Source organism: Ornithorhynchus anatinus, chromosome 2 (genome assembly GCF_004115215.2).
Source record: "Ornithorhynchus anatinus isolate Pmale09 chromosome 2, mOrnAna1.pri.v4, whole genome shotgun sequence".
Taxonomy (NCBI): Eukaryota; Metazoa; Chordata; class Mammalia; order Monotremata; family Ornithorhynchidae; genus Ornithorhynchus; species Ornithorhynchus anatinus.
The window spans coordinates 44,099,726-44,388,083 of NC_041729.1; the positions used below are offsets into that span (position 1 = coordinate 44,099,726).

Below are 288,358 nucleotides of genomic sequence, written 5' to 3' on the forward strand. Positions count from 1 at the left end.
ATGAAGGGCCCCCAAATTCCATTTTCCAGGCATCTAGGCTGTGAGCCCTCTGTGGAAGAGGTTCTAGGCATGAACTGATTATCTTTTACCTACTCCAGTGCTTAGTACAGTGGTTGGCACATAGTAAGTGCTTAACAAATACCAGTACTATTGCTATCAAGACCGTTTCTTATTCTAGTGTTTCAAAATGATATGTAGTCTTCACTGGCTTCCAAGTTGAGTCTGAATTTCCCTAGTTCTGGACAGAGAAACTTTTCCCCAACCCTGATGAAATAGACTCCATGAGAAAGATGTCTAAAGAAGACACATCAGGAATATAATTTTTTCATCTAACAACTCATTGCTCAGCTAAAATTCTCCACACATGATTACTCAAACCATTTATAAACCAATATGTCGTTTTCTGAGGTGACTCCAGCACCTTTTGGTAAATGAACATTCCACTCTTTGAAAAGGACATGGTCAATTTGAACAAGTGGTTTGTGTTGCATGCTTCTTCTGCGGCCAGGAAAGTTAGGCTTTGTTGGACACATAATCAAGGCCTTTCAGAATAACAGTGATCATTTTCTCACTATTTTGGCAGTTCAAGAAAGTCACCATTTTGCTCCCCCTTGGCTGCAATTTGGATGGAATGTCTCTCACAAAAGGTTTCCTTAGGGGAATTTTTTTTTTAATTTTAAAACTTCATGTCTCTCACTCTAATTTACATTCTTACACCAGCAACCAATTTGTTCTGAATAGTAATTCCATGCTTGCTGCTAGAAAAACCTATCTATGGTAGGAATAACTGAGGTAGAATGGGAGGCTGGATGTTGCAGTAGAAGGGTGCTGGTCTGGTATCTTGATGGAATTGGGTTCAAGTCCTAGTTCTGCCACTAGCCAGCTGCATGTCCTTGGTTAACTTCCTCTGTAGCTCAGTTTCCTCATCCGTCAAGTGGGGAGATTAATAACAGCCTATCAACCTCACAGGATTATTTGGTAGGGTAAAAATTTGATAAGTATTGCAAGAGCACTTTGGAAATAAAAGCTCTAGGCAAAACCCAATGTATTCCTGATCCGTACACTTCTTACTTTGAAGTTACTGAGGTCAGGAGGGCTTCAGGTGTGCCACATCTCTTGGAAATATAAGTCCCAAGTTGCTAAAGCTATGAGGTTTGCAGATGAGTTGGGCCTGAACTGCAGGCTCTGGGCCTCCTAGGCTGCGACTGGATCGGTTCCTGCCCCACGAAAGTTAGCTGGCTGAGTTTGGTTACCCCTGCTTTCCACTTCCCCAAGCTCAGGCCACGGGGCTACCATAAATATTCAGTGGGCTTAGTGCTCCCCCTGTGTGGACTGAAGGCTCTCCTAAACACTCAAGAATTCTGGTTACAAGTTGGACCTGGGTTGGAGTTGGTCCTGGGGTTTGGCTCCGGTCAAAGGGATTGCAGCTGGAAACAAGGCAGGCCAGTCAGCAAAACTGTGGGCTGGGCTCTCCCACGTGTCACCAACTGTGACAATTAGCATCTCCCAGGGACTTTAAGGAGACCAGGCAGCTCGACTAACGGTAACTCAAATACCTCTGCTCCTTTCTCATGTTTTTCTTAAGATACCATGGAAAATTTTAGGCACATGACATCTAAAAGTAGGTTTCACTTCAGGCAAACACAAGCCTGGATCCACCTGAAGAAAGAGAGGGGGAGTGCAAGTGTTATAAAGGCCATGGAAAGTTTGGATAAGGCTGGTGAAAATTGTGCAGACTTACAGATTTTTATCTAAATGTGAAAATATGCAAGACAGGTCTCAAGTCTTCCAATTAAAAATATATCTGGTCTATTATTCTTGTACATATGTTAAAATGTGGACTGAGATTGGCCCCAAGACTTCTGTGAAGCCCAAAAGGTCTGTCAGTGTCTGCAGGTTAACCTGACCTTTATTTATCCTGAGGTGTCACTGACACTCTCTCAAAAGGATGAAAGAGGACTAAATAATCACCGTTATTTCGACATCAGCATCATTCTGACAATGGGGCTTTATAATACTAGGGAGAATTTCATTTTTTGCTCATTCACAACCTCGTTTAAGTCTGCACTGTAGAAGGGACAGAAGTCTAGCCTGGTAAATATGACGATCACAGATTTGTTCCATATGTATTGAGGGTGAGTAAATGGAAACTCTTCAAACACGGGCTCAGTACCAACTAGACCTAAAGTGTGAAACTCCAAACCCGCCTAATAATAGAAGAGTATCCTCAGGTGAGCAAATGATTTGCTGAACTAGCCAAGGGGCATTCTACTGCTGTGGACCAACTCCTCCAGTTCAAATACATTATCGAACCTGCAAGTGCAACAAAGTGTGCTAGAATCCACTGATCCTTTTAGAAAATATTTATTCTGAAAAAATCACTCTGTACAAATTTAGGTAGAACATTCTCAACACCGCAGATTTATAAAAATGCTAACACACACAGAGGGCTCAAGTAAACTCAAGATCTGTTTTTAAATTACAAATGAAAAAAAGTCTTCTAGGAAGCAACTCTAACAAAAACAAAAAGTCTAGAAGTGTCCTAGAAATCATCCAAAACCATGAGCAGATCCATTTTGATAACTTCTGCTGACCCGCTTTGAGTTACCATCAGAAACATACCGTCTGGAGGGGCGGCGAGATCCTCAGAGTTTTATAAATCCCAATTTATACATAATGGTCAAACACTAAACTCAATTCCCCAAACTGGTTGCACTAGCACTGTACACGGACTTGTGCTCCGAGAAAAAGCCCAGCACGATTTGTTCATAATTTTCTGTCTCGCTACCAAAAGTGGATTTTCTATACACTTGTTACAAATGTCTGTACAAACCAACGAGGCCTTTGGAAAATGGTGATGGTTCTGACAGAAGAAAACTTGACAGTATATCGTTGCTTTCAACAGTCCATCTCAATCTGGACATTAGTACAAATAAAGCAATTTAGTAAAATTTCACAAAGAAAATTCACCTGGGGAAAATTCTTGTTTCTTCATGGGAATCTAAAAACATCAACACCAGGCCTAGGATTTGTTCCTGATTGTGTAGCGATGCTGGTATTTCCACACTCTCCCTAAAATTCGCAGTATACAGCTCACATCCTTTCGTCCCAGCTTCCTTCCCTAACTCTTAGCCAGACTTCAAAAAATCACCTCCGCCTATCAAATTGGGGTACTTCCCTTACACACCAAGACTCCCCTTTCGGAAACAGTTATTCGGCAGGACTTTTGTAAACATGATTAAAAACAAGCTAGAGATGGAAATGAAATCGGCGGCAGCGCCGGGTGAGCCAGTCTCAAATGGATTCTTCACATTGTCTCTCCCCGCTTCCCTTCCCCACCCCCCAACCCAAAACATGGCTCACAGCACAAGGGTAACAGAAGCAGCTACAGAAACGTCCCATTACAGCCAAGGATGCCAAGCTGGATCCATACGGCACAGATTATCCAAACTATTTGCAGCTGCTACCAGGGTGTTGACTTTGCTTTCCCCGCCTTCAAACTGGGCGAGGTTATGAAGTCGAGTCATGATGGCGGTCACCGCTTTTTGGACCAGCGAGACCAGCTGCTGGCTGTCCATGTTCTCCGGCTGCCCGGCAGCGGAAAGGGGAGAGGAGGTGTCCTCTTGGGTCTTCTTATGCCAGGCAATGATTTCGTCCCGAAGCACGGTTTTCAGGATGCCATCAACCTGTGTGTGCAGAAGAAAATGAGTTAAGTATGACACGCCGAAAATACAGACGAGGGACGGAGACGACTTTTAACTAAATAAAGAAATAAATTGCATCTTGACATTTGGGTCCCACTTTGCAATCTCCAGGCAGCGCCTGGTGGCACAGAAAAACTCGTGACTTGCAGCAAGCCTTCGAATCTGTTTTGGAGAGAAGCGATTTCCTCCTCCAGAGAAAATTTTCAAATGCTTTAAGGAAACGCTGTCTAGGGTTGTCTGATTAAGAAGGAACAATGCTTCTCATCTAGCCTTCAAAAACAGTTACGGGAGTATAATTCAACTACATGCTTGTGTCTATTCTTTGAATATAAAATCAATTTAATATATTTATTATGTTTTCACCTTCAAAGCATGCATAGGTAATTAGCTTTTAGATATACACCAATATGTACACAGGAAAGGAATAATAAAGAAGCCTCCCAATCAGGGCATTTTAACTTTCCTTTCCTTCCCTCCCATTCTTTCAACAGATTCTAATTTGTTCTGAAAAGTAACAATGTTTGCTGCTAGAAAAAGCCAGTATTTACCTGTGATAGGAATAACTGAGCTAGAAACATGACTTTGCTCTAAGTCACTGAGTTCAGGAGGCTCTGAACCTCACCATGACTATTTGGAAAGTGCCCACAGCCCCTCCAGCTAAACAAATAGTGTGTATTTAAGCTGAGAGTTAACTAATTGTACTGCCTCAAGTTGTATTTTTGTTTGTCTTTTACTACTGAAGGTTTTTGGGGTTTTTTTAATGACACTATGAGGACTATCCCAAAATCAGCCCCCAAAAGAAAATATAAAACCACCCAAGGAACTTTCTATGTTCAAATGAAACTTGGTATTTTGATCCTTAAGGTCCAGGTAGTGTCTGGGTAGAGATTAATGCACCATCCCATAAACCCATTCACCAAACCAGAACTAAGAGATAAAGCTTTTTTTTTTTTTTGGTATGACCTTGGACATATATCCTTTCCTCTTTCCGCACCTAAAAAAAGACTAAAGATGGCATTTAGGGATTATGGAAAGTGCTCTGCCTGCTAAGCCTTGTTGTCTTAAATCTCTAATTCTAGTCAAAATCCACAAGAATTTCTGAGCTAGATCTGCACCCCTTGGCCTCTTGGGACATCTAAGCTTTCCACTACCTCTGCATCTATGCCTTCTGTCTTCCCCTCGCTCATCATCTCTTCCTCCACTGCCCACTCCATATTACCGCCCATCAATTCCTCTCTCCCACTACTTGTGTTCTCTGGCAAGCCTCAGCTGTCTATGAAATTACACTTTAAACTACTGGAATAGCTTTCCAGCAATTAGGCTTAAAAATAATAACTGCAGCACTGGTTAAGAATTAATTATGTGCCATGTTCACGCCACTACAAGATAATCAGGCCCATCCAGTCCCTGCCCTACAGGGGGCTCATAGTCTAAGGGGGACGGAGAATAGGTACTTAAATCCCCATTTTTCAGATGAGAAAACTGAGGCAGAGCGACATTAAGTGACTTGCCCAAAGTCACATAGCAGGCAAGTGGCAGAGTCAGGAATTCACTCCTTCATTCAGTAGTATTTATTGAGCGCTTAACTGTGTGCAGAGCACTGTACTAAGTGCTAAAAGCCCAGGTCTTCTAACTCCCAGACTTGGGCTCTTCACAGTAGGCCAAGCTGCTTGCTATAAATGATGGCATTTATTAAGCTCTTACCATGCACCAAGCCCTAGGCTAAACACAGAATACACAAAATAATCAGATCAGACCAAATCTCTGCCCTACATGGGGCTCACATCTAAGAGAGAGGGGAGATGGAGAACAGATATTTTACAGATGAGGCATTGGTGAAAAGAGACTAGAACCCAGGTCTTCTGATTCCCAGTCCCAGTCTCTTTCTACTAGGCGCCATACATTCAATTGTTTTACTGATTCCACTACTTGTAAATGTTTTTAGTCATTCATTCAATTGAATTTATTGAGCGCTTACTGTGTGCAGAGCATTGTACTAAGCGCTTGGGAACTACAATTCTGCAACAAATAGAGTCAATCCCTACCCAACAATGGGCTCTCATCCTGGAATCGGGAAGACAGGTGAAAAAACAATACAAGTAGACAGACATCAACAGCATCAATAAAAATAAATTATAGATATATATATATACATCATTAATAAATAGAATAATAAATATGTACACATATGCACTAGTGCTGTGGGGCAGGGAAGGGGGTAGAGCAGAGGGAGGAAGTCAGGGCAATGGGGAGGGGAGAAGGAGCAGAGGAAAAGGGGGGCTCAATCTGGGAAGGCCTCCTGGACAAGGTGAGCTTTTTAGGTCTGCTTCCTCTGTTATACTGTCAGTCTCATGGATTCAGGGCATGCATCTTGGGCAATCACTGCACCTGCCCAAGAACTCATTCAGTCAATCATATTTACTGAGCGCTTAATGTGTGCAGAGGACTGTACAAGCACTTAGGAGAGTGCAGTACAATAATAAACTGACACATTCGCTGCCCACAATGAGCTTCCAGTCTAGATATGAGCTTACTTACAGGCTCAGTTCATGCAGTGCAGTCAGTGGACACTGAATACCATTACTAACAATTTCCACAAGAAACCCCATCTTCTAATAATGATAATAATAATAATTATATTTGTTAAGTTCTTACTATGTGCCAAGCACTGTACTATATACTGGGGCAGACACAAGATAATCAGGGCAACCACAGTCTGTGTCCCATATGGGAAAACAGATCCCCATTTTACAGATAATAATAATAATAATGTTGGTATTTGTTAAGCGCTTACTATATGCAGAGCACTGTTCTAAGCACTGGGGTAGACACAGGAGAATGAGGTTGTCCCACGTGGGGCTCACAGTCTTAATCCCCATTTTACAGATGAGGGAACTGAGGCAAGAGAAGTGAAGTGACTTGCCCACAGTCACACAGCTGACAAGTGACAGAGCCGGGATTCGAACTCATAAGGAAACTGAGGCACAGAGAAATGACTTGTCCTAGGTCACACAATATAAAAGTGGTAGATCTGGGATTAGAACCCAGGTCCCTGACTCTCAAACCCAGGGTTTTTCCATTAGGCCACACTGCTTTTCATTTCTGTCAATAACATCATCCACCTCCCTTCTCATTAACCTGAAACTCAGATAACATCCCCCATTCCTCAGTGATTTTCAAATCTCACTAGTCAACTAACTCTTGCTCATTCTTCCTCCAAAGTGATTCCTAGACCCACCCTATCCTCTTCAGCAACAGAGTATAGAGAGATGTACATAAGTGCTAAGTGGAGGGTGGTGAGACAGAAAGGCAGTGCTTAGGTGGTGGGGAAGTGCTGAAGTGACAGCAAGGAGGAAAACAGCGTGGGAAGATATTCCCTCTCCCTTCTGCATTGTCCATGCACTTGGATTTATACCTTTAATTCACCCTACCGTCAGCCACACAACACTTATGTACATATCTGTAATTAATGTCTGTATCCCCCTCTAGACTGTTACTTCCTTGTGGGCAGGGAACATGTCTACCAATTGTCATAGTGTACTCTCCCAACCACTTAGTACAGTGTTCTGCACTCAGTAAGAGCTCAATAAACACCACTGATTGATTGATTGAAATGTCTCCGGGAGATGAGATTTCAAAAGGGCTTTGAAGATGGGGAGAGCAGAAGTCTAAAGAATGTGAAAAGGAAAGAAGTTCCAGGCAGGAGGGATGGCATGACCAACAGTTCGACAGTATTTGAGACCAGAACAAGGCACACTGAGTAGGCTGGCTTGAGAGGAACACAGTATGTGAGTTAGGGTATAGTGGGAGAAGAGTGAGGATAAGAAATGGGGAGATAATAAGTAATGATTAAGTTCCTTAAAACTAATGGTCAGGAGTTTCTGCTTGACGTGGAGTGGAATGGGCAACCAATGAAGGTTTTTGAGGAGTAGGAATAGTATTTATTAAGCACGTATTGTGTGCAGAGTATTGTACTCAGCACTGGGAGAGAATACACAGGGGGAAATTAGACATAGTCCTTCCCCTTGGGCATTCCCCATTCTTCCTACTGTTCCTGCCATTTGTAAATACTCTGCATGTCTTCCCTATTACATGGTAAGCTCCCTGTGAGAGAAGAATATGTTTTGTGCTTCTGCAGTATTTTCTGAAACAATTAGTACAGTGTGTTGCACTGAGAAGGGTTAAATAAATGCTACAGCTACTTTAAAATCTTGTTGAATTCACTCCCTTAGTTTGGTAATAAAGCTGTTTGATTCATAACAAAAATGTGCTGAGAAGCAGGGTGGCCTAGTGAGCAGAGCATGGGCCTAGGAGTCAGAAGGATCTGGGTTCTTGGCTCTATCACTTGTCTGTTGTGGGTCCTTGGGCAAGTCACCTGACTTCTCTTGCCTCAGTTACCTCAACTGTAAATAGGGATTAGAACTGTGAGCCACCTGTTGGTAATGTACTGGGTCCAGCCCAACCCAGGCTGTATCTACCCCAGAGCTTAGAACAGTGCCTGGCACATAGTAAGCGCTTAACGAATACCATAAAAAAAATTTTAAATGCAGTACTTAAAAAGGGACCACTTACCTTAAAGTTAGGCTGTGCAAAACACCGGGCGACAGCAATCATGGATGCAGTTAATGGGCCCGAGACCCCAATCATGGTCAAGAATTCAGAAATGTTGGGGGTGAGGCGGAATGGGACGGGGCGATTGGCATCCAGATCTCCAGTAGCATCGTTGATATCAAATCGAAAGTAGGCAACATTGAGTTTACCCGTATCCTAAACAACACAGAGAGACCCAGTCAGAAGCCATCCAACACCAAGGAGGAAAAAACATGTGGAAAACCCCCCAAAAGGCTTAGGTTTCGTTAGCAGCAAATTACCTGAGCGATCTGTAACATCTCCGGGTTGAGTCTATTCAAATGAAAGACGAATTCAGCAAAACCAATCAGAGCTAGCTGAATGGTGAACATCTTGCGGAATGTCCAGTAGTCGGTTGCGTTGGGAAATGTGTGCAGTGCCCACTCCTTCAGCATGCTGCGTGGCACCATGTTACTCTGAACTTCTTTGAGGATATCACGAAGGACCTACCACCAAGGCAGAGTCAGTTCAAAAAGGGCTTCCAGGTTTCAAAAGATGCCATCAGCTGACCCCGTCCTCCCGCTCAGAGGAAAAGCTGTATTTCTAAACATCCAAGTGCTTAATTCCATCATCATCATTATTATTATTGAAGTTAAGTGTTAAGAAGAGAAATCCAAAAAGGTGATCCAACTAGCAAATGACACTGATTCACCAAAAATTCTTTTCTTTGAGGCACAAGAGGCAACCGAGGCAGGAAAGAGAAGTGTTTAACTGATGTTTGGGTGAAGGCAAAAGCTTCTAACGTCTTTTTCTTAACCAAAAGTTTCAACTGTGCCAACTGGACGAGATCAAGTGCCACTTGTCATGGGAGGTGGCACAGTCACTTCAGAAAGACCCCAATTATCCCTGGACATAATCAAAGAGGTCTGATGACTTGCATCCTAGGAAATTCAAAAGAACTAGTGGTCCTATGAAAGAGCAGAAACTTGGGACGGAATGGCAAAGAAAATAAAGGATGATCCTGGTAATTAGACACCTGCATCCCCAAATCAATCAATGATATTTATTGAGTGCTTATAGTGTGCACAGCACTGTACTAAGCACTTGGGAGAACTGTGCAGTACAGAGTTCATTCATTCAAATTTATTGAGTGCTTACTGTGTGCAGAGCACTGTACTAAGCGCTTAGTTCCCTAAAAAACTTCATAAACATGTCAACCCATCTGCAACTGCCTCCAAGGGCAGAAGATTACAGGAAACAACCAACCTAGTTTAGTGACGAGCATATCATGCTAGCCCAATTTAATTTCCTCCCATGATACAGTGACAGGCAAGTGTAGACACAGAAGAAGCAACCTTTACTACCTATCAAGCTTCCTGTTAAGCTTTTGATCTATTCCACCACATATTCCCAATGCAAAGCTGGTAATAATAATAATAATGTGGTATTTATTAAGCGCTTATTATGTGCAGAACACTGTTCTAAGCGCTGGGGTAGATACAGGGTAATCAGGTTGTCCCACGTGAGGCTCACAGTCTTAATCCCCATTTTACAGATGAGGGAACTGAGGCATAGAGAAGTTACGTGACTTGCCCACAGTCACACAGCTGACAAGTGGCAGAGCGGGAACTCAAACCCATGACCTCTGACTCCCAAGCCTGGGCTCTTTCCACTGAGCCACGCTGCTTCCCTTAAAGTATGTTACCGTTAAGATGGGGTACCCCACTAGCTTAAGGATCAGTTCTGAAGCCAGAGCTATTCGGTATCTGTATATGAAATCTTTGCCAATGAACTGTACACATGAATCGTGAGTACGCTTATTGTCTAGGAAAGATTACTAACAGTTGGAATTTTATTCCGAGTGATCTTGATAAATTAGGAAAATGGTAACTCTAAACAGAAGGAAAAAAATTAAAGACAAATACAAGGTGGCATAATTAAGAACAAACAACTATACGGTAGGGCAAGTCTGATGAGCCGTGAAGAGCAGAAAGAAAGCTACAGAGTCATATTTGTGTATTAAGTGAAGGCCAGTCAGATAAGGACTGCCTTTATGAACAAAATCAGCATAGTTCAGTAGGCGTCTGACTTGACAAAGTCTGGGACTCATTATCCGGAACTGGTGAATCTTTCATTAGAGCAGTGCATCCAGGTTTGATTACCAGTTTATAAAAATGGAGAAACTGAAGAAAGTCCAAAGAAGATCAAGAAAGATGGATTTTTTTCAAGGAACGGAAAATAGGTCCAATGAGGAAAGGTTAGAAGGATTTGAATTTGTTTAACCCAGAGAAGAAAGGCTAAGAGGTAATTTAATCTAGCCAGTTTCCCAACAGATCTTTTGAGCTCCTCCAATATTCTGAAGCCACCATGCCACATTTGGTCTCCATACTCAAACTATTTTGTCCTGATGCACAAGTTGATGCCCTCAACACCATCCTCTCCACTGACTTCAACTCTTGTACCACTAACCCAACCCTGATCACCACAGTCCGCTTCCTCCAGTCCTGTACTCAAGTAATAAAGCACTGCTAGGGGAAATCCAAACATCTGTCTGACCTCATTCCTCCTTGAATTCATTCTCATCTGCTTCAATTCTGCCCTCTCCTCTGCCCAGTAGCAATGTTGTTATATCATACTCTCCCATGCACTAAGTACACTGCTCTGCACACAGTAAGTGCTCAGTAAATACGATCGACTGACCTGCCAGCTGTTCCAGACATCTAACTATCTCCTCAAACCACCTGTCGCCCAACCCTTGCCATCTCTTTCCAATAGTGACCTGGCCACAGACTTTATTAACAAAATTGAAACCATCAGGTATAATCTCCCCTGCTCCTCTCCAGTCCTCAAATCCTCCTTCACCACTTTCAACTCTCCCAATATTTCCAGCAGTTCCGCAAGTATCTTTCGCCTCTCCTCAAAATCTACCCCTTCCACCTGCGCTTCTGACCCCATCCCTTCATACCTTATCAAAACACCCATCCACTACTTTCTTCCCTCCTTGACTGACATCTTCAACCATTCTTTCCAATGGCTTCTTCCCCACCACTTTCAAACACGCTCTCATATCCTCTACCCTAAAGAAACACTCCCTTGACCCCACAGCCCCATCTCCCTCCTGCCCTTCCTCTCCAAACCTCTGGAGAGAAAGCTGTCCATACCCATGGTCTCCATTTTCTCTCCTCCAGTTCTCCCCTTGATCCCCTCCAATCTGGTTTCCATCCCCTTCACTCCAAGGAAACAGTCCTCTCTATGGTCACCACTGACGTTCTCGCCAAATCCGACGGTCTCTGCTCCAACCTAATCCTCCTTGACCGCTCAGCTGCCTTTGACGCTATGTATTACCTCCTTCTCTTTGAAACATTATCCAACCTTGGCTTCACTGATATTGTCATCTCCTGGCTCCCTTCCTCTCGATGACTGCTCTTTTTCAGTCTTTTTCCCAGGTTTCTACTCCACCTCTCCTCTAGCACCAGCTTATTCACTGTGCCCCAATCTCGTGTATCTCACCGCTGACCCTTTTCCCCACATCCTCCCCTTAGGCTGTAACTCCCTCGCCTCCATATACTCTATACCACCACTCTTCATCCACCTTCAAAGCATTAAGGTCACATCTTCTCCAAGAGGCCTTCCCCGATTAAGTTCTCTTTTCCCTGGCTCGCTTTCCCTTCTGTGTAATCGATGCACTTCGATCTCTGACTTTAGAATATGTGATATTGATCCCACCCCCATATGTAAATAGTTTTAAATTATATATTATAAATTACTTATTTATTCATATTAATATCTGACTCCCCCTATAAACTCATTACGAGAAGGGAGCGTGTCTGCTAATTCTGTTGTATTGTCCTCTTTTAGGTGCTTAGTACAGTACTCTGAACATAATAAGCACTCAATAAATATCACTGATTGCCTGATTGCCTCCCACCCTCTGACAGTGGGGATCCCTTAAGGCTCACTTCTGGGTCCCCTTCTATTCTCCATCTACTACACCCACTCCCTCGGAGAACTCACTGGCTCCCATGGCTTCAACTACCATCTTACACATATAATTCCCAAATTTACCTCTCTCCTGATCAATCGATGGCATTTATGTAGCACTTACTGTGTGCAGAGCATTGTACTAAGCACTTGGGAGAGTACAATACAACAAAGTTCATACCCTGCCTGCAACAAGCTTAGTGTAGAGGAATTATTCAGTCACATCTCTTCCAAAAGGCCTTCCTCGATTAAGTCCTCTTTCCCCTGACTGCCTCTTCCTTCTGCGACACCTTTGCACTTGGATCTGTTATCTTTGGGCACTTGATATTCTCCCCAACCTCAGCCCCAAAGCACTTCTGTATATATCTGTAAATTATTTATTTATATTAATGCCTATCTCCCCCTCTAGACTTTTAGCTCATTCTGGGCAGGGAATGTGTCTACCAACTCTGTTATAATAATAATAATGTTGGTATTTGTTAAGCGCTTACTCTGTGCAGAGCATTGTTCTAAGCGCTGGGGTAGATACAGAGTCATCAGGTTGTCCCACGTGAGGCTCACAGGCTTCATCCCCATTGTCCAGATGAGGGAACTGAGGCACAAAGAAGTTAAATGGCTTGCCCACAGTCACACAGCAGACAAGCGGCGGAGCCTGGATTTGAACCCATGACTTCTGACTCCCAAGCCTAGGCTCTTTCCACTGAGCCACGCTGCTTGGGCAAGTACATTACATACTCTCCCAAGTGCTTTGTATAGTGCTGTGCACAGAGTAAGTGCTTGACAAATGCCACTGATAACTTCCTTTCTGGTGATCTGAAACATTACAGAGAAAAGTAAAATTAAATCATCCCGTGTAAGATTGGCCTCTTTTCAGCTGCAAACATCAAGAGGGCTTGTTTAGGTGTTTCGGGAAAGAGCCTCTAATTGAATGATGTGTGGGATAGCTCTTCTTGGGGATGGAAGTAAAACATCTGAAAACTACTACTGTATTTAGTTACTGCAGTATATAGTGGGCTAATTAACTAGAAACAGAAATGAAGTCAGGAACTACTTCTCTGCATGAATGAACAGTTGAATAGCAATGACACCACTTCAATTAAAAGACTATTAGAGACAAAAGTTTCATAACCTGAAGGAGCTATTTGCAAATCAGAAGCAGATGTTACAAAACACTTCACACCATGCTTTGTCTTGAAAAATCCGAAGATTGACTTTCCTCTATCGCAGACTTTACAAAGAAGATAAAGCTCAACCGAGGTGTTTTATTGGGCTGGCATAAAACATAACAGAATGGTAATGGGAAGTATTATAAGGAACGCGTGATCCAGAAAATTGGCACCAGGCCTCAAATATTTCACCCCTGAATTTATAGACGAGAGTCCTCAGAAGGTGGTCCCCATTTGCTAGTGTGAATTAAATTGAGTTCACGGAGGAAAGAACTGAGCTAAACCGGTTAAGGGGAAGGACATCCAGGGAGCTGGGTGTGGGGAAGCGGGTGTGTGTGTGTGTGTGTGTGTGTGTGTGTGTGAGTGAGAGAGAGAGAGACAGAGAGAGATTGATTCAGCAAGGCCTTATGGGGTTTGTGAAAGAAAGTGTCTATCTGAGCAGGGTAAGAAGCCCTGTGTGGGGTTAGGTTGGATGGGTGGGTCTGAGTTTGTGGGTGATGCAGGCTGGAATCAGCAGGGAAGAGATCTTACTTTGGGTGGGGAGTATTTGGGGTGGGTGTTGAGGGTTTTGTGCTCTTTCAGCATCTGCTCCCCGAACTGTGTGCCCCCACTCCCTTTCTGGTGCTTCCAACAATCTCGACTTTCTGTTGGATAAGTGGAGGGAGTGCTGGGGTAATAATAATAATAATGAAGGCATTTGTTAAGCGCTTACTATGTGCAAAGCACTATTCTAAGCGCTGGAAGTATATGCTGGAGAAGCCAAAGAGTATAATTGTTTCACTGCTGTTGTTTCAGAACCTGCCTTTTCAGACAAAACCAAAATTCTACCAGTGCCTCTCCTCTCAATTTGCACCTCCTCCCCAAAGCCTTTCAATATTCGACAACTCGTCCCTTACAGGAGACCTGGGTGTACAGGAAAAGTGAAAATGCCCGGACTTCTACACTGTGCTCCCTGATCCTGAACAGCATTTGATATCATCAGCAGAACAGCAATTTGCCAACTGCTAAGAAAATCTGGCTGGCCTAAGAAAGTCACCAAGAACCTTTGGTTCCACAACTAGGTGGTGGGTCAAAAGAATGAATGAGAACAGGATACTAGTGGCCGCTACAAGTGAACTGAAAGGAAGCACATGGAAGCTGAGGGGTTAAGTGAAAAAGCACTTAAATCCAAGATGAGGCCTGATTTCAAACATTGAGACTTGGCAAAACTGCTGGGTGACCAGTGCAGTGGACAGACCAGCCAAGCAGGTTAGCAGTCAGGGAAGAGAGCACACTCCTCAAGTCAATAGCTTCAAGGAGATCTAGATGGCCAGATATGGACTCAATCGGAATCTGTAAAGAACAAACTTATAAGGAACAAAGAACCACCTACACGTGCAAACAGTGGAGAAGAGATATATAGGTCACCCATCTTTTCAGCCTCACTTACAAGCAGGGCTAGGATCTCACTCTGAATAGTGTCATCTTCGAAAATACAGGCCCACCATAGGCAAATGTATATTTGAAAAAATAGATGCCTAAGATCCTACTGAGGAGGTATTTGCCATCTGTCGCTCCAGCAAGCAGACACAAATTCAATGCTCTCTGAGGTTTAAAGTTTCCTTAAACTTGCTGGATTCCTGCTGAGCAGGCTGAACCCACCATAATCTTAGGAAAGCTAGGGTCTTCTAATAAACCTACCTCGAATTCAAGACATCTCCCCAAGGTACGCTCTATAGGTTTCAGGTGGCTTCAAAACTATAGTTTTATAGAGGAAGGATGAGGAAACACGCACTAGGGTGAAAAATATGAGGCAGCAAAGTGATGAAGAGGTTCATCGAGCCCTTCAAAGTGAGCGGGAATATTATTAATCACAGATTGACTACCTGATGGCTGGCTTGTGTCCCTCGTGCTTGCACTGTGGCCAGTCGGTCATAATAACGAGAAATGGGGTTGTCATGTTCAATGCCTTTTTTGGCACAGCGTTGCTTGTATATCTCCACCAGGGAAAGAGAAGAGGGATTGTCTTCAACAAGACGCATCTGCGGAGAGACCGCCACCACGCGGGGAACTGGAAATAATTGTATAAAGGGAAGAGGGAAGAGGAAAAAACAACAGCAACAACAGGTTAAAGTCATATTAAAACCCAGAAAGGGAACTTGAACAACTCTTTCATTCAACAGTATTTATTGAGCGCTTACTATGTGCAGAGCACTGTACTAAGCACTTGGAATGTACAATTTGGCAACAGATAGAGACAATCCCTGCCCAATGATGGGCTCACGTCTAAATGGGGGAGACATACAGCAAAGTAAAAGATAACAAAACAAAAACAAGACATCAACAAGATAAACAGAATCAAGAAGTTGTACACCTCATTAGCAAAATAAATAGGGTAATAAATAATATATACAAATGAGCACAGTGCTGAGGGGAAGGGGGAAGAAGAGCAGAGGGGGAGGGGAGGGGAGGAGGGGAGAACAGAGGGAAAAGGGGGGCTCAGTGTGGGAAGACCTCCTGGAGGATGTGTGAGCTCTCAGTAGGGCTTTGAAGAGGGGAAGAGAGTTTGGCAGATGTGAGGAGGGAGGGCAAACATTCCTCCTAAAACACTGGGAGCAGAGTCCTATACTAGGTGTTTCATCATTCACTCAATCGTATTTATTGAGCGTTTACTGTGTGCAAAGCACTGTATGCACTACATGCTTGGGAGATTATAATAGGAAACAGACACATTCCCAGCCCACAATGAGCTTTCAGTCTAAAAGGAGAGACAGGCATTAATATAAAGTACAGATATGTAATCATCAATAGCGTTTGTTGTGTGTCTGTGTGCAGACCACTGTACTTGGACCTGCAGAGCAATGCAAAAAGAAATAATGAACAAGGTCAGCGATGGTGAATTTTCATTCTACTGGGGGAAAAAAATGGACAATTGGAGTAACAACGTGGCCTTGTGGAAAGAATACAGGGCTGGGAGTCAGAAGTCCTGGGTTCTTACCCCAGCTCTGCCACTTACTTGCCACGTAACTTTGGGCAAGTCACTTCATTTCTCTGTGCCTCAGTTCCCTCATCTGCAAAATGGCGATTCAGTACCTGTCTTCTCTCCTCCTTCAACTTGTGAGCCCCATGTGGGACCTGATTATTTTGTATCTGCCTTAGCACTTAGTACAGAGCTTGGCACAGTAAGCACTTAAATACCACAATTATTATTATCAATAAAATTGTCATACACAATAGGGTGAAGGAAAAAAAGCACTTGTTCAGGTGACAAAAATGAAAGTACACAAGAGAAAGGTAGGTATATAGTTTTTCTCTAATGCAGGGTCTACATCTTTATGGAACCTATCATAAGGACATCGCATGCTGTCTTACTCACTGGGTCCAGTGCCATACATGTACACATGTGTTTCTTCTGACATCAGGTCACCCTGTACCCAGGCAGTTTTGCACAGTCAGAAGAATTTTCCCTAATTCTATGGTACCACTTTAGATAAAAAGGGAGTGAAAACAAACTGGCAGAACTGGGAAAGTATAATAGGAAGCAGACACATTCCCTGTCCACAGTGAACCCCACAGTCTAAAGGAGTTTAAAACCGCTCAGGCGATTGAGGGAATGGCACGACCACTAAATGAGGGGCTGGGCAGGGAATACCTCTTGAGAGAATGACTTTTGGGAAGGGCTTTGAATGTGGAAAGGGAATGGTTTGGCGGAATGCAGTAGAGACTATCGACAGTAGGAACTGAGGGTGAATGACCGGCCATTCTAGCAGCTTGATGGAGCTGTTTCTGGGATATCTTCCTGAGAGTGGTCTCAAAAGAGAGTCACAGGGATGAAATCCACATGAAGGAGAATCTGGAAGGCAGAGTTAAAGCAGAGGGAGGATACCACCCATTTGCAGAGTTGAGATACAAAAAGGGAGATGGGCCAACAGCTGGAGAAAGAAGTGGGAGGATGAGGGAGGAGGTTAAAGGATTCTTTTTTCCAGCAAAGGGAAGCTTTGAGCAGAGGGGGAGGAGTCAGAAGAGTGGGTTAATTGTTATTTCAAAAGAAAAAAAAGGCTCCAAAAATAAATTTCCAACCCAACTACCAAACACAATTTTCCTAAATAATATATTGTGAAGTTCTATAACCTATACTGCGTGCAGAAATATTCTTAATTAGTTAAGTTCTTCTCTACTGCCATCATTTAACTACAGGGGAGAGGAGCTTAACATTCCGAACGTGTGGGCTTTGGGGAACATCAATAAATAAAACAACAGGGAAGGGAGTTGAGAGATTTTCACCTAGACAGTGCCATTAAATGAGATCTGCAGATGTGGTTTAATACTAAATTATGTAGTTTCAGCAGCAGCCTCCAGTGATATTATAGTTAAGGGTCAGTTCCTATTATTAAGCCCATTTTTCAGGAATTGGTACTTGAGCAATTTTAATTGCTTGGATTCCTATTTGGTACGCAATATTGTCAATACAGATGTTTGGTGTCCTAATGAACTAAGGCAGCAAATTTAGTTAAGTGTCAGTTAAAACACACCAATTAACACACTGTGTCAGGTGCTTCTATTAACCTGGTATCATTCCTACCAGAAAATGCTGCTCTATTAAAAATAAAACCCCTTACAAGAACCATTCTGAGGTAACCTTGGGACCTTTAATTTTGGGCTAGGAGATCACATTTCTATGAGGTGGAGGGTGAAGGAGGAAGGAGGAGATTAATGAAAGGTTATTTAGACATTTGTATCAATGTGAATTTGGCAACTGCTCTATTTATGTTTTTTAAAAGCAAAGCAAAACACTTGCTTTGTTCGGCTTTGAGATCAAGTGCTGTGCTTCGTTAAGAAGTGGATCTCTCTTTCCATTTAAAGACCTGCTTGTGATCCCCATTTTATTTCTTACTAGAGGGGCTTTTGTTTGCGGGACATTAGTGTCCAATTTCTTAATCAATCGGCAGCTGATATAGGATTCACAGGTCCCAAGATGAGAGTGAGGACAGGATGAATTTTATAACTGAACTGCCAGAAAGACCCCGCCTACACTTGGAGGTCTTTGTCCTTTCCCTTGACTCTGTTCCTATCTTTGTCTCTCCATAGCAGTACCCTTATTTTCCTAGCAATTCCTGGGTCCTTCCTTGACTGGACTCTCTCCTCCCTGAGGCTACCTCTTTCACTCCCCTTCCCTGTCTTCAATTTCTCAGGTCCTGGACTCTTCATTTCTCCCAATCTCTCCTCCTCTGTCCTGTGCAGGGCACCGTCTCACTCCGTCTCTTCCCCCAAACCTCTCCCTCCTACCTCCAACACCTCTCCTCTCCCAACCAGTGGGCCTGGCCCTTCTGGCTCACTGCCAACTGGGACCTGTCTCTGATCCAACCAGAGTCCTTGGTGGTGAAACAGGGATGGGCACAAACTGCTACTTCAGTCACAGTTTAGATTTTACATTTCAGGAATAATAGAGTAAGTCTATTCCTACAGCTTGATTTATTTTGCCTTTAAAAAAGTTTTGGGCTTTCAGTTGAGAGGCCTAAAGTGCCTCTCTCATATTTAGTCAACTAACACAAACTCAAATGACCATTATAATGCCGTTTTGTGCGGACCTGACTTAACAGCATCTACTCCAGGGCCAAGTGTTCATTACTCAATATTCTTAAGCATTGAAAATCATATTTTCTTTAACATGATGAAAATTGGCACTCTCAGTCCAGGGAGGAATGGAGTTGATAGTACAGGAAAGAGATTCACATAATATTAGATCAGATAATACTAATAATGATGATAACCACCACCAGCACCACTCAGGTCCTTCTGACTCCCAGGCCCATCCTCTATCTGCTAGGCCATGCTGCTTCTCAGTGTAATATATAGTATAAACACTAGATAAGTGCAAATGCAGAACAGCAGCATGTAATACATAATCAAAGAGATCTAAACGCTTAGCTAATCACCAACAAGTCACAGATTTAATCTTAGGGTCAAAGAGGTCAAATGCCTAAAAAGTAAGTTACACTTTGGTCGCATAAAACAAACATAACCAAGAGGTCCCTCTCAAACTGCTTTGGCCATTCGTCTCCAATAGAGAGAATTGTTTAAATACATACAACCAGATACCTGTGAAAAACAAGTGCCTCTTTGTGGTTTCTTTTCTCTTTTCCAAACAGGGATTCAGAAGACGAAGCAGCTGTAAAACCCGTTCTTCTCTGCGAGACTCTGTCAAGCAAGCGTCATTCATCACTAGATATGGGTAAATCTTCCCATTATGACCCCGGATATACAGTCTTCTGGCTGCGGTATTGTGCTTTTGTACTATCTCTACCCTGGGCATGAATCTGTAAGAGAAAAAAGTAAAACATCTGAGCTCTCCCTGAAATCCAAATCCTCTTTGAGAGAAAAATAAAGATTTAAAGATATGAATTATATGTAGAAAAATTTGGCCTCCTCTCACAGGGGGCAATTTAAAATAGGTACTATGAGGGGCACGAGATCTACAAAGGGATGAGGGGAGTTGGGGAATGACAAGCGATGTCCCTATCAATCAATGGTATTTACTGAGCATAGAATACTGTACTAAACACTTGGGAGGATACAATAAAGTTTTTCTTTTTTTTAATGGTATTTCTTAAGCGCTTACTTTGTGTCAGTCACTATTCTAAGCGCTGGGCAAGGTACAAGGTAATCAGGTTGGACACAGTCCATGGCCCACATGGGGCTCACAGTTTTAATCCCCATTTTGTAGATGAGGTAACTGAGAAACAGAGAAGTGAAGTGACTTGCCCAAGGTCACAGAAGAGAAGTGGCTGAGCTGGGACTAGAATCCAGGTCCTTCTTACTCCCAGGCCCATGCTCTATCCACTAGGCCACGTGATCCCTGCCCTCCTGGAGTTTGCATTTTAGTAGATAGCTATTTATGAAAGCAAATCTTTCACAGGAGACAAACATAAGTATAATTTATTTCAATGCCTAAAAAAATCCAGATTAATAAAGTATCCCCAAACTAACACTCTGGAAAAAACTCAGAGACCTCCTGCTATACATCCAGAAACCACCCTGGAGTGGAGAGGTGTACCCGCTCTTTCATTCCATCATGTGAAAAACTAACCAGTGCCTGCTCCAGTAAAACTCCAAGGTTCCTATGCAGAGCGGGGCTTGGCGATTGGGAGGCTGAGATCAGAGAAACATCTTCAAATACCCTCCTAAAAATCATATCTTCTCCAAGAGGCCTTCCATGACTAAGCCCTCATTTCCCCTATCCAAGCTCCCCTCTGTGTTGACTAAGCACTTGGCTGAGCACCCCTTAAGCACTCTGATACTCAACCCAGTCCCAAAGCATTAATGTATGTATATATCTTTATCCTCTAATATTTCCCCTACCTGTAATTTAACAGTTCATTTCCCCCTGTAGGCTGTGAGCTCATTGTGGGCAGAAATGGTGTCTACTAATGCCATTGCATTTTACTTTCCCAAGTGCTTAACACAGTGTTCTGTGCACAGTAAGTGCTCAATAAATACCAGTCACTAAATGATTGATGTGTAGCATCAGAAGGATCAACAATCTTTCCAGCTCTGCCTCCCTAATCTGCTTGCAACTAGTATTGGAGTTGCATGCTGGAGGGTAGGGTCCCCTAGGAGACATCTAGGAGCTGACATTTATTTCACACTCTTCTTTCCTTTAAATGACAAATGCTGAGAAATGAAAATGTCAGGAGGTGCAGGAGATGTGTTTGACTTTTTACTTATTTTCTTTTTCTCCCTCCCACTCAGATAATAATAATTTTAAAAATCACATTAATAATAACTGTGCTATTTGTCAAGCACTTACTGCGGGCCAGGCACTGTATTTAGCGCTGGGGTAGAAACATACAAATCGGGTTGGACCCGGTCCCTGTCCCACATGGGGCTCATAGTCTTAATCCCCATTTTACAGATAAGGTAACTGAGATGCACGGAAGCTAGGTATCATGCCCAAGGTCACAGAGCATACAAGTGGAGGAGCCGGGATTATAACCATCTGACTCCCAGGTCCATGCTCAATCCACTAGGTCATGCAGCTGAGAGCTTGGCCTCTTCCTGAATATCCACAGGGCAGTTATGGGCCCAGTTAGAGGGTTTTTGGTTTGTTTTTTCAACATGGTATTAATGTTTGGTCAAGGATTCTGCCCTGCACTCCCTGACCCCATACTGTGGCCTTTCCCTCTACTTAGAGGAGAGAAAAAAGCAAGTCCATCAACTCCACCAGGAAAGGAAGGGTGTCAGGGATGGGGCATGGAGAGATAGTATTTAGAGGAAAACCCTCAATTTTAGGAAGGATGGAGAGCAAAGAAGAGTATATTTTTTGTCCCAGATTTCAACATTAAAAACCCCAGAGCCTTGTTCTTCATATAGAACATTCAAAATGAGCTACTACCCACAAAAATGTTGCATCTGTTCCTGACAAATACAGATATTCACTCAGAAATGTAGTCTGTAAAGGATACTGAGGCTAACAAAATATTTATCCTTCAGCAAGCACCACACAAATTTAAAAAAGGTTCATTTGAAAGTAAACAAAAACCAATACGCAGAACATTTTACCCATCACTCAAATCAAATCCTTTAGCTAGAATAGGAAACAAATCTAAACAGCAACATTAGGGTACTTTTTCATGTTATTTAAAAACAAAATACAGCTGCAAGTTGAAAATAAAATTAGAAAACTGGGATCAACACTATAAAGCTAACGCCCTTAACTGAAGCTCTACTTTATTTCTGTTAACAGAAGTTATAGCTGTCCTCTTTGCTGGTTCTGAGTTTACCTGGCAATCTTGATATAGTAATGTGTTGGCTTTGGCATAAGGAACTCTCCAGGAATTTCCACTTCTGCTGTCTGCGCTGAGAAATTACTTAGGAAGCGGCATTTCTCTTCTATAAGGAAGAACTTGGGAAGTTGTTTTGTTTTTGCCTCCAGGATTTTGATCCATTTCTTCAGTTTAGAAATTAGATTATGAAGTTTCATGGAGCCAGGAACACTGAAGTCAAAGTCTTGAAAACAAGATGCAAGTACTTACTTTAAAATGTCTAGGATTGAACAAAACTAGTGCTTCCAACTAGTAAGACACAAGCATCCTGCAGGCACCTACTATGGTAATAGGCATATTCTTGGCAGTTCGGAGGGAGAAAACAGATGATAAAAAGTAAATATTAAGAGTCAGAAGAGCTGTAACAGTTTGTTAAACACATCACTAGTACAAAAAATACCCATGAAAACATAAGGATAGCACTGTTGCAGAGAAAAGGCAACAACACAGGAAATTATATGACCAGAATATTTATTTCTCCAGGTTCCATTCTCCTATACTTTACAGGGAAAGTTCAACCCCTTGGGACTGCCTGGGGAAAAACTCTGTAAACATACAGTTTAGTTTACCACAAGCACATCTGCCTCTTAGAATTCCTTGTACCCGAATGTACTCGCCTTTCAAAACGTGGGCAAATCCAGTTCACAATTTTCTTGCAATGTAGTACTCCAAACATAAAAAACTACACTATAGAAGGGCAAGAATATTGTACAGGTGGAGCCGGAATGACAAGATCTAAGCCTAAAATAATACTAATAATAATGGTATTTATTAAGCACTTACTCTGTGCCACACACACTGTACTAAGTGCTGGGGTGAAAATGAGCAAACTGGGTTGGACACCGTTCCTGTCCCACATGGGGCTCACAGTCAATCCCCATTTTACAAATGAGGTGACTAAGGAAAAGAGAAGTGAAACAACTTGCCCAAGGTCACACGCAGAAAATTGGCAGAGCCAGAATTAGAATCCATGACCTTCCGACTCCCAGGCCCATGCTCTATCCATTATGTCACGCTGCTTCTGGCATAAAATCTCCAGGATATTGTGATTTACCTTGTATTATGCCTAGGTCCACCCTGGAAATGGGTTTGTTCTTTTTTTCAGTTTCACACCCAAATTTGCAAGAAGCTACCTGATGACGAAATGCCAACCTAATGTTAGAAAGGGTTGAGCTTTGCAGATTTGCCTAATGGCCACGATGATGTCTTCTGGGTAAGAGACTGGCGAATACTGCAGGAGGGACAGTAGGGAAGACTGAGTACTCGCTCTTGAGGGAGCCTCAAGAACCTTTTAAAGCCACTGTATCTCCTGAATGATGGATTTTTCCACCTTTAGCGTCAACACTTACACCACACTGCTGTTTGGGGGTGGCTTGAGAGATTCTCTAACAAATTGTCAGCAATCAAACTAAGAGTAAAACTGCAACATAGCCAATCACCAATCTTCAGAACATGCCAAGCATCACAAAACCAATTACTGCAAAGTGCTGGAGAAGGATGCTGACAAGTCTCCATTTAATTCTCCATCTGATCAGGGGCCATCTCTAATTAGACTGGATTCAATCTATATTCAAAGGCCCTCCAATCAGAGTCCTGTGTGGAGGGGACTGCTAAATATAGCCCACTCCTGCTTCCAATATTGGGGCTGCACAAACCCTGAAGAAGCTCAGGGTTTGAACTACCTGCCTTCCCTGTGGATAACACCCCTGATTCCATTTGACAAAAACTCCTTCATGCATAAGTTCAAACAGATGGTGACTAGTAACCAATGTGAACTCAAGTCTCCTATAATAAGGGGAGTCCGGGGGAGAGAAATGCAATCCTAACTAACTCCACATTAAGGTATCTTCATGACGTAGTTGGTGTGCCTTGCACGTAGACCTGTGATCTTTGAGCATCTGCATCTCGCCCCATCCTCCACTGCACAGCACTTATATACATATCTTTAAATTATATATTGTAAAAAATTTATTTTACAATAATGTCTGTCTCTCCACGTAGACCTGTCAACTCATTGTGGGCTGGAAATATGCTTGCCAACTCTGTTGTACTGTACTCTCCCAAGTGTTCAGTAAAGTGCCGTGCACATAGTAAGTTCTCACTATCACTGATTGATTGATCCATTGATCAGCCATGAAACTAATAACAATTCTTTCCAACATCCGTACCACTAGCACCTGCCATGTTGGTAAAACCCAGCTGGAAACTATAAACTCTTTTAAAGTTACCGATAGGGTCTCCCTTTCAGTGATACCTTTCGTGCTCATCTTAATATTGCAAAACCATAAATTAAGCTGAATTCAGCTCATACCAGTAGATATTCCCTTCAGACTTCGAGAAGGCAACAAGAATTTGTGGATGGCATCAAGTAACATATTTTCACTGAGCGCAACTCGAAAGTTAATCTCTGTCATCTATGAAGTGCATCAGGATTCCTCAACTGTATATATTTTCGTTACCCTATTTATTTTGTTAATGAATTGTACATCGCCTTGATTCTATTTAGTTGCCATTGTTTTTACGAGATGTTCTTCCCCTTGACTCTGTTTATTGCCATTGTTCTCATCTGTCCGTCTCCCCCGATTAGACTGTGAGCCCGTCAAACGGCAGGGACTGTCTCTATCTGTTGCCGACTTGTTCATCCCAAGCGCTTAGTACAGTGCTCTGCACATAGTAAGTGCTCAATAAATACTATTGAATGAATGAATGAATGAAGGATTGACTCTATCAGCAGCACCATCTCTCAACACAAAGGACAGCATTCCTTTCAGTAATTTGGGGGAGAAAATACATTTGGTCGGGTAAGTATTTTGTTAAACTCACAAAATTAGCTTGGAAAAAGGGGAGAGATGGCAAGGTTAACTACTAAGGAATATAAAAAAGAAGGTGAAATCAAGTGCAGTGGCAGATAAAAATCGGGAGTGAGACCCATATTAGAGAGCGGAGTAGGGGAAGAATTCAGACACTCTAAGGAAGGTAATTCTAATTTCCGATTTTAAAATAAAGCTATTAATCCATGTCTACCACCTCTGTTATACTGTACTCTCCCATGCATTTAGTAGAGTTCTCTGCATACAGTAAGTGCTCAATAAGCACTCGATTGATCAAGTAGGAAAAAATTCACTGCACATTAACACATTCTTGATGAACCCCACTTTTAGGAAAAACCTAGTACATTAAACCCCTCTAGAGTGTAGGCACCTTGTGGGCAGGGAACAAGTCTACCAACTCTGTTATACTGTACTCTAAGCCCTTAGTTCAGTGTTCCGCAAGCAGCAAATGCTCAATAAATATGAGTGAGTCTAGTATATGCACCTCGACCAAACTCACATGCACAGCTGCTTCTTCTAACTCCGCATCATATTCTATCCAGCTAGACACGCATACTCAGAATACAGTTCCCTAATTCCTAACCATTGTTCTATATAAACTGTGTGGAGAAAACACTCGCTATTGGGAAAACTGAAGATGCTTTATAGGTTAGAGAGCTTGATTCTCAAGTGACATTTTCTGCCCACTGCATCTTAAAATCTTTTAAAAATGAAATTTAAAGTTTGTTTTGGAACAGAGGAAACTATTTCTCACAAAACATGAGAAGAAAATACAGCACCCTACATCTTCCAATGACTATACTGTATACTGTATAGTTACAGTATACCTCTAAAAGACAGAAATTCAAATTTCCTGCAACTCAAGTTAAGTAATGTGACAAAAGATTATTCCCTTCAAAACATACTTCTACAATGGACAAAAATCCATGGAAACTGTAAAACGTTTGAATATGCTATTATAAAAAAGCACTTTGGTATGCTATTAAAAACCTGCACACATAATTGTGAAGAAAATGTTATTTTAATACGATTTCCCCACCCATAATATCTTGTCTATACAACTCATCTCAACACCTCTCCAATTCCCAAACCACTAAATGCATCTACACACAATGTACCACCTTACTTAGTTTACACACATAGCAAATAGTTATATTTTTAAATAAGTATTCGTTTGCCCAAATGTACTTAATACGTGTGTGCAAATGCTCTTCGGGTCTGAGACGATCTTAGAGGGAAACTGAACCTATTTTACCTGTGTTGTTCAAGACCTACCTCTCAGTTGCATTTATGTAGGTACTGAACAATATTTTGATGTTGAAACTGTGGCAACCAGTATACCCCTTTCCCCCTGAATAATTCACAGGTTAATTTTTAGAGAGCTTAAATGACCATGACGAAAAATTAATTTTGCCTGCTGGACCTAGGCAAGACCGAGAGAAATTCATCAGCAGCCACCATACTGTTGTTCCACCATAAGTGCTTCTAAATCTCCAGATGCTTGTCCAGACCGCCCACTTCCCGAGAGTCAGCTGATGTGAGTGACAATTTCCCTCTGAAGCCTAAGAATGAGGTAGCCCTGTCTGCCTCATCCTCCTCAATGGCGGCCCTTAGCCAAAATCACCTTCTCAATAGCTGACCTATATTTCTGTAATTCAATCTGTGGAAACCCCTATCCAATTATTCATTTGCAAGAATAGGACACGGTAGCTAAATGACCTCCCCCTTAGGAGTGAAGAATCACTCTAGTTGACAACGGGTAAGTAGGTTTGGTTTGTGGAACTGGTCACCTTTTACAAACGTGAATCAGGAAACTGATACAGTTTGAGACCCAAAAGCAATTATAGTCCTGAACATATTGTATTATACTTTTCATTCTTTCCTCTGCCCCTTGTACACCAAATGAAACCTGAAGATGCAGAAGGGTTGAATATACAAATGACCTGTACCATAAGAGTTGATGGAGGGGGAGGGCTGGAGATGAAAATCTCTAGGGAGGTCCTTGCTGTCAGTGTCTGACACTTTCTACAGTGTGTGATTATAGGCCTAGAGGGAGGCATTTAACAGGTCTTTTTCTTAGATCCGCACCCTTACAATACTAACATCTGTACCTTTTAAACACTTGATATTTGCCCTATGCTCATTCCCACAGCAGTTCCGTGCATATTCACAATGTAGTTATTTATGTCTGTCTCACCCTCTAGACTGTAAGCTCCTTACTCGGTTGTACTCTCCCCAAAGCATAGTACAGTGCTCTGCACACAGTAAGTGCTCAAGTACGATTGAATTCTGATCTTTATTCAAGGAGATGAAAAGGGAGTTTGTTCAATTTAATCCAGTCGGGTCTAGGTGTGTGGCTATACTCTAACTCTCCATTCTGAGTAGCCTATTTAATTAATCTGCACACTGAAGAAATTAAGAATATTCGGTTCTTTGGTTCTTATATAGAAATACTACATCTCAGTGAAAACTGATGCTTTCAGACTTTTTTTGGAAGAAAGGAATAATAATAATATTACTAAAAATAATTGTACTTTTAAAATGCTTATTATGTGCCAAGCAGCTTACTAAACACTAGGGTAGATAAATGATTATCAGGTCCCATGCTGTCTAAATAGGAGGGAGAACAGGTATTGAAACCCCATTTTGCGGCTGAGGGAACTGAGGCACAGAGGAAGTGAAATGACTTGCCAAAGGTCACATAGCAGAAACACGGCAAAGCTAGGATTAGAACCCAGGTCCTCTAACTCTGAGACCTATGCTCTTTCCACTACACCACACTACTTCTCTAATGACACAGAAAATACCAAATTATTTTATTCCTGTCATACAAGTTCATAAACAGCATGGCTCAGTGTAAAGAGCACGGGCTTTGGAGTTAGAGGTCATGGGTTCGAATCCCGGCTCTGCCACTTGTCAGCTGTGTGACTGTGGGCAAGTCACTTAACTTCTCTGTGCCTCAGTTACCTCATCTGTAAAATGGGGCTTAAGACTGTGAGCCCCACGTGGGACAACCTGATTCCCTTGTGTCTACCCCAGCGCTTAGAACAGTGCTCGGCACATAGTAAGCGCTTAACAAATACCAACATTATTATTATTAAACAGATATAAGAAAACTATTTCAAGATTGGATGATGGAAATGTAATGAACATTCACAGCACTGTTTATCCATGATTTGTATTGCATTCACTTAATTTAGCCAGTTTCTGCAATCCTCCTGAATCCTAAAGAACTGAGAGAGGTTGGAGTCAGTACTGATCCCTGAGTTAGTCTAAAGATTTATGGATACTTGCCAAAAACTGAATAAAAAAGAATGAAGAAAAACCCCACTAAGATATGACAGATGGATTTATCCATTTCATATGCTACAACAGCCAAAATTACATTTGATATATTTAGGTACATAATTATCTCTCAGTTCATTCATTTCTAGAAATGGGATAGAAGCAAACTTTAATTCATTAGAATAATATTTAAGTGGATATTTTTATGATGCATTGAGTGGAAGAAAAAAACTGCTTCTTATTTTCATAGTGCCTTGTTTAAAATAAAAAAATCTCTAAATGAAAACCGTTTCTGGATATTGAATGGAAGAATGTTGATAATCAGAACTTACAAAAGGGCTCTTACAAAAGAGCTTGGGTGATGTCACAAGAGTGGTCCCCAACTATTACTTTCATGATCTATTAATTCTTACACACTTACTCCAGAAATTCTAATTTCATTTTTTTCTTCTCCAAGGGGGAGGAGGGAGACTATGGTAAGGAGTGAGGAAAGAAGCCTTATTGAAGGCACATTTCCTTATAGGAGGTCTTCCCTGACTAAGCTTTCATTTCCTCTTCTCCCTCTCCCTTCTGCATCACCCTTGCACTTGGATTTGCATCCTTTATTCATCCCTTCCTCAGCACTTATGTTCATAACCATAATTTATTATTTATATTAATGTCTGTCTTCCTCTCTAAACTGTAAGCTCGTTGTGAGCAGGGAACATCTACCAACTCTGTTTACTGTACTGTCCCAAGATTAATATACTGCTCTACACACAATGAGCGCTCAATAAACAGGGCTGACTGCAAATTACAGACAGACTTTAACTGGAAACCTAGATTATTCATTCATTCATTCAATAGTATTTATTGAGCACTTACTATATGCAGAGCACTCTACTAAGCGCTTGGGATGTACAATTCAGCAACACATAGAGACCATCGCTGCCCAATGATGGATTAAAATCAAGTAAATCATCCTCCCTTACAGCCAACCTGGATTAGAACTCAACTTTCAAAAAACTTAATCTACAGCAAACCTCAAAGAGCAAAAGTACTAGCATGCTTTGATCAACCACTGAACATTCATTTTCACTCCAAAACTTTCAGTATTTACAGTGAACAGTGATTAAAAGTATCATTAGAATTTAATAATAACAAATCTTGAGGCACTTCAAAGCAAATAAAAAAATAGATTTCAATACATTTATGAAAGTACTTTCAGAGGGGCAGCTCTGAGGAAAGGAAGTACAGGTGTGTGAGTTTAGAAACATTAGGCAAGGCCCTAGAACTTTTACAGTCCTAATTCACTCAGGTAGCCTAAATTTTACACTTCTACTTCTTTCAGATTGGAGAGAAAGCAGTAAGTGTGAGATCTTTAGACAAAAAAGCATCTATTAAAAATAGGAAATGAGGACAATAAAAAAGTGCTTATTTAAATCATTTAAAAAGTGATAGTACATGTAGCCTAGAAATGCAGTTAAAACAAACTGTAATACATTTTTTGCTACAAAAGGAAATTAACTTCCAAAATCTGCTCGTGCATGTTTGGACTCTACTACAGTAAAAATTTTGATTTCATTTTCTGCATAATTAATTCAATGAGGAAATTCCATACACTAAGCACAGTGTCCGGTTTGAACCTCACGCCTAGCTCCTCACTCATTTCCAGGGGAGGGAAAGGCCACAGTGTCTTGCACAGCTGATGAGCCCAAGTGAAGCTGGGCCCCGGCATATGAAAGGTGGAACTCGTAGGAAGCGAGGGAACCCGCTGAGGAGCTGCAGCCCAGCTCCACTGATGAGCTGCAACCCAGCTAAGAGTGGATAAGAGCAGATCCCTGATCTCCTTTCTGGTCAATCAGGCTCTAACTGGAGCAGAAGAAGCTGCTCCACCTGCCCAGGTTTTTTTTTCATGACAGATTTGGGTTTCTAGAAATGATAATATACTGAAATTTACTGGTGAATTGTTTGAAGATTTGCCATTTCTTCATTTTGTTTCCGGTCCCAATTTTTTCTAAAGACAAACACCCTTCCCTCCCCCAACCAAAAAAAGAGCTTACCTGTTGTGAACTGCCCTTTCAGTTTCTGAAAGACAGGATCTTGAGCTGTTGCTTGAGCTCTTCTAGCCAAGGACTCTGAAGCCGCACTGGAAAACATGGTGGAGACGTTCGAGACATTCTCCAAGCCCACGCCAAAGGTGCTGACCAATTTCTTGACAAAATTTAGGGTGTGGGGGGTAATTTTGGCATCGGAAACGGCTCCACTCTTCTCAAAAGCAACCGAATAGCATTTTGCCAGGCCTTGTTGTAGCTGTCTGAGAACCTAATTGGAAAAAAAAAAATCATATCTGCATTAAAATGGATTCCCTTAACATGGGAGAATATGCACTTGATATTTTGTAAGTTCAGAATGGGCAAAACTGAATTCCTTAAATAAGGCACCTAATAAGAGGCAATTTACCTCACATCATTCTCAAGAAAAGGTGATTTTACTCTCTCCAGTTCAGAGGGTTCAGGCCTTGTGCCTTCTCTTTCATCTTCTATTTAAAACAATAAATCATTCACATGATACCTTCTGTTTAGAGAAGTAGCCACCTAGGTTATCTGCCAGACCGTATATTTATTAAATACATAAAACCAAAGACTATGTAACCACTTCGGTACTTTGGACTATGTACAAATAATGTGCTACCCACACTCATTAATGTACACATGAAGGGTTCAAGAAAACCGAAATGTTTTACCACTTAAACGAAATCACCACATGGTGGTCTGCTCTCCGTCTGGCTCCTCTAGCCTGTCTGAAGTCTTCTGGTCACTCCCTGATTGCCTCCTGCTGTTGTTTAGAAAATCCCACCCAGAATAAAAGAGGAGGCAGTCGTCAGCCACCACCGAGGGGTAAATAAGCAAAGAGTGTATTTGGTTGAGCCCTTAATAAATGGATACAATTCTTAGTTCAGGTCCCATACCTCTTCGTGCCAATTTTCTCTGAACCAGACCATCTGATCTACAATGCCTTCCAAAGAGGACAGGAGAGTTGGATGCAGCTCCCGCTGCATGTGCATAATTCTGCTGCAGCGCCACATTGGTGCCGTGGCCCTTATCGGCCCCGGATCGGAGGCGGAATGGGACTGATTACCCACTGAACTCGGCTGCTGCTGTCCGGAATCTGCAAAGAAAACCCACGAGTGGAGGGTTAGCCACAGAACCTGCAGAGGTGCCACTGGGGCCATGTGAATGCTGAACTAAAATTTCAGTTTTAAATTTTAGATTGGGCTATTCAGGATCGATTAATCTTCAGTCTTACACATTTACTTTGTGCTCCCTGCTTTCTGAGTTGTAAATCTTCAAATACCCACAGCAACAGAGGTGAAGGCACTACCGAACAATAAAAGACAAGTTCTCCCTCCTACTTAACTCTGAGAACTCTATGTGGGACAAGGACTGTGTCCAGCTTGATTAACTTGTATCTACCCCCAGCACTTTACACATAGTTAGCACTTAATACCATAATAGTAACAAAATTCATAGGAATCTATATTTGGGAATTAAAAATATTTAATTTTGGCATTTCACCCAATCATACTTGAGTAAGACATTTCTCTAAACACCGAAGATTTGCATGAATAGATACTAATAATGATTATGGTATCTGTTAAGCACTTACTAAGTACCAGACATTGTTCTAAGTGCTGGGGTAGATGAAAGGTAATCAGATTGAACACAGTCCCTGTCTCACATAGGGCACACAGTCTTAATCTCCATTTTACAGATAAGGAAATTGAGGCACAGAGAAATTAAGTGACTCGCCCAAGGTCACAAAGCAGACAAGTAGAGGAGCAGCGTGGCTCAGTGGAAAGAGCCTGGGCTTTGGAGTCAGAGGTCATGAGTTCGAATCCCAGCTCTGCCACTTGTCAGCTGTGTGACTGTGGGCAAGTCACTTAACTTCTCTGTGCCTCAGTTACCTCATCTGTAAAATGGGGATTAAGAGTGTGAGCCCCACGTGGGACATCCTGATTCCTCTGTGTCTACCCCAGCGCTTAGAACAGTGCTCGGCACATAGTAAGCACTTAACAAATACCAACATTATTAAGTGGTGGGGCCGGGATTAGAACCCATGCCCACCTGAATATTGAACCATAAGGTATCATTTGTCTCATAAGGTCAACCTTTTAGGACGTTGTCTTCAAGAACTCTGAATTTGGGAGGTAGAGCCGCTCCCAACTTTAACTGTGGGGTGTTGTGGAGGTCACTCCTGTAGCTACACGAGGCTGAGAGGCAGGGACAACCTATGGTGTGAAACACTGCAACATGAACCACTGAGAAATAAAGGTGGTTGAGTGCACTGTGGTGTGGCAGAACCGACGGGAATTACTAATGAGTACGGATGTGGACCGAGGTAAGGATCTAACAGGAAGCAGACTAGACTGTAAGCTCCTTGTGGGCATGGAAATTGTCTGCCTTTCTGTACTCTCCCAAACACTTACTACAGTACTCATCACACACAATAAGTGCTCAAAAAATACGACTGGCTGATAAGTAGCAAGTTGGACTTGTCTAGGCTAATACGGGAAATGCAATGCTGGCATGCTTAAGGGAAATCTGAAAGGGAACACTGCTAAGACCAATGTGTAGAGCAATTTTTATTGCAGGCTGGACTTGAAAAAAAAATAAAAAAAACCCAACCCCCTGCAAAAACCCCACAATGTTCTGATCATATGACAATAATCGTAATAACAATAACATAGTAATAAAACTCCACTGATAAATTCCACCTGTTGCCCAGGAACTGAACTGTAGATTCTGCTCAGGGACGGAAGGGTAAAGGCTCTTTCAGATCTTAAGTTCCTGTGTGCTGAAGCCAAGCACTGTAAACAACACTATGCAGTTTGTAGTTCCAAAAATGCTGGTGTGGACAAGTGGAAGCGGGGGTCACAGTCTTAATCTCCATTTTACAGATGAGGCAACTGAGGCACAGAGAAGTTAGTGACTTGCCCACAGTCACACAGCTGACAAGTGGCAGAGCCGGGATTCAAACCCATGACCTCTGATTCCCAAGCCCATGCTCTTTCCACTGAGCCACGCTGCTTCCACAGTACTAAGCGCTTGGGAGAGTTCAAAACAACACAAATTGGTAGGGGCAGCAGAGTAACTGTAAGTTCATTGTGGGCAGGGAATATGTTGACCAACTCTGTTATACTGTACGCTCCCAAGCGCTCAGTACAGTGCTCTGCATATAGCAAGTGCTCAGTAAAAACAATTGATTGATTGCGAGTCAGAGGACCTGGGTTCTAATCCTGGCTCTTGCACTTATTTGCTATGTGACTTTGGGCAAGTCGCTTTACTTCTCTGTCCTTGAGTTTCCTCATCTATAAAATGGGGATTCCAGGCCTGACCTATCTCCTACTTTGACTTTGAGCCCCATGGGCGATAGGGATTGTCCAACCTGATTATTTTATATCTACTTCAGTACAGTGCTTGGCACACAGTATGTGCCTAACAAATGCCACAATTATTATGCTCCAGTCTCCATAAACAGGTCATGATATTATAGGTCCTATGCTGCCTGTCCCTGTCTAAGGGTAGAGATGTAAGAATTGGTTCAGTCAGTGAAACACCTGGGCAAGTGACTAAATCAGACATTTGTTTTTGGTTCAGAATTTGTTGAGGGGATTTGGGCCTGAAAAAAACAGTCGGAACCAACTTGGTGAACATGATATAAAGCATGAAGGTCGCTGAACGCAAGATGATACAGCTGCCTGAAAATCACAGGATGTCAGGGGAGAAACTAATAACTAAGGAAACAAGTCAGGGGAGTCAACCCTCTTGCATCAGCCGAGGATTTGAACAGGGGTTCTGGAAACTTGGGAAAAGGGGACAATGGAGAGAAGTGACAGCCCCTAATTCCGGAAAGTATAGCCTATCCCGAATTCCACTATTCCGAGGTGCCCATTTTGTTAGCTTTCTCTAGTTTGTGAATCATTCTGAATAATTAGTGTGAGTCCCATGTGGGACACAGACTATGTTCTACCTGATTATCTTGGATCTTATCCCAGTGCTTTGTACAGGGCTTCTTGCAAAGTAAGTGTTTGGAAACATTATCCAACCTTAGCATCAGTGACTCTGTGTCCTCTCCTGGTTCTCCTCTTATCTCTCCGGCCATTCATTTTCAGTCTCCTTCGCAGGCTCCTATTCCCTAACAGAGGAGGTCCCTCAAGGTTCAGTTCTGTGTCCACTTCTATTCTCCATCTACACCCAGTGCCTTGGAGAACTGATTCACTCCCATAGCTTCAACTACCATCTCTATGCGGGTTTTGCCAAATCTACAACTCCAGTCCTGTTCTCTCTCCCTCTCTGCAATCTCACAGTTCCTCTTGCCTTCAAGACATCTCTACTTGGATGTCCTCCTGACACCTCAGGCTGAACATGTCCAAAACAGAACTCCTTATCTTCCCACCCAAACCCTGTCCTTCCTGTGACTGTCCCATCACTGTAGACTATGGCACTACTAACCTTCCGGTTTCACAAGACCATAACCTTGATGTTATCCAAACTCCTCTCCTTCACTCAACCCACATATTCAATCCATCACTAAATTATATCTGTCCCACCTTCATAACATTGCTAAAATCTGCCCCTTCCTCTCCACCCAAACTCCTACCATATGAATACAATCAATCATCCTACCCCATCTGGACTACTGCATCAAACTCCCTGCTGATTTCCCAGCATCCTGTCTCTCCCCACTCCAGTTCATACTTCATTCTGCTTCCCAGATCATTTTTCTACAAAAATATTTAGGGCATGTTACCCCGCTCATCAAAAACTCTAGTGGTTGCCCATCCAACTCAGCAAACAAAAACTCATCATTGGCTTTAAAGCACTCCACCACCTTGCCCCTTCCTACCTCACCTCATTACTCTTCTTCTACAACCCAGCCCGCATACTTCGCTCCTCTAATCCTAACCCTCTCACTGTGCCTCGCTCTCACCTGTCTCGCTGCCAACGCCTTACTCACAACCTGCCTCTGGCCTGGAACTCCCTCCCTCCTCAAATAAATCAGACAATTACTCTCCCTCACTTCAAAGCCTTATTGAGGGCACATCTCCTCCAAGAGGACTTCCCAGACTAGGGCCCCCCCCCCCCCTTTTCCTCTTCTCCTACTCCCTTCTTCGTCACCCTGACTTGTTCCCTTTGTTCTTCCCTCCCTCCTCCAGCCCCACAGCATTTACATACATATCTAACATTTATCTGTATTGATGTCTGTCTCCCTCCTCTAGACTGTATGGTCCTTGTGGGCAAGGAATGTGTCTATTGTTACATTGTACTTTCCCAAGCACTCAGTATAGTGCTTTGCACATAGTTAGCACTCAATAAATACAACTGAGTGAATGAATAATAATAATAATTATATGGATGAGCTGGAATTGGGGAAATGTATTTTTTGCACACTGGTAGTACACAGCTATGCAGTACTGAATATTTCTTCAGAAACAATTCTTCATTCGGTCCCACCATTTGCCTTGCTATACACCCACTGAGCAGTCAAAGATACATTTCCAATAGTGATCTACCATCGGGACTTGGAACTAAATTCTTGGTGGAGCACAGTCACGATATGGTTATGGAAATGCCCACAGTTTAACTAATAGAATCATAAATTATACCTTTGAGAAACCTTGGGAGGATCACTCAATTTCATACCATTTGGTTTTTTGGTTTTCCCCTAGCATGCTTCCTTACACTTTTGGGGTTGATATTTGCAATTTTAAAAGGTCCTTACTTAAAATGTCCCTACACCTTTTTCCTTTATAAACTAACTCATTCGTGTCAACAAATACATCATGATATAGGTGATATTTAAGCTTCGGTTGGATAGTAAGCTTTGTCAACTATGCCCATTTCTCATCTTTATGGGTAAATGCCACCGGACCAAGCCAGAACTACCTGAAAGTGAATTTTTAATAGACTTCTTGGAATTTAAATGAATCATAATGCAACAACATAGGTCTAGAGTAGATACTGAAGCACATTTGATATTAAAAGATCTTCAAATTCTTTACAAACATCCCAACTTTGAGGGGTTTTTTTTGACAGCTTGTTGCAAAGGTAATATGAAAAGTAAGGCTGCGTGAAATCTCACCACTTTTGTAGCGTTCTCGTTGCTCTATTTTCAGTGTCAAATATAGAGTTCTGATGGGGAAGTAGACAGCTTGGGGATATACTCTTCCAACCTATTCAGGGAGATAGAGGAAACAGCAATCACCCTTTTGCTTCCTAATTAAAGGTAATCAGATTTAAAAAGAAATCGATCCTATGGCACAAGGAAATTAGCTTGAACATTTGTACACTGTTTGAATTAAAGAAATGACCACTGTCATTTAATCACAATATATTCCTGTTTCTTTGAACAAGCAAAGAGAAAAGACACTTTCATTATGCTATTAAAAAAATGCAGGAGATTGCAAGGGTGCATTTCTCCTAATTCTGCCTGGGGATTGTTAATGCAAAACCTATCGTATTGCCTAACAAATCAGAAAGTAGCAAAATGTGAGAGTACCAGGTTCAGCATAAAGATCTTACACACACAGTAGAAGAAAACAGACATAATGACACCAATTAGGTTTTAAATTTGACCACAATTCCCAGTAAGCCAAATCCTGTGTGATCGCTGGGCCCATTAGAAGTAACTAAATTCCTTATAAGCTGGCAGGGAGGTTAAAAAATGACGACTTAAAGTAAGGAGACACCATTTTCACCAAACTGAAGTTCTACGGCCAAAAAAGCTGAGTATACACTGTCTTTTTTTGTCTTTAAACCTAACTGCAGTATTTATGAAATTAAAGAAACAATGTATATTATAACTGCAGTAGAAAATGTAGGGTTATTTACAAAAATATAACAGTATTTAACATCAAAAAATATTAGACTGAATCTACATGATAATGGTTAAGAGCAAAATTAAAACCCTTAGAGACTTTCTTTTGAATGAAAAAATAAATCAGTTTGGAAGCTAACTTTGTGCAATGTGGACAGATAATGCTGAAAATGTTATCTGGTGGAGCAGCACGTTTTTAAAGATACACATTCAAAAAAAAAAATTCTAATTCTACAAAAATAAGACTGTACCAACCCTAAATTCCATCAGCTAGATTTTAAGCATAGCCACCAATTTTTCATTTTGAGTATGGGGGTGGAAACGGAGGCAGGCTTCAAAGACGTGACAGGTCCCAAAGCCGCCATTTGGAGTTTTTTCAGTCCTGACTAGAAATTCTTAGGTCCATCTCCCCATCTAGAGTGTAAATTTCTTGTAGGCAAGGAATATCTCTACCAGCTCTGTTGGTACTGTACTCTCTCAAGCACTTAGTACAGTGCTCTGCACAAGTATGCGTTCAATAAATACCACTGATTGATTGACAGGCAGTTGAAAGTTCTGCTCAAACAGCAACCTCCCTCCTCATTCCCAAGGACTTGCTTCCTACAACCTCATGAGACCGACACTCTTCAGAGTGGGGATTTGGTCTTTATATCATCTAGAAACCTCCTTGTATACTGTAGTGATCAATTATATTATTTTGACATATCACAGATCTGCTCCAAAATTACCTTTAAGCGGTCTAGTCCTAACCTTATGGAACATTATAACTGCACATGTATTTACACAAACATTCATACCTTTCATCATTTTACTGGAACCAAAGAAAGATTACAATTCCACAGAGGCAATGATTTACTAGACTGGTAATAAGATAATGGGAATTCATTTCATCTCGGAAACCAGGATTCACATGAAAATTATCTGCGCCCTCTTGGGGAGCACAAACTTTAAATTGTTTTGGCAAAGGAAACCTTGAAATTTCAAGGCTCTTAAGATATACTTTTAATACCCTGAGAGTACAAGCACCCACACAAATGCCCAGAAAAGAACGATGAGCAAAGAAAAGTAATGAGCTATACCACAACAATCCTACCTGACTAATAAGGTTCAAAAGAAGCTTCCCCTCTGATCCAACCAAGCAGGTTAACAGCTGAGGAATCCAGGCCAGCCACTGAATGGGTGGTACTCCAATACAGTATTTGTCAACTGCATCAGCTAATGTGTTTTTATCATCATCAAAACTCAATAGCCACAGGACCTAAAGGAAAGGAAAAAACATTTCCAATGGTCAAGTTTATTTCACACGCTGATGATACAAACCAAAATGAGGGAAATGCTCACCTGAGACATTTCGATGCGATGCCAATGAAAACAAATTAATGAACAGTACATTGCATCTAAGCTTATATCCACATGTCCTCTTGAAAAATGGAAAAAATCCTCAATTCCTTTAATTGAACTTAGTACTATGAAGTTATTTCATAGATGGAATTTCATTTAATCAGTCAGTCAACCATATTTATTGAGCACTTACTGAGTGCAGAACATGGTATTAAGCACTTGGGAGAATACAATATAACAATAAACGGACACATTCCCTGCCCACAATGACCTTACAGCCTAGAGGGGGAGTCAGACTTTAATAGAAAGAAATTAAAGATATGTATTTAAGTGCTGGGGGGCTGGGGGTGTGAGGAATAAAGGAAGCAAGACAGGATGACGCAGAAGGGAATAGGAGAAGAGGAAAGGAGGGCTTAATCAGGGAAGGCCTCTCTCCAGAGAAGTTCTAAACTTGCCCACAGTCACACAGCGGGCAAGTGGAGGAGGCAGGATTAAAACCCAGGTCTCCCATCTCCTTGTCCTGTGCACTTGCCACTAGATCATGCTGCTTCTCAATATCTTCCTACGTCTGTCAGAACAGCAAGCACACTTGGCATTCAGCGCGTAGAACAGTGCCAGCGCTTAGAACAATGCTTGGCATACAGAAAGCGCTTAAATACCATCATCATCATCATTTTCATGTTGAGCACCTGAGCAATTCATAGGCAGATCACTGACATGGGTAAACCAATTGTAGCATCTTAAAATGAATTTGGGATTGAAGTGTCTTAACCTGCACATTTGAATCATAAAACACGAACCCCTATTTAATTCCAGTGACGGGGTAGAATAAGTTGTTAGTAGTATTTTATATCTGGAAAGTTGCTTTTGAATCAGCAAGGTAACAATTTCTACAGCTTTGAGATTCCCTTTTTTTTTTTTTAAATTAACTGGCATATTACTGATGAGCTTTATCATCCTAATGCCAAGAATTTCATATACCGGGTAAGTGCAGCACTTACACAAACATAGTTCCTTCCAGGGGCTCATGAAAGCACTTCTGTGGATGCGGCCCTGGCCAACATGCTGTTGGCATTTTGCCCACTCTCCTGCCCGGGTAGGCAGCAGTAACACTGGGCGACATTTGTGCTGACGTCCTTGTTGCTTGTACAAGTGCTAAATGGAGAGGGTAGTTGCCGTCCCATGGTACAGTTGTGCTACGGTTCAGCTAAGACGTAGAGGAGAAAACATGATTTGCAGAGGAGGCCAGAGAAGGTGCACTACTGTATTTCCATGGGCACAATGTGCAAGGGATCCCTTTTCTGTTCCCCTGAGCATCTTTTCTGGTCCCCTCTGCAAATCATCCTCTCTGCTCAGTACAGTGTTCTCCGCACACAAGCACTCAAATACCACGGACTGACTGACTGAGGGCCATAGTGTTATTCTCCGGAATGGGGAGTGGGGAGTGGCGGAGGAGAAGGAGGAGGAGGAGAAAGAGGGTACGTGAAGAAAGGAATTTTGGAAGGGGAGGAATGCTCAACTTTTGTGTTCCAAAGTGATAGCACAGACTGGGTTGCTGTGCATATGGGGAACTGTGATGGAAAAAGACATGCAAGGCCAGTAATCTGTTCTCCATGGGAACCTTAGGAGCTGCCCTGTTTGAGCCAATACTTAATATTTGTAGAGATGCTCAAATATAAGGCAGGTGTTGGTATAACTGTCATACGTTATTTATATTGATCATTTAGACTTATAACAATCTAAATACAGAACCATGAAGTACCATTTTTAGTACGCTAAACTCCACCTGGTAGCCTCTATCTCCTGCCTTAAAAATAGTGATTTCAAATGGCAGGAGCAAGGAAGGAAGGCTTCACTATTTAGCCTATTAGCTTTATTGATTTCTCCCACCCTTCTACCCTCCTCTTGTTTCCCAGATTTTCCTTCTTGTTTCTTCCTCCCATTTAACTGTTTTTGTTATTTTTTAATTTAAAATGCGTTCCAATTTTATTATACAAAGAGCACTATGGGTTTTGAGCTCTTTGGCAAAAAAGACTACCCACAGCTAATAACTCAAGAAATAAAACTGTTTACCAGATATAGCCCTTAATTACATTCACCAGGGCTAACCTCAAAACGAAAAACAAGTTGACTACATCGATCATTCTAGTGATTCCAGTTATTTTACTTTCCCTCCACTACACTGTGTAGGAAAGTATCCAACTGTTCAATCTTAAAGACGCAAACATCTAATTCTTCATTTACTTAAATACTGCAGCAGAGAAAAAAAAAAGGAGATTCACATAATTTCACTTCCCCCTTCAAATCCCTACTGAAGGCTCACCTCCTCCAAGAAGACTTCCCAGACTAAGCCCTCCTTTTCCTCAACTCCCCCTCCACTCTGCGTCTGTCAACCCCTGGGAGGAGAGTAATCTGGCTGTCTGAATACCTACTAGTGGGGTGTGGCAGATCGAGTACAATAATGATGACATCCGTTAAGCCATTACTATGTGACACGTGTTATCCTAGGTTAGATACTAGTTGCTCTGATCAGACCAGACAAAGCCTGGTGTCACAATCTAAGAGGGAGGGAGAACAAGTATTTTAGCCCCATTTGATAGATGGACAGTTGGATCTGTATCTCTAAAATACTTGATATTCACCTCGCCCTCAGCCACACAGCATTTATGTACACATCCACACACTCTGCCATTTCTTCTAACTTTAAATTACTTTACTTTAATGCCTGTCTCCCCTTCTAGGTTCTAAGCTCCTTGTGAGCAGGAATGTGGGTGACTACCAATTCTAATGTATTGAACTTTCCCAAGCACTTAGTAGTGCTTTACACACAGTAAGCGCTCAATAAATACCAGTGGGTTGACTGAAACCAAGACTTGGGGAAATAGGAATGACAGAAAGGAGGAGATAGAGTAAGGGAAGTGGAGAAGGAAAGGGAAGTAATGAGATCTTTTCTGATTTTGCTGACAGTTTTCAGAATTCTTGGCCTCTCAAATGCAGCCACCTAAAAGATTCAGCTCCCTTACTCCATCAAAACCCTACCTCCTTCCCTTACAATGAGAACAGGCTCCTGAGTCTTTTATAAGAAAAAACTGACCTTTATGTAGCAAGTTCAGTTTGACATCTCCCACAGTTGGGAGGGTTTGAATGGTGAAAGACCCACTAATAATAATTATAATCATAGTACTTGTGAAGCACTCACTATGTGACAAGCACTTTACTAAGCACTGGGATTGATACAAGATGATTAGGTCAGACAAAGTCCCTGTCCCACATGGCTCTCACAGTCTACGTCACAACCCCTAGACTGTAAAGTCGTTACAGACAGGGAATAAATGTACCTGCTAATCCTGCTGAACTGTAGTCTCCCAAATGCTTAGTGTAGTGCTCTGTATATCAATACTATTGATTGATGGAGTAGGATTTAATCCCCATTTTATAGATGAAGAAACTGAGGCACTCAGTGAAGTGACCTGCCCAAGGTCACACAGTAGACTAGTGGTGGAGCTGGAATCAGAACCCAACACAAGTATTCCAGGCCTGTGCTCTTTTCAATAGGTGATGCTGCTTTTCCACTGACCCATGAAAATTTCCCCAGACTTACCTTGGCCAAATATTTCCTCGATTTGCTTTCATTCTGATGACGACATGCATGGAGGTAACAGGTAATGGCAGATACACCTAAGTGAAGTTGCCGTTCCTTGACAAATATGTTCTCCAGATAATCACCCCACATGGCCCAGGCCTTCACCAACACATCATGCATCTGAACAGCTGCTGAAAATGCTTTGTTCGCTTCTTCAGACCTGCAAATGCAAGGAATATTTTTAAATTGTTTTCCGTTAGGATCAATGTCAAGTGACCTAAAAAAAAAAAAAACAATCATAACTTGACAGTGATTTATGGGTTTTTGCTTTTAAATAAAGAAACGGTTACAGTTATCTTTGAAGCGTGACTCATGTAAGTCACGTGAGTGTTAAGATATAAAAATTAGACCATCTGATTTCCAACTGTCGCACCGGCCTCAACAGTAACTCTTCTGCCAAAGCAAAAATAAACTCATTTTGGCATTTAGCAACTTCTCCGCTTTGCCAGTCACTCTTTCTGATCGGTCTTTCAAACACTTCTGAAGACTTTACAAATGGCAATCTACTTTGGAACCTGAAAATAATTCATTCAATCATATTTACTGGTGCAAAGCACTGTACTCAGCACATAGGAGAGCACAATATAACAATGGATAGACACATTCCCTACAGAACCCAAACCATGCCAGCTGGGAGATTTGTGCTATTGAGGGCAACAATTATAATGTCAGTCAAGCAAAAAAAAAAAAAAAAATCAAAGTTTGAGAAAATTGAGGGGAAAAATGGGAAGAGAAATAGATGTCACAAAGGTAATATCACCATTTCATTGAGAATCAAAGCACTGTTCCTCTGTGGTCAATAATAAAATAATACTGAAACTCCAAAGACAAAGATTACATGAAGAGGGTGATGAGGGTGGATAAGCTAATAGCAAAAACAGCATGAAGCTACTGTTCAACTAGAAAAAATGCATTCGCTATCAACACTTCAATCAATCAATCCTATATAAGGACTTATTGTGTGCAGAGCATTGTCCTAAGCACTTAGGAGAGTACACTATAACAGAGTCAGTGGTTACATTCCCTGTCCACAAGTTCACACACTTCAAATTGTATGGTAGTTCTGATTTCACAATACATATGAAATTACTTTTCTTCAGTAAAATCAAACCACTGCAATGTCAAGAAAATAAAGCCACTGATTATATTAATTTTCTAAATTTTAAGCATCAAATCTAAGCAGATCACTCTAGAGCTTTAAGTTTAATTTTCTCACATTACCAAGTCTATCAAGGAAGGAAATCACTGAATTCTACTTACATCTAAAAAACTGAAAAAGATTTGTTCACTAGATCCCTATGATCACTCCATTCTATTGTATTTTAAATATTCTCCCTCTTTTCTGTGATGCTCGTAAGCCATATTCTTTTCATGTTACACAAACACAATGTTCTGTGCTCCATCTACTGGATTGAGAGAAGTTACTGATTCACAGAACTGTTTATCACAGAACCTTTATTCACCCTATCCTCAATCCCACAGTATTTATGCACATATCCATAATTTACTTATACTAATGTCTGTCTACCCCGCTAGACTGTCAGCTCCTTATGGGCAGGGAACTTGTCTATCTACTCTGTTATACTGTACTCTCCCAAGCATTCAAATATTATTGAATACTCCTTCTTACACAAAGTATGGCTCTCTATAAGAGACCCAATTCAAATTCCCTACGACTTTTATAACAGAGTGTGAGCACCATGAGGAACAGGGACTGCGTTCAACTTTATTAATTTGCCTCTACCCCAGCGCTTAGCACAGTGCTTGGCACACAGTAAGCACTTACTACAAGAATAACGGATCAAAAACTTTCTTTTTCAAATTCTAAAATCTCACATCATCTTCTCTATTATCCATTTTTGATAAGCTTCAATAACATTTTGAGAGCCTATGTGCATAGCCCTTTCTTCTGCATACTTCAAAACTGATACCTCCCATAAATCCAAAGCCGGACCCAAAACCAAAGACTCATGTCTCTCAACCACTTTATTTTTTTTCCAATGATGAAAGGTCTAACACTCTGGAGTTAAGGTGTCATTATGGAATGCTAGTAGGGGCATAGTAGTTAACACAAATAACCACATCTTACAACTATTTATGATTTATCGTTTCTCATTTCTAATCTTTATAGCCAATCAAATACTAGCAGCAGGAATAAAGGAAAAAAAGTTCCATTAGGGCCTTCCCCCAGGATGATAATAATAATAATAATAATGTTGGTATTTGTTAAGCGCTTACTATGTGCCGAGCACTGTTCTAAGCGCTGGGGTAGACACAGGGGAATCAGGTTGTCCCACGTGGGGCTCACAGTCTTAATCCCCATTTTACAGATGAGGGAACTGAGGCACAGAGAAGCTAAGTGACTTGCCCACAGTCACACAGCTGACAAGTGGCCGAGCTGGGATTCGAACTCATGAGCCCTGACTCCAAAGCCCGTGCTCTTTCCACTGAGCCACGCTGCTTCTCGATGATCTGCTGGAGCTCTTGCAAATAACTACTTCAAACTCTAGTAGCAGAATGAACAGGCAAATGTCATTTCATCTTTCTTTGCCTCTCTCACCAGAAATTCCTCCAGCAGCTGAAGATCACACTGGGTATGCCTACGACAACTCATGTGGAACAGATCTCTAGATTCTAACTGCTTTGTCTCTAGCAAACGTGCCTGCCAACTCTGAAATACTGTACTCCCCCAAGTGCTTAGTACAGCACTCTGCACACAGTAAGCACTCAACAAATACCACTGACTGACTGATTGGAACTTAATCTTGTTTCTCCCAGAACCATAGTTATGGGCTAGGTCAACTAGGAATTAAAACAAGTACAATTTATAAGAATTTAATCAATACACTCTTGTCCTAAATTTATTCCTTTCACTCTTGAAGTACAATATTAAATGAAAATGAGCTTTAATGTTCTCCAGAAATTCTTAAGCCTACTGTAGAGCATAAGTTTTTCTTTAATTTGAATGGTAAAAAAAATTCAAAAGTTCAGCACTTTTTGTTTGTTGTTTATAAAAACCTGACAGTGTACTCAAGTCACAGATGTCTTATTTTAAGGAAAAAATTAGGGGTCTTAAAACTATGTAATTAAAATGACTAGCATTATGAAAAAGACGATGCTAATAACCTTGTCTATCATATCTTAATAAAAAGCTAATTAGCTTCAGTAATACACAGACACTTTATTTTCCTTTAACAGCTTTCTCTGACCTAGGTTGTGCCTTTCTGGAACAGATTATTATGGCAGCAGTCTGATAAATGACTCACTTTATCACTACTTTCCATTTCTAACAACAGGATTTGTCATGAGCCTCTGCTTTCTTCCCTCTTGCCCAGGTTATCGATCACCATGACACCTCTGAGGACTCTTTCCATGTTACTTCCTTCACCTTGTTCACAGATTAGGGGGCAAAGAAGGTGTACCCTCACCTGTAACCTCTAGCTTTCCTGCTAAATTTATGACTTGGAAAGGTGTCAGACATTCCTCAGAGCTGTAGCATTAAGAGGAGTCTGACTTTAATTAATCAGATGCATTTTGGATAGATCATCAAGTACTAAATTTTCCATAGTCTTTTTTCTGGGAACAAAAGGCAACTGGCTATTAAATATACAGTATATACTCTAAAACCAAAGTCCTAGTCTCCCATGCACTTGAATGCCTCACCACACTGATGACTTCATCCCATTTCCGGATAAAGCAACAGCCTTGGAATCCTGAACCTTGCGTTCAGTAAGTATTTAAAACTATGAAAGAGAAGCTGTATAGCCTTCCTTATTTTCCTAAGATACTTCCAGTTTCAATTGTTTTGAGGACTCGTGCTCATAATGTACGGGACTACACTAGGCTTAACAATAATGAGCCTTAAAAATGTGGGGAATGAAGATTGCTTACCATTAGTGAAACAATCTTATTTTCTCACTACTTAACATTTTTATTATTTTTAACTTAACCTCAATGTGACAGTGAAGAGATTGTATTTTTTATTAAAGAACAAGACAATCTGGTTTTGATAAGCTCGAATAAAATAACTTAGCTATAGCATTTCTCACTGTTCAGACCCAATTCCCCACTAGAAACAATTTGGTTCTACTATCTCAGACATAGCCTCTTTTTCTTTCTTTTTCTTTCTAAAAGACACAAACTCAGCTGTAATGTTACCTCACTGATCTCCTACCACAAACGAATATACATACTTTGCTCCTCTAGTGCCAAACTACTCAGTGTACCTTGATCTCATCTGTCTTGCCACTGAACCCTTGCCCATGTTCTCCCTCTGGCCTGCAACTCTCTCCTCTTTCACATCCAACAGACCACTACTCTCACTATCTTCAAAGCCCTAATTAAATAACTCTGGTATTTGTTAAATAGTTATGGTATTTCTTATATGCATTGGGCACTGTACTAAGTGCTACGGTGAATACAAAGCAAATCAGATTGCAAATCGGAGCCCATGTGGGGCTCACAGTCTCAACCCCCATTTACAGATGAGGTAACTGAGGCTCAGAGAAGTGAAGTGACTTGCCCAAGGTCACATAGCAGACAAGTGGCGAAACCAGGATTAGAATCCATGACCTTCTGACTCCCAGGCCATGCTCTCTCCACTATGCCGTGCTACTTTTCACATGTCCTCCAAGAGCCCTGACAAATCCCTGATTCCTCCTATTTGCCCTCCCTTCTTCACTGCCTGTGCACTTGATCTGAACCCCGTAAGCACTCAGCGTGGCTTAGTGGAAAAAGCACGGGCTTGGGAGTCAGAGGACGTGGGTTCTAATCCCAGCTTCACCACTTGTTGGCTGTGTGACTTTAGGCAAATCACTTCACTTCTCTGTGCCTCAGTTACCTCATCTGTAAAATGGGGATAAAGACTGTGAGCCCCACGTGAGACAACCTGATAACCTTGTATCTACCCCAGCGCTTAGAACAGTGCTTGGCACATAGTAAGCGCTTAATAAATACCAGTGTTATCATCAAGCCCTTAGTACAGTGCTCTGCACACAGTAAGCGCTCAATAAATACAATTGAATTGAACTGATAATTCACCTCACCCCCATCCCCATGGCACTTATGTTCATATCCCTATAATCTCCCGTTTACCTTAGCTGTAATGTATGGGGGCATGGAACCGGGGAAGGGTGGGAGGGCGGAGTTAGCACTAAGTCCTGTCCATGAGCAGTATCTGAACATGACCAGAATACAGCCAGCCGTGGCATCAAGGGGCAAGCTGTCTCAGGGAATCCTCTTGGCAAACCACTGAATCACAGGAAGAAGAGACACCAGTCAAGCAACAGAAGCAGAATATACATGCTGGTCCAATTCTCTATCCGACAGGTCATACTGCATCAATCATTTTTGTTGATAGGACTAGGTCTGAATGCTACTGTTTCCAAAAAAAAAAAATCTCAAAAGTCTTCAAATTGATTTTTCCAAGGTTTTTTGGGAAAATGAACCTATTTCCGAATACATACTTGTTAATCTGAGCCAAGAACATTCCCTTCAGTGCATAGAATTCAGCAGTCATCTCCTTTGTAAAGTACTTCAAATTTGTGGATTCAATAACTTCAAGCCCCTGTTAAAAGGAATTGCATGGGACAAGGAAAAAAGATCACACACATGACAAATTCTTAAGACAAATAAAGAAATGACTTCCTTAGAAGATCTGTTAAGACAGTGATCTCCTTGCAATCTGGCTTCTAAGGGATCATTATTAAAATGAATTCTGAAGACACTGCACTTTCCCTCAATCATTAGTCTACTAATATTAAGAAATATTTTAACCTAGTCACTAATTGCCAAATTGTAGCACTAACTCCTTATCTCTGCATTATTAACTCATCATTTTTCCTGGCTGGCTTTCACTTGCTTATGCTAATATAGTCTCCACTGTGCTATTAACTACTTATATGCATTTAATTCTTGAATTTTGTAAATATTTTTACCTTGACTAGAAAACTGAGGATGAAGCAAAGCTTATGATATTTCAAAATGCTCCTTGTGGACCGAATTTAACTGACTTTTGCCCTTAAATTAAAATTATTTTAAAGGTAGAATTTATACCTTTGCCATAACTATACTTTTTAATATTATACACATTTTCTTACAGCTTATTGTTAATACATTTGTTGGAAATTCAACTTGGCACTACTATACCTGCATACATTCATTTTTGCCCATGACTCCAGCCAGCTGGAGGTAACACTTGACTTGCTGTCGAATCTTCTGAAAGCAATCCACAATCGGTACAGTAGGAATCGTGTGAATACGACTTAGAATGTCCAGAGCCACATTGACCAACCCTTGTTTCCGAGCGATTTTGCCATACTGGATAATTGCCGAAGCTGACGCATGGACCCCAAGCATAGCATTGTTAGAACTGGGGTCGTGCTGTGAACTATTCTCATAGGCGGTTACAATAGCTAGAAAGCAAAGGAATGAGCTTTTAGTACAGCTAAAACAATTACATAGGAGAATCAAAGAGGCCCAAACACAGATTTTCATAATTATAACGACAAATGGCTAATGAAAATGGAAACTGGGATGGATTCAAACTCATTCTGTCTTTTGCTTTGAATCATTTGCTTTCAATTGAAAAATGAACGTGCCTAACTCACTGTGCTGAATATAATCAGTGGTCCATCAGTAGTATTTATTGCATTTACCGGGCCCTTCCTCTTTGCAGGGCCTAAGCACTTGGGAGAGTACACCAGAAGTATGCTGCCTTGAAAAACCACCTTCAGCCTGCGATTCCCATCAGTAGCTCTAGCTCACCTTCAGTGGCAAGAAACAAAATGGCAGCCAGAACCAAAGGCCTGGGGTAGCACATTACCAGGCACCACATGATTCTTGCCACTGATTCTTGCGAGCAGGTCATCTGTGTGATTCATTCATTCATTCATTCATTCATTTCATCGCATTTATTGAGTGCTTACGGGGTGCAGAGTACTGTATTAAGCGCTTGGGAGAATACCAATATAAAAATAAAGAGTCATGTTCCCTGCCCACAATGAGCTTACAGTCTAGAGGGACTCAGTTCTAACTAGAAAAATGTGACATGCTGATAACATCAGTCTTTTTTAAAAACAGTGGGTTGTCTGGAAAATTACATGATGAATGCATGCTGGACCAGGTAGGTTTACCCTGGTAATGATGCTGTCTCCACATGAAAATGCTGCTCCAGTGAGATAAATCATCTGACACAATGGGCAACCTGTTCCTCCAGGTTTTTACCACAGTCTTCATGTCATGCAGGCTGTTGTTCCTCCCCAGGTTAGTTGGCTGCAAACCGGCATTGATTTGGGCTGCTTCCTGAAGTTCTATGATCTGTTGTGCTGCCTAAATGGGAGAAATGGAAATTACAAAAAAAAAAAAAAAAAGCTTTCTTAAAGATGAATGCTAGGAAAACCAAAGTGCATCGATTTCATTGAAGACTCTGTTGTGTTTCAAAAAGGTCTCCCCCTTGCTTTATGATGAAATTATATAACAAATGACTCAGTCATGCACACCTCTCAATTCTGTGTATTCAGGGGGATAGATGAAACTTCACAAGCTTTAGCAATCAAGCATATTTATTGAGCGCTTATTCTGTGCAGAGCACTGTATAAGCACTTGGCAAAGTACAATATGACAGAGTTGGTAGACACATTCACCATCCACAATTTTACACAACACTGTTCACGCAATAGGGCTTGGAATATGTTCTGCAGTACTGTATGTAAGAACTAATTCATGGGGAAAATAATGGGCTCTTGAGCCTTTAAATAGAATGTTTTAAGTAAGACTTCATTAAGGTGCAACAGAAATCTCATAATGAAATCCCACTTTGAATCAGTATCGGATTTATTTACTCTTCGGAAATATAAAAAAAAGTGAATTAACACCTCCAGCCTCAAAGCACTTATTTACTTATCTGTAATAATTTCTTTATATTAATGTCTGTTCCCCCTTCTAGCCTTTAACGTCATTGTGGGCAAGGAATGTGTCTGTTTATTCTTATATTGTACTCTCCCAACAGCTTAGTACAGTGCTTTGCACACACTAAGCACTCAAATATAACTGAGAGAATTATTGTACCATAATTTTTAATTCTAAAAAACCTGAAAAAAACAGCACTTAAGCTATATATGATTTTCAGCCTGTCAGCACATTTATAAAAATATAAACCCTGACAATAACTGCAATATATGTAAAATTAGAGGTAGTCTATTGATTTTATATTAAGATAATACATAAATTGTTGGGTTTGTGCTTATCCACTAGGCTTTGCTGCTTTTACTGGAATTTCAGGTCTAGTTCTTTATCAAATTGTGGCATAATCAACATAAACAGAACAGGAGCAGGGTGGCCTAGTGGATAGAAAATGGGCCTGTGAGTCAGAAGGACTTGTATTCTAATTCTGGCTCCACCACTTGTCTTATTTGCCCAAGGTCACAAAGCAGACCACTCAATTTCTCTATTCCTTAGCTACCTCATCTTTAAGTGGGGAATAAGCCTGTGACTGGTTCCAACCTGATTAAATCATACCTACTCCAGCACTTTAAACAGTGCCTGGCAGATATTAAGCACTTAGATACCATAGACATATACTACTAAAAACAAAACAAAAAAAGAGTTGGTAGGCATTCCCTGCCCACAGGGAGCTTACAGTCTAGATGGGGAGAAAGGCATTGAAATCAACTACAAATATGTAAGTAAGTGTTGAGGGTGTGAGTGACTAAACGTTATAAATCCAAGGTGATGCAGATAGGGAGAGTCAATAGAGGATATGAGGATTTAGTCGGGGAAGGCTGTTAATTTTTCAAAAACTTGAAAAAAATAAGCAGAAGTTGGCAGCAGACACATTATGAAAAAAGCAGACACTGTGAACTGCCAAACCACTACAGAGAAGACTTGTAAGTTTAACTGGAAGTTAATCACCTGCAACATAATAAAACTAATGTACTATTCTCAGAACTACTCTTCTAGGGAAAAAAGAATAAGACAACAGTCATATTCACTGTTCATCAACTAAATAAGATACTGTCCAAATATCAAACACTTACAAAGTCAACTCTTGAAACAAAATAAAATTATGTAAAGTAACATTTTTCACAATCATCATAGTATCAGCTCACACAATAGCTCAACCTTCATTCTACTCCCATTCATCATGCACATTTAATTTTCTTGTAGGAATTTAATCAACCACTATCTGATGTAAAAAGGAATTACTGCAGTGCAAATTCACTGCTGGGTTTGTACCTTTGTCATTTGCTGCCTATTTTATCATTTCTACTTTAAGAATGTGCATAAAGATTATTTTTAAAATACCATTTTTAATTGATGCCATGCTGCAAGTCTTAAATTCTTTATTTGGAAATATTAATCCTCAGTTATTTCAGGAACTCCAATAATGTAGTTGGCAATACCACAGCTTTCAAGTTAAGGAGTTGAAGTGAATCAGAAAATACCTATTTACTTTGAAAGGTAGCACAACTGTTATTTTTCTATTTCTATTTACGCTGAATATCCTCAATTTAAAATCTGTTAGAGCCCAATCTAGGTAGTAGTAGTCTTTGGTTTCAGATTAAGCAAAAGAACCACATTTTTGAGCTCTAGCTTCAAAAAGTGCTTTATATTTGTCAAAGAAAATACAGAAACAATCAATGGTATTTACTGAGTGCTTACTATGGGCAGAGTACTGTACTAAGCATTTGTGAAAGTACAATATAAAGAGTTGGTAGACACTTTCCTTGTCCACAATGACCTTAATCGAAAGAAGCTTCAAAAGAGGGTTTTTGGCTCCAAATATACGGACGAAGCCCTCTAGCTTTTAGTCTTAATGCCAAGGCTGACTGTTAAATTTGAGAAAAATGTTATCATCCAAGCAGACTTAGTGTGGGCTGGAGTCTTTTCAAGTAAGTTCATCCAAACCCTCACCATCAGTACTTATTATACACCTGCCAGGCAGCATGGTCTGGTATAAAGAACACCGGTCCTGGAGTCAAGAGACACCAGTTCTCACCCCAGCTCTTTGGCCGGCCTGCTGTATGACTCTGGGCAAGTCATTTGACTAGCTCATGGTAACTGCGGCTACTAGGACACAAAATGTTCATCTTACCTGAAGAAGGGGAGTGTGAACATGCGACACAACATGGGGAAGCCTTCGCCATTCGCGAATGGCCAGGCTACTAGCCATCTCAACGAGGCGTTCAATGAAGTTGAGCTGCTGTTCTTCAGGATGGCAGATAGCCAAATATCCTCGATACATGTTGACTTTCCAGGCCATCTCCTTTGGACAACTCAGCTCCACCTGGTGGTAAAAGAAACTGAATGTTTACTGTGCGCAGAGCACTGTACGAAGCAGTTGGGACAGTACAATATAACAGAGTCGAAAGAACAATCAATCAAGGGAATTTGAGTACTTATTCTGGGAGAGCACTGTACTAGGAACTTGAGAGGACAGAAGAGTTAGGAGACACGATCCCTGACCTCAACTGGATGATTTCTGGGTAGTGGGAAAGGCCTCCAAATGTTCTGATTGCCTTGCATAATGTATACCTCCGAAGCTCTTTACTTTACAGATCACCCAAAGTATATTGATTCAGAAAGATAAATAGAGGTCATTCTAGGGACAAACACCAGAATCCCAGAAAGCCCTAAATGGTCTAATATGAGGTGTAACACAACAAACTTAGATATGGCAGCAGAAAAGAAAATATATATATGAAAATGGTCCATTTATCAGCACACAGGCCATTATTCTTTCAGAACCTGATACTATTTCATGGCATTTTACATGATCTGACCAAATAGAAATTCCATTTCTATTTCTGCCCTTTTCTCTTTAGTTAATGAATAAATGTCTCATTACTGAAAAAAATTCCATTCAAGCATATCTGCAGTCACTGGTAGCTGCCAGTTCTCTTCAACCTACGAACTATCACAAGTACAGCCTGTCAGATATAATAAATTCACTCAGGGCTTAAATTCTACTGTGGAATTGAGTATGCATTTTAAATATTTGGAGTTACAAAAAATAAACAAAATAAGCTACTTAATTAAGGTGAATTCTTGCGTTTTAACTGACAAACTAGTAGATAAGACATTTTACTGATTTTGGCCACATTAAGCTAAGGCACAGGGAATTTAAAATAAAGTCAGTCCAAACGAATGCGGTACTTAAGCCTGATCATCAATTCTAGTTACTGGCATTGCTAAAAGATGAATGATTTAAACTCAAAGAGCTCTACCCTGCAGATAATTTTTTCCATCTATCACCTGACAATCATTTTCCCAGTCATTCCAAAGTCATGACAATAATGTCTGATGGCAGTTTTTCAGACCTAGCATTAGCAGACCTATTTGCAAGGCTGTTCTTGGTTTAGAATTTCAGTGAATAGCTCTCAACCACATCCACTTTCTATTGTGCCTTTCAAGCAGAAACTAAATCCTAGTTACAGGATTTTAAGGATGCTCTATGAGTGGTATAGGTCTCCAAACCCCTTACAAAGTACTGTTTAAAACAAATGCATATGTTGCTTTTGTTTTTTTAAACAGAAAAGGAAAAATTTTCAGTCAAAAAGAAATAATTTTGGACAGATTGAGAAAACCATCAAGACTAAAGCAATAATTCTTGGGGACTTTTCCTATCACTGTAGACAATACCACTGTCCTTCCTGTTTCACTAACCCATCACTTTGGCATTATCCTTGACTCCTCTCTCATTCAACTCACATATTTAATCACTAAATCCTGGTAGTTCAACCTCCACAAGATCACTAAAAATCCATCCTGTCCTTTTCATCCAAATTGCTACCGCATTAACCCAAGCACTAATTCCATCCACCTTGATTACTATATCAGCTCCCGTACGGACCTCCCTGCCTCTTGTCTCTCTCTACTCTGGTCCACACTTCATTCTGTTGCCCGGATCATTTTTCCATAAAAACCTTCAGCCCACATTTCCCCACTCATCAAGAACCTCCAATGATTGCCCATCGACCACCACGGAAAGAAACTCCTTACCATTGGTTTTAAAGCAATCACCTAGCCCCCTCTTACCATACCTCGCTATTTTTCTACTAAAACTCAACCCTTACACTTTACTCCTCTAAAGCCACCCTACTCACTGTACCTCGATCTCACCTGTCTAGCGGCCGACCAATAGCCCACGTTCTGCAACTCCCTCCCTCTTCAAATCTGACAATTACTCTCCTCCCTTTCAAAGCTTTACTGAAGGCACATTGCCTCCAAGAGGCCTTCCATGATTAAGCCCTCTTTCCCTTTTCTTCTACTTCCTCTGCATCACCCTTACTTCCTCCCTTTATTCGATCCCACCTCCTGGCCTCACAGCTCTTATGTACATATCCATAATTTATTTATATTAATGTCTGTCTCTCCCTCTAGCCTGTAAGCTCCTTTCATTCATTCATTCAATAGTATTTATTGAGCGCTTACTATGTGCAGAGCACTGTACTAAGCGCTTGGAATGAACAAGTCGGCAACAGATAGAGACAGTCCCTGCCGTTTGACGGGCTTACAGTCTAATCGGGGGAGACAGGCAGATACGAACAATGGCAATAAATAGAGTCAAGGGGAAGAACATCTCGCAAAAAAAATGGCAACTAAATAGAATCAAGGCGATGTACATTTCATTAACAAAATAAATAGGGCAATGAAAATATATACAGTTGAGCAGACGAGTACAGTGCTGAGGGGATGGGAAGGGAGAGGGGGAGGAACAGAAGAAAATGGGGGGAAAAGAGGGTTTAGCTGCGGAGAGGTATAGGGGACGGTAGAGGGAGTAGAGGGAGAAGGGGAGCTCAGTCTGGGAAGGCCTCTTGGAGGAGGTGAGTTTTAAGTAGGGTTTTGAAGAGGGGAAGAGAATTAGTTTGGCGGAGGTGAGGAGGGAGGGCATTCCAGGATCACGGGCGGACGTGGTGCAGGGGTCGACAGCGGGATAGGTGAGCTCCTGGTGGGCAGGGAATGTGCCTATAAGGTACTCTCCCAAGTGCTGAATAAAGTGCTCTGTGCACAGTATGTGCTTGAGCAAAATTACATTTCCCCTAAGATTCGGTAATGTTAAACTGATAAACTAGAAAACACACTTTCTACAGGCTGCATAAACTAAGAAAGCATGTTGACAGAGTTTCATTTTTGTAAGGAAAAAAGAAGATTCAAACTTAGTTTTAAAACCTAAGAATCACCTCCAACCATAACCTCCCCCATTCATCAGGGGAAGCAGCGTGACTCAGTGGAAAGAGCCCGGGCTTCGGAGTCAGAGGTGATGGGTTCGACTCCCAGCTCTGCCACTTGTCAGCTGTGTGACTGTGAGCAAGTCACTTTACTTCTCTGTGCCTCAGTTACCTCATCTGTTAAATGGGGATCAACTGTGAGCCTCACGTGGGACAACCTGATGACCCTGTATCTACCCCAGCGCTTAGAACAGTGCTCTGCACATAGTAAGCGCTTAACAAATACCAACATTATTATTAAGTAAAATAAGATGGCACTGTAGCTCTAGAAATGGGCAAAAATCACTAGCAACTTTTTAAATGGTTGTAAAGGAGTAAACATTTTTACAATAACAAGTCCTTTTAAATTACATTTTCAGCAGGTGGTCAGAAAATTGCTTAAGTGCTTCAGACTTCATAAAAGCAGTAAGTTTCTTTCCAATTCCTCTACCATTCTAGAACTTATGAAGCATACATTTATCAGGCATATAGATTAGCACAAAACCATGTATTCTAAATGAGAGCTTGAAAATGGCAAGACGGGGGGTTAAGTGATTTACAAGTATTTGTCATTCAGCCAATTGTGTTGGAGCAAAATAATGAACTTTAAATGCATCCAGAAGGTCAATGGTAAACAATAAATTTGATCAATTACTTTCAGTCTACAACAGTCTGTACATTGCTTTGCCAATGCCCAGACACTAGCCCTTGCTCTATTCTAAAATTTGAAGAAAATTAGATGGAAGACTTTGGGCGCCTAAAATGACCCTTTTTTAAAAAAAAAAAAAATCTTGGAAACCAACTTAATAACAAACACGCTGAATTAAAGACAAATTAAACTGGTCTTTGGGTTCTAGGACGGCACTCCTCATGATTTTATAGTAACTGAGGCACAGAGAAGTGAAGTGACCCGCCTAAGGTCACACAGCAGACAAGGGGCAGAGCCAGGATTAGAAACTTGTTTTGTTTTGTTGTCTGTCTCCCCCATTTAGACTGTGAGCCCGTTGTTGGGCAGGGATTGTCTCTATCTCTTGCTGAATTGTACATTCCAAGCGCTTAGTATAGTGATCTGCACACAGTAAGCACTCAATAAATACAATTAAAGGAATGATGAGACTCTGATTTGTGTGTGTGTCCATTCACTGACTAACAAGCTTTCCAGCAGCCCTGTTGCATTTGTTACCCACAATGCCTGATGCCATTTTTTGCTTCTCCCTCTTGGTGTCATAATATAAAGAACTAGAAATTGTTTGAAATCATGACACTATTTCAATTCATTCTATTTCTGAAAATAGGATGCTTGGCTCAGACATGTAAAGTTTTTATCCCTATCCAACTATATGCTGGGTTTCAAGTCCAAGTTCTTTACCAATTAGCTTCTTTTTAAAAAGAAATAGAATATTTAGAATTGCAATATTTTTTTCAAAGCTAAAACTCACCACAAGAGCTCAAACTCTAGAGCAAATTCCTTCCTAATCTGAAAAGACATGATTCAATCACATCTGAATTACAAAAATAAAGACGAGAATTGGCCAGGTTCATTTCTTAATTTCAAAAAGACATTTTAGAAAATTATCACCCAAGAAATAGTTACCAAGTAAACATCCTCCCCTCCACTCAAGAAAAAAAAAACTCATGAAATTTGTGGGCATTTACATATACACAGAGATACCTAAAGAGGAGAGAGAGCCAGAGAGAGAGAAAGGGGGGAGAGAGAAAAAAGGGGGGGTAAGAGAAAGGGGAAGAGAGAGAGGAGAGAATGGAGGGGAGAAAGGGGGAGAGAAAAGGGGGGAAGAGAGAAAAATGAGAAAGGAGAGAGAAAGGGGGAGACAAAGGGAGGAGAGAGAAAGGGAGAGAAGGGGGAGAGAGAAAGAGGGAGTGGGAGGGGGAGAAGAGAGAAAGGGAGAAGAGAAAGAGGCAGTTAGTAATCCCTGAAATTACTCCTACCCAGCTCCCTGTAGATAGGAAAGATGTGTTTCTTTCCTGAAAGGAGGAAAAGATCACTGCCTAAAAAATATCAGCCCTTCTCCTTCCTTAGTCAGTTACATAAAATTCAGCATGACCCTCAAGAATATTCAAGAAAAAGTACAAAAGACCAAAAAAAAAAAAAACCCCAAAAAACTAATGGAAAATAACTTGTTTTGGAAGCATTTAGGGATGAATATCCAATGACAGTACGCCATCTAAAGAGATCTGTCACGGTAGGCGCACTAGTGGATCAAAATCTCTTATAATTTTCACCCAGTAATATTTATCTCATGAGTTGTACAGTTTTTTGATTATCCTGCTTTATAAATATTTCAGCTGAAATAGAAAAGGCTTCTTTATGCTATATCCCTTGATAGCTAACATTAATAAAGAAAACCTTAAAAGGTTGTATTTTGATTACGTGCTCAGCGCATGGTTCCCCATCTATTATAAACAGCCTGCAGCCTTGGTTTCAATGCTGCACAACATGTTAATTATCTTAACATACTCCCCTCGGATGTGTTTACCCCTGAAATAATATCTGTTGGCATGATTAGCAGTCTAAGCCAAGAATGAGTGCCCTTGAGTCTTTTAAATCCAGTATTTAAACAGGGCAAATTCTTCCATTTGTTGCTCATTCAGGTCTTTCCTTTTCTTTCAATTAGCAACATGCCAAGCCAACAAAGCCAATTTATGGGTGATAACTGGTAGGGCGTGTAGTGCCTGTTTAGAAGCAGGAAGCTTATTTCTGAAAGTTACTTTCTTTTAGTGGATTCCAGTTCTTTATTCTTCTGAATCCGAAGAGATCAGGCATTAAAATATGTGGCCAACTAACTTCAGTGGGGTCTGCACTGTGCAAGAGCCTGAATATTTTTTGAAGCCATGTCCCATTAGACTTGCTACCCAGTTATCTGCTTGACTCAAAGATGCCATTTCTGGTCCATCATTCCCTCAAAACCATCACCTCTCCCACTACATAGAGTAAGTTCTCAATAAATACCACTGCTTAATTGACTGCCGATTGGTGGGGGGGAGATTGGAGGGGGGAAGGGAATGAATGGCTAATGAAGGTGCAAGAAAATTAGTGGTGAGGTGATGAGGGCAGCTCAAAGTCACAAGCAGCTTTATTTTATTAGCTATTTGTTAAGTGCTTACTATGTGCCGGCACTGTTTTAAGCGCCAAGATAGATACAAGCTAATCAGGTTGAACCTGTTCCACATGGGGCTCACAATCCTTTTCGGCAACAGCTGCTGACTGGAAGATAGTGCTGGTAGCAAATTTAAAATTCACCTACGAGCTAGCATTAAGACCATTAAGTCTTTGGCAGATGTGGAGATTTTTTTTTTCCCCACAGCCATTCTATAGAGTTTATTAATTTCTTAAAAACCCACAACTTTATTAATAATAATAATAATAATGTTGGTATTTGTTAAGCGCTTACTATGTGCAGAGCATTGTTCAAAGCGCTGGGGTAGATACAGGGTAAACAGGTTGTCTCACATGAGGCTCACAATTAATTCCCATTTTACAGATGAGGTAACTGAGGCATAGAGATGTTAAGTGACTTGCCCACAGTCACACAGCTGACAAGAGGCAGAGCCGGGATTCAAACCCAGGACCTCTGACTCCCAAGCCCGGGCTCTTTCCACTGAGCCACGCTGCTTTTCAACTTTATTCCAACTTGTTCACATAATATTTGCTCCCTAGAACATAAGCACACTCAAGTCCTACACCATCCTCACCTTACAAGTGAGAAGGGAGGTTAAAGGATCTATATAGTCAATTCCCCCACACTGTAGGGCAGCATTAATAATATTAATAATAATTGTGGTATTTGTTAAGCACTTACTATGTGCCAGGCACTTTACTAAGCCCTGGGGTGGATACAAGTAAACCAAGTTGTTCAAAGTCCCTGTCCCACATGGAGCTCACAGTCTCAATCCCCCTTTTACAGATGATGTAACTGAGGCACAGAGAAGTAAAGTGACTTGCGCAAGGTCACACAGCACTCTTGAAGGACACCCCATTATGGAAAATTTGCATGACAGTATACTCCCCACTGTGCTTGACATCAAGCGTGCGAGTGTCACAATTTATTCCAACGCCACAGAGAGGGGCAACCAAGCAGGCACATACTGTTGGAAGAATTTTCCTTAATTCTGATGTCACACTGTATGCCAAGTAGTGAAAACACATATGATGGCAGAACGAGGACTCTTGGGAGAGGGCAGTTACCCTTCTACTTCAACTGGAAGGGTGAGGAAGCATCATATTCAAAGGTTGGGACGCCACATCTGCCGCTACATCTGCGTCTGTTGTCAGGGCACCAGCTGCTGGATTTTGAGCCAAGATGAGCCCAAAACCCTCTTCCTCCAGTCATAGTGTTCTACCCCTCTTCCTGCCTATATCAAGGAGGAGTGTGCCCTAGTGAAGAGCATGGGCCTGGGAGCCAGAAGGCCTGCGTTCTAATCCCAGTTCCACCACTTCTCTGCTTTGTGACCTTGGGCAAGTAACTTCACTTTTCTGAGCCTGAGTTACCTCATCTGTAAAATGGGGATTAAGACTATGTGGGACCGGGACTGAGTCTAACCCAATTATCTTGTATATACCCCAGTGCTTAGAATAAATAGTGCATGAAGCACAGTAAGCATTTAACAGATACCACACACACACACATACAAAATGCTGTACTTGTCTTTTATGCTTTTCTATTTTTGTTGTATTCTTATGACTGTCACCTATCCCTTCTTCTATTCCACACTTTTAGACTGTGAGCCCCTTGATGGCCAGAGACCTTGTCTATGTTCAATGGTATGTTTTTCCCAGTCCTTTGTTAATTTCTCTGCACACAATAAGTTTAATATGTAAAATCACATCTCCTCCAGGAAGCCTTTCTAATCTTTCATCTCTCCACCCCTATCTCCCCGATTCACAGCATCACCTATGTACTTGAACTCTCATCCTTAAAGCTCTTAAGCAACAAGTGTCAGCATGGCCTTGTGGAAAGAGCACAGGCCTGGGAATCAGAAGACCTGGGTTCCAATACCAGCTCTGCCAGTTACCTGTTGTGTGACCTTGAACAAGTCATTTTAACTATCCTGTGACCTTGGGCACAGAGACTGAGTGCTCTAAAGCTAAGGGTAACAAGTTTCTGTTGGCTGCGGAGATGGATGGGAAACCACTGGAGGTTTTTGAGGAGTGGGGAAACGGATTGAATGTGTAAATCATCAGGGCAATCAATTGTATTTATTGAGCACTTATTGTGTGCAGAGCACTGTACTAAGCACTTGGGAGAGTAAAATATAACATGAACAGGCACATTCCTGCTTAAAATGAGCTTACAGTTTAGAGGGGGGAAAGGACATTAATTTAAATGGATAAATTATGGATATGTACATGAGCGCTCTGGGGCTGGGAGGGGGGAATGAATAAAGGGAGGAAGTCAGGGCAATGCAGAAAGGAGTGGACGAAAAGGAAAAGAAGACTTAGTGAGGGAAAATAGGGCTTTAAAGTGGGGGGAGAGTAACTGTCTGTTGAATATGAAGAGGGAGGGTGTTCCAAGCCAGAGGCAGGACGTGGGCAAGAGGCTGGCGATGAGATAGATAAGACTGAGGTTCAGTGAGTAGGTTGGCATTACAGAAGCGAAGTGTGCTGGCTGGATTGTAGTAGGAGAGTAGCGAGGAGAGGTAGGAGGGGACAAGGTGATTCAATGCTTTAGAGCTGATGGTAAGGAAAAGCAGAGTGAAGTATGGACTACAGTGGGGAGAGACAAAAGGCAAGAAGGTCAAGAAGGAGACTGATGCAAGTAATCAAGACAGGGTAGGATAAGTGTTTGGATTAACATAGTGGCACTTTGGAAGAAGAGGACAGGATGTATTTTAGCTATGTTGTGAAGGTTGAACTGACAGAATCTGCTGACAGATTGAACATGTGGGTTGAATGAGAGAGATGAGTCGAGGACAACGTCAAGACTTGTGAGACAGGAAGGATGGTGGTGCTGTCTACAGTGATGAGAAAGTTGGGAGGGGGGTGGTTGGGTTTGAATGGAAAGATGAGAAATTCCTCAGTATATACTTGCAATAATTTATGAAAACTCCTGTGTGCAAAACAAAGCATTGAACACTGAAAAAAAGAATGCACAGATGAAAATACAATTGAGGACAATGATAAATACTTGAATAATAAGGCAGCTTGGTAAAGTTTCAGGGTCCTCACGCCTCAGTCCAACAGTCATAAAAGTGACCATCCCAACATCCTAACAGTAAGAAAGCCTCAAGCTGTAGGAGTTTGTGTTAATACCTCCTTTGCATGTCTTCCAAGTACTAAGTAAGCATTCTGCTTAGAGCAGGTACACAGTAAATACCGCTCATGATTCCTAGATTGCCAAGGAAATTTACTATATAGATAAAACTTACTTCGATCACCAAAATCCCCAGCTGTAACTTCAGTCAAAAGAAATCCCCCAAGCGACAGCCACTGTTTTTGTGAAATGAGTTTGCAATGCTGACTGTAGAAGTGTATTCAGCATAATGTGGAAGGAACAAACACCTTAAGCGCAGCATCTGTTCAAATGGGGCTGGGGGAATCTTACCTGAACTAATGCCTCCTTCATGGCTGTCCAGTTTGACACTCTCCAAGCACATTCCAATACGAGATAAGGATTTATATGACCTTTCGACTGGCCGTATTCTGTCAAAGCCTCCCACTGGTTCAACTCCTTAGAGCAGCTACAAAAACGAGAACAAGTTTCAGCTGCCCTTTTACCCGCCAGGAAGAGAAAAAGGTGATCAAGTAATTTATAGCTTTTCCTAAAAGGAGGAAAGAGGCTGCATAAATGTCAAAGCCCCAGTAATTAAGCAGGATCCCTTAGTATGTAAAATATGCTCAAACTTTTTGTTTAAGCAGAATTTTAAAAATATCACCAGGGCACTAAGCCGCAAAGGAGTTTATTTACTCCAAAAAGTGAACAGTTTACCCACTAGAGGAGGCCTACTATCGGGGGTAATACTAACATTTGGCATATTAATAATGAGATTTTTAAAATCGCACAGCAGCCTTATTACAGATTTAAAAAGTATTTTGCTAATTCCTATTTTACTAAGTCATTTTCAAAAGCTCCACTAATATGAGAAGTCACTAAAACAGAAACAATATTTCTAAACCGAGAAATAGAGAACTAAGAAACTCTACTTGTAAAGCTCCAGTGTACCAATTTCAAAGGAAGAACAAACATCATCTACGTTTTCACCAAGGCAAATATGCTTTGGCAGGGTTTTATAAACAATTTAGCAAAGGAATAGCAACAGTTGCATTACAAATTCCCTACAGCTTTTAGATGCAGTTGAAATTTTTTGAGGGTTTTGTTGGCTCTTAAAAGTGATGTTTTCAAACAACCTCGGTGCTTGTTTTCCAGTATTCTTCTTCTGAAGCTTTCCAATAGCAAACGCTTTGAAATGTAACAATTTTAAACTCCTACCGAATCCAATGGTCTTCCCACAGCTGGTATTCTGGGAAGATAGCAGGAGACGCATTATTCCGTTCATGTTCCTTTTTGGCTTTCTCCATTGCTTTTTCATAGGATTCTTGTGCCTAAAAAACAGTTCTTAATATTTAGTTTCTTGCCATTCTATAAACACAAATGGAAAGAGAGAAAGCATTTTCATTTGCAGTCAACACTCAATTTATCCAGGGCAATTTAACCATCCACCTTCCTTTCCCTCTGCATCTCCCCCATGAATTCGGCTACCTGGCTTTTGCTGACCAGTTCATAATTCACAAAGCCTCCATTAAGGCACAGGGGAAGAGAGAGGGGGGAAAGAAAGATGAGGAAAAAGTGAAATAATTTATCAGCAATGGGAGAATAAACGGTTACCCTTTTGGATTATCTAGAACTTCAACACATCTATTTAAAAAGCCATTTCATCCAAGAAACACAACCTAAATTAGGTCCCCATTTCCCCAACCATCCCTCCCATTAACCACCCATATATACACCTGCTTATTGAGTTGTTATTGATTAATTCACCTGTGCTATTAATTCAGGCTACTCTCATTCTTAACTTTGGGTTGCTGTTCAGTGGCTATCTTCTATTAAATTGAAAGCTCAAGGGCAAGGCGCATCTTATGCTTTTTATATGCTCTCTAATATCTCACAGAGTGCTGTTTTATTAAAATAGGTACAATTCATTCAGCTGTGATGTTTTACTCTACTTCTTAGTTCATGAGACTTGTATAAGACAAAGACCCCAGAGCTTTGCAGAATGCCAGGCACCTAGTTGGCCCTTAATACATTCCATAATTATTATATGGCCCTTAAATAGTAATACTGATAGTATTTACTAGGTACCAAACACTGTACTAAATGTTGGGGTAGATATAAGATAATCAGGCCGGTCAGAGTCCCTGTCCCTCAACGGGCTCCCAGTTTTAAGTAGGAGGGAGAAAAGGTACTGAATTCCCATTTTACAGTTGAGGAAACAGAATCACAGAGGAGTGAAGTGACTTGCCCAAGATCACCCAGCAGGTAAGTGGCATAGTTGGGATCAGAATCCAGGCCCCCTGACTCCTAAACCCATCTACTTTCCATTAGGCTATGGTGTAACTGCCCCAACAGTTCCTCCCCAAATGAACAACTTAACTGCACTGAGGAGTGGTTACCTGCTCAAAAAATCCATGCTGTTCATATGCAATAGCTGTGGCTGTCTCGGGAAATTTGCAGCGTTTTTGCCATAAACCAGCCCACATATCCTCCTCTTGCAACAGTGAGTAAAGTTCAGCAAGTGAATCCAGTATTTCCTAAAAGACAGCACGTATTGGATTTGCACGGGATTAAATTTCCTCCATACGATGAATGTAATACTTTTCTAAAAGCATGACTTTTCAATAGCAACTTGAACTTGAACTTATTGCACAGAAACAAAATGGAGAGAGGCAATCTGACATAATACGTTTCTTACTTGCTGAGGTGGTGTAATGCTCTCCTGCTCATAAAATTCTGTGGTCTGTTTAGGCTTAATTTGAAGACTTAGTCCTTTTTCAAAAGCTTGGTGCTCGAGCATTAACGTGGATCGGAACCAGAGATTATGAGTCTTGCCCAAATATTTCAGCACACAAGGTCGGATGGGGATGGGAGGGACACACTGAGACATAGCTTCCACAAAACAGTTCAAAGCGCTTGGCTGGCAATCCCTCTGGACTTGGTGACTCCCACTGCACAGGAATGGGCTTATTTCACCCGCCAGTGCCTAAAATAAAGGGATTAAAAACACACATAAAAAAAAATCATTTCTGGAAACAATCATTTTTTGAAACCAGTATACTTCAATTCTTTATTCTCAACAAATTTAGAATTTTATTTTCAAAGCTGGCTCTCTGGACGAAGGTGCCACTTTTTGCCCACATTTGAATTTGTTCAACGGCAACTTTCAAAGACATTAAGTACTGAGATTCATGATTTGATGATTAATGATATTCACTGACAATAAAGAGGCAAGTAATGGCTTAACTTAATATTTTTAGGAGAAAGGGAGGTGGCAGGTCACCAATAGCTATTAAAGAACTTTTTTTTAATGCTCACATGTTGCTGTCGATCAGACAGAATTTTCCATAATCTGGCAAAAAGCTGGATCCAAGTCTTCTCAGCTAATGTTGTAGAAATATGGCACAGTTGGACAAAAGCACTGAGTAGTGCCCCAGTCTAAAGACACAAAGAACTATTAGTTTTTGATTCACGGGTTTATACCAAAAAAACAACAAAAACAGACCCCTCCCCCAACCTGCCCCAACACACACACACAAACACACACACACACACGTATATATCTAAAATTCTATTTATTTATATTGATGCCCGTTTACTTGTTTTGTGGACTGTCTTCCCGCTTCTAGACTGTAAGCCCGGTGCGGGCAGGGACTGTCTCTCTTTATTGCTGAATTGTACTTTCCAAGTGCTTAGTACAATGCTGTGCACACACTAAGTGCTGAATAAATATAACTGAATGAAAAAAAAAACAACCCCAAAATAAAATTCTTCACAAATTACTAGTTTTTAGAAAATCTAATAAGATACCACCATTTAATAATAGATGTAGTCTGGTGACATTTAACATACGGGGTCTGCTTTTCAACAACATGTTACAATATTTTACCTCAAAACATTTAAAAGCAGAAATAATCCTCAAAAATCTCACTCTACATCCAAGCATTTCTTTCCATAATCTTATTCAACAAATACTGCATAATGAAATAACATCTTTCTTTTAATCTTTTTGTGACCAGTATTTTAACTATGATTACTCCTCCACATATTTAATATCTTAATTCTTAGAGTCTTGAGTGAGTATCAAATAGGATTATTGCTTTCTGATTTTTTTAAAAAAAATTAGGATTTATGGGGTAGGCAAAGTCGTATTTGGTTGTTTTTTTTGTTTTTATAAACTCACAAAATATCCATAGTATCTAAAATCTAAATTTTGGGGGGTATTCAATCAACAACATTAATTGAGAATTTGTGCATAGTAGTATACCAGGTGTTTTTTAGAGTTCCGAATTAGTCAATCATTTATTGAGTGTTTACTGTGTATAGAACACTGTACTAAGTGCTTGGGAGTTCTGCCCAAAATGAGCTTAGGTCAAATGCTGCCTGTAAGGACCTTGCATTGTATCAGGTAAAACTGATACTGAAATAAATTAAAGGTAGGGGGAAGTAACAGAGTTTAAAGATACATACATATGGTCTGTGGGAGGAAACCAAAAGAGTCATACATGCCTATGTATTATTTATCACCCCGTCTGCATTAAAAAGAGAACACACTGCACCAAATAATACAAGATAATCTACCTTGACTTTTTCCCCTCTTTCAACAACCATTTCCTTCTATATGCCTAACTGGGGCAGGGAAAGAGTCTACTAATTCTGTAGTATTGTATTCTCTTAAGCACTTAGTAAAGCGCTCTGCACATAGTTAGCATTCAATAAATACCACTGATTGAATGATTGAGAGCATTATCTTCTTCCCCCCAAGACAATTTGGAATTAACTTTCCTAAGGAATAGTTTTCAAAAGAAATACTTTCACTTAGCAATTCTGTGATTTGGGTTCCACTTTCTCAATTTAAAATGACTACATAATATTTTGAGGGCTGTAACAATCAAACGATCCCTTTTCTAGACTGTACGCTTGTTGTGGGCAGGGAACATGTCGATCAACTCTGTAGTCTTCTACTTTCCCAAACACTTAGTACAGTGCTGTTGCACAGAAGTAAGCACTCAGTGAATATGATTGATTGATCTCAGAAAAAAACAGAAATAGAGAAGAGAAAAATACTGAATTTACTATAAATGGACAATTTAGGATTTCCAACTGCAGCTTTTCAGGAACTGTACTCCTGTTCCAAGGGAAACACAAACCTTCACTTCTCGAAGGGAGTCCAGGAACTTGTCATGTCTGTTGGTCAGCATATGTAATTGGTTGCCAATGTCTTTTTCAGAAAGTTCTTTGGTTTTCGGTGTGCTAGTCTGATCTCCTGGAGCTAGTTCAATGTCTATCTCCACATCCTAAACAGAAGTATAGTTTAATAAAAAATAGTTAGGTCTTAAGGTCTAATCAGCAGTGGTCATTTCTTATATATCTCCTAAAGCATTTGTCCCTGTGTAGGGGACAGTTTCCTGAAAATACATTTTTATGCTGATTCTGTCAGTCATTCTTGAGCTTTGGTAGCAAAACTAAACCATTATTTCCACTATAGTCTTACTTTTTCAGTAAACTAACATTTCACATTTGTTTCACATCTAGCTTTTTAGAAATTTAATTTACACTAATGAATTAAAAATAGCCAAGTTAAAACAAAGGATAAATCAAAGATGGGTAGAAAAATGTAATCCAGTGAAATATGCAATGCATGTCAAATTTACTTAACAGCCTTTTTTCCAATCAAACAAGGGCTACTGTTAAAGGAATAGCCCATTATCTTGGAGCAAGATCTTTTTCAACTGAATTCCAAAGAGGCTTAACCCCCCACCTGCACCCCAATTTCCAGCTGCCCAGAGCTTTCTGGAAGTCATACATTTGATTAGCAAACTACTCTGCCAGTGATGTCTTCTATTCATTTCCCCCGAACCCTGAAGTGGCTGTATTATCCATTAGTCACCAAACTCTTCCCATTTCATAACCATTTTTATCCTCTCACAAATCCTGAAGTGCCCAAAGACTACAAGACTTTATTGCCTTTATAGCTTATATCACACAGGATGATTATTAAAAGACAAAGGAAGTCAACCAGATACGCTTTTACCCACACAAATACTAACCAAAAAAGTAGTTCAGGCATAAGGTTTTTGTTTAGCATTTAAATGCTCTCTCTATTAAGCCTCCAACTATGTGGGCAGTTTTTTCTTCCCCTTTTTCCACTTCTTCAGAAATACATGAAAAAGACCTCTGGAGAGCATGGCTGAGATGATCTACTCAATTTTGGATGGATCTTTTCCTCCTGATAGCAAAATCCCATGGCCAGAAACATGCTCGACTGCTGGAAAGTTCTTTCCTCAATGAACTCAAATCCCCAAATCAATACTTTTTAGTACCTGAATCACAGATCTGATGAGCTGCAATTCTGAAACCTGGGCCTTGCTAAAATGAGACCCCATTACAGTTCACCCAAATAACCACAAAAAGCCACTTTGAATTCCTAGTGCCAACTTTAAAGATTTCACACCCGTGCCTGGGCTGGTGGTCTGAGTAGATAGAATCCAACTAGAGTTTCGAGTGGGGAGTGTGTATATGTGGTAAGGGTGAGGATTCTGTGAGCAGATGACTATAATGTATTTTTCACAATTCCCATAATCACTAAGTATCTTGGAGACAAGAGGTGCTGAGATAGCAGTACTCCTTTCAGCAACTGCTGCTTCCCAGGACCAAATAAAGCAAAAACTCTGAAGGTTTTCCACCCATTAAGATCAAAGGGGAAAATGAAAAGAGTGAGAAATCGTGATTTCTTTTTAAATAAAAATTCTCATTTAGAGTTTTCAGAATAAGTCAGGTCTAAAACCACTGCTTTTGACCCATAATGTCTGCTTGCATAAACCTTTCATTCGGAAAAATTCATCTCAATCCCTTTTGAAGAAAAAGCAATAAAAACAATGTTACCTCTTCTTTGGATTCACTATTCTCCCTCTCCCGGGGTTCCTGTTTGACGTGGGTTACCATGGCAAACGCTGCCCGGTCGTGGCTGTCGGCTAGGTTGATGACATTAGTGATAGATGGCAGCATTGCACCCTGACAACTTGTACCGATTGTCGTGTTTTTCTCACATACTGCCAACAGGAGCTAAAATATTTTTGAAAGATGAAAGGGAAGGATTTAGAAAACACATACATGGTTAAAATGGTGCTTTGATTTTCCCCATCCACAGATGTCTATATAATCACCGGTATTTACTGAGGGCTAACTGTGTACACAGTCTGCTCCTTTAGGCTGTAAACTCCTTATGGGCAGGAAATGTGTCTGCTAGTGTGTGGGAGAGTACAATACAAAAGAGTTGGTAATAATAATGTAATGTTGGTATTTGTTAAGCGCTTACTATGTGCCGAGCACTGTTCTAAGCGCTGGGGTAGACACAGGGGAATCAGGTTGTCCCACGTGGGGTTCACAGTCTTAATCCCCATTTTACAGATGAGGGAACTGAGGCACAGAGAAGTTAAGTGACTTGCCCACAGTCACACAGCCGACAAGTGGCAGAGCTGGGATTCGAACTCATGAGTCCTGACTCCAAAGCCCGTGCTCTTTCCACTGAGCCACGCTGTTTCTCCGTTGATACGTAGATACGTATAGATACGTTGCCTGCCCAAGACAAATTTGCAGTGTAAAGGGAGAGATTAATAGATAGCAATACCAGTAATCCATCCCTAGGGAATATCACAGTACTGAACTTAACTGAAACTGCAAATGGAGGCTCAGTTCAAGTACCTCAGGATCTGCCAAAATAAAAATATCTATGGAAATTTTCCGGATTAAGGGTCTACACATTAGATGATCCTTCTATGGACCTCACTCTTTCAAGCTTGCCTTGGCTATTTCACAGAGTTCAGAGATCAAAGAGTAGAAAACCCAATAACCACAGTCCATTCCCACTTCACTGAGGAGAGGACGGTTCAAGTCTGTGGAGGGCATCCTCCATCATAATAATAATAATGTTGGTATTTGTTAAGCGCTTACTATGTGCCGAGCACTGTTCTAAGCGCTGGGGTAGACATAGGGGAATCAGGTTGTCCCACGTGGGGCTCACAGTCTTAATCCCCATTTTACAGATGAGGGAACTGAGGCACAGAGAAGTTAAGTGACTTAATAATAATAATAATAATAATAACGTTGGTATTTGTTAAGCGCTTACTATGTGCCGAGCACTGTTCTAAGCGCTGGGGTAGACACAGGGGAATCAGGTTGTCCCACGTGGGGCTCACAGTCTTAATCCCCATTTTACAGATGAGGTAACTGAGGCACCGAGAAGTTAAGTGACTTGCCCAAAGTCACACAGCTGACAAGTGGCCGAGCCGGGATTTGAACCCATGACCTCTGACTCCAAAGCCCGGGCTCTTTCCACTGAGCCACGCTGCTTCTCAGTCACAGTCACACAGCTGACAAGTGGCAGAGCTGGGATTCGAACTCATGAGCCCTGACTCCAAAGCCCATGCTCTTTCCACTGAGCCACGCTGCTTCTCCTGATCATCTGATCAGAAGAGTGGAGGACAGAATAGTGTGCTCTCTGATTTCACTTGTCATGCCTGGCACAACTCTAGAGGACACTATTCCAATAATACAAAAGGAGGGGGCACAGCCCTCGGCCACTGAATGCCACCCCGTTGTTTCTATACCTTCCTCCAATGCTTGTGGTACTCTGAGATTGCCAAATTAACCTCGAGGATGCCATGTTAAGCTCCAGATGTCCCTCGTTCAAAGTCCTCAGTGGGGGCTAGGGTTGTCCTACCAATCAATAGTATTTACTGAGAGCTCACTATATGCAGAGCACTTGTACTAAGCGCCTGGGAGAGTACAATACAAATGCGTTAGCAGACATGTTCCCCGCCTATAACAAGCTTACAGTCTGGGGGCAGGGGGAAGACAGACATTCATATAAATAAGTTATTATATATAATTTAGAGATATGTACATAAGTGTTGTGGGATTGGGGGAGGGACAAATATCAAATGCCCAGGGGTCACAGATCCAAGGGCACAGACGAGGCAGATGGGAGAGCGAGGCAGGGAAAAGAGGCAGGTCTTTTGGAGGAGATGCGACCTTAGTAATGCTTTGGAGGTGGGGAGAGTGGGGGAATGACATATATGGTGGGGGAGGGAGTTGCAGGTTAGGGGGAGGATATAGAAAAAGAGATAGTCAAGACTGGAGAACAGTGAGTAACCTAATGTTAGAGGAGCAGAGTGTGCAGGCTGGGCTGTAGTAGATTTAGTGAAGTGAAGTAGGATGTGGCGAATTGACTGAGTGACTTAAAGCTGACGGTGATGGAGGAGTGGGGAGACGTGGAATGAGCATTTTTGTTGAAAAATGATCTACGTAAGAGAGTGAAGTATGGACTGGAGTGGGGAGAGACAGGAGGACGGCAGACCACAAAACTATAAATATCATGACTACGATCTTTGGCTCTAATTAAGGTGTCAAACACTCAGCAGTACCATGGGAAAACTGAAAGCATTCTTTGTTTGAATTTTTAAATCTAGCTTGACACGTAATCCTGGCTCTGCCGTGTGTCTGCTGTGTGACTTTGGGCAAGTCACTTAACTTCTCTGTGCCTGTTACCTCATCTGTAAAATGGGGATTGAGACTGTGAGCCCCACAGGGGACAACCTGATCAGCTTGTATCGCTCTCTCCAGTGCTTAGAACAGTACTTTACACATACTAAGCGCTTAATAAATGCCATTATTATCTACAGTGTCGATTACTGCTAGGGCAATTCTGGGGAATGGCCTGCAACCCTACTCTTTACAGCGCATCTCGAGACATACTTCATAGATGGTCACCCAATGTCCATATAGCATGGTGCTAGAGAAGCAGCGTGGCTCAGTGGAAAGAGCCCTGGCTTGGGAGTCAGAGGTCATGGGTTCGAATCCCGGGTCTGCCACTTGTCAGCTGTGTGACTGTGGGCAAGTCACTTACCTTCTCTGTGCCTGTTACCTCATCTGTAAAATGAGGATTAACTGTGAGCCTCACGTGGGACAACCTGATTACCCTGTATCTACCCCAGTGCTTAGAACAGTGCTCTGCACATAGTAAGCGCTTAACAAATACCAAGATTACTATCATTATTATTATTACTGTCATACCACATTTTAAGCTGTTTTCCTACCTCGATGCACTGTTTGATCCAAAAGTGGTTGCCCATGGCCTCCCAGTTTTGAGAACAGGTCACATAAAGCAGACGTTCATAGACGCGACGCTTCATGGAGTTGTCGAAAACCTCAAAAAATTTGGCTCTGATGATTGGCTGAGCACAGCGTAATCCTGAAAGGAAGGCAGGCTCTAGTTTCGCAGTGAGCTCGCTCCCAGACAGATTTTCATCCCTGTAATAAAAAATATACAGTCTGTTGAAAACAATAGCCCACCTCAAATTTCCCCCCAAAGCACTTTAATGCCAACATGTAAAGTAAGACTCAAAAATAACTTTAGAATGTGCTCTTGTAGCCCATTTACAGCTTGGACAGTGAGCCCATCAGCATATTAGTTGATTTAATGTTTTTAAGAAACTTTTTAATTTACTCATTACTAGAAGATAAATGACACTTTACAATGAACAGATATAGCACACACTATAAACCAATAATCTGCCATATATGATTAATTGCCATAATTACCTATAGACATAGTTAACCAGGTCTAAGAACTGGGCATTTAATTCAAGGTCTTCTGGAAAACGCTTTTCAATGTAGGTCATCATTTTCACTAGCAAGATGGATTTTTCTCGGAGGGTGGGGGTCTGAGTTGGAAAAAAAAAAAATTAATTTTCCCAATTTGAGGAAAAAACTATTCAAAAACCATTTCAATAATTTGCTATCTTTAAAAAAAAACCCTATACTACAATCAAGTGCGCTGGAACAACATCGTACTTTAAATGAGAAACGACAGCCCTGAGCACATGTATCTGAACCTGTTCTCCTTCCTAACAATAAGCGCCAGCATGACCTAATGGATACAGGCCGGGCCTGGGAGTCAGAAGGACCTGGGCTCTAATCCTGGCTCTGCCACTTCTCTGCTGTGTGACCTTAGGCAAGTCACTTCAATTCTCTGTGCCTCAGTTACCTCATCTGCAAAAAGGGGATTAAGAATGTGAGCCCTTTGCAGGACAGGGACTGTGTCCAACCTAATGTGCATCTATCCCATCCTAGCGCTTAGCACAGTGTCTGGCACATAGTAAGTGCTTAAATACCGCAATCATTAGTACTATTATTATGGTATTTGTTAGGCACTATGTGCTAAGCACTGTGATGGATATGAGATATTCAGGTCCCAGAGGGGTTTCACAGTAAGCCTACTTATCCTACTTAGCCTGTGAGCCCCACGTGGCACAAGGACTTTATTGTTGATTATTGATTATTGATTATTTGATTATTTTGTATCCAACCCAGCGATTAGTTCTGTAGCACTTAATACCACAACCACTACTGTTATTATTCTTAATAATAACAGCCTATTGTGTCTGATTTTAAAATCAACACATTACAAGCACAATTTTTTTTTTGCCAGTTCAAAATCCGGTTTTCATTTTTGGCCTCAAACTCTCATTGCAAAGATCAGTAACAACGAAAGGTTGAACTTTACAATAATGAAAAGTTTAATTAAGACAAATGGCATGCTTTATAGGTATATCAACAGGAATATGTTCATGAAATGATCAGGAAGTAATCATATATTCCATATAATCATATATATTATTTATAATTATATATTAATATCCTGAATATAAGATTATACTCACACACTCACTGGTCAGACCTCAAACTAAGTACCTTGTCCAGCTTTGGTCACTGAACATTAAAATGGACGTAAGAATTGAAAGATGAGTAACAGTGATGGTTAAAGAGTTCAAAATCGATCCTTCAAGAAAGAGGAGGATACTGGTCAACTGACCAGTTCTCCATGTCCACTGAGGCTGGGTGAAAGAAAACGGACTTGAACTTAAGCAGGAGACGTAACCCACCATCTCCATTTAACCGTTTACCTGATTGGCTGCCAGAGGAGAATTATTTTTAACCCATTCTTCCACAATTTTTACAACAGCACGAAGAATCTTTGCATCAGATGATTTTTCAATGAGTGATGTCAGAATAGCTTGAATAAAGTTCTTCCTCATCTCCATGCTCATTACAGCAAGGCGAGTTTTCACAAGGTCCAAACTCAACATCACCAGTTCACTTGTACCTGCTAATATAGAGAAGTACACTCTATAACACAAATATGAGCACTTTTTGTCCTGGCTTTATGTAAGTAGATTGGTATCTTAGTGAGGCATTTTTCAATAAGAAACATTATCCCTAAAGTATGCAGGAGTTTTGATATTGTGATGCCATTTAAACAAAAGGGGACTTTTTAAAATTTAAGTAGACACTGTTCAGAGAAGCAGCGTGTCCTAGTGGAAAGAGCCCATGCTTGGGAGTCATTGGGCCTCGGTTCTAATCCAGTCTCTGCCACTTGCCTGCTGTGTGACCTTGGGCAAGTCACTTTGTTTCTCTGGGCCTCAATTTCCTCAACTGCAAAATGGAGATTCAATACCTGTCCTCCATCCCTGTTAGACTGTGAGCCCCTTGTGGGACATGGATTGGATCTGACCTGATTACTCTGTAAATAATCCAGTGCTTGGCACATAGTGAGCACTTAAATTACCACAATTATTATTAGGAATGCGAGGGGGAAGAGACTGCAAGACAAAATACTAAGGACCACTGTGGTCGGCCTTGATTCTGTCGAAATGTATGCAAAGCTATTTTCTGCACAACTAAACTAAGGCATTACTTTAACGTTTTAGAGGCAAAACTCATTTGTCTGTAGCGCTAATGCCACCTAGGGGTGACATCTCTTCACGCTTTCATTACCAGATCTGCAACTTGTCTTCATCCCTTACTCAATATCCAATCAGTACCTCTTTGTCTCTGACCTTTTAAGAAACGATAGCACTAACATACCCAGCTAACGGCCCTTTAATTAAGAAAAAACTATGATCGAAAAGCACAGGGTACTAAATAGGTTACCTGTGTTTGCTTCTACGGTTCCTGAGGCTGCTTGTGGATTTAAGTGTTCTCTGACCATCTTCTGTAGGGACCGCATGAAGACAGAAATTAATCTGTCTATGTAGCTAGGGTTGTTACTGCAGGCGGACTTCAGAATCATTAGAGTACCTGAAAAATATTTTGTTTTACAGTCTTCACAGAAAGATAATGAAATTCTTCCTAAACTACAATAAAAAGCCCATAATGGGAAAGCATTAATAAAAAATTAATATTAATGAAGTGCATATACATATGCACTTCATTAATATTAAGATATATATCTCCCATTTTTTAATTATACTGAGGTCTAAATTAGAGGAAATTTCAAAGAATCAATGAAAGAGCAACAGTTCTAACTGTAAAACACTGAAAAGATGATAAAAATTATGTTTGGAAACAGAACTTTCTATAAAAATCACTGAAATAGAAAATTACTATGAATTGAAATAATGCTGACTACACAGATAATTTAAGAAAATAGTAAGGGTATATGGGGAATATGCTGTTCCAAGTAGAAAAGTTTACAAATTTGGACAATTTCAAGCCTGCCTTAAAGAATGTCTACTTTCTATATTCTGCAAATCCTGAATATCTTACACAGTCCTAAAGAACCTAGAGGAATCGTTCTGAAATTTTGATATAGGGAACCACCACACTTTTTAAAATGCTCCTGATAATGAAAGATTTGTTGGGGTAGCCAATGAAAAAAACTATTTTTGAGCTGTCTAGGAATTATGAAAACATCCAAATCAGGTGTATAACTAACGCAAAGGGTCTCATTTCCACACTATATGCATCCTTTCTTCTGAGTCACCTTGCACTGAAGTTTGAACCCTGTAAGCAATTTGATACTCACCCCACTTTGCACACCCAAGTACTTAAGAATATATCCTTAAACTCTGTTGCTTCCCATACTTGAAATTTATTTTTTATTATCAACTCTTCCACTAGATTGCAAATTCCATCTGGACAGGGAATTGGGCCAACTAACTCTACTGTACTCTCCCTAGTGCTTAGTTCAGTACTCTTCACACAATAAGCAGTCAATAAATACCAGTGATTGATCAATTTAGATAATTTAACCCAATAAATCCAGTGGTGAATCATCTGGATTGGCTATCATCTGGATTGGCTGTCCACACTGCCCAAATTTACCAAGTACCTCCTGAATGTTTCACCTCTTTTTAACCATATAACTCCAATACAAATTTCTAAATTTAGATGGTAATAATTCTTTGTCAGTGGCCTTTCTCAGGGAACGCTTTTTGCAATAAGTGTTACAAAAACTCAAACAATAAGGCTATGTTGTTTGGGGCTTTAATAAACAGAAAGTTTTGCTATCAGTTATCTCTCCTCTTGTTCCACCCACCGCCCCTGGCCCCCCCACCTCACACTTAGGGAGTCTTGGTTCATTAATCCTTTGGGAAGAAGGAGTTTACAATGTTTGGTATTTTTCAGAATGAAGCACTCCTTGGACACTCAAAAGCTCTATAATAAGATCAGAAAATCCACCTCCTGCCAATCAGTGATTCCCACCCTTCACTGATGCCCACGGGCCAGATTGCCTTCATAAACTCTTGCCAGAATCCTAGAACGGCTGCCTTGAGCAAACAGGGTTAGTTGGTCTGATAAACAGGCTTAGTAAACAGGCTTCAACCTCAGAGCTGGAACGGTTACTAGAGGGAATCTCCTAATCTGATAAGCACACAATCTTCTGAAAATGAGTGTGACCAGGGACTTTACTAGGAACTTCACTAGGTAGTCCTGGCTCTTAGTTAACGGGAGTCTTAGGCTAAGTAGCCCATTCTCTAAGCATGCTCACATAGCTTTTACTGTAGTCATTTTTTTCTTGGCTAGAATTCCTCATGAAATACAGGCCACAGATGGTTCAATTGTCAAAAGTCTCTCATTTCACTTACTTCTCTGAGACTTAGCGCTCTAAATCAGTATATAGGCATACCACTGATTGATAATAAACAGTGATAAAAATAGTTGATAGTAAACAAGGTGACGATTTGTAAAACAAAATTCATAATAGTGAGTTTTAAGATTTGCTATAATAGGATTCAAAATGTTTTGGATAAAAATTATCAATAGACTCTGTCATAAATTTCATTAAGGATAACACGCTTTGGGATTTCAACTATGTCTCCCAGAAACAAGTACAGGCGTTTCAGTGTTTCCAGCTTGCAATTTGAATAGAACAAAAGGGGAGAATAAGGGAAGGGTAACATTATTACTCTGAAATAACTGTGAACTACTTATAAAAAGTGATGGGTGGTAGGATGCTGTTTCAGGAAGCTGTCAGGATCTTGTGGAAACCATTAGCACTTCTTTGTTGGCATTTCAGAGGAAACGATTTGTAAATATTTGAAATTCACTGTTTATTATCAATAAATGGTATCTCTAGAAACTGACGTAGACCTCTGATAGTCTCAGCAAGCTTTAGAAGTCTTTTTCTACAACCTACTTGAATTTCACCTGTTATAACAGTAGCTAGACAATTTTTCAATTGTTTTTGACCCAGCTTCCCCTATCTCTCTATTTCTCAATGAAACAACTGATATCCCAACATGATTTCTGGCTAACAAAGGGTTTCTTAAACATAATTACTGTTTTGTAGGAGACATGTTTGTGCATGCAACGGCAATGGCAACTCTAAAATTTGGGCTCAAGTAAAAAGAGAGGGACTGAATCAGTCAGAGGGGTTAAATGAGCACTTACCATGTGCTGAGCAGTGGGTACTCGGTACAGTGAGCACTTGGGAGAGTAAAATGCAATAGAATAGGATGACATGATCCCTCCTCAAAAGAAATTTACAGCTAGAGGAGCTTACAGTTTTTCATGGGTTAGTTATATAAGTTTCCCAAAGATTTTCGATATTCTTTTCCAGTTAAATCAATCCTTGGCCTATTACCTGAAACCAGATCATTTTCTCAAAAGCTCCAAACTTCTGAACATTTTGAGTGACCTACATGCAAATTCACCTCTAAATCTTTTCAATCCATCAGTCGGTGGTATTCATTGAGTGCTTACTGTGTGCAGAACACTGAATTAGGCACTTGGGAGAGTACAACAGAGTCAAGAGACCCATTTCCTGCCCGCAGAAGCTTACAATCTAGAGGGGGAGACAAACTGTTATAAATACATGAATTACGGATATTTATGTGAGAGTGGTGTGGAGTTGAGAGTGGGGTGACTGTCACATGCTTAACAATAATAATATTAATAATAATGGTATTTAAGCACTTACTAGGTGCCAAGGACTGTTCTAAGCACTGGGGTAGATGCAAGGTAATCAGGTTGCCCCACGCAGGGCTCACAGTCTTAATCCCCATTTTATAGATGAGGTAACTGAGACATAGAAAAGTAAGAGACGTGCCCAAAAAGTCACTCAGCTGATAAGTGGTGAAGCCGGGATTAGAACCCACGACCTCCAACTCCCAAGCCCGTTCTCTTTCCACTAAGCCATGCTCCTTCTCAAAGGGTACAGATCCAAGTACATAGGTGACACAGAAGGGAGAGGGAGTTGGGGATACGAGGCTTAATCAGGGCAGGCTTCCTGGAGGAAATGTGACCTATGTAATGCTTTGAAGGTGAGGAAAGCAGTGGTCTGGCATATAGGGAGGAGGAGGAGTTCCAGGTCAGAGGAAAGATGTGAGAAAGGGGTGGGCAGTGAAGTAGGCGAGAATGGGCCACAGTGAGCAAGCTCGTGCTACAGGAGACAAGTGTGCGGGCTGGGCTGTAGTAGGAAATCAGTGTGATACGGTAGGAGGGGGTTGAGTTGATAGAGTGCTTTAAAGTTTATTGTACGATTATCTGTTCAATGCAAAGGTGAACAGGCAGCCACTGGAGGTTCTTGAGGAGTGTGGAGACGTGGACTGGATGGTCTTAGATTATGAGACTCATGTGGGACAGGGTCTGAGTCCTACCTGACAATCTTGTATCTACCTGTTCCAGTGCTTATACAGTACATAAGCGCTTAACCACAGTAACTATTATTATTAAGTCCAGGTACACTCTCAGCTATCACTCAGTTCAGGAAACATCCAATTTCATCAGTAAAATGCCCAGTGCCAAAAAAATTGTCAATTAACTTCATCTATAGATTATTAGCATAGAAAGGAGGGGAAAAACAAAATCTTACCAAAGAGTTGCGAAGGGTTAGCATTGGTGGCCTTCTCATAATTAGTAAGACCTTCATAAATCACTTTCCCTACTGCAGCATAGAGGCATTCCAGCTCTTCGTATTTTGAAGCTACACTTGAAGTACCTGAAACAAGAGTTTAGTATAGCAATTTCTTGGCTTTTGTCTTTCAAAACTTCAACTACATCTAGATAATTGGAAATCAGATGCACACAAATAAATTCCCACATGCTTTCAAGTAACTCATGATGACACCAAAAGCCATAAATATAAAGGATCAGCAGAGGAGTCTTTTATGACCAGAATTTGCATGGAAATACCTTGCATCTATTTCTAAAGTAATAGCCTCTTCACGGTGAATCTCTACAACACTCATCAAATCAACTATTTTGACTTTATTTGCATTTCCATACTAGGGCACATTCTAAATAAAATTTATTCAATAACATGGTAAAATTCACTTTTGTCAACTGCTCAACATTAGACCCGGTACATTTTACACCTAATTTCCCTTTCACGTCTTGGTAAAGTAGTGATGTTCAACAAATGAAAAATTCCATTTCCAAAGCAGAAGAGAGATAATTTGTAAAAAGACATTAAATTTATAGCAGGCATTTCTTGAGCCAAACCAATGCCTGCCCCGGGTTATTAAGTTTTTATGTTTGGAGATAATGATGCATTCCACATGATTACTTATTTCAACTTTTTTTTATGGGGGTTGAGAGTGCAAACTAAAAGGGGATGATAAAAAGCAGACCATGTAAAATCAGAGATTAGTCCATTCAAAACAGGCATCTCTCACTACCCCTTTTCTTTAATCACTAAAATCATTGTGTGAGAAACAGAGAAACTCAAGAGAAAGATTGCATACTTGGCTCCGTAGGGAAGATGCTCATTAAGCGGGATAGAAGACTGTGAACTGCTCGCAAAACTTTGGTGTTCCCACAAGTCATGCAGGCAGCTATCCCTCGCTGCAAAGGTTTGAAGCTACTGAGGATTGCTGGGGACTGCAGCACGGTTAGCAGGAAACTCAGTACTTCTAAGCCAGTGCAAATATTTGCAAAGTTGGCTTGATTTGGCTGCTCCTAGAAAGGAAGAAAACAGTCACTCATAGAAGCCATTAATGCTACAGACAGGTATTTTAGAGCTTAATCCCACAGTCTACTGAGAAATGGATTACGAGATACGGTAGGTTACCTAAACAGCAAAAATCAGGACAGTTGTGTGGAACTTCCTTAAACATCTTGCTCTAATAACAAGACAGGAGGAACGTAATGATGCTAGACATACACAAACACCCCACTGCCCCTCCAACCATCTTAATCCAAATATGTACCAAACCCTAACCCTATATTCCCCAACCAGTGGCCCAGTAGTCTTCACAGAGAAAGCACCTAATATGTACAACTGAAGGAAAAAAAAGGTCTTGAAAAATCTGTGTCAAAGGACAGCTGCCGCTACACTAAGTATCTCTAGTATATAATAGTAGAGTCAGTATCTATTCTGGACTATGTTTCATGGTAAGCTGCCATATACCAAGAGATCGGTTTTTAAATATGTGTTTCAATTTCTAAGCTTTCAACTAGCCGCATTTCTCATAAACAGAACAACATTGTTCCTCTCAGAAGAAAAGGGCGTAATTAACACATACTCTTCTGAAAACAGAACGGTAAATTTCAGATGAGCTGAGAAATAAATAATGGAAAGAAATTAAAATCAAAGTGTGCAGTGTAGATTTATGGGGCATGAACATCTCATGTTATAAATGAGGCCTTGAGTTTTGCAGTCCTTCTGAGTTTGGGAACAATATTCTTAATGGCTCTAATTCAAAAGTGACTTCACTCGATGGCTCGGTAAATCAATTAGACGAAGTAGCAGTAGCTAGAATATTTGGTAAGTACTTACTGCGTGCAGAGCAAAGACCCCAAAATATTCCTTTCACATTTTAGAGAGAGTATGATTAGACTTACCGGTCCGTGAAATCTAGTTTACAGGCTATATACCTACCACAGTCATCAGTAGCTTGTCAAACCACTGTAGCTTGAGTTCTGATTTTGGCCACATATCAGGTCGCAAAGCAGTCTTTAGGAGATTTACACAGCGACGAGAAAGCAACTCTCCAGGAGAGCCTGCAGTATTGGAGTTGTCATTTACCTAAAAATCCATCAGAATGATTGCCAGATTTTTATTATGATCACACATATGCATTTCATTGCTACACAGTTAAAATGTATAGCTGTGAATTCTTATTATATAAAACAGACTTTCTTGCCTGGCCCTTTGAATCTTTCCTAGTTATTTGTTCCAATGCTGCAGATAAAGAAAGAGCAATCAGGAGCACGAGAAATACATGGTTTCAAGCAGGCAACTGGTTGTACAAAGCGGGATGGCCCAGTAAGAGCATGACCCTTGGAGTCTGAGGACCAGGGTTCCAGTCTGCCACTTGCCTACTATGTGTGACCTTGGGCAAGTCACTGAACTTCTCTGTTCCTCTGTTTCCTTATCTGCAAACTAGAGATTAAATACCTGTTCTCTATTTTAGACTATGAGGTCTATGTGGGGAAGGGACTGTGTCCAACCGGACTATCTTATACCTACCCCAGAGCTTAATGCAAGAGCTTAGCACATAGTGAGCACTTAATTCCAAAATTATTATCATGTTTATTATTCATTGAATTTACTGAAAATATTCTTAACCAAGCACTCCAAGTTAAATTCATTTAAGAGTTTGTCAGACTAAGGGTGAAAAACAAACATACTGGATACTGATCCACCATTAAAATTATCAATTTTTTCAATATACTGGTAAACCACATAAGTATAAAAATGTAAGCAAGTGACAGGTCTGCTGAAATCTGCGATTTTACTAAGCCATTATTTATAACAAATAATTTAATAAATTAGCAAAATGTAATAAATTTGGAATCACACAGTACCTGACAGGCAATTCTAATCAGAAAGTTCACTACAGTATCAGTATGTTGCTTATCAATGGGCTTTGCCTGAAGTGCATCAGCCCCAGGCAATGACTGGCTCCTTCCAAATACCTGGAAACACACATGAAGGGATGTTCAAGTGATAACTCGCATTACATTATACCACATGATGCAGTGAGAGAATACATAAAGCTGAAATTCAGTTGGACAAACTAAAGCATGCAATTCAGTTGGGTGGATGGGCCAGTAGCTTAATAAAACCCAGACTAATTAATGAAGCTCATGAGCAACTTTGGCCTAAATATAGCGAAGAGGAGAAAGAATCGTTAAGCAAAGTAATATTACTATAACTGCCAAATTCTAAAGATCCAATTTAGCCAACCCTCTATTATCAAAGAGTTCTCCTCATAAAACCCAAATCTCTGAATTACCTCTTCCAAGAGATAATTTCACTGTCACTCATTTAGGGAAGAATACTAAATGGGCAAGAATGATTTTGGCTTCAAGAGTACCAAAAGAAAGAAGGTTTTTAATTATTTGGGAGTAGGAGAGGAAAAGGGGGGAAAAGCAAAGAAATGAAATAGCTTTGACATCCACATGTAGCTCAAATGCCAACAAAAGATTTTTATGCCAAGCACAACCCTCATTAAAAAAAAAGCATATCGCCAATAAAGGGAAGTATATGTAGGAGCTGCCAGTGTCCATAAGGATTTATAGAAAACAATCTCTTACTGCACTTATTGCTCCAGAAGCAGTCCTGAAACGTTTCACTTCTTGGCCAGAATCAACAGACAGTCCCCTTTTAACGGCAGATGAGGTAGTACTGGCTCCCTCTCCACTTGCAGTTGAATCCATATCTGAATCCGGCTAACAGAGTAGAGAATAGCTTCAAGTAGGTCGCTTTTAAGGGGAAATGGGATACACATCTATGAGGAATGGCGAATAATTATTGTTCCTACCTGCTGATCTTTAATCCTTTGCAGTTCCCATTTGATGACCACTTCCGCCAGATCTACAGCCAGTTTTCTTTGCTCAATGGTAACGCTGGGAGTGAAGCCCAATCTCTGCATGGCACTCACCATATGTTGCACCAAATGATGTCTCACTGGGTAGTAAACCTGTAGAAATCATTCCCATTGTCAGCACCATCATCATCATCACTTGTATCTCTTCAGCTCCTACTATGTGCAGAGCATTTGGGAGAGTAAAGAGTTGGCAGACACACTCCCTGCCCACAACAAGCTACCAAAATCCCTTTCCTTATATTTTCTAAAAGATTCAAGAAATAAAACTTTCAATCTCTTACAGATTTTGAAGAGCAGCCACATGTATTTTCTACATAAGCTTGCCTAGGACAAGTGTAACCCGTAACCGTGTAATACAATCTTTTAGAAAAACTAGCAACCAAAAAAAATTTCACAAGTAATTCCATTCTGTTGGATCACACTTGCCAGACTTGATCACTGTAGGTCAAACTTGGGGGAAAAACTTCTCAGTTTATAACTATAAGAAACCTCTTATTTGACCCACATAAAAGACCCAATTGAACAGAATCAATCAATGGTATTTATTGAGCACTTACTATGTACAGAGCACTGTACTAAGCCTTGGAAGAGTAAAGTATAACAGCTGGCAGACACATTCCCTGCTCAAATAAAAGCAGCATGGTCTAGTGGATAGTACACGTGCCTGGAAATCAGAAGGGCCTGTGTTTTAATCCCAGCTCTGTCACTTGTCTGCTGTGAGGCATTGGCAAGTGGCTTCACTTATCTGTGCCTCAATTACCTCATAGGTAAAATGGGGATTAAGATTATGAGCCCCATATGGGATGTAGTCTATGTCCAAATTTAGTAAATTGAACCAACCTCAGTGCTTAACACAGTGCCTGGCATATGATAAGTGCTTAAAGTGCATAAAAAACAAGTTTACAGTCTAGAGGGGAGAGAGACATTAATATAAATAAAAGTTTTAAATATGTAATTCAGATATGTACATACGCACTGAGGGGTTGAGGGAAGGGTGAATATCAAATGCCCAAAGGTCACAGAAGATGCAGAAGGGACAAGGAGTTGGGGAAAAGAGGGCATAAATGGAGGAAAGAGGCGTGACCTTAACAATGCTTTGAAGCGGGATCGGGGGAGAGTGGCAGGTAGCATATATGGAGGGGGAGGCAGTTCCAGGCTAGGGGGAGGATGTGGGAAATGGTTCGGCAGCAAGATAGATGAGATCGGGGCATGGTGAATAAACTGGCACCAGAAGAGCAAAGTGTGCGGGCTAGGGTGTAGTATAAGATCAGTAGGTGAGGTAAAATGGGGTGAGCTGATTGAGTGCTTTAAGCCAATGGTTAAGGAGCTTGTTTGATGTGAAGGTGGGTGGGAGGTTCTTGAGTAGAGGAGAGACATGGGTTGAACTTTTTTTTTAAAAAAAAAAAAAACAATCCCTGCACTAGAGTGAAGTGTGGATTGGAGTGAGTAGAGGCAGCAGGTTGGGAAGTCAGTAAGAAGCTTGATACAGTAGTCAAGGCTGGCTAGGACAAGTACTTGGATCAGCACAGTATGAGTTTGGATAGAGAGAAAAGGTGGGTTTCAGCAGTGTTGTGAAGATAGAATTGACAGGATTTGGTGACATTAAATACATGGGAAAGTATGGGATTCTAAGGGAAATGATACTTTCTGAAGCAGAAGACACTGCCAATGACCTTGGTGATTCAAACTAGAATCTGAATGATTATTTCATGACAGTTTGTTCACTGCATTGCATATACTAAGTTCGGTAAGGTTGAAAAAAAAAATCAACCAATAAAGCATCCTTGGCAAAGGGCTCATGGAAGCAGGAAGTGAAAAAATAGCTAACAAGAGAAGCCGGGTAGCCTAATGGAAAGAGCACTGGCCTGGGAGTTAGAGGATCTGAGTTCTGATCCCAGCTCTGCCGCATACCCTGCAGTGTGACCACGGGCAAGTCACTTCACTTCTCTATGCCTCAGTTCCCTCATCTCCAAAATGGGCATTCAATATCTGTTCTCCCTCCTACTTAGACAGTGAGCCCATACGGCTCCTGATGATCCTGTATCCACCCCTAGCACTTAGTACAGTGTTTGGAACAGAGTAACAAATACCACAAACATCAACAATTAAAAGAAAAACCATACTACTTGTAGGTACTGCACTTTTGAGGACAAACCCTTGACGGGACTTATTACCACACATTATTTGCTACAAACCTTGAAATGCTGCACTATCAGATGCAAGATGTGGACGAGTTGAGGAACAGTATGACCCTCTTCTACAATGATTTTGCGGGTCCAGTGAGTCAGCATCTGGTGTCCGTCTTCCATCCGAGCTGGTACTGCTGGAGTTAGGATAGCCATTGCTTGTCTGACAATTGCACGGGCCTCCATGGCGTGAGCCTTGAGAAGACTGTGAAAGACCTAACACGAGAGATTCTTGTCAGGTTACAACACTACTTGAAAATCAAATTTCCAGTCATGAATAAAGGAGCACTGTCAACTCAATGAAACAAAGACCAGAAGCTCATTAAAATGGCTACAGTCTTTCTAAAATGAGACTAAATGGTGGTTTCTGAATATTTCCAAAAGACGCTCATTCTCCAGACCAATAAAAACGAACTAAATGGTGCAATCTAATGCTTTAAGGTATTATCAATGAGCTTGGCTTGCCATAAAAAAATAGAGAAGCAGCATGGCCTAGTGGAAAGACCACGGGCCTGGTAGTCAGAGGACCTGGGTTCTCATACCAGCTCTGCCAATTGTGTGCTGGGTTATCTTAAGCAAGTCACTTAACTTCTCTGTTGCCTCATCCATAAAATGGGGATTCAATACCTGTTTTCCCTTTTACTTAGGCTTTGAGCACTATATAGAGTGGGAAGTGTGTTCAACCTGATTATCTTGTACCTACCCCAGCGCTTAGAACAGTGCTTAAAACATAGTAAGCGCTTAGCAAATATCATAAAAAAATATATGAAAACAGATTTAGTTGGCAATCTAAAAAATGACAACCAAGTGGAAACAGAACCTAGAGAAAAGGTACGATACAAAAAAATAAAAACCAGAGCACTCTAAAGTAACCTCATCTAGAAATAAAAAGGCCAGGAAGAAAAGTCTAGGCAACATACCTGAAGAACTATTTTCTTGTGTATTGCAAATTTGGCAATTATATGTGCAAGAAGTAAGTGACCACTGTATTTGCAGGCTGGATCCACACATGCCTTGGATAACAAGCACGGCCAGGCAAATGTCATCAAGCGGCGCAGTTTGCTATTCCGGTTCTTGTTGTTATCATGGATATGGTGTGGTGCGTGTTCAACAAGAAGCGTAGCAAATTGTAACAGGTAAATTCTGAGAGAGTCCAGCATGTCTGCCTGCTTCTCTGGGTCAAGTACCTAGCATGGAAGAAATCGAAAATATGGAATATGCTCTTTTGTTTCTTCTTGAACTTAAAAGAGAAGTTAAAGAATTTTAGGCTGAAGAACACACAGTGGTGATCAAATCACTGACCAAATAAGTGTCTTACCGGCTAAATACCGGACATGAACTAGTTGCTTTAGCAGGTGTCAGGAGAGCGTTTCTAGCCACCCTTTAGTTTCTGCCATAAATAGAAGAGATGGCTGATTCTGCTGGAAACTACGAGGTATCTGGACGTGAAGCTATCTGTTTGACTTAGCAAAGATAACAGCATTCACCAGAACTGAGCAAGTACGATAGTGTGGTTGCAGAAACAGGCAAAGCTCCTGAAGGCGCTAAAGAGTGGGGAAAACCAATCCCCAAATGCATTATTTAAAATTGGAATAAAATTGGCCTAACCTGGGTTAACAACCGCCATGTTTCAGTCTAGATTCTGAACTACTTAGAGTTCAAATGAGTTCACGGCCATGGGCTGTTGTAAACACACAAAGGCATTCAATCATTTCTCTCTGTGCATTTTTGGAGGGAGAGAGAATACCAGGACATAAAAGTCACAAAACACCAACATGCTACTATGCCAACAAGAAACAATCAACAGTACTGCAAGACAGTACTCACACACAGGCTACAAATGAACTTTCTTGGAGGACCTTACCTGGAAGAAAGTGACAAATAGAGACAACTTACACAGATCCCCTGATAACTCCAGGGTTTTCTATCTTACTGGAATAACCCATTAAGAGCCAGAGCAGAACTGCTAGTAAACGAGGAACAGCTTGAAGGCTGAAATGTCCTTAAAGTACCTTTCCCCTGCACGTTACAATCAACTATTTCCCCTACATGCAATGTATTTTAATGTTTATCTTCCCTGTAGACTGTAAGCTCCTTGGGGTCAGGGATCATGTTTTTTTAACTCTACAGTATAGGACTCCCCCAAGTCAGAAGATTAGCTTTACACATTCAGAACATGGGGAGGTTGCCCTGGTTCAAACTAAGGTCTAGTTTCCTGAGATGTTTTACCTGTCTTAACCTCAGAGTCTTGGCTTATTGATGTAGTCTGTCATCGTTTGCAGTCCCTTATTATGATCTCTGTCTGCCCTGACCCAGATTGAGCCCTGTGTAGGACAGGGACTGTGTCTGACCTGCTATGTTGTATCTAACCCAGCTATTAGTACAGTCCTCAACACACAGTACAGACGATACAATAACTCTAGTAATATTTTGGCTGCAAGTGATTGCAATAAAGTAAAAAAGAAACCCCAAACCTACACTAGTTAAAAATGTTCCCGATGCTTTGCTGATATTCCTAGTTACTTGGCCATGGTTCAAAGTGTTAACTGAGCAGAATTAGCTCATCCTGGCCCTCTATGCACTGAAGGTTACATTTAAAATTGTAAAATAATGACCCTAAAAGACCCTTCTAAATGAGCTTTAAAATAAAGTCTATTTCCCAAAATATGACTTCAATAATATAAGGATCCTACTTTTAAAGTTTTGCTGCTCTTATACCACTAATAGTTTTTCTCAATTAGGGTTAACTCTCATATTCCCAATCTGATCCCTCCCAATTCTCTTTTAAGGCTGCACTGAATCCTCTTGCTTTGAGAAGCATTGCTTAGCACCCACCTGCCCCAATCACCTGATTTTACCATGGCCCCCTGGTATCTGTAGGGTCAATCCTGATATTTGCCATTCAATCTCTCTCATTTCTCTATCAATGGTATATATTGAGTGCTTACTATGTGCAGAGCACTGTACTAAGTGCTTGAGAGAGCACAATACAACAGAACAGCACTGGATCCTCTTCCCCTAGAGCCTTCCCTCCCCCTCATTCCGACTCCCCTACCCTGCCTCCTGATTCTGCAGTGCCCACCTGGAATCTGTTGGACCTGAGAATGTCAAACTTCGAGAACCTCAACTTCAAGTCCCAAGTAAACCCCTAGTTAGGACGGCTGAAAACATGCCTCACTCCTCACCCTAAAAGACCCATAGTCCATTAAGAGTGAGTGGAGACATGCTGTGCTCAAGCATGATTACGATGCCCTGAGCACGGCTAACTCTAAAATAGAGATTCTCTCTGCCACCTCCCAGTGTTGCATCCATAAGTCATCGAAAGCCACAGTGGGCAGTTGCTAGGGTTTCAAACTGCTCTTTCCCCCCTACCTTTCAGGAAGAGAATAGGGCACAAAAATTATCTGATAAACTATGTGCAATATTAGGTATTCCTTTGCAGATTAGTTCAATGCTCTTCACAGACACACTGTGCTGGTCTTCACGGAAAGATTTTTACTTTGATAATCCAATATGCAGCTGGGTAATGGGCTATTTTGTTAGACCACCCATCCATAAATATTCTTCCAACTATAATAAAAACACTACTTTTGGAAAGCCTGTGACTGAATCAGGACTGGGTCCCCAGATACTGCCTATAATTAAGTCAGTCAATCATATTTATTGATTGCTTACTATGTGCAGAGCACTATACGAAACTACTGGGAGAGTCCAATATAACAATATAACAGACACATTCCCTGCCTAAAACAAGCTTAGAGTCTAGAGGGGTAGGCAGACATCAATATAAAAAAATAAAATTACAGATATATATGTAAGTGCTGTGGGGCTGGAAGGGGAGAAGGTATAAGGGGAGCAAGTCAGGGTGACGCAGCAGGGATTGGAAGAAGAGGAAAAGAGGGCTTAGTAAGGGAAGGCCTCATGGAGGAGATGTGCCTTCAATAAGACTTCAAGAAGGAAAGTAACTGTATCAAATACAAAGAAGGGCATTCCAGGCGAGAGGCAGGATGTGGGATGGAGGCTGGCCATGAGACAGACAAGATCGAGGTACAGTGTGAAGTTAACACTAGAGGAGCAAAGCGTGTGGGCTGGGTTGTAGTAGTAGAGTAGCGAGGTGAAATTAGGAAAGGGCAAGGTGATTGAGTGCTTAAAAGCCCATCAGTAAGAGGTTTCTATTTGATCAGTTTCTGCTGAGTTCTCCAGGATGCTGCTGCAAGCTCTTTGGGACCTCCTGAGAGCATATCCATGACCCCTGAGAGGACACAATTACAGCAGCGTGGCTCAGTGGAAAGAGCATAGGCTTTGGATTCAGAGTCATGGGTTCAAATCCCAGCTCTGCCACTTGTCAGCTGTGTGACTGTGGGCAAGTCACTTAACTTCTTTGTGCCTCAGTTACCTCATCTGTAAAATGGGGATTAAGACTGTGAGCCCCACGTGGGACAACCTGTTTGCCCTGTGTCTACCCCAGCGCTTAGAACAGTGCTCTGCACATAGTAAGCGCTTGACAAATACCAATATTATTAATTACAGCCAGGCACCACCTTGACCAATTTCAAACTGTGCAGCAAAACCAGTTGGGCACATTATATGAAGTCTCCCGAACCCCATAACCATATCTAGGCTCCACAATAACAAAGGCTTACTAGACACAGGCATTTTTAGAGTCCTTGTTTGTGCTCCATCATTTGTGACTAAAAGTACATTGTTATATTTTTACCTTGGTTATAAAAACACTGGTGATGCTTTCTGGATTATCTCCTTCTGGATTGGGAGGTCCCAAAAGTTGCTCTCCTTCTGTTTTTTCAAAACTATATAAGAAAGCAGGATTCAGGACATGCTGCAGAACCTAGAACAAAAAGAATTACAAAAAAAACCATGCCACTGGTTCCCCTTAAAATTGGTGCTGTAGCAATTGTTTTCTCCTTTTTAGAACAGCTCTGTTGCACCATAATATAGCAGTCTATCCGAAAGTGAGGCAAATGTTTCTTTTATCATTTTATATTCACATCTTTTGGAGTTAGGAAGAAAGTTAGAGAGGAGATGACTATTCTACCGAGTCCTTTCAAAAACAAGTTTTCAGGAGGTAAGAACTGAATTACTTCAGTTCCTAAGTCCAATTTACTGCTAAATCAGACTCTTACTTTCCTTAAGAATGGCATTTTCACCAAAATATTTAAACCCATTACTAAATGTCAACAAAAATGCTGAAAGCACGTACTGTCCAATTACTTCACTAGAAAAAAATGGGACCTAAATATCAGCTTGTTTCTGTTTCGTAATTTTTAGGACTCACCTTAGCCTTGAGCTCATCTCCAAAATTCGGGTCAGCGAAGTCTACGAAGCGGAAGAACAGAGCACGTTTTTGAGAAATGCTGTAATTTTTGGGAATTTCTTCCTCCATATACTCCTTTAAGAATGTCATGTTACAGAGGAAACGACCAGTAAAGGCTCGAAGCAGCTGAAAGAGCAACTCTATATCTCCATAATTTCTTCTGCAAGTAAAGAAAAACGATTTTTCAAGGGAAATATTCTACTGCAACTATTAAATCAGGTTATTTTTCTTGCATACATTGAAAAATTCAGTTAGAAGACTCCTCAGAATGATGAAATAATCTGAGCATGGTTGCTTGAGGAATTTGGGTTTTTTTGTTGTTTTCGCTTTTTTTTTTTTCAAAGTTTCTCCTCTCCTTTGAAAACAATAAAAGTCACCTCTCAGCGATTTTAACTCAAGGGCAGAGAAGCTAGAGGGATTATTCAAGCTTAACAAAACAGATGAGACAATTTTCTTAAGTGAATGTATACCAAACCACCCTACCTGCAGTAATTTAGCAAGCAGTATGCCAGCAGTTTAGGCTCCTTCCAGTTAGTTGCAGCCATATTTTCCTTTCGGTGTCTTTCTTGAAAAGTTTCACTCACCCACACACGCCTTAATTGACTCACTAAGGAGTGTTGATTTGCCAACCAGGATTCATCGTTCTTAACTATAATACTTATGATCTGTCAAATAGGCAACAGGAATAGGATTAAAAGAAGTGTTATTAAACCGCAGGCAAAACACATAGGTTCGCAAAGGACTGGAACTACAGAAAATACCTTGATGGCCTGAAATTGAAGATCAAGACGCATTGTGCTAGTGCTGGGAGAGCCAGGTCTTACTGCCGCTTGAGTACCACCGGGTAACAATAATGTGATGAATCGGTTCGGATTCGCCGCCAGGACATCCCGAAGAGGTTTGGCATCTTTGTGTTTTAAAAAACTCTGTAAAATAGCAAAGAAGGATTTTAGGTACCCTAACCTCACAGAGCACTGGACTAAATGATAACCAGGGGCCAAATGTGGTAGAAGCCTCACTATATACATGTTGCTCTAACACCATACTTAATAATGATGATAATGTTGGTATTTGTTAAGCGCTTACTATGTGCAGAGCACTGTTCTAAGCGCTGGGATAGATACAGGGTAATCAGGTTGTCCCACGTGAGGCTCATAGTCTTCATCCCAATTTTACATATGAGGAATTGGGGCACAGCGAAGTTAAGTGACTTGCCCAGAGTCACACAGCTGACAAGTGGCAGATACAGGATTTGAACCCATGACCTCTGATTTCCAAGCCTGGGCTCTTTCCACTAAGCTTCCCATATCTTCATAATCTTTTCCACTGTTGGGAATTTGATCATCATTATAATATTAATAACAACAATAATGTTGGCATTTGTTACGCACTTAAAATGTGCCAGGCACTCTTCTAAATGCTGGGGTAGATACAAGATAATCAGGTTGGACACAGTCCCACAGTCCCACGTAGAGCTCACAGTCTTAATCCTCATTTTACAATGAGGCACAGAGAAGTTAAATGACTTGCCCAAGGTCACACAGCAGACCATTGGCAGAGCTAGGATTAGAACTGATGAAAATAAAACACTGATCTCAGTGCTGCTCAGAATTTAGATTCTCACCCCAGCCCCACAGCACTTATGTAGACATCCTCAAACTCTATTTTCCTAACTCTAATTTATTTTACTGCCTACCTCCTCCTACGGACTATAGGCTCCTTGTAAGCAGGGATTGCATCTTCCAACTCTAGTACTTTCCCAGGCACTTCATACAGTGGTCTGCACACAGTAAGCACTCAATAAATACCACTGAAAGAACACCACAAGTCTTCTTCAACATTCAAAAAGTCAGAGAACTGTGGTAAATTTTGGGTTATTTGGGGACTAAATAATAAAGTCCTTTGAAAGTATTTTTTCAAGATTCAGGATATCTGTTACTGAAGAGAAACTTGATTTTTCCTTAAAAATTACCATAAACATTCGGCTCCACTGTGGATCATTCAGCGTAGCTTCCATCATGAAGAGCTCGACAGTTTGGGAAGGATGACGTGTTAAAAACTTGATCAATGGCTCTCTGAATGGGCTGCCAGCCTAGAAACATTTGGCGAGAACATAAGACAAATATTTTCCTTTGTAAAGATTCTCTATTCATAATTGGCTCTTCTACATATGCAAATGATACATAATAGACGTTCTGACCTGTTTTATCTTAGGAATTTTTTAGTAGTCACCTCTAAAACAGTGAAACAACATGCTAACACCGGTCATGAACTCAAATAAATGTGTGTTCAGAAAGAGTGTTCTGATATCAATAATTCTGAGTCGACCAGACTAAAGTAAACACATAAAATGAAGTCGAAACAACCAATAGATAAACACCACCAAAAAAAAAAAAAACAATCAAAATTTCACTGTTACCTCTATCAACATTGCTCGTTCAGTTTTCATTACAACTTCTAATAAAGGCTTAACCAGAGTCTGAGGAGCAGCTGGGATCAGATGAAACAGATTGATGATTGCTGAACAAATCTTCATTTCCTATTGATAAAAATCAGTTTAATTCACTTTTGCAAATTAAACATTCCTTCAGACCCTAGGACAGGCTATATTAGCAGAGCTAGCCAACAAAAGCAGGAGTTAACATAGGAAAAGCAACCACTTACCTGCTACAGGCAAATAACTAAGACCAAGAAAAAACGTTTTCACTTTGGCTTAAAATTTGAATTATTCTTTAAGGCCGGGTGAGTGGTGACTGCTTTGGGTTTTTTTGAGTTTTTATGGAAAGGGACTCCATACTGGCATACGGAAATAAGAATCTTGGGTTATATGGCTCAACATGCTAAACCCTTGACAAAATTTGGGTTTATGGGGTTTCAGGGTTCTAACCATCTTTCAAAGGCCATGATATGGAGACGAAAAAGGTAATCAAGAAAGAATTACTATAAGAATTCTTCTTGAAAGTCAGCTTTTAAAAACCAGCACTTCTCTTCCACAGGATTTTCAAGATGAACAAACATAATTGATTCTGAAGTAATGTGGCTTTAATTTTGGCGGGGGCGGGGAGTTCTTTTTTGCCTACATCTAGGAAAAGAGACTGATTTTCTATTCACCAGGTTTGGCCTCAAATATAAAAGCAGTCAGAGATAGGATAGAAAACCTATAAGCTAATATTAAAAAAAAAAATTCCTCCATTCCCAGTGAGTACAATACACTAACTGTGTTGGACTGGGTTAGGAAAGTGATTTTTACACAAGCATTCACCGTTATAAAATCCAATGAAATTGTTTAAATCCTTTCAAAAACAGTATTGAAATATTGAAACTCGGAGTATGGAAAACTAAAACACTTAGAATCCTACTTCAAACTTCCTAATACAAAACATGCTTCGCATCCTTAACAATTCACAGCAGTGTTACTATTACAACTCTGCCACAGACAAACATGACAGTTCACAGCACTGCACTCAAAGGCACAATGCACTCTGCCCAATACAAAACAACAATACAGCTAACAAGTCACAGCAAAAACCAAATACAACAACAAACAACCTCCTGATGCCTTCACTGATATTCTCACCTCTACCCCTTCCATGGCAGGCTGAACCAAAACAAAAATTACAGCATGAAAAAAAAATGCAACAAAAAAGTAAAAAAATAAAAAAAAAGTATTTTCTATTCTGCAGATTGCACGTCAAACTAACTTAATAGGTTTATGTTCTCACCTCAAACTGACAGAATGGAGACAAGGAACATCTCCCGCACTCTGAAATGCTCTCCTGAGGATGGGGAGGAAAATCATCTTTTTTTTTCTATTTACATTATTTACATATAATTTCCCATACACTTGTGCACAAAAGGTGTTAAAGGAAAACAACACAGCGGAAACACAATATTCAGTTAACACTTCAGACATGAGAACTGCCAAACAGAAACAAAAAAAACCCAACACACCACCCATGAAATGTCGAGCCAAGTAAACTTTCTAATATAGTTCTCCCTTCCCTACCAAAAAACAAGGATGCAATTCAGAACAAGAAAGTGCTAGATTAGGTTTACAGCAAACAGTTCCACCTGGAGGGTTGCTTAGCATTATACAGGGAAGAGTGAGTTTTATAATGAATGGACCTGAAGCTTTAAAAAATAATAATAATGATTGCAAAGGCTTCTCTCCCCTAAAGTTGAAAATAGGTCCCAGAAGCACATAGATTTAGGCTTGGCCTCTAGGCATTTAATCGGAGCACAAATATATTCTGAAAAAATGGGTTGGGAGGATGGGTCAAAGCTCAGAGTTATTAGACCCATACAGAGCCAAATACTGAAATAGTCACTGATTCTAGGTTTTGAATGTTTATGTCACTTTGTAAACTATATCCCATTCTGGGGGTGGGGGGGCGGGAGTTTAAGAAAAAAACAAAACTAACTACAACAAAAAACAGCACCCTGGTTTAATGCCCAAATACAATGATTTTACTAGAGGGCTAGTCTTTTATCAGGTATCTTCATATTTCTGTTCTCTGTATCTCTGACTGTTGGCTCCACATGGTACTGTTAGTCAATCTGATTATCTCATTTCTACCCAATTGTTTAACCTGGAAATTGGGAACAAAGTACTCAATAAAGACCACAGTACTATTCTGGTTAACTTAATCATTAGAGTGTGCTCTTTAGGTGTCCTTATAAATGGATCGAGGGCAAACTGCTCCCCATTTCATAGACTAGGAACTGCACAATTCTCTTAACAGAACACATGGCAGCTAGAACTTTGGAAAAGAAAAAAGGGAAAGAAGAGAAAGACCTTCAAAGGAGTGGATTTAATAATGCTCTTATAGTAAGGTATTCTCATATTGTTCTTGGCTCCTGCTGCATAGGCCTCTAACTGTCCACTGAGTGCAAAATATCCATCAGGCTTGCCATTCATGGGCACTTGAGGAAAGTACTCCTTCCTAATGCCTTAGTGTGAGACAGGGTGAATTCTGGACCTATACTTCTCACCACAGAATAAATTAGTTTAATGTCAAGTCCAATGAATTTCCTTGAGAGTTAAATCTTTTATCTGGTGCTTTTTTGATGCTTTTGGGATGATACAACTATTTCATTAAGATTTTATATGGCAACTCATTAATAAATCTTCAAATCTGGTGTGCTAGCAGAAAACACATATAAAGAAAGTGCACTGCAATGGCCCCAAGAGCCTGCCTCTATATTAGATCAATAGCAGCCATTTTCAAAGGTTCATGAATGGTGCCACTCCTTCCAAGTTAAAATCTGGTTTAATTTTTTTAGTGAGCTTTTATCAACACAAGAATCACATACACACACACACACACACACAATGGTCACAAAGGAGCACAAAGGCAAGAAAATTAATAGGTCTGGTTGAAACACAGCAATCAACACTTACACACAACACATCAGAAAGCTACTGTGGTTACAACTCTGGAATTCCATAGAATTCCCTATGCAAAAACTTGTAAGAAAAAAAAAAGCCAGTCACATTTCAACAGAAACCTATGGGAACCACAAACCCTGCCCTATGAACACAACCACTAACTAAATATGGAATGAGTGTATTTTTAAATATTAAAAACAGAAGCAGCAAGTAATTTTAGATTCAAAAATATCCAAAAGCATGTCAGAACTGGTGACCAACTTCAGATTTCCAAACCACGGCTGTTTTGATGAGAATAATAAAGAGTGTCATTGAACATTAAAATCTACTTGAACAATTCCTGAACAACTCTTCAAAAAATTTAAATTTTTAAAAGGCTCCTTTCTCACTCCGACCAATAATAGTGCTTCCTGATCCTTGACTTGGGGGTACCTATAAGTTTGTGGAAATCTTTACTGTATGTTCACTAAAAATAACATTTATTCAGGAACTACAAAAATAATAATAATGTTGGTATTTGTTAAGCGCTTACTATGTGCAGAGCACTGTTCTAAGTGCTGGGGTAGACACAGGGGAATCAGGTTGCCCCATGTGAGGCTCACAGTCTTAATTCCCATTTTACAGATGAGGTAACTGAGGCACAGAGAAGTTAAGTGACTTGCCCACAGTCACACAGCTGACGAGTGGCAGAGCCGAGATTCGAACCCATGACCTCTGACTCTAAAGCCCATGCTCCTTCCACTGAACCATGAAAAGACCCTGAAAAGAATACAAATTCCAGAAGAAATGGGTGATATACCACTATGAAAACTCCAGTTATGAAAATTATTTTGGAAAACATACTGGCTTTAAATTGAAATATAAAAAATTTTTACATTTCCCATTTCTCAGGCTAGTTTCTCTACAAGTTAGTCTAAATTTTAAGATAACCCATCTACCCATCTCATTAATGAGGAAGCCATATTCAACTGAGCAAAATAGCAAATCTTAAAGTTAAGCAATTTTAGTGACTTGTAAGAAATTTAGAGAATGCCCAGAAATCACTTCTACTAAAACATGGCTCAGTTTTACATTTTAAACGACTTAACACAAACTGCTAATATCATGCACATACTTAGCCCTTTGACAAATATTCTACTGGGAAACAGTCTGATGTAGTTTTATATCAAAAGTTATTTTGTTCTTCAATGCCTCCCCTCCCAAAATGAAAATAATTAACTTACGTTTCCATCGCTTCTCTGTCCTCCTTTGTGTGTCATAACAACCACCTCCATCCATTTACGCAGGTGTTGCTGTTGGAAAACCCATTAGTAGTTGCACATTAGTCAATATTATTTGCTTTCCTTCAGCAAACAAACAATGATATAAAAACACATGTAGATAAGCAGTAAAAACTTCATTATCCAAACTAATTGGGATGTAAACTAGTTTAGGTAATCTAAGCCATTCTCAATATAGTTCAGGGATCCAAAATGTTTGGGGTTATCTGAAATACTGCAGGTGGACATTAACAACATCATTCGATGCCTTTGTCTACCAAGATCAAAATTCATGTAAAACTTTGCTCAAACACAATTGTTCTTGATGCTACAAAGATAAAAGGGAATAGGATAATCTGGAAAACTAGAAAATATGGAAACCTATTTTACCCCTATGCTTCCTAGTCATGGAAAGATACACCACAAAGCTGATTTAATTTCCCTTTATTTAATGTAGTCCCTGAAAAATTGCATATTTGAAAAGTAATCAACTATAACTACTGTAAAAGAAAAAATAACTATTGAAGTATTAGGTTCCTAAGGAGAGAGGAAGTTGTTAAAAATATCCTCCAGCTAATAAGAAAAATACTAGAGACCTGATCTCATTTTGAAAGCACATCATACGCAAGGAAAATATATGTCAATGATATCGAGAACCAGCATGGCCCAGTGGAAACAGCACAGGCATGGGAGTTGGACGACTAGGGTTCTAATCCTGCCTCCTCCGCTTGTCTACTGTGTGACCTCGGGCAAGTCACTTCACTTCTCTTGGCCTCAGTTGCCTCATCTGTACAACGGGGATTACAGCTGTGAGCTCCATGTGGGACAGGAACTGGGTCCAATCTGATTATGTTGTATCTTCCAGAGCTTAGTACACTGTGTGGTTCATACTAGGCACTTAAAAGATCCCATTAAAATGCAAAGAGCTGTACTCTTATGAACAGAGGAAAACCAATAACACATTCTGATTCCCATCTTTCTGTCAAAGCAGCTACATAGGCAAACTAAATGAAAACGCAATACTACAAAAACTAATTTTACTCATTCTATCAGACAAGGAAGATCTGTTCCCAAAATTTACAGATGAGGTAGCTTAAATTTAGCAAACACAGCCCATTCTAGCCATTATACTATCCTGTAAACAGCAATAAACTCTACACGCTACAGCCCATCACTATTCAAAGATGAGTAGCTAAGCTAGAGGGAGACCCTGGCTCCATGTGAGGCACTTAAAGCCCACTGCACCTTTAGGAATCAATATCATCTGTGGTGTAAAGAGCTCCCAAAAAGAGTTACGGGCGCGTGTAGAGAACAGACATATTTAGACATAATCCACCTCAGCACAATCAGTGGTGGTGTAACTTGGAGACTATGTTCCGGGAAGAACTTCACATTTGGGAAAAATCATGAGATCATCCTTATGCCTGATGGATCGATGCCATGTGTGTGCCCCAACCACAGTGTGTGGCCCATAGCAAGCACTTAATAAATACCATATCTAATTATACCAAACCTACTTGAATTGACTTACGGCTGAGGTCTCTCTTTCTCTGAGATACACACTGCCAAAGAACTTGCCCTAATTTTTCACGGGGTGCTATCTAAACTGCTTAATAAAAACATACATTAGAACAGAAATAATAATAATTAATATTAATTATTAATTAATTATTATTAATAATGCAAAATAATAATAGCAACAGTAATAATAGTGGCATTTGTTAGTGCTTACTATGTGCCAGGCATTGTTCTAATCACTGGGGCAGATACGTGCTAATTAGGCTGGACACAATCTCTGTCCCACATGGTCTCACAGTCTTAATCTAGAGCTCACAATCTTAAATGGGGACTAAGACTGTAAGCGTCATATGGGATTAGCTTGTATCTACTCCAGAGCTTAGAACAATGCCTGGCATATATGGATATGTATGTAAGTGCTGTACGTGAAAAAATGGAGTGAAAATCAAGTGCTTAAAGGGCACAGAACCAAGGGCTGAGGTGATGCAGGAGGGATAAAATGTGAGATGAGGACTTAATCGGGTAAGGTCTCCTGGAGGTGTGATTTTAATACGGCTTTGGCTTGGGGGTTGCATAGCTAATTAAGATAATTACATCTCCAATTTTTAAATATGCTCAACTTACCATCATCTGATCACAGAATTTATCATTGAAGGAGTTTGGGAAGAGCCTCGTGACGGAAGTTAGACGATTCACAACATTCAGGGTCAAACTTCGATAATCTCCCAACATCATCAGTAAAGGCCTCATGTGTGTGTGAATCTGATCAACTTCTATCGTAGCACCCTCCAAAAACTGTTACGATACATGAAGAGCAATATTAGAGACATAAATGTTGAGCAAGACAATTCTTAACAGTAAGATGCATTAGAGTTCAAGTTTTATAAATTATTTAATGAATTCAAACTTTTGAAGAAACCTCTCCATAAATCTCAATTTCAGAGGTTTACCTTGGGAATGACCTATTCCTTATTTTATGGCCCCTGTAACCAATGAATCAATTACATTTATTGAGTACTTACAGTGTACAGGGCATTGTATTAACCACTTGGAAGAGTACAACACAATAATATAGCACATTCCCTGTCCACAATGAGCTTACAATCTAGAGGGACAAGCTGACAATAAGGAACCCAAACTAGGCTTCATCAACAACTGCGATCTGCTCTAGAGCCACAGCAAGTGTAAGGAAAAGGCACATGCCCCAGGGGTTCTTCACAGGAATTGAGGGGGCCCAGTCATTATGGCAGATAATGGGAACTCAAGGGACCCCCACAAAGCAGCAGCAGCTTGCAGAAAGTTCAGCAGTAGTTGAGCTTCTCACCTGCTCCAGTTGCTGTTACCCTCTCTCATTCAACCAGTACATTCAGTCTGTCACCAAATCCTGTTGCTTCTACCTGCACAACATGTCTAAAAGCTGCCCTTTCCTCTCCAGGTTGGATACTGATCCATACTTAACCAAGGACTTATGATATCCTACTTTGACTCCTATCCTGCTCTGATTACTACATCAGTCTTCATGCTGACCTCTCAGACTCTTGTCTCTCCCCACTCCAGTCCATACTTTACTCTGCTGCCCTGATCATTTTTCTAAGAAAAAAACAAAAAACAATAAAAAGCTGCTCAGTTCATATTTCTACACTCCTCAAAAACCTCCCATCCATCCACCTCTACAACAAACTCCTTACCACTCTATCAGCTCTCCCCCATTTTACCTCACTGATCTCCTACTACAATCCAGCTCACACACCCCGTTCTACCGCCAACCTACTCTTCATACCTTGATCTCATCTATTCCACCACAGAGCCTGGTCCCGTTCTGTCTTCTGGCCTGAAACTCTCTTCTTCATATCTGACAGACCACTACTCTCCCACTTACAAAGTGTTCCTAAAATTACATCTCCTTTAAGAGTCCCTTCTTAACCACACCCTCACATCCCTCCCCTCTGTGCTGCCTATGCACGCGGATCTGTACCCCTTAAGCACTTGATGTTCACTCCATCCTCAGCACCAAGCTCTTATGGACATATCCTCACACTGCTATTTCCCCTACCTTAATTTATTATTCTGTCCATCTCCCCTCCTAGAATATAAGCTCCATTTGGGTAGGGATTGGACCTACCAACTCTATCATACTGTACTTTCCCAAGCACTTAGTAAAGTGCTCTGAACACAGTAAGTGTTCAATAAATACCAATGACTAACTGTTCTGCCTGTAGGTGTCTTGGTTCTAGTTGAGTATTAAGACATGTGTGAGGTGGAAGTGGGGTGAAGGGAAAAAGATCGAGTGCAAATGGGAGTATGTGTGGTGAGACTAGGTACTTATTTTGACAATAATAAAAACATTTTTTAAGTAATTACTCTGTATATTTCAGGGAAATATTGATGTCCCAGGAGTAACTGTTCTTACAACTCTGTTCTCCTGAATCCCAGTCCTGTGCTCTTCCCACTAGGCTTCACTCCTTCTTGTGTGGTCAAAAGAACATTCCCTAATAGCATTTTCCCCAAAATGCAGTGAAAACAGGTGTTACGGAAGAACTGGGTTTACAGTACTGAGCTTTTTCTAGCCTCTAAACACTTGTGATGAGCATTGCTCAAACCCTAATAGTCAATTTATAAAACCAAGTACAAAACAATGTACGAAACACTACAAAAATGTACCAGTAAATGCCCTTACAATGGTTTGGAACAAGCTCAGTCAAGATACAGTGAACTTCTCCTGAGAAGCAGCACAGTCTAGTGGAAAGAGTGCAAACCAGAGAGCCAAAGGACCTGGGTTTTAATTCTAGCTCTGCCACTTGCCTGTGTGACCTTCGGCAGGTCACTTAATTTCTCAGTGGCCGTTTCCTCATCTGTAAAATGGGGATGAAATAGCTGTTCTCCGACCCCCCCAGCCTAGATTAGATTGTGAGCCCAATTAGGCAGCATGGCTCAGTGGAAAGAGCACGGGCTTGGGAGTCAGAGGTCATGGTTTCTAATCCCGGCTCTGCCGCTTGTCAGCTGTGTGACTTTGGGCAAGTCACTTCTCTTTGCCTCAGTTCCCTCATCTGTAAAATGGGGATTAAGACTGTAAGCCCCACGTGGGACAACCTGATCACCTTGTATCCCCCCAGCGCTTAGAACAGTGCTTTGCACATAGTAAGCGCTCAACAAATGCCACCATTATTATTATTATTAGGGAGACAGATTGTACTTGACCTGATTGTCTTGTATCTACCCCAACGCCTAGTACAGTGCTTGGCATTCAGTAAGCGTGTTACAGATATAATCCACTTTAATTGGCATTATCACCATTATCGAAGGCAGAAAGTGCTTGGCCCCTAGAAGCCACCCTCCCTCTCAGTGGTCCTGTCCTATTTCTTATTTAAAACTATGCTGACATCAAAGAAGCCTAATTAGTCTTACCTCAGTGACAGTACCATCTCCTGCTCAGGGTTGGCAAGAGAGGGGCAGAAGAATACCTTCACGGAGGGGAAATTTGATGTAGACTCATTTTAGGAAAAGAGGAATTTGTTATTTTTCATGTTTTAAGACAGAACCTCCCCTACCGTCTACCTGCCAATGATAAACTCCATACATTACTTCTTTGCGAGAATTGAGTATAATGATAGGGAACAGATAAAAGCAGTGTTTCAAAGCAATTCTTCTACCAGCTTTTTTCAGCCAATACCACTAACCTTTCTCATACAGGCTTCTCCTGCCTCCTGAAGTTCATTATTTGTGGAATTAAGTGCCTTGAAAAGTGCAGCAATGATTTTCTCTCTGGACTGAGGAAGGTAATTGCAGGCAGCTAGAGCATCTACGGAAAATAAAGTCAATTATTTTTGTTTGTCTTGCTCTTTGACAGAAATCAGAATTTGGTGTTTCTCTAAAGGACTGATTTCAGGCTTTATGAAAAATACAAACGGTAAAATTAAAGCAATAGGCACATGAATGGAGTAATATCAGTTGTGTCACAGGTACATTATCTTAAGCAGTAATTACTGGATTTCTATTGTCCCAGCTAATGGGAGGATGCTGGCCTTTATACTGAGGTGTCATGAATATTACCATTAAGCGGTTTAAGATCAATGGATAAAGATACACAATAATGCAAAAATATTCAGCGTAAGCCTCACAACTTTTTCCACTCAATACAAATGCTGAATGCCATGTGTCTTCTAAATGTTCCTTTCAGTTTAATGATGTAACAAAATGAAGGGTGCATTAGCACTAACATTTTTTTATTCAAAAGATACCTTAGACATTATAAAAAATTGGAAAGTACAACTTGTTTTGAATTCATTAAATGTGGAAAAAAATAAAGAACAGTGCAACAGTTCCCATCTCATTTTACATTTATATTATCTAATTTTGCAATATTTATATTTAACTTACTTAAAGCTGCAATTCGCAAAGGTACAAGTGATGGAAGACTTTTATAACAGGGTAGTTTCATTAAGGCTGCATCTTCAGCCTCACACAAATTCAGCAGCTGAAAAACAGAGATAAAACAATTTAATTTAGTCTGTTGATTTTAATGAAGACATTAATAAAAGCACACTCTTCTATACACCCAATTCAACAGCCATTAAGAACTTCATAAATATTTTCAGTCAGGGCAATTATTTTCAAAGTCAAATTCTTAAAACTCAAATTTAAAAGCTAATGTTCATCTCGGCATTGTTTTTAAATGTCTACCTGCACCATTAGATTGGACGGTCTTCAGGGACAGGGATCATGGCTCCTAATTCTACTGTACTCTCCCAAATGTTTAATATACTGCTCTACAGCAAATAAGTACTCAATAAATACTATTAATTATTCTAAAACAAGTAAAATATTGCAGAGAGAAAAGACACCATGTCCCTGTAATTGAAGGACCACTTAGCTGAGCATCCAGTCAAAAAGTTATTATTAATTATACTAAGAAAGGTTTTCCCATTCTCTAATGGATACTATTCAATATGACACAACAATCTCAATTCCAAGGACCATAAAAATCAACTGGGCTAGTCTTCATAAGATTCTCAATTATTATAAATCAAAGTTAATTGGCTCAAGACTTATTTACAGCTTTAAGCTTTTTTTTTATCTTGTCTGTAGGGGTAATGTCCTCACTCTTTAATGGAAGTGTATGGAACTATATAGGGTGAAGTGTCCTACAAGTCTTGGCTCTCTCCACAACAGAAAGGCTTATATAGGAATTCACCCAATTCTTTCCCGACTTTTCGTCTGCACTGCCCTCCAGAAAAAAAAATCCACCCAGTGTCCTCCCTACATCCAAAGAATCTTGCTTTTTTTTCTTTTTTACATAAAATTAAACACCTACCCAAGCATTTCAGACAGAATGTTACCTACATCTACACAAGAAATTGAGCTGCTGGAGCCAGGTGAGTTTCCAAAGCCTTTGGTGCACAAATGTTTCCCTTCAACAATTTTCCATTCCCCATACTCAGCCAATACTCCAGCTGTCTACTCCAGGCAAACAGCTAGAACCTCACTTCCATTCACATTACCTAAATCATCTTCAGCTGACCTGCTTATCCCTTCAAATATGCTATCTATCCCACTCCCTGCATATGGCCTAAGCGATAAGTCTCCTGACTTTCCTAGCAGCTTGACAGGCATATTTAATAAAGCTATTTCTAAATATTCTAAAAGGGATCTACCTCTGTATAGAAAACCTTGTGCTCTACCACATTGAGGTCCATTGTAAACAGTCTTGGTTGTAGAGTTGTACAAAATGTGTTTCCTTCCATTAGGCCAATCTGAGCATTTGCAGGTTGATGCCTGAGTAAATGTTTTTTAGGAGGAACCATATCTTGAAGGACCTACAAAGAGAGAAAGATATCATTATTGGCATGATTTTCATCTAAAAAGTACTTTGTGAATCTCTAAATTATGGGCCAGTGAGGCTAGCTTCAGAAGTTGTCACCCTTCTGTAAGCTACAGGAATTCTGACTTTGCTTTCCCAAGAACAGTGGAACAAGAGAGATCCTTCACCAACAAGCCCCACAGAGCTTAAGATGTGTTTAGTGAGTCTCTAAAATTTTCTTGCTAAAAAAAAAAAAAACCCCATTGCCAGTCTGCCCCACCCTGAGGTAGTCAACAGGTAACAAAGTGAGGACTCTTATCTAGTCACTCAACATCTATAACTACTGACTGTGCAAAGTGAGTTCAATCCCTGTTCTCCCTCCTACTTAGATTGGGAAACTCAAATGGTACAGGGACTGTGCCCAACCTGGATAATCTTTATCTCCCCCAACAATTAGAACCGTCCTTGACACCCTGTAAACACATAACAAATATCAGTAAAAAAAGTGAGTGACAGTTATTTTTACGGTTGCACTGAAACAGTGGGAAGTGAAGGTGAATTCAGGACTTTGTTCATATAAAGGTCATATTAAAAGTTGTAAGCCAACGCAGTACTTCAAATAGGCTTCATTTCAAACCAGAATTTTCAGTGTTCAATCTTTTACAGAAATGATTCCAATTTTGAATCCCCTCACCTCTTTATGTGGTTCCATTATCACAGTGACACTTTTTCCAGTGACTTGTGCTAACACCTGCAGTGAATGCATAGCTTGCTTCCTCACAGTGGAATTTGGAGAGGTGACTTCTCGCACCAGATCATGTGTTACGTGGTGGAAAGACTTTTCCTGAGCGGAGAGAATCTCTTCAGATTTTTCCTCATCTTTCAAGGGGGTAGCACACCTAATCAGAAGCTGCTCCAGAGTCGTTTTTGCCATAGCTACTGCTCCATTGGAAACCTATGAAGTTATTGAGACATTTGAGTCAATACCAATTAATGTCATTTAGGAGAACTGTATCAATTTAAATATCTCATATTAGTCACCTCTATAGCCACACGCAAGTGTACATAAGAACGCACAGTCGATTCTACCATAAGATGGGTTTTCATTAGGTGTTTTGGAGAGAACACTGTTGGAGAAACTTGTAAATGTTCTTCCCATACTGGACATATCCCCAAATCCCTCTTCCTTCTGTATTGACTATGCACTTGGCTCTATGACCTTTGGGAATTTCATATCCGCCCCACCCTCAACCTCACAGCACTTACATATGTATCTTTAAATTAGAGATTTTAATTTTATATTGATGTCTGCCTCTCCCTCTAGACTGTAAGCTCATTATGGGTAGGGGATCTATCTGCCAAAACCACTGTATTATACTCTTCCAAGCACTTAGTACAGTGCTCTGTACAGAGTAAGCACTCAAATACCATTCAAGATTAAATATCTTTGGTGATGGTATCTGGATAGGACACAAAGTGATATCAGAAGAAACAATCGCGCTCATGCACATGGCATCGATGAAGGGACAAGTACTGTACAGAGATCTCCGCCACTTGTCAGCTCTATGATGGTGGGCAAGTCATTTAACTTCTCTGGGCCTCAGTTACGTCATCTGGATAATGGGGATGAAAAGTGTGAGCCCCACGTGGGACAACCTGATTACCCTGTATCTTACCCCAGCACTTAGAACAGTGCTTGGCACATAGTAAGCGCTTAAATACCAACATTATTATTATTATACCAAAGGTTATCAAGAATGGAGCCCCCTCTAATTCTAAATTCTAATAATTTCAGCTCCTCGATTGATTGAAAGATAAGCAACAAAGTTACGCCTGGCAGGTGAAGTACTACCAAATCTACCTCTTTACGGGTCGGGAACGTATCTATCAACTCTACTGTATTTTCCCAAGGGCTTAGTATAGTCCTCAGCCCTCAGTATGTACTCAATAAGTACCATCAACTGACTACAGATGTTTAGGAGATAGACTTAAAAGATGTGAGATATTACAAAGGAAAGGGTGACTACTTTACTTCCCACTCATCATCAATTAACTACACTGAAGGATAATCACTTTTGATGTTCCTGACATAACATTAACCCACTCTCTGCACCTTGATCTTGTCAATCCTACTACCGACCCCTTGCCAACATCCTCCTTCTGGCCTGGAACTCCCTCCCTGTTCATATCTAACAGACCATCATTCTCCCCATCTTCAAAACCTTCTTAAAAACCACATCTCCTACAAGAGTCCTTTCCTGTCTAAGCCCTCATTTTCCCTGTCCGCCCTCCCCTCTGTGTTGACCTTATACTTAGATCTGTACCCCTTGAGCACTTGATATTTTCCCGACAGAACCTAGCATATACCCTTATTCTCTGCCATTCTCTCCATCTGCAATTAATTTCAATGTGTCTCCCCCCTAGGCTGTAAACTCCTTGTGGATCATGTCTACCAACTCCAATGTATTGTACTTATCCATGAGCATAGTGCAGTGCTCTGCACACAGTAAGCATTCAAATACCACTGACTGACTGGTGTAGCACAATGAACATCTCAAGTTACAGAATGGACAGGATTGAACACAAATCAAATAAAAGGAATTGAAAGTAGGTGTTTCTTCCCCCCACACTCATATTGAAAAAATCTTCTCCAGTAACTAGAGTTGTATTTTAATATGAGTAACAAAATTACGAATGGTATGAAAATTTAAGTTTCCCAACAATTCAACTTGAATTTTTTTTTAAATTGCTAAAAATAATTAACTTTTTTAAACAATATAGTTATTGTCAAAAAATTGGGATGTTTCTAATATACACAGTATGGAATTCTACCCAGCTAATGCTTTTCACAATTCCCAAATACTAGTTGAAATATCCATACATTAAATACCTCTCCTGTCAGGTCCATCATAACAAAAAGAAGCGCTTTGAGGAAAGTCTGTTGGTTCTGGAGGACCCAAATGAGAGGCAGTCGTTCCATGAGAAATTTAATGGACACCACACCCCCTAGCTTCGCATACCAAGCTTGTTCATAACAGCAAGCACATAAGCGTTCCACGATATAAGAAAAGAGTGGGAGCTGGCAAGCCTGAAAAGTGGAAAAAAAACATGATTCAATACCTTGAATATGTTCTATATATACCAAATTCTGTATTTTTAAAAATGATTTTTATATGCCAAAAATATAAATTGGCTGGAATAAACTTTATCTATAGAGAAGTTCCTTACCCTTTCCTTGGATCCCAGGATAATACTTGCAACATCAAATATGACTGCTAGAGCCACCTCCCCTATTTTGCAAAGTTCCTTTTCTTCATAAGCCATGCAAATGGCTATTGCATCAATAAGCACCAAGGGATCCATTCCTTTCGATCCATTTTCTTCACTATGAAACATGGCTGTGCTTGGCTGACTGCCCACCTGATAGCACTGTAGCAAGAAAGGACCTAGAATTTACATGAAAGACACACAGGCAAAAATAAAGAATTCTTAACGTGTTTCAACGAAGAGTGGAGCCAGTGAAAATACCATGGATAGTGGTATTTCTCCAAGAACTGCAGTACAAGTAACTACCACTAATGAAGAAACTATCTATGGCTATAATCTTAATTATAACTATTAACAATAATACTCCTTGTGGAATTTCTTAAGCACTTACTATATGTTAAAGACTGCGTATTAATCACTGAGGTAGATACAAGGTAATCAGGTCACACACAGTCCTTCTGCCGCAAGAGTTTCAAGACTCAAAATAAGAGAACAGGTATTGAATCCCCACTCTATAGATGTGGAAATGGAGGCACAGAGAAGTTAAGTGACTTGCCCAAGGTTACACAGCAGGCAACTGGCAGAGTTAGGATTAGAACCCAGGTCCTTTGATTCCCAGGTCCAAGCTCTTTCCATGAGGCGATGCTATTTCTAGAATCCCAACAAAACCAACAGGTTCAAAAAGACACAAGTACTTACACTGCAACTTCATATCTTCAAAACCCTCCTAATTCAAATGCCTCTTCCCACGCCCCGTGACCATTCCCAAACTTACCACACTGCTGGGCTACCGCAACCATCGTATAGTGACGAATTAAACTGGCTACAAAAGGCAGAGCACTAGGCCGCAGATCTTTGATCACAGCCGACATGAATGCGCCGGTCAATGCTTGCTCAAATGTTTTCCGGGCAGGGGTGTCCTGAGCCTTGTATCGATGTGAAATTATTACACTGGGTATCGACTTCTCTGTAAAGCTAAGAGACAAAATTAAATCCATTACCATATCCTGAGACTCTACTGAACTGACAATTTGACCATGACTACCAGAGACTTCATTTACAATCGGTGCCCACTTCCTTCCTGTTCAGATAGGGCTGAAGCAGTTCATTTATTCCACTTTAGTTTTAATAAATCCTGGGTTCAAATATGATGGATGGCTCAATTGTACTATGAACATTTAATCGCCAACAGTTCAACAGAGGCTAAACATATTCCGAAGAATATGTATACAGGCAACAGAATGAAATTCAATTACACAATGGCATTTTCAATATTTTGAGCTTCATTTTCTATTTTAAGAGAGATGACATTTAATTTTGATTTGTAAAGACTGAAGTGTTATTAAACAAATCAATTCCCAATAACGGCAATTCTGGTCAAAGCTCAAATTGATGCCTAAGCACCTATATTTATATCAAGAATGGCAAATGAAAATTGCACATAATAAGGCTGTCATACAGTTGAACGATAGCCTACTTCCCTATTCTTGAATGCAACAAATACTAAAGAAATCACAAAAAGATCGCGAGAACAGAACTAAATTATTGCAACATTCATCACGGTGAGATATTGCAAGGAAACTAAACTTTCTCCTGGATGTTCAAAGCAAATTGAGAAAATATTTCATTACAGATTCAAGTGCTGCATTTTTTTTATACTCTAATTTAATTTGCTACTTTGTTCTCACCATGTCTTCTTCCTTCTCCCTCATTTTACCCATCCTCCCATCTCCCTCCCACAAGCTACTGGGCTTGGATTGTCGGTCGTGAAATATTTACTTCCCCATCTTCGAGAATCTCACCCCAAGGCTGAAGGGGTGAGAGCACCTGAACCACAGGAGATCTTTCCCCTAATGAAGGAAATGGAAATCAATCAATAGTATTTATTGGGTGCTTACCGTGTGCAGAGCGCTGCATGAAGCACTTAGAAGAGTACAATATAACAGACTTGGTAGACATGTTCCCTGCCTACAATGAGCTTACAGTCTAAAGAAACCATAACAGGTTCCAAAAGCCCCTGTGCCCCAATCCTCAATTTAAAAATAGATCTGGAGTGCCTTTCCTAGTAGAGAAGCAAGTGTCTTTCCATGGACTTATGCTCTAGTCTCCTTTATGACGCACACTCTAAGGTGCAAATAATAATAATAATAAAAATGGTATTTGTTAAGCACTTACTATGTGTCAGACACCGTACTAAGTGCTGGGATGGATACAAGTAAATCAGGTTGGTCCTATGTGGGGCTCAGTCTCGATCCTTATTTTGCAGATGAGGTAGCTGAGGCAGAGAGAAGTGAAGTGACTTGCCCAAGGTCACACAGCAGACGAGTGGCAGGGGTGGGATTAGAACCCATGACCTCTGACTCCCAGGCCCAGACTCTATCCACTACACCATGCTGCTCCTCTGTAGAGTACCCTGTGGAGTAGGGTACAGATCTGTAGAATACAGCTGTACAGTATGCTGAGCTGGAGCCTTACCTTGACCTACCAAAAGTGAAAGCCTGAGGCCAGGGAGTACTACCTCAGGTTAGTGCCCAATTATTGGCAAATCCACTGAAGTCAGCAATCCTTCTAAGCTTCCTAGGACCAGCCTCCCTGCATCCCACCACACCACCACAGGAACTCACTCAAATAACCAAAGGCTGGGAAACTGTCCACATGCATGGAGCCCTCTAGGCTGTAAGCTCGACGAGGGCAGGGAACGTGTCTACCAACTCTGCTATACCCACGCACTTAGTGCAGTGTTCTGCAAAGAGTAAACATGCAATAAAAAAAGACTGATTGTCTCTTAAGCTTTGTGAGGACCTCCTCCCTTCCCAGAACTGGTTTTAGCTAGCTTTAAATTATCTTTGAATGCAAATTTTATACTTTATTGTTGCTCTGTTTTCCACTGCTATTGTTTACATCAATAAATATGACTGATTTAAAATTCCATTGTTATTGTTTACATCAATAAACATGACTGATTTAAAACTGTCGGTTCCATATGGCAGAAGGGGTTGTTTACTTCATATTTACCCCAGCTTTTAGCACGGTGCTTACCACAACTCCTAATAAATAGCATATTTATTTTCATGAGTATGAAAACATGCTCATCTTCCTCAAGCCTTATAAGCCCCGGAAGTCAAGGTGCCCACCTCAACTGTTATCTCTCCCCCAGGAGGACATTTATATGGTGGAGGTCAGGAGGGCAACCATCATATAGTTCTTCCAAACCCTGAGACAAAATACTGGGTTGGAGGGTCCGTTAGTCTGACCCAATAATGGCATCGTTCGCACAGAAACGCTCTCAAAGTAATTTTTCAAAAATACTGAACAGACTCAAAGAATAGATTGAAAAAGTGTAGCCAAGGTTAGAAGTCAAGAGTCCTACCTTGTCCAAGCAAAAATCAATATTTCTATCCTTTGGTTGTACTGTACTACTTATTTCCCTACTCTTACAAAAGCAAAGAAAGCTGCTTGCATTAAAACAAGCTCAAATGAAAAGAGTTGTGAGAGTGCATGAGTAAAAATTATGTTACTTAAGTGCTTACTATTTTCCAAGCACTGTACTAAGCACTGGGGTAGATAAAAGATAATCAGGTTGGACACAGTCCCTGTCCCACATGCGGCTCACTGTCAATGCAGAAGGGAGTAGGATTTAATCCCCATTTTACAGATGAGGAAAATGAAGCCTGGAGGAGTGATGTGACTTGCCCAAGGTCACAAAGCAACTCCTAGACCCAAGTTCTTCCCACTAGGCCACGTTGCTTTCCAATTCTACACAATATTCCTCCAGGACATTCCTCCTGTCTTGTACCTCTAGCTTTCTTTATCCAGATGAGGGAATAGCAAGTGGACCAAGGGTCAGAGATTTCTGAGCAAAACAGAAGGGATTCTGAAAGTCATATTTCATTTTCTCCTTCGCAAACTTTCAAGGTCCCGGAGGCAAAGAGAAGCACTGGCTTAAAACAACCAGCTCAACTGTAGATCATATTCCCTCCTTGCTCACTCACAGATCCTGCTGCTTGTACATTCCACACTAGAGAACCTAGAGGGCCTTTTCTAGTCTTGATTTCTAGAGCATGTTATGTAGAGAATCACATCCCTTCATCTCACAGGCTGAAATTTTCCACTTACTTTGGATGTGCAAGGAGTTGATATAAGGCATGTTTATTGTCATCGAGACTCATCATGGCCACCAAAAAGCATTTGATCACTTCCCATGCCTGCCTCCGGTAGTATGGCTCTGTATTAGCGCTCTTCAGGCAGTCCAAAGCGGTCTCAATTGCCTAAGGGAGAGAACAAATAACCAGTCAGGCTCCTGCATTGCTCAAGCCATTCGGGAGAGCATATAATTTGAAGCAAACCTCAACAAAAAGAGACTAAATGCATTTCTTTAGTAGTAGATCACAAACCCCCAAGTTGAAACCTCTGGGCAGTTATGGAGATCAGAGGTCCAGAATGGGGCATGCCCCAATCTACTTCCTGCAACTATATCAACATGATCAAGACTACCTCCTGTTTCTCTTAGCCACTATCTGCTCTGCCTTCTCTCTGCATCCCGTCAATTTCCTGCCCTCTATCTGACTCTAAAGAGAGTAAGACTCAGTTAAGGGTCTGATCATGCCTACAGCTGGTGAAGGAAAAGTAAGCTCTTTATGGACAAGGAATGGGTCTGGTATTTCTGATGTACTGTATTCTAGTAACCTCTTAGTACAGAGTTCTACACATAGTACATGCTCAATAAAGATGATTGATTGAAAATTGTTACTGTGGCTGTTCCTCATCTCAACAAATAATGATAATAATATTTGTTAAACACTTACTATGTGCAGAGCACTGTTCTAAGCGCTGGAGTATACAGGGAAATGAGGTTGTCCCACGTGAGGCTCCCAGTCTTAATCCCCATTTTACAGATGAGGGAACTGAGGCACAGAGAATAATAATGTTGGTATTTGTTAAGAGCTTACTATGTGCCGAGCACTGTTCTAAGCGCTGGGGTAGATACAGGGTAATCAGGTTGTCCCATGTGAGGCTCACAGTTAATCCCCATTTTACAGATGAGGTAACTGAGGCACAGAGAAGTAAAGTGACTTGCCCACAGTCACACAGCTGACAAGTGGCAGATCCGACATTCGAACCCATGACCTCTGCCTCCCAAGCCCGTGCTCTTTCCACTGAGCCACGCTCCTTCCTGTCACTCTTTTTGAAGGTAGTATAGGGGTTACCAGAGCTCAGAAGAATTGCAAGATAAAAATTTGGAGTTCTCTGGCACTAAAGAGTTAGTGTACCTGAAATACACTAATACACTGATTAGACTGTAATCCCATCAAAGGGCAGGGACTGTCTCTATCTGTTACCCATTTGTACATTCCAAGTGCTTAGTACAGTGTTCTGCACATAGCAAGTGCTCAATAAATACTATTGAATGAATGAATGAAATAGCCTAACAGATCATTCACTGAATGCAATCTCTAGGGAAAATTCTCTTTCTGAGGGGGGAAGGGAGGAGGAAAGAGAGGTAAAGGGGTAGAGGGAAGTAGAAGTGGGGGAAAGTAACATGACATAAGGAATTCCATTGTTTTACTATGAAATGAAATCCAATCATCCATGCTCAAATAGAGAACATGAGATTATGTAAATCAAGTGACCTGTGACGACCTCTTGCTACAGAGAAGTGAATATGTTTTTCCCCACATAAAGAAAAGACGGCATTTTTCCATTCGACAGATTAACTAGATGCTCTCATAATCTTCTACACAACCTTATCAATGTCCCAATTAAAAGAACAATGAGCTTTCTGCAGACCACTGATGTGGAACTTTTATGCCTGAAACACTACAATAAAAAATAGATTTCTTGGGTTTTTACTGAACTCTCCATTTAAAAACCATGATTATTTTTTTCCCTGTTCAACTCCTAGGTATACATTGCCAATGAGATAGCCTGAGGGCAGAAAGAACACTGGATATATTTAAAGTACCTCAAACCATCTAAAGAAGAAATTACCTTTGATAATAACTGAATAAATTTTATTCAGAGAACCAAAGATAACCTCAGATAACACTGACTTAGTACCTGTAAACAAATGATTGTTATTTAGAAGCAAAGCTTGCAATATCAGCTTGTTTGATGCCAAAGCACAGGATGATTATATTAATATACATAACAAGCATTACACTCACTGAAAATTCATTTTATGTTTGTAGAAAGTATTACTAAATAATTAAGCCACAACAACCCACATAGGAAAGCCACACTAAATACGGATAGGAAGTGAGAGTTTTTCACTTAGCATTGTTTCTCCACTAAAAGTCACATTACAAGCCTACTTATGCATGCTTTCTCTCAAAATGTGATATAGTGAAGCCCGTTGTGGGCAGGGAATGTGTCTGTTTATTGTTATATTGTACTCTCTCAAGTGCTTTGCACACAGTAAGTGCTCAATAAATATGACTGAATGAATGAATGCCACTACTGTTACCATCTTCAAGAAAAAAGATTAAAGGCCATCAGACTATGACACTACTGTGGCACCCTCAATGCTGGAAAGATCCTAACCTGAGTTTTTCTGAACTAGCTACTAAAGGATACCGTTGACTACATGTTCCCAGAATTGCAAAGTGATTACAGTGATGTGATTCAGATCACAATTTCACGTGGTACAGCAGACATAATGTCTGCAGCATCTAAAAGGATACAGTGCTATGCACACAGAATGAGTTTAATAAATATCAATGATCAATGTAGGGGGTCACTGAAACACATGGAGGCGGAAATTCACTCCTAGGGACCCCTCCCTGAGAGGGGGCTAAAGAAACCTAACAGATCACCTATCAGCCCATCGGGATCACAGTCAATCACCTGGCAGGATTGGGAGACAAAGATCAGGGAGTACTAGAGTGAAGAAATCCCCTCGGCCATCTTGTGGAAGAGGTTTCTGAGGTTAGATCCCTGGGAGATTAGGACCCAGAGAGGATCAGAGACGCGTTTCTGGAGCGACATGTCACAGGAGAATGGTTCTCCAAGGCATACACCTATATTGAAGGATGAATTCCTGAGAGGTGAGGTCTCTCCCCATGAGAAGGAGGTGAAACTAGATCCTGGGACACTGCAAGAGAGGAGGGGAGAGAGCCAGAAACACCTGGGCACCAAGAAAATAGAAAGGGCCCTGGGAAAAGCAGGGAAAAACTGTTGAAGAAGGGGACAGGCGTGTAGGATCCGAAATCTGTTTGTTCTTACAAGTACCTAATTAATGGATTAACAATGCTTGCCATTCCTCTATTAAAAACTTCCTCAGCTCAGCCACTGTGTCTGCTTAATGGACAGAGTTGGGTAATTCCAGGACAATAGGGAGATGTGCTTGAACAGGAAGTTGGGTACGGACAAGAGGATGGAGTCCTTTCTCCCCTGACCTCCTGTAGCCAATCCTGTGGGAAGGGGCATCTGGCTAGACTCCAGCAGAGCCCCCTGCCACTTGAAGGGGCCAAAGATTCGAAGACAAGGAGTGGAGGTGGTGGCCAAGGGGGTGCAAGGAATGGAGTTCGCTAGGCAAGGGGCCCCCATCCTGTCTATCCATGGATAGGCAGAACCGGAGGGCTTCAGGACTCTCGTGGGGTTGGGGCTCTCCTAGGCTGTTTCGGCCAAGATTTGGGGCTGATCATCATAGACCTGTCCAAATAAGCTGCTTCTGGTCTGGGTCAGGTACTGGTCAGCCTGGAGCAAAGCCTGTCTCAGCCTCCCTTTAGTCCAGGACCTTTAATAGGATGTCCTCCACTTTGACTCTTTCATTGGGCATCCTTCTGAACATCTCCAAAACAAGATCCCTCTCCACTTTGAACATCTCATAGCCTCCAGCCCTGGTGTAGCCACCTTGGCTCAGCTCTTTATCCAATGGCTGGCAGCCCTGGGTAGATGCCACCTGGTTCTGGTGTAGCTGGGAGTGACAGAGTTGGGCAATCCCAGTCATTAGCTCTGCCTGGTACTTTCCATCCTGATCCTTGGACAATTTTTTCCTGAAAACAGGCCAAAGCTTTCATCTCTATCTTCCTGAGTTTGCTCTGACAAAAACCCTGTTCTGTGGGCAAGAAGACCCCATGCATCTCATTATCATAAGTGGCCACAGCTCCGTTGACCATCTCCCCTTTACCGGCCATGACAAGAGTGGTAACGTCTTTCTCCAGGCAGGACAGGATCCTGCTCGTGTCACCTCCCAGTAGCTCTGCACCAACCCACTGAAATGTGTCCCGGTGACGATGGTAAGGTTGGTTGTTGCCATCTGCAAGCGTTTTCAGCAACAATGCTGCTAACAGTGGCTCTCTCCGTGGAGGTGGGGTGGAGCCCAGCCCTCACTCAGACACTCCAGCCATCCCATCTCTGGCCCTGGCATGGGGAACACAAAGCATTTTGGGGAAGGGAAGTAGTCCCACAAGCACTGCCAGAGAGGACTGTATTCCAGGCTCTTCTTCTTGCTCCCTGTTTTCAGCTCCAGGGAGTTCTCCATGTACTCATCCTTCATGACCCATTTCTTGTCTATCTCCAGCTGCAGAGTGAAGTTCCACATGGGCCACATGAAGGTTGAAGCAGGGCAACCCAAAGCCATGCTGAAGGGTCAAATAAGTAGCTTGGCTGATGATTTGCTTCAGTCCCCTGTGAAACTTTCAACTTGACAGGCCCCGGGTAACCTCCAAATTTCTAAAAATCATCATAACATTTACTAAATCTAGTCTGTAAATTCCTTGTGGGCAGGGAACCCATCTGCGCTTAGTATAGTGCTTTGCATACAGTAAATGCTCAGTTAATAGCACTCACTGATCAACAGTGGATGCCTGTGCCCAAAAGACCTATTCCCATGAGACACACAGACAACTAAAGATTACTATTTCAAACTTGGAGTGTGGAATGACAATACATCTGTAAAGAGTAAAGTGTTTGATCAGACTGCTTCTGAGAAAACATGCACGTAGCCCAGGACCTTCACTGGCAACCCAGAACTCAATTCCATTACATACGTCTGTGACCTAAGCAGCATTCAGTGCAACAAACAACAAGCACCAAAACCAGATTCCTTGATTAGTTCCATCAGCTTCACTAACAGGCTATACTCAACACCAACTGTCCAAACAGCATCATAAAGTCCTGGAACAAAGCCAATCTACCAGGAATGAAGCTATGCTCCCTTCAATGAAACCGTGAAGGAGACCATATGAAGAACACCTAAACAGTTGTCACACAATGAGCTGGAACTGGACAACTGAGGGAAAGAAGAGGGAGAAAACACTTTAAGGCTATCTACCAATCTCAGCCAATGCCAAGAAGCCTAGCCAAGAAAAAAGCACGGTCTACTGGAAAGAATGAGGACCTGGGTTCTAATTCCAGCTCTGTCTTCTGTGTGACCTTGGGCAAGGTGCTTAACTTCCCTGTGCCTCAGTTACTTCATCTGTAAAAAAAAATAGATTCAATCCTCCTCTACCTTAGGCTGTGAGCTCCAGGTGGGACAGGGGCTATGTCCAACTTGACTGTACTCTACCCTAGTGTTTAGTACAGTGCTTGGCACCTCATAAGTATTTAACAAATACCACAATTCATACAACAACAGAGTCTCAACAAAGTTGAAAAGCAAGGGTGGCAGAAAGATCGTTTGTACACACGAAACAAAGAGGTTTGGGTTCTGTTCTGAGCAGAAGGTTCCAGAAGAGAGGAAGACAAAGAAGCCAAAACAAAAACTCTGCAAACTGTAAATCCTTCTGGGTGTATTCTGTGGTCAGGAATGTCAGGTCTATGTCAGCTTTTGGGGCCACAAAACCACCTATAGGTCATCTTTACTGTCACTAGTACCTTCTAATACAAAGAACAGTTATATGCCTTCCCATGTGATTAGTATCATTTCCCAATATAAAATCAGACAAGCCTCAAAAATTCAGGAGTTTTTCCACCATTAAAACAATGAGGACTGTGAAGCCCATGTGGGACAGGGACTGTGTCTGATCTGATTAACTTGTATCTACCTGAGTGCTTAAAACAGTGCTTGACATATAGTTAAGCACTTAAATTCCAGGATCACCATGAATAATATAAGGGTAGACATTAAATTTTACCTTCTCCATTGGGAGCTGAATAGATGCTTTGCAATCAGAAAACTCTATGGTAATACTGGGTCCTTGAATTTCAGTGACAATGTACTGAAGCTTCTGTGATTCCTTTAACATTTTCCTATTACTCCCTCCAAATTTACCAAGAACACGGTAGGCCACGTGAGAAATGCTGTCCGCAGGATTTCGTAAGGTACGCCACAAAGCCTTAAAAAAAAAAGTAGATTTTGAAATACATACAGTAGAAAGTATGCTTTTTTACATTCTACATAAATGCCACAAATCTTTAAAGTATAATCCACTATACAAAATATACAAAATATTCCCTAGCTGATTTAATCTGATATACAACAGGATCCACTGCTTTAAGGGCTAGTCCCTCAAATTCTGTATCACCACCAAATAGTTTAAAAGGGATATTTTAATGTTCACTTTGGATATGAGAGACTTAAAATCTGGTAAATGGGCAGAGGGGAAATAAAGTTCTTTTCCCTTTTGGGGGGCTCACTACAAAAGAACTCTAACTCAGCTACCCACAACTTAATATGTTCAATCTTCCGATTTGGATAATTTCAATATTTTCATAGGTGAGCAGAGTCACCTTTTGTGAAATGACCAGATTATTCTCTATAGTAATTTACTTTTATTACAATCTTGAAGAAACAAAATATTTAACATATGATTAGAAAGAGTCCATGGAAACAGTAAACCTATATTACGAAGCAAAAATAGTTGATGGAGAAATGATAAATACCCTCTACTGGGTTTTAGAAGAACTGCACATTACCTGCATGAGCTCAGCTCGGACTGGCTGAATGTGATCATACAGAAAGTCTGGCTGAAGATTATCTACACACAACTCAAGAGTTCTCAGGCCTTGGCTAACTAAAGTCTGAGATCCATTGAGGGCTGATACCAAGGGATCCATTAACATTGGTAGATACGGAAGGAGAGAGCTCAGTCGGACGGGTACAGTGAGACACAGTTCCACAAACAAATCTTTCATGTGCTGCTTGTGGAGTCCACTTTGCAACATGTTGAGTCCTGAAAGCAAGAGATTATATTTTCAATATGTGCCAAATGAATGGACAAAAACATTGCTCCAGGTCTATAAGCCCATCTAGTAGTATTTTCCACACCTTAAAATGGTTCTCCTAAATCAGCTGGAAATTGCTCGAAGTCTACATACTGATATCTTCCCTAAAATATTATTTTTTTAAGTTTAAAGGCAACTAAGCAGCATGGCCTAGCAGAAAAAGCATGATCTTGGGAATCAAAGGAACTGGATTATAAACTGGGTTCTACCACTAGATGCTGTGTGATCTTGGGCAAGTCACTTAACTTCTCTATGCCTTAGTTTCCTTGATTATAAAATGGGGGTTCAATACTTGTTCTCCCTCCTATTTAATTGTATTTTTTTTGAGCACTTACCGTGGGTAAAGCACTGTACTAAGAGCTAAGGAGAATATATAATAACAGACACATTCCCTGACCACAATGAGCTATGGTCTAGAGGGAAGAAAGACAATGAGCCCCATGAAGGACAGGGACTTTGTCCAGTCTGACTGACCTACCCCTGTGCTTAGAACACTGCATGACACATGGTAAGCATCAAACACAGAAATAACAACACATTCTACCTTAATATCACCTATAGTTTCTTCTCCAAATGCATACAACTAATGCTAAATACCATGGAATGGAGGTATTATAACAAAATTACACTTTATGGAAACTCTTTGGATAGTTTCATAAAGTCTCCTCCAAGGGTGCCTATTCCAAATTTGAGCACCTACAAACAATACTGGGTATAATTCAATTTTATTGAAGGTAACCAGAAGGCAACCATTTTGGATCTTTTCAATTCTGACTGGGATCTCTCTGGTCATTCTAGAGACTTAGGAAGAGCAAGGCTAGGAACCCACTCAAAAGCATTTGTGGAGGTAACTGCCATCATCACCATCATGGAGCTCGGCATCAACGAACACACACACACACACACACACACACACAGAGTTTCTGTGGGAGAGGAGGAATCACATCACCGGGCACTGAAAATGAGATAAAGGTATCTTAATGTTGGTATTTGTTAAGCGCTTACTATGTGCCGAGCATTGTTCTAAGCGCTGGGGTAGATACAGGGTAATCAGGTTGTCCCACGTGAGGCTCACAGTTAATCCCCATTTTACAGATGAGGGAACTGAGGCATAGAGAAGTCAAGATAGAAGCAGCGTGGCTCAGTGGAAAGAGCCTGGGCTTAGGAGTCAGAGGTCATGAGTTCGAATCCCGGCTCTGCCACTTGTCAGCTGTGTGACTGTGGGCAAGTCACTTAACTTCTCGGTGCCTCAGTTACCTCATCTGTAAAATGGGGATTAAGATTGTGAGCCCCAAGTGGGACAACCTGATTCCCCTGTGTCTACCCCAGCGCTTAGAACAGTGCTCGGCACATAGTAAGCGCTTAACAAATACCAACATTAACATTATTACTCTTATAAGCAGGCTTCTCTTGATTTTACCTCACCTGGAAAGTGAAAATAAAGTCTCAATTCCAAATACTCCTTTCAAAGTATTTTTATGACCACATTTACCAAACTGTTGGCTCTATTTTCTCTTGAAAAGAAAGGTATTAAAAACTCTCCTTGGACCTACATTACCTTGACACAATCAGTCAGCTGCCTCACAATTTACACTGCTGACTTGAAGGATGGTATAAACAATAATGGGAAAAAAGGAATAAAAAAATACATGCATTAGGCAGGGAGGGAGACAAGAGCCAAAAGGGATGCTTAAAGGTCATGAAACTTGGCCTCGAGGCTAAACAACAATGCCCCAAGAAACACCCATGATTTGAAATCAATGGTATTACCATGTGCAGAACACTGTACTTAGCACTTGGGAAAATACAACTGAGTTGGGAGACAAGATCCCTGCCTTCAAGGAGCTTATATTCTGTGGGGGAAACAAACATTAAATAACAGGGAGGAGAAGCCACAGAGTATAAGGACATGTACATAAGGGCTGGGGTGGGGAGGTATCAAAGTGCTTCAAGAGGTGCAAACCCAAATGCAGAGTGGAGGGCATAAAGTATGGGGAAATGAGAGATTAGTCAGGAAAGGCTTCTTAGAGGGGAGATGATTTTAGTCAGGCTTTGAAGATTGGAGAGCAGTGGTCTGAAGGATATGAAGGAAAGGAATCCCAGGCTAAAAGGAGGATATGAGCAAAGGGTGAGCAGCGAGACAGAGAAAACGGAGGTTCAGTGAATAGGTTGGTGTTAGAGGAGCAAATTGTGGAATTTGGGTTGTAGAAGAAGATTAGTAAAGTTAGGTACAAGAGGAAGAGCAGATAGAGCACCTTAAGGCCTATGGTAAGGATGTTCTGTTTGAGGAGGAGATGATGGAAAGGTTTTTGAAGAGAGATGTGTGCAATATTGGTCTTTTTTAGAAAAGTGATCCAGGTAACAGACTGATGCACAGACTGGAGAGAGGAGAGATTGGAGACAGGGAGGTCAGTGAAGAGGCCGATGAGGAATGTGAGGTGGGATACAAATCCTTGGACCAGTATGGTAGTAGTTTCATTGGGGGAGGAAAAGGGTGGATTCTAGAGAAGTTGTGAAGATAGAACTGACACAATTTAGTGGAAGACTGAATGTGTGGACTGAATGTAAGGCGTCAAGGAATAAGTCAAATTTAGGGGCTTACAAGACATGAGGCATGGTGTGTTGTCTACAGTCATGGGAAAGGCTTCGGGAGGACAAGGTTTAGGTGGGAAGACAAGAAGTTCTGCTTTAGACATGTTAAGTTTGAGGTGCATGTGGGACATCCAAGAAGAGATGTCTTGGAGGGAGAAGGAAATGAAGGAAGAAAGGTAGATTTGGGAATTATTTGCATAGATGGTAGTTGAAATTTCCAAGGGAATGGGTGTGCATGAAGAATACATCCAGGGACCCCTCCAGTTAGGGGTGGGAGGGAGAAGAGGAACTTACAAAGGAGACTGAGGAGAAGGGGTCAGAGAGATAGGAGAACCAGGAGACAGCAGCGTCAGTAAACCACTGTTTCCAGGATCTGTTATCTGTTTAGATAACGACTAGGGAGAAAGGGGGGGCAGGGAGATCCGCAGTATCAAAGGTAGTGGAGTGGTCTAGGAGGTAGCAGCCAAGAGGCCTAGGAGGAAGGGAAACATTCTGGAAAATGCCTTTTCTTCATTTTTTCCTTTCAAAAATCAACATACTTTTCAGGGTCTGGCACTTGTCAATTGTGGAACCCATGCCTCTCTGTACCCGCTGGATTTTCATTTAAGGATCCCCACTCTGTTTCAGACACTGTTTCAACAGTGGTAACTCCAAGGAGTTTGTATCTCCCCATTCCTACAAAGGATTGGCAGGGAAAACAATAAATAATCTGACCTTGCAGTAAATTCGGCAACAGTGGCAAGAACTCTTGATACAGGAGGTCGTGACTTCCTCCACCAATGGAGCGAAACAGGGCTCGAAGCAGCAGGAAATAGTTGTAGGGCTCTTTGGCAGTCTGGGCGAGTTCCATGGAGCTGTTAACTATCTTGTGCAAATGTGGCTAAGTTAGAAAGTCAGGTCAATAAAGAGGAGGGGGGCAGAAGAAAAAAAAGAGAAAGATCAATAGATAGCAATAATATCATAGTTCAAACAATCAATATGATGCAGTATTTAGGACAGGGACCTATATTTACTTGGTTTGCAAGGGAAAGTGAGTTTACAAGTTTCCTAATCTCTCTGACTCAAAAGCCACAATAATAGACTCTGCTTCAGGGAAGACAATCACTAAAAATTAGAAGTCACTCCCCCATTTTTTCCCTCTGCTCCCTCTACCACCCCTTCACCTCTCCGCAGCTAAACTCTCTTCTCCCCACTTTCCCTCTCCTCCTCCTCCTCTCCCATCCCACCCCCTCAGCACTGTATTCATCCGCTCAACTGTATATATCTTCATCAGCCTATTTACTTTGTTTAATGAGATGTACATCACCTGATTCTATTTGCCATTGTTTTTATGAGATGCTCTTCCCCTTGACTCTATTGCTATTGTTCTTGTCTGCCTGTCTCCCCCGATTAGACTGTAAGCCTGTCAAAGGGCAAGGACTGTATCTGTTGCCGATTTGTACATTGCAAGCGCTTAGTACAGTGCTCTGCACATAGTAAGCGCTCAATAAATACTATTGAATGAAAGAAGGGAATGTGTCTATTTACGGTTGTATGGTATTCTCCCAAGCACTTAGTACAGTGTTCTGCACAGAGTAAGCATTTAATAAATATGACTGGCTGGCTGACAAGAAGCAGGCCTTCTAGAACATTTTCTATTTCCCACAACCATTAAAGTTATTTATGGCTCAGAATCTTCGTTCCCAATCTTCCTACAGATTAGGACCAACTGCATTATCAACTACATTAATGCAACAAAGATATCGCTACAAGAGAGTCAGAAGTGTGGGTGGGAACAATCAATATCCTGATTTGACAAGGCCAGGAATCTCATTAGTGTTCCTGCCTCTTTTCCCCATGTTCTCCTAGAATATTTTTATCATTATTTTATTATTGATGGTGAAGCAACGTATCCTTTTGGAAACAGCACAGAACTAGGAGTCAGAAGATCTGTGTTTTAATCTTTGCTCTGCTACTTAACTGCGGAGAGAATTTGGATGAGTTATTTAACTTCTTGGAGTCTCAGTTTCCTCATTTGTAAAACAAGAATGAAGTACCTGTTCTCCCTCCTACTAAACTGTGATTCCCTTGTGGGATAGGGATTGTGCCTGATCTGATTATATTTTATATCTGGTGCTCATGATAGTGCTTGGCATACACTAGGAGCTTGAGGAATAATAATTGAGGTATTTGTTAAGAGCATATTATGTATCAAGCACTAAGAGTGAAGTAGTTAAAAGGTGACCAAATCAGATACGGTCCCGTTTCCACATGAGACCCACAACAATAAGGGGAAGGAGAAAAAAACAAGTATTTTAACCTCCACTTGCTGATGAGGAAACTGAAATACAGAAAGTTAAATAATTTGCTCACAATCACACACCTGATAAGTGATGGAGCCAAAACTACTTCCGATGTTCAGATTCCAGTCTGTGCGCTACTAGACCATATTGCCTTTCCTAGGCCAACTTCCTCGTGCCACCTCTCAAAAATCCTACGATGGACAATTTGGTGTTACTCAGTAGGGCCTTTACATTGCCAGATTGACTTTTAATTGGGTTTGGTATTCCACTGGATGCAAGAGATAGCAACCCAGATATATATGACTTAGGAAAGAAAATTCATCCGGCAAGGTATTTATGGGCTTTGCTAACATCTGAAACTTTTGTGCTCTGCCACATTATGCCGGTGAATAGCTTTCATGACTCAATGAAATTTACTACTGAAGGACATAACATCAATTCCAGACTCAAAAGCAGAGCCCCAGCATCCAGCAGTAAAAACAGTAAATCACAGTATAAATATTAAACTATTTGTTTCAGACTCAAGAAACTTGATTCATGGGGATAGTAAAAACCTGAATATTTTATATATGTTTCAGATTTCTTTCCTTTAAATCAAATTCCATGAGTTAGATTATTAGGTAATAATAATGATGATGGTAATTGTTAAGTGATCACTATGTACCAAGCACTGTTCTAAGCACTGGAGTAGATACCAGGTCAACAGGTTGTCCCACGTGGGGCTCATAGTCTTAATCCCCATTTTACAGATGAAGGAACTGAGGCACAGAGAAGTTGTGGCTTGCCCAAGGTCACACAGCAGACAAGTAGAGCAGGATTAGAACCCACGTCCGTTGACTCCCAAGCCCATGCTCTTTCCAAGTTTCCATTATTCCTTCACAGTTTATTTCAATGTCAAACAATATCTTACATAAAATTCTACAAATTTTTAGTTTCAAATAGAAAGTGTGAGACTGTGAGCCTGTTGCTGGGTAGGGACTGTCTCTATCTGTTGCCAAACTGTACTTTTCAAGTGCTTAGTACAGTGCTCTTCACACAATAAGCGCTCAATAAATAAAACTGAATGAATGAATATTAAAAAATATGCCTGAACTCTACAATTAAAAGTTTGAGAAAGCCAAAAGCCATGCCTCAGCCTCCTTTCTATTCAAATTTCTGAACTAGAGAGTGCTGCTTCAATAGCCATCAAAATCAGATAATTTATCTCCTATATTTAAATATAATCCTTTATATAGAAGAGTTAATACTCCTACCAACTACCATCTGCCTTCTCACATAAATAAAGTGGAGCAGGATTCTGTATAACTTCAAAAACTCAGGAGGTGTCCCTTCCTGACACAGCAGACAAAAGTATCCAATTAACAGGATGTCCATACTACAGATTTCTAGTCGACTGAGAAGCAGCATGGCCTACTGGATAGAGCATGGGCCTGGGAGTCAGAAGAACCTGGGATCTAATCCTGGCCCTGCCTCTTGTCTCTGTGCGACCCGTGGCAAGTCACTTAACTTCTCTGTGCCTCAGTTACCTAATCTGTAAAACAAGGATTAAGACTGTGATCTCCACATGGGACATGGACTGTGTCCAGCCTGATTAACTTGTATCTACTCCAGCACTTAGTACAGTCCCTGGTACGTAGTAAGCACTTAATAATTACCGGGGGGGAAGGGGGAGGAATTTGTAGAAGTTTGATTCTTGTAGGAGCTGGTGTCCTTATACGCTGTTGTTTCCCTTTTCTATAATTTATTTTAAAATATCTATCACTCCCACTAAATTGTAAAATCTTTCAAGGAATTTATATTAATGTCTGTCTCCCCCCTAGATTCTAAGCTTATTGGGGACAAGAAATATAACCAACTCTGTTATATTGTTATACAGTACAGTGCTCTGTACACAGTTAAGCACTCAATAAATACAATTAATTGATTGGTTAAACAAAAGGTTTTGGGGAGGGGAAAGGAATTAAGGGACTACATGGCTTCCATCTTAGGTGAAATTCAGGAAGACGGCGAAGGGATTAAAAAAATAAAATAAAAGGCACACCAAGCCCATTAATTATATGTCGTATGACCTGGCAACCACTGCTAGCCTATAGAGCTGTGGCACAGTATCAGTGCTATGTAGCTTCAAATGGATTCGGTACATAAAACACGTAAAAGCATTTTGCCACATGCTGGACCGCATCCCTACCCACCAATCGGCTTGTTGCACCCACTGCCCCAGCAAGGACATGACTGGTTAAGGACGAGAGTGCACCAACAGCCCTATAACCAATTCCTTCTTGCAGGTTCTCAGGCCCAGAGCCTTGGTTCCACCATACGACGGGCAACTACGCTACCATCACAGGCTTTTCAACTTGCAAGATAAATCAGTTCCAGTAACTGATCAGTTCAAAGTTTACTGTTACCCCACTACTGTGGAGACCCAGCACTCGGAGATATTCCGCTTCCTGTTCACAAAATTATACAGAGAACTGAATTCTTTTTAAAGAACTACTGTTCAAATTTGTTCCCCATGAAGTGGTCCTGAATGACTGATAAAGTAGTGGAGAAGCATGATTCTCCCTCAGTAAAAATGGAAGGTACAAACAGCTTGGAGCTATGGTAAACCATAATGAAAACTACTGTGCAAGCCAAAATGGTATACTGAAATTTGAGCATGGGACTTCAAACCTTAAGTGAAAAAATAGTCATAGAGGGGAAAGGAAATCTTTGTTCATGTAGGGAGGCCAATTTTACAGGAGCTTGGCAGTTAAAGTGTCACTGTGAAAAAGTCAACTGCACTATGTAAACATTTTCTAGTAACTGACAGTTTATTTATTCAAAATAACTCAAAAATGGAAAAATAGTCAAAAAGTTTCTTTTAAAATTAGACCCCCAAAATAAATCTTAGAATATTTGTCATAAAAATGCTTCCAACTTGCCCCCTGAAGAAACTAATAGATAAAATCCACCATTAAAAGCATATTAATGAACTTTGACAGAGGATAAAGAAATAATAATTCCCAATATTTGCATTTCTGAACTGTCTCGGCTGAAGCACTAAAATACACAAACATTTAGGCGATGGAAAACCCACATCAGAAGTCGAACACATACAGAAAATCCTGCTGAGAGCACCAAGCACATCACTTCCAAGTACAACCACAAAGCTTTAGAATTTGAAACTTCAATTCACAACTTTGGATATGTTTCTCAACAAATAATATACTATTTACCCAAAGCATTTTAATGCTGGGTTCTCATCATTTGAGCATGTGGACAAAATCTGATAACTCAAACCAATGATGAGACAGTATATCCCCAAAAGGCTTCAAAGGAGAAATTCATTCAAAATTGATTTTTTTTAAAGCACTATATTAATCAAAATATGCCTTACCTTCAGCATTTGTTCATTTTCAGCTGCAAAGAGTGAAACAGAGCCAAAAACCAACTTAAACAGCTTGAGGTACAGATTGGAGAGTTCTACATTAGAGCCCATTTCTGGCAGTCGATCAAGAAGATACTCCACCAAAATGGTAGCAAACAGAGCAGAGGTGGTAGGATTTGCCAAGAAGGAATTGGCAACAATCTGTCAAAGCAAAAAAAAAGATTTCCTTCCCAAAAGTCCAAAGGGTAATGAACCTCCCAAAAAAATAGATTTGCTGGCCTGTCAGGGGTTCCCAGAATAAATTAATTTCCAAATGAAAGCAGAGAAAAATATTTCCTTTACATCAAATGAATCCTTGTGTCTTAAGCACTTACAAATCCAACTTCATTTAAAATCTACATATTAAACTCCAAACAAAGAAAGGTAGTTCAGTCAGCTCATCAATAATGCAGGAATTGTGTTCTTCCAAAACCCTGACATTTTAAGGAAAAGCCACATTGCAGTATTTATGTCTTGATCATCACCGCACAAATGTTTATTTTGACATCGCTTCACATTCTACACAGGCATACAGACTTGGAAAGATCGCTCCCCAATTCTTCAACAACTTATTACTCAAAACTGCCAAATAAAATCATGCGATATGGTCGAATTGATGAAGCTGTCAAAGGGTTGCTGCTTCTTATAAAAGTTTTCTTTATATCATACAATTGCTTTAACAATGAAGTTTTAAAATCTGCTCTCAAAAAAAACTTTACCCACTTTATCAAAACAAATGTCTAAAATATTACACTATCATTGCAGATACAATATTTTATTAGTAACCGAAGAATATTCTAATAGAAATTTCTCAGCAATCAAGAAAACAAGAAAACTGACGATACTTCACCTGAAGAGCATAATTTTTTGAGATTCTTTCCACCATATAAGGTACTGTGGTTTGAAAGATTTCTTTAAATGTTAATGGGTTCATCATTGTGAAGACACCTGCAAAATGTTCCAGCACTTCCTTCTCTTCTTTCATTCTAACAGTCTGACAGTTTGCTACCCGAATGTAGGTCTGCCCATTCCCTGCTATCTGCACCTAGAGTAAGAAAAAGGTTTTATTACTTTACTCTCAGACAGAAAGCCAGCTAACAAACTAAACTACACAAACTAAAACTCTATTTCAGAACTTACAATATATACCCCCTTGAAAATGGCCTTCAATTTTAGGAGCCATGTTATGCTTAGGGCTTATATAAAGTGCTTTAGATTGGAAAATGTCCTGAAAATAAATTCTACCTCAGTAAGACATTTTACAACGATGGTTATTTATTTATTAGGTGCTTACTAAGTGTCAAGTACTGGGGCAGATACAATATAAACAGATCAGATACAGTCTCTGTCCTACCAAGAGCTCACAGTTCTAAGAGGGAGGGAGAACAGGCAATTCATGCTGATTTTACAGTTGAGGAAACAAAAACAGAGATGTTAAGTGACTTGCCCAAGGCCTGACAACATAAACAACTGGCAAAGTCAGGATTAGCCCTGGGTCTCCTGTCTCCCAATTCTGTTCTCTTTCTTCCACTGCTTTCCGAATGCCAGAGAGTTCTACGACCACATTACTCTGCATCACTCATCACCGCATCACTGAATGCAGCATGCATTCAGTGTACAAGTCTAAGTGGCTCAAGAGAACATTAAAAAAAAAAACCCGGAAACATTTTCTGAACAGAGCAGCTAGTTCTCTGGCTAAGACACCCACCTGATAAATATCTAGAGCCTGCATAGCATATTTCACAAGCTTTATGTAAATCTGGGTCTCCTTAGGCTGCAACTGTTTGTTGGGAATGAATTGTGCTTCTGCAAAAATAAGGGTTACACACGTAAGTACGGCTTTTACTCAGAAAATTGAAATTATTAATTGAATGTAAGTAATTAAGATGCCGCATTACCACCGGGTGCTTTACACGACGTTATGCCCCACGTAATTGTCTTGACACCACAAACCAAAGTTTTTACCAAACTCCGGCAATCAGTGACTTGGAATGTCTGCTTGTCTTCTTTCTCCTTTTCTCCTTGTTTCTCAAAAACAGGCACTGGAGCTGGAGCAACAGAGGCAGCTGGGGCTGGCGATGGAGCCGGGGCCGGAGCTGTGGGGGCTGTCGGGACCCCCGGCAGGGCGGCTTCTGCTGCTCCAAGTTCTGACTGAGGTTTACATTTTTTAAAAATGGCAGATAACTGGTAGCGGGCAATAGTGTGGAATTTAAGGACAAAAACCTTAGAGGAAAAAAACAAACTCTTAATAAATGTGACAGCTGCAGGAAATCAATCAGTACACAGTACCTACTGAATGAGGAGCACCAAACTAAACGCTTGGGAAAGTGCAATACAACCAAGTTGACAGACGCTTTCCCCGCCCATAAGGAGCTTACAGTCTAGATGGGTGACAGACATTAATATAAATAAATTATGGATATGTACAAAAGTGCTGTGGGGCTGAGGGTAGAATGATTATCAAGTGCTTAAATGGAAATAGCTTTCACTAAAACAAAAGTCTGAGAAATAATCAAATTAGCCTAAACTACCCGAAATACTTCCTGGCTTTCGATTTTCTTATTGATTTTCTTATTTTTAAAATTGCTTTTTTTCCTGCAACAACATACCTAAAAATTGTACCCATGTATGGTCACTTTCCCAATTGAACATATGCATGAATTGATGAAGTACATACTGATGAAGTTGGCACTTCTCCCAATAATGTATAATGTTCAAAAAAAAAAAAACCCACTAAGCAAGAATTTCAAAATCTGACAGTTAAGAAAACTGAGGGAAGACAGTTTCATCTTTTACCTTAAAAATAAAATTCATACCTCTAACATCCTCATTAGGATGTCTCTCCCATTTCCATTTTCTTGCTCACTTTTTGAACGGATGCAATCTACGAGATTTAGCAATAGTTTGCAAGACATGGTCTGAATACTACTAGGTAATGATTCATCGTCAATATTCTTGGCAAAGAGCTGGACAGCAAGGGAGAGGTCGTTTAGTGGTAAGTGCTGACGAACGTGGTGCACCAGATCTGCCAGGGTGCTGTAGGCAAGTGGCCTAAAATGACAGAAATGGTGGTTTTTATTTTCTCTTATCTACTTTTTTAAAAGTTTATACATTTCATCTCTCATTTTTCCCTTCACCAAAATCATTTGATTTGTACTTAACACTACGGAGTAACTGTTGTCCAACCCAGAATTCAACTTAAGAATTTGCTATTACCCCATTTTACCTTTTCAGAGGCATTTTTATAATGTTTTTATAAACATTCATTTTAAAAATGACATCTTTTATATATTTTCATTTGACCATAAAACTCAAGGAACAACTGCATATATAACTGGTTGATCGAGATAAAATATTTAAGTTTGTTCTGCAAAAGTTTTTGTTGTTCAAAAAGTGGAAAAGTATATGCAATTAGCATTTAATTTCCTTAATTCATATACAGCCATTATGATGCTCAAGCGCTAAATTTCTGGGAAAATCAACACCCTGCCACAAAGTCATTAGCTGGAGAACCACATTTAACATCTATCCTATGGCAATTTACTATTTTTCAGCTGTCCCTCAGAATAAGTATTACATATTTTTACTATGCAAGAACTACCCTCCTCAGTTCAACTCATACTTCAGTTCTCTAGGCTCAACTGATACATTTGATACAATTCATTTAAATATACACATTTCTGGCAATTATTAAGCACAATGGATGAATTAAGGACATAAATAGCTCCACAATGCAAGCTGTAGGCTTAAGGATTCAGAGCCTAAAATACCACGGACTATCACCACTCTTGCCATGCATTCAATTAGTCTCATACCTCAGTGTCTCTCGAGCTGTATATCCAGAGCCAATTAGTATGGATTCATCAAACAGTTTGTCCATGCACGGAATGAATTCTAGAATACAAAATTCATTGCATATCACTGACAAAATCAACTTCACATAATATCATTCATTCAATCATATTTATTGAGCCCTTACTGTGTGCAGAGCATTGTACTAAGCGCTTGGGAGAGTACACTGTAACAATAACTAAAAGTGCTTACATTGAAGCCAAAATGCAATTAGTAAGAACGAAACTAACATTTGAGAATGGGCAGAAGCATTATCTATTTTACAGTTTAGTTCTATTAAACTTCTTATTTGCTAAAGCCATTTCACCTAAAATAGAGTTTTCTCCAATTAGAGAATGTCTTCAAAGATCAACCTGGCCAAGATTACATGACTGGAACGTAACTTTGAGAAGTTGCAAAGGAGTTTATTGGCAAAGAGAGTTGATCCCTGGTCTTAGAGGAATATTTTACTAATTATAGTGAAGAGTTTCCACTGTGCAATAAAGGGCTTTAATGCTCTGCAGTAGGGACATGACTATCTATGACCAGATGTATCCCCATTGCTGTAGCCGCACTAAATGCCCTGTAGTTCACTCTAGGCAGTCAGCTAGTAACTGCAACTTGCCAATCAAGTGTACGAAGTGAGCACTTACTATGGACAGAGCACTGTACTAAATACTTAGGAGAGATCGCAGAGTTTCGCCTAGTGGAAAGAGAATGGACCTGGGAGTCCGTCCCATGAGGAAAAGGGACTGTGTCCAGCCTGATTAACTTGTATCTATCCCAGTGTTTAGGACACTGCTTGACACATAGTAAGCTGCATATGTTGCTTTTGGTTTATTAACAAAAAGGAAAATTTTTCAATCAAAAGGAAACAATTTTGGAGAAATTGAGAAAAACATCAAGACCAAAGCAAAAATTCTTGAGAATTTTTCCATCACTGTAGACAGCACCATCATTCGTCCTGTCTCACAAGCCTACGTAACTTTGGCAGTATTCTCAACTCATCTCTCTTAGTCAACCCTCACATTCAATCTGTCGCCAAATCCTTTCAGTTCCACCTTCACAGCATCGCTAAGCTGTGTGGCACAGTGGAAAGAGCACGGGCTTGGGAGTCAGAGGCCGTGGGTTCTAATCCCGGCTCCGCTATTGGTCTGCTGTGTGACCTAGGGCAAGTCACTTCACTTCTCTGTGCCTTAATTCCTTCATCTGTAAAATGGGGATTAAGACTGTGAGCCCCACGTGGGACAACCTGATGACCTTGTATCTACCCTAGTGCTTAGAACTGTGCTTGGCACATTGTAAGCGCTTAACAAATGCCACCATCATTATTATTATTATTACTACCACTCCAATCTAGGCACTTATCCTATCCCACCTTGAATACTGCATCAGCCTCCTTGCTGATCTCTCCTCACTCCAGTCCATACTTCACCCTGCTGCCCGAATCATTTTTCGACAAAACCATTCAGCCCAATTTTCCCCATTCCTCAAGAACCTTCAGTAGTTGCCTAGCCACCTCCACATCAAACAAAAACCTTACCATTGGCTTTTAAACACTTAATCACCTTGCCCACTGCCCCCCTCCACCTTACCTTCCTGCTTTCCAACTGAAACCAGTCTGTACACTCGCTCCTCTAATGCCAACCTACTCACTGTACCTCAACCTCATCTATCTCACTGCTGCCCCCTCGCCCAAGTCCTCCCTCACGCCTGGAATACCCTCCCTCTTCATATCCAACTGACAATCATTCTTCCCATCCTCAAAGCCTTATTAAAAATACATCTTCTCTAGGAGGTCTGTCCCGACTAAGCCCTCATTTCCTTATCCCATTCCCTTATGCATCCCACTGTACTTGGATTCGCACCCTTTATTCACTCTTTCCTCAGCCCCACAGCATTTATGTATATATCTGTGATTTATTTCTATTTATTTCTGTCTCCCTCTCTAAATTTGGCTTTGGCTTCAAAGTTCTGCATCGCCTTGCCCCCTTCTACCTCACCTCTCTTCTCTCTCTCTACTGCCCATCCCATACACTCCACTCCTCTGCCGCTCACCTCCTCACTGTCCCCTGTTCATGCCTATCTCGCTGTTGACCCCTGGCCCATGTCCTACCACTGTCCTGGAATGCCCTCCCTCCTCACATCCACCAAACTAACTCTCTTCCCCTCTTCAAAGCCCTACCGAGAGCTCAACTCCTCCAAGAGGCCTTCCCAGACTGTGCTCCCCCCTTTTCTCTCTGCTCCCCCTCTCCCCACCCTGTGCTCCTCTCCCTTCCCTGCCCCTCAGCACTGTGCTCATCTGTATATATTATTTTGTTAATGAGATGTACATCCCCTTGATTCTACTTACCTTGATAATCTTGCCTTGTTTTTGTTTTGTTCTGTTTTGCTTTGCTGTCTGTCTCCCCTGTTTAGACTGTGAGCCCATCACTGGGCAGGGATTGTCTCTATCTGTTACCAAATTTACATTCCAAGCACTTAGTACAGTGCTCTGCACATAATAAGCACTCAATAAATACTACTGAATGAATGAATTCATTGTGGGCAGGGAACATTTTTACCAACTGTTATATTGTACTCTCTCAAGCGCTTAATACAGTGCTCTGCATACAATATGCAATATAACTGATTGATAGGATCACTAATTTTGCAAATGTAAAGTTGATTAGGAAATACACACTTTTGCTCACAAATATATTTCCAATTCAGTTGTGCCCCAATACCCAATAAAGAAATTCCATTTCCCAATCCAAGATTTCTGCTGCTCCCCATCCACAAATTACACATTTCATTAGCACCTTTGCTTTTCAGTGTAAAAATCCTCAGACTATCTATTTCCTCCTTTGTATTGAGTCTGAATAAAGATGCACTAAGATAATAGCTCTAGTTTGCTAGGATTTATATGAAAGAAATGAAAATATAAATTAACTAATTTATGAAACAATTCTTCAGACAATAAATATAATCAGCTATCAAGACTCACTGCCTATCATTTCTGAATGGAAAATGGCAATGGTACACAAAGACTACATTAGGTAGAGCATCTTTTTTTTACAGTACTTAAGTGCATACTATGGGCCATGCACTGTACTAAGCGCTGGGGTGGATACAAGATCATCTAGTTGGACACAGTCCCTGATCCACAGGGGGCTCAAATTTTACAGATGAAGTAACTTAGTCAAAGAGAAGTTAAGGACTTGTCCTAGGTCACACAGCGGAAATGTGGTGGAGCTGGAATTAGAACCCAAGTGCTCTGACTCCCAGACCTGTGCTCCTTCCACTAGACAACACTGCTTCTCAAGGCCTAGTGGAATCTTTTCACCCCAAGGATTCAAAACCCCCTAAAAACACAGGTAAACCTGACAGAATTTATAAGGAGGGTTAAGTGCACAAGTAGCTAGTTGAAAGATAAAATAAAAGCTTCTCTGATAGCAAGCTCGGCAGAGAAAATCCTTACCCATCTTGGAATTCTCTCTCCCAGCTTGGGACTCCCAACCATCCCATAACAGCTCTGCCCACTTTAAAAGCCCTCCTGAAATCTCACCTCCAATTAATTCCCATCATCCCAAATCACCTAAACCTCCATCAGCCATCTCTAGCACATACCTATTTATGGCCACGCTCAGCACTTTTGTATATGTTCATTTGAACATATTTGTAAATATTCTCTTCTATTCTATTTGTAAATGTATTGACATCTATCTCCCCCATTAGAATGCAAGCTCCCTGTTGGCAGAAAACATGGCACTTTGTTTTGTTCTTCCTTAGCGCTTCATACAGTGCATGTAACAAGGGGTGCTCAATAAATGCTAGTACTACTTCTATCACATGGAGAAAAATAAAACTGGGAGAGAGCCAACTGTTCAGCTGGTGGAGAAACACTAACATTGATTGAAACTTGGAATTTGAAGGGATTTAATAATTCAAAGGGCAATTTCAAACTCAGTATCTAATGCCAGGATATTTGCCTAGCAATGACAATGATCAATATGATAAGCCCCTTGACAGCACCAGAGTGGCTCGATCACAGGAACAATCAACTGTATCACCCCTCAAGGACTGCAATTTGCAGTGAGGACAGAGAGTTCAATCATCTGATTTAAGCGCTTAGAACAGTGCTTTGCACACAGTAAGCACTCCGTAAATTTAATTAATAATAATTGCAATGAAGAGTGCGTACAATCAGAACCTACTTTTTTGCATTAGAAACTATGGTCCCAAGTAGTCACTTACGCAGGCATGCTTATCACAATTCAAAAGTTAGACAAAAAAAGCTCTAGAAAACTAGCTCCACCAACTATCACCAAATCCATAGAATAGTATATATTATCAATCGACTGCATTTACTGAACACCTACTGAGGACTAAACAATATTCGAAGCACTTGGGAAAATACAACAGTATATATAGCAAGGCACATGTTCTCTGCCCTCAAGGAGTGCAGAATTTAATGGGAAAGATTGATAAAGGTTATTTACAAATGGTGAAAGCAAGCAAAAGAATAAGGACAAACCAAGAAGAGAAATCACTAAGTTATTCACTGCAGCAACAAAAATGTAAATAAGAATATACATATGCACATCTGGGCTTTCCTTATTTGCCCAAATAATAGGCTAACTCCAAAGATCTAAAGAAAGGATACATTCAGTAGAACTAAAACTGAGCATTATTTAAAATGAGAGCCTGTTGATACCACATTTCGAAGAATAGAGAAAAAGCTACATACGGCTCCTTAAATCGGTGGTAAGAATGTGTTTTGCAGCAATCAGAAGTTCCTTTCGGAGGTGTGCAGTTTCTGCTGGGCAGTTTGACAGTAATTGCAACATTCCTTTGACCATTTGCTGGGAATACTTGGCTACCAGATCCTAAAGGAAGCATTAAAAAAACAACAGATGTGCAATAAATCACTGGGGGAAAAAAAGATAGCCCATAATGGTCAGGGATTGACAAGACCTTTGATTTCTGGAACTATTAAAATCGGCTAAAAAAATGTGTAGATACACTGAAATCAACGCTCCTACCCAAACTGTGCAGTAGAAAGAGCATGGAAAAAAGATGCCCTCTATGGGGAGGGTCCTGAGGATACAACAGCCCAGTGTCATGTATAAGGAAGCTAAGTATTTTACAACCAGGATGTTCCTGGCAGCCCAGGGTACCATTTTGGGCTACCAGTTGGCCTCACAAATGGTGCCTGGGACCTAGTGAGTCCAGCAAGTCTGATCCCCGTGTTTTACATTTAAGGATCCCAGTATTCAGCCACTTTTGTCCTCAGCTGAAGAAGGAATGGAAGGCACTCTCAAGAAAAAAGTCCCCCCAAATTCATTTGCTAATAAAAGGATAGCTCTAATTTTCTAGCAATACTAAGATTCCAATTTAACATGTTCCAAAAAAGCAATAATTCCCTAATTTATGCTAATGTTTAACCTATCTTGGGTGGAAATATCTGCCCGAACAATTTGCTGTCTTTAATAGGTGCATTTTCACATTCTCGAAACAAAATTTCATAAAAACACACCAAAGAAAGTCAATTTATGATTAAGACTGTGAGCGCCACATGGGATACAGACTTTGTCCATCCCGATTTACTTGTGTCTATCCCAGCGCTTAGTACAGTGCCTGGCACATAGTGAGCGCTTAAATACCACAATTATTATTTTTATTATTATATGGGTATGGCAGTTTGTGAACAATGACCATATGTCTGGAGTGCTGGGGAGTCTGACGACTGCCCCCTATCAAATACTTTAACAGACAAACCTTGTTCCTGTTGATATTTTCATGTTGAATGCTAACCTTCCTTCATTGTGTTTGTATGATAGTCTTATTTTTCTACAGGTCTATCCTCTCCCAGTTAAGTCTGAGTCCCCTGTGAGCCAGGTATCCCGTCTGATGTGGTTTCTTTTAGTATTTTCCTTTCCTCCCGTTGAGGCTTTGCAAAAGATAACTGCTTAAATGTGAACAGGAGTAATAAATTGTTCCACCAAGTTATACTATTCATCTCTAATAGTCTTTGTCAACAGGTTATTACTACACACAAAGCCCAGGCAAGTTTAAAATCTATTTCACTCACCTGGTAAATTCTTATAATGTAAGCCAAAAATGATAAGGTTTTAATCTGAGCAGCAATGAAGTCAGCATACAACTCTTTATTGTAAAGTTTATGTTGCCTGAAATTAAGAGGAGCAGGTTTTATTAAGTCTTATTCTGGCTTTTTTTTGTTTTGGTTATTGTTTGCTGTTGTTTAATGAAGTCAGTGTTAGGGTACTCCACATTAAAAAAAAAACTATTAAACCAACTAAATGCTTAATTTCCATACAAAACAGATCCCCATAGAATTATACAACGGCACAAACTTCCACACTACCTTTATTTATTTGAAAGATTCTTTAAATCCAAGGGCACTCTCCAAATACCACCCAGAAGAAAATGGCTAACCTGGCAGACCACAAGCTTGCTTCACTAAGAAACTGTCATCTGGGCCAGATATAATTGACTGGCTATTGACAATAGTAACTGGGTTCTATTGCCCATTACCAACACATTCTTTTCTAAAAGGCAAAGTATTTTTCTATGCTTTTAGAACAAAAAATACCTCTCGCTATAAAACAGATTCGAAAGAGCAAAACATCAGTCTGGCTTTACCAAATTTCTAATGACTTAGCAATTTAGAACTTCTGTGAGGCATCAAAATTGAAAACTGCAGTACAAGTTTTCTATGGCAGAGAAACAGCTGAATCTTACCTTGCTTGGGTAGATACCTGAATGATAATGGTATTCATTATCAAGGGCACGAATTCAGCAACCACATTATGAATGTTCAGCTTGTAAAGCTAAAGTGACAAGAAAAAAGGTCAAAAACCTCCCTTTTTCACACTGTTGCTGCAAGCTACTCAGAGCAAAATATTAAACATGGCATCAAAAAAAACTTTTTAGCAGATATGCTGCCTTAGTAATTTCAATAAGAATGTTAAATTTTACTTTAACATCCAATTCTCTTAGCTACCATCTCAGTATAAAAAGGTACAAAACTAAAGATGCGATCCTAGCCATTCAAGACACCTACCTGATACATTAAAACCACAATGATGGGCAACTCAGCCAATACTTTCAAGGACAAAGACCCTCTGGGAATTATGGAATGCTGGAAGGCAAAAAACATTAAGGATTTTGGAAATTATTTTGAAGTTCAAAGAGTAAAAATTCACAAACATTGCTCACCTCTCAGTTACTAAAATTAACTACATACTTTCATCATCTCACTTCTTAAAATAAATTTCAGATCTTCCAAAATGCTCTGGCAACATGAACTGTGAAAAGCATAAAAGTATAGCCAGGCCAATACTTTCTACATAACTTTTTCATACTTTATATGCAGCCTCATGGATCACATGAAAGTACATGGGGAAACATTTATAGAACTTGGGGAAACATCTCTTCCTCAATATGGGACATCAAAGAATTTGAAAGTGAATCCCTGTAACAATACAGTTTCAGTAACATGAAGGAAAGCCTTTGACCATCTAGAGAAGTAGCAAGGTCCAGCGGATAGAACACGGGCCTGAGCGTCAGGAGGATCTGGGTTCTAATCCCGGCTCTCCCACTTCTCTGCTACGTGATCTCGGGCCAGTCACTTCACTTCTCTGGGCTTCAGTTTCCTCATCTGTCAAATGGAGATTAAAATTGTGAGCCCCGTGTAGGACAGGGAGTGTCTAACCTGATTTGCTTGTTTTGTTCCCAGGGCATAGTACAGTACAGTAGGTGAGGAGAAATTTGAAGTGCCTGAGATCAGCCTGGATTTCCACCAGCAGTACTCCATGTGGCATGTGAGCAGGAACAGAGGAAGCAAATTGTGAAATTTTTGATCCAGGGTTCAGAGTTGGTGCAGAAGCAATGGAGGGGCAAGGGGATGAGGAAGCTGAGTTCAGTAGAGGGGGCAGAGTGGAGGATATGGACTTGGGCTTCAAGAGAGGGGTGACTGAACAAGGAATCCAAATGAGGAATGATGGCCTGGGATGAGTGTTTGCGGGGGGAAAGGGGCATCATGAGATGGAAGTGGGAAAGAGGGCAGTTTTCCATGGGGAAAGAGGATAGTGAGTCAGTCAATCATATTTATTGAGTGCTTACTGTGTGCAGAGTTCTTCAGGAAAAGGGGGAGGGGTGTGAGAGAGAAGGCAGGCTAGGAGGTCGTTGTCAGAAAATAGGATTTCAGAGTTGGTGAGGATAGAAATGATATTGAGATCCAGCATGGGTGCAAGTTCATGAGTGGGTGAGACAGTGCTGGAGAACAGCAGAGTTGAGGAACAAGAGGAAGTGGGCAGCTGAAGGGATAGGCTTGCCAACAGCCTGGAAATTGATTGTAAATATGGGCAGCTGCCACACAGGTCGTCAGTGGGTGAGATGGAGGTGGAGCAAGAATTTGAGCAGTTGAGTGAGAGGAAGTAGGGAGCTGAGAGATCATCGGGAACCCATGCGGTCACTGAAGTCCCCGAAGACCAGTGTACAGGGAGGAGGAGGAGGACAGAAGGAAAGTGCGAACCATGTCAAAATCACTCTGAAAAGCAGAGGAGGGACCCGGGATGCAAACAGTAACTGTACTGGGTAGTAGAAGCAGAATACATGGGTTGCAAAAGAAGAAAATGTGAGGGACGTAAGAGGTGGAATGATGTGATAAGGGCACAGAGGGTAAGGGACGGCCTAGTCCTCCCCCTCTCCAACAATTAGGGGAACGAGAGTTCTCCCTTGGGAGAGAGCTGTACAGTGTCAGTAGCATCTGGAGACGGATCCCAACAAGGAGGAGGAGGAGCAGTGACTGGGTTAGGAAAAAGTCAAGAATGAAGAGGACTTTGTCCACAAGGGAGTAGGGAGTTCTTCAGGCCACATCTTGACTGAAAAATAGGGCTAGGGATGGGAAAGAGTGAGGTGATGATACAAGATGTCTGGGGATAAGGTGATTTTTTGGGGGGGGGGAGGGGAGGAGGCACAAGAATGACATGGATGCAGCTAGCAGAGGGTAGAGTAGGAGAGGTTGGGGAAAAAATCCTGCAGCTTTTATTCTTTGGTCCTGAATGGCTGCCACTTCCAGCCCACTCTCTCTCTTATCCCTAACCAATATGTTTTAGCCTTAGCACTTGGCAGCGCAGGTAATGATATTTTCCTTCTAGGAACTGGCACACACCAAAATTCTGTGGCTTGGCTAACAATACATAGCTAGTCGGATCTCCAGCTCTTTGTGGGCAGAAATAGTGTCTACCAACTCTACTATATTGTACTTCCCCAAGTGCTTAATACAGTACACAGAGCAAGTGCTCAATAAATACCATTGACTGTATATAATAATAATTGGGATACTTGTTTAGAGCTTATTATGTATCAAGCACTCTACTAAGAGCTGGAGTAGTTACAAAATAATCAGGTCAGACACAAAACATATCTCACACAGGGTTCACAGTCTAAGGGGGAGAGAGGCCAGATATTTAATCTCCAACTAAGAGATGAAGAAACTGAGGCACAGAAAAGTGAAGTGACTTTCCCAAGACTACATAATAGGCAAGTGGTAGAGTCAAGCTTAGAAGTCAGATCCTCTGATTCCCAGGTCTGGGTTCTTTCAAATAGGCCATGCTGCTTCTCTAGTACACTGCTACTTCCTATAGACTGAAATAAACCTATATTATAGGAAACGTCTTTCTTATCTCTGCTGGGTGGCTATGCTTTATTGCTTCACAGCTCCAGGGTATCATAGACTATGCTTCTGATATACATCCAATGCTTTAAAAGTTACAAATCATTTTAAGAAAATAGTAATATGAAGATTTTAAAAGAGGAAGAAGTTAGACCTCTATCCCTGCAAGTACAAAGGATGAAAAGGTGGCAGAAGAAGGGAGACCTACCGTCCTTGTCTCACTATCATCCCGTTCAGGATTGACTTTCACAGCAAGTGTTGTTATCATTCCAACCATTTCTGGAGAAGGAACAGTATTCTCGGGTATTACTTGGGGATTCTCAAAATAACGATTCTATTTATCCAAGAAAAAGAAAAAAAAGAACAAGTCAGATTTTTCCAAATGAAAGAACAACCGTAAATAAAGTATAGCTGAAATTCTTCCAAACGAGCCATGCATATATGTGCAAAACAAATTAGCTACTTAAATGCAATGGGTGAGACCTCTATATTGATGCAATGTGTTTATAATTGCATCATTTTGCACTACCTGCGATCAAATTCATCATTTTTCTGTCCTACCAGGGAAGTTTTTCCAACTGTATAAATTAGAACCTGATACACAAATGTAGACTTCATGTGAGAAGCACAAGCGCTTAGAAAAATCTAACCATTATTGATGCAGCTAACTCTTCAGCCTGCAATTACAGAAAACAAAATTGTATCCTAGCTCTCTTCCCTGATCCTACTGATTTTTTTTTCTAGTCTGTAAAGGAGAGTACTTAAATAGTACGAATATTTATATTTCACCATAGCAAGAGATTTATATGCCAAGATGATCTTAACATTAACAAAACAAAACTCTATACCATTAGAGTTCAAACTCTGCGTCGCTAATAATAATCAGCAAGATAAGGACGGGGTTCTGGTGTTATCACATAGCTCTCAATTTGATGTGTGCATGAGTACTTTTATAGCAGAAGATTAATTCAACTACTTTATCCTATGGTAAGAAAAGGTGTCATCATTTTCAAGATGGAGAAATGAACTTCATATTTTAATCATGTCTGAATTTTAAAAAGGAAAGGATTTAAGTAAGTGGGCACAGACCACACAAGTCAATGTAATGAACATGTCTTCACACCTAAAGTTAAAATCCAATTTTCAAGTCCACTCTCGTCCATTTGCAAGCTCTCTCTCGCGCTCGCTCCCTCTCCCCCAACTCCTTTTCTCCTTTCTTTCCTCTCTTTGCCAGACATGTCCTATCCCTTGCCAGCAGCAAGGGGGAATGGAAAGGGGCAGGGAGGAAAGAAAGAACTTTAACTGAGCATGTCCAAAGCATGCTGCTTTTCAGAGTCCTGGCCAAGGAAGGCTAGGGCAGCAGGTCCAGTAGGGAAGATGGGGAAGCCGGAGATGGAGTTAACACAAGCAGTGAATTTCTCTTTGGTCTCAGCTGGGACATACATGTGGCTGTGCGTATGTGAAGGAGGTAGCTTTCTCATTAGTAAGACATTTCCATTCTAAACATGCCAGAGCAAGAAATCATAAGGTTGGTTTTTAAAAGGATTTTAACACATACCACTACTTTTGGAAGCTCCTTGTAGATTTGTTTCACAAAGTCCATAAAGTGATGAATCTAAAAAGTAAGCACATCTATATTAAAAGGCTACACAACTTTAAAGAGGGTAATTCTTATAATCCCCTCTGAGGACACCAAATGGAAGGCAGCAAAACTCAGTCCAAGCACTCTAAAAGTCTGCGGTAGATCCTGGTTATAGTAATATTCAAGGGATCCAGGAAATGAATAGTATTATAACAAGATCTCCTAGGGCTACTGTTGGCATTCAGTTTCTCTCAAATGGAAGTGATTTCCTTCTCACTTCTCCAAGTTGAGTGGAAGTTGGAGGAAGGGGCAGAGAGATTGGCCCCACAAAATGTCTCCCTACCTCAAACTGATAACTCTCAACCAGAGATATGGCTATTACAGTAACAATTCTCCTGCTACCTTTCCTTTATTATCAAGGCCAGTTGGAGTTTTCTCCAACTCCATAGGATCTTCCTTTCCCAAGCTCTACACTTCCTCTGTGAAAGAGGAAGAATCAGGACAGCTCCTGGGTCAGAAATTAAGATCCTTTTTTCAATACTAGAATTGACAGGGGTCAAAGGAAGCCACATAAATCGAATAAAAATACACTGTATCCGATGGGGAACTTGTGGGATCAAGGAGTGAATAATATTACAGGAAAGTTACTGTCCTAGGCAGGCTCATTAAATCAGGTCAAATTGCTGAAAATAAAAATGATAAAACATCTAACAAATACAGCAAGCTTCTTAATTTTACCTACTTAAAGCAATATATATGGAACCATCTTCTAAACACTTGTTGACTATTTTTATACAAAGTTTTAATTTGAAAGTTCCAAATCTATAAAAAAATGTTTCCTTGGACAAAAGTATAAAAAGACTGCCTTCTCAATCTCAAATTGAATTGGGTCATTTATCATAAATAGTGACTTACTTCTTGAGTAATTGGTGGCCTAAATTGCTTGTGCAGTTCAATAATTATCCTCAGACAAATAAGTACATTTTCTTCATTTTCCGTCTAGAATCACAAAAAAAAATAGTTACAATACTGAGCCACAATTTTCCATAAAACTAATCTATCAGACTGCTTCCTACAAAATATTTCTCCAACAAAACCTTGCTTGACATATTGGAAATGAAAACCAATTTCACATCCAGAATTCTCACTGGCCTAAAGGATTTTTGAAGACAGAAATGACTGCAGTGTCAGACCCAATACATTCACACAAATCAAGACTAAACTAAAATTGGTAATGAGCATAAAACCGAAATGAGACCTAACATTCACCGGCAGAGATTGTCGGAGGAGGCTACATGACAGGCTGTACAAGGAACAGCCTTTATAGCAATGTGACAGTGTGGAAGAGATACCATTATGAGAACTCAAGACCCAATACACAGCAACAGTAGCGGCCTGGAGAGCAATCAAAGCCTCTGAAGGACTCTGTTGTTTTCTTTTGCCCCCTGCTCTGTTCTCCACTCTGCAGATCAAATTTTGGCTACCAAGAGTATTTCAGTAGATACACGTATGCATGGTGGCGAAGAGAGAGGTGGGAGGATGGGGCAGGAAGGGTAGGTGTAAGAGGAAAGGGAATCACAGTTTGAGTTAAACAGTGCTGAAAGTAAGCAGGAACCAGGCAAAATCTGACTCCGGTATAAGGAAATATTCCTATACTTCATTATTTCCCCTTTCTATAATGCACTTCCTTGTCTGTCTTGCCCTACAGAGTGCAAGCTCACAGTGGGCAGAGATCACATCAATCAATGGTATTTGTGCATAGCACTTTAGTATGCATTTGGGAGAGAATGATAATAATAATAATAGTGGCATTTGTTAAGCGCTTACTATGTACCAGGCACTGTATTAAGCACTGAGGTGGATATACGCAAATTGGGTTGGACACAGTCCCTGTCCCACATTGGGCTCACAGTCTTAATCCCCATTTTACAGCTGAGGTAATTGAGGCACTAAGAAGGCAAGTTACTTACTCAAGGTCACACAACAGACAACTGGAGGAGCTGGGATTAGAAAGTAGGTTCTTCTGACTCCCAAGCCCGTACTCTATCAACTAGCCCAAGGTGCCTCTCTACAATAGATTTGGGAGACATGTTCCCTACCCAATGCAAGTTCTGTTGCATTGTACTCTAAGTGCTCAAAAAATACCACTGATCGAGTGACTGAGTGAAAGCCCTAGAAAAGGAGTTCCAGCAGTGCAACCGGGGATGCCACACCCCCAAACCCAGCTATCTGCTCTCCTTGGCCACCAGCACCCTGCTCCTACCCTCTACCCCAGTCCAACTGAGGACCTAGCTGCTGCCTGCCCACCCCCCACACAATTCTGCATAAAGTTTACTCTGTTAAAGGGCCTACCACCGTATTGATTCTATCGTGAGCCCAGAATTATAGGGATACACTTTAGAAATGGATTGATTACCTATTATGTACATTATGTGCATCTCCATAATTTAATGTCTGTCTCCCCCTCTAAATGCTAAGCTCCTGGGGGCAGGGAATGTGCCTATCAACTCTGTTGTATTGTACTCTCCCAAGAGCCTTGTCCAGGACTCTGCCCACTGCAAGAACTCATACACTACTGACTGACTGAAAACTCACTGGCCAGTGCCTATGTGGCCCTCCTGCCCCAGCAAAGCCTCCACCACCTGGGAGGCTGGGGCTGCTGCTGTGCTGGTAAGAGTTTTTATTTTAGTTTATCTTTTACTTTCAACACTGGGTAAAAAGGGAGACTGAGGGGAAAAGGGAGGTGAGGGAAATTGCCAGCTGAAAACCTGAAACCACAAAATAGTTAATAAAAATAGACAGACAGCTCCTTCAGCAGGAAACTCTCCAAGAAAGGAGCCTACATTCTAAAAAGGATTTCAGGTTTCTAGTCATAGATTTACAGAGTTAGGCAGGGAGGGTGCCTCCACACTTCCACTTGTCATACAGGCCACGGAGGGGATTTAAAAAAAAAATTAGTGCCTTCACCCCAAGTGAGAACAGGCTGAGGTGAAAATCAAGATGGAAAGAAAAATGCAAACTAGCCTGCTCACCAGCTCTTCCCAAACTAAATAATAACTACACTGGCCAATCTCCCCCTCCCTACTCTCTCATCATAATGCTAAATGACTCTTTCTGCTTGGGCCCCCCCATTTCTATACTTCACAACATCTTTTGCCTTTCTGTTTCTCTCTCCTAATAAATCGTAGCAGTACGTTCTCAGTGTGTACTGCAAGGAGAGCACTGCGACAAAAAAAGTTTTCCACTGAGAATTAAAAACAGTCCTTGGCCCTCAAGGGGTTCAAGATCTAAGAATAGTAAAGACCAGAAAACTCCATCAGTAAAAGAAATAGCAGGTGGACTAAATTTTAAGAAGATACCTCTAGGAAGCGAAACATCACAGACAGAACGTTTTTTGTATGAGGACGAAGATGTTCGTTAGTTGGTATTCTATGGATTATTTCGAGAACTAGCTTCCGCAATTGCTGTTGGGAGAGGAAAAAAAGGAAATAATTAAAAAGGTAAAATGTAAACGTTTTCAAGAGTAAAGAAATCTAAGGGCTTACTCCATACTAGACACCCATCACAAATTTCTAAATAAAACGAAGCAACGGCAGTATAACTATACCACCCTCTTGACCTTAAAGAATGGTTTTACTTTAATATGACAGTATTGTTTTACTTGTACAGCAAGTAGGTTCTCCCTCAACATGTGCTTTCACTACACATGTTTAGCTAGAACTCTGTTGGGGAACTAGAAAAAGATCTTTTGAGAGACGAACCCTATTGGATATGGCAGGACTTGGAGTTGGAAGAAATGGTTGTGGGTATGCCCACAGTCAGAATGACTAAGTTCTGCAACAGAAGTTTTACTTAAAGTACATTTGGCAGGAACGGGATCACTATTTTATAAGAGAACTGGGTATGTGTAATGGCAAATCAGAATCTTCACTGCAGAAATGTTAACTCTCAAGTGTAGGTGAAGAGCAGATTAACTAGACTGCATCTTCTCTTTCTTTTCTCCCTCCACCCCTGCTTTCTTTGTAGTTAATTTTACCGCCCCTTATCTTCACTAGTAGAATCAGTAAAAGGTGATAATGGAATGGATGTTTAGGATGAGAATGCTGACACCAGAAACGGAAACTGGTCTTGAATGATCATCCTATAAGTACGTTTGTGGTCTCTTTCTGTTAGTGTACTCAAAGTGCAAAACTGTATTCACGAATCAGAAACCTATCTCATTTTAAGATTAACATTTAATCTATCCATATCTAAAGCATCCAGTGCTACTATTTAGGTCACAGAAAATTTGAAGCTTAAATGTTAGTTGTCAATATAATCACCCCTCTGCACATATTAATATACTTTGCTTCAAAGCAGAATACATTTTCTTTGAAACTTGAATCTAATCTAAAAACAAGTCAAATGCAAGATGGCTCATTCTCCACCAGACTCTTATTCCTCTATAAAATAAACCTTAGTCATTCAAAAGTGAAATAACCCAGAAAGTACAAGTCCCACTACATCTTTCCCCCTTTGAAGAGGATAAATGGAATTATAAATAGATTACCTGAGCTGGTTTCTCCTGCAGAAACTGAACTTCTCCATCTTGAAGAAATGTAAGAAACCGAGGGATGATATGTTCCAAGAAAGTAGAATACTGAGGTGATGATGTTACATTCTAATTGCACAAAAACAAAAACATGCTTTGAACTAAGTACTGTTATTTTTCTACTTGTTTTCATAATCCACATACTATAGGTACATCTGTGAAACCATATGCAAAGTGAGAGAGGATTCCTTCCCCCCCCCCACCTCACCCCCACAGAATGACAGTGAATGTCTAAATCCAAGAGAATCAAGATGAGGAGAAACTTTCTGCTCTCAGTTTGAGAACACAATTTTAGCATTCTTATTTTTCTGAACATATTTCTTAATATCCAAGATTAATGTATTACCACATAAATACTGAAGGTAAATGAAGAACTATTTACACACTAGTGGTAAACTACAAAATGAATCACAGAGAGCTCAATGATATTCACTGAGCACTTACTGTGTGCAGAGCACTGTAGTAAGCACTTGGGAGAATACAATACAACAGAGTTGGTAGCCACATTCCCTGCCTGCAATGAGATATCAGCTGTTAAGGATCCAAAGTAAACATCTCCAATCCTATTTCAAGTTATTCTTTGCCATGCTCTTCCTCAGCCATCAACAATAGTTTTACCTTATCAAACAGGAAGCAGTGTGGCCTAATGAAAACAGCATGGACCTGGAGGACAGGAAACCTGGGTTCTAATCCCAGCTCTGCCATTGGTCTGTGTGATCTTGGGCAAATCACTTGACTTCTCTATACCTCAGCTACCTTATCTGTAAAACAGAAATTACATCCTACTCCCTCCTGGACTGAAAGCCCCACGTAGGATAGGGACTGTATCCAATCTGATTATCTTGTATCCCTAGACTGTAAGCTCACTGTGGGCAGAGAATGTATCTGCTAACTCTGTGTACTGTACTCTCCCGAAGGCTCAGAAAAGTGTTCTGCTCATAGTAGGTGCTCAGTAAGTACCACTGACAAGGATTTAAAAACAACAAAAAAGTTGCACAGGGCAAACCAGAGCTCCCAAAGGAGTTGCAATAGCACCACAGTCACTGGCCACAGCCAGGACCAAGGGTTTCCCACACTGCTCTGGAGGCGCTCAATCAGCTCTCCCACTTCAACTTAACCTTACTGACCTCCTGCTGCAACCCTACCCAAACACTTGGCTCCCCTAACACCAACCTACTCACTATACTTCAACCTTACAGCCACCCCCTCACCCGTGCCTCTCTCTGGCCTGGAAATCCCTCCTCGTTCATACCTGATTGACCACCCTCCCCACTTTAAAGGTCACATTAAAGTCACATCTCTTCTCAGAGGCTTTCCCTGACTAAGCCCTCATTTCCTCTGTTCGCTCTCCCTCCTATTTGCCCTCCCTACTGGCTGCCTATGACTTCAGTCTATGCTCCTTAAGCACCTCATATGCACTCCATCCATGGTACTTATGTACCGATCTGTATGGTCTGCCATTCCCCTAGCTGTAATATATTTTAATGTTCATCTCCCCTTGTAGACTGTCTGCAGAGATTGTGTCTGCCAATTATTGTACTCTCCCAAATGTCCAGTACAATGCTTTGCACAAAGTAAGCGCTCAAATACCACTGACTGAGTCCCATGACACTTAGCCAGGCTGAGACAAATCCACCTGTTTGTGGCCCATTTAACATTCTGATTTAGGTGAAATCTGGCTTCTCTGTATCAGTAAAAGCCTACAATCTCCCTAACCTGAGGTAGTGCATTAACAGCACATTGGCAACATTTATTCATTCATATTTGAGCATTCGCTTTGTGCAAAGCTCTGTACTGAGCACTTGGGAGAGTACACTATAACAATAAACACATTCCCTGTCCACAACCAGAATCACCCACAAACACTCTCTGACCAAGCTCTCACCCTCTCCCAATGCCCGGGGGAACCCCCAGATATACCGAATCCTGCCTGTCTCCGACCCAGGCTCTGCGGGCTGTTCTTGCCAGCCAAGGAGAAGAGTGGTGAGTGGTAGAGTCAGGGTATGGGCTGGGGTTATTAGCCTCAGACTCCAGCATGGCCGCACCCAACCAGAAATGCCCATGCACATGGAGATTTAGTAGTTCAAATTCAGAAAGGAACTTCAGTCCATAAGGCATGACTAGTCAGTGAGGGAGACTAAACGTATCATGCTCTGATCCACGTGTAGGAAGATATGTACTCTAATTTCTAAAAATTATCATTGGTATTTATCAGCAACACAGAGCATCCTCTGAATAGTCCAAATAATCTACGTTCTTTAGAGGAATTCCTCATCTTGGCAAAGCTATTAAATCCCCTTTTCTAGCCCTTAAAAGAGGCTATTTTGATAAGCTCCAGGCCCTCAATACTAATTTCCAGCTTTCACGAACAATACGCTTGTTCTCGCCAATTATTCACAAGGATGAAGTCAGGAAGCTGGGTCCAAGACCATTTTCCTGCCCGTTCCTGAATCAGTTTCCCTTGCCCCCCGGGAAGTGGATGCCAAAGCTTCCTCACCTGCCCACCACCATCCTCACACACGCGCTGCTACCCGGCTCTCTCTCGCCTCTGTCCCCGTGCCCCAATTCAGGAAGTTGCCATGCTTCCCTGGACCAGTTCCCACTTTCCTCCGCAGCCCAGGCTGCAGCTCTACCGTCCTGGGGCTCTGGAGAGTTGCCACAGTGGTCAGGGGCCTGGGCTGACAGCAGCACCACCACTGCCACAGAAAACAAAACCGATCCCCTGAGCGAGTTGGGGTAACAAAGGAAGTGAGTAATCTGAGCATGTGGACGTGGCTCAGTTTTTTATGTATGCAGTTAAAGAGAGCGGGCCGGCACCCCAAATCCCAAATTTGCAGCTCAAACATCAGCTCTAGCTATTTCCGATGGTATTTGGTTAAGTGCTCACTATGTGACAAGCACTATTCAAAACGCTGGGGTAGATACAAGATAATCAGGTTGGACACAGCCATTTGACCATCACTTCCAATCCAGCTTGGCGGTACTGTACTTTTGTCTTCAGTCACGAAAGTGTGGGACATGGGAAGCAGGCCAGGGAGGCAGAGGACCTGGGTTCTAACCATGGCTCTGCCACTTGCCTCCAGTGTGATCTTGGGCAAATTGGTTAATTTCTTTGTGCCTCAGTAACTTCATCTGCAAAATGGGGATTAAATCCTCCTCTGTAACCAATTTAGACTGTGAGGCCCATGTGGGACAGGGACTGTGTCTTACCTGATTATCTTGTAACTAGACTGGTGCTTAATACAGTGCCTGACGCTGTTAACAAGTACCTTTAAGTCTGACAGAGTGGATATCTTCAATTTTATGAGGACAGTTCATGGTTTCAGGGACATCCCCTCAATTAACACACCGTATTAAATTGTTCCATCACAAACCAAAATGTTAATGGCAGTAACTTCCTAGCCATTCCTCTGGAGTTGAGCTGGTGGTTTTCTGGACAGTTCTAGTCCTGGCTGCTCAGAATTTTTTTCATTACAGAGATTTCTATTTTACAGTTTTGTAAAGGAAAGACACTTCCTTACTAGAGGAAAAGTCACATCTTCTAATTATTTGATCAGTAAATCTGACTCCATAAAGGGAAAGCAATTCTCCCAAGATCTCCTGGTCTTCAAATGAATTCTAATAATGTATGACCCAAGTATTTGCCCATAGGTGTTATTTTCCAAATTCAAGATCAGCATGTTTTTGTGACTGTACATAGGAACAGTCAAAGTCACAAGTAACTGCCATCTGAGCAAAGCTCTGAACTTTAAGTGTGCATCCTGTTTGTTGTCATCTGCAATAATGTTCTATAAGCAGTTGGAATAAAATCCTGGAAACAAAGACAGTGAGTAACATTTTTGCAAATGCTAGTTTAGAAGGAAATTAAATAGCAAACTAAAAACTCAGAGACCACCATTACATATGGGCACCACCATGGCGACTGGCTTCAAAAGTTGAAAGTTTAAAACGTACCTCAAAATTTTCACTAACTTCTTGCATCATTTTCAATTTGGTTTCATCCGCTATAAAAGAATGCAATTATTGAAGAATGATTTTAAGAACTTAATGCTTGCATTTAAATTTTAAAAAGAGACACAGAAGCCATCAGATCTTATCAGTTTGAATATCATAGCCCTAGATAAAAGGTACTTGAGTCCCTAGCTCCACTCAAATACATGCATGTCTTCAGTGAGCACACGCACACACAAACGCACACACTCACACAAAAACACACCTTTTATACCTTTGTAGGGCTCCAACAGATAATGCTCATCATGTTGCTTCTCCACAATCAAGACCAAATGAAAACCAACGTATCACCATGCCCTCTCCTAAGTAACAGAAAACTCAACTTACGTGTATTTACATCCGTCAGAGCAGCTACAAACTGAAGGTACTTTTTCATCAACGTGGTTTGGTCAACCACCGTGGCCCCTTGGGTTGCCACAAACGCCATTTTTCTTTCGAGTTAGTTTCTTTCTCTTAAGAGAACAGAGTCGGGGCCATGAGAATACTTAACCTAAGGAAAAGGTAGACTGTTAGCAAAGGCTGTGTCTGAGCAACTGTGAGTCTGAGAAACATATTCCCTCACCAATGCCCCTACTCGCAGAGATGCCACCAAGGAGGAAGGGGGGTTGTCTGGAGGGGTGACTTTTCTTCCTCCTCACCTGAGCCCCCTTTCCCTTGGCTATCACTCAGAAGGGGACTAATTCTCCTAGCCCCTTTTTCAGTGAGCTCTGGGCAGAGGCCTCACTTGCCAAGGCCGACCTGTCTTCGGGCTTCAAAAACAGCTGCCAACAGTGATGCTGTGCCTACGAGCGTATAGGGAGAATCCGAGGCACACTGCAGCCATGAAAATACAGTGGCACCACTGTTCAGGTGAGCACTGTTCAGGCAGCGATGGTTAAGGGGGGGGGGGGGGTCAAGGTTTGCCCTGCTTCCATTGGGACACTGTTCTACAGTTGGTTTTTGAGTAATAATAATTAATAGTTATGGTATTTGTTAAGGGCTTACTATGTACCAGGCACTGTACTAAGTGCTGGGGTGGATGTAGCCAAATCGGGTTGGACGCAGTCCCTGTCTCTCATGGGGCTCACAGTCTTAATCTCCATTTTACAGATGAGATAGCTGGGGCACAGAAGTTACGTTACTTGCCCAAGGTCACACAGCAGACACGTGACAGAGCAGGGATTAGGACCCTGACCTTCCGACTCCCAGGCCCGGGGTCTATCCAATATGCCATGCTGTTTCTACTACGCCATACTGCTTAGCGGTTGTGATTAGGGCCCAGCCGCCCGCCCCCTCACCCAGTATTGCCCGTCCCAATGCCATGGAATGGGAGACAGCTGGTAAGGAAAATGGGGTCCAGCCTGAGGCCACGGAGTGAGACCCTAACAGCAGTGGACACCACCGTGGCCTCATCCATTTTGGAAAGCCATCACTGAGTATGACATTCAGGTTGGCTTCTTAAAGTTGGGTGGGGTGGGAGACTTCTTTTCCACTTCACTGCAAAAAGCAAGAGGAAAGCAAAAGACACCTCAAAGCACAGCACCAATAAATACCCAGTTGTCCTTTGCACAGTTAGACAACCTGGAGCCAGAAAAGAGCAGGATCAACAGAGCCAGGGATATGCTGCCAAGAGCGGCCTTTTCAGGGGCAGAATACCATCACAGGACTTGAAGGCCTGACCTCAGCAATTATCTGGCTAATGGGTACCACCTCTCCAAAACAGGGAGCATCCTCACCCTATCTGGATGAGTCATCCTTTTATCAGGCTGCCTTTACCTGGGTTCTAATTCCGGTTCTGCCACTTGCCTGCCGTGTAACCTTGGGCAATCACTTGACTTCCCTGTGCCTCAGTTTCCTCATCCATAAAATGGGGACCACATACCTGATCTCTTTCCCTTCGACTGTGAGCCCCATGTGGGTCAGGGACTGGGTCTGACCTGATTATCTTCTATTTAACCCAGTGCTTAGTACAGTGCTTGGGACATTATAAACACTTAAATATTATTATCATCAGGTTGTAGAGCCTCACCCAGGGCAGTGTGATAAACCCCACCCCCAGCCAGTCCAAATGCTACACACGGCTTGCTATGGGTAACTGGGTAATCAATCCTCATCACTTTACAGAGCCCCAGTCAGAGGGGGCACACCGTGGAAGTAAGCAGAGCAGAAAAGGCTTAAAACCCATACGCTGCACTATACTAGCTTGGAAAAGTGGGGGAATCACGATTTCCCCAAAAACCTGTTTTAGGATAGGGACAGTGAAAGGAAAAATATAAAGAGAGGCGGCTTACTGCCCGCCTGAGGCCTGGATCTAGTTAGTACACTATTGCTAAGGAAGACTCACTTCCATTGTATAAAACAGTGGAGATTGCAAGAAGTTGGATAATCAAGGCTCCAGCTGCTGTGAGTGAAAGAATGAGCAAAGGAAAGAATCGAGTGAAGATACTGGGATTGAAACATGCATCAGAGCAGTGAGAACTTCACACTTTACTCTGTCTTAGCCAAGGGTTATTTGGCAGAGGAACCCCAGTTTCCTAGATAGCACCCCCTTTCCTTTTTCTAAACCAGGGTCATGAAGCAACATGGAGGCAAAAATAATAATAGTAGTAATAATAATAGTAATAATGGTACAGTCTAAGTACTGGAGTAGATTCAAGCTTATCAGTTTGGACACAGTTCCTGTCCAACATGGGGCTCACAGTCTAGGTAGGAGGGAGTAGGATTTAATCTCCATTGTGTAGATGGGGAAACTGAGGCACAGAGAAGTGACTTGCCCATGCAGCAGATAAGCGGCAGAGACAGGAAGAGAACCCCGTCTCTGACCCATAGGCCCACACTCTTTCCACTAGGTCATGCTGCTTCCCAAAAAAGTTAGATGCTGTCTGCGGATTGCAATATTAAACCCCAAATCCAGCTTTGTTTGAACAGATTTATTCATTTCAAGCAACTCAACAGGTTTTTCTTTGATTCAAAAGAAATCAAAGCATGGTACCTGCTAATAATCTACATGCTCTGAGTTGGAGAGTATTACCATTTTCCAATCGGTGTTTAACAATTCTGCTACCTTCTAAACATTTGCTAGTGTATTTTTTCCTATTGTAATTTATCGCTTTCTCCTTTAACTTACAAACATCCATTCCAATGATGAATGAGTAGAGATGACTTCCTGTTTGATCAATGTAAAAATCATGCACAAAGGCTAGAGGCTTTGTCCACCTGAATTTTTTTTTTTAATTGTAATTTACCAAATAAGCTTTTTAGTATCAACTTTCAGGTTTCATTTTCCTTTCAGCAAGCTCTAAATAAATGAACATCCACTCTTCTGTTCACTCCTGATTATACAGCTACCACATTACTGACATGCGATACATATTAAGAATTTGCTTTCAAGTGCCTCAATATGTTCTACAGAGTACAAAAAAACTACAAAGCAATAAACTGGGAAATAAAAAACTTTCTGAAACGACACTCATTCTTCCCCCCTTTCAAGCTCAATATGCCTCTCACATCTGATGTTTCTCTCCTCGCTACCCCGACAATCTTCTGTTCAAAGATGCCTACTGATTAAACGGCATATCCCAAAAGTGTCCCTTGTTGAAGAGGCATACTGTGACCACAAAATAAAAGTCACGCACTTTTTCTTGCCCCTTGCTTTTTAGGAAAGCCACTAAGGGTGCTGTCCAAAGTTAGCACTCTGGCTACTTCGGCAAGGGACCACACCCGGGACCGCCTGTGTTTCCTAGGACTTCATTTTAAAGTTGAGAGAAGAGGTACAGGTATGGCCTGCTGCGGGACAGCCGAAAGGACAAGTGCTTGAATTATGCTTTCAGCCACTCACACTCTTTCACGCTGTGCCCGCTGGTATGCATTGTGACATCGCTGACAGGGAGAATGGGTACAGCCTGGGGTCACTGGGCATAATATCATTGAAGCCACAACAGCAGCAGGCACCACTGTGACCTCACCCATTCCCAAAGTCACTGTCAAGTATGACAGTCACAATGCCTTAGTAAGGGGGGGTAGAGGGAGAGGGTGTCAAGTATGACAATCAGAATGCCTTATTAAGGGGCGGGGGGGGGAGTGTTTCAAGGCCTAGTTAAAATCCCTGGGGGAGTAAAATACAACAGAGTTGGCAGGCATGTTCCCTGCTCACAAGGGGCTTTCAGTCTAGAGAGTCAGACAGGAAACTGGGAATAATAATAAAGCTGGTATTTTTTAAGCGCTTTCTATGTGCCAGGCACTGTTCTAAGCCCTGGGGTGGATACATGTAAATCAGGTTGGATGCAGTCCCTGTCCCTTGTGGGGCTCCCGGGCTCAGTCCCCATTTTGCAGATGAGGTAAGTGAGGCCCAGAGAAGTGAAGTGACTGGCTCCAAGTCACGCAACAGACAAGTGGCAGAGTCATTATTAGAACTCATTACCTTCTGACTCCCAGGCCTGGGATCTATCCACTATACCTTGAATCATGCTTCCCCAGGAGGCCCCCGATTTTCTGGACCAGAACTGCAGAATGATAAATACAAGCAAGGTGGTTCACCGAGCTGACTGCCTGGAAGAGAAGCAGCGTGGCTCAGTGGAAAGAGCACGGGCTTGGGAGTCAGAGTTCATGGGTTCCAATTCCGGCTCCGCCGCTTGTCAGCTGGGTGACTTGGGGCAAGTCACTTCACTTCTCTGTGCCTCAGTGACCTCATCTGTAAAATGGGGATTAAGACTGGGAGCCCCATGTGGGACAACCTGATCACCTTGTATCCTCTCCAGCGCTTAGAACAGTTCTTTTCACACAGTAAGCGCTTAACAAATGCCATCATTATTATTATCTAGGTTAAACTTGCTTGTAAACTTGCCTGGATCTTTAACACCTCAAGGACGGGCACTTAGTGACTACCAAGTGACCACTGGATATGGGCTTTATGGGCCTCAAGTGCTTCATTAAGCTACCGCCTGCATTAGCTCTGCTATGGTCAACTCCAGTAGTTATTTAAAAGGCCCAAGACTTTCATGGAGAGCAGAGGCTGCGGGGATAAAGCTGGGGGCAGTGGGGCCTGTGGCAGTGAGCTCACTGTGGGCAGGGAATGTGTCTGTTTGTTGTTATACTGTACTCTCCCAAGCGCTTAGTAAAGTGCTTTGCACACAGTAAGCGCTCAATCGATACAACTGAATCTCTCGGTATGAAAAAGCAGGCCAACCTCCTCGTTGTTGGCCAGGTCGCCCGACCATCCCACAGATAGTATATGTTCCCAGAAACCTGCTCCCTTTGATGCTGACTTGAGGGCACTGGATCTACCCCAAAGTTTAGGGCACAGTAAGCGCTCAGCACCTATTATTCATTCGTTCATTCAATCGTAATTATTGAGTGCTTACTACGTGCAGAAGACTATACTAAGCACTTGGGAAAGTACAATACAGCCATAAGGACAGACATTCCCGCCCCGCAACAAGCTCACAGTCTGGGGGGTGTGGAGGGGGGAGACAGACATCGGTACAAAGCAACTGACATCAACACAAAGAAATAGAATTACAGATATGTACATAAGTGCTGTGGGGCGGAGTAAGAGCAAAGGGAGCAAGTGAGGTGCCGCAGAAGGGAGTGGGAGATGAGGAAAAGTGGGGCTTAGTCTGGGAAGGCCTCTTGGATGAGGTGTCCCTTCGCTAAGGCTCTGAAGGGCGGAAAGCATTACTACTGCTAAGCAGCATGACTTAGTGGAAAGAGCCCGGGCTTGGAAGTCAGAGGTTCTAATCCCAGCTCCGCCACTTGTCTACGGTATGACATCGGGCAAGTCGCTTAACTTCTCTGGGCCTTAGTACCCTCATCTGTGAAAGGGGAATAAAGACTGCAAGCCCCACGTGGGACAACCTGATTAGGCTGTACGTACCCCAGTGCTTAGAACAGTGCTGGGCACACAGTAAGCATGTAAGAAATACCATCATTATTCTTAAATACCAACAGCATCATCGCGCGGGCTGCTGCGGTGGCGCCGCCGCGAGGGGGCGCTGTGGCTGGAGGGGGGCGCTGTGGCCGCCGCGGGGGGGGGGGGGCGCGGTGGCCGCCGCGAGGGGGCGCTGCGGCTGGAGAGGGGCGCTGTGGCCGCCGCGAGGGGGGGCGCTGTGGCCGCCGCGAGGGGGCGTTGTGGTCGCCGCGAGGGGGCGCTGTGGCCTTCGCCGCCGCTAGGGGGCGCTGTGACGGCCGCCGCCGCCGCCTCCCCTACCTGGTCGGTGTGGCCGGGCCGGCGGACCCCAAAGCGGCGGGATGGCGGAGGGGGTGGGGAGCGGCCGCCGGCCGCCCCGAGCCCCCGAACCCCCCGAACCCCGTCCGGCCTCCGGCCTCCCCGGTCCTCCCGGGCCGCGCTTCCCTCCTCCTCCTTTGTTGCCGCCGTCCGAGGGCCGTTGGCGCAGCCCGGGTTCCGCGCTACGGCGTCCGCCGAGGGACAACTCTAAAGCCGCCTTCGCTTTTCCGCCCGGGGAAGCGATGGGGGCGGGGGAGGGAGATCGGGTTGGTGGGGGGGGGGGAGGAAGGGAAATCTTGTCCCGCCCGCCGCCTCTGCCTTCTTTGCTCCTCCCGACCGCAGGCCTCCGCTTTCCCACGCGCGGGGAGGGGGTTGGGGGGGCTCTGGGGGACCCCTCTGCCCTTCCCCCTCCCCCCTTCCCCTCCCCCCCTACCTGCCAAGGGGCCGCCGCCGCCGCCCCCGCCGATCCCCCGACCCCCGGAGCAGCAGGAGCGGCAGGACTGGCAGGACTGGCGGCCCTGGCGGCAGCGGCGGGAGCGGGAGGCCCCATGGCTCCGGGACCCAAGCTGCCGCCCGCCCCCGTCCCCGCCCCCGCTTAAAGCGGCAGCGCCCACCAGACCCCCCAATTCGGCCCCAGCCCCCGCGCATCACCAGCCCCCAGCATCAGCCCCCCACCCAGCCCCAGCTCCGGCCCCCAGCCCCCGCCCCAACTCAACCCCAACCCATCACCAGCCCCAATTCAGCCCCAGCCCCCAGCCCCCGTCCCAACTCATCCCCGCCCCAGCCCCATCCCATCACCAGCCCCAACTCAACCCCCAGCCCAGCCCCTGCGCCATCCCCCGCCCCAGCCCCAACCCATCACCAGCCCCCAGCCCCCGCCCCAACTCATCCCCGTCCCATCACCAGCCCCAACTCAACCCCCAGCCCAGCCCCAGCCCCAGCCCCAACTCATCCCCACCCCAGCCCCAGCCCCAACCCATCACCAGCCCCCAGCCCCCGCCCCAACTCATCCCCGTCCCATCACCAGCCCCAACTCAACCCCCAGCCCAGCCCCTGCGCCATCCCCAGCCCCAGCCCCAACTCATCCCCACCCCAGCCCCAGCCCCAACCCATCACCAGCCCCCAGCCCCCGCCCCAACTCATCCCCGTCCCATCACCAGCCCCAACTCAACCCCCAGCCCAGCCCCTGCGCCATCCCCAGCCCCAGCCCCAACTCATCCCCACCCCAGCCCCAGCCCCAACCCATCACCAGCCCCCAGCCCCCGCCCCAACTCAACCCCAACCCATCACCAGCCCCAATTCAGCCCCAGCCCCCAGCCCCCGTCCCAACTCATCCCCGCCCCAGCCCCATCCCATCACCAGCCCCAACTCAACCCCCAGCCCAGCCCCTGCGCCATCCCCCGCCCCAGCCCCAACCCATCACCAGCCCCCAGCCCCCGCCCCAACTCATCCCCGTCCCATCACCAGCCCCAACTCAACCCCCAGCCCAGCCCCAGCCCCAGCCCCAACTCATCCCCACCCCAGCCCCAGCCCCAACCCATCACCAGCCCCCAGCCCCCGCCCCAACTCATCCCCGTCCCATCACCAGCCCCAACTCAACCCCCAGCCCAGCCCCTGCGCCATCCCCCGCCCCAGCCCCAACTCATCCCCACCCCAGCCCCAGCCCCAACCCATCACCAGCCCCCAGCCCCCGCCCCAACTCATCCCCGTCCCATCACCAGCCCCAACTCAACCCCCAGCCCAGCCCCTGCGCCATCCCCAGCCCCAGCCCCAACTCATCCCCACCCCAGCCCCAGCCCCAACCCATCACCAGCCCCCAGCCCCCGCCCCAACTCAACCCCAACCCATCACCAGCCCCAATTCAGCCCCAGCCCCCAGCCCCCGTCCCAACTCATCCCCGCCCCAGCCCCATCCCATCACCAGCCCCAACTCAACCCCCAGCCCAGCCCCTGCGCCATCCCCCGCCCCAGCCCCAACCCATCACCAGCCCCCAGCCCCGCCCCAACTCATCCCCGTCCCATCACCAGCCCCAACTCAACCCCCAGCCCAGCCCCAGCCCCAGCCCCAACTCATCCCCACCCCAGCCCCAGCCCCAACCCATCACCAGCCCCCAGCCCCCGCCCCAACTCATCCCCGTCCCATCACCAGCCCCAACTCAACCCCCAGCCCAGCCCCTGCGCCATCCCCAGCCCCAGCCCCAACTCATCCCCACCCCAGCCCCAGCCCCAACCCATCACCAGCCCCCAGCCCCCGCCCCAACTCATCCCCAACCCATCACCAGCCCCAACTCAACCCCCAGCCCAGCCCCTGCGCCATCCCCAGCCCCAGCCCCAACTCATCCCCACCCCAGCCCCAGCCCCAACCCATCACCAGCCCCCAGCCCCCGCCCCAACTCATCCCCGTCCCATCACCAGCCCCAACTCAACCCCCAGCCCAGCCCCTGCGCCATCCCCAGCCCCAGCCCCAACTCATCCCCACCCCAGCCCCAGCCCCAACCCATCACCAGCCCCCAGCCCCCGCCCCAACTCATCCCCGTCCCATCACCAGCCCCAACTCAACCCCCAGCCCAGCCCCTGCGCCATCCCCAGCCCCAGCCCCAACTCATCCCCACCCCAGCCCCAGCCCCAACCCATCACCAGCCCCCAGCCCCCGCCCCAACTCAACCCCAACCCATCACCAGCCCCAATTCAGCCCCAGCCCCCAGCCCCCGTCCCAACTCATCCCCGCCCCAGCCCCATCCCATCACCAGCCCCAACTCAACCCCCAGCCCAGCCCCTGCGCCATCCCCCGCCCCAGCCCCAACCCATCACCAGCCCCCAGCCCCCGCCCCAACTCATCCCCGTCCCATCACCAGCCCCAACTCAACCCCCAGCCCAGCCCCTGCGCCGTCCCCAGCACCAGCCCCAACTCAGCCCCAGCCCCAGCCCTCAACCCATCCCCAGCCCCAACTCATCCCCAGCCCCCGCCCCAACTCATCCCGGTCCTATCACCATCCCCAACTCAGCCCCCAGCCCAGCACCAGCCCCAATTCAGCCCCAGCCCCACCCCCACCCATCACCAGCCCCCAGCCCCCACCCCAACTCATCCCCATCCCAGCACCAGCCCCAAGTCAGCCCCAGCCCCAGCCCAGCCCCAGCTCCAACCCATCACCAGCCCCCGCCCCAGGCCCACCTCCAGCCCCAACCCATCACCGGGCCCCACCTCAGCACCAGCCCCAGGCCCAACTCCAGCCCCAACCCATCACCGGGCCCCAACTCAGCCCCAGCCCCAGCCCTAACCCATCACCAGCCCCCAGCCCAGCCCCTGCCCCACCTCAGCACCAGCCCCAGCCCCAACTCATCCACAGCCCCCGCCCCACCTCAGTACCAGCCCCAGGCCCAACTCCAGCCCCAACCCATCATCAGCCCCAGCCCCAGCCCCAGCCCAGCCCCAGCTCCAACCTACCACCAGCCCCAATTCAGCCCCAGCCCCCAACCCATCCCGGCCCCAACTCATCCCCAGCCCCCGCCCCACCTCAGCACCAGCCCCAGGCCCAACTCCAGCCCCAACCCATCACCAGCCCCAACTCAGCCCCAGCCCCAGCCCAGTCCCAACTTCAACCCACCACCAGCCCCCAACCCATCCCCAGCCCCCACCCAGCACCAGCCCCCAACCCATCACCGGCCCCAACTCATCCCCAGCCCCCGCCCCAGGCCCAACTCCAGCCCCATCCCATCACCAGCCCCAGCCCTAACCCATCACCAGCCCCCAGCCCAGCCCCCGCCCCACCTCAGCACCAGCCCCCACCCCACCTCAGCACCAGCCCCAACTCATCCCCAGCCCCCGCCCCACCTCAGCGCCAGCCCCAGGCCCAACTCATCCCCAGCCCAGCCCCCAACCCAACTCCAGCCCCAGCCCCAAATCATCACCAGCCCCAACCCATCACTGGCCCAGCCCCAGCCCTAACCCCAACCCAACTCCATTCCCAGCCCCAGCTCCCAGCCCCAACCCCAGCCCCAGCCCCGACGGGACCTGCTGCAAGGGACAGGGGAAATAAAAGAAAGAAAGGGGGAAACCCAAGGGGGCCCCGGGCCCGGGGCTGACTGTCGGCCCCTCGGGTGCCATCCGTGCGGATCAGAAACACGGCCCCACCAACACTCACTCACTCACTCGTTCATTCAAGCCTATTTACCGAGCGCTTACTGTGTGCAGGGCACCGTACTAGGCCCTCGGAAAGAACAGTTCGGCAACAGAGAGACACAATCCCCACCCAAAAACGGGCTCGTTCATTCGTATTTATTGCGCGTTCAATGTGCGCGGAGCGCTGGACTAAGTGCTTGGGGGAGCATCCTACAACCCGAAAGGTACACATTCCACGCCCCCGTCTCCTGGACCAGGCAATGGGAAATCGAGAAGCTGCAGTGTCAGCAGCGTGGCTTATTGAAAAGAGCACAGACTTAAGAGTCAAAGGTCTTGGGTTCTAATCCTGCCTCGGCCACTTGTCTGCTGTGTGACTTTGGGCAAGTCACTTCACTTCTCCTGGCCTCAGTTCCCTCATCTGTAAAATGGGAATTGTCTATGAGCCCCACGTGGGACAACCCGATTACCTTGTATCTTAGCAAGCACCAACATTAATATTCAGTAGTATTTATTGAGCGCTTACTAGGTGCCGAGCACTGTACTAAGCGCTTGGAATGTGCAATTCAGCAAGAGATAGAGGCAATCCCTGCCCATTGACGGGCTTTTAGCTGTTACGATTAGCTTGTATCTACCACAGAGCTTGGCACGTAGTAAGCACTTAACAAATACCATCATTATTATTCTTGTTATTATCAGCGTGGCTTAGTGCATGGCATAGATAGAGCACAGGGCTGGGAGTCGGAAAGTCATGAGTTCTAATCCTGGATCCACCATTTGTCTGCTATGTGACCCTGGGGAAATCGCTTTGCTTTTCTGTGCCTCAGTCACCTCATCTGTAAAATGGGGATTGAAACTGTGAGCCCCTCTTGAGCTCTGTCCAACTTGATCTGGTTGTATCCACCCCAGCACTTAGTACAGTGCCCGGAGCACAGTAAGCGCTTAAGAAATATCATCATCATTATTATTAGTGGAAAGGGCACAGGCTTGGGAATCAGAGGATTTGGGTTATCCCGGCTCCACACTGGTCTGCTTTGCGACCTTGGGCAAGCCATTCACAACTTCTCTGTGCCTCAGTGACCTCATCTGTAAAATGGGAATAAAGACTGAGCCCCACGTGGGAGAACCTGATCACCTCACATCTACCCCAGAGCTTAGAACAGTGCTTGGCACATAGTAAGCACCTGGCAAATACCATAATTATTAGTATTATTTTCAGAAGAGCCTGAGAAAGGTCCACCCGTCCATCCCAGCACCTATAGAATATCATAATTACCCATTATTATTCAAGAGGCATTTTCCCACAGCCCTCCAGCACTAAAGCCTTTCCACAGCCTTGGGAGGCCTTACTGTTTTTAAGTGCTTTCAGAGAGAGGTTAAGAGTGTCCATTCCTTCCTCCATCAAAACTTCAGTTTCTAATAGAGTATGCATTTCCTCCCTCAGGTTGGTCATGGGTCGTTCCGCTGTCCTCTACCTCTAAAGGAAATTAAAAGAGGTGAAGATTCTGGATAATCACGCTCTTCAAAATCTCGATTACACCAAATTTCTCATTTTGATCCAACTTCAGCCCCGGGATTATGCGACCGGGGGTTATGTTTAACTGGGGCTTTAATTTACCTTGTCCTGCGGCTGCTGTTGTGTTCTGCTAGAATCCCAGCCTCGATTTTAGCCACCGTGGTGGACACGGAACTTATAACAGTTCTACCCCTTGCTAGGTGGCAGGAGCAGGAACCCGAATTTGTGTCTCTCTCACTGACGGCCGAATGGATGTTCCCAGTAGCTGTGAGCTAATTCTCTCTGGGATATCGCTGGTCAACATTGATTGATCAGGCCATCGTGCTAGCCACAGATGGGTACTGCATGGAAAAAAAGAAAAAGAGCCACTGCATGCATTTTGGAGTTTGCTGCATCCTTGTAAATTGCACCCACCACCCCAGCAGGAATACGATTGGTAGAAACAAGTGAGTCCGAGCTGCAAGTCTAAGTCCAACTCCCTCTAGACTGTAAGATCGTTGTAGGCAAGGAGCATGTCTACCAACTAGGTTGTACTGTTTCAAGGACAAAGTAAGCGCTCAATAAATACGACTGACCGAAGTAACACTGTGCAAACCACCAGTTCTGTAATCAATTCCTTCATCCAGTCTCAAAACCGAATCCCTTCTGTCATCCTTGACTAGAGACTCCATCATCACTCGCCATCCCAGAAAAAAACAGAATCCTATTGACCAGGCCGATCCCTATCTCACTGCTTTCATTTTAAGTCACCTTTGGCTAAGAGAACGGCGTCCACCCAATTAGGGGCTGTGAGATTGGCAAAAAAAGTAAGGATAAACACTCTCCACTGTACAGGTGAAATAAACGAAACGGAAAATCTACAACGTCCTCATTTACTGATAAAGACATGAAAAATATCTCTGACCCAAAAGCTTGGGGCCTAAAATAAATTAAGCAGGACCACCAGGAATAAACCTAACGTTTGCCCCCTATCTTTTCCTTTGCCGAAGGAGAGAGGGGAGAGTGAGGAAAGCTCTCGGCTCCGGGAAGCTCCAGTTACCTTCGCTCTTTAAATAACGCCGGGGCGGAACCGACGCGCTCGTTACTCGGTGCTTGTGGAGATGACGAGGACATCTAAGGCCGTCATCCGATGTAGGGTTTGGTAACTACTTGCGAGTTTCACTGCCTTAAATAGTTTGCTCAGACCCTAAGAAGATGTCGGTCCCAATAATTAACAGTCACCGTAGTATCCGTTAAGTGCATACTCTGTGCCGAGCACTCTACTGAGCGCTAGGGTGGATACAAGATGGGACACAGTCCCTGTCTCTCAAGGAGCTCACGGTCTAAGTGGGAGGGAGAACAGGTATCGAATCCCCACGATACAGATGAGGAAACTGAGGCAGAGGGAAGTTAAGTGACTCGTCCCGGGACACACAGCAGAGTGGGGATTAGAACCCGGGTCTCCGGACTCCTAAACCCGTGCTCTTTCCTCCGGGCCGAATTGTCCGTTCCAAGCGCTTAGTACGGTGCTCCGCACATAGTAAGCGCTCAAGAAATACTACTGAATGAATGGGCCACACATCTTCTTCTTCAGAGGCGAAAGACAAAAAACGCCAGGAGGGAATAGATGCCGCCATCAGCAAACGAGCCTTGCACGAGGGACCGTTTTGGGGAGTGCAAGGAGGGGTCGGGACTGTGGATCCCGCATCGATCTTTTCAGCCTCTGGTGATGTCATCTTGGAATACGAAAGGCAACTTCGAACGCAGAGTCATTAAAAAAATAAAGAAAAAGGTTGGACAACGTCCCTCGTAGGTTTATATTAGGAAAGCAGGAAGAACGTGGCTCCCGCTCCTTTGGAGACTTTTTTCTCTGCAGCTCTTTCTCCCCCCGCGGACCCCACCCTCGAGGATGATGTCAGGAAAAGTTGGGAGGGGGGCCGGGAGGAGAGGAGGAGGAGGATGGTTCCGGATGGTGGAGGGAGGCGGGGAATGCGCCCAAGGAACCAAGGAAGGAGGGAGCGGAGGCTGCGGTGGCCCCGGCTGGACAGTAGGTGGCAGCATCGGCGCCCGCCGCGCAGCATCCCAAGCTCGGCATCCCGAGCTCGGCATCCCGAGCTCAGCATCCCAGCTCGGCATCCCGAGCTCGGCATCCCAGCTCGGCATCCCGAGCTCGGCATCCCAGCTCGGCATCCCGAGCTCGGCATCCCAGCGCGGCATCCCAGCGCGGCATCCCGAGCTCGGCATCCCAGCGCGGCATCCCGAGCTCGGCATCCCGAGCTCGGCATCCCAGCTCGGCATCCCGAGCTCAGCATCCCAGCTCGGCATCCCGAGCTCGGCATCCCAGCGCGCCATCCCGAGCTCAGCATCCCCTGCGCATTATCCCAAGCTCAGCCTCCCAACGCAGCCTCCCAGCGCGGCCTCCCGGCTCGGCCTCCCGGCTCGGCATCCCAGCCCGGCATCCCAACGCAGCATCCCAGCTCAGCCTCCCAGCCCGGCATCCCAGCTCAGCCTCCCAGCTCGACATCCCAACGCGGAGGACCAGAGCCCGGCCCGAGCCGAGGATGAGCGAATCCGCCGCCCGGCGCTGAACGACGGCCGCGGCCGGACCGCCTCGCCCATCTGCCCCGAGCCAATGGCCCCGGTGACTTCCCCGGCCTTAAGCTTCCTCCTGCTCCTGCTCCTCCTCCTCCTGCTCCTTCCCCAGGCCAGGCCAGAAGCAGCAGCAGCAGCGGCGGCGGCGGCAGGTAAGGCCGGCTGCCCCTCCCGCCGCCCACTCCTCAGAGGGGAGGCTGCTCCTGAATGGGGGGCAATTGTCCCCGGGTGACTGGCAGGAAAGGCTCCCTGCCCGACCGCGAAGAGCCAGCCTGCGCCAGAGTCACCCTCCGTTTTCCCTTCCTCCGGAGTGTGTCAGGGACACAGCATCATCCTCGTTATTATTTTGCACTTGTATAATTCTTTTCCCTGAAGGACCCTCTAGCCGAGGGCGTTTGTTAAAATCCAATCGGCTTGACTGTCGGGGAGGAAATGATCATCCTGATCCAGATGGACCCGTTAACTCTTAGAGGTGGATGAGGATGGGGCCAGTTTACTTCTGGACTGCCGAACGAGGTGGAAAGTCTCCCCGGTCTTACCGCTAGGACTGACGGAAGAGATTGAGGTTCAGTTTTACTTCCCCTCTTGCCAGACGAATCTCCTTCCTACAAGTGAGGAGGGGAGGGCTCAAGTCCTTACTTAAAGAACCAGCTGTTGTTTTTTTAACCACATTGCAACCTAGCCTTCCCACAGGGACACTCAGTGGTCCATCCTTCTCCCCCACCCAAGGTGTCATAAAAATGTCTTCAGCAACTGGCTCTCAGCCCAACTCCTTCCCTCTCTGTCTCGACGGGATATGCTGTAAATGAGGCTGGTGGAAACTTTATTCTGGGCCACCTGGTAATATCTTTGAGGGTCCACTTTGGTATCTTTAGTACTCAATCATTCAATCAGTGGCATTTGCTGAGCACTTTCTATGTGCAGAGCACGGTGCTGAGGACGTGGGAGAGTACAATACGACAGAGTTGGTAGACACATTCCCTGGTCACAACGAGCTCACAGTACTAATGATGATAATAATGTTGGTATTTGTTAAGCGCTTACTATGTGCAGAGCACTGTTCTAAGCGCTGGGGTAGATACAGGATAATCAGGTTGTCCCAAGTGAGGCTGACTGTCTTAACCCCCATTTTACAGGTGAGGGAACTGAGGCACAGAGAAGTGAAGTGACTTGCCCACGGTCACACAGCTGACAAGTGGCAGAGCTGGGATTCGAACCAGTGACCTCTGAGTCCCAAGCCCGGGCTCGTTCCACTGAGCCACGCTGCTTCACAGTTTAGAGGGAAGGACGGGGAGTTCTCCTCGATCGCAAAATCTGTGTTCTTGATGAACCCCAGGCTCTGAGAAAATTATATTCTAGCAACCAATGGTTCGGGGCAGATGGCTCTAAGATGCTATCGTAACTGACATTTTTCCAAACAGGTTCCTACACCGCCGTATCCTCCACTAGCAGAATGCTTCATGTCTTGCCACTCAGAGTTATTTTATTAAACCAAATACTGTAAAATGGCAAACACATATAGAAAAAAAGAGTGGTATGTGGTACAGTTACAGTAAAATGGAGGCATTGACTGTGAAGAGAACAGTATCACACTTTGAACAACGTCGTGCAGATATGGACAACTATTTCTTCCTACCCTGTATCTATCTGTGCCCATCTATCCATTTTTTTACACCACAACAGGTGTTTGCTGTGGGAACACAATTTTCTCAATCTTCCATAGTGTTATATCCAAATAGCATAATTGTAGTAGAACTGGGGGTACTTGGGCCACTGCTTAGTACAGTGCTTGGCACATAGTAAACTCTTAACAAATATGATGATAATTATTATTATGAATAGTCATAGTATGATGGAGGTGAATCCATTTTTGGGGTGTTTTGCATTTTTAAGGAATCAAAATGTCATTTCCCCTACAGAGCTGCTTTATTCATTAGCCAAATTGGCCATTTGCTTTGGGCCTCCCTTTCTCAGGGATGCCCCCCAAGATCCGCAGAGTGACCACTGTGGCTCACAACAACTCCTGGCTTAGACACTGCCAACTGTCCATCTAAATATCACCCAGGTGGTGGGCAGGGAACTTATCCACCAACTCTGTTGTATTGTACTCTCCCAAGCTCTTAGAACAATGTTCTGCATACAGCAAGTGCTCAGTAAATACCATTGATTGACTGATTGGTGATGGGGCATATCAAGAGGCATACAGAGTTAGGAACACATAACCACTCCAGACAGGACGAGAGATGGAGTGAAGCCTGGCTTCTTGCAGCAAGCCATAACATTGAAGCAGGCGAGTTTGAGGCTGTGGTGTAGCTGGCCACCTTCTACTCACAAGACCCATCAGAACATTAAAAATGCCTTTTCCTTTTTCTTTTTAATGGCATTCGTTAAGCAATTACTATGTGCCGGGCACTGTTCTAAGTGCTGGAGTAGATACAAAGTGGTTGGACACATTCCATGTCCCACATGGGGCTCACAGTTTAAATTCCCATTTTATAGATGAGGTAACTGAGGCTCGGAGATGTTGAATGATTTGCCCAAGGTTACAGAGCAGACAAGTAGTGGAGCCGGGGTTAGAACCCAGGTCCTTCTGACTCTCAGGCCTGCCCTCTATCCACTAGGCCTCACTGCTTTCCTTTAATGTCTTTGCTTATTCAAGAGACACAGCCCCAAATAAATCTGGTTTAATTTATACAAATTTATCTCTGGGGAGGAGGTGACATAATGTACAGTTTTAATCTGCTTATTTAAATTTGAGATTTGTTCAGAGTTTTTCTACACAGTGGGGGCCACCAGCGGAATCGTAGGCTGATCCTCTGAGCTTGCTCACTCTCTCACTCTCTCTGGGTGTCTCTGTCTCTGTCTCTCTATCTTTCTCTGTTTCTCTTCAATTCTCTGTCTTTCTCTCTTCCTTCCTGAATGGGAATGTCGCTATCACGCTTTCCAAACAATGTTGCTGGCATGTCTTAAAGGGAAGAACTGCCGACTTTGGTATCATGGGCTTGAGTTTGAATCTCAGAAAGTCCTTGATCAAGTCCTTCAGTCTTCCTGTAACTTTGTTACTCTCAGAGGCTAAAACTTCCCTTTTAAATTTGTATAAATATTGCTAACTGTTCACCTTTTTCTTAAAGCATCAAATTTAACTTTTAATTATTTTTTAATAGTATTCATTATGAGCTTACTATGTGCCAGACACTGTACTAAGCACTGGAGTAGAGACAAGTTAATCAGATTGGACACAATCCATGTCCCAGGTGAGGCTCATAGTCTAATCCCCCATTTTGCGGATGAGGTAACTAAGGCACAGAGAAGTTAAGAGACTTGCCCAAGGTCACCAAGCCAGGTGGAGCCAGGCTTAGAAGCCAGGTCCTCTGATTCCCAGACCCGTGCTCTTTCCATTGGAATTCCCTGGAATTCTCCAAACTTGAATGCATTTTGTTTGGATGATATAACCTCCATGTTGTCACCTACTACATCACTACATATTATGTGATCATTTATAAGTAACCATCATTTATTAACCAACACCCTTTCTTGAATGCTAGATCAATATCATCCACAGAAGGCACTGAGGCCTGTCATAGTGGCTAAACTATGGACTAGGCAAATTTGATTTTATACTTCATAAGACATGAGAGAGGAAGGTGAATTCAGATCTTCATCAGTAGAGTCATCTTATAGGGATATTGCCACTGTTCTTGTCTGTCCGTCTCCCCCGATTAGACTGTAAGCCCGTCAAACGGCAGGGACTGTCTCTATCTGTTGCCGACTTGTTCATTCCAAGGGCTTAGTACAGTGCTCTGCACATAGTAAGCACTCAATAAATACTATTGAATAGGGATTGTCTCTCTCTGTTGCTGAATTGTGCTTTCCAAGCACTTAATACAAGCTCTACGCACAGTAAGCACTCAATAAATACAATTGAACGAATGAATTTAAGGCCCGAGTCTGCTAGAGGCAGGCCACAGTTAAGCATCAAATGCAGGCTGGGACATCTATAGGTGGTGAAGACGTGGCACATCATTCTCCAAGTTCTGAGCTCTTTTTCTTCTTAAAAGAACCCAAATAGACTTATGCAATTTGGGGACTGAAAAGATAGAACAGAAGGCCTGTGTCCAAAACTGCTAGGGAGAATCTCAACTCTTGGGAATACAAATTTATCTCTGGGGAGGAGGTGATATAATGTACAGTTTTAATCCGCTTATTTAAATTTGAGATTTGTTCAGAGCTTTCCCACAGAGTGGGGCCACGGGTGGAATCGTGGGCTGATCCTCTGAGCTTGCTCACTCTCTCTCTGCTTCTCTCTGTCTTTCTCTATTTCTCTTCAATTCTCTCTCTCTTCCCCTCTCCCTGTCTCTGTTTTTTGTCCACCCAGTTTAGAGTTGTATTTATAGCACAACGCCTCTGCCATCTACACCTCCCTTGTGTCCACTACATCTGCTCTTTCCTTGCCTGAGGATATGAGTTCTGGTCTTCTGTGGATGGGGCGGGCAATGGGAGAGGCGGATTGGCAGAGGTCCGGGGAGAGGTCCGAGCATTCAGTAAGTGAGCTTCCAGCAACTGGATTGCATGTCCTTCGATTTCAAAGTTATTACTGTCTTGTCTGTGGTGCCACTGAGCTTATAAAATGCAATAAAGGGGAAAAAAATCCCTTTGCAACTCCCCTTTAAAAAAAAAAAATTGTTTCAAGAACCAGAGAAGGGGAAAGCCATGAGGGAATGTTGGTTCTCTCAGGCGAAGAGGACTGCTACTCAAGGGACGCCCACCCTCTCTGTGCTCCTCTTGCCCCCACAACAGCAGCCCATCCTGCCAATGTAGAGTTTTGTTTTGGTGGTATTTTGTAAGCGCTTACTACGAGCCAGGCACTGTAATAAGCGCTGGGGTAGATACAAGAAAATTGGGGTAGACATATTCTATGTTCCACATGGGGCTCACAGTCTTAATCTCCATTTTACAGATGCGGTAACTGAGGCACAGAGTTTGAGTTGTCCAGGATCACAAAACAGACAAGGGGCGGAGGGAGGATTAGAACCCAGGTCCTTCAGCCTCCCAGGCCCATGCTGTTTCCATTGGGCCAGGCTGCTTCTCAATGAGACCTTGCCCCACTGTTTGGCGAAGGAAGGCACCATCTGCCATATGCCTTCCTTCTTTCCAGGCCACTGCCGGCTGTTCCAAGCTTAGATTCCCCCTCGGCAATGGGTTGCTCCACTGATGTATTACATCACTCTGTAGAAATTCAGGACAACCGTTCGTGTGCTGACTAAAGCACAGAACTTTCCATGATGTAAACTTCTCTTTCTCCCTACTTTTTACTTCTCTCTGCTGTCCTTTTTCTTTTGCCCCATTAATTCTTTCAGGGAAAAAAAAAGACTAGAGACACTGCATATTAGCTAAAGGCATTTTCTTAGCACTTATCTTTCTCAACCCAAAAAATGACCTTGGTTCTCAAACTGGCATGGCTAAACCTGGGCTGCTCAGAGTCTCGGGAAATGATTCCCATTGGAAGTCATGCTGAGTAATCTTTATTAATAATAATTATTATGGTATTTCTTAAGTGTTTACCATGTACCACACACTGTTCTAAGTCCTGGGGTACATACGAGATAATCAGGTGAGACAGAGTCTCATTGGGCTCGCAGTCTTAAGTAGGAGGGAGAACATTTAGTGAATCCCCATTTTACAGATGAGGAAACATGCAAATTCTGTTGTAGTTTCCCAAATGCTTAGTAGAGTGCTCTCCACATAAGGGCTCAAAAATAATAATAATAATGGTGGTATTTGTTAAGCTCTTACTATATGAAAAGCACTGTTCTAAGAGCTGGGAGGGATACAAGGTGATCAGGTAGTCCCATTTGGGGCTCATAGTTTTAACCCCCATTTTACAGATGAGGTAACTGAGGCCCAGAGAAGTGAAGTGACTTGCCCAAAGTCACACATCTGACAAGCGGCAGAGCCGGGATTAGAACCCATGACCTCTGACTCCCAAGCCCGTGCTCTTTCCACTGAGACACAATACTTCTCCCCAAAGTGTATACTGACCCCAAAGTGATTTAAACTTGCAATCTTCTGATTTGGAGTCAAGACGCCCTACCGTTGTGCCCCGAGGTGATGGAAAGCGTCCTTCGATTGATTGCCTGAGGCACAGAGAAGTTAAGTGACTTACCAGAGGTCACACAGCCAGTAAGTGGAGGAGCTGGGATTAGGACCCAGGTCCTCTGACTCCCAGGCCACTCTGCTACTACTACATTTGGGAAGAGTCAAATCTCACCAGGAAGAACCTATCACATAACTCAGAATGCAGTATCTGAAGCCTCATGGTGCTCCTAATTGAGGAGCAAGGCCAGGTGAAACGCCTTTACTTCCAGGAAAATGTGCTCTTCATTTTGTCTCCGTGTATTTCGGCAGTGAGTTTAGCTGTGTCTCCTGTTCACTATGAACTCTGCTTTCTGGTTCCCAGTTCAGTATGATCTACGCCTCAGCACAGATGGGCCGACCACCACCGGCGCCGACGGGCTGGTGCTTGCCACCCTGATCGCTGGGAATGGTAGCCATGCCGTCTTCCCCGATGACCTCAAACAGTATCGCTTTCACTGGGTCTACAGCCCCCTCCTGCTCACTGGGAAATCCGAGGGGGAATTTAATTCAGCCATCTCTGTGACTGGACAATCACCGGGAGACTTTCCCATCGCCGTCTGGGTCACTCCCGCAGACTGCTGGCTATGCCAGCCATTGGCCAAAGGCTTCACGTTGCTCCATGTTACAGGTGAGTTTCATTCCCATTTGTCAATTTCTCCACAGGCAGGTGACTCTTGATCATCCAAGGCTGTGGTAATGTGGCTGTGGTCTCCTTTTCCACCATCACAAGTAACCAGTTCAATTAAGAAGAAGCACGAGAACCTAATTTGAGTTTGACCCTGCCTGTCCTGAATTAGGGTGCTAATTTTCAAGGAAATGACAGGCAGAAGGGAAGAAAGAGGTGAGAAGTTGTCGGGTGCTTGAATAAAATTCACCAACTCAGTAATCTGCTTCGGAATAATGAGGAGAGACTGATTTGCATTAAACAAGACTGGGAAGGAAGCCTCAAACAAACAAAAAACCAATAGGCTACCATATGAAACCTAAAGTATCAGCTGGAAAGACCCAACCTGTTCTTAAAACACATGGAGCTCGTTAAATGGGGCCTCAGTGTTTAGGATGGGAGAGTCTAATTGTTATGTAGATATGCGTGGTCTGGCCATCCCAAATTGGAATGGGGCAGGAGCAAATTGGGTGGTAGGGGATTTGGGTCTAGGATTGAGGGGTGGGGCAGTGGCGAGGGGGTTTAAGGCCTTGAACTACTCAGCAGTGCAGGCGTTCTGTTCCTTAAATCACCCCTCCCTCCACCCCAAAGTTCTCTTTAGGAAATGTTTCCTGTGATCCTCTACTTGCTATTTGTCCCCTACCTCACTAAAGGACCAACTGCCCCCATGGGGAGGGGTGGGGGCACTCTCAACCACACAGCAGGTGATAATTACTCTTAATTAGCCTACAACAGGAGTTCAAAACCCATGGCTCAGCAGCAAAATCTGGATATTTTTGGAGCCAAATGTGGCTTTCAGGCAGGGCCTCGGGCTACGGGTGAGGGATCCTGCTGAGCGCCCCATAATGTGCTCTGGGTGGCCCGTTGTGGGCCAAAGGAGGAATCATCCGTCCTGAAAGCTGCAGCCAAGGATGAAGAGCCACTGGGATCCTCTGGTCCACTGCTGTCCGGGCCAGGGGAGGGAGAGTTGGAGGAGCCCCAGGGAAGAGAGAAGAGGCAGCCACCCAGGGCCCACCAACCCATCCCAAGAAGGTCACCGATTTGGTCTCCAGCCTTGGGAGCCCTCAAGGGGCTCTGAGGTCCAGCAGACAGTCCTGGATGGGGCCGGACCCTCCCCCCTGGGGCCACCCACCCTGCACCTCTCAGATTGGGGGGCCCCTCACCCTGTACTGCCCAGGGAGGGAGTGCTCACCTTTTGGTGGAGACTCTGGCAGGTTCAGAAATTCTCAGAACCAGAAGGGAAAGAGGGGGCTGCAGGCAGCAGGGGAGGGGAGCAGGGGCCAGGACAGGGGCGTCAGCAAGGGCAGGCAGAGGAGGAAGGGCAGTGCTGGGACCAGGAGCGACAATAGGGGGTGGGGGAAGAGGAGGGGCAGGAACCGGTACGAGGACATTAGCCACAGCAAGGGCAGGAGGAGAAGCAGGGACAAGAGAGGGGCCAGGAAAGGAGCAGCAGCGAGGGGAGGAGGAGGAGGAAGGGCAGGAGTGATGGTAAGGGCAGGACAGAAGTGGCAACGAGAGCAGGAACAGGATCTAGGGAGGTATTCCCCATTCCTCACATCATCCGGAGGAAAATGAATCCCCAGCCGGAACCTTTCACTGGTGTGGGCGGGGAGGGCCAGCGTCCAACTCCAAGCTGGAGAGCATAGGACCCAGCTGGCCCCAGAGACTGCATCGCGGTCCCTGTTGGAAGGGCAGGGTGTTCCTGACCACCGCTGGAGGGTCTGGGTCAGGGAGAGGGAGCCGGGCTGCTCCTGCTGATGCCCATACCTGGCCATGGGGGCACTGCCCAGTGTGTCCCTGTGACAAGAGGAGAGGAAAAAGGCGACTCTGTCACTCAACCCAGTGCCCTTTTCCCACTTTTGTTCTCCTCTCTCTTCCTCCCCCACCTCTCTCCTCCCTTACCCCTACCTCTCCCTTTCCCCTTCCTCCCTGGCAGCAAGAGCCATTGGCAGGAACAGCTGTTGCTATGCACAGCACAGTGATAGAGACACATCACGCTCCATACAGCATGAGGTAATGATGTCACGGGTCCCATGAGGCGGCTCATGGATTGGGGGATTGCAACCCAACTACTCAGAGCTGGAATTGGAACCCGAGATCTCTTCCAGTTGACATAGAGAGATTACTCATTTAGTCAGTTAGCTCCTGGCTCCGTGGCATTAAGGTCTCCAATCAAACTGAACAGGGTGGCAGGTTGTTTCAAACCCAGCTCCTAGCTTTACTTGAACTTGCTTTTATCTTGGGTCTCCTTGCAGAGTTTATAGTCGGGAATCTCATCATGGTCCAGAGAGACGGCATCAGTAGCCAGGCCAAGCAGGGCTCTCGCCTGGCCAGAGACACTACAACGCAAGCATCCTTCGTTCTTCACGATCCCAGTAACTACTTCAAGTCGGCGTCATTCCTCTACAACTGGGACTTTGGAGATGGGTGTGTTTTCCATTCTTTCTGATCGCTGAGATCCTTGGCCGTGGATTCATTGTTGTTACCCTTTGCTGTCATGACCACTCTGAAGGTAGCCAGGGGCTTACTCAAAAGCAGGAAGCAGCGAGGCCTAGTGAAATAATAATAGTGGTATTGATAATTATGGTACTCGTTAAGTGCTTACTATGTGCCAAGCACTGTTCTAAGCACTGGAGTAGAAACAAGTGAATCAGGTTGGACACAGTCCCTGTCCCACATGGGGCTCACAGTCTTAATCCCCATTTTACCGATAAGGTAACTGAGACACAGAGAAGTAAAGTGACTTGCTTGAGGACATACAGCAGACATGTGGTGGAGAACCAGGATTAGAACCCTTCTGACTCCCAGGCCTGTGCTCTTTCCACTATACCATGCTGTTTCCCTGTACAGCTGCACTGGATAGATTAGAGGTTTAATTCTTGAGAGCAAGTTTCTATATTTTTCCCACTGCGTAAGCTGAAATATGGCTAGTGTTTTGCCTCCGGGTTATATTTTCTCATTTGCTTTCCTCATTATTTAAAATGATAATATTTCTTCAAACCATTATTATTTTTTTTAGACTTGCCCTGCTTCTGTGCTTTGAGCTTCCCCAGGGTGGTTCAAGTGATTGAAACTGGGCCAGAGTAACTTCTGAATAAATTCCAAGGCTTTGCTAGCTTTTAAAATACTTGTTCAGGTGGCATTGAGGCCAGCTGATTTACCCCAAGGCTCACCACTGATTCCTGGCAGCTCCTTCCAAAAAACAAGAGCTGGTTTTATAGAGTCTGCAGTTGTTTGTGCTGCGACAAACTCAGTCAACCTATTGGTCCAGCCCCCTGGTGCCCTGAGAGAGAGTTTATTCACCAAACAGAGGGGACTAAATACAGAGTCTGTCCTAGCTACCTAGCAGCATCTTTTGGGACGGGCTAAATTTTAAATACCCTCTCAGGATGGCACCTGGAGAGTTTCCAGTACTCTACCAGTCTCTAAGTATGGAAGGAAGAGTCAAGCAGTGGCATCCCCATTCCATACCTAGCTTGGGCAGTGGCTAGTGAGTGTAAGACGATCTGCTACAAGTCAAAACTCACCTGTGCAGGGCAGCAGCCGCATGGGAGAGAGTCAAGGGCTGAGACTCAAGTTGACTGAGTGGAGTAAGGCAGTGGTGAATGACTTCCATACTTTTTTCAAGAAAACGCTATGTTTACACTACCAGAATGATTGCAGATGGGAGTGGGGCATTCTGGGAGAGATGTGTCCACAGAGTCACTGTGAGACGGAGATGACTAGATTGCATAAGACAAGATCATTTTAAAATGGAAAATTAGATAATGATGAAAACACGGGATTCCAGGTGAGACTTTGCCATTATCATGCATCTATTCCCTTGGTCTGCAGAATTTAGGGGGAGCTCAGAATTTTGCCTCAGCCTTCTCACTGACCTCCCTACTTCCTGCCTCTCCCCTCTCCAGTTCATATTTCTCTCTGCTGCCCAAATCAGTTTTCAAAAAGAGTTCAATCTATATCCCCCACTTCTTGAAAACCTCCAGTAGTTGCCCATCTACCTCAGCCTCAATCAGAAATTCCTTTCCATCAGCTTTAAGGCAATCAATCAGTTCGCCTCCTCCTACCTAATCTTGCAGACTTCCTACTACAACCCAGGATGTACACTCCACTCTTCTAACTCTAACCTATCCTCTGTACCTTCAGCTCATCTATCCCACTGCTGACCCCTTGCCCACAACCTCTCTCAGGCCTGGAACTCCCTCCCTTTCATATCCAACAGTTCACTACTCTCTCCAACTTCAAAGAACTTCACTTCAAAATGATGTCCCGCCCTCCTCCTCCTCCTCCTCCTCCTCCTCCTCTCCTTGCCACTTTCATACCTATCTTTAGGTCACTCCTGAATTTAGGTTGTACCTGAATTTATTTTAACGTTTTTCTCCCCGGCTATATTTTAAATGCCCTGAGAGCAGGGACCATGTCTGCTAATTCTATTGTACTCTCTCAAGTGATGAATATGGGTGTTCTGCACACAGTTAAATGCTGGGTAATTCTATTGATTGATTTGGATTTGTGTAAAGTTTACCTTAACTCAAACTTCTCCCTCTTTTTTCTCTTCTTCTTCCTTGCAACTTCTGAAGTACTCTGACGTACTTGATTAAAAGGACTAAAGCACATTTCAACAATCTGTGTCCAGAGCACGCTAAGGACACAATTGAGGAAGAAACAAGTTACCTATTCTGAAAGAGTTCACAATTTAAGCTCTACACAAATAGTTGGAGGAGAAAGATAAAATGCTTACACTTGTTGATAGAAATATGGAAGAAAAAAGGGATAGGTATAAATTTATATAAATTAAGAAAAACCCTAAGTGGAAAGGGTAAGCTTATAAACATAAGTCCTAAACGTGGCTGTTGGATGGCTATGACCTGGGAAGGAGGAATTTAATTAGGAAATGTCTACTGAAAGAGATGGATTTTTGGAAGATGGAGAAAGCTTTGAAGATGGGGAGAGCAATAACCTGGGGCATCTGAAGCAGGGAGGGAATTCTGGGCAGGAAGAAGGGCATGAGTGAGAGGTTAGGGGTGGGAGAGTAAAGAAGGAGGTACTAGAGGACGATTAATTTGGGGTGTAGTGGGAGAAGAGAGTGGATTAGTGGAACGGACAGTTAATGGAATGGCTTAAAGCCAAATGGCCTGAAGTTTTTGCCTGATGCAGAAAGAAATGGGAAATCATCGAATGTTTTTGAGCACCGAAGAGACGTGCAGACTGACGTTTGAGAAAAATGATCTGAGTAGAGTGAAGTAAGGACAGAGAGGACTATCCTTGATTCTTCTCTCTCTTTCAACCACATATTCAGTCTGTCTCTAAATCCTGTGGCTTCTCTCTACACAACATCTCCAGAATCCATCCCTTCCTCTCTATCCGGATGACTACCATGTTGATTCTGACACTTAACATTTCCAGGCTTGGCTACTGAAATGGCCACATTGCTAATCTTCATGCCTCCAGGCTTTCCCCTCTCCAGTCCATATATATATATATATTTTTTTTAATGAGATTTGTTAAGGGTTACTATTTGCCAGGCACTATACTAAGCACTGGGGTAGGTACAAGATAATCGGATTGGACACCGTTCGTGTCCCACATGGGGTTCACAGTCTTAATCCTCATTTTACAGATGGGGTAACTGAGGCCCAGAGAAATTAAGCGACTTGTCCAACACTACCCGGCAGACAAGTGGCAAAACTGGGATTAGAAGTCAGGTCTTCTAACTCCCAGACCCATGCTTTTTCCATTAAGCAACTTTGCTTCTCTGCTGCCTTCATACTTCGCATTGCTGCCTGAATTGTATTTGTAAAATATCATTCTGCACACGTCTCTGCACTCCTCAAAAGCCTCCAATGATTGTCCATTCCTCCGCACATCAAGCAGAAACTTCTACTGGCTTTAATGCCATCGATCAGTTCTCTCTCTTCTACTTATCCTCTTTCTTTTCCTGTAGCATCAGAATTCAGTCTTCACTCCTCTCAAGCTAACCTACTCATGGTGCATCATTTTTGTCTCTCCTGCCACCCACCTCTTGCTCATTCCCCCCCTTCTGCCTGGAACTTCTTCTTCAGACATTTATGCTCTCATCTTGCAAACTTTATCACTTCCCCCTACCTGTAATTTATTTAAGGGTGTGTCTTCTCTGCTAAACTGTAAATTTTCTAAAGGCAGGGATTTATGTCTTCTAAGTCTATTGTACTTTCCCAAGTGCTCTGCATAGAATAGGCACCCAATAAATATTATTGATTTATTAACTGGAGGCAGGGAGCTCAATGAAGAGGCTGATTCAGTTGTCTAGCAGGGGCCTATCAGGGACATGGACCAGGGTCCTTTTGTGTGGTGGGGAAGAGGTACACCTGGGAAATGAGGAATCTGGGAACTCTGTGTTCTCAATTTGCTTAATACTAATGATAGATCTCCAGTAAGTTTGCACAAGAGACCTTTGGCTGAATAGGATGTGAAAGATAAAACCTTGAAAATCAAATGTTTATGTATGCACATATACGGTTTTTTGGTATTTCATTTTTGGTACATATTTACATTCTTCTTTGAGAATGTAATCACATTTATTGTGTTTTTATCACTTTTAACATTAATATAATCTTGGACCTGGAAAAAGCATTAATGCACTTTACATTATTTCCTGCAAGAAGCTATGCTTCTTGCTTTTTTTGGTATAGTTAAGCGCTTACGTGTGCCAGGCACTGTACTAAGTGCTGGGGTAGATACAAGCTAAATTAGGTTGGATCCAGTCAGTGTCCTACATGGGGCTCACAGCCTAAATCCCCATTTTACAGGCGAGGTAACTGAGGCCCAGAGAAGTGAAGTGACTTGTCCAAGGTCACACATCAGACTTCATTTGATGCTCATGTGCTATATTTTCATGGAAGGAATTCAGAGTACTGAGTCCTGCCATATATCAGTATATGAACCCATCAAACAATCAATAGTATATATTGAGCACTTACAGTGTGTGGAAAACTGTACCAAGTACCTGAGAGAATACAATGGAGGCAAAAAACCCAATCCTTGCCCAAGAAGCATACATTCGAACTGGGGAATCAGGCAGACACATATCATTCACAGTTAGGAGGAAAATAGAGATCTAGCAGCATGCCCCAAGAGAATGGAGATGGATATGTGTTGGAGATATGGTAGTGATTTAGTTCTCTAAGGAAGTGGGTGTAGATGGAGAGAAACAGAAGGTGGCCCAGAGTTCAGGTGTGGGAGGCAGAGGAGGAGACCACACAAGAGATTGAGAATGAGCAGCTCGACAGATAGGAGGAGAACCAAGAGAGGACAGTATCAGTGAAACCAAATTTAGGTTATGTTTCCAGGAGAAGGGGTGGGCAACAGTGTCAAAGGCAGCTGAGAGATGGAGGAGGTTTGGGATGAAGTACAGGCTACTGGATTTGACAAGAAGATGGTCAATGGTGACCTTAGAGAGGGCAGTTTCTGTGGAGCAAAAGGGACAGAAGCCAGATTGGAGGGGATCAAGGGAGAATTGGAGGAGAAAAAGCAGATACAGCAGGTGAAGATAACTTACTCAAGGAATTTGTAGAGGAAAGGTAGGAGAGACAAGTATGGCCCTGATAGTCAAAGGACCTGGGTTGTAATTCTAGCTCTGCCACTTGCCTGCTGTGTGACCTTGGACTACTCACTTCACCTCTCTGTGCCTCAGTTTCCTCACCTGTAGAATGGGGATTCAATAACTGTTCTCCCTCTCACTTACATCATGTATCTTGCCCAACACTTAGTACAGTGCCTGACAAACAGTACTTAATAAATATCACAATTATTAACTATTATTTTTAAGGATTAGCAAAGTCGTGTAAATAATTTCTTACACTGGACAAGACTAACGTTTTCTCATACTGAATGCCCCTTCTAGGACTCAGTTGGTAACAGAAGACTCGTTTGTCTATTATAATTACTCTACGGCTGGAACCTGCACAGTTCATCTCAAAGTTGTGGCTGAATGGAAGCAGTTGAAAAAGTCACCCGACGAGAAAGGCCTAGTGCAGAAAACTGGAGAATTTACTGCCTCGCTGGAGTTACTAGGTAATGTAAATAGCCGCAATCCAAGAGCCTGCATAACTTTCAGCAGTTTAGAGAGTATGCTTTTATACACACAGAAGAACTTTACTGACAGTAAACGAAGATAGTTTGAGTATGTGTATGCCTGAAAAGGCCAATCCACAGTCCTGGCGCACATTAGTCACACAAAAGTTTGTCCCTTGTGTGTTGCTTTAGCATCTTCTGGTGCTGTTCCCTTCTGCCTCTTTGTCCCTCTTGTTCAAAGATGCAGTTACCCTTAAAATTAGTACAATCGTTTCAAAAATCAGTATAAAATAGCCTTTTAGGATAGCCGCTATCACCAGCTAGTCTCTGATACATTATCGAGACAAGAAAGAGTAGCCTTAATGGTTTGATGTTGTTCGTTACAAGACACTTTTTTAAAATACCTGTTAAGAGCATTAACTGCCCCCAATGGTTTTGTGAATCGCTGTGTGAAACAAAGTGGAAACCAAAGTCCCACTGTTACTGGTTTCAAATGTAAAAGCGAATTGCCAAACACTAGACAATCTGAACAGTAAAAAGTTATGGGTGTCTTCTTCAAATGAAGAAAAACAGCTTGAAAACTGCGTAAGTGATGGAGTCAAGAAGATTTTGAAGGTAATGACTTTGATCTTTACAAGCATCCTTCTGATGAAAGGATATAATGTTCTTGGTTTGCCTAAAATGCTGTGAAATGGCGATTTGACTTTGTAATTATAATCTCTGCCTAATTCAGCAGACACCCAATGTGGTGTGCCCGAAAATACATTAATTAAAAAGAAGATATTTGATATTAAATTCCAGAGAAGTTCTGGACTTCCAGGTAACAGGAGAATGGATAGGGCATTCGCAAAAAGAGGGATTCGAAATTCTCCCCATGACTCATCGCTACAGTAAAACAAACGTTGGCTAATGCCCACTTCCTGATGACCTGCTATATTCCTTTTTTTTTTCAGATGCTATTCAAAGTATTCAAGTCTTGGGCTCCAGCGAGACTCATGTAATGCAAACACTAAACTTCTCTCTGCAAATCACTGGCAGGTATGCAGCTGTTTCCAACCTGGCACGGTGTAACTTCTCTATCTTCAGGCTGGGTTCCAGCACGAGGGCTGCCTACTGATTTTTCTCCCCTTAATAGAAATAATAATAATAATAATGGTATTTGTTCAGCGCTTACTATGGCCAGGCACTGTACTAAGCACTGGGGTGTTTACAAGCAAATCGGGTTGGACACAGTCCTTGTCCCATGTGGGGCTCACAGTCTCAATCCCCATTTTACAGATGAGGTAACTGAGGCACAGAGCAGTTAAGTGACTTGCCCAAGGTCACACAGCAGACAAGTGGCAGAAACGAGACTAGGACCCAGGACCTTCTGACTCCCAGGGTCTACCCACTACAACATGCTACTTCCTTAGGGAGTAACCCACCCTCCCTCTTCCTCGGGGTCTCTCTAAAGAGGAGTAAGAATACTGTCTCTCCCTCTTACAAGCAGGGTGTCTTTGCACCCTTAGAAAGCGGTCCCAGGTATGGTGGGTGGTTAAGTCCAAGGACCCTTTCCTCCCTCAAGCTCAAGAGAGCAAGGAGGACGGAGAGGACCACAATGGATGCTTTGGCAAGCTCAGCATGGCTTTATTTTACCATGCCGCCATCTTTACTTTGCCTGAAATACACAGGTGTGCTCTTGAGAATGGTAGTGTCGCCCACATTTGAGACAAACAAAAAGTCGTGGAGCTCTGATGTTGGGGGCCTGGGACATTTCCAAGTCAGACTGCTGGGAATTACTGCCTTAGACAAATCTTAGGTTTAGCCATATAATTACTGCAATGACTGCATGGGGCTTTGCAGATGTAGAGTCCTACGCAGTGCTACCTATTAGCAGAGCATGGTGAAAGAGTAATTTTTGCTTGCCTAAAACCTGGGGCCAAGTAAAAAATTTTACTGGCATGACTGCGGTGTATCTCTGGGCTCTTAAAACAAGTATCTTCAAGCTGAGTCATCTCTATGATCATTTCATGGAGAAAAGCGGGTGGGAATTTTTCAGGCTCATAAAATGTTGCGCTTGACCAGTAAATGTCTTTGGTCTGTGTTAATGTAAAGGGGGAGAATAAGACAACTGAAAACAAAGGTAGTTATTGAGTGCTTACTGTGTGCAGAACACTGTATTAAGTGCTTGGGAGAGTACAATATAACAGCATAATAGGCACATTACCTGCCTACAATGAATTTACAGTCTAGAGGGAAAAATTCAAATGGCCTCCCTGTTAGGGAATGGAATCCTGGCCTCCTGCGGGACAGGTGAAGATACTTGTCACTATACTAAGGAGTATTCTGCATATGGTAAGTGCTCAGCAAATACCATTGCTTGATTGATTTAATTAATTGCAAAGCGTTTTTCCATCTTTAGCATAGTCACTCATTTATTTTGCACTCTTTGGCAGAAAACAGTCAGAAAAAGCAAATCCCAATTGTGCAGCGTGGCCTAGTGAAAAGAGCCCTGGCCTGATAGTCAGTGGACCTGGGTTCGAATCCCGACTCTGACTTGTCTACTGTGTGACCTTGGGCAAATCACTTCTCTGTGCCCCAGTTTCTTCATCTGTCCAGTGGGATTCAATACCTGTTCTTCCTCATACTTAGAATGTGAATACTTGCTCCCTGCTTTTTTGTTTGGTTTTTCTTTTTTTTTCAGGGGTAGTGGTGGTTTGATGTTTAAGTGCTTACTATATGCTAGGTATTGTACTCATCGCTGGGGTAGATACAAGCTAATTAGGTTGGACACAATCCATGTCTCACACGGGGCTCACAGACTTAATCCCCATTTTACAGATGAGGTAACTGAAGCACAGAGAAGGTCACACAGCAGACAAGTGGCAGGGTCTGGATTAGAACCCAGGTCCTCTGACTCCTAGACCCGTGCTCTACAGCATAGAGCACGGGGGCATGGACTGTGTCCAATCTGAATACTTTTTATCTACCCTATTGCTCAGTACATAGTAAGTGCTTAACAGTTAACACTTAGCAATTATAGGGAAGTCTTCCATCAGACCAGATAAACCAAATTTCCACCTCCATAACAAAAACCTGTCATTTTTCTCATTTTGCCCACTCAGTTGAGCCCCTGTGTTGAATGTCATTTTTGGGTATTTTTTCTTTTTTGAACATCTGTACTTTCCAAGCGCCTGGGACAGTGCTGTAAACACAGTAAGCACTCAAATGTGATCAAATTGAATGAATGAATGTATCTTTCCTTCTGAAAATTGCAGCCCCCCGCTGGCCTTGTGTTGGCTGGTGAAGTCGGACTGCATCCCACTGGAAGGAGACGAATGTCACCTGGTGGAAATAAATGGCACCTCCTGCAACGTGAGCCACACCTTCAACGTGCCAGGGCGATACTGCCTCAGTGTGAGGGCCCAGAATGCCGTCAACAGGCTGCATCAGTACCACCCCATCACAGTCGGGGCCACCGGTGAGCTGGAGTGCCCAACCCCGATTTCTCTTCGGTAGCTCTTACTCCCATCTCAGGATAGCTCCTGGAGAGTTTCCAATACTCTACCAGTCTCAGCTACAGGAAAGAATGTCAAGCAGAAGTCTACCCATTCCATCCCTAGCTGGGGCAGTAGCTGGTGAGTGGAAGGCCATCTTCTACAAGTCCAAACTCACCTGTGCTAGGCAGCAGCAGCATGGGAGAGAGTCGAGGGCGGAGAGTCAAGTTTACTACGTGGAAGAAGGAGATGGTAAACCACTTATGTATTTTTACCAAGAAAATGCCATGGATACCCTACCAGAACGATCGCAGATGGAGAGTGGGGAGTTCTGGGAGAGTTGGGGCTATGGAGTCGCTATAGGTCGGAAACGACTCGACGGCATGGCAAGCTCGTTACTGGACGGGCAAGGCCTCACACTGCCCAAGCTAAATCGTCCCCTGCTGCCAACTCGCTTCTCGAGGGCACATTTATGATTAGATCAGCTCTGTGCACTGGCTGGCAAGGGGACATGGAATAACGAGGGCTAGGAGTTGACACTTACAAGGCTCTCCCAGAAGGCCAGGTAACAGGCCCTGCATGCATTACACTTATAGAACGGAAGTCAGATCAATCAGATCATCTTGAGAAGAAGCGTAGCCTAATGGATAGAGCTTGGGCCTGGGAATTAGAAGGACCTGGATTCTAATCCCAGCTCTGCATTGTCTGCTGTTGGACCTTGGGCAAGTTATTCAACTTCTCTGTGCCTCAGTTACCTCATCTGTAAAATGGGGATTAAGACTGTGAGACCCATGTGGGACATGGACTATTTAGCTTGTATCTAGTACAATGCCTGGTACCTAATAAGTGCTTAACAAATACCATTTAAAAATTCAGAACTCTTACTGTAAAGAATTTCATTCATTTGCTCCTATAATATGCTTACGTTTTTACTAGTCTAGGGCTTCTCCAATGATCCAAATTACTGTTAAATCATAAATCCACAAAAAATATACATCCACCTGCAAAGGTGAATTGTTTTGATTTCTCTGCATAACTATGCAATCCTCCCATTGGCTTTGGCTATCATGTGTCGAGTTTTCCTTTTTGTACCATGCCTTAGCTCTTCATGGATTGCCTTCGTAGTGACAGAGTAGCCTACCGGTCTTCAGTGTCTGTCCCTATTTCCTGTAGCTTGGTGTGAAAAATACAACTTTGTTTTGTCCATTTGAGCATGGGATGAGACTGTGGAAAAACAAATAAGTTCCTCATTCTCTTCCACCTTCAGAGAGGTGTCGCTCTATATTCTGGGGCCCAGCTACAGTTTCATGTTCTCTTTCCCAGGGATCCACCCAGCTGTTTTTGCTCTGCCTTGTGTCGCCCTCATCTCTGTGATGCTGGGCCTCATCGTGTATGCGACCTTTCGGAGTACCTCACAGCCAAAGGACCTAGTGGAGGTATGATGGGATTCTCACAGAGGGATGTCTAGTGGGAGGTGGGGAAGGGGAGGGGTCGGCAGATCATAAGGGAGAGGGGTCCTCGAGCTTTTGCCAGCACTAATGAGGAACGGGAGGGTGGAGGTCCACTAACTCAGTTATCAAAAAGCCAGTGAGTCAGTCTACACTTTATGCTGACCACCAATAGTCCTGAAGTAGAAACCTGGGGTGCTTTTTAAAGAATTGACCCCATACCTGTCTTTCACAACATTTCCAAAATCTGCCCTTTGTCTCCATCCACAAGGCCATCGCACTAGCTCAGGAATTTATCTCCCATCGGGATTACAACACCAGCCTCCTCGCTGATCTTTCACATTTCAGCCTCTCCCCTTTCCAGTCCATACTGCACTCTTCTGCCTGGTTGATTTTTCTCTCCCTTCCTTAGAAGCCTCCAGTCATTACCTATCCCTATCTGCACTCAATGGGCACTCTCCCTCCTACTTATCCATCCTCTTCTCCCACTACACCCCACCTCATACTCTTCATTCCTCTCAAGATAACCTACTCACTGTGCCTTGTTCTCCTCTCTTACATTGCTGACCTCTGGCTCGTGCCTTCCGTCCTGTCTGGGACTCCCTCCCCCTTCACATCCAACAGAGCACTGCTCTCCCCATCTTCAATTCCCTTCTGAAATCATATATCCCCCAGAAGAACTTCTCCAATTGATTTCTGATCTCCCCAACTGCTACTTCAACATTTCTATGCCAATTAAGTGCTTAAGAACTCACAAGCCCCCATACCATGTATCTCTATACTCTATTGCTACTCCCTACCTATAATTTATTTTAGCATCCATCTCCCCATCTTAGAGTTTAAGCTTCTCGATGGCAGGCATTATGTCTGCTAATTCTGTTGTACTCTTCCAAGTGCTTAGTACAGTGCTCTGCACACAGTAGAGGATCAATGAATACTCTTGATTGATTGATTATGATCTATAGGGAAAGAAAGAGCTGCATCCAAGATTAGCATCACTACTCCTTGGCTTCTTCCCTACTGCTTTCATATATATCTTGTCTCCCCTATCCTAAAGAAAAATCCTCCCTTGGCCCCACGAATCCCTCCAGTTATCGCCCCATCCCCGTCCTACCATTCTTTTCCAAATTCCTCAGTAATTTGTCTACACCCGCTGCTTTCACTTCCTCTCCTCCAGTTCTCTCCTTCTTAACTGGTTTCCTTCATTCCAGAAAACCTGGCTTCTCAAAGATCATCAGTGATCTTCTTGCCAAATCCAATGACCTCTACTCCATCTTAATCCTCCCCAAACTCAAACTGCCTTCGACACTGTGCATCACCCCCTTCTCCTGGAAACATTATCTAATCCTGGCTTCCCCGACACTGTCCTCTCCTTGTTTTCCTCCTATCTCCCTGGCTGCTTATTTTGAGTCTCTTTCACAGGCTCAAACAATCAGTCTATTGTGTTTATTAAAAGCTTACTCTGGCCAGAGCACTGTACTAAACTCTTGGAAAAGTACAATATAACAGAGTTGGTAGACACACTCCTTGCCCAGAGTGATCTCCTCCTCTGCCTCCCACCCCCTAACTGTGGGGTTACCTCGAGGCTCTGGGTCCCTTTCAATACTCTTAACCTCTCTAAGCCTCAGTTACCTATTCTGTAAAATGGGGATTAGGACTGTGAGCCCTATTTGGGATGGGGACTGTGTCCAACCTTATTATCTCTATTGCAGTGCTTAGTATAGTGCCTGGCAAATAATAATGCAAAATAAATACCATTTAAAAAACATGTCCAAAACAGAGTGCCTCATCTTCCCATCCAAACCCTGTCCTCTTCACTTTCCAATCACAGTAGACAGCATCACCATTCTCCCTGTTTCACAAGCCCATAACCTTGGCATTATCTTCGACTCATCTTTTTCATTCAACCCACAAGCTCAATCTGTAACTAAATGATTGTTTGATAATCAATCAGTGGTATTTTCTGAGTGCTTACCATAGGCAGAGTACTGTACTAAGAGCTTTGGAAAGTACAATACAGCAGAGTTGGTAGGCATGATCCCTTCGCATAAGGAGCTTAAAAGACATTCAGGTATTACAAGGGGGAGCTGAGGGGGAGGGGAGGGTTATGGAGTTAGGTAGTCAGTTGGAAAATGGGTGAGGGCCAGTCAGGGAACCAGCCACTTTAGAGTTTTGGCTACCTGGCATTCACAATTTTCAAATGACTAAAGACCCATAACTTGGTGAGCAGCAAAATAACCAAAAGTTAATATTAATAATCATAAAATGATTATGGCATTTGTTCAGCTTTTACTATATCAACCACTGTTCTAAGTGTTGGGGTAGATACAAGCTAATTCAGTCTGTGAGCTGTCCCACTTGGGGCTCACAGACTGAATCTCCATTTTACAAATGAGATAATTGAGGCACTGAGAAGTTAAGTGATTTGCCCAAAGTCACACAGCAGACAAGTGGAAGAGTCAGAATTAGAACCCAGGTCCTTCTGACTCCCAGGCCACACTCTATCCACTAAGTCATGCTCCTTACAGATCAAGGAGAAGCCAGAGAGCCTGGGTAATCTATAAACCCTGTTGTCTTTCTCTGAATAACAGTGTTGACTATGTTTCTTGAGGCTCTCCACGGCAAAAAAAATCCTCCAGATTCCTCAGAAGGTGGTCAATCTTCTCTTCCAGACAAATCATTAATAAGAAATGTCAACCAGGCCATGCCCTACATTAAGCCCAAGGGGAGGGTGACTGATTCCATGTTTCTTTCCATCTAGGTGGCTGACTTTGATTTTTCTCCCATGTCCGACAAGAGCACGGTTGATTCTGAGGCCGAGGGCAGGTGTGCCTGGGTGTGCTGCAGGTGTTGCCCTCTTCAGGCTCCGCATGGGTATCGAGAGATCATCCGAGAGACCCACGGGCTCCTCCATCCTCTGCACAAACCCGCCAAAACGTACATGGTGTGACACCCCTGCCCAGCTCCAGTGGTCTGTGATCCTTCGAACCACTGACAATGTGCGGGTGGCTCCTTCTGGCAGGTGCAGTCTGCAAAGAAGAAACTCCATCCAGCGACAGAGGGCCTTTCATCCCAGAGTCAGGAAGGAAACTTGAAGCAGAACCTAATGACGTTGCTACTGTAAGCTTCTGTAGGCAGACTCAAGACAGGGCAGGGAATAGCTGAATCATTCACCGTGCCATTTTGTTCCACAGTTCGTCCGCTCCCCCATCCCCCCTGCTTCTAATACCTCGGGGAGTTACAGCACACTAAGTCCATTTCAGAGGCGAAGATGCAGCAGGAATAAAAATCAATGTTGAGTCCTTCCTGCCAACAGCAGAGGAGTAACCTGAGTTATTATTATTGTTAGTATTATTATTATATTTGTTAAGCACTGACTGTGTCCTACGTGTTCTAAGTCCTAGAGTAGGTGCAAGTTCATCAGGTTAGACACAGTCCCTGTCCCAGAGGGGGGCTCACAGTTTAAGAAGGGAGAACAGGTGTTAAATTCCCATTTTACAGTTGAGGAAACTGAGGCACAGAGAAGTTAAATGACTTATGCAAGGTCATATCACAAACAATTGACAGAGTCAAGTTTGGGGCCCAGGTCCTCTGAACCCCAGGCCCATGCTCTTTCCACTAGACCATGCTGTGTCTCAAGAGTCATGATTACTATAAAGCTGGCTGGTATTAGAATTAGGGTGGAAACTGTGATTTATTTTTCAGAGCATAAATAGTCTCTTCCCCAGTGACTTTTCAGCGCCCCAGCCTCTTCCTTCCCCGAGCAGCACTTCTTGCCTGTCATTTTAGTAATCTCATTTCCAGAGATGGGTCGGCTGCTACGGAGATGACTAGCTTCAGAGAATATTAGAAGCTGCACCTACGTACCACCACAGATTTCGAAAAGTTCCTTTTCCTGATTAGGGTATTCAGTGCAGAAGGGCTGGGTTTCAAAGGTGGCTGTAAAGCAAATTCACTTTGAAAATAAAAAGTTGAGTCACCTCACACAGACCTCCCCAATAGCATTTCAACTGAACCGACTCTCATTATAAGCAGTCTCCCTATAAGCAAGAGGCCTTAGAGAGGTGGAGAAAAAACTTCCACAGTCAGCCAAAGAATTCCCCCTGTAAAATCCAAAAGACAACCCTGCAGTTTGCCTCAGCGAGTCTGAAATAGGGTGAGCGTATATTAAGGGCAGACTCGGAAAGAGGAGACACAGGGTAATTGAGCGGTTCAGGATCGAGTGAGGAGACTAGTGAAATGAGGCCAGAATCAGCGGGAGAATTGAATGTCTTCACCTTATAGATCAATGACCTGGAAAAAAGAATGTGCAGTTAGGCAGTGAAGTCACTGACTCAAACCTGAGAGGCCAGTCAATGCAGGAAGAGAGAGCAATTAAGTTCAGCTGAGAGGAGCAAGTGGCCATAAGTATTGGATCAGCCAAGTGAAAAAAATGTTGGGAAATGAAACAAGGGACAGAAAAACATTAACAAGAGATATTCCTGCTGCAATTGTACATTACCAGACAATGGGAAAATGCTGTAACACTGTCATTTAGTTCATTATCCAGAAGTATGCTATAGCTAAAATAAAGCTCATATGCTGAGAGTACACCCAGGGGCATAAAATGTAGTCTTCGCCATTTCTTGTCATACATATGGGCTCTATACTTATTGTTCCATACGATAGCTCGTGGGCCATTTTTTTTTTTTGGTTTTGTTAAGCACTTACCATGTGGCAGTCATTGTACTAAGTGCTGGGGTAGATAAAAGCTAATCTGCGTGGAAACGGTCAATGTTCCACATGGGGCTCCCAGTCTTAATGCCCATTTTACAGATGAGGGGACTAGGGCACAGAGAAGTTAAGTGACTTGCCCAAGGTCACACAGCAGACAAGTAGTGGAGCCAGGATTAGAATCCAGGACCTCTGAGTCCCAGGCCTGTATCGTTTCCACTAGGCCACGATGCTTTGGGCAGGGAATGAAGCTACCAGCTCTACTGTACTCTCTCAAATGATTAATACAGTGCTCTGCACACAGTAAGAGCTCCTGATCTGCCATTTTAACTACTAGGGGCTGGAGGAACGTACTAGTTTCTGGAACCTGACGGTAGGTGGCTTCCCAAGCCCCTTGTAAAATACCTACAAGGGGATAACTGGGGACAGGAGGCCCTTTTTTGGAAACTCCTCTGCTCATAGAAAGGGAGTGTGTTTACCAACTCTGATATAGCAAACTCTTTCAAGTGCTTAGTACAGCATTCTGCATGCTGTAAGAAACAACATGGTCCAGAGAGAAGCAGCGTGGCTTAGTGTATAGAACACGGGCCTGGGAATCAGTGTCATGGGTTCTAAACCCAGTTCTGCCACTTGTCTGCTATGTGGCCTTGGGCATGTCACTTCACTTCTCTGGGTCTCAGTTACCTCATCATATGGGGATTAAGACCGTGAGCCCCCTGAGGGACAGGGACCGTGTCCAATCCGATTTGCTTACATCCACCCCAGCGCTTAGTGTGGTGCCTGGCACATAGTAAGCACTTAACAAATACTGCAATTATTACAATTACTATTATTAATAAATGTGATTGATTAAGCCAAAAAATAATGGCACATAAAGTATCAATTGCTTTCCCAGGCTGGCAGGGGGCACTTTGGAGTGGTCTCTTCTGCCTTGCAGTCTTCCTATCTATTTCCCAGGAACCAGTGCCTGGAGCATTTAAAGGACCATCAGAGTCACCTGCAAAACTCATCAGAGGCTGCTGATTGAGCTGCAAATTCCACTCTCCAAAAGAGTTTAAAGGCAAGCATGAGTCTTGCCAAACTACTGAATCTGGTTCTGAGGAGCTGTGAAAACCAAAGGGAATATGCTGCTCTTTTCACTGAATTCATGCCGGCACATTTTGGGGGAGGACAGAGCAGCAAATCCAGGGAAAGAGAGTGGAGCTGCTTTCTCATTACAGAAACCATTTTGCCAATAAGATCCCTGTCCCTCTGTGGGGAGAGAGGAGGATAAAGGACACCCTCCTGGTCCTTCTGCTCTAAAAAGTAGCAAGGCCTTGGGGGCGTGGAGGGATGTTGCGGGATCTGAATGGGGCAGGGCCACTAGGCCTGGCCCTGCTGTCACTTGTCAGCCTAGGGCTCATCACTGATAAATGACTGAGGAGATCTGGATGGAAAGGGTGAAAGAGGATGGGCATAGTCCGTGCCCAGGATGGAACGCAGCTGGTAGGGATGAGAGAGTGAGATATAAATGCCACTTCCACTGGGGGCGATGGGGGCCAGGGTCATTCATTCAATCATATTTATTGAGCTCTTACTGTATGCAGAGCACTGTACTAAGTGCTTGGGAGAGTACGATACAACAATAAACAGAGACATTCCCTGCCCACAAGCTTACTCCAAGCTTACTCCACCACCATCTCAAGTAGACTCCAACACTCACTAATCCCATATGTCTGACAACCCCCAAGGGTTTTTCTATTCAGGACTGAGAAGCCTCACAATGGTGCCTTTCTGCCCTAATCATGGTATTTAAGCTTGTCCTCTAGACTGTAACCTCACTGTGGGCACGTAACGTGTCTACCAACTCTGTTATATTGTACTCTCCCAAGCACTTAGTACACAGTGGTCTGCCCGCAGTAAGAACTCAATGAATACGATTCATTGATTGGTATTTTTTAAGTGCCTATTATGTGCCAAGTACTGTGTTGGAAGCAGAAGCAGCATGGCACAGTGGATAGAGCACAGGAATGGGAGTCAGAAGATCAGGGGTTCTAATCCTGGCTCTGCCACTTGCCTGCTGTGCAACCTTGGGTAAGACACTTCACTTCTCTGAGCCTCAGTTCCCTCATCTGTAAAATGGGGATTGAGACTGTGAGCTCCAAGTTGGATAAGGACTGTGTCCAACCCAATTTGCTTGTATCTACCCTAGGGCTTAGTACAATGCCTGGCACACAGTAAGCACTTAGCAAACATCACAGGTATTATTATTACTAAGTTCAGGGGAAGATACAGGATAAACAAACTGTACACAGTTCCTGCCCAACATGAGGCTCAGTTTGAAGTGGAGGGAGAATCAGCATTTAAAGTTGATTTTACAGATAAGGAAACTGAGGCCCAGAGAAGTTAAGAGACATCCAAAGTCATACAATGGACAAGTGGTGGAGCCAGGATTAAAACCCAGGACTCCTGACTCCCAGTCCTTTGATGGTCCCTTTAGGCCACACATTTTATCGTGAAGCTGATACCTGTCTGCAGACTTCCTCTTTCCCATACTTGTCCTCTTGCCCCTGGGCAGCCAAAATAAAATAATCTCCAACTTTCTTCCCATTTGATATTAACCCCACACTCAGCCCCTCAGTACTTATATATATCTGCCATTTATTTTACTGTCTGAATCAAGCACAGTCATTTATTGAGCACTTTCTGTGGGCAGAGCTCTGTACTAAGTGCTTGGGAGAGTACAATATCACAGTCAGTAGTCACATTCTCTGCCCACGAGGAACTTATATCCCCTCTAGAAAATAATATAGCATAATGTATATATAGTATATATGTATATATAGTATATATAACATAGAAAATAATAGTATAATGAAAACTCCTTGTGGACAGGGAGCATGCCTACCAACTCTTTTGTATTGTATTCTCCCAAGTGCTTAGTACAGTGTTCTGCACACAGTAAGTGCTCAATAAACACGACTGAATGAATGTTATTGTGCTTCTCATTCTCTTAAGAAAAACCTTGAAAAAACCCACAAAAACCTTCCACCGGTCATATGGATCTGGCCCAGCAGATGGCCTTCTAAGCTTATGAAAGTTTCACTCATCTGCCATTCCTCATCCCTATTGTGCTGCAGAATGAGCAAAAAGATTCAGGCTGGAGATCACTGAATACAGAGAAGCAAGATTGCAGGCGAAGCAAAGTGGCCCTACCAAGCCCACTGGACTGCCTGATTGTAGGGCCTGTTTGTAATAGAAGCGGTACCAGAACTCAGACATGACCTCCAAGCCGAGACCCCTTCATCAGTTGAAGGTGACACATTTGCCTCACTGACCCATAAAAGAAAGATCCTTGTGTGTGTTATTGTTTGGTTTTTTTTACCTAGACACTTTGTTACAAAATGGGGGAGTAGTGTGGCCTAGTGGAAAGAACACTGGGCTGGGAGTCAGAGGACCTGGGTTCTAAATCCTGGTTCCGTTGCTTGTACTGCTGTGTGACCTTGGGCAAATCACTTGACCTCTCTGTGCCTCAGTTCCCACATCTGAAATTGGGGATTAAGACTGGGAGCCCCATGTGGGACATGGACTGTGTCCAATCTGATTAGCTTGTGTCCACCCTAGTGTTTACTACTATGTTATACTGCATTCATTTAATCATATTTACTGAGAGCTTACTGTGCGCAAAGTACTGTACGAATCATTTGGAAGAGTACAATATAACAATGAACACACACATTCCCTGCTCACAGTGAGCTTACAGTCTAGAGAACTGTACTCTCCTAAGCGCTATAGTGCTTTGTACCCAGTACGTGCTCAATAAATATTATTGATTGATAGCTCAATAAATATGATTGATAGTAAGAGCCTAACAAATGCCATTAAAAAAATTAGCCACTCTTCTGAACCATGGTTAGATGACAAAAATGATGTGGGAATTCACTGGGATTGTTCCCCTTTTCATCTCCATCCTCCAGAACTAAGTGAAATGCATCTAGAGAATTGATCTACAGAAATCCACACCATCATACCACCCTAGTCAAACCATCCACATCATCATACCACCCCGCTCCAAACAGAACCACCACTGAGTCAGAAATGAATCAGCAAGGAAACTAAACACCTGGCAAAGCAGGGCTCATCAAAGGATGAATTTGTACTTAGTACAGTAAAGCCTTATTTCTTAGGCTAACAGATGAATTCTCAGGTCACTGCTTGATGCAGGGAGAGAAGTCTGGCTTGGTGACAAGTTAAAAAAAAACTATAACCCCTCAAAGTCTTTCCAAGGCTACCGAAACTTCCTTCCCACTCTTTCTGGGTCAGTGCAATAAGTTCCCAGTTAACCAGGAATGCCAGGTACCCCCCAAAAATACAAAAATTGTGGCAAGTCCCTCTTTTAATTTTACTAAAAGACTAATCTTCTCTTAGATCTGGAACTAGGAAACCCCACCAGTTTACACACCTGCATTGCCTCTTGTCCAGTGAAGTCAAGGTGATTTAGGAGATAACACCTGGATTTTCTGACCAGGAACAACTGACAGGGTTTCAGTCATATAGGATCACTATAATTTGAAAGCTGGTACTTAAGACAAAAAGACATCAAGCCCCTCTACTCTTAATTGTATTTTAATTTCTAATTTCCTCGCTTCATAGACTTTAAGCTCCTTGTGGGCAAGTAATGTGTCTACCAACTCTGTTGTACTCTCCCAAGCCCTGTCCACACTAATAACTCAATAAACACCATTGACTCATTTATATCCCCAAATGCCACATCAGCATTTCAGTTCTCAAAATCCCCCCAGAGTCCCAAAAGAGATATCCTTATGCTCCTATCTCCTTTCCATAATTTGCTAAGTGTTTATCTTCCCTCCTAGATGATAAGCTCCCTAAGAGCAGGAATCATTTCTATTAATTCTACTGTACTCTCTCAAGAATTCATATAGTGCTCTGCACATAATACATGCTCAATTAATACTTTCTGATTTCTTTCTAACAGAATTTAACAATTTTAGAATTGTTTGGAAACCAGGTGCTTGTATCAAATCCAAATCTTCAGCCTGACTGACAGGTGTGTGGAACTCAAAGAGACCTGCAGTAGAAGGGATCTGTACAGAAGCAGTGTGGCCGAGTAGAAAGAGCACAAGCCTGAGTGTCAGGAGGACCTGGCTTCTAATTCTGGTTCTGCCTCTTGTCTGCTGTGTGACCTTGGACAAGTCACTTCACTTCTCTATACCTCAGTTACCTAATCTGTAAAATGGGAATCAAGACTCTGAGCTCCATGTGGGACATGGACTGCATTCAACTTGACTATTTTGTGAGACTTAGTGGAAAGAGCACGGGCTTGGGAGTTAGAGGACCTGCATTCTAATCCCAGCTCTGCCACTGGTCTGCTGTGTGACCCTGGGCAAGCCACTTAACTTCTCTGTGACTCAGTTACCTCATCTGTAAAATAGGGATGAAGGTAGTGAGCCCCACATGGGACAACCTGATTTCCTTGTTATTTGCCCCAGCACTTAGAACAGTGCTTGGCACACAGTAAGCACTTAACAAATACCATAATTATTATTTGTTACCCAGCACTTACTACTGTGCCTGGCACATAATAAGCACTTAACAAATGCCATTAAAAAAAAAAGAAATGGAAGCTTGGGAAACACCTGGGCTCATTTTTAGCAGAATTAGCCAAGCACTCCTCTGAGAACAGGATAAAAAGAATGAGTTTGAAACTTTAATTCATTTGTAACTGCACAGAGAAGCATCCACAATAGATATGTGCTCAACTGAAATAACTGGAAAAGTTCCCTCAGACAGCATGAGAGGAAAGGAGGATTTGGGACTTCTAGTCTTTTTTTCCTCTACCTTGGAAGCTCTGAGTATTTGCACCTGGAATTAATGCCCAAGGAAGCAGTAATTAGCTAACTGAAAATAACAGCAGAGCCAGAAAAAGAACAGACAACCCTATTCACCTGTAAAACAGCCGCCACTCTGACTCACACACTCCTCCTTAACCAGGACATTTTAACAGCTCTGGGAGACAGAACCCCTCCATCTGCAGAAAGCAAGTGGTTCTTAGGTCTGCACACAGTAAGCTCTCAATAAATATGATTGATCGATCAAGTGGTTATCAATTATCAATGCAAATCTTGGGGTGGGTTCATTCAACGTCTAGTCGGAACTCACAGCCCATTCCAGGAGTCCAGAGAGACCAGTCTGCTAAACTCATCCCTCTTAGACTGTGAATCCCATGCTGGACACGGATTATGCCCAGCCTAATTAACTTGTATCTACCCCAGTGCTCAGTACAGTGCTTGTTACATAATAAGTGCTTAACAAATACCATTAAGAAAGGGTGTAAATTCAGGTTTGGGAGAGGAAATCAAACGCAGTTCAGGGAGTCTCTGGTCTATGTTTCTGAAGTTAAGACATATTTTATTAAAAGAACCGACTCAGAGCAAACTTCAAAGTCTTCAGCACAGGAAATCAAGCAACAGGGATTCGAAAATTGACAGGAAAATGAATAAAAAACTAAGCCATGGAGGCATTAGGATTTCTGATGGCTTTCCAAGGTTGTTAATCTGCCCAAGAGCTGGTCTCTTCTTAATGAAAATAAACAACTCTCTGAATGAAGGCCCAAAGGAAGGAGGAGGCTTACTTAAAGAACAAAACAGTGGAGCAAGCAGATGTCCCATGTTGTCACAACACAGCAGAAAAATCACTCAAAAGTCTCAGAAGGGCCTTCATTCATTCATTCAATTGTATTTGTTGAGCACTTCCTGTGTTCAGAGCACTGTACTCAGTGCTTAGAAAGTACAATTCAGCAACAAAGAGAGACAATTCCTGCCCACAATGGGCTCACAGTCTAGAAGGCTTAGAATAGTGCTTGGCACAAAGTAAACGCTTAACAAATACCATTAGAAGGGGAGAGACAGACATCAAAACAAGTAAACAGGCATCAATATAAATAAAGATAATTATAGATATGTACATATATACACAGGTGCTGTGGGGTGGGAAGTGGGGTAGAGCAAAGGGAGTGAGTCGGGGTGCTGGGGAGGAGGGGTAGCTGAGGAAAAGGGGTACTTAGTCTGAGAAGGCCTCCTGGAGGAGGTGAGCATTTAGTAGGGCTTTGAAGGGGGCAAGTGTGATTGTTTGGCAGATTTGAGAAGGGAGGGCATTCCAGGCCAGGGGGAAGGATGTGGGCAAGGGGTCGACGGCGGGATGGGTGAGAATGAGGCACATTGAGAAGGTTAGCACCAGAGGAGCAGAGTGTGTGGGCTGGGATGTAGAAGGAGAGAAGGGAGGTGAGGTAGGAGGGGGCAAGGTGATGGACAGCTTTGAAGCCAATAGTGAGGAGTTTTTGCTTGATTTTTGCTTTGCTTCGCAAAGCCATATAAAACTGTGCGGGATGAGAAGAGCACTGGGTGTATCAACAGACTGCCCTTTATATGGCACAACTCCTGGTGGAAAAACTAGAAGGAAGTGTGTGGACCCCAGGGGGTTAGTTTTTAGGAAGCACAAACACACAGTGGCAAAGATAAAGTATAAGATAGCAAATAGTTCAAGGACCTGTCCCTCATCTGCATGTCAGATTTCAAATAACCTTGAACCAATCAATCATCTTTATTGAGCGTTTATGTACCTAAGTGCTGTGGGGCTGAGAGAGGCATGGATAAAGGATGCAAATCCAAGTGCAGGGGCGACAAAGAAGGGAGTGGGAGAAGAAGGAATGAGGGCTTAGTCAGGAAAGGCCTCTTGGAGGAGCTATGCTCCAAGAACAACCAGATCAGATTAGGCTCTTAGGTGTTCTCACTAATGTGCCAGAACAAATTTATCCAACTTGATAGGAGGACAATGAAATCTGTAGATAAAACTGCAAAAAGTGTATTGCTCCCTCTAAATGTGACTCCCCCGGGCCTAGTGGAAAGTATCTGGGCCTGAGAAACCAGAGACCTGAGTTCCGGCTCTATGACTGGCCTGTTGTGCGACACTGGGCAAGTGCTTAACCTCTCTGTGCCTCAGTTTCCTCATCCTTAAGTAGGGATTAAAAATACCTGTGCTCCTTCCCCAATACAGATGAAATTTTCCTGATGATGATAATGATGATGATAATGTCATTTGTTAAGCACAAACTATGTACCAAATTCTGTACTAGGCAACGAAAGAAAATTAGATTGAACACAGTCCCTGTTCCACATGGGGCTAACAGTCTAAGGGACTTAGACTTCCCTCTTAGACTGATGGTCCCTGTGGGAAAGAAACTGCATCCAACCTGATATCTTTCATCTACTCCAACATTTAGCATAGTTCTTGGCACACAGTACACAGATATAGTGCCTGTCTTCCCTGCTAGTAAGCATTTTTAAATCCCATCATTGTTATTATTAGAGAAGTGGGGTGACCTAGTGGAAAAATTATGGGCCTGGGAGACAGACGACCTAGGTTCTAATCCCAGGCCTGTTACTTGCCTGTTGTGTGACCTTGGGCTAGTCACTTTACTTCTCTTAGTACAGTACCCGGCAAATAGTAAGCACTTAACAAGTATCATTACTATCTCTGTGACTCAGTTTCTTCAACTGTAAAATGGAGATTAAACACCTGTTCTCCCTCCCTCTTGAACAGGGAGCCCCATGTAGGAGAGGGACTGTGTCCAATCTGATTAAATTTATATCTGTCCCAGCACTTAGTACAGTGCTCAACACATAACACTTAACAAACACAATAATTATTATTTTCAATATGTGATATGTAATAAAATGCAATATACTATATCTATATTAATATAACAACGATGATGATAATAATAGTGAAGATGAACCATGAAGAGTGGAGAAACTTGTGGGTCTCACTTTGTTCTAACGTGGGCAATCCTTTCACTTATGCTGTCCCCTGCATTCTCTTACAAGGTCAAAGAAGAGAAATAGAAGGACTGTCAACAATGGTTCCATTCCATTAACCTTAGATGGCCAGTAGGCAAATCTAGTTGAGCATCAATTACTGATGGAAATTAAATCAGATCCCAGGAAGCACATCGCCATACATCTTTTCCTTTTTTATCCCATGGAAAGGCTCTATTCTGCTGCATGGAAAATCATACGTAAATGATAACTTAAGTAATGTCATTCTAGGTATAGCCCACATTGTAAATGGGACATGTTCCTTCAAAATACGGTGGTATCATGAGGTTTGTTTCCCAAGGCTGCCTTGTGAGTATCCATTCCAGAACCTCTGGGAAAGTATTATGAAATTCCTTCATATGCTATCAATCAGTGGTATTCATTGAGCACTGTACTAAGCACTTGGGAGAGAACAATATAATAGAGTTGGAAGAAACATTTCCTGCCTAAAAGGAAGTTACAGTCTAGAAGGATATGTAGTATGAAAAGCATTCTGTATCTTCTTTGAAGATGGGGATTATGAATTCTAGTTCTATTGTACTCTCCCAAATGCTTAGTACAGTGCTCTGAACCCAAAGGGTCCTCAATAACTACTCCGACTGTTTAATTCATCCTTGTTAAAGTACTTCAAAGCATAACATCCCAGTTTTAAATATTGAGTTGTAGTATGAATAAGGGTCTTTGCAGGGTGCTGTAGAGTGGCAGCTTGCTCTGATGACTGGGATAGTAGCAGTCTTTCACCTTTAGCTTTGCCTCAGGATGATCCTTCAGTAGTAGCTACCCAGCAAACTAGAGATGCTGCTTCAATTTGGGGGCTGTGGTCAAGTGGGAGGATATTCATTCAGTAGTATTTATTGAGCCTTACTATGTGCACAGCACTGTACTAAGCGCTTGGAATGGACAAATCGGTAACACATAGAGACAGTCCCTGCCCTTTGACGGGCTTACAGTCTAATCTGTTTACAAAAACCCAGAGAGAACACAAAAGGAGACCCCCATCTTCCCCAGGACCAACGTCCTCCAAAGGTCAGCCCTTCTCTCTCCAGTTTCCGTCCTCAACTAGAGGAAGAGCCTGCGAGGCCAGTCTCTCTTTAAGTGGGTAAGCTGAGCTTCGACACGGTTTGGGGTCCCTTTTCACAGAGCTCAGGGAACGCTGACTGATGAAGACTGTTTTTACTACTCAATAAATACACCAGGAACAAAGATCTGAGTGGGGAAGGAGAGATCACTTGGGGGAAAACTGTTGCTTGTGTCCCCTTATGCACTTCCAATCTGTGCTTGAGTAATTCAGAATCCACTGTCTGGATCTGTGAGACCCATTTCATGGCAGTCTGGAGAGATGAATATCCAGACAAACCCCAGTGCAAACAGGGCCAGCCACTTCAGAAGCCACCTTCCAGAAACCCAGATCCAGGGAATGGAAATGCAGCCTGAGATGACATGTGATGCAGCAGCCAACTGTAGGAGCACAGACCTGCTGGTTGGTAAATAAGGTAGCTAGCCCACTGCTTTGGTCCCGAACCATCTGTTTACAGCTAATAATTATGGTACATGTTGAGTGCTTATTATTGCCAAGCACTACTCTGAGCTCTGGGGTAGATACAAGTTAATCAGGTTAGACACAGTCCCTGTCCCAAATGGGGCTGGTACTCTTAATGCCCATTTTACAGATGAGATAACTGAGGCCCAGAGAAGTTAAATGACTTCCCCAAGGTCACACAGCAGATACGTGGCAGAGCTGGAATTAGAACTCAGGTCCTTCTGTCTCCCAAGCCTCTGCTCTATCCGCTAAGCCATTCTACTCTCCCAAGCTCTCAGCACAGTGCTTTGCAATATCGACTGATCAGTTGATCCCTGTCTCCCAGTCCTGTTTGTCTGCTCCTGCCCGCTCGCCTCCCCTCACCTCCCATACCTGAGGTGGTGGCAGGGAGGAGGAGGAACGCCTGCATTCTGGTTAGAATTTCTTTATTTTTCCCACTTTCAGCACTGACCTGAGGTCCACCAGTTCCTCGTGTCAGCCTCCACTACCACTTCCACTCAGTTATAACGGCAGACATAGATCTTTGGCACAGAACGGGATGTTTCTTCGAATGGAAATGGACGACTGCACTGTAAATATGTGCTAAAGCTCTGCTCAGTTATACAGACGCACATTTCCCTCAGTCCCATAACTTGAGGGTATAAATGGGAAGTCAATATGCTATTAGGGAGCGGTCGTTAATCTCAGAGAGCCCAAACAGAATGGAGGAAGAACTTTACAAGCAACCTAAATATCAGACTGACCCCTCTGCTCCGCTTCTCTTTCTAATTATCAACTCTGCCCTCTTCAGGGTGCATTACTGAGAACAGGGAGAAATTACAGCCAAGCAACCAATGGGCAGGGCAGGGGTGAGAGAGAGGTAATGATATGCAGAAGGGTGCAATTAACTCAGCAGAGGAATCACGATGTGCTTCATAGTTCAGTTTGTAAAATCATGTATCAACAAGGCATGAATTTTTTATAACGTAGACTTCCAGCCATTGCTAACAAAGAACGGAAGGAAAAAATGGGATCTCAGTGGGGAAATATTATCCATTAAAGACACCCTGGGGATCAAGTGACACTTACAATTGAGATATGCTAACTGCATACTATATCTGAATTGGTAACAGCAGGACACCCATCTGTACAATTTTATGCCACGAAGAGTCTAACTTGGGATTTTCCTTTTCAGGGTTTTGTGACCTTCGGGGGAATTTCTTGCTTTATTTTTGCCCTATAGGATTATAGCTAGTGTCTTCATTTTTGAAAAATAGAAGCAGATAATAAGCATTACTAATTCAATACATTCAATTCCTCAAAGCTTCTTTCGGACAGAATATTAAAAAAGAAAAAAGTTCACTTAAAGCTGCGTGGCCTAGTGGAAAGAGTTCAGGACGAAGTCAGTGAGAACTGGCTTCTAATCCCAGGACTGTCACTTGCCTGCTTTGTGACCTTGGGCAAGTCACTTAACTTCTCTCTGCCTGAATTTCTTCATCTGTAAAATGGGCATGAAATATCTGTTCTCCCTCCTAATACACAGTAAGCCCCATCTGAGCCATGGACTGTCTGGTCTGCTTAGACTGAATCAACTTCAACACTTAGTACACTGCTTGACACGTAGTAAACACTTAGAAAATACCACAGATATTATTACTATCATTTTGCAAATGGTGAATAAAACTGATATTGAAGGAAAAATCAGAACACAAACATTAAAAGACAAAGGAGTGTTGGAGTTAATGGTCCCCATTCCGGGGGATTTTAAAATGGGTGTCTTGAGTCCTAAGCTCACTACTTTGCAGATAGGTTAAAAAAAATTGAAATTGACTGGTCTGCAGTCATGTGACCAGACCATCATGCGTCTTGGCCTACCCATGAGGTTAGGCCTCCACTTGACCAGCTTGACCTTCCCTTGAGATCACAAGGCAGGAGGCAGGTCCATTGATTTCCATGGTAAAGTTAAGCCGGCTCTACCTCTCTGGGCTGCCGCTAAAATACTCCATGATGTACGGTCTCTATCTGTTGCCAAATTGTACATTCCAAGTGCTTAGTATAGTGCTCTGCACATAGTAAGTGCTCAATAAATACTACTAAATGAATGTCCCAGGTACTTGCTTTTTACCACAGAAACATGGCCTTTTAAGCAAGGAAAAGGTCAGAAAGCTTTCCCCGAAAGGCGCCCAGGCTCTTTGGCAGCAGCAGAACACCCGTGGCCTTAAATGTTCTGCCTTAGCCGGACTCTGTGAGCCCAAACCATGGACAGGTGAAGAGACACTTCTCCTATGCAGTTCCTCCTTCTTTTCTTGCAGAAAACACTGAAGTAGCAAGTGTGAGCTCACTGACCCACCCAACCTGGGAGAGAGAAGAAAAGTGGGGGGCTGTTCTATGCTCTCCCATCAACTCTCTCTAGTCCTTCCCAGGAAAACAAACAACACTTTGTCTTCTTTTGTTTTCTGAGGCAGAAGCCTAATTCAATATACACCACATTCACCTATTGGGAAAGTAGCAGAAGATTAAACATTCATGCAATGTTTCAGTAGCCATAGTTAAAACCCCTCTCAAATGTTCTTCCCCCGCAACTAGCTGCCATGCAGGAAGACTTATCGGGTCATAAAGTTTTGCGGCTTCCAAAGGGGAGAATTTGTAATTCTAGCCTGGGAAAGATTCATCGGTTTTTCAAAGCTCCGGAAAAGTGCACACAAGCAGAGAAACCAAACCAAAGATAAATCATTTAGATCAAAAGAATTCCAAAAGGACCCTCTGAAGGAGCAAGTGAGTCAGTTGAGATGTTTTGAGAACTCTAATACAGGAGCCATGCTACAGTCTCCAAAAAAGAGAAAAGGAAAAATGATTGGTTTTCCAGAGAGAAAGCACAATGACTGTTGATAAAGAGGTTTCCTCAGAAGTTCATCCTGAGGCCCAGAGAAGGAGTAAAACAGAAATACAGGGCACCCACCCATCGACAGGGTGACTGACCAGGGGAGGAAGCATTCATAAATCCATGGGTGATGTATTGGCCCAAGATTCCTCCTTTCTCAAACCTACCAGTCATGTTTCTTCCAGGGCCCAGAGTGCAATGAGTGAGTGGGCAGGGAGGTGCATGGGTAGTCTTTGCCTGAATTAGTCAACTAAAGGTAGAAACCAGATCTCCTGATTCCCAGAGCAGCCCTCTAACTGGACCAAGAGCAGGGGAGAAGCCTCAAAAATTGATCTAATGGTTTTAGCTTTCTCTCCAAGCTAACAATGACCAAATCCCCACCTTGGGTTGGTAATACCAGGATAGATTCGCTCCACTGTGGATGACTATACACACACACACACACACACACACACACACACAAGCACACACACCCCTCCTTCACCCCCCAACCCTGCTGGTGCCCCTTTTCCTATCTCCACAGTGACCCTGATTCCTTTCTCAGAAGTGTCTTTTCATCCTGCTTCCCATTTTCCCACAATCCCTTTCCGCTGGAGATCTTTCCCAGTTTTCTTTTGAATGTCACCTCTCAACAGGGAACGGAGAGAAATAAGCTCGTTGTCACAGAGTGGGCAGACAATTTTTCTTCCAGGGATGGCTCATGAAAGTTCAGGCACTTGGAACGAAGGAAGATTCGGTGTACACATTTATAAATAGTTACCCAAAAGAGGACTCCATTGTTTTCCAACCCATTTTAATTAGGATAATTATTAACAGATGGAGCTAGTGCCTTGGCTACAAGCAATACTGAGGACACCGATATCTCTAGTGACATTGTGAGAGGTTACATCTACAGCACAGCATATGCTCTGCATGGAAAACATGTTAAGTTCAACCACTTAAAGAGCATGAGTAAAATTCTCCCTGCTTTTTCCTTTGGCGTCCACTTTCTTGGGCCAGCTGCCAATATTAAATGGCAGAGAAAACTATAATTCTTGCTAAAAGGTCAACTTTAAAATTCATTGAATTAAGACATGTTGCTTTCTCTCCCTTTTAGGTCCTTGAAGTTACAAAAAAAAATTTATGGCCTTTTCAATCAGTATTTTATGGCACTGGAGGCATAATGTCACAGAAATGTCCTAGTCTACTATTATCTATATTCCTGGGCTAATTTTTTCTCCCTCTTCTCCATAGTATAAAAATGACTTTCGCATATTCCTTTGGAAAAATACACGTACACATACACACACATCAACACACAAACAGTTTGTTCTGTGTTTGTGTCTTCATAAGTGTACAGCAGCTGACAAAAATCAAACTTTAAACAAGACATTCTCCAATCTTGTAGCTTCACTTTCCTCACAAATACATTTTCCCCTTTGCCAATGAGTGGCAAGTCCCAGAAATTCTTTCTACCACTGAACCCAAGAGTGAAACAAATTCTCAAAGGAGGTATTACTGTTTTTCTGCATTTTTCACCCACCACTAGGCTGATGAAATAACATCACAGTTCCCATCTTCAAGTCAGCAAGTTTAGAGTTGCTGGGAGGTCATAATCCTCAATTTCTGTGAGAAGTCACTTCCCTATTCATACAGGTGTCACCACATTCCCAGCACACAGAATGAATTGGCTTCCTTCGGATCTAACTCCAGCAGTAATCCAAACCAAAGTCAGTCATACAAGGGAAAGAATTTGACTCATTTTGAACTGTGACTTTGCTTCACTGTAAAATATAACATTGTTTGGATACTCTCTAGCTAATCTATGCTGAGGACAAGCAACAAGGACGGATTAACAATAGCTAGATAGTATAGAAAAAGCACATTGTATGCTAAATCACAGAGATCAATGCTGGGGCAGATGCACAGAGAAGTGTCCTAGTAGAAAGAGCTCAGGCCTGGGAGACCAAGGACCTTGAGTTGTAATTCCAGCCCTGATTCAGTGCGTACTTGCTGTGTGACCTTGGACAAGTTAACTTCTCTGTACCTCAGTTCCCTCATCTGCAAAACAGGAATTGAATATCTATTCTCCCTCCTACTTAGATTATATATTCCATCTCAAGGTCTGTTCCGAAAAATTCCTCTTACCCCGAGGATCAGAGTGTATCTCCAAATACTTGGTTGTCAATCATGCTCCCAGAGAAAGGGCATTTAGAGGAAAGAACAGCCTGTTCTCAGAAACTTACAAAGTCAGGTAAAAAGTCTTCAAGAATGAATGGTCCTGGTTATCTTTCTTATCACACTCTAAAGTTCAAATTGGCTGAACTTGGGTAGTTTGTAGAAGAAAGAGTGTAAAAAAGATAAAAAAGTTAATCTTATGAACTTCAGACTCACAGAATCTTGTATGTTTTTCCGGTGCAGTTTAAGAACAAAGATTTAGTCTTAAAAGAAATAACAGAGAAGCAGTGTTATCTAGTAAATAGAGCATTGACCTGGGAGTCAGAAGGACCTGGGTTCCAATCCCAACTCCAACACTTGCCTGCTGTGTGACCTTGGGCAAATCATTTCACTTCTCTGTGCCTCAGATATTCCATCTGTAAAATGGGGATTAAGACTGTGAGCCCAACGTGGGACAGGGACCGTGTCCAACCTGATTAGCTTGTATCCACCGTAGCACTTAGTACAGTGCATGGCACATAGTAAGCATTTAATCCAATAATTTTTTTTAAAGAAGGTATTTATTAAGCACTACTAGGTGCCTAACACAGTGCTACATACAAGATAACCAGGTTAGAAACAATCCCTGCCCCGGGGTCTAAGAGAGAAGGAGAACAAGTTTCAGATGAGGAAACTGAAGCACAGAGAAGGAACCGTGACACACACTGGGCAAGTGGCAGAGCCAGGACTTGAACTCAGGTCTCCTGAGACTCATTCCTTCATTCAATTCACTTGTATTTATTGAATGCTTACTGGGTGCAAAAACACTGTACTAAGTGCTTGGGAGAGTACAATAAAACAACAATCAGATACATTCCCTGCCCACGACTAGCTCGGACTCCATCCCAGATTCTTACCCCCTAGGCCATTCTGCCTCTATGAAGGCATCCAAAGAAGTTTTTAACTTGTGCTCTTGTCCTTTGGTTGAAAAACATCACAACTGAGAATGAAAGTGCATCCATGAGTATGAAAGTCTTGGAGAAAGAATCTCTTGCACCATGTGTCCATGAAAATACATTAGTACACCTTTTCTGGCCCCTTGTCATTCAAGTGAGCATTGCTCAGACAACAATTGCTCAGACACATCCTATCATCAGCGGGACATATTCTCGAGCTGCTTTTGTGGCAGTGGAGGTGGTCTGCACTGAGTCATCCGCACTCCCCAGCCTCGTCCCTGCCCAGGAACTGACACCATAAGATGACTGGTAGAGAGGATAAGTGCAGCCTGTGATCAAAAGCAAAATGCTTTATATGTGAACTTCACTATTTCCAACAAGATGCACTGTCGGATTTTTGGCTGTGACTTGTAGTAGAGCATCGTGCTAGCAAAACTGAATTGGAAGTAAAAACAATGCTCATCCTCTGAGACAGTTACACATTTCACAGTAGGAAGGACGCCTCCAACCCCTCCCTAGGGCAAGAACTTTCAGATTGCGGGTTTCTGAGCTCTCACCATATTCCTTCCATGTGGTGTGTGTGGACCACATTTTAAAAGGAATTAAATCTCTTGAAGAATAATCTGCTTTGATATTTCCAAGCATCTTTACCATCCATGAGGGGAGTTTCCATAGGTCAGAAAGTCGAAGAGGACCAAGGGGTTCTTTGTGCTTGTTTATCTTGCAACATGGTGGTGTTGCTGACCATCTCTGGGCTCTAGCCTATCTGCCATCATAAGCTTCATTCTCATCTCTCTCCTCTGCAATGAAAATAGGAGTTAGTACTTTGGCCTAGAGAGGTGCAAAGCTGCAAAGGTGCAAAATGGAGCTGTTCAGGAGGCTCCACTTCAACTGCACCTAAATGGTACTCACTGTTAGAAGCTACTGCCAGGAGATGGTGGATCAAAGGAATGGAGATGACAGCAAGGGTGAGACTGGGATACTCTGAAGGGGAAAAAGTTAGTCTTGTTTGGGGCGGGGGGGAAGAGGGAAAAGGGTGGGACTGGTGATTTGGAGAAGGCAAAAAATACTTAGTTGTCACAAGCTGATAACTAGAAGGAAGAAAAACAGAGAGTGTATCCATGGTAGACAGACTCAATCAGTCAGTCAATCTCCATAAGATGTTAAGATGAACCTGAGAAACACACATACACACACACACACACACCAGCCCCCGCCTTTTCATCTTCAGAAGTGACCTTATTGACAGACAGTATCCCTATGGTGAAAGCAGCCAGACACATTGTTAGAAGAATGAAATCTCTAAAAAGAGAACATGGAGCAAGTAGACATAACTAAGGCCTGGATTTCCTTACAAATGAGGTACGAGGTGCAAAGATAAATAATATCCAATGATAACTTTAGAAAGCATTAGCTTCAATCCCCTTCTCCCTGAACTTTAACAAGAGATACTGCAGATAGCCGATTTGAACATTTTTGAATTTAACTTCCTCCACCATCTAGTTGAAGCTGAAATGTCAAAAACCGGGCAGCAGAGTGGAGAAGAAGAAGCAAAGACTATGATGTAAGGGAAATGCTCAAGTTAGATCAAGAGCTGCCTAGACAATTGATAATTTACTCCAGATGTATTTTTAGATCCCTGGGCTGCTGACAGATAGCATTCCTGCCTGTACACAAATTCCCCATGTCATCAGAATTTGCATCTGAGCTGTTGCTTGCCTTGTACCATATCCTCACACAGTCCACTGTCTCCTGTGAACAAGGCAAAGCCTGTTGTGTGGAATTGGGGCCTGATGGTTGATCATCTCAGGAAAAATGATCCCCTTCTCATTATGTAGTTTCATTCTGGACCGACAGCCAAGAGAAGGCTGTTTTGTCAGTGGTCTCCTTATCCATCTACACACCTCACTGCCAGTTATAGATTTTAATAATAATAATAATGATAATTATGGTATTTGTTAAGCACTTACTGTGCACCAAGACTGTTCTAAATGCTGGGGTACATACAAGGTAATCAGATTGGACGCTGTCCCTGTCCAACATGGGACTCATAGTCTTAATCCCCATTTTACAGATGAACTAACTGAGGCACAGAGGAGTTAAGTAACTTGCCAAGGAAACACAGTAAATACGTGGCAGAGCCGGGATTAGAACACATGTCCTCTGACTCCCAAGCCTGTGTTGTTGCCAATAGGTCACGCTAAAAAAAAACCTGAACAACATAAATAAGTCGTCCTCCTTGAAGGCAGGAATTGTGTCTTCCAAACACTATTGCACTGTACTCTCCCAGGTGCTTAGTACAGTGCTCTGCTCAGAGCATAATAGTAATTGTGGTATTTACTAAGTGCTTAACGTGCCAAGGACTGTACTAAGCACTGGGGTAGATATAAGACAATCAGGTCCCACATAGGGCTCACAATAAGTAGGAGGGAGAACTAGTATTGAATCTCCATATTGCAGTGGAGAGAACTGAGGCACAGAGAAGTGAAGTGACTTGCCCAAGGTCACACAGTAAGTATATAGTGGAGCCGGGATTAGAACCCAGGTCCTCTGACTTCCAGTCCTGTGCTTTTTCCATTCCCATGAGCTTAATAAATACCAAGCAAGACACTTAACATCTCTGTGTCTCAGTTCCCTCATCTTAAAATGGGGATTAAGACTCTGAGCCTCACGTGGGACAACCTTTACCTTGTTCCCCCCACCCCAGAGCTTAGAACAGTGCTTGGCACATAGTAAGTGCTTAGCATATATCATTATTATTATTAATAACTCTTTTTCTTCCCAAGGAATAAATGGGACTGTGAATCCCAAAGTTAGTTTTGAAGGAAAGAGAAGGTACCACAGTGTTCTGAAGTCAAAGTATTCTGGGGTTACCCTGTTCCCTGCCTATTGCTTCAGCTTTGACCCTTCCAACACAGCACGGAGAGAAATGTTTATTCTCCAGTTTGATTTAAAGGAGAAAAAAACAGCCAAAAGCTGCCTCTCTAAACTAATTGGAACAGCTATCTGGTTCAGATAATTGAGCAAAACTGGGTTTGGTAATTTTAAATAGGTGTGCCCCCACACCTTTTTTTATTAGGATTCAAACTTGGTTCAGAAAATAGATGGTCTGGAAAACTGAGTTAGGATCATCACCTATACTTCTGCTACTGAAAAGACGATTATGGATGATGAATACACAACAAGAGGTCTGACATATTGCACATATGTGACTCACTGTTTTTCACACTGTGATTCACCAAGTTGGTGAATATGATCATTGAAAGTCTTTCTGTGCCTTTTGTTGGGTATTTTTGCAGTAGGCTTCGTGAAGAATATCCAATTCTATAGAAAAAAATTGATCTCATTATGTGTGGCCTTTTCGATGAATTATAAAGAGCTCTTCCTATCTGCTGAGGAAATGTAGACACAGAGATGCAAGGCCACTGGAAGACATTTTATATTTTTGAAGTGAAAGAAATTTAGGACTTTTACAGTGTTAGAGAACTAGTCCTTCTTTCAGCATGAATGATCAAACTTAGTACTCAGAGCTATGTCAGGAAGAAAGGTGAAAAAAAAACAAAACAAAGGATGTAGAGCCTAAGTTCACTTTGAAAATGTTCCCTTTTAGGGAACTTATGGTTTGGCATTTTTCAAAAGTTCCTCACTCTGTAACTCCTGGAGATGAGAGGGGGGTAAACTCTTCCTTCCTTTCTCTTTAGACCTTTGATCTTACTCCTTATGTGAAATTCGTGGTAAAGGTTAATGGGTATGTTGGGTTCAAATGAAAGGAAGCCTATGTTATTCTTTGGTTGACTCCTAGGGTGGCAATGTTCCATTTTTTTTTTTAATGTGTGGTCCAGTTTTTAGCTGGCGTTCCCTCCCCCAAGCACCTAGTAACAGCTCTCTGCATACAGTAAGTGCTCAAAAAATACAACTGAATGAATAAATGAACTCTCCGGCATGGATACCACACCAGACACTTTAATGTTGGCTATTATTAGGGGAAGCAGCGTGGCTCAGTGGAAAGAGCCTGGGCTTCGGCATCAGAAGTCATAGGTTCGACTCCCGGCTCTGCCACTTGTCAGCTGTGTGACTGTGGGCAAGTCACTTAACTTCTCTGTGCCTCAGTTACCTCATCTGTAAAATGAGGATTAACTGTGAGCCTCACGTGGGACGACCTGATTACCCTGTATCTACCCCAGCGCTTAGAACAGTGCTCTGCACATAGTAAGCACTTAACAAATACCAACATTATTATTATTGTTATTTTCCGATCCCAGCGCCTCTCCAAATCTGCTCCTGCCACTAAATTCTGCACCTCAGACGCTGCACCCATGATCAGAGAAACTTGGGAATTAGTGAGATAGTTGTGGCATTTATTAAACACTTACTATGTGCCCAGAACTATAGTAAGAAAAGGGTGGATGCAATCAAAGCATATCAGACACAGTCCTTGGTCCACGAGGTGCTCACAACCTAAGTGGGGTTGGATAAAAGCAATGTGTAGGAGATGATTCGGTAGCATAATTCAAGACAAGAGTGGAGCATAAACAACAATAAGCAAGGAGGTCAAAAAGCCAAAGCTACAAAGGTCAAGACTAGCAGATTACTAGATCTTGGAGGTGAGAATCCTCAGACTCTCCATCACTCCAAGTGAACAGTCCTTTCTGACCAACTCCTGCAGCCTCCTCAAGATTGTAAAGGTGGTAAAGGTAGGCTTCTGGAAACTGTGCCTCAGTTTCTACATCTGTAAAACAGGGTTTCAGTACCTGTTCTTCCTCTTCTTTATATTGTGAGCTTTCTTTATCTACCTCAGAGTTAGCACAGTGAGCTGGGGGAGACTGATCAGGGAGCAGAAGCCTTCTCCTGTGGCAGACTGTTGAGTCTCAGTCTTTAATGGGCTCTCCAAGCCATAAAGCTCTGTGACTAGAAAACCCTACCTAGAAAATCCTTGGGGACAAGGAGCATATTTATCAACTCTGTCGTACTGTAGTCTCCCAACCACTTAGTCCAGAACTCTGCACACAGTACCTGCTCAATCAATATCATTGATTGAATAATTGATTGGTTCTATTTTAGTGGATGACTGCATTACCTGTACCCGTAGAAATATTTCTAGAGTCCACTTCTAAATGTGACACCAACAGGTGTCCTTATCACCATGACATCACTTCAGTAGCCCAGAGCTCAGTTCCCACCTACCTAAGCCCGCTGGAATGAGAAGCAGCATGGCCTTGTGGAAAGACCCGGGAAATCAGAGGACCTGGGCTCTAATGCAGGCTCCACCACTTGTCTGCTGTGTGACCTTGGCCAAATCATTTAACTTCTTTTTGCTTCACTTCATCTATAAAATGAGGATTAAGACTGTGAGTCCTGTGTAGGACAAGACAGGGACCTTGTCCATCCTGATTACCTTGTATCGATCCCAGCACTTAGTACAGAGCCTGGCTCATAGTAAGTGCTGAATAAATACCATAAAAAAACAAAAAACCCAAACCTGCCCAGCTCATGCCCTGTGAACCAGGCTTGGCCTGGGCAGAGTTCACCCAGATAACCTGGAATACAAAATCCCATTTCCTAAAAAAAGCACTCTAGGTTTGGGCAAACTTGGCTGTCTTTCCTTCTTTCCTCTAAAGTGAGAGTCACCATACCTCAGTCTTATCTATCTCACTACCAACCCCTTGTCACATCATCCTTCTGACCTGGAACTCCCACCCATTTCATATTCAACAGACGACACTTCCAGCCATCAAAGCCTTATTAAAATTACAACTCCTCCAAAAGGCCTTCCCCGATTAAATCCTTTTTCCCCTACTCCCTCTCTCTTCTGTATTGCCTAGGCACTTGGATCTGTTTTTGTTTTTTTAATGGCATTCAATAAGCACTTATCATATGGCAGGCACTGTTCTAAGCACTGGGGTAGATACAAGGTAATCAGGTTGGACACAGTCCGTGCCCCACTTGGGGCTCACAGTCATAGTCCTCTTTTTACAGATGAGGTAACTGAGGCACAGAGACGTTGTGACTTGCCCAAGGTCATACAGCAGACAAGTGGAGAAGCCGCGACTAGAACCCAGGTCCTTCTGAATCCCAGGCCCGTGCTCTATCCATGAGGCCATGCTATTCCCTTTAAGCACTTCATATTCACCCTACCCTCACCCCCACAAAGCTTATGTACATATCTGTAATTTATTTACATAAATGTTTGTCTCCCCCTTTAGACTGTTAGCTCATTATGGGCAGGGAGTGTACAAAACAATTCTTTGGTACTGTACTCTCCCAAGTGCTTTTCTCAGTGTTCTGTACACAGTAAGTGCTCAGTAAATACCATTAATTGATTGATTCACCCTTGTACTGTGAGCTACTGGGTGAGGAAAACACTGTGTCCAATCTACTTACATCATTTCTACCTCAATGCTTAACACAGTGCTTGGCACAAAGTAATTATTCAACAAATGTCACAATTATTGCAGTTTCACAAACTGGCACTTACAATGTCTTTACATTATGCTGCATGCCTGGCAAGATGCACAGGATGGCACTCTACTGACTCCCTTTGGAAAAGCTGGCATCAGAAGACTGGCTCAGTGAGCATCTTGAGGTGGATTAAGCATCTAGGCTCAGAAAAAAATACTCTTCAATGTTCTCCTTTGGTTGCCCCTACCACCCACCCTTCCCCACATACATTTTTCCACAGGCTTCAACTCACACATGCACCTAAGAATCGTACCAATCAAACAGCATTCTTCTGGTGATGAACTGGGGAGAACCTTGCCAACCTCCAGATTTCATGTGGAACTAAAGGAGGGGACAATTTACAATTTTGGATTTGGAATAAACCCACACAATCCAGGTCAAAAGGGACAGGTTGGTTAATAGGCAAGATTAAACATGGGCAATTAAAAGGGTGATTTTTTTTTCTGAGATTCATTCTTGCTTCTGACAAAGGCAAACACTCTGCAAGGAAAATCGCAAAATAAGCAAGGAATAGAAGGTAGCACCTCATAAATGACAGCAGGTTAAAGGAGTTGGTTCAGTCCAAAGACTCCACATCTCTCTCTCTCTTACACAGGCCCCTGCTGCAGCTCACCTTGAGCCCATTTTCTCCTCTGCTTTCCCTTATTTTTTCAGCTCTAACCAAAATCTGCAAAAACTCAATATTCCCAAATCAACGTCTCTGAGATTTAACCACTTTTCCCAGTAACTGCAGATAACATATGTCAACTCTAAACTAACACCCTGATATCTTTTCCAAAATTCATCATGAATATTGCTCCTTGCTTAAGGACGGAGCAGCTGAGAATTCTGGGTGTTGGTTCTGAGTGAGAGCTATGGCTTCCTCTGACTTTATGACCAAAACTGTACAAACGCTAAATCACCAGATCTCCTAAAATCATCCTTTCATAAAATCTATTACTTTAAAAAAAAAATGAACCTTTCCCTGAACTTCAAAAGGAAACACACACCCTTCCCAACCCCGGGTAAGCTTTCTCTGTCTAAATCACTAGGAAGCAGTTCTGCAATTTAAAATGCCGCTATTTAAATGAACATAAAATCCACTGCTTTCTGTAGGGCTAGGATATGCTAATGCAAAATCATTACATATTTTAAAATAAATGACTTTTTTGATGAAGTGCTGGGATGACGAAGATAAAGCATTAGGTGAGTGGGCAATTATTCCATCATCTTGAGGTCCACAATCAGAATTAGGGAGATTTATTTTATCTTTTTTATAGGATTAAAGGAGATTTGCCAGTCTGGAGTTTGAAATGAAGCTCCCTCAGGTTTAAACCCTGGAAAGTGTCCATAATCTCCTCTATGCCTGCAATTCAGAAACAGCTGAACTCTGGTTATCAAGTTCCAGGCTAAATGCCATTCTATGCGAGGCACAACATGAATTTCCTTGACTGCTTTTGACACTTTCATCACTTGGGTTTAATGTAGTCCTTGGGTATTTCACATCCAGACATGAACTTACTAATAATTACAGTTAAAGAGGAAGATGAATTGTAGACCTGCATTACGCCAAGGAAGGAGATCAACTCCATCTGTGTTCTATAAGATCAAATTGACATAATACACACCCAAAAATAATAGAAATATATTGATAAAAGATTTATGTTCTGCCATTAAGCGGACTTCAGTACCCAATACAATCTGGAATGAACTCATAAATATTTATGACAAATTCAATATCTTAAAACACTTGCAGTTTTGACCTTGATTTACTCTTGATTTTTGCTTTTGGGCCAAACAATTCAGTTCTAAGTCATATACGTTTAACAACTATGGAACTCTGTTACTGGGACATAGTGCTTTTTTTACTCCCTATATTGTATTCTTCTTTTATCCTCCAGACCAGGCCTGGAACAATTATTCATATCTTTTCCAGGTAAAAATATTTGCACGAATGAAGACCCAAAAGAACTTCCTAAGATGTCCCTCCTCAAGATTTAACCCCACAGTTTCTGCTACAATTTTTACACGTCATCCCCATCAACCTCCCCTTCCATGTTTCCAAAGAGATCCCCCTGCAGGCTGTATTAGATGATTGACCTGCATTTCCCAATCTCTTCTTCAATCCATGGGATTGAATGTGGATGCAAGTGGAGCCTCCTCTATTTTACGGGAAAAAAATGTCCCGGAAACTAGAGTTGGGGAGGGAACAGAGAGGGAGGAGATAAAATTAGCCCTCAGATAGAATTAAAGGGATAAAATTCACTCTTAATAGGAAAGCTTAATCCAACTGAGATCATTTTAATGGGAGAAGAAAAGGCTGAGAGGTGCTTAATAATGGACTTCTTTTCTACCAAGAGTTTTGCTCTGGATCAAAACTGCTTGTGTATATGATCAGCTGTACTCCACCTCTCCTGAGACAAAATAAAAGGAAGTAATAATTATTGCACTATTTGTTGTGTGTTTACTATTGGCCAATTACTGAATTCAGCATTGGGTTAGATGTCAGATCTGTCACAGTCCCTACCCTACACGGGGCTCACAGTCTCAGCAGGGGAGAGAGATAGCAGGTATTTGATCCTCATTTACAGATGAGGAAATAATAATAATGGTAATAATAGAGAAGCAGCGTGGCTTAGTGGAAAGAGCACGGGCTTGGGAGTCAGAGGTCGTGGGTTCTAATCCCGGCTCCACCACTTGTCTGCTGTGTGACCTTGGGCAAGTCACTTAACTTCTCTGTGCCTCAGTTACCTCATCTGTAAAAATGGGGATTAAAAAATGTGAGCCTCATGAGGGACAATCTGATTACCCTGTATCTACCCCAGCACTTAGAACAGTGTTCTGCACATAGTAAGCGCTTAAAAAATACCATAATTATAAATTATTAATAATTGTTACTTACTATATGCCAGACACTTTACTAAGCACTGGGGTGGATACAAGCAAATGGAGTTGGACACAGTTCCTATCCCACATGGGACTCACAGTCTCAATCCCCATTTTACAGATGTGGTAACTGAGGTGCAGAGAAGTGAAGTGATTTGCCCATGGTCACACAGCAGACAAGTGGCAGAGCAGGGATTAGAACCCATGACCTTCTGACTCCTCAGCTCGTGATCTAGCCACTATGTCATGCAACTTCTCAAGGAAACTAAGGCAAAGAGAAGTTAAGTGACTTGCCCAAGGTCACACAGCAGTCAGGTGGCAGAGATGAAATTAGAATCCAGGTCCTTTCACTCCCAGGTCCATGCTCTTTCCATTAGGCTATGCTGCTTCTGTGCTGCTTGCTCATTCCATTATTTAATTAGCCTTTTTTTCCTGATGCATTTGTATTACTTCCTGCTTATAGTTGTTCTTCCTCTGGCTTTCACTATCTATAAAATGACTTTGCCCATCTCCCCCATTAGATTGCAAACTTGAGGACAGGAAGCATATGTCTTAACTACTTTTGTTCTTGCCCAAGTGCTTAGTACTATGCCTAGTATCCAGGAAATGCTGGATAAGTGCCATACTTGATTGTCTGAGAAAAATTGTGAGGAGGCAGAGGAGGAGGAGAAGAAGGGGGAGAGAGAGACAGAGGGGAAGAGTTGAAATAGGGGGAAAGAGAAGAGGGGAGGGGAGAAAAGGAAAAAGACAAAGGGGGAATAGAGGCAGAAAATAATAGGGCCTTTATCTAACAGTGCTTTCCGAAATGATTTACAAGCTTCTCTAGGGCAGCAATCAGGCATTTTGTTTCTGTGGAACTTCTTTTAAAAGTGCTTAGCACAGAGCTTCAGCCTCAGTAGGAGCTCAGTAAATAACACTGATGATGGTGATGATGATGATGAAGATAACAGAAGGTCAGGTAGCAACCACCACTTCAGCACTCACCTCAGCCCCATAATACTGAGGTAAATATTCTTATAGCCTGGTAACAGTAATAATTATAATTGTGGTACTTACTATGTGTCAAGCACTGTTCTAAACACTTTGGAAGATATGAGACAATCAGGTCAGATGCAGTACTGGCCCACACAGGCCTTGCAATCTAAGTAGGAAGGGGAATGGGTATTTAATCCCCATATTACAGTTGAGGTAACTGAGGCACAGAGAAGTGAAGTGACTTACTCAAAGTCACACAGTAGGCATGTGGCAGAGTCAGGATCAGAACCCAGGTCTTCTGAGTCCTAGGCCCATGCTCTTTCCACTAGGCCACCTTGTAGAGCAGCATCTCTAGTCTACTATTTCCCCTGTCCCTAATCTATTTTAATAATAATGTTGGCATTTGTTAAGCGCTTACTATGTGCCGAGCACTGTTATAAGCGCTGGGGTAAATACAGGGTAATCAGATTGCCCCACGTGAGGCTTACGGTCTTAATCCCCATTTTACAGATGAGGGAACTGAGGCACAGAGAAGTGAAGTGACTTGACCACAGTCACACAGCTGACAAGTGGCAGAGCTGTCCGTCTCCCCCTGTAGACTGTTAGCTCTTTGTGAGTAGGGATCACCTTTACCAACTCTGTTCTATTGTATTCTCCCAAGTGCTCAGTACAGTGCTCTGCACATAGTAAGTGCTCAATAAATTCCACTGATTGACTGACTTCGGGTTGCCAAGTGTCACTACCACCCAAAGTGGACCACACTAAAATTAGTCCACACAAATAGGTGTTTCCAGCACAGCCAGATGGTGTAATTAATCAATCAATGACGTTTTTTGAGTACTTACTGTGTGCAGAGCACTGTACTGAGTGCTTGGGCAAGTACATTACATACAATTCCTGCCCTCTTGTGTAAGTGAGAGACATTAAAGTAAATTACATTTAGGAGAAGCAGCAAGGTTTAAGGATGTGTACATAAGTGCTGTGGGCCTGGAAGGTAGAGTAAGTATCAAAGCGCTTAAAGGATTTAGACATATGTGTTTAGGAACATGTATGTAAGTGCTGTGGAGCTGAGGGAGAGTACTAATTGCTTAAAGCCAACAGATCCAAGTGCATAGACAAACAGGATGGGTGGGATGGGTGGGCAAATAGGAGATATTTTGGCCCTGCACTTTGATTTGTACCCTGTATTCTCCTTACCCTCAGCTCCTCATCACTTATGCATATAGCTGTAATTTATTTTAATGTCTGTTTCCCCCTCTAGACTGTGAGCTCTTTCTTGGCAGAGAATGTATCTACCAACTCTGTTAGATTTTACTCCACCAAGCACTAAGTACAGTGCTCAAGCACTTAGTAAGTGCTTTGTATGTATTATTAATAATAATAATGATAATACTTGTGGTATTCATTAAGCACTTATTATGTGCCCTGGGGTAGATACAAGTAAATCGAGTTGGAAACAGTCCTTGTACCACATAGGACTCACAGTCTTAATCCCTATTTTACAGCTGAGGTAAATGAGGCACAGAGAAGTCAAGAGACTTGCCCAAGGTCACAGAGCAGACAAGTGGCAGAGACGGGACTAGAACCCAGGTCCTCAATAAATACCACTGATTGATCGATTGCTCAGCACCAAATTAGACTTCAATAAATACAATTGATTGATTATTAAGACCACTAAGAATGTCAGGCATTGAGATTGAGGGAGTCCTATGGCTGGTGTTGGGGTACTCAAACTGTACATATGGGGATACTGGAAGGAGCAGGAGAAAGGGGTGTAGCAGGTCGCTCCTAGAAGTAATACAAAGGCAGGTATCAGAAACCACACAAGAGTTCACAGGATACAGAAAGAGTACTTTTTAAGTGCTTACTATATGCCAAGCACTGTTCTAAGAACTGGGATAGATACACGTTAATCAGTTTGCACAAAGTCCCTGTCCAACACTGGGGTTCACAGTTTCAAACCCCATTTTATATATGATGTAACTGAGACCAGAGAAGTGAAGTGACTTGCCCAAGATCACACAGCAGACAAGTGGCAGAGCTGGAAGTAGAAACCAAGGCCTTCTGATTCCCAATCCTGGGGTCTATCCATTCATTCATTCAATCATATTCATTGAGCGCATACAGTGTGCAGAGCACTGTACTAAGCACTTGGAAAGTACAACTCAGCAACAAAGAGAGACGATCCCTACCCAACGACGGGCTCATAACCACTACACCAATAACAGGACAGTTACAAGCAGATCAGAGAAGGGACAATAATGCTAAGAGAAAGAATAGATCATCCCGTAACCCCCATGATTGGCAATACATAAGGGCCAGGGAAGAATTGCCCAGATAGCCCAAGAAGGCCATATTAGCCGACCTGGCCACGACTCTTTTGTAAGAGCTCTGCTGATTCACAACAGACTCCCCAGAACATGTAGAAACCCCTCAAAAATGCCTCAGACCACCCAGATTGATATCACCAGAGAAGCACCATGCCCTAGTGGATAGAGTCCAGGCCTGGGAGTCAGAAGGTCATGGGTTCTAATTCCAGCTTCACCACTTGTGTGCTGTGTGACGTTGGGCAAATCACTTAACTTCCCTGTCCCTCTGTTTCTTCATCTGTAAAATGGGGATCAAGACTGTGAGTCTCACGTGGGACAGGGACTGTGTCCAACCTCATTACCTTGTAACCACCCCAGTGTTTAGTATAGTGCTTGGAACACAGTAAGCGCTTAAGAAATATCATAATTATTATTAGTATTATTACTGTGTCAGAGGCAAGGAGGCACACCTTCAGGATGGAACTGGGGAAGGGAAAGAAGTGTTAGAAAGATGTAATAAGGGTCTTGGGGAATAATGGTTTTTGCTCTGTCTGCCGGAGTCCACTTATCACTGTACCAGTGTAAAGACCAGCCAGTAAACTCCACTGTTGTGGACCAATGACCTCTTGAAGTGCCATCTCATTCTTGGATTGGTAATTATCCCGAGGTGAAGGGTGGGTTCCCTCTTCGCGGGGTTCTCTTTTAGGGACCCCTGTATGCTATTGACAGTAGGCATTTGCCGACAGCAATGACTATGCCAAAAATTCCATGGCATGAATGCCAGCTTCGCTTTGTTGATGATGGGGAGGAAGAATGGTGCCAGCTGCTGCACCTAACACCGCACTTCTGCTGCCATCTGTCCAAGGTGTTCTGTCCAACCACCATGCCCAAAAGAGGGCCTTTAAAACAGGTCCCCCCTTTAAGCTTTGTGGGGGTGGAACAGAACCCTTAAAAAGCACATCTGTCCCACATAATATGGCACCTCCTTTCACCGTAGACCGGGCGGAGAGCACAGGTGTGGGAGGAGAGTATCATGTCTGTCAGGCCTCCGGGCTATGCCAAAAGGGTATTAGCTTCCCTGAGGTCGAGTTGCCTCTAGAACCTTCCATGCCAGCTGAAGAGACAATGATTAAATGAAGGAAAAAGAAGATTCTCTTTTTGAATTTATTCAGATATTTTGATCTACTTCCTTAGCAGGCTTCTATGTTTCCTCATTGTGTGTGTTTGGGAGTTTAAGGTGAGAAGAGGAATCAGAATTTGGTGGAACATTTATTTCTTGTTTTTAATCCTGTGTTATATCGACAAGTTATGTATCTGCCCCAGTTTCTCCAATAATAAGTTTCCTCCAGTTCCATGGTAGAATAAAAACTAGTGACTTCCTATTAAATTTCTCTTTCTGTTGCCATAGCAATAATTTATTTCCCAAGATGACAGCAGTAGCTCCTCGAGGAACCTTCAGCCCCCTGCTCCCCAGAAAATGGAGATTTCCACACCTTTTTCCCTCACTCAAATATAGTCCCCTTTACTTATTTCATTTAATTTGCCTTAGACTAATGTGGATTTTTTTTCCTGAAAACGGAGAAGGGAAGGAGAAAAACTCAGTGAAAATAGTTGAAGTTACGGCTCTCATTTTGAACGATGCTTGAAAAAGTGAGAAGATGCAAAAAACGATCTTTGACCTTTCTCCTTGCACAGCCTCTGTGGAACATCTGAGCTGGTGGCTTCTACATTTCTACTTGCAGATGCTCTCAGGACCAATGGCAGACACACGGGGAATGTGAAATTTAGTGGCAGGAAAAAGTGGCATTAAATGGGACATGTTCAGCTGTGAACACTTAAGTATGACTACTTTCATGGCTGGTCTCTGAAAACAATTCTGGGTTCCCTTAAGTGGATCTGCACCAGCAAAATCACAGAGTTAAAACAATTATCTGGGTAACTAAACAAAAATAAATCTCACACATACACATACACAAAACAAAACAAACCAACCCAAACCTCTTTTAAGGAAAATTTGAGCTGTTTAGCTTTAATTATCCAGATAATGAATTACCAAATTAACCAAAAAATTGTAAACCCTCGAGTACACTTTCCCAAGGAGATACAGTCTGAGTCTTCACGGGTGCAATTAAAGAAAATTTTTATTGGAATGATAAGTTATGGATCTTTTCATTAATGGCTTTGATGAGTCTAACAGTGAATATTTACTATGCTTCAGGATTTAGCTGCAAATTATGACCTGTTTATGGTCTGTTCTAGTGCCCACAGACATTGTATTCATGTTACAGAGGTCATTATCCTAATGCTCCAGGCTGAAAACCTTTATTTTGGCTCAATTATCCAGATAGTCAAGGCTGAAATATCAGGAAAATCCAGGCCATTATCTTATGCTTGGCCACCAAAAAATTATGATAATTTTCTAGAGCTGAACTTGACAGAAACTCAAATGAAGGGGCCCTGCCCCTGATTTTATGAAGACAGATGACTTGCCCTCATGTATCTGACATCCGAATCTGATGGCTAACCCTCTTGGGAAAACCCATCTACTGTTGCTGGCTCTACCAACTCTCTCCTCACATAGCTGTAGTCCATTATACTGTAAGCCCCTTGAGGGCAAGGGATCATGTCTACCAACTCTGTGTTGTATTCTCCCAAGCATTTAGTCTGTTGCTCTGCACACAGTAAAAGAACAACAGTTAAAGCCAAGCAGGATGCCACAGATTGCCCACCACTGCTCACATGGTCCCTGCTGCTGACATTTTATTTCTGACCTCTTCCTGTCAACACCTCCCAGGAGTGGACCACAGTTGTGGAAGCAACTCAGAAGCAGTGTGGCCTAGAGGCAAGAGCACAGGCTTGAGAGTCAGAGGACATGGGTTCTAATCCCAGCTTCACCATTTATCTGCTGTGTGACCTTGGGCAAGTCACTTCACTGGGCCTCAGTTACTTCATCTGTAAAATGGGGATTAAATGATGAGACCCATATGGGATAGGGACTGTGTCCAACTCTTCATTTCCTCGGATCTACCCCAGCTCTTACAACAGTGCTTGGCACATAAGCGTTTAACAAATACCATAATAATAATAAGACGACGAAACTGAAGGACAACAGTGCTAACAGCAACAGTGACCAACATGGCAGCAATGGGGAAGGCAGTGGGGAAGCTGCAGCTTGGACTGAGATTTGCTCTCCTGTTCCTAAACTGATGTTTTTGTCTCTCTGAACTACCAGTCGGTTGCTTGTTGGACTTCCTACCACAGATACCACGGCTGCTATCACAATGACCATCAGATGGGTAACTACCATTCTGGGTGTGAGTGCACGTGTACGTGGGCATGGGTGTGTTTGTGTATATGCCTGGGTACGCAGATTGTTGATCTGGGGGTTGGTCACTCCTTCCCCACAATGTAATGAGAATGATAACAGTGGACACAAATTGCCCAAAATACAGTAGGGAAATAAGTAAGCGGTAGGATCCAAATGACAACAAAATACATACAAACAATAAAATTATTAACTAATAAATTAAGGGATACCCACAGAAGTGTTAAAGTGGCTGACCAGAAATATGAAGGGCTTTAGGCAGGGAATGTCTTCCAGAAGAATTGGCTTTTTAAAGCAGGGAGAGGCATGGTTGTCAGGGCCAATTGCAAAGAGTGTTCTAAGCAGGAGAAACAGGTCTTCTGTAAGCTCACTCTCTAGACTGTAAGCTTTCTGTGGGCAGGGAATGTTCCTACCAACTCTGTTACACTGTTATATTGTACTCTCCCAAGCATTTAATATAGTGCTCTGCACACAGTAAGTGCTCAATAAATACGATCAATTGATTGAAACGGGGTGAGCAATGGAGATTTGTAATAATAATAGATATTGTGGTATTGTTTACTAGGTGCCAAGCATTGAACTAAGCGCTAGAAGAGATACTAGAGAATCAGGTCTGACAGTCCCTGTCCTACATGGAGCTCACATTGTAAAGGGGAGGGACAACAGGAATCTCACCCCCATCTAATGGAAGAGGAAGGTACAGTTAAGAGGGGAGAAGAGGAAGAGAAAAGGTGAAGAAGAGGGGAGACAAAGAAGAGGGGATGAGGAACTCCTTCTGCTCTTTGCTGTTGGAGTCCTCTCCGCAAAATCCCAGGCCAGAGGATCCAGAAATCAACAGGTCTCTGTTATCCTTCCTTCTCCCCAGCCCAGATTCTGCTTTTTGCCTCCTGTTGCTCAGAGCCCACTCAGAACAGTTCTAGTGATAAACGATTCCACACCATTTTATTTTTAAATTTCAAGGGAAAAAAATGCATATGCCCCTTCAGGTTAGGAAGAGTGAGTCCACTCCTTATTACAGGGTGCCCATGCAAACAGCACATAGTAGCCATTGAAGACTAACTGAAACACTGGTCTCACTCACCAAGCATTTTTAATTAACAGAAAATTTAGAGGCTAATCATGTCCTCTTTCATTGGATGATCAATCAACAACTCTTCAAATATGAATTCATTTCTCTCCGCTGTCAACATAGTATTAATTAAGGGGTGTATCAGTATTAGTGATCTTTGAGAGAGCTCATATTAGGGAGATGAACAGAAGGAGATACAGGAAACTTTAGGATGCTTTATATACTGAGCTGTTGAGACAGAAGAAGACTTTTGTGTCAATCATGCAGCAGCTCGGGGGTGGGGAAGGGAAGTTTTAACATATTCACTAATTAGTGCTTAGCTTTATTTTCAAGACATATCCTTCATGATGTGTCATGTAAATATGCCATAGCATTGTGAGCATTATTGTTTTTATGCTTATTAGGCATATCCTGCTAGAAGAAAGCATTTTAAATGAGATTAAATCTAATACATGTTTAATGTAGTGTTCTCGCAATTTAAAATGCTACTCTATTAAAATAGCAGGGAGGGAAAATTGACTCACAGAGCCAGGATGTGAGAAGAATAGATCATGAGTTAAATGAATAATAGATTAACTGAATAATCATATCGCATCTCATATTAATGGTATAAATCACAATAATCCCTTATTGTCAGCAGAAACAAAAAGAATAAATTTTTACATTTCTAAAATTGCAACCGGGACCTAAGAAATAAGCAATGGCAACGTGATAGTCCACAGCATTTGAGGATTCACTATCATTTCAATGTGCATTAGCAAGTGATTTGAAACCCTGTAGGATGAATAAATGGAATGGCTTTCCGCTTCGGGAGCATACTTCCAGATATACCAAGAGACACTTCAGAGACAGATTTGAGATGCATGGTAACCACTGTCAAGTGGAATTGAGGCACCACTCCAATACCATGAGCCAGTTAGAAGACAGAGCATGCAATAGGGAATACCATTAAAAAGCTCATGAATACAGAACAAGGGGTTACCCTCCAACATAACTTGCTAGTCACATTTGTCCAGAGCAGGGCTGCCTTCAGTTGGCACGAGGTAGGAAACCAGAGGGGAGCAAGGGGAATATCAAAGATGGTGGCGGCCCTGAGCCTCCCAAAGATGGCGGCCACCTGGCTTATTCTCAAAGATGGAGTAAGCTGGGCTAACCTCCTCTATCTTTCCCCCACATATTTTAAGACAAATGTGTAAAGGAAGCTAGGTTGCTAGGCAGGGATGGTGTGGTATGGGCTGAGGACTGTTTCAAACTCAGTGAAACCCAACCTTTAGGAAGATACCGTTTTCAGCGGGTTCTCTGGATTGTGGAGAAAGAATGACTAATAGCATTATGACAAGCAAAGCTCAGCGAGTGCCCCAAACAGATTCAGCCTAGCTATTTCTGGATGGACCAGAAGCAGGCTCCTAGCAGAGCCCAAATGACTTATACTTTTAAGTAAGGCTCTTGGAATGAATGAGAGAAGCTGATGGAAGCTGGCCCTAGGCTGAAAGATCCAACTAATGGGTTCTAGCAATCAGCACTTCTCCCTCACTCAGCGGACCCTATTCTGCTTCATACAAAAACACATTCAAAGCTAAAGTAAAACTTGCCAATCCGGTATACCTAGCTTGAAATTGAATGGGCAGATATCGTGAAAGATTTGAGTTTTTCTGTTTCTGACAAAATAAGTTTCCATTTATTGCGTCACCCTACATGAGAGTACACATCAAATGCAAGGATTGGAAAGTACTATGGACAGCACTTACTGATGCACTTTAATTGGAGGTAAAGAGCTGAGTGCAGGAAGCGTTTATTTGTTGCCATTATTGAGCTCTGCACGGAACTCCACCCTTCGCTAATGGTTGCCAAGATGTTACCCTGTAAATCCTCAGTAAATACCCCCGATTGTTGGATTGAATGATTGCCATTTGAAAGGTGGAGAAACTGAGGCCCAGAGAGGTTAAGTGACTTGCCCAAGGTTGTGCAGCCAGCAAGTGGCGGAGCTGAAACAAGAACCTAGCCCTCCTGATGGTATCTGTTAAGCGCTCACTATGTGCCTACTACTGTTCTAAACACTGGGATAGATACAAGGTAATCAGGTTGGACACAGTCCATGTCCCAGATGGGTTTCACAGTCTTAATCCCTATCCAGCACTTAGTACAGTGCCTGGCACATAGCACTTAATAAATACCATAGTTATTTTGCAGATGAGGTGACTGAGGCATAGAGAAGTTAAGTGACTTGTCCAAGGTCACACATCAGGGAAGTGACAGAGCCAGGACTAGAACCCAGGTCCTTCTGACTCCCAAGGGCATGCCCTACCCACTTGGCCACTCCTGTCTCTCAGCACCATTTTCTTTCTACAGAACCACTCTACCTTCCAGGCCAGGACAGGGGGTGGCGCAACAGTACCCCCACCCTCTAGACTGTGAGTTCACTGTGGGCAGGGAGTGTCGCTGTTTATTGTTGTATTGTACTTTTCCAAGAGTTTAGTACAGTGCTCTACACACAGTAAACACTTAATAAACACAATTGAATGAATGAACCAGAAAGCAGCAGCAGCAACCTCTTTGTTCTCTTTGGGAGCCTCCCTCTGAGAGGACATACAAGTTTCTGCGGGCAACTTTGGGCACCATCAACACTACCTCTGAAACCAGGTATGGGTTCCTTTAGACTGTGAGCTCCTTTTGGGCAAGGAACGTGTCTGTCATATCATACTGTCATATCATACTCTGTCATATTGTCCATCATATCTGACGTATACTCTGCCAAGATCTCCGTAGTCAATCATATTTATTGAACACTTACTGTATGTACAGCACTATACTGAGTGCTTGGAAGAGACAATACAACAGTTGCATTTCCATCCCGCTACAAGCTTACAGTATAGGGGGGAGACAGACATTAATATAAATATAAATAAATATATATAAATAAATATGCTCTGCACACTGTAAGTCCTCAATAAATACATTGATTGATTGAGGTGGAGATGATAGAGTTGAAGCAATGGTGTTCTTTCCTTTGCAACTCCAGTGGGCTGGTTACTGCCCTCTCTGAAGCAGCAGCAGCCCATCACCTCCCATCAATGGCTTTCCTCCTGTCCTACTCCTCATCCATTAAGTGCTTAGTACACTGCTTAGCACACAGTTAAGTGCTCAATAAATACGATTGATTGAATGAATGAATCCCACTGAATGGGGGTCCATCAATCTATTGATTGACTTGATAAGAACTGTATCAGATTCTCTCTCCTGGCCCATGTTTTCCTCCATTCATTCATTCATTCAATCGTATTTATTGGGTGCTTACCTTGTGCAGAGCAGTGTACTAAGCACATGGAAGAGTACAATATAATAATAATAATGTCGGTATTTGTTAAGCGCTTACTATGTGCAGAGCACTGTTCTAAGCGCTGGGGGAGATACAGGGTAATCAGGTTGTCCCACGTGAGGCTCACAGTTAATCCCCATTTTACAGATGAGGTAACTGAGGCACAGAGAAGTGAAGTGACTTGCCCACAGTCACACAGCTGACATGTGGCAGAGCTGGGAGTCGAACCCATTACCTCCGACTCCGAAGCCCAGGCTCTTTCCACTGAGCCACGCTGCTTCCCAATATAACAAATAAGCAGACACATTCACTGCCCACAATGAACTTACAGTCTAGAGGGGGAGACAGACATTAATATAAATAAATAAATTACAGATATGTACTCTAGATCTATGCCAGTGCAAGCCCATTGAATTTATTTTACTAGTTCAATTTATGAATGGTACTCTCAGTGCCCAGGCTCGAAACTGATCTAAGTCAGGTCAGTTGCCTGCTTTCATAGCCACGAAGAAAAGCTTTCATGGGACAAAGGGCTTTTAGCTTCAGGAGAAAAGCTCAGTTGGCTGCACAATGGCACAAAGATGCTTTAGATGGCGGTCTATATTTGACTAAGAGAGTTATATTGCATTGCTGAATTCCATATGGCATTTTATCAAATGCTGATAGTTTTAGAGCTGCTCTGGTTATCAAGGACAAGGTTCAAATTAATTCACAGATTAAAGGGGCACACCCAGCAAGGGAATTGGAAAAGTTCAAAACAACTGCCCAACCAAGGAACGGTTTCAATTTTGCTTTATCTGTCTTGTTATAAGTTATGAAATAATGAGCAAGTTTAGAAGTCTGCTTCTTATGACTCCCTGGTTTTCCACTAAAAGCTTCATGTGGGTTTTGTTCTGCAGGATCCTGAACATTTCATCCACTCTTTCTCGGAGGTTTGAGGGGACTGTAAATGATTAGCATCAAATGGAACATAAAGTTCAATTTTTTTAAAAAATGGCCCCTTAATCCAGCTGATCAGCTATGTCCCTTGGTACAAATTTCAGAGGATGTAGTACTTATACTGATGAATAAATGCTGCATTTCTCCAATATCTTGCGGTCAGTGGTCTAAGGTTAAAGACCTCCTGCTGTGAGATACGCTGCCTATTCAAATCAACACCATTAGACATACAATAGGAAGAGAAGGACAATGCTATGATCGACTTAGCCAAATCTCCAGTCAAGTTTTGGTCAGATGCTATAGTGATTTGCAGATCATTAACTAAGGTGATTTTCCCTGTCTTTTTTTTTCTTCATCTTCATTATTTTCTTCATGGATTTCATCCCTGCAGGAGGCTGCTGGGAGCTGAGCTGGTGATACTATCCCCTGGGCAGACAATCTCACTTTTCCTGTAGCTACCACTACACTATGCTAATGAGTCCCAGAGAGACTGCTCTCTATCTGGAGTTACCATTTCTGTTTTGGCAGAAGAGAAGTCCTGAAATGCTTCTGGCAATTTTTTGATCTGCTGGAATCGAGTTCATCTTGTTTCCTTAGAGATGACACTCCCAATTATGGATGTGGTGGGGATTTGTTTCCTAAACATAGACTTTTATTGAAACACATGGTGACCCATGATACATTAGGCCAGTCAAAATAACATGTGGGTCTAGGGGAAAAGGATGGCATTCTTTTCTTCCTTCTTCCTACCACAAACCCTCTTACATTCTGCCACTTTAAAATGGAGATGCAATTTCTTAAATCTTATGGGAAGCACAGTTTCTTCCTTATCCAACTTCACCAAAAAGCTAATTAAGTAAATGTTTGTTGTGCAGCATGAAATCTCAAATGATGTGGCTTTTGTGATGGACAATTGAGGGACAGTCACAGACAACCCATCATCTTGGCAGGCAGCAATCAGAAATGGAGTAATTGTTTTGAGGCAGAAGCTTTTGAGAAGATCATGACATCAAAAGGAAGAAAACAGCAACAAGCACTGTGAAAAAACAGCAGTAGTGCACCAAAAAACAAGCTTTATGTACATCTAATGAGAAATGGACAGTCAATCATGCATTGATCTTAGTAGTCTAACCCGTGCACCTGGCTCAATCAATCATTGTTTTATTGGGTTTTTTTGAACTCTGTGAGCAGAGCACTGTATTAAGTGTTTGGGAGATTGCAATGTTCCTGGCCCACAAGGACCTAATAGTCTAGCAGGGGAGACAGACATTAAAATATATTACAGTAGTAACAGAAATAAGAAAACATTCATAAGTCCTGTGGGCATGAGGGTAGGGTGAATATCAAAGTGCTTAGAGGGTGTGGACCTAGGTGTTACAGAAGGGAGGGAGAATTGAGAGGATATTCAGGGAAGGTGTCCTTAGGGAGATATGCTTTTAGTAGTCTTTTGAAGAGAAGGAGAGTAGTGGTTCGTCAGATATTAAGTGAAAGAGAGTTCCAGGGAGGAGAGAGGGTATGAGCAGGGAGTTGACAGTGACAGAGGAGAGATGGAGGCATAGTAAGTAGGTAGGTGTTAGAGGAGTGAAGTGCGTGGACTGGTAGGTAGAGGGAGAAGAGCGAGAGTAGGTAGGAGGGAGAAAACTGGTGGCTGAAAGTATCTTTTTGGGTCAGAAATTAATGGGCAACCATTGGATAACAGCTCACTTCTAGTAGCATCAACCCTGAAGGACAAATACATATATACATATATAAATAGTGAGGCCCTGTTTGCACACTGTGAGTAGATGTGTGAAAGAGATTCTCTCAATGACACTCATATTCCTGGATCCAAGCTCATCAGCATTAGAGCAGTTTTTGAACCAACAGAGGGGACACCCCTCTCTCTCTCTCTCCTCCCCCCAGCCCCGGCCCCCCCAAAACTGACTCTCAGGGATTGTTAGATGAGACACCTAAAATCACACTTGAAAAATGCTGCTGGATTCGCCTCAGCAGAGGCCAAGAGCAGAAAACAGTGGGAGAGAAATCTCCACAGCCAAAAATTTCCACCAGAAAATCAGCACCAAGTCTAGTCTCTAAGTCAGGAAAAGGCAAAGTTAGGGTGAGTGGGAAGCCATAGGATGGGAGAATGACAGATCAGGGCAGCATATCAACAATGCCTGACTGAAACAGAAGAACTCTAGCAGAACAGAGGACACGCTTCTCTGACTGCTACTGTTTCTGCTCGGCAAACTCTACAAAAAGCAGTTCTGGTGGCAGAAAATTGGAGTCTCCGCTCAAGGTCACACTGCTGGAAGCAGTATGCACTGAGAAAGATGTGGGAACAAAAGCAGTGAATACTCACATTAAAAGGATTTGGGTCCTCAACTGGAAAGTTAATATATGCATAAAAAGCATCAGAAACATCTAGTTAAACAGCACCCCCCCAAGTGTCAGCCCAGACCAGTTTCTCTCCCCTAAGGAGAGTTGTCTCCTCTACAAATGTTTCCTGGCTAAGAAATGAACACATTATCGCAGTAACTCCTTGTGACTGCAGATTCTGGGCCAGGCAGTTCATCACCCCTCTCTATGCCTGCCATGGTCTAAAAGAATTAATGGGGGAGACAATGACTGGATACCATTTTCTGAATCTGGGGTGTGATTTCTCTCCAGAAGCTGCAAGTGGGCCCAGAAAATGGTGCTATAGGGAACAGAGAGGCCTTCCAAGCCCCAGAGGAACTAGCTTGGTCAGAAAATAGGAATCAAGCTTGGTCTGAGGGACTCAGAGTATTTTTCACACAGTGCAATGCATCCTGAGTCGGAGAAGCACCCTGGCTTAGTTGAAAGAGCCCAGCTCTGAAAGTCAGAGCACTTGGGTTCTAATCCTGACTCTGTCACTTGCCTGCTGTGTGACCTTGGGCAAGTCACCTAATGCCTCTGGGCCTCAGTCACCTTATCTGTAAAATGAGGATTATGTTCCTATTCTCCTTCTCCCTTAGACTCTGATCCTCATGTAGGGCAGGGACTGCATCCAATCTACTTCTATTGTATCTAACTCAGCACTTAGTACAATGCTTGGCACGTCATAAGCATCATAATAATTATTATTATTATTGCTTAAGCAATAAATGCTCTTTGACTACTTTGGGTATCCACTAGAAAACAAGCAGAAGGAAGGGAGTTCTTACCTATACAAAGCACAAGTGGAAAAATACACCTAACCTAATCTCCTCCACAAATAATGTGGGAAGAAAGAGAAAGAGGGAGACAGAGAGAGAGAGAGAGAGAGAGAGAGAGAGAAATGAAAGGCAAAGCCAGAGACACACAAGCAATTTATATTTCTCTACTCAACAGTATGACTCCCACTTTTTTTTATGGTATTTGTAAAGTGCTTACTATGTGTCAAACACTGTTCTAAGTTCAGGAGTTGGTACAAGTCAATTAGTTGGATACAGTCCCTGTCACACGTGGGCTTACAGTCTAAGTGGGAGGAAGAACAGGTATTTAATCCCCATTTTGCAGATGAGGAAACTGAAGAATAGAGAAGTTCAATGACTTGCCCAAGGTCATAAAATAGGCAAATGACAGAGTCGGACTTATTTATTTATTAATTCATTCAATCCATTCATTCATTCAATCGTATTTATTGAGCACTTACTGGGTGCAGAGCACTGTACTAAGCAGTGGGAAAGTAAACTACAATGATAAACAGTGACGTTTGCTGTCCTTAATGATCTCACAGTCTAGAGAAGGGGAGACAAACATCAGTACAAATTGATAAAATTACAGCTACTTACATAAGTGCTTTGGGTCTGGGAGAGGGGAAGAGCAAAGGGAGCAAGTCAAGGCAACGCAGAAGGGAGTGGGAGATGAGGAAAAGTGGGGCTTAGTCTGGAACTTTTAAATTTGCATTGGCTTAATTTGTTTCAATCTTTTTTATTTAATGAACAGATATACCCAGAGAGTGTTATTTTCTTTCATAATATGTGCTAATTTAACTGAAAGGACTTACCTCCCAAAATTGAAATCATTAGAGATATGGAAAACTTTCCTAGGGGGTATAACTCTAGTTTAATTTAGCTGGAATGTGATATTTGATTGGAGTAAAATGAAACTTCTGTATTCTCTGGAATAAATTACAGTTCAATTTATTTCAATGAATATTGATCTATTTGTATGGGGAAGAAAACCATTTCTCTTTCTCCAAACATAAAAATAATTCAAACCTGGGTTTTCTTCTATTGTGGCTTTTTGGCAGAATGTTCTGCATTAGGTATTCCATTAATATGCTGTGAGCAGCTCCCTCCTGCCTGTAAGCTACCGATATTTCTAAATAGAGTTTGGGGAGAAAGTAAGAGAACAAACTCTCTCTGAACATTTGGGAAAACAAGCCGATTGAGGAATGTAGTGGCAGGAGCATATATAGTGGTTAGCATAATGAAATGTGTCATGCTGCTCAGAGTAAATGATCTACTCTGATCAACCAAAGTGAAGAATTGCCCTCTAGTTCACAGACAAGGAAATCAATCAACAGTCTGTGTTGAGCACCCACTGTGCGCAGAGCATTGTCCCAAGGACTTGGTAAAGGATAACAGAGGTAAAAGAGAGAGTCTCTGGCCTCAAAGAGTGTGCAATCTTATAGGTTTCTTGGCTCCTGCAGAGATATTTACTGATTTCCCTTGGAGAAAGACAAATGCCTCTTTGGAAAGGAAAAATCCAAATACCACATCCCTTCACAATACAAATGTTTGGAGTTTTGTTTTCATCATAACAAAGAGGGATTTGCAGCCACTGCTTTGTGTGGCCAGTTTGTAAAGAAGGATGGAAATAGTTTGGTTGAGATCCTGTAGAGAGGGTTGGAACATTGACTGTCCAGTGAAACTGAGTTCCTGGTCAATGGTCACCGGGGGCATGGGAGCCTGCCTGGTCCCTGAGATTGCTGATTCTCTTGTTCTTTTCTCCTGAAGATTTGCAATTTAGATATTTGGTTTCCACAGTTGGATTAGGAGAAACCTTTGGGGAGCCTGGTTTCAGAGAAGCAGCGTGGCTTAGTGGAAAGAGCACGGGTTTAGGAGTCAGAAGATGCGGGTTCTAATCCTGGCTCTGCCACTTGTCTGTTGTGTGACCTTGGGCAAGCCACTTAATTTCTCTGTGCCTCAGTTACCTCATCTATAAAATGGGGATTAAAACTGTGAGCCCCATGTGGTACAACCTGATTACCTTGTATCTACCCCAGTGCTTAGAACAGTGCTTGGCACATAATAAGTGCTTAACACATACCATTATTATTATTAATAAACAAAAACCTTTGTTGAGCCTGGTTTTGGTAAATAAAACAGCCAGATTAATCAGTCAACAGTATTAATGCTACTAATACCAATGATCGTGGTATTTAAGCGCTTACTATGTGCCAAGCACTGGGCTGAGCATGGGAACACGTCTACCTACTCTATTACATAGTACTCTCCCAAGCTGTTAGTGCTGTGCTCTGCACAAAGTAAGTACTCAATTAATATTACCGATTGGTCGATTGGAGTAGACATAACACAATGAGTCCCACTTGGAGTTCACAGTCTAAGGGGGAAGGAGAACAGGACTATAATCCCAATTTTACAGATGAGGAAACTGAGTCTCAGAGAAATTAAATGACTTGCCCAAGGTCACACAGCAAGCCAGTGAGAAATGGAGATTAGAACCCAGGTCTCCTGACTCCCAAGTCTGTGCTCTTTCCACTAGGTCATGCTATGGAAAGTGAGATGAGACCAACTAATGAAGATAATCTCAACCTACAAATAGACAAATTCTTCCTGACCTCAATCTCTCCATTCCATGCATATTGGATACCTCATAAAGTGAGGAGCAGGTGGAACATTAATGGGTTAATATCCATAAATAGTTGCAGTGGGCTCAACTGTAACTGGGGGCTAAAGGTTGCAGTTACAATATTGCTTTTTTCAGTTCTGTCCAACATGTTTAGCTCCGGGTCTATGAATCAGCTCCAAATTAAATATTGAAAAGGTGAGTTAGCAGACTGTGGAGACTTTCCTTCAACATCACCATTCACACCAAAGCCGCTGCATCGCTCCCCTGGCTCTGAGGCTCTTCATAAAGGAAAATCGAATGCCAAGTTAAACATCTAAAGCACGCTGCTGGCAAACAAACAAGTCTCGGTTCATTCTTTCTGCCATCACTGCTGTTGCAATTATGTTACAGAAGGGGGGCAAGATGGGGCACAAAGTCACTCTCCTTCTCAGGAGATTGAGCAACATCCTGGATCCTTTTAGGAGGTAAATCTGTACCATCCCAATTTCCTTTTCCTTCAATATACAAACCACCTCACCTTTTTTCTCACACTTCAATCTCTCCGTAAATCTGATCGTGCTACTTGCACATGGATGCTCACCTCACTTCACCGTCAAGATCAAAAGCTCTGAGGAGATGAGCACATCCAGACCTAGAAATCTAATCCCAACTCATGTCTTTATGAGTTAAGTGATTCACTCATCTCTTCACCAAGACTTGACATCAGTGCTCACTTCCCATTCATTCCAGAACCTTGTGTCTTCAGTGACATATAATTTGACGTCTTTTTGAGCAGGAGACAAGAAACTGGATTTTCCTTTATGACAGTATTGTTGTGTTTAATGTTTTATACGTCTGGGCCCAGTGTAGGGTTCCAGTGACAGTATCAGATCTGATGCTAGACTGATGCTTACTGTGAGTTGAGGCCCTTCTTTCTTAATGAAAAAAGCCTGTGATATCAAGTCTCAGGAGCCTTTCCTATTTACTGTGAAAAAGTGAGAACCCATTTCTTGGTATCAAGACACCTCCTTTTTCTGTAATTCCAGCAATCTGGAAACATTTGTCTTTTTTTCCTCTGTCCCAAGTATTAATTGAAGTTAGCATATTGCCTCTAATTTGCTCAAGAAACTGCCAGTGGAAACTTCAGCACATGAAAGGTATAATATCTCTTCACCAGCATTTCTTTTATGATGAATGAAACATCGCTCCTCTCCTTTTTTCTCCACAAGCTTCCTTGAGTTCATATAATTGTTTAAACATCACATCTCATTTATTTTCTCAAAATCATTAATTCTAAAAGAATTTCTTTGGAAGTCACTGATGTCCCCAAGCTTATGACTTTCAGTTCTCTGCTTCGCTTGTAAGTTTATTTCACAATTTCTGAACCCGTCTAATCAACCTAATCCAAGTTCCCGGTTGACCAATTTTAGTGTGACCAATTTTTTTTCACCAAGCAACATGTCTCCCCACCCAGGCTTGGGAATCAGGAGACCTGGATTCTATGCTCAGCTCTGCAACTGTCCCGCTGGCTGACTTTGGACAAGTCACTTAACTTTTCTGTGCCTCAGTTTCCTCATCTGTAAAATGGAGAATCAATATCTGTTCTCATTCCTACATAGACTGTGAGATGGGGACTGTGTCTGACCTGCTTACCTCACCTCAAAGCTTGGTACAACCTTTAGCACATCATAAGTGCTTAATACCATGATTATTATACTCCCCAAGTGTTTAGTACAGTGTTCTGCCCACAGTAAGAGCTCAATAAATTCCAGTGATTGAAATCATTCTTCCATGATTCTCCACCAGTCCAATCATCCCCATTTATGGGAAGGAATACGTCCTGATGATTTTAAAAGACAACTTTTGCCTGTATTTTGTTCTGTATCTTTAGAGTCAAATCTCAGAAAGGGAAGTCTACAAGCCAATATCATCACTGAATAAAGGTCTGATTTCTCCCAAAGCATGATGAGGACAGGAAGGCTATTCTAAATAAGTCATAAAAAGGTCAGGCAATCTTACAATGATTTAGGGAGTCATCTTCCAGCTGTGCATGTTTATGTGTCTGCTCAGGATGTAGTGGCAGAGATATGGAAAATTTTCCTAGGGGGTATAACTCTATTTTAATTTAGCTGGAATGTGATATTTGATTGGAGTAAAATGAAACTTCAAAACATGGGAGAGTTTGGAAAAAAGGTGGCGTACTTACAGACTAGCTGGGATAATATGGTCACCATCCATGAAAATCACATGCAGCATGGCTTAATGGAAAGAGCCCAGGCTTGGGAGTCAAAGGTCGTAGGTTCTAATCCCGGCTCTACCACTTATCAGCTGTGTGACTTTGGGCAAGTCACTTAACTTCTCTGTGTCTCACCTCATCTGTAAAATGGGGATTAAGACTGTGAGCCCCACGTGGAACAACCTGATTACCTTGTATCTCCCTCAGTGCTTAGAACAGTGCTTGGCACATAGTAAGCGCTTAACAAATACCATCATCATAATATCCTCCAAGAAGCCTTCCCCAAATGAACCCTCATTTCCCCTACTCCCTCTTCCTTCTGCGACATCTATGCCTTTGGATCTGTACCCTTTTAGCACTTGATAGCCCCCCACTCCTGGTCCAGTCCCACAGAGTATATATATATATACTCCATATATATTATGGATATACATAAATATGTATATATATACATAAATACATGTATAATAAATGTATATATACATATTTATGTATTTCCATAATTTATTTTAATGTCTCTTTTCCCCTTTCTATTAGAAGCTCTTGTGGACAGGGAAAGTCTCTATCAACCTTATTGTATAGTACTCTCCCAAGTATTTAGTAAAGTGCTTTGCCCTCAGTTAACACTCCAAAATACCATTGACTGACCGATCGATCAATCCACCAATTACCCAGCAGGTGGCTGTCCCCATTCCCAGGAACCCAGGATACAATAATTCAGGGTGTTAAAGCTTTCCCAGAATCCTCCCCTCCAGCTGGGCACAAGTCTGAAAGGAAGTGAGATTCTATCCGACCAAAGAGGGAAGCACAAGGGACCTTAGAGATGTCCATGACCCAGACTGCTTTAGTGGTCACTTCATATATCTTCTTTCTGGGAGAATTAATTTCCTTAGTGAGAGATTTAATGGCTCAATGGCAGCCAACACACTGAGTCCTCTAATTGAAGGTTGAATACTTACCAAACTGAAGGAAACAGTTCATGTCTACCTACAGAAAGACTTTTCAACTTTGAAGGAAAAGCCAGATGGGGTGAAGCAAAAAGAAAGACCACAGTATTATTCCCTAGAGGTGAAAATGTTATGACTGTCCCAGTAAGATTTCTCGGTCTCTTGAAAAATTGTGTTCTCACTGGCAAACCCTCCCTATATTTCTAGGTCATACTTTTCTTTAGCTTTCACTGTAAATGATGAAAAAAGGTCCATAAAGAATATGTCTGGGACCGTACGAAGAGGGGACTTGAACTTAAATCTGAAGCAAACTTTCTTCCCAAGCTGTGTATAAAAAAGTCTTCCATCTTTTTTCAGAAATTCTCTTAGCACTAACTCAGTAGTCCCCACATTAGAATCCTGAGGCAAAGCTTCAGGTGGGAAAAAGAATTATCTGTTAATGGTCCTTGTAATTAAATAACATATTATTTTAAAAGAGCTTAAATCATTTTGCCCAGGTGATTACCTCAACGAGGTGTCTGAAAAACAGCAAACACACCATGTCCCCATACATTGGCCTTCACTATCCATGTTGAATCCCAACATAAGCCTACATCTCTGTTAGATTCCTATTTCTGAGATTGGGACCAATTGCTAAAATGACCTGAGAAGCAAAACCAGGCCTCTGTTAGATGGGATATTTGGAAAAAATTAAGGAGTTAATAAATCTGACAAGGCTTAGAGGAAAACTCTGGGTAAATCTTTCAAAGAGTTGCAACATGTCTGATGAAGAATTTCCAGGCACAGGAATTATCAATAATAACAGTCTGCCCAGAAGAATTTGCTGAAAAAGGAATGCAAGAGGAAATACACATTTCAACCATAAAATGTAGAAGCAATCCAGAAAACCAGAATACCTGAGCCATTTTGCTTAGTTCAACGTTTTCTGCAAGAAATGATTAGGACCTAAAAATCCATTCCTTATAGTGACTGATTATGTGATATCACATCAATTGCATTTATTTAGAGCTTACTGTGTGCAGAACCATATATTAAGCATAAAGATGGATGACACGTCCCCTGCCCACAACGAGCTTACAATCTAGAGATAAGCTTACAGTCTAGAGATGGAGGTTCCATTCCACTTATCATCACTATCATTATCATTATTGTTGTTAATAATAATGTATTTATTAAACACTGATTATGTGTCAAGCACTCATCTAAGTGCTGGTGTAGACACCAGTTAATCAAGTTGAACATAGTCTCTATCCCACAAGGGGCTCACAGACTAAGTAGGAGGGAAAACAAACATTGAATCCTCATTTTAGAGTGAAGGAAACTGAGGCAGAGAGAAGTTAAATGACTTGCCCAACCAAGAGCACACAGTGAGGAATTGAAAGATTTAGGATTAGAACACAGCTGCTCTGACTACCAGGCCTGTGCTCTTTTCATTAGACTCCACTGCTTCTCTGAGCAACATTGGTGCCTCATTTCAGGATCAGGAACAGAGCACAGGAAGTTTTTGCTCACGGTCAACTTGGAACAAAAGCAAACTCAGTTCATCCCCTCCAAGGGAATTCGGGGAGCTTGACTTCACCCAGAACAGCCTCTTAATGTCTTAAAAGGGAGTGATTCAGCCTCTTTGCTATTGGGAAATGTAGCTTTTCCCTTTTCTTCCCTTCCCTTCCCTTCCCTTGAGCTTCTTTACAATTCTTACCACCCTCAACAGGACCACTAATTGAATATTTTGCAATCACACAGCTCTTACTAAAGATTGTTGCTAAGCATTGGAGAACAGCCGAATATTTGTATCTGCTGTGTGACCTTGGGTAAGTCATTTCACTGGGCCTCAGTTCCCTCCTCTGTCAAATGGCGATTGAAACTGTGAGCCCTACGCAGGACAGAGAACTGTGCCCAACCCAACTTGCTTGTATCCCACCAGCACTTAGTGCAGTGTCAGGCACATAGTAAGCACTTAACAAATGCCACAGTTATTATTATTGTAGTATTCAGTGAGTACCCCTCTTAAGGTCGCACCTGGTGGGTTTCCAATTCTCTGCCAGTCTTGATTACGGGTGGGAGAGTCAAGCAGAGGCATATCCATTCCATTCCTAGTTTGGGCAGTGGCTACAGAGTGCTAGGCAATCTGCAACAAGTCAAAACTCACCTGTGCCGGGCAGCAGCGACATGGGAGAGAGTTGAAGCCAGAGACTCAAGTTTACTGCATAGAAGGAGACAGTGGTAAATCACTTTTGAATTTTTACAAAGGAAACTTTATGGATACATTACCAGAACAATTGCAGATGGAGGTGGGGCGACCTGGGAGAGATGTGTCCAGGGGTGACTATGGGTCAGAACGACTCGACAGCATAAGACAAGACTGAGTGTAACTCTTTATTCTAATCTTAGCTCCCAATGCAGAGTAATGGCAAGTTGGGCAATTGATAAGTTGTCATAATTACCTATACTACCAGACACAAACTTAGATCGCCAAACCACCAAGCCTGACAAACCTTTATTCTGCCCAACAGAAAGGAACTTTGCATCTGTAGCACCATCTTCAGGTGAAGGGCAGCTTTTTTGCTAGAGATACATATAGGACCCCTGTCCTTTGGGTAAGATCTTAGAGGATAGAGATGGTTGTCTACCAACACTATTGCACTGTCCTAAGCACTTACTTCAGTGTTCTAAACACAGTAAATGCTCAATAAATACCACTGATTCATTGAATAATTATGAAAATGCTTCCTACATGCACATATATCCTGTAGATCAATCATATTTATTGAGCACTTTCTGTGTGCAAAGCACTGTAGTAAGCTCTTGGGAGAGTACACTGTATCACTATAACAGACACATTCCCTACCTACAATAAGCTTACAGCCTAGAGGCGGAGGCAGGCATTAATATAAATAAATTACTAATATGTACATAAGTGCTATGAGGCTGGGACCGGGGAGGTTGAATAAGGGGAGCAAGTCAGGGTGTCGCAGAAGGGAGTGAAAGAAAAGGAAAAGAAGGCAAAGAAGGCCTAGTCCGGGAAGACCTCTTCGAGGAGGAGAGCATAATTGTCTATCAGATATGAAGAGGGAGGCTGTTCAAGACTAGAGGGAGGACTTGGGTGAGAGGTCTGCAGGGAAATAGATGAGGTTGAGGTACAGTGAGTAAATTGGCATTAGAGGAGCAAAGTATGAGGGCTGGGTTGTAGTAGGAGAGTAGTCAAGTGAGGTAGGAGAGGGGATTGAGAGCTTTAAAGTCAATGATAAGGAGTTTCTGTTTGATGCAGAGGTAGAAGGGCAGCCATAGGAGGTTCTTGAGAAGTGGAGAAACGTAGCCTGAACTTTTTTGTAGAAAAATGATCCAGGCAGCAGAGTGAAGTATGGACTGGAGAGGGAAGAGACAGGAGGTAGGGAGGTCAGCAAGGAGGCTTATACAGTAATCAAGGCAGGATAGGATATGTGCTTAGATGAACACAGTAGCAGTTGTGATGGAGAAAAAAGGATGGATTTTAGTAATCAGGATTTAGTCATAGAGTGAATATGTGGTTTCAGTGAGACAGAGGGGTCATGGATAATGCCAAGGTTAATCCCCTTACCAAGGCTTAATTCCCACTTTACAGATGAGATAACTGAGGCACAAAGAAGTTAAGTGGTTTTCCTAAGGTCACACAATAGACAAGTGGCAACACAGGTCCTCTGACTCCCAGGCCTGTGCTTTTTCTACTAAGCTACGTTGCTTCCCATTTTCTGGGTATTTTTTCCTAGACTATTTTTTAAGTTTATTAATAATGATAATAATTTTGGTATTTGTTAAGCACTTACCATGTGCTGAGCACTGTTCTAAGCCCTGGGGTAGATACAGGGTCATCAGGTTGTCCCACGTGAGGCTCACAGTCTTCATCCCCATTTTACAGATGAGGTCACTGAGGCACCGAGAAGTGAAGTGACTTGCCCAGAGTCACCCAGCTGACTGGTGGCAGAGCTGGGATTAGAACCCCTGACCTCTGATTCTTAAGACCGTGCTCTTTCCACTGAGCCACGCTGCTCCTCATTCAAGTCAGCAAGCCTGGAAAAACAATAAAGGACATACAAATTTTCCAGGTACACATTTCTTTCTCCAAAGCTTCCCTAATACTTTTACTTATTCTGAATGGCCTTATTGTCTGTCCAGGTAAATAAGAGAAGATCAATAACAGTAATAATGAGGGCAATTGTTTTCACTCAAGTTGATGACAAAGCCTTGCAGTTCCAATCTTATTTATAAACAATGAATTCCCTTAGCTTCTCACCAAAGGACAAAAATGAATTTAGCATCTAGCAGTTCGTTAGTAAGGTTTATTTAGAATATGGACATTTGAGTCCCTTTAGGTTGGTCTGATTGTTTTACCTTTTAGATCATCAATGGAATTTATTTAGTGCTTACTGTGTGCAGCACACTGTACTAATCACTTTGCAGATTACAATACAACAGAGCTGGTTGACACATTCCCTGCCACGAGTTTACAGTCTAGAGTGGGAGACAGACACTAAAATAATTTAAATACTGTGGTTGTTTAAAATGTTCACAAGACACATTTGTTATCAAATTAGCTCCTAAATATGCAAAGTAAGAAAGTTGTATTAACAGTTGGAGGTTGATGTTAGCTACCATATGTTAGTGTAGATGGGCAAACTAAGTGGAAACTTGTAGCAATTATCCGAATAATTCAGAAACAAAACTGCTAGTGGAGAAAAAAATTATCCTGGATTATCCAGGATGGCTGTCTACATGGAGAGAAAATGTTTGTCTTTTCTCTTGTATTATGCCAAATGGTTGTGTAGGTTGGGGATTTATATTCTTTTTCTTTGTCTCTTCAGAGTGACATTTAAGTAGTACTTGACCCCCGGCCTATGGAAGGAAAAACTGATAGAGAATGGAAATGGAAAACAGTAACAAAATGGAAACAAAAACAACAGTTTTGGGGACACAGCAAATACGTTAAAGAAACTCAGCTATTAGCTGAAGCATAAGTAATCAAACAATGATTCTCATCCAGAGGCGGCAGGAACCAGGTTCAGGCTGCAGAGAGATGTTGAAATATGAAATATGAGTGACATTATGATGTCACTCATGATCCAAAGCAGGATGGGTCCAACCCACTGCATAGTGCTGGTTCTAGCTCTACACCCTCACTTTGATCCAAGTTCTAAAACCGGCTCTGCCACCTGCCTGTTATGTGACCTTGGCCAGGTCACTTATCGCCTTACTGGATAGAGCATGGGCTGGGAGTCAGAGGGACTTGGGTTCTAATCCCAGCTGTGCCACTTGTCTGCTGTTATCTTGGGCAAGTCACTTAACTTTTCTGAGCCTCAATTCCCTCATCTAGAAAATGGGGATTAAGACTGTGTGCCCTTTGTGGGTCAGGGATCATGTCCAATCCAATTACCTTGTATCTTACCCAGCGATTAGTTCAGTATCTGGCATATAGTAAGTGCTCAACAAATACTATTAACATTATTGTTATTATTATTTTCTGTGCTACAGTTTCCTCATCTGTAAGGTGGGGGTTCAATATTTGTTATCCCTCCTGCTTAAACTCTGAGCCCTACTTTGGGCGGGGACTATGTCTGATCTGATTAAATTGCATCTACCCCAGAACCCAGTACAGTAAGTACTTGGCACAAAGTGAGCAACTTAACAAATCCATAATTATTAGCATTATCTTCTCCAGAAACTTCTCCAACCTATGTCTGAGATTGATACGAGGAGGCAGTCCTAATCTGGCCCTCAGGAAACATGGAGAGAGTGGAAACTTGGGCCAGGCTGGAGAGGACTTTGGATACAATAACAGCATACGACTCCCTAGCTCAAGAGGCCTTTGTGTGGTGTCTGTGGGCTGGAACTGGCAGCAGCATACCTCAGGTCTGTCTCCCCTTCTAAACTATAAGCCCCTCATGGACAGGGGACATGTCTACCAACTAAGTCTGTGGAAAGAGCCCGGGCTTGGGAGTTAGAGGTCATAGGTTCTAATCCCAGCTCTGCTGTTTATGAGCTGTGTGACTTTGGGAAAGTCACTTAATTAATCTGTGCCTCAGTTACCTCATCTGTAAAATGGAGTTTAAAACTGTGAGCCCCACATGGAACAACCTGATCACCATGTATCCCCCAGCACTTAGAACAGTGCTTTGCACATAGTAAGCGCTTAACAAATACCACCATTATTATTATTGCATTCTTCCAAGCATTTAGTACAGTCTCTACCTACAAAAAGCATTTAATAAACAGCATTATTAACACTATTACAACTACCACTACTGTGTTGCCCTTCACCTCTGAATCTAGGGCATTGCCGAAGGAGACCCAAGTAGAAGCACAGATTTGATTTTGGCACTGCTCTCAGTGATGACCAAAGAGTGCCGTTCTATTTTAAATCTTCGAACCAACCCTGGGCTCACAGCCCAGACCTGAGAAAACTTTCAAAGACACTCTTACTTTCCATAAGTTTACTCAAAAAGCGATGCATGTCATCTAGTCTCTGTCCTCACATCCATATGATGGTTGAAATTGCTTTAGGGTAACTGATAACCTGGTCCTGATCTCTCCTATGCCAATGCAGTGTTTGAATCAAATAGGATCTATGAGTCAAGTGCCTTATTAGGTGGCTCCAAGGAAAAAGAGTAATAAATTATGCTTTGGCTGCCATTGGGAAGGGAGGAGAGCAAGAATAGGATGATGATGATGACTGTGGTATTTGTTAAGCACTTACTTTGTGCCATGCATTATACTAAGCGCTGGGGTGGATACGAGCAAATCGGTTTGGACACAGTCCCTGTCCCACGTAGGGCTCACAGTCCCGATCCCCATTTTACAGATGAGTAACTAAAGCACAAGGAAGTGAAGTGATTTGCCCAAGGTCAAACAGCAGATAAATGGTGGAGCCAGGATTAGAACCAACGATCTTCTGACTCCTAGGTCCGTGCTCTATCCACTATGCCATGCTGCTTCTCTAGGAAGGATCTTTAGGAAGGATTCTTCACTAGAAAGGATTCATTCATTCAATAGTATTTATTGAGCGCTTACTATGTGCAGAGCACTGTACTAAGCCCTTGGAATGTACAATTCAGCAAGAGATAGAGACAATCCCTGCCCACTGATGGGTTTACAGCCTAATCCGGGGAGACAGGCAGACAAAAAGAAGACAACTTAATTGCAATAAGTAGAATCAAGGGGATGTACACCTCATTATCAAAATAAATAGGGTAATAAAAATATATACAAATGAGCACAGTACTGAGGGGAGGGGAAGGGAGAGGGGGAGGAGCAGAGAGAAAGGGGGAAAAAGGGGTTTAGCTGAGGGGAGGTGAAGGGGGGAGGCAGAGAGGGAGCAGAGGGAAAAGGGGAAGCTCAGTCTGGGAAGGCCTCTTGGAGGAGGTGAGCTCTCAGTAGGGATCTGTTCCTTTCTAGTGTAAGCTATTTAAATCCCTGTACAGCTTCTGCAAACACAGCCCAAAGGAAGAAAGAAGTGGCCTCACCTCAAGAAAGCAGGAATTAAGAGATCTGCAATGAAATTTGCAGAAACTCACTAACTCAGAGGGAACAGATGGATGCCATATACCTTGTTTCTCCCTAATACAATCACTTTCAGCTCATAATCTCCCTAATAATTAAGCACTTACTTTGTGCCAAGCACTGGGGGAGATACAAGAAAAATCAAATCAGACAGAGTCCCTGTCCACATGAGGATCACAGTCTAAGTAGGAGGGAAAACAGGTATTGAATCTCCATTTCACAGACAAGGAAACTGAGGTTCAGAGAAGTTAAGTGATTTGCTCAAGGTCACACAGCAGACAAATGGCAGAGTCAGGATTAGAACCCAGGTCCTCTGACTCCCAGATCCGTGCTTTTTCCACTAGGCCATGCTGCTTCCCAGAGTATCACTGGATGCCTCAGTGAAAGGTTGTTGACCCACTATATAAGATTCTCAGATTATTAGTTTCAGCACTCCAGAACCCCACAGTGTGACCCCAGCCAGTGATACAGACCCTGGGCCATCAATCAATCAATGGTATTTATTAAGCACTTACAGGGTGTCAGACCATGTGATACTTGGTCACAGCCAAGAGTATGGATGACTACAGTCTGGCTGGAGCCCACTCACTGTCCATTTTATTCTAACATTTGCCAAGAGGTCACATTTTCACTGGTGCTTAAATCAACTCCAAAATTACTACCAACTCATAATGGTATATTGACCCTCACATGAATATGTATAAGTTTGATCTTCATTCCCATTTGCCAGATGAAGAAACGATGGGATAAAGGTTTCATTTTTAATATGATAATCTGGCAGTCTGAGCACCAGGAATGTTGATACAATTTGCAAAGGGGTTGGATTTTCCCAGACTTTCAGAAACCTTCAGGGAAAATTTGCCCTTCACTTAACTTTATTTACCTTCCAAAAGAAAAAGGAATCAGAAGAAAGTCAGAGAGAAGGGATAACTCTCACAGATTAAAGTCCAGTTTGCACTAGCCATGGGAATCTTGAGGATATGTGATTTTATTTGGAAGCATTTAGATGTTTTATATTTTATTAATGCTTCTAGGATGTCAACTGGGTACCAGAAACCCCCACGTATCATTTCTAACCATTCAACACCCTGTCATTCCAACAACAGGAGTAAAGTGTTGCTATGGAATATAGAATGTATGGTGTCTCCAACTGGGGCAGTGCCTGGAGGGGAAAAAGAGAGAAAGGGAGGGAGATGGAGAAGGGGAGAGAGAGAAAGAGAGCACACTACTGGCAATTTGTCTCCTTTGTAGTGCATTTTGGGGCTTTCAAGACTTCCTTGAGGCAGGCTTGTTGAGAGTAGGAACCATATTTACTTTTTAACCAAACCCACAGGACAGAGTTGGAACCAAAGATCCCACCGGAGAGCAAATCCAAAATAATTTTTTAGCTTCTGAAGTCTAGGTACAAACCTGTGGGAAGGCAGAAGAACTGATTGAATTGTAAGCTAACCTGATCAAGGGTGAGAATGTTTGTTTGGGTTTAGGTGGGTACTGTGTGGGGGCCCCTCTACCCAGAAGGAAGAGAAAAAATAGACTTTGATGAATTCCATTCTGCCCAGCTAAGGCCCTGAAACCTGGACCCTGATAAACAGCATGTTAGTCCTGAGGGAAAGCTCAGAAGAGAGCAGCCCACAGTTCAGGCAGGGATTTAGGAAGCCATGAAAACAGGACAGAGGAAAACCTACGGGTCATCTGGAAGCTGATGACTCCATCCTCAACTAATCCATCAATGGTAGTTATTGAGCACTTACTGTGGGCAGAGCACTGTACTAAGAGCTTGGGAGGGTACAATAAAACAGCACTGGTAGACATGTTCCCTGTGGGCTTACAGTCTAGAGGGGAGACAGACATTAATATAAATTAATAATTTATATCATTTATAGATATGTACATAATCATCTCTGGAAGATACCTTAAGAAGGCTGAGGGCCTCTCCCCTCAAGAGCCAGGGCACTGGGGAGAGATCAAGAACTGCCTGCAGCTGGGGGCAGAATAAGTTAGATTCATCAGGCCACAGCTCCCAGGAGGAAAACCCAGGACCAACTACACTGAGTAAGAAGACAACGTTCTAGGGTCAGGTACTTAAGCATAGCAGAATCCTGAACGTGGCAAAGCACATCCAGAGATAAATGCTGGGTACAAGAAGGTTCTGTCTGCCATTTTGAGAGTGGGGGACTCCCACTAAAGTCCTTGCGGGCTCTCCCAGTAGGTGCTCAATTGATGGATCGATTGCTCAATTGACTGACGCTATTTGTCTTCTGGAGCAAGTTTGTGGTCACTGGGGATAGGTTGTTTTTCTTGAGTGGGAGGGAACCCTGAAGCTGTTTTTGGCCTGCGTCCCTATTCAACAGCAAATAAATCTCACTGAACCCCATCTCGGACAGGTGTCTGCTGAAGTTGAGTGGTGGGGTCGGTCGCCGGTCTGGGCTCCTTCATTCTTCATTCTGGGCTTCAGAGAGGTCAGTTCCACTTTGGAGGTTTTTAGTTGTCCAGCCTGACTTTCAGGTAAACAGCGGCTAAAAAGGGTGATAGGCTGTCTAGTGGGTTATCTCTACCCGAAGTCCTCTTTGTCCTCTTTAAGTGAGGAGGGACCCACTTGACCTCTATTCCTGGGACCTCTCTCTCCCTTAGATGGCTACTGATTCCTCTGGGCATCACTTTTACATCACTACAGCTCCCAGGGCCCAGGACATCCTCCTCTACTGGTCTACCATCCTGACTCTGCTGGATCCCACACTGCCTCATTTGCATCACCGAGGAACTGCTAACCAAGCCTGCCTTCCACCATCCAGGCGTGACAGAGGAAAACAACTGCATCCTAGCTCTGCCTCCACAAAACCTCAGGTAGATTGTGCAGCCTGCTGCTATAATGTTCACTGTGTTCATGGTTGGGACTGTGGATTCTGAACCATGAGGAGTCTGAAATTCTGCTCCGCTAGGCAGAGTACCCTAATGACATTTTGGTTTTTTGTCTTTCTGTTGTCTTAATGTTTTGCTTCATCTCTCCTTATGTGTCTGTCTCCAGTCCCCTCTCCCTCTTTTTATTTTCAGACTGGGCCTCCCAAGAGACCATGAATAATTCCTCCTGTGAATTCTTCCCAGAGCCTAATACAGTGCTCTGTAAACCATAAGCACTTTAGAAATGCTATTATTGTTACCACTGCTGCTATTACTGAAGTGGGGCAAGAGTTCAGCAAGCTCCTAAAGGGCAAAGGGAATTGGCAACCAACAGAAGAGCTGTACCCTCCAGGGGCTGTGTTTAAGGGTAAGCACACTTTAGAAAGAAGCAGACCGTCTCCACTCCTGCCTGAGAGCACTAGACGATTCGCAAACAGAGTTGATAGCAAAACAGAAAGGGGCATCCTCTATGAGATTCATGCAGAGAGCGCCAACGAGAAAGCCCAGTGATTGACTGAAGATTCACAGAGAAAGAGATGAGCTGCTAGATAGGGTATCTGAGTTAGAGGATCTGTTGCTTAGAAACAGGACAGCAGAAGCCCCCTTCTCTCCCCATCTTCCCTCCCCCTCCAGGCACCAGCGAAGCAGGGTGGAGTTGAACCCCAACATCCCAGGCTCCCCCTCCTCCTCAATTTCCCTCTCTCCATTCCTGTCCCTCATTCTCACAGTGCCAGGGGAAGCGGGAGAGACTAGAACCAGAGGGAGAGGAAAAGCGGCTTGGCCAGAATGAGGCAGCTCAGAGAGTGAAAATTCAGGTGGTTACAGAGAAGAGTTTCCTGATTCTGATAGAGAGTTACCCATGACATTACTGGGAAAGGCTTTTAGGAGGAGTGAGTGCTTGACATAAACCCCAATCCAGTAACTGGCAAGCTACTGGGTCTTGCCTCTTATGGGCATACTAAAATGTATTGCCCTTGGAGTGCCTGAAGGCAGATCTAGGTGTGACTCAACTCCAGGTGTCAGGAGATTCAGGAGCTCGTGGAAAGGGCACTGCTGAGGATCCAGGGATAGGAAGGAGAGAGGAGACATGGGTAATTATCCGTTAATGAGACTCGAGAGTTTAATCAGGAAACTGGGGGCCCTATTCGGCAGCCCAGGGTCAGACTGCAGAAAGTGTTGCTGCAGGAAACTGGCAAGCGCAGCCCTGTGTGCTGAGCCAGATGAGGAAAGAGGAGGAGGCTTTAGAGCGACCTGAGAGATAGGCTACAGGCACAGTTGGCAGGTGCATTTGAGGCAGGAAGCGTACAGAATTCCTGGAGCTTCCAGCTGGCTGCCACCCAGAGAAGCAGTGTGGCCTAGTGGAAAGAGCGTGGGCTTGGGAGTCAGTGGATCTGGATTCTAATCCCGGCTCCACCTCCTGTCTTCTGTGTCACCATGGGCAAGTCACTCGGCTTCTCTGTGCCTCAGTTACCTCATTTGTAAAATGGGGGTTAAAGCTGTGAGCCCCATGTGGGACATGGACTGTACCTACCTCAGCACTTAGTTCAGTGCCTGTCACATAGTAAGTGCTTAACAAATACCGTAAACAAACAAACAAACCCATTTGGGGTGACTGGAGCACCTGGTTGACCTCAAGGTCATGGAACCCCAAAGCATGGCTCAGGGAACACCCTTCACTCCCAATCTATATCAACCAAGTCCTCAAGATGATGCTGATGGATATGGGAGCAGAGAAAACTGAGCAGGAGTTCTTTGGCCCTCTCTAGGGCAGGACCACTAAAAGCAGGCTTTCAAAGAGCACCAGCATGGGAGACACAGGTCCTGGGATCTAATCCTGGTCTGCCACCGCCCAGCTTTGTGACGTTGGGCATGTCACAACTTCTCTGGGCCTCAGTTTTCTAATCTGCAAATTGGGGGTTCTATTTGTGTTCTCCCTCCTACTTAGACTGGAAACCCCATGTGGGAGAGGAACTGTGTTATCTTGTATGTACTCCAATGCTTAGTACAGAATAAGTGCTTAACAACTAACCCTATTATTTTCATTATTATTATTACTACTATTGATAATAAAATGGAAATAAGTTCAACTCTCCCTCAGATGCCCAGATTTATAGTTGTCTCACCATTGTCTTGTTCATTTTTTTGATGTACACGAGCACCTGACACTAGCATTTTGTATCTTTACCCAGTGGAAATGGTCCTGGGTGTTTCTCCCTAATAATTATAATAATGATGGCATAAACTAATTAGGTTGAACACAGTTCCTGTCCCACATGGGGCTCACTGTCTTGATCTCCATTTTCCAGATGAAGGAGCTGAGGCACAGAGAAGTTAAATGATTTGCCCAAGGTCACACAGCAGACAAGTGACACAGTCAGGATTAGAACCCAAGTCCTTCTAATTCCCAGACCCGTGCTCTAAGGCTGGGTTTTGGTGAACACGAGCACCTTAGCACTCAAATCTTGCATCTTCATCCGTGCAGATAACGCTGGACCTTTCTCCAGGGGCTTGTTATAATAATAATAATAATGTTGGTATTTGTTAAGTGCTTACTATGTGCCGAGCACTGTTCTAAGCGCTGGGGTAGACACAGGGGAATCAGATTGTCCCACGTGGGGCTCACAGTCTTAATCCTCATTTTACAGATGAGGTAACTGAGGCACCGAGAAGTGAAGTGACTTGCCCAAAGTCACATAGCTGACAAGTGGCCGAGACAGAATTTGAACCCATTACCTCTGACTCCAAAGCCCGTGCTTTTTCCACTGAGCCACGCTGCTTCTCGTAGTAACAGCATTTACCAATCATCAACTTGGTGCACTAAGACTTGGGTAGTACAACTCAGAGAAGTGACAGATTCTCTGCACACAAGCAGCTTATACTCTAAAAGGGGAGAGAGACATAAAAATATTTACAAATAGAGTAGTCAAATTAAGTCAATTAATACATAATCAAATAAACATCTGTAAAACTGCAGAGGATGGTCATAAATAAATCCATAAATGTTAGCAACAGTTGATTTTTTTTGCTAGTCACCCCCTCAGCCCTACAGCACTTATTTACATATCTATAAATTATATATTATAAATTATCTACTAATGTCTCTCTCCCCTTGTAGAATGAAAGATTATTATGTGCAGGGAACATGCCTACCAATTCTGCTGTACTGTACTTTCTCAAGCATTTAGTACAGTGCTCTGCACATAGTAAGTGTTCAATAAATACCATAAATGATGATGTAAGAGTTGGGGTCCCTGGGAATTAATTAAGGAAGGCTTGAGTCTTTAAGGGAGGGGACTCTCCACCTTCTGCAGTAGCTTCCAGAGATGATGGAGTCATCAACCTCTGAGCAATCACCCGCTCTTATTCCACCCAGCTTTTTATGGCTCCCTAAACACCTTCCTGGACTCAATTTCTTCAGCTCTTTCTCCAGGCATTAGCACGTGCCATACCAGGCATTTTTTGCTAGGTTTTCATTCATTCATTCAATAGTATTTATTGAGCGCTCACTATGTGCAGAGCACTGTATTAAGCGCTTGGGATGAACAAGTCGGCAACAGATAGAGACAGTCCCTGCCGTCTGACGGGCTTACAGTCTAATCGGGGGAGACGGACAGACAAGAACGATGGCACTAAACAGCGTCAAGGGGAAGAACATCTCGTAAAAACCGATGGCAACTAAATAGAATCAAGGCGATGTACAATTCATTAACAAGATAAATAGGATAACGAAAATATATACAGTTGAGCGGACGAGTACAGTGCTGTGGGGATGGGAAGGGAGAGGTGGAGGAGCAGAGGGAAAAGGGGAAAATGAGGCTTTGGCTGCGGAGAGGTAAAGGGGGGATGGCAGAGGGAGTAGAGGGGGAAGAGGAGCTCAGTCTGGGAAGGCCTCTCGGAGGAGGTGATTTTTAAGTAGGGTTTTGAAGAGGGAAAGAGAATCAGTTTGGCGGAGGTGAGGAAGGAGGGCGTTCCGGGACCGCGGGAGGACGTGACCCGGGGGTCGACGGCGGGATGGGCGAGACCGAGGGACGGTGAGGAGGTGGGCGGCGGAGGAGCGGAGCGTGCGGGGTGGGTGGTGGAAAGAGAGAAGGGAGGAGAGGTAGGAAGGGGCAAGGTGATGGAGAGCCTCGAAGCCTAGAGTGAGGAGTTTTTGTTTGGAGCGGAGGTCGACAGGCAACCACTGGAGTTGTTTAAGAAGGGGAGTGACATGCCCAGATCGTTTCTGCGGGAAGATGAGCCGGGCAGCGGAGTGAAGAATAGACCGGAGCGGAGCGAGAGAGGAGGAAGGGAGGTCAGAGAGAAGGCTGACACGGTAGTCTAGCCGGGATATAACGAGAGCCCGTAACAGTAAGGTAGCCGTTTGGGTGGAGAGGAAAGGGCGGATCTTGGCGATATTGTAGAGGTGAAACCGGCAGGTCTCGGTAACGGATAGGATGCGTGGGGTGAACGAGAGGGACGAGTCAAGGATGACACCGAGATTGCGGGCCTGAGAGACGGGAAGGACGGTCGTGCCATCCACGGTGATAGAGAAGTCTGGGAGAGGACCGGGTTTGGGAGGGAAGATGAGGAGCTCAGTCTCGCTCATGTTGAGTTTTAGGTGGCGGGCCGACATCCAGGTGGAGACGTCCCGGAGGCGGGAGGAGATGCAAGCCTGAAGGGAGGGGGAGAGGACAGGGGCGGAGATGTGGGTCCTTAGCTGGCCAGAGCAAAACTTATCAAAATCTGTTTTTTCTTCTTCCTTCCCTAAGTCATTTCCTCTCAAGTAAAATCCATAATTCAAATCTATAAGAAGATTTCCCCAGTCAGAAGACAGGTGAATTAAAAAGTCAAAACTTTGTTGGGGTAGGGATAGGAGGAGCATTCCCTTTGGACTCATTTAGGGGATAGCATTCATTTCAGTCCAGTTTCTGAAAGTTTCCTTCTGAGCACCTTGATGATGGAGGTCCTGCTTACAGTGGTTCTGAACTAAAAGCCTGGCCAGGCCAGGCTGGACAAGCTCCTGAGACTAAGGCTTCTTAAAGGGTTGATTATTTTGCCTTTAAACAAATCCACCTCGGTGAATCCATCAAGAAAGCCCTCCAGGCTAATTTCCAAGTTGTCAAGATCATTCTGAACGAGAGAGACTTGCTAGAAAGCTTCCTTCTGAAAGATCATTAAACCTCAAAAGGCAGTCCAGGCTGCAATAGGAGTTATGTCATTCATTCATTCAATTGTATTTATTGAGCGCTTACTATGTGCACAGCACTGTACTAAGAGCTTAGGAGAGTTCAATATAAACAGACACATTCCCTGCCCACAATGAGCTTACAGTCTAAAGGCAGGGAGAGAGAGAGACATTAATATAAATAAATGAATTCCAGATATGTACCTAAGTGCAGTGGGGTTGGGAGGAGGAGGATGAATGAAGGGAGCAAGTCAGGGTGATGCAGAAGGGAGAGAGAGAAGGGAAAGGAGGGCTTAGTCAGAGAAGGCCTCTTGAAGAAGATGTGCCTTCAATATAATAATGTTGGTATTTGTTAAGCGCTTACTATGTGCCGAGCACTCTTCTAAGCGCTGGGGTAGACACAGGGGAATCAGGTTGTCCCACGTGGGGCTCACAGTCTTAATCCCCATTTTCAGATGAGGGAACTGAGGCACCGAGAAGTTAAGTGACTTGCCCAAAGTCACACAGCTGACAAGTGGCCGAGCCGGGATTCGAACCCATGACCTCTGACTCCAAAGCCCGGGCTCTTTCCACTGAGCTTCTCTTATGTCATGTTAAGGATGAGATTAGTAAAGCATCCACAAGTAACCACTTTCCATTTTGATTATTCCCAGTGGTAATTGTGGCTTTCCTCCAAAGTAGCTTGACATTGTGGCCACCAGACTTCACTTGGTCCAACTGTGCCACTCAGTTCAGAACTACACCACCTTGAGTCTCACAACTCTCTGCTGAGGGTCAGCAGTGAAGTGGAGCTCAGAGATCAATCAATCATATTTATTGAGAATTTACTGTACGCAGAGCTCTGTATTCATAGTGCTTGGGAGAGTCCAGTATAGCAGAGTTGGTACTGAGATGCCTTAGCATTGCTACCTTAGTAAGCTCCCACTATACCTGGCAATCAGCCAGGATTATCAATTAATCACTGATATTTTGAGTGCTTGCTGTGTGCACAGCTTTTTATTAAGTACCTGGGAGAATATAATGATCCCTGCACCCGTGGAACTTACAATTTAGCAGGAGTAACAGACTCTAAAATAAATTACAGGCATGTTAGCACCTAGGAGAGTATAATAGAATAAGTAGACATGATCTTTGCCCTCAAGAATTTTACAATCTAGCAGAGGAGGGAGACACTAAAATAAATTACAGGTAGGGGAAGCAATCAGGATACGTTCTTAGGTGACTATGGGAGTTGGAACAGGGTGAGTACCTAAGTTCTCAGGGGGTATGAACCTAAGTGTGTAGATGATGCTAAAGGGAAGGAAGATGAGAAATTACTCAGGGAAAGCTTCCTGTAGGAGATGTAATGTTAGAAGGACTTCGAAGGTGGGAGAACACTAGTCCATTGGTTATGAATGGGGAGGACGTTCTGGGAAATAGGGAGGGTGTGAACAAGGGATCGATGGCCAAAGAGATGAGAATGAGGGAGAGTAAGTAAGCAGGTATTAGAGGAGCAAATTGTGTGAGTGGGTTGTAGTGGGAGAGGAGCGAGGACAGGAAGAGGTTGAGAGAGGGATCGAGCTTGGGTTCAGTTAGAAAGTAGAGATGATGATCTCTGCTTTCATTTCTTGACAATTCCATAGATATCAGTGTTCAGAATACACCAGTAAAAACTGTCAACTACTACCTGGGCTGGTGTTACATATGCTAGTTAAATTTAGTTTGTTTTAGCCTTAAAAATAATCCCAGCAGGACAATGCCCTCAACTTGACAATTGTTTCCTGTTCTTTCCATTCCCTTTGCTATATAAAACAGAGTTTACCTGGGATCCCACCCAGGAAAGCTAGTTTTTCTAGGAAGATAAATGAATAGTTTATGTTTATGTTTATAATACTCAACACCAATATTTACCTTAGAACTAACTTCCTAAATTCCCTACCAGCACACCTTCCACCACTTTGGGCTCCTAAAATCATTTGTGTTTTCATTTTAGTGACTTTGAAATGATAAAAAAAATCAATTCCCACATTCCAGAGGGCAATGTGAAAAATTCATTTGGTCTTTCATATTATTTACTATTTCTTTTCCAAGTTTCTCCACTCTTGTTACCTGGAGACCACACAATGATATACATTTTAAATACATTAGTACCTATACTGAACATCCCTGCTAGTCAGTGAGGTTAGATATTTCTTTAGAAGAAGGGCAAATCAATAAAATTGTTTACTAGTAGAATTCATCAAAATAAGAAAGGAGAATATTTAATTATTGGTGATAAAAGCAAGCTCACATTTAAAACTCTATATTCATTCAGTTCAGTTCAGTCACATTATGTCCCAAGGTTTCCAACATCAATGGAAATACTATTTTCAAATATAAAAGACAACAATGGGCAGCTGTGTCACAAAGAGATCATGCAGCTAATACAAATTAATGCACATGTTCCCATAAACACACATAAACTTTGCAAAAAAGCTCTGCCCACAGATAATGAAATTTAAATCAGAATATGTAAATTTAGTTGAGCATAGAAAATTTGATCCAACATACCTGTATTGAATTATTTTCGGCTACAAATATTCACCGCTATCAAGACTAGTGTCATTTAGCACCATCACATACCAATGGAATGGAATGGAAATGATTCTGGTCAAACAGGCATCAATTATCAGGCTTTAATCATCGAGATATTTCAGACTAAAGTAACCGTTTCTTTGAATGGTCTTCATTAAGCTTTAAGAAAGGGTTACCAGTGGGGCTAGGTTAAATTTAGGAAGAGTATTAAGAGTAAGCTGAGGGTTAGGATAAAAAGCATGCCTCAATGCCTGATTTAATCAACATTCACTCCCTCTAAATAGTAATAAATATTAAAAATAATAATAATAGTGGAATATTTTGAGTGCTTACTATGTACCAAGCCCTGTATTAAAGCACTGGGGAAGATACAAAATAATCAAATTGGACACAGTTCTCATCCCACCCAGAACTCACAGTAGGAGAGAGAACAGATATTTCATCTCCATTTTATATATGAGGAAACAGAGGCACAGAGCAGTTAAGTGACTTGCCCAAAGCCACACTCCCAGGCCCTATTTTCTTGCCACTAGACCATGCTGCTTCTCAAACTGTGAGTCCCAAATGAAACAGGGACTGTCTATCCTGATTACCTTGTATCTATCCCAGCACTTGGCACATAGTAAGTACTTAACAAATATCATTATTATCAGTCAATTGTATTTATGCATGAAGACATGTTTTCTGTCCACAAGGAGCTTACAGCCTAGAAAGACAGTCATTAAAATAAATTTCTAGCTCATTGTAGACAACGAAGATAACTGCCAACTCTGTTGTACTGTACTCTACCAAGTGCTCAGTACAGTGCTCTTCACATAGTAAGTGCTCAATAAATATCATTCACTGATTGATTACTGATATGTACATAAGGGCTTACTTAAAAATCACCTCCTCCAAGAGGCCTTCCCAGACTGAGCTCCTCTTCCCCCTCTACTCCCTCTGCCATCCCCGCTTTACCTCTCCGCAGCTAAAGCCTCATTTTCCCCTTTTCCCTCTGCTCCTCCACCTCTCCCTTCCCATCCCCACAGCACTGTACCCGTCTGCTCAACTGTATATATTTTCGTTACCCTATTTATTTTGTTAATGAATTGTACATCGCCTTGATTCTATTTAGCTGCCATGGTTTTTATGAGATGTTCTTCCCCTTGACGCTGTTTAGTGCCATTGTTCTTGTCTGTCCGTCTCCCCCGATTAGACTGTAAGCCCGTCAAACGGCAGGGACTGTCTCTATCTGTTGCCGACTTGTTCATCCCAAGCGCTTAGTACAGTGCTCTGCACATAGTAAGCGCTCAATAAATACTATTGAATGAATGAATGGCTTTATCCATTACAGATCATCTACGTTTAAAGAAGAGACTCTTCCTGAATAAGCAACTGTTGCAAAAATTCCTCCGAATTGATACATCCCCTCGCAGTTTCCTTTACAGCGTGAAATTCTCCACGGTGCTCAACCTAGTTCTTTCCAATTTAAAGGATTAACCATAGTTGCCTCATATCATGTTTGAATATGAAGGGCGACTATGAGGATATAATTATCTAGAGAGCAATTTCTCCTATTCATGGGTTAACATGCCATCCAGGAGACTGCCATCTGAAACAGGGAACATATTCTCCTTTGAGGCTCAGGAAAAAAATTACCACTTGGAAAAATCAATTGCCTTTAAAACAGTTAGGTGGGAGGGAGTTTGATCAGACACAAATTGCTGAGGAACTTCATTCATTTTGTGCAGTAATTAAATAGAAGCTGTTCTTATATATGATTATAAATGGACTAGCAAGGCAAATTAAATCTTCAAAGAGTTCAGGACTAATTAGCTCCAAAACACTGCCATAAAACATCAATTTTTCTATTGCCCAGAACAAGCAAAATACCACTGTAGTGGAGCATTGCTGTGAAAGGCATCAAAGAAATGCAGAGAGAAATGATGGCTTCATGGATTTAATTCTAGCCAAATTAATTTAACTGGTCATCCTTCATTGCTTGCATTTTTTGGTTCATAGATTTTGATTAAGGAAAATTTTAATTCAGAAAAAACTACATCATAGTTCTTTGAATTTTTTATATTATTTGTTAAGGGCTTACTATGTGCCAGGCACTGTACTAAGCGCTGGGGTAGACACAAGCTAATCAGGTTGGACACAGTCCCTGTCCCACACAGGGCTCACAACCTTAATCCCCATTTTACAGATGAAGTAACTGAGGCAAAGAAAATTTATAAGATTTACCCAAGGTCACACAGGAGACAAGTGGCAGACCTGGGATTAGAACATAGGTCCTTCTGACACCCAGGCCTGTGCTCTATCCATTGGGCACGCTGCTTCTCTAATTCTCTGGTTTTCCCAGAGAGCAACTGGAAACTAGTTCCAGGATTTGACCCTGTGAGTGTTCTGAGAAACAACCCAGCCCCTCTGGCTCATGGAGGATCTTGGCTTATTGGTAATTTCCCCTTTAGTGGAGTCTAGCCAGTATATCACAACTCTAATGGCATGTGCCTTAATGCCATTATCAATAATTGCTGATTGCAAGGTCCTCCATTAGACTGTAAGCTCCTTGATATATACATATATAAATATATATATATATATATACACACACAAACAAACACATATAGTGCTCTCCCAAGGGCTTTGCACATGATAAAGTGCTCAATAAATGACTGAGTGCCTTTCTGGGTCAAGTCATGAGTCCTCCAGCATTCACCCTGAGTTGTCTATTGGTGCGGGCTTTTCCCTTTGCTGCCTCCTCCTCCCCACTCCAACACTTTCAGTGAAAAGAGCAGGGTGCTGGTGAGGAAAGGGTGTCACACCTGACAGTGAGATAAACAAGTGCACATCACAAGCTTGAGGATAGTGAGAGGAATGAGGTAGCGTGTGGCAAAGAATGAGGGAAGAGGACACTGAAACTACCCTCAAAGGTCACCAAGTGTCCCCTTCTTGCCAAATCCAACAACCTCCACTCTATCCAAATCTACTCCAGCACTTAGTTCAGACCTGGAACATAGTAAGCATTAAACAAATACCATAATTATTATTATTATTATTATTATTCAAATTCCCTTTGTCCTCTCAGATGCCTTTGGCATAATCAACCAGCCCCTTCTCCCAGAAACATTAAACAGCCTTGACTTCACTGACACTGTCCTCTTGGGTTCTTTTTCATATTTGGTAAGCACTTACTATGTGCCAGGCACTGTTGTAAGCACTGGGTTAGGTACAAGCTAATCAGGTTGGATATAGTCCATATGCTACATGGGGCTCACAGTCTTAATCCCCATTTTACAGTGAGGTAACTGAGGCACAGAGAATTGAAGTGACTTGCCCAAGGTCATGAAGCAGGCAAGTGGTGGAGCCAGGTTTAGAACCCAGGTCCTTTTATGACTCTGAGGCCTGTGCTCTATCAACTAAACCACATTGGTTCTCCTCCTGTCTCTCTGACTGCTCCTTCTCAATCTCTTTTGAGGGCGCTTTACTTCCCACCCCCTTACTGTTAGACCCCTCAAGGCTCAGTTCTGAGTCCCCTTCTATTCTTCATCTACACCCACTTTCCTTTGGAGAACTCATTCACTCCCATAGATTCCGCTACCACCTCTATGCAGATATTTCCCAAATCTACATCTCCAGCACTGATCTCTCTCCTCCTCTGCAGCTTCGTATTTCCTCCTGACTGAAGTCATGACATGTGACTTCACATGTAATGTGAACGACATTACCACTTGGATGTCCTGCCAACGCCTCAAACTAAACATCTCCGAGACCGAACTCCTCATCTTCAAATCCAAACTCTATTCTCCCCCTAACTTTCCCATCACTGGAGGCAGCACTACCATTCTATCTCTCAAGCCAATAACTTTGGCATTATCCTTGTATCATCTCTCTTATTCAACCCACATCTTCAATTTATTACCAAATCCTGTCCTACTTTCACAATAGCACTAAAATCTGCTCTTTCCTATGCATCTGCACTGCAACCATGTTAACCCAAGAACCCAAGGTGGTCCTATCCCACCTTCATTCTGCCATCCTCACCCTTGATGATCTCCCTGCCTTCTGTCCCTCCCCTCTCCAGTCTATACTTCACTCTGATGATGGCATCAGTTTTCTACAAAACAATTCAGTCCATGGTTCCCCACTCCTCAAGACCTTCCAGTGGTTGTCCATCCATCTTTGCATCCAACAGAAACTTCTTACCATCAGCTGTAAAGTACTCAATCAGCTCTCTCCCTATCTTAGTTCTCTGGTTCCTACTACAATCCTGCCCACACATTTCACTCCTCTAATGCCAAATGACCCCTTATACCTCACTCAGTCTTATCACACCACCCTCTCCTCACCGACATCCTGCCTCTGGCCTGGAACTCCATTCATATCCAACAGATGATCGCTCTCCCCACCTTCAAAGACTTATTAAAATCACATCTCCCCCAAAAGGCCTTCCCTGACTAAGCCCTCATTTCCTCTTTTCCCATTTCCTTCCATGACATCCCTGCACTTGGATTTGCATTTTTTAGTCACCCACTTTCAGACCCACAGCACTTACATACATAACTGCAATTTATTTATATTAACATCCATCTCCCCTCTGGGCTGGGAATGTATCTACCAACTCTATCATAGTCTATTCTCCCAAACACTTAGCTGAGCATTCTGCACACAGTAAGCACTCAATAAATGTGATTGATCAATTGATCACTGGGAAGTTGTTTAATGAGATGTACATCACCCTGATTCTATTTAGTTGCCATTGTTTTTATGAGATGTTCTTCCCCTTGACTCTATTTATTGCCATTGTTCTTGTCTGCCTGTCTCCCCCGATTAGACTGTAAGCCCGTCAAAGGGCAGGGACTGACTCTATCTGTTGCCGACTTGTACATTCCAAGCGTTTAGTACAGTGCTCTGCACATAGTAAGCGCTCAATAAATACTAGAGAAGCAGCGTGGCTCAGTGGACAGGGCACGGGCTTTGGAGTCAGAGGTCATGGGTTCGAATCCCAGCTCTGCCACTTGTCAGCTGTGTGACTGTGGGCAAGTCACTTAACTTCTCGGTGCCTCAGTTACCTCATCTGTAAAATGGGGATTAAGACTGTGACCCCCACGTGGGACAACCTGATTCCCTTGTGTCTACCCCAGCGCTTAGAACAGTGCTCTGCACATAGTAAGCGCTTAACAAATGCCAACATTATTAACATTATTACTATTGAATGAATGAATGAATACATATTAATCCCTAATTTCTCTTTCTGTTCTCTGGAAAAGCTAGTTCACTAACCTTCTTTTACCCTCTCAGGTATCTCCATGAAGGTAATGAACCTCCAACTCCAGTGATTTGAAAGCACACTATTCAAATAGTGGCTTCTAAGCACAAGTGTGGGTGTGACTTCTTCTAGGGGAATAACATCGAGACTTGATGATTCATAGCTAAAGTGGCCTTTTGTGGATTATCTGGGACAGATGGATTCATCCTACCATCCAGATTTCATATTATCTTCCATTTTGAAAGTATTCATATCACTTTTCCCACCCTCAGTGCCGATAATTCAGAGTTGATGCTATCTTACAACAAGTTCATCTAGAAGTTGTCATCTAAATACTGACCTAGTGGACAGAACTCCTAGTATTGGGAATCAGGATACCAGGGTTGGAATCCCAGCTTCATCACTACTGGGTGTCCTTGGGCAAGTTATTTAACTTCTTTGGGACTCAATATTCCCATCTGTAAAATGGCAATAAAGAATGATTCTGAGCCCCTGTGAGGTAGAGGACCGTGCTGTAACAGATAACCTTGCACCTATCCCAGCACTTGGTACATAGTAAGTACTTAGACTATTTGACAGATCCAACACAACTTTGTTATATAAATTATAACTCCCTTGATTTTCTGCTCATTGTGTTTTCTTTTCTTAGACCCTTAGAGAACAGTATAGTAGAGTGAGGCTTCATTGTGGCCTCAGAGGGCTTATAATCAATGACATTTATTGAGCACTTACTATGTGCAGGGCACCGTACTATGTGCTTGGGACAGTATGGTATAGCAGAGAACCCACAAACTTATAATCATGCCAAAGAGTTGAGTCAAGGCTTTCCCCAGCTCACATATACAAAAGCCTTGGGAAAGATTATTTATAGCAAAAGTAATCTGCACCCTCCCTCACCCTGGATAGCTACCACCCTATCATTAATAATCTTTGCCTTTATACTTATTGAAATTGAACCCAAAGGGTCTCAGAGGACATTAGAGTTCATAGTCAAGCAATGAGAGAAAAAAAAATCTGGAATAATGCTATCAAATGTAGTTAAAAAGAAAGAAAATTAGGGTAGAGTGTGAAGTTTCATGGCTTTTTGGCTGTTGTACCCCAGAAGAAATTCCTCCAGGATCAACAGGAAGGTCCTACATTCTGTATCTCATCTGCCCACCTCCAGACTGTGTGGAGATCCACAGTGGTCCTTCTGGGTTCAATCTCTACTTGGTGTGCTTCACAAAAGGAGTCGCATGGCTTCAGAAATGATCAACGGAACCAAAAACCCAAGAAAAATCTATAAAGGATCTCAGGAACATTTATTCCTTTAGGAGAAGGCTCTGGTATTTTCCTAGGACATCTGTAGGGGGCTTTTACTAACCTGGACCATTCCAACAGCCCCTGCATTGGCTTATCTCATGAGCAATGAGAAGCAGCCGCTGGTCTTTCCAATTCTAGTCTGGACCAATGTAACACAGCGTGATGGACACCCCATTGATGCCCACTCCACAAGAGCGATTGCTCCCCTCCCACACCCCAGTTTTTCCAACTGGACTCTCAGGCTGACTCATCTCAGCTCTCTCAAAAGACCGAAGAGTTTTCAATCAGGGATGAAAATACCTCAAATGATGGCTTTCTGACCTGTTCCCTCTTTGAAGCCTGTTCCCTTCCAGGGCTCATCCCTGTCTAAAACCTCTTCCTCCTTTCTACCAAAAGCAAAAAAGGAAAACTTGGTAGCTATGCACATCCCCGCAACAGAACCACCACAGGTAGAGACCCTCACCCACCCACCACTCATCTACGGAACCCAGAGTTAAAAGCTGAAAACCCACTGCTTCACTCGCCAATTGAGGTCAGAACTAGGGCTTTGAGCGCAGAACATTTTCACTTATTCATGTTCATTATGGGAGAACATTGCGACGAGATGGCAGAAGGGAAGGGTGGTCACAAGTGATTGAAAATGAAAATCAAACACGATCTAAATTATGGAGAAAAAAAAAAGTCCTGCAGATCATTCTCTTTCATTCGGGGCCGGGGGATCTGATTTGGTATCCTTGGCAACGCGGATTGAGGAAAAACAAGTCTTCCCTACAGCCTAGGTTTTAATGAAAAATGACAATGCTTCTCATACAAGCAGAGAGACAGAAGAATGACAATGAGTTTATCTTATTCTATCTGGCTTTCACTCTCACGTGGCACCTCTTTGACAAAGTAAATTCACTTTTCCAGGTTCTCCAAAGCAGTGGGACTGCATAGGGGAAATCCAATATGCAAAACTGGGGAAATCTACCCATTCACTGGCCAAAGACCGAAAATGAAGACTCCTGGGTTATTTTGATATCATTTCCCCAGATATAATAGGAAACAAAGCCAATTCATGTCCCAATCTTAAAATAGGAGTTGATGCTTTAACCTCAAGTTAGACTCGAGTACAGAGGAATGCAATTAAAATAAAGTTGGCTTTAATTGTCCTTTTCTTGTTATTGATTTTCACCATCATTTTAGAATTAGGACCAGTGGGGTGGTCAAAGGACATGGATTCTAGTCCCAGCCCTGCCTGTTGGAAGCTGTGTGACCTTGGGCAAGTCACTTAATTTCTCTATGCCTCATCTTCCTCATCTGCAAAATAGGGATTCAGTGCCTGTTCTCCCTCCATCTCAGACTGTGAGCCCCATGTAGGTCCTGATTATCTTGTACCTACCCCAGCACTTAGTACAGTGTTTGTCATATACCCTTAACAAACGCCACAACTATTATCATAATCACTCTAATCCTGGTTCCACCACTTGTCTGCTGTCACTTAATTTTTCGGTAACTCAGTTATCTCATCTGTTATGTGGGGATTAAGGCTGTGAGCCCAATGCCAGACAGGGACTGTGTCCAACATGATTAATTTATACCTCCCCCAGTGCTTATGACAGTACCTGGCACACAGTAAGCACTTAACAAATACCATAAAATTAAAAAAAAAAAATCACCAGACCACAGTTTTCATCTTCTTTGAAGCCCTCCTAAAATCTTAACTCCTCCTGAAAACGTTTCCCAACTAATTCACAGCACTTTGAACACATCATTTCAACAGCACCCTTACTACTTGATTACTTCATTCTATCTTCAATACTTTTGAACTTATATCTATTTGTATCTAAAATTATTCAGCAAATTCATCCTGAAATATTTGTACCCCTGCCTGTTATTTCCTTGTTTTTCCTCCTGTGCCACTATTTGTAAATTATTTTTATCTCCCCCAATTAGATTGCAAGCTCCTTGAGGGCAGGGAATGTCTTTCTTGCTTATGTTGTATTCATCTAAGTGCTTAGTGCAATGCTTACTGCTTAAGTAGTGCTCAAAAAATGCCATTGGCTGTTAGATGGGCAAACTTTCAAAAAGATTCTTCTGTATACCAATCTTCCTGTTAAAGATCCACATCCAGTTCTTTTCTGCTTCTCATCCCCTGAGAGAACAGAAAGAGGTCTCGTGTGTTTATTTGTCAAGTCATTGCCAACCTGGCATTAATGTCTTATTCTAGTGAGGATAATTGACAGAAGGACCCGCCTTCAGAGTGAAATTGGTTTGCCCAGCAGGGTGTTTGGTAAGGTTTGCTGTGAAGGATGAGTTGTTAGTTTCTTTGGAGAAGTTGCCAACAAAATGTGACTGTTTGTTTTAACCTACAATACTGGAACCAGTTGCCTAGGTCAGCTGCTTCTTACAGCCCAAACCAGCCTTGCCTCCGAGGTAGCCTTTTTCTGCCTCTAAGTTCAAGCCCCCTGAAAGACTAGGGAAAAAAAGAGAAAGAAATGGTGAGTTTAGCCCAGAAACCCAAGAGACCTGACAGAGAGAGAGTTGCCAGAAGGTAGGTAGGGATGCCCTTAAAATCAGTTTTACCCAAGGCCCTGGCTTTTTTCATATTCAACTCACATTATGACTGAAGCATCTGTTTATCAGTACAGTGTCAAATGCTTAGTATAGTGTTCTGCACATAGTAAGCACTCAACAAATGCTACTGGTTGACTGATTCCTTTCAACTTAACACGGAAGAAACATGGGCCTAAATGGTGCTTTATCTCTGTCATACGGAGGGAGATAAATTAGACTGTGAACCCAATGTGGAACAGGGACTGTGTTCAACCTACCTATCGTATATCTACCCCAGTGCTTAATACAGTGCTTGGCACAGAGTAAGCATTTAACAAATCCCATTCTAAGTTAACAGTGTTGGGAAAAGAAGCTTCCAGCCCTGGGGCTCATTGGAAAATAAGAGTGCCCCAATTTCCTGAAGCATCTAGCCATTTCTTGCAGGGAAGTGTAGGGGAGACAAGTCAGGCCAGGTGACCTCTTGATGTCCATTTCAGCTCTCTGACATAATTGTCAGGGCAACCTCAGACAGCTGTGCTTCCCACGAGTGAATCATGCACTACAGAGTTTCATTTTAGCCATGTTGCCACCCAGGAGAAACCAGACTAATAGTAGAGGTAAGTGGCTCCTGAAATTATGCACACACCATCAGTCTCACCCTCCAAACATTGTTTCTTCACCAAGCGAAGAATCATGGCCTAGTGGATAGAACACAGGCCTGGGAGTCAGAAGGAACTGGGTTCTAATCCTGACTGTGTCACTTGTCTGCTGTGTGACTTTGGACAAGTCACTTGACTTCTCTGGACCTCAATTACCTCATCTGTAAAATGGGGATTAAGAGTGGGAGCCCAAGTGAATAGCTTGTATCTACCCCAGAACTTAGAACAGTGCTTGACACATAGTGAGCTCTTAACAAATACCATCATCATCATTATTAAGCCCATCTCAGCCACCTGACTCACCACCCTCACATTACTGCATTTGGGGGGGAAACTCTTTCCCAGCGCTTAGTACAGTGATCTGCACATAGGAAGTACTAATAAATACTACTATTGCTACCCTCCACCAGGCCACAGTTCCAACAGAGTCATTTACGGGCTATAAAAAATATCAAATGGTAGGGCAGGATTATAACCACCAAAGTCCTAGAACAAAGTAAGTCTCCTAGCACTGGATCTAGGGTTACAACACAAATGCACTAGATGGGACAAGGGAGGAGAATGGACATCGGCAGAATATCTAAGCAACTGCTGAAACTGGAAAAAGAAAGCAGGAAGATGGATGAAATGTTTTCAAGGTATTGAAAAAACAAAAAGCCTCACACAAAGTTAGAAAAGTGGGAACCAACTGTTACAGATAAATCAGCAGAGCACATGGCAATTAAAAACTTTGGCTCTTTTCAAGCTATAGCTTCATGAGAATTGAGAGGAAGGAGGAAAAAGTGAAACCAGAGGCAAACACCAAAAACATGACCAGCAACTCAGTAAGGGGCAGTGTTTGTGTAATAGTAATAGTATTTATTAACCACTTACTGTATGGAGAGCTCTCTCTTAAGCATTAAGAATAATAGTGATGATAAAAATAATGGTGGCTTTTGTTGGGTGTTTGTCTGCCAAGCACTATATTAAGCACTCAGATACATACAAGCTAATCAGGTCCCACATGGGGAACACAGTCTAAGAAGGAAGGAGAACATTTATCAAAGCCCCATTTTGTAGATGAGAGAACTGAGGCACAGAGAAATGAAGTAATTTGCCGAAGACCACACAGCAGGTGGAGCTGAGATTAGAACCCAGGGGAACAGAGATTAGAACCCAAGTCTTCTGATTCCCAGGCCCCTGCTCTTTCCTAATGTTAGGAAAGAGCATATAGATGGTAATTAGACAAGGGACTCACAATCTATTGTGTACAATACAGTCCAGACTATGGTCCTCCACTGGGCTTTTCAATAATACCAATTCAATGTGGGAATTTCACCAACTGTGGCATTTTTATTCCAAGTGTGAAGGGCAGCTAGATGTGTGGTTTGTTAGGTATTTATTTTTATACTGGTCACTTCTCAAAAATATTAGGTACAACAAAGGTTATTGGGAATATGACAAATGTTTATCTCTATTCTCTTTGTTCTTATAGATCATTTTGCCAGTCATTTCACATAGCAGTAAATAGGACCTCTGGACCTTGAATTAATTCAATAACCATGACTCAGTTCACAACACAAACTGAGCTGTCTCCTTTTTCATCTTGTCTATTAAGGTCGTTACCATAGTGTTTGTTGAGTGCAGAACGAGTAGATCCCAAACCCTACAGTTTTGACAAAATGGCAGTGTGGCAGCATTATTACAGGGCAAGTATATAACTCAGGGCTGCTCAGATATTCCCCATGTTCTTTTCAGCTTGAGGAAAGGTTCTGTTTGCCTCCTGTTACACCTCTACCCTATCATACACATTTCTTTCCCCTTCTCAATCTTCTTTTAACTTTTCATTCATTATTTATCGAGTGGTCTGGCATAGCTGGAAGGAGGAGGAGAGGTTATAAAGGTTATCATACTGAATGCCGACTCACGCCGCCCGTTGTCATACTCCAATTCAGCAATCAGTTTGTTCGCGTCAGTGGAATAGCACCCCTGAGAAGGCAAGGCAGATTGTACCTTGTCTCTCCGAAGACTTCATCTACAATAGTTTTCAGGTGACTCCATTAAACCTTTATACATTTACACTTCTGCAGGCTCTAAGCTCACTAGTAGAAAGCACTTCATAAAATGAGCAGTTCATCAATCACTGGTATTTACTGAGCATTTACTTTGTGCAGAGCATTATATTAAACATTAGAGAGAGTACAATATAACAGTCAATGTGTATTATTCACATGGGGACTCGGCCTGCCAAGTTACTTCAAGTGAAGAACTTACCCGAGTCTTGTTAACAGAAAGAGTTTTAGGATGACTTCCACTGAACAGCGAAGGTACATTAGAAGCGGTCATTGGTTCCGCAATTGAAATTACTCTTTTGGTCAATTGGTGAGAATCTCTAACTCTGGTCAGGAACCCTTCACCTGACTCCACTGGAAATTCCTGTAAGTGGCCTGAAAGCATCAATTCAGAGTGGAGGCAGCTATTGACGTCCCTGGCTCAGGGCAGAGTGGCATTCATGGCAGGTGGTGGCCTCCCAGCCCAGGGTTTTACTTGCTTTCTTCTGGGAAGGGCCATTTCTGTTAGGGCCTGGGGCCCAGAGGGCAGCAGCAGTGACAGCAGCAGAAGGCACTGTGCTGGATGGCCATGGCAGGGAAAGTACCGCCCTTCTCAGCCCTCCTCCTTTTTTCCCTTCTCTTCCGTTTTTCTCTCTTTTTCTCTCATTTTTCTTACTCTTTCCTCCCCCTATCTTTTCCTTTCAAACTCTCCATCCTCCTCCTTTCCCTCTCTGTTTCTCCCCTTCCCCAACAACCTCCTTTCCCTCTCTCACTGCTACCTCTATCAACCTCTCTGCCCTCCTCCCCCATCCTCCTCTCCATTTCTTCTCTTTATCCTCCCCTCTCCCTTTCCTGCCCTCTTCTCTGTTTCTCTCCTACTCCTACTTTCTTTCCTTCCCTCTCTGCACCCTCCACCTCCACTTCTCTTCCTCTCAGCACACTTCACCTTCCCTCCATCCTCCTTTCCTATTCTTTTCCTCCTCCTTCTCCTCTGGCCTTTTGCTTTCCATTCCCTATTGTCCCTCCCTGCCCCCAGAAGGCCCTGTTTCCCCTTCTCCTCCCTGCTCTGTTCCTAGAGATCTTCTCCTCTTTGGTAACTTTGGTTGGGGAGGAGAGGGGAATGGCAGGATGCTTTGTGCTTTTCCAAGAGGTTGAAGAAGTCAAAGTAATTTACTAAAGAGCCAGCCTAATTTTGAAAACCCTCTCTTTGAGCCTATCAAAAAATCTTCCTGGCACAAAGAGTAAAGGTGGAGAAGGAAAGGCAGGGAATCCAGCAAATGTAAACTAAGGAATCCTGCCCCATGTTTCCTGTGTCCAATTAGGAAGAAAATTTCTGAGCAGAAGCAACAGAGCCTGAAATGACTTTAAATCAATCAAGCAGTGGTATTTATTGAGCTCTTACTGGGTGCAGAGTCCTGTACTAATCACTTGGGAGGATCTGACAGAATAAGGAGACACTTGATGAAATTGGGGCAGTAAAAAATCTCCTTTACAGCATCCAAGAACCACCTTTCTTCTTACCCTTCGTGATTCCCAGGCCTATTCTGGTTTGAAACCTTTTAGATAAAGCCTCAAGCTTACTTTTGGAATTTTCCTTTCCACCAGGGAAAGGAGAAAAACAGTTTCTTAGCCTCTGTAAATCAGAGAAATGAACGTTGGTAGTGGTTCTTATCCACTGTGAAGAGCACCAGCCTGGAGCAGGATGCTCTAAGAACATCTGTAGTTGCAACTGATTTATTTCACAAAGCTGTCCCAGAGAGAACTTTATTTAGCTCCATTTATTTGAGAAGCAGTGTGGCTTAGTGGAGAGAGCACAGGCCTGGGCCTGGGAGTCAGAAGGCCCTGGGTTCTAATCTTGGATCCACCACATGTCAGATGGGTGACCTGGGGCAAGTCACTTCACTCTCTGGTCCTCTGTAACTTCATCTGTAAAATGGGGATGAAGAGTGTGAGCCCCATGTGGGACAGGGACCGTGTCTGACATGATCACCTTGTATCTACCCCAGCCCTTGGAACAGTGCTTGGCACGTAGTAAGTACATAACAAGTACCATAGCTATTATTATTGTTATCTCCCTCAATAAGCCTGGCTGATTTTCCAGTTTTTGCCATGAAAGCTGAGGGACCTCCATTACCCACCTGAGTCAAGAACAGGGGGACCAGCCCCCTTCTGGCCCCCAAGGGCCGGGCAACCTAGAGAAAACCCAGCATGGTGCAAATGCAGGCTTTGCTACATTTATGAATATTGCGCATGGAGGTAGATGATCTGCCTCTTCACTCCTCTCCACAATCACCCTGCCACTGTATCAAGAAAAACTCTCAATCCCATTTTCCCTTCTGCAAAATGAAAGCTAGGAGAAATGTTTGCAAAATGCTTGAAGATCTTTGAATTAAAGGTGCCGGACATTTTACAAAGCGGTACTGTTGTTTTTATTAATATGGTCATGGGCAAGTTGCAGGGGAGGAGCTTTCCATTTCACTTGTTTAGGGGAGAAGACCTGTATTTATTATGCATTCCCATGTGTTTGTTGTATATCAGCACCACTCTCTGGAATCAAGATATTTTATGGTTAGAATACAGTGAAAGTTTCATTATGCAACATACTGTGATTTGACACAGTGGCTTAGATTTAGAGCTCTCTGCCTTTAGAGTCAGAATGAGAAGACTTCACTTCCAAGTTTTATTGGGCATTTTTTGTTTTTGTTTGATAAAATAATGACCATCTGCGATTTCTGTACAAAGTCTAATAAAAATGATGAATAGTAATACACAGTATACAGATTTTCAGATTGAATTTACTGTCAGAAACTTTGTTTCTGCTAGCTACACTATAGTTTTTTTACATTAATCCATTACTCTACCTTTTTAATATGCTGTTCAATGTAACTATTTCTTTTCTCACTTTACTGTGGCCTCTATGCATTTTTATATATACAAACACACAGAAATCAAAATTAGCATTATTCCTATCATTTGAAAAATCCTTAAAATAATTTATTGAAAATACTTATGCTCTTACCAGACTTTCTTTAGTATTATTTATGATAATTGTATTTCATTAAATTAATTATTCCTTGACGACCTAAACAAGTCAGTTCACAGTTTAGTTGCCTTGAAATATTTTTGTTCCTCTAAAATAATAATAATAATGGTGTTTCTTAAGCACTTACTATGTGCCAAGCACTGTTTTAAGCAAGCTTTAATTCCCTCTTTCAATAGAGGGTTTTTCTCACTCCTGCAGATGCATTAGGGACCTAGAATATTAAAATCTTCCAAATTTCATGGCAAACCACCTCACCATAGTAGATCTATTTCTATCAGACAGAAACTTCATTCATTAAAAAGAAGACTGGGGGAGGGGGCGGGAGAGAGAGAGAGAGAGGGAGAGAGGGACACACACACTTAAAAAATTCTTTAAAGAAATAATGAACCAAATCTTCAGATGACATGACATGGCCCTGTACAGTTGTTAGCCAAAAATGGGAGGCAACATGGTCTAGTGGAAAGAGCACAGGACTGGAAGTCAGGAGACACAAGTTCTAGTACTGACTCTGTCCTGGCCTGCTGTGTGACTATGGGCAAGTTACTTAACCTCTCTAGGCCTCAGTTTCCTCATCTATAATATGGGTAAAATGCCTGTTCTATCTCTCTCTCTTAGTCTGAGAGCCCCAAGTGGGACCGGAACTGTGTCCAATCTGTTATTCATAGCTACCCTAATGGTTAGCACATGGTAACCCCTTAAAAAATACCATCATTATTATTTCAAAACAGGGGTCAGACTGGCAAATATCCATTAGAGTGGAGGTTTTGGAAAGATTGTGACACAAAGAGGAAGAAACTAAAACATGGGTAGCAAATGCAAAGGTGCAATGAAGAGCAATCTTTTCATGCATGTACAAGATGCAGAAGAGATCATCAGTCCAGTATTGGTTTCATCAGTCACACTCTCACACACTGACAAAAAATTAAAATCAAAATCTCACCATTGGTAGTATCACCTTCAAACTCAAAGGGCAGTTATATAGAGTTTCATCCAACAGAGTCTGAAATGACCAAGTAATAGTTATTTTCGACCGCTGTTTCTTTCGCAATCAACATCAATTCCTCCACTTAAGGAAAATCCCTTACTTTTTCAGTGTTCAGAATAGCCCCAAATCAATCATTCCCTTGGAGATTTTATATAATTACTTAATAGTGATACCATTACCTATATTAATAAGCAGTAATGGCATTTATTAAAACCTAACTATATGACAAATGCTCAGATAGATACAGTGTCATCTAGTGGATAAAGCGTGGGCCTGGGAGTTAGAAGGACCTGGGTCCTAATCTGCTGGGTGACCTTGGACAAATCATTTCACTTCTCTGCCTCAGTTATCTCATCTGTAAAATGGGGGTTATGACTAAGCCCCATGTGGGACAGGGATTGTGTCCAACCTGATTTGCTTGTATCCAACCCAGCACTTAGTAAAGTGCCTGGCACATAGTAAGCGTTTAACAAATACAACAATTATCATCAGACACAGCCTTTGCCCCACATGCAGCTTACAATCTAAGGAGGGTGAACTGGTATTTACTCCCATTTTACAGATTAGAAAATTGAGACTAGTTGAAGTCAAGTGGTTTGTCCAAGGTCACACAGCAGGCAAGAGACAGAGCTGGAGCTGGAACCTAGGTACCCTGATTCCCAGTCCTTTTCGCTCCTCTAACACAATTAGTTTTCTGATCCTCTCACCTCTGATTGCATTTATCTCACCATTGACCCCTTGTCCATATCCATGTCTTCCCTTTGGCCTGGAACTCCTGCACCCCTCATAAGACAGACCACCAATTTCCCCTCCATCAAAGCCTTATTAAAATCGCATCTTGTCCAAGAGGCCTTCCCCTACTAAGCCCTTTTTTCCCTTTCTTACTTTCCTTGGTTACGTTCCCTTTAAGCACTTGCTATTCACCTCACCAACAGATCACTTAGATGCATATATTTCTACCCTGCTCTTTCCCCAATCTGTATTTATTTCAAAGTCTAACTCCCCCTCTAGACTGTAAGCTCCTTGTGGTCAAGGATCGTGTCTACCAATTCTAGTTACTATGTTGAGTACAGTACTCTGCACACAGTAATTGCTCAATAAATACCATTACTTGTCTGATTGCTTTTCACTAGACCATGCTGAACAAGATAGGGTTCCTGTGTGACTGTCACTTAGAGGTGTCTAATCCCCATTAAGTTGTAAACTCTTTGTGGGTGAGCAAAACATGTTTTGCTCCTAATATATTTTCCCAAGCACGTCATAGCATATTACAGTCAATCAGCACTCAATAAATACAATTGCCATAAATGAGGGAGTCTCCCATTGGAAACAACAGATAAGCCTCTGTCCGATTAAGTAGACATCAAGACCAAGAACAGGCAAGGAAGAATAGATTTCAGTGCTTGCAAGGCAGACATTAGCACATGCTCATCCCCACCAGTCATGACACTTTCCTACAATAAAACTCAGGACATGTCACCCCATTCCTCAAAAAACTCCAGTGGTTGCCCATCTACCTCCACATCAATCAAAAACTCACCATTGGCTTTAAAGTACTCCACCACCTTGCCCCCTTCCACAACCTAGCCCACACATTTTGCTCCTCTACTGCTAATCTTCTCACTGTGCCTCGGTCTGACCTATCTCACCACCAACTCCTAGCTCACGTCCCGCCTCTGTCCTGGAACACCCTACCTCAGATCCAACAGACAATTACTCTTCCACCCTTCAAAGCCTTAATGAAGGCACATTTCCTCCAAGAGGCTTTCCCTGACTACTCCCTTTATTCTTCCCCACCCCCACTCCACGTACTTATGTATATTTCTGTAATTTATCATTTGTACTGATTTGTCTCTCCCTCTCCCCCACCCCCCAAGACTGTAAGCTCATTGTGGGCAGCGAATGTGTCTGTTTATTGTTGTATTGCACTCTTCCAAGCGCTTAGCACAGTGCTCTGCACACAGTAAGAGCTCAATAAATACAATTGAATGAATGAATGTCTTTGCTGGAGCCCTGGATAAATCGATCGATCAGTCCACCATATTTAATGAGTGCTTACTATGTGCAGGGCACTGTGCTAAACACTTGGGAGAGTACAACACGGCAATATAACAGACACATTCCCTGCATGCATTAAACAAGTAGGTGAGCACAATAATATTATGAATAAAACCCTAAGGCCAAAGTGACATCAACACAACAAAGTGAGGCATCATAGCTCAGCAGCAGTTTGCCAGAGTAGCCACATAAGTCTCCAATCAATCAGTGCAATTTATTGAACACTTGCAGTGTGCAGACACTGCTTGGGAAAGTCCATACAACAGAGTCGGTAGATGTGATCCCTGCCCATGAGATACTTACAGCCTACGGGAGGGAAACAGGCATTAAAATAAATTACAGATAGAGGACAGAGTAAAGTGTAAGGACATGTACCTAAGTGCTGTGGGGCTGAGGTGATTATCAAAGTGAAGGTATTTTTAGGATTCTTGCTGATCTCATACCACATAAAAAATACCATGGTTTGTTTTTTGTTCAGAAATCTTTAGCACTGATGACCTAGCTGCCACAGACAACCCCGTTCCTCTTGCTCTTTCACCCCCAAACTGCAGTGAAGTGGGGATTGGATTTGTCAGGAGAGAGAACTTCTATATTAGTGCAAGAAAATGTTACAGATGCTCAAAAGAGATTTTGTCTTTGTTTTATATTTTCTCCTAAATGTCAATATATGGTTGTCCCACAAAGAACTAGGGAATGCCCCAAATTTTGAGTCCTAATTCTCCAACCAAAACTTTAGTTGATAGTTCCAAAATATCAACTTCATGAGAGACATCAACCTGGCAAGAATACACAGCATAAATGAAAGGAGTCCCACTTTATTATATATAATAACTGTGATATTTGTTAAGTACTTACTAAGTTCCAGGCACTGTACTAAGCTCTGGGATGGATACAAGCAAATCAGGTTGGACACAGTCTCTGTCCCCTTTGGGGCTCAGAATCTCAATCCTTATTTTACAGTTGAGGGAACAGAGGCGGAGAAAAGTGAAGTGACTTGCCCAAGTCTACACAGCAAACATGTGAAGCCGGAGTTAGAACCCATGACCTTCTGACTCTCATGCCTGTGCTCTATCCACTATGCCATGCTGTTTCTAACTCTTTGGGAAAGGAAATGGATGTGGGTATTTGCAGGACTCTCCCATTCAGTCACATTGGCCAGGATGTTGTCATCATCATCATCATCAGTGGTATTTACTGATCACTTACTTTGTACAGAGCCCTGTACTAAGCGCTTGGGAGTAAAACAGTAAAACAGTTGGTTTTAACAGGCAGTCGTGTGGATATGGGTAGGGAACATAGCTAATTCTGCTGTACTTTCCAAGGATTTAGTTGGACTGCACATAATAAGCACTCAATAAGTATCACGGATTGAATGAAAAAGGTTTTTGCCTCCATTATTGCTATTGTTTTTGTCTGTCTCCCCCGATTAGACTGTAAGCCCATCAAAGGGCAGGGACTGTCTCTATCTGTTACCTATTTGTACATTCCAAGCGCTTAGTACAGTGCTCTGCACATAGTAAGCGCTCAATAAATATTATTGAATGAATTAATTTTCAAGGAGTTTCTCTGGACTTCACCTGTACGAAAACTAACAGCGAGCCCCGCTAGCAGAATAAGGAATGCACCCCCTTTAAACTGCAACACCATCCTCCTCGGTGGTTTTTACTGAGTTCTTACTGTGGGCAGAAAACTACAACTAGGCGCTTGATACAATACAACAAAATTGGCAGACACGCTCCCAAAATTAATCGATCTAAACGGGAGTCGAACAACTTGCAAATGTATTTGTAAAAAGGGGCTTCTGTAGGGTATCACAAAGCTATTCTCTAGCAGTCAGTCACCAGGCACTGATGTTTATCCAAAGACACCCTGAGCTAAGAGAGAAGGTGACCATGGTATCACCTTGCCACTGCAGGATGTTCTACTAACAGATCAGTAGGTGGCGCACTTTCCTCTTGAAATCCGTGGGAACTCACTCCTACATCCTCTCGCTGATCTAATCAGGGGCCCATTAAACTTCACTTTGGATCATTATCTCCCAACCATCTCACATTTCCCCCCTCGTGCGGCAGACAGGCACCTATAGGCACTTGAATTTCCAGGCACTAAGTTGTTTTGCTTCACTCTAGAGGGAACTGCACCGCAGTTGAGGGAGAAGTGATTCCTAAATATGGATGATATAATTATCATACGTTCCCTTGCCTCTACTACGGCAACGTGATTAGGATTATTTATAGGGCACCACTCATAAATTCATCTACTAACCAGGGGACTTTTATGTGGATAATGATGGCATTTGTTAAGCGCTTACTTTGTGCAAAGCACTGTTCTAAGCGCTGGGGTAGATACAAGGTGATCAGGTTGTCCCACATGGGGCTCACAGTCTTAATCCCCATTTTACAGATGAGGTAACTGGGCCACAGAGAAGTGAAGTGACTTGCCCAAAGTCACCCAGCTGACAAGCGGCAGAGCCGGCATTAGAACCCATGATCTCTTACTCCCAAGCCCAGGCTTTTTCCACTGAGCCATGTATGGAGCTCTTCAGGTGGGGAACCTGGGGTATGCTCACTTAATGATGATGATGATAATAATACTAACAACTTTGGTATTTGTTAAGCACTTACTAAGTGCCAAGCACTGTACTAAACTCTGGGTTACGTACAAGACACAGTCCCTATCCCACATGGGGTGTAAATTTAAGAGGGAAGGGAAACAGGTATTTAATGACATCTTACTGATGAAGAAACAGGCACACAGCAGTTAAGTGACTTATCCAAGATCACAAAGCAGGCCAGTGGCAGAGCTGGGATTAGAACCCAAGCCCTCTGACTCCCAGACCTGTGTTCTTTCCATTAATCCACATTGTTTCTCAGATAATCAAATGGGACATTCTCCCTTTCCTAGCAGTTCTGTCATAACATGTTTTGAACGTGCACTTTAGATAGACTGCAAATAAGCATCTTGGGAACATTCTTTCGACAGTGTGGGTCTAACTAGGCTCAGCTTGCCACGCTATCAGATGTGGGAGGTATTGAACAGGATGAAAACTACAGCATCCTTTCTCCTTAACTCTAGGTTTTGCAAACATGCAGGCAGAAAAGCTAGACGTTTTAGACAGATTTCCCGTGGGTCAACTTCCTGCATTCCAAATCAGCGAAGGCGACTGAACCCAGACTGGCATAAATGAGAAGGAGTATGGCTTAGTGGAAAGAGCACGGGCTTGGGAGTTAGGGGTCATGGGTTCTAATCCCAGCTCCACCACTTATCTGTTGTGTGACCTTGGGCAAGTAACTTCACTGATCTGTGCTTCAGTTACCTCATCTGTAAAATGGAGGTCAAAATTGTGAGCCCTACGTGGGACAGGGACTGTGTCCAACCCACTTTGCTTGTGTCCTTCCCAGCGCTTAATACAGTGCCTCACATAGTAAGGACTCAATACCATTATTATTATAATTATTATATCTGAGATTCAACATTGCACTCAATCCCTCCTCATCCACAATCCGTTTCTCAACCAACACATTGTGAGCAAGATATGTCGTGAGCCTGGCTCTCCTTAAAGAATGAAAAGGCTTGTAGGAATGAAATGAATAAATTGCTCTCGGGATTATAGCCAAGAGTAATTTGAGAGAATGTAAATTTCACAATAAGTCACCCATATCAAATTGATTTGGCTGGGCAAGGGGGTGTGGGGGAGAAGAGGGAGAGGAGCTAGTAGTGGGCCCCACGTAACCTTAAATAGCTGCAGGAAAAAACATAGGCATATGTCTGGGGGTAGCAGTTGGTTAACTGTGAGCTGCTTTGATTATTCTGTATTTTGTCGAAGACCCTTGGGCAATTTGGGCCTAATTGATTATAACACAAATTTGGCTTTCACTACCTCTCCCCTACTGCCATTGTGGGGTCTTTCTGTGAACCAACAACGGAAGTAGTGCTGGCTTCTGGGAGGTGCCAGAGGGTTGTTAACAGATGACCCAGGATAAGGAGAGGTGTGTGTGTTGGGGGGAGGGGGATGCTTGATTATTAACCCACCGCTCCCCTCCAGCCCCCCAGGGCCCAGTTAATTGCTTCAGGGACTTTGCTGCTGTCAGGAGGAAGACAGGGGAACTGTGAGCAAATTCACATCCTCCCATTTATCTCCCATCTGCCTATTCCACCTCCAAGGACTCCCCTAGGGCTCCTCAATGTAGGGCCTGCAACTGAGTCTCACTCTGGTGTGGATCAACATGGGGGCAGTGTGATCTAGTGGAAAGAGCATGATCCTGGGAGGCAGGACACTCGGGCTCTAATCCCAGCTCTGCCTGCTGGGTGACTGGAAAAACCATCTAAACTCTCTGTGCCTCAGTTTCCTCATCCAGAAAATTGGGGTTTGATGTCCAGTTTTTTTTTTGGGGGGGGGGGGCAGTTACTGTATTTGTTAAGTGTTTACTGTGCATTAAGCACTGTTCTAAGCACTGAGTAGATACAAGTTCATCAGGTAGCTGCTATCCTTGTCCCACATGGGGTTCACAGTCTTTGTAGGAGAGAGAGCAGATATTGAATCCTCAATTTGCAGCTGAGGAAACTGCAGCACAGAGAAGTGAAGTGATTTGCCCAAGGTCTTGCAGCAGACAGGTAGTGAAGCTGGAACTAGAACGCAGGTCAGATCTTCTGGCTCACAGGTCTGTGCTTTATCCACCAGGCCCCACTGATCTTCCTACCTCTAGGAAGCCTCATGGGACAGAGACTGATGACTGATCTGATGACATTTATCTTCCCCAGTGCTTGTCATCAGATAAGCGCTTAATAAAGAGCATCATTATTATTGATCTGGACTATAGAATTGACAACAGGGTTCTATGGCCATGGTTCAGAGGATCAGGGTCACCCTTTCATCTCCCCATCCCTGTGGAGAGAGTTTTGCTTATCATAGTCACTCCAGCCCCACAGCATTTAATATGCATATCCTTATACTCTATTATTTCCCCTATCTCTATTTTAATAGCCATCTCCCTCTCGAGACTGTATATTCTTCAAGGGCAGGGACTGTGTCTATCAATTTTACTGTACTTTCCCAAATGCTTAGTACAATGCTCTGCACACAGTAAGTGGTCATTAAATACTACTGATTGGTTTCTATTCCTTGGAGACCTTCAGGCACCTGTGTGGTTTGGGATGAAGATCCTCTGTCTCTCCCTCCCCAACTCTTCCCAGTGGCACAACAGGAGCCCTTGTTTATTCATTCCTTCATTCAATCATTTATTGAGTGCTTACTGTGTGCAGAGCACTGTACTAAGTGCTTCTTAGTAGTAGTAGCAACATTTACTATAGTCTCTAGAATGTAATCTCGTTGTGGGCAAGGAACATGTCTACCAACTCTATTGTATTCTAAGACTTAGTACTCTGTGTACAGTGAGTGCTCAATAAATACCACTGATTCATCAACTGATTATTAAGCTTTCATTATGTGCAGAATACTATGCTAAATGCTGGTAAAGAGAATACAGTGGGAATTAGACATGGACCCTGTCCCTCAAGCGACTCACAATCCATGCCTGGAAATGTGGTGTTAGAGAAGATAGCGTCTCAGTTTGCCAAGTCTTCTTTTAGTAGGTTGTAAATATACCTTTCCAGTCCCCCTCCTTTCCTTCAGAACTACCTCATTTCTGGCTTCCCACCAAGGATGCGTCTTATCCCACAGCATCTTGAACCGCCAGCTGAACCACCAGAATCAGCTTGTTGTCGCGGATTCACTTTTTTCAGTTTGCCTCCATATCTCCAGGCTCACCTTCACTTGCTTTTCCCATGGACCGGGTGGTATAAATGGTTTGGTTAGCTAGCTCACTGCTAGGCCTGAGCTCAGAGAAAAATTGTCAGGGAGAATCAGGAAGCAATAGCCCCACATAATGAGGATAATATTCCCTTTTTCTCCCTACCATTGTCTGGGTGATGTTTCTAAAGCTCCCATAGAAGGAAGAGGGGAATCATTTTTGCTACTCTAGATCATTCTGCTCTGTATATCCTTTGCCTAGATTTACTTGCTGGATTCAAGGGCTTCCAGTTATGGGTGATGAAATATTTCTTCTGTCATAATACTATTAATTGTGATATTTGTTAAGCTCTTACTATGTGACAAGCAATGTACTACTAGCTTGCTGTCCAAGGGTGGGGAAAAAAGGTATTGAATCCCCATTTTACATATGAGGAAAGTGAGGCACAGAGAAGTTAAATAATAATGTTGGTATTTGTTAAGCACTTACTATGTGCCAAGCACTGTTCTAAGGGCTGGGGTAGATACAAGATAATCAGGTTGTCCCATGTGGAGCTCACAGTCTTCATCCCCATTTTACAGATTAGGGAACTGAGGCCAAGAGAAGTTAAGTGACTTGCCCAAGGTCACACAGCAGACAAGTGGCAGACTCAGGATTAGAACCCACGACCTCTGACTTTCAAGCAGGTGCTCTCTCCACTAAGCCACATTGCTTCTAGTGACTGTCCATAGACACACAACAGGCAACCATTTGGCTAACATCAGAGCCAACATTAATAATAATTATGATGGTATTTGTGAAGCACTTACTATGTACCAGGCATTGTACTAAATGCTGTGGTGGATACAAGCAAATCGAATTGGACACAGTCCCTGTCCCATGTGTGGCTCACAGGCTCAATCCCCATTTTACAGATGAGGTAACTGAGGCCCAGAGAAGTGAAGTAACTTGCCCGAAGTCAAACAGAAGACAAGTGGAGGAGCCGGGATTATAGCCTAAGTCCTGACTCCCAGTCCTGTGTTCTATTATGCCATGCTGCTTCCCAGGCCAGTGCTCTTTTCAAAGGCTATGCTGGGGTTTCTCCTCTTCAGCTCCTCATTCTGCAGCTATGTGGGTTTCCAAGTAGCTGGAAAAGGCATGGCCTAGTGGAAAAAGCAGGAGCCTGTAAATTAGAGGACTTCCACTTGCTGTGTGACTTTGGACAAGTCACTTAACTTCTCTGTGCCTCAGTTACAGCTTCTATCTATAAAATGTGGATTATATCTGTCCCTCTAATTTTGAGACATGAATTGTGTCCAACCTGATTACCTGTATCTACCCCAACGTTTAGAATAGTGCTTGACATATAGTAAGTGCTTAATAAATACCATAATTATTACCTCTAGAAATGTGTTTAGTGCTTACAATGCAGGGGACAGCTGCTCTTTCTGGTACAACCAGATAAATGACCATCCTAGCTCTGATCTTTATTCTCTCTTCAGATGGCTGGGGGCAGTTTCCTCAAGTTATTTTCTAAAAGCAGGAAAAGTTCTTGGGGCAAACCATGTAATCAGGAACTCTGGCATAGCCCCATTAGAGGTCCTGATCAGTTCAACATCCCCCTGGTTTTATCAACACTCCATTCCCACTGATTCCCATGCCATTTGGCAAATGTCAAGAAAGAACGTTGTCTGTTATGAATTCCTGAAATAATGTTACCAATAGCCACAACAAATTGAAAAGCAGGTCTCTCCAGGTAAATACTATGCCCTTATCCCAGGGCTGGATCAGATGCTAAGACAGGTATGAAACTACCTCAGGGTGCCATTTCGCAGGGTAGACCACGTGCCTCTAGACCCTCCCAAGATGGCCACCACTTGGACAGTCAAGATGACACCCTCACTCCACTCCTTCTCAAGATGCACATGCACAGATTCACCCATCTTGACATAATGACATCATACAGGAAGGAAGGGTTTGGCTAATTGCCTGAAGCAGGTCCTACCTTGCCTCAGAAAGGTACAAAAATTGCTCAGATGCTAGGACTGCCCTTCCCTTCCAACCCAATCTTTATCATATTTCACAACCTGGACTGGCTGTGAGGTAGGTATAAGTGGGAGAAAATTCTTCCTGACCACCTATGTAGCTGCTGAGTGACACTGGGTGTTGATGATAGTCAGGGAGGGTCCCTGGTGACCTGATTAACCCTCAAACTGCATTCATGTCCCTCCCTCCATTTCAGACTCACACTTCAAAGAGCCAATCCCTCACACAGTTAGGCCAGCTGGAGCCATCTCAGACAGATGGTCTACCCAGCTTCAAGAACAGTGACCATAAAATAGAGCTATTTTCCTCTTGCTTGTGGGGTCTGGGTGGTTGGTGTGATTTTATGATCAACTCTATCAGACTTTCTGGATACATTTTGTTATTAAATTTACATAATGACCTGCACATTTTCCCTTAACATATGCTTAATGTAAAGGAACTTTGATCATTTGCTCACAGTCATTTTCTACAAAATAACTAGAACTATGGCTCAAAGTCCTGTTTCCTTGGCCCACAGAAAGTATGCTCCTCGTCCTAGCCTGGCTTGGCGGAAAGAGCACAGGACTGAAAGTCAAAGGACCTGAGCTCTAAACTTGCCCCTCCACTAGTTTGCTGCGTGACCATAAACTGAGCTCTTGAGTCAGATGCTTTTCCCTCTAACTCCTTAACCATTTGCATTTCCACTGGAGAAGCAAAGGTAAGAATGAAAGGGCAGATAGGAGTATAGGGGTGCTAACTGCCTAAAATGCAGTTTGAATGGATTACGGATGTGCCTGGGTGCCCTAATCCGATTGTCCTCCACCCATTTGAAGGACCTGATTTACAACCCCTTAACGAACCACTGTCTTCTGATTGGTTCCTGCAGATGGGCTCTGATTGCTTGAATTGCCTGCTAATGATATGTTGACTGGCAATTTCCATTATCAATATATGCATGGAGAGTGGGTAGGAAAATGCCAGCCAATCCTTCCCACTGCTGTCTAGCAGTCCTCATCAAAATTGAATAGGGAGAAGGCAAAAAACATCACACTTCAGGGATACTTTTTGACTTGCCTATGTTTAGGAAGCAGTATGGTGCAGTGGCCAGAGCATGGGCTTGGGAGTCAGAGGACATGTGTTCTAATCCTGCTCCGCCACTTGTCTAAGTGACCTTGAGCAAGTCACTTGACTTTTCTGTGCCTCAGTTACCTCATCCATAAAATGGGGATAAAGACTGTGAGCCCCATGTGGGACAGGGACTGTGCCTAACCTGATTAGCTTGTATCTACCCCAGTGCTTACAACAAGTGCTTGGCACATAGTAAGCACTTTGGGTAAGTCACTTAACTTCTTTGTGCCTCAGTTACCTCACCTGTAAAATGGGGATTAACACTGTGAGCCCCTCATGGGACAACCTGATCTCCTTGTGTCCTCCCCTGTGCTTAGAACAGTGCTTTGCAGATAGTAAATGATTAACAAATACCCTCATTATTAACAAATGCCATAATTATTATTTACACTTGTCTACACTACACTATCCTTCTTCGAACAGGAAGTCTGTTCTACAGTCTGAGAGCACATTAGTCCTGTTACCTTTATCTTGAAGGAAGGCATGATGGCAAGGAAGAGAAGAGAAAAGTGTATCCATTACTATCCAATCCTTTTGAGCAACGCATCCATTAACACTGTAAATCAGTCTCCATAATACAAATATTTATTTACTTTTTGCTTGGGTTCTTCAGGTTGCTAAGCTCCATAGAGTGTAACACCACTGTTGATGTTACATGCCTTTAGCATTAATTTTAAATTTAAAATTCCTGCTCAAAGGACTAGGACCCGTATCTGTTTACTTGGTTAGCTTGATATAGTACATAAAGAGAAGGGGAGTGAAAGAGAGACTGAAGGTGAATAAACAAACAGATCTAGCTGAAGAAAGGCTGAGGCAGGATGGAGAGTCCCTGACATTTTAAGAGGAAAGGATGGGGAACAGGATTCACCACTGGAAATCATTTTGACAAGATCCAAAAGGCCGATTAACCCACATCTTCCCTCTGGGCTAGAACTCTGTCACATCCAACAGTCCACCACTCCCCCACTTTCAAAGAACTCCCCAAATCCCATCTCCTCCAAGAGGCCTTCTCTGAATAAGCCCACATTTTCCACCCACCGCTGCCCTCCTGTGTCACCCAAGCACTTGACTGTACGCTTTAAGCATTTTGAAACTCACCCTGGCCCCCTAATCTGAATATTCTACCATTTCCCTTATCTATTATTTAATGTCTGTCTCCCCTTGTAGTCTATCAGTGGCTTGGGAGTAGGGATTATGACTACCAATTCTATTGTTCTTTCCCAAGTGCTTAGTACAGTGCTTTGCAAATAATAAGTGCTCAATAAATAACATTGATTGATTGATTGATTGATTGATTGATTGATATCCACACCGGAAAGGCTGGATGGGTTTCCTGTTGGAGAAGGCCCAAGAGATTGACGCGAAAGGAGTCTGGAGATAGCTTCAGGAGCCCAGCCAGAAAACATGAGAATGGGGGAGGGAATAGTCTTTCTAGGGGCATATGAAGCAAGAATTCCCTCAGTGAGGTGACAGAGAGCCTTCTGGAGCGAGCTAGAGAGGTTAACATTATGTGCTCACGGAATGACTGCCAAAATGGCAGGAACCTCAGGGTTCAGACCTGTTAGGCAGGCACTTTTCACATGGAGATTTACCAAAAACTAGTGATGTAAAATTACTATTTTCATTACATTTAGTTGACTACCATTAAATCAATTAAATTTATTGAGCACTTGCTGCTTGCTGAGCACTAAGTCCTTGAGAGAGTCCAATAACAGAGTTTAACACAGTATGTACATATCTGTAGTTTATATTAACATCTGTCTCCCCATCTAGACTGTAAGCTTGCTGTGCTCAGGAAATTTGTCTGTTATATTGCTATATTGTGCTCTCCCAAGCACTTAGCACAGTGCTTTGCATACAGTAAGCGCTTGCAAAATAAAATTGACTGACTGCCCACAAGGAGCATGTATTACCATTGGTTGAATAAAATAATCTCTTAAACGAGGTGCCTCAGCTTTTTCACTCAGACCATTTCCCAATTATTGCATTTATAAGGAACTTGAGTAAATTACCTGTTTGCTTTTTTCTTCCCAAATTGGCAGTGTTTAAAATCAAATCATTCTAACTACTAAAAAAAAAAGGGGGGGGGAATGGTTTTCAAGAGGCTCAAAAACTGGGAGAAGGCAAGGGAGCTCATAAGGATAGTAAGACTTTGACAAGCAAAATAATATTTCAGGAAGAAAATATTTATTATTTCCACTGCCTCATTTTTTCTGGGATGTCTAATAGCACCTTCCAGATAAAAAAAAATAAGTCAAGGAATTCTTGGTGTCATGGATTTTTGTGACACTTCATAAAAAGATGTGTTTTAATGCCATTCATTTTTCCTCCTGCTATTTTATTACACTTTGAATTTAAGTGTAGCAGACTGGGACTCCCTTGATCTCTCATGTACAAGTTGGGAGCAAGTAAAGGGAAAGCAACTAAACAGTGGTCCCTAGAGTTTTTTGTTTGGTTTTGTATTTTTTTAAATGGTAATTGTTAAGTTCTTACTATATCCCACGCACTGTATTAAGCGCTGGGGTAGATACAAGCTAATCACACAGGATACATGGGGCTCCCAGTCTTAATCCCCATTTTACAGATGAGGTAACTGAGGCACAAAGAATTTAAGTGCCTTCCCAAAAGTCACACAGCAGACAGGATTAGACCCAGGTCCTTCTGACTCCCAGGCCTGTGTTCCGTCTACTAGACCATGCTGCTTTTTTTCCCCCTTCTATGGAGGAAGTCCAGCAGCAAAGGGGGATACCCAGACTTTCCAGGATCTTGGTCTTGGGACATATTTGTATATAATAATGTTGGTATTTGTTAAGCATTTACTATGTGTAGAGCACTGTTCTAAGCGCTGGGGTAGATACAGGGTAATCAAGTTGTCCCATATGAGGCTCACAGTTAATCCCTATTTTACAGGTGAGGTAACTGAGGCCCAGAGAAGTTAAATGGCTTGCCCACAGTCACACAGCTGACAAGTGGCAGAGCCGGGATTCGAACTGACTCATCAATTTCATCTGGATATAGTTTTAGTACTTTCTAATAATAGCAATAATCATGGTACTTGTTAAGCCATTAGTGTGTGGCAAGCAACACACTAAGCGCTGGGGTAGATACAAAATAATCAGGTTGAACACAGTCCCTGTTCCACATAGGGCTTCCAGCTTAAGTAGAAGGAAAAACAGGTAATTCATCCAAAATTTACAGATGAGAAAACTGAAGCACAGAGAAGTCAAGTGACTTGCCCAAGTTCACACACTGACTAGTGGCAGAGTCAGAATTACAACTGTTTTTTCATAATAATGTCCCTGTTCTTCCAGCTCCCACTATTTGTTGCTAATTTTTTTGTCTACCTCCTCTGTTAGATTGTAAATTCTTTGAGGGTAGGAGATATGTGTTTTGCTTCTATTGAACTCAACAAAGCATTTATCAGAGTGCTCAGTACTCAGCTGTGTAGGAAGCAAAGGAAGAGGAAAAGGAAAGGACGGTTGCAGTCCCAGGATATGCTGGTTTCTGGGAAAAATCCTGAGTCACTTCAAAATCCTGTCCGTTAGAAGAGCGAGTCCCTTTGGAAGCTTTCAAAGCTTTGTTTTCAATTACAGAAATGTGTTTGAACATTGCTGGAATTCAAGCCATTCTCTGAAATTGAAAATGTAGGTGGTTGGTTAGAACAATGTCTTCTTTACTAGAATAAATGCCGCATAGACCAGATGAAGGGGCTGCCATACACATAATACACACATCCATCTAAATAAAAGAGTTATGAAAATGCTAAGTGAGTTCCTGCTGGAAAATCTGTGCCAACTCTGAAGTCTTCATGTGTGAAGTAGAAGTTGGTGCCCCTCCTTGGCCAGCTGAAATGCCCCCAAAGAGTTTAACCCTCTAGGGAAACTGCCTTAAAACCCACCTAGGTCCATCAGCCACTTGTTGGAAGGCAAGGAAGAGCCACAGGGAGGTTCTTCCTAGCACCAATGCCAAGTCTTAAGTTGATCCTAAAATCTGGCAAGGCACTGAGAGGTGAGAGGAACTGAGAACCAAATCTCCTTCCCTTTCTCCAAGAGATAGCTCCCAGAGCAGAACCTGGAAGCTCAGAGATCCTCCTCCATTCACTTTCTCCAAGGATAGAAAAGGCCCCTATTAATTAAAAAAAAATCATAATAACAATATTTTTTAAACACTGTGTTCCACACACTAACTACTGGGGTAGATACAAGGAAATCAAGTTTGTCACAATCTCTGTCCTCAAGTAGTAGATAGAGCATAAGCCTGGGAGTCAGGTCATGGGTTCTAATCCCCGATCTGCCACTTGTCTGCTGAGTGGCCCTGGGCAAGTCACTTCACTTCTCTGTGCCTCAGTTACCTCATCTCTAAAATGGGGATTAAGACTGTGAGACCCATGTGGGACAGCAGACAGGGACTGGGTCAAACCTGATTTCCTTATATCCACTCCAGAGCTAAGTACAGTGCCTGGCATGCAGTAAGCACTTAACAAAATATCACAATTACTGTTATTATTATTATTACATGTGGCTTGCAATATAACGGGGGAGGGAGACTAGATATTTCATCCCACTTTCCAGATGAGGAAACGTAGGGCCAGAGAAGGCCTTGACTTGCCCAATGTCACATAGAGGGCAAGGTGGTGGAGCCGGAATTAGATGTTTGGTCCCTTGACTTCCAGTCCAGTGCTCTTCTCTGTCAAGGGAATGCTTCTTCAGTAATTCTCATCTCCTCCTGACTCCCATGTATCCCTGAATCACTAGGAACATTGACTTCTGGGTAAGAATGGGCAAATTTCTGTCCAGTTCTTGCCTTGTGACAGAGCTACAAGTTGTTCTGGGGCATGGCCAGGACACATTTCTGCACCCGGAGGGGAGGAAAATAAGAGAGGAGAGAGGTCACAGGAAAAAAAAAATGAGACAAAGATTAAACAGGTGGAGAAGAGCTACTGTCAGGGAGGAAAGGTGGAAGACAGGTACAGTAAGAGAGATACAGGAAAGCAGGATTAGGGGAAATTGAGAGGTAAAAGGACAGAGGAATGAACAGAGGGGGAGAGCAACGGAGAGAAATGTTAGAGAGAGAAAAGAGAAGATGAGAGGAGGGGATAAGGGATGAGGAGAAGATGAGAGGAATAGGGAGAACTAAGAGAAGAGAAAAAGCTGATCTCAGGAAGGGAAGTCCTAAGGGGAAAAGAAAAATAGAGGGAAGGAAAAATTATAGAACCTCTAAGAACTAGCAATTCTGAGAGAAAGCGAGAGAGAGAGAGGTGTGTGTGTGTGTATGGTGGTGGGGGTCGGGGGTGAGAGAGAGAATGTGTAGTTATTTCAAATAAGATTCCTCCAAATCCTGCTAAGATTTTTTTCAGGATTTACTATTATGCCTTTAGCTGAGCTCAAATGTTTTGTCAACAAGAAAGACAAACGACAGGCTTAATATAAAGTTTCCAGTTTGCTTTTTTGCCACAACATCTACAGCACCCCTGGCCATAGCACTGCCCTCAGATATTTAAACTCCATTTTCTCCCTACTATTGCCCTATATAGTGACCTTCATGGTGACCCCATTCGACTATAAGCACTGGAGACCAGGGATCTAACAAATGTATTGTACTCTCCCAAGCACTCAGTACTGTGCTCTACACAAAACAAGCACTCATTTTACTGTTGATTACCATGAGTTACACAGGGCTCTCAAGGCTAATCTTTAGGGTTATACTGTGTGATTGTCCCTTGGATCCCCAGACGGAAAGCTGCCTTGTCTTCCCCCTCCACAGCAAGCTCTAAGTGACTTGCTCTGAGTCACGGAGCAAGCCGATGGGGAAGCAAAACCGACAACCCTTCAATTTGTAGGCTGTGGCTTTGCCCACTAAAGCAATACTGACATCCAAGGTAATGCCTGAGGCTCTCATTGTGGAATCCCTTGGATGTGTGAATAATTGAAGCCAGGAAGTGACTGAAGGGAAAATGTCTTGTATAATGTTGTTATTTGACTCCATTCACAAACATTCTGTTTTTCCTTGCTGTTTCCAATAATAGGGTGACCATTCATCCCCTGTTATCCTGAATGGTCTGACTTCCACTTGGTCTGTCCCCTGTCAGGTACTGATCCCAAAATGGGTGCCTTTATTTTCATTTTAAGCATTCAGCCTCCCTCTATCTGCCACCAAGTCAAGCAGCTGGGAAGTGGAACTGGTATTCACAGAGATCTGAGTTGGTGGGTGGGTGGGGAAAGACGCCATGGAGGCATCCTGAGAATCTACCACTTGCACGCTCAACTCCATCTAGGTTCTGGGAACTTCTGCCAAGATCTTTTTCATATGTGTCTTTAAAATTTTAATGGCATATAAGTGCTTACTGTGAGCTTGGCACTGTATTAAGTGCTGGAGGTAGACGCAAGAGAGACGGATTGGACACAGTCCATGGCCCATAGGGGGCTCACAGTTTTAAACACCATTTTACAGATGAGGTAACTGAGGCACATAGAAGCGACCCACCCCAAGTCACTCAGCAAATAAGTGGCAACTTATCTGCTTGATGACACCCTTACCTCATATCCATAATGTGTATTAATGTCTGTATCTCCCTCTAGACTGTAAGCTTATTGTGGGCAGGGAACTTGTCTTCCAACTGTGTTATATTGTACTCTCCCAAGAGCTTAGTACAGTGCTCTGCACACAGTAAGTGCTCACTAAGTATGACTGATTGTCTACATAACATACATACTATGTTATGACTTTGCATAGTATAACAGTCAGCAGCCACCTTAACCAAAAGTCAGCAGGACAGAGACATAACAATAATAACAATGGTATTTGTTAAGGGCTTATGTGCCAAGCACTGTTCTAAGCACTGGGGTAGATACAAAGTAATCAGGTTGTCCCAAGTTGCTCACAGTCTTCATCCCCATTTTACAGATGAGGTAATTGAGGCCCAGAGAAGCTAAGTGACTTGCCCAAAGTCACAGCTGACAAGTGGCAGAGCCAGGATTAGAACCCACGACCAATGATTCCCAAGCCCAGGCTCTTTCCACTGAGCCACGCTGCTTCTCAAACATGTTCCTTGATTACATGGAAATAGACCCCCAGCTGAGGGCATAAATGAAATCAAAGAGAATCTGCTTGAAATTGATCAGCAGGTTTAGCCTCCTGTATGAGCCAGATAAGTCACTTCTCTGTGCCTCAGTTTCCTCATCTGCAAAATGGGGTTTCAGTACCTGTTCTCCCTTCTATTAGACTGTGAGCCCCATGAGATTGGGATGGTGTGCAATCTGATTACCTTGTAGCTACCCCAGCAAATAGTACAGTGCTAGACCACGGACTTGGGAGCCAGAGGCCGTGAGTTCTAATCCCGGCTCTCCCACTTGTCAGCTGTGTGACTT

At 42.7% G+C, this 288,358-nt stretch overlaps 2 protein-coding genes across 8 annotated transcripts; one reads left to right on the plus strand and one right to left on the minus strand.

Moving 5' to 3' along the window:
* Positions 1-2,348: 2,348 nt before the first annotated feature.
* On the minus strand, positions 2,349-163,660 carry LOC100080669 (transformation/transcription domain associated protein). Of its 7 annotated transcripts, none has more exons than XM_029058767.2 (73): positions 163,499-163,660; positions 150,953-151,115; positions 150,569-150,618; positions 146,573-146,683; positions 145,383-145,487; positions 142,939-143,022; positions 142,000-142,056; positions 140,650-140,775; positions 137,826-137,903; positions 137,504-137,592; positions 136,833-136,929; positions 135,489-135,627; positions 130,744-130,822; positions 129,745-129,979; positions 128,827-129,151; positions 128,637-128,734; positions 127,779-127,973; positions 126,899-127,090; positions 121,955-122,120; positions 118,340-118,596; positions 117,559-117,759; positions 111,599-111,750; positions 108,258-108,457; positions 107,444-107,661; positions 107,097-107,303; positions 104,910-105,170; positions 104,070-104,231; positions 102,796-102,892; positions 102,096-102,217; positions 99,043-99,213; positions 96,865-96,933; positions 93,975-94,028; positions 93,830-93,850; positions 92,672-92,791; positions 92,225-92,344; positions 91,014-91,178; positions 90,736-90,917; positions 90,214-90,412; positions 89,638-89,766; positions 85,841-86,107; positions 84,930-85,136; positions 82,669-82,827; positions 82,442-82,576; positions 81,710-81,820; positions 80,781-80,927; positions 79,645-79,858; positions 78,774-78,899; positions 74,609-74,755; positions 73,582-73,784; positions 72,218-72,339; positions 71,713-71,926; positions 68,501-68,680; positions 66,766-66,912; positions 64,934-65,053; positions 64,314-64,601; positions 64,015-64,152; positions 62,834-62,946; positions 61,949-62,084; positions 52,274-52,465; positions 49,314-49,509; positions 48,328-48,593; positions 47,646-47,746; positions 42,139-42,340; positions 38,290-38,454; positions 36,462-36,552; positions 31,288-31,487; positions 30,380-30,641; positions 22,180-22,405; positions 19,499-19,716; positions 15,286-15,470; positions 8,576-8,779; positions 8,277-8,471; positions 2,349-3,686 (listed from the first exon to the last, which is right to left on the minus strand). In XM_029058767.2, exons 2-73 carry the CDS (start codon positions 151,050-151,052, stop codon positions 3,402-3,404), a joined length of 11,595 nt encoding a protein of 3,864 aa, XP_028914600.1. In that variant the 5' UTR covers positions 151,053-151,115; positions 163,499-163,660; the 3' UTR covers positions 2,349-3,401. The 7 variants fall into 7 exon arrangements, with proteins under 7 accessions (XP_028914600.1, XP_028914599.1, XP_028914601.1 ...); XM_029058766.2 differs by lacking the exon at positions 163,499-163,660 and adding an exon at positions 157,261-157,313; XM_029058768.1 differs by lacking the exon at positions 163,499-163,660 and adding an exon at positions 156,810-156,897 and having other exon boundaries at positions 107,106-107,303.
* A 753-nt stretch (positions 163,661-164,413) lies between these two features.
* Positions 164,414-189,412, plus strand: TMEM130 (transmembrane protein 130). The gene is made up of 8 exons (XM_029058611.2): positions 164,414-165,182; positions 171,488-171,793; positions 174,085-174,256; positions 179,712-179,881; positions 180,835-180,919; positions 183,139-183,341; positions 184,681-184,793; positions 187,567-189,412. The coding sequence occupies exons 1-8, from the start codon at positions 165,071-165,073 to the stop codon at positions 187,753-187,755; spliced, it is 1,350 nt and encodes a 449-aa protein (XP_028914444.1). The 5' UTR covers positions 164,414-165,070; the 3' UTR covers positions 187,756-189,412.
* Positions 189,413-288,358: the final 98,946 nt, after the last annotated feature.

What these genes read in the sequence shown, in the direction of transcription:
- LOC100080669 (XM_029058767.2), bottom strand. Translation starts at nt 151,052, where the DNA reads ATGGCGTTTGTGGCAACCCAAGGGGCCACGGTGGTTGACCAAACCACG. An exon ending in ACATTATAAGAATTTACCAG is followed by an intron (nt 135,628 to 136,832) that starts GTGAGTGAAATA and finishes TGCTTCCTTTAG; the next exon opens with GATCTGGTAGCCAAGTATTC. An exon ending in TTTGCGAATTGCAGCTTTAA is followed by an intron (nt 102,218 to 102,795) that starts GTAAGTTAAATA and finishes TATTTTCCGTAG; the next exon opens with ATGCTCTAGCTGCCTGCAAT.
- TMEM130 (XM_029058611.2), top strand. Translation starts at nt 165,071, where the DNA reads ATGGCCCCGGTGACTTCCCCGGCCTTAAGCTTCCTCCTGCTCCTGCTC. An exon ending in AGCAGCGGCGGCGGCGGCAG is followed by an intron (nt 165,183 to 171,487) that starts GTAAGGCCGGCT and finishes TCTGGTTCCCAG; the next exon opens with TTCAGTATGATCTACGCCTC. An exon ending in TGCCTCGCTGGAGTTACTAG is followed by an intron (nt 179,882 to 180,834) that starts GTAATGTAAATA and finishes TTTTTTTTTCAG; the next exon opens with ATGCTATTCAAAGTATTCAA.